Below are 232785 nucleotides of genomic sequence, written 5' to 3'. Positions count from 1 at the left end.
GCTCTGTTCAGTTTAGACCTCTTCAGAAGGTTTTGGCTGGAGACAATAAAAAAGGAGTTGTCATTTTATCTATCTATATTTATTTATAAATTAATTTTTCATTTCATCTCATGTTAACATCAACTGTCACATTTAACCTGAAAGTATGCAGAAATTAAAACTCTTTGGGATTTTTCTAAATTATTTGTATGGCCAGCAGATGTCGCCATAAAGCCACAGGCCTATTTGATTTCCCTTACCTTGGATTTGCCACAGTTGGTGATCTTGTTGCCTTTAGAGGAAAAATGAGAGATTAGTTCTTCCCAAAGCTCAAAACTATTGTGATTTTCTTTCAACAGAGCTGCTATGATAACAACCCTGACGGAAACAGAGCTGTAGGATTGAAGCAAGAGATACATTTCATCCCCCATTACGCAATGAAAATGTGTTTAGAGGCACTTTTGTTTGCATTCAGCCAGTCTGTCCAGCAACATGCTGCATGATAGAAGCACACACCTCAGCTCTTCTTCTGTCTCTGTTTTCACTCCCTGTATCAGACTCTTCAAATTCACATGGAAGTAGGCTACACACACACAGAGGATATAGCTGTTGACCTACCTGCCAACAGAATGATGGAGAGGAAGACGATGACCCCGGCGAAGACCAGACCTCCAACACGTAGTGTATGGTAGTCTACAGATTCACATAGAACAATGTCATCACACCATCACTGTCACTTAAGGCAATTATCAACTTAACCCTTATTTCTCTCTCATTTTTACCCTGTCGTAGTCTCTCCCCTTTGCTTTCCTCTCTGGTTCTCTTTTTCCGTTTTCCTTTCACCTATTTGTTCCTCTATCTCTCAGTCTATTTGCCTATCTAACATCTACATGTGCTGGCAGAAACTCTCTTTATCCTGTGCATGCTTTGCACATTCTCTTTTTTTAGAGCACTGGCAGAAGTTAAATATTTAAACTATTTCAGATACACTTTCAAAGCTACATACCGTATACAAAGTCTGCATCATAGTCGATGGCTGCACCTGTGGATAGACAGACAATGGACGTAGGTAGAAACCCAGAAACATACAGCAATTCTACAGAAACATTATTTTTTTTTACACATTAAATACATTTCATTGATTCCCTTCTCTTGTAGTAACATTTAAATGATTTTGCTCTGATTTAGACACCACTGACAGAACAACTTGCTGTTTAACTCTGTGGAAGTTAAGAAAATAGGTCATAATCAGCATTGGTCCATTCCCTTAAGGTGTTTTTCCACACATGCTATTTTGGGGTAGTTTTAGAGGCTAGAAATCAGATTTTGAACTAATTTGCCTTTTGCCAGGCCACCAACGTAAATAAGATTTTTTTCTAAATGACTTGCCTCGTTAATAAAGGTTAAATACATTAAAAAAAAATGTTAAATTTTTTTTCCCCACAAATAATGGCAATGTAATCTGTTATCAACACCCAAGATTGTAATATGTTTTTCTCCCTCCACTATTATGTGCAGCACCACAAGCAGTACAGTTTTGGTGAACATGATTAGCTGCGGCAGAATGCTGTAATGAGAAGGTGAGGCTGAACTGTGAGGCTGCAGGACACCAAGCAGTTAATAAGTCAACCATGCTTTGACCAGTTATATGATTTACACGTTGTTGTTAGTGGTTCTGACTCAGAATGAGAAAGCTAGAGCGGCTGTGACCTTGCACATATTATGTAACGTAAATGGTGTCGCGTTAAAGGGGACCTATTATGCTTTTGTGCTTTTTCCCTTTCCTTTAGTGTGTTATATCATTTTTTGTGCACGTAAAATGTCTACACCAGTTACTCTCCCCCACAGAAACACTGCTCCTGAACTGCCTGAAATGCCTTGCTTGAAGTCCCGCCTTTTCTTCCGTAATGTGGTGATGTCACCAAGTAACACTTTTTGCCTAGCTGCTAGTTTGGCACGCCCTCAAACAAAGCTTGTTAGAGCGGAGCTGGAGTGGAGTCTGAATAGTTTGGTTCGGCTGACCAATCACAACAGAGTGCCAGCTGACCAATCAGAGCATACTTGGCTTTTCAAGGGGGCACGGCACAGCCGGTATGAGAAAAGTAAAGCGTTTTTTGAACATTAAATCATGTAAACATGTTCTAGTAGAAACCCAAAATACAAGTATGCACCTAAATATAAAGAATAATAGGTCCTCTTTAAAGTTACAGTGAAACAGAGGTCACAGTGTCTTTAGTTTCTGTGATGTAATTATAAGTGAAACAGAAAATAAGCATAATACGTCCTCTTTAAAGTGGCACTCCTGTTCGTGCATAATCAGCAGTTCCGGTGCTACGTGACGTACCTGGAGAAGACATGACGCCTCGTCTGTTTGTGTGTTCGGTCGACAAAACTGGAGGGACATAATGCAAACAGTTAACAAAAGGCCGGTGATGACAGCAGCCGGCAGCTGGTGATCCATGCACGTCTGCTGTTTTTAATCTTGTTTTTATATAATGACAATAAAAGCATTCTCAATCAAGTCCGGTATCTGAAAACTGTTGTTTGCAGGCAGGAAGATTTGTGTGGATTTGTTTTCAATAGTCTCTCCATTTTAATTAGATTTGAGACTTGTAGAGGCTCGTTTAAATGGGCTTATTCACTTTAGATGAGAGGTAGTTGAAAGCTTGGAAACTCTATATGTCCTGACAAATTGCCTCAGTGGGTTCCCCTGCTGCAGACTTAGGAGCAAAGTGAATGCATTGCTCTTCACTGAGAACTTTAAGAGGCTAATGGCGATATCGATCCCCCCCCCCCCCCCCCCCACCCCACCACCGTTTCTCTCTCCATCCTTTACACACATACACACAAGCTTGTCGTTTGATCTACATCTCCTGACCTATAATCATTAACTTACACAGATTAACAGACTAAAAATTTCCCCCGCCGTCTCCGTTTTGTTCGAGCACGCCACTGTGAATTGTGGACTTCGGTGCTTTCATTTATTGTGTCTTGGCCTTTTTCAATGCACCACTGAGCATAAGGGCATAGAGGGACAGTTACTGATTAATATATTACAGCTTCCGACATTCATTAACCTTGAACCTTGAACAGATTGATAGAAGTTATAGACGGGGCAAGGAAGAGTATAGCCTGCTTGATAATGCAGAATTAATACGCAGTGATTTTGGCAGATGACCACACCACCCCTAAAGTGCAGCAATGCATCACTGTTATTAGATTTCTTCAATGGGGTGTAATTAACAAGAAAACAGACAACTCTAAACCAACTTTCACAACACATACTACCTTGTGTGCTTTTATATTCTGCCTCATTAAATAATGGAGCATATAGGTTAAGAAAAGTTTAACTTTTCATTGCGAGAATACCAATAATTTCTATTTTACATACAAATAGGCATTCTAGACATGAATTTACACCTCCAAAACATGGATTAACTCAAGAGGAACTTGGTCCGACCCTACAGTAAGAGTTTATACCAATTTATAGGCATCTGAAGTGCACACAACAGATTTATTTTCACGACCTGCACATTAAATTTAATATTTGTTTAGGAAAAGCAAGTTATTACTCACCTGAGTTGCTGAAGCTGCTGTATTACCTCTGCCCAGGTGTGTGTGTGCGTCTGTGCAAGGGGGTAGGTGCAGACCAAACTCCCACCTCACAGATCCACCCTGTAACACACACACACACACACACACACACACACACACACACACACACACACACACACTTCTCCACGCCCACAGCCATATTTCAGTAGAGTCTCATAAAGTTTGTACTCTGATGCCAATAAAGAGTATATCTGCCAACCTTTGGAGTCACAGCATGAATGAGCGGTACAATACTGGCTCTGCTGGCGGGGAACACATTCTCCAATATAGTTTCATAGCACCGAGTAGCAGTCTATAACCTTGACTGACATTGACAGGGAATTATCAACTACTGTTAGAGGGTTGCTTGTGAAATCTGATTTTCTATGAAGAGAATTGTGAAAGAAAGATGATTAAGATCTCCACTAAAATCTGGTCTTCGTCTAAATGAACACAAAAACAGGTGTGTTCAGACATACTTTTATTTATTTATGCCAAAAGCACAGCAACAGGTGGCTACACAACAAAGGCCTCATGCTTAAAATGAACACAGCATTTATACTTGTACAGCGGTTGCCTTTAAAACACTCAGACTTGAGATTGGTGAAAGATTGTTCATTTGTTCTCTCGCTATGATTTGACTTATAGGCTACTATTAATGTAGTCTTGCACATATACATAATGTCAATTTAAAATTTAACTCCTCCCAAACTCAGATCCCAAACATTGTCTCTCTTTTTCAGAAATGTATGGCCACTCGAAGCATGGTGGCATCAGAGAAAGCAATTTCATAAACAGACAAGAAAGAGAAAAGAAAGACTTCATAGATTTGTGGCACTAGTACACAAGTGTGTATGGGGAAACTATAATCATAGTCTGCTGGAGAGTATTAATCCTGGTGGAGCCAGTGACGTAGCGGTGGAGCGGATGTGTGGAGAAGAAGGCAGTGAGACAGCTGACGCAGGAGCTCCCTCCACTATAATAGATGGTAAAACACCGCGGTGGAGGAGCTCGTGCAGATATCTGAAAACCGTTCCTGTGCTCAGTCAGAGAGCTGTGGCAGTGGAGATTGTCTTATATAAGGCTCATCACATTTACATGTAGAGATACACATGCACTTGTGATATATACGCAATCATACAGGATATGCACACACATATAGCCTATATACACACCCAACCATTCAAACGTAGACCTAAATTAAGGACTGTATCTGTAAACTATCTGTATTTATATATAGTATATACTTATATATGTATACAGTATATATGCATATGTGTTATAATCCAAATGTGACAAACATTATCCAGGAAGATTGACAAAATAAACAACAAATTGACAGATTCTAAAACCTAAAGGCGATAGATAGAAGTACAAAACAAAGAACAGCAGACCACACAACATTAACACTTCTTCTTCTTCTTCTTCTTCTTCTTCTTCTAGGGCTTCAGAGACAATCTTGTGTTCAAGGTGCTACCGGCTAAGACAAAGAACTGGAGTGAGAGACTGTCACAGGAAGGCACAGGGACGGACGAGAGCACTGAGGGACGGGCACGGTCACAACGGAGCACAACGAGTTAAGTGTTTGTCTTCAGGGCACAACATTTATGTACATATTACACCTCTAAACGTATACCTCCCACTCTTAACCTGTCATATTATAATAATCATCCATTCCTTCACTGTTGTAGTGGCTTAGTTAATATCAAATAAAACTGATTTCAGAAGGCAGCTCGGTCCGGTGGAGTTGCCTCAGTTCTCTGCTGGAGTCTCTTTGGCAGCCACCGCAGCTGAAAGAGGTCAAGGACGAGCGATTTAGTTGAATGCAAAACATTAAACTTGCCCACATTTCCTCCTAAATATTTCAGTCCTTCTCTCTCTCCTTTACTCAGTCATTCACTCACATGTGATTGTGGATTGCTGACATTTTTCTAAAGGATACTATGAGCTTTGTTTCTCACCATCTACCAGTAAGTACATTTACTTAAATAAAAGTTGTTGACTTGGAGTGAAATATATTTTTTTACTGTATTATTGCAAATTTTCCATGAGCAAAGGATCTGAATACTTATCTTTCTCTACTATTCTCTTCTATTGAAACAGTTTGTTACATAAGCTCCTTCCTTCACGTAACACTTGGTATGCAGACAATAGCTCAGACATCAGGGAATATGCAAGAAAGAAGATCAAACCCAGGGATAAAATAACAGGAAAAACATGTTGTGAAAATGATCATGTATTTGATTGTTTCTTTCGTTTAAAAGAATGGCAACTGTGAAATCACAGATGTTGGAGCATCCTGAAGTGCAACCACGGGGAGGGATTTTAAAACAGTCCATGCTTGAAACTACAATAAAACGGTATAAGAACCTAAGTTTGACTAAAATGTAAAGTCTTTGTCGGTTGATTTCTATACTTTCTCGAGAGAAGGTATGAAATCAAACTCATGATATGCCTTGGAGAAAGGTCAACAGTCATTTTAAAGGGGATATACTGTATCATGACAAACTCACTTTTTCAGTGCTTGTGCACATACATTTGTGTATCTGGAGTGCCAAACAACCCACAAACTGTGAAATAAGACAACCCAGTCAGTTTTTTGTGGGCTACCTAGATCAGAAAACATGGGATTCAACAAGCCAATCAGATTTGACTCCCCTTCCTATGTCACATGCAGGCTCATTAGAATATATCGTCCACAGCTTGAGAACTACCTTTACAAAGGTGCACCATATTTTTCTCACAAGCCAATCAGAGCAGACTGGGCCTTTTCAGGAGGGGGTCTTAAAGAGACAGGCACTAAAACTGAGCTTTTCAGCATTTACAGTACAGGTATATTCAGACAGACAGTATGAGAAAAATAAAGTGTTTTTTTAACATTAAAGCATGTAAACATGTTCTAGTAGAAACCCAAAATACAAGTATGAAGCTGAAAATGAGCATGATATGTCTCCTTTAAAGTTTATATAACTTGTATGTTCTCTCTCACACACAGATACAGTACAGTTCAACATGTGCGAACACATGGACACAGAGCGAATGCACCCCCCCCCCCCGCACCCCCCTCCCCGCCACCCCCACTCTCCCCTCATCCTCCTCCTCCTCCCCTGTGCTATGGACACTCCCAAAGGGAAACTCAATTATGGATGTGTGTCATGGGGTGAGCCAGAGGTGAGAGTAGCTGACAGAGAGTTAAAATGTGCTTCTCACCCTTGGAGACAATCAGGTTCTCTTCCTGCGCCTCCTCGTCTCCGGGGGCCCTGAGGAGAGGATCCACAGGTTGTCATGGTAACCAAATCATGTAAAATGTCGTTACGAAAGCAAATCTTTCTTTTGTTTTTTTTTCAATATGAGAGGCACACTGACATACCTGGGCTTCTGGTTGATACTGCAGCGGCATCGTCGACCTACAAATATAAGAACTCATCAGCTGTGTCGACCAGAGGTCTGTTTAGTTAGATGAAAATGATTCATTCATTTATTATTAATCATGTTTTATTTGATTGTAACACTTGATTACATTGAGTTCATGTACACATAATAAAATCATACACACACACACACACACACACACACAGAGGTTAACTTACTAAGGATGAGAAGAATGCCCATTGTGAACAGCACCACGGCCAAGGCCAATCCCCCAATCCTCAGGCTCTCATAGTCTACAGAGGAAGTTGATGACAGAATGAGAGACACAGGAGAAGGAGAAAGACATTTAATCAATGTGTCATTCATTGCAAAAAGTTATTTTTTTTATGTGTAAACAGGTGCTTACAGAAAACACAGATTTCTCTAAACTTACCATAAACAAATGGGTTTACAACTTTTTTCTCGCCATCTGTAAAATGTGATAGAAACCACATTTAGAACCAAGGTGTTAAGATTTTATCAGTGTTGCTCAAAACACAATTAAAGACACAGTGAGATGTAAAATACTTTTTTCTAAATTGCATCACTGTGTTAATTATTCATTTATCTCATGTTACATGCAAAATATCAGCCCGTTCCCAGGGCATCAAATACAGTCACTTTGTCTTGGCCGTCGGCATTAGATACTGACGCTTAAGGCACTCTTTGGAGTCGGTACAAAATGCACCAGGCTTTCCATTAACTACAATGCACGTCAATATTAAACGCTCAGGGAAAGTCTTCCGGAAGTGTGTTGACGTTGTTTTAAGAGCAAAAAGAGACACACCAGGCGGGCTGGAGGGGAGGTGGATGGGTCCAACAAACACAAAGCTTTCATCCAGGAGACTTCTGTTCGTCACGTTATAATCAGCTGTTCGTTTCTTGTCCCATGTTCACAACGTTCAGTGTCATTTTCACTTAAACGTAGTAGTTTTAAGCCCATATGTTGTTTTTTCCTGAACCTAACTATAGTGTTTTTACTGCTTGAACATAAGCGTTTTTATTTAATTCACAACATTAAGCACGTGTTTACTGCGACCGAAAAGAGTGACGGTCTGACAAAGCGTCAGTATATGATAAGTTGGGATGAGAACGCATTGAAAATATGTGTAAAAAAAATATTTTTGTTTGTATTTTATAATAAAATCCCTCTCTTTCCTCTTCATGTAATTATCAACTTCAAATCCCACTATGTTTTTTGATATGACCACCCGGGGTATGATGATGTTTAGTAGCCTCATTTAGCCACTTGTTAGCAACTGTCTTTTTTAAGACACATAAAGGTTTCAAAATTCACGAGTGAGGATATTTACTGACATATTTTATAAATAAATTGTTAAAATCTCTTAAGCTTGTGTTAACCACAGACCTTATTTCAGGAATCTAACTAAAAAACCCTTGACTTCCAGAAAAGGGAACTGGAAGTGCAGAAATGCAAACTCATTTCTGGGTTTTAGGACTCATTCCTGCACCGCTCTATTATTCATATTTAGTTATGTATTCATACAGATTCCTTATAACCTCTCATTCCTCCCAAACAATCACTCTCATCTCTTCAGCATTGATTTTACACACACTCTGGTCTGGTCATTCTCGCTCTTAATCCATATATCTGCCACTGTTCGCTGTGGTGGAGCAATCCATAAGTGTCGGATTTGATCTGGAAACCAATAGACCCACCTATGTGGCCGCTAGGACTGAGTGTGACCCTATTAGAGATTACATCAAGTGTACTCACCCTGCGCACTGGGGTCGGCTACAGCTGAGAGGCAGCGAAGAGGGGAAGTGGTTTTGAGTCAGAGGGTGAAAGGATAAAGGAGATAGTGGAAACAGGAAATTAGGAACGGTAGGAGACCATGAGTGAAAAATACTTCAACACTATCTCTCTCTATCTATGTTTCACCTAACACAAGCTCTAAGTGTTATAAAAAAAGCAGCTCACAGCACTGCACTACATCATCTATTTGTGTGTGTGTGAGAGCATGTGTCTTACATTTAATCATACACTATAAACAGACCTCACACACACACAGTCAGTGACACAGCCAGTCTGTGAAACCCAAACACAAAGCCTTAAAGCAGTAATTGATGTTTTGCTACAAGCCCACACCCAGCAAGTGCCTTTTCATGTAACATCACTCCCTGCCCCGACACTGCCTCCCTATGGACAATTGAAGTGTGCATGCATGTGTGTTTGTATGCATGGATGTGTGTGTGTTTAGTGAGTAGGGGGGGACTTACCAGCCACACACACCAGGAGTGAAGAGAGGAAGAGCAAAATAGTTTCCATGACAACTGTTGACATGGAGTTAAAAAAAAAGAGGGAGGGGAGAGAGAATGAAAGAAAGACAAAAACAAATACAGTGAGAGAGATTTAGTAAACTACACTACTCCAGCACATATTGAACATCCCCATACAGTTTATATACACAACACTAGCGCACACACAGTACAGTAAATGGTGTGTAAAAGGGGAGTCGCATCACACAGCGCCGGCTATAACCAAACCCCTGGAGTTTAACTGATGTAAAAGGCCTAAGGATATAGTTTTTATCTTGCATAACGATCCATGTTCAGAGCATGTTCTCTTTTCCTGGCAGAGATGACTCTTTCCTCCCTGTGGACATCACACAACCTTGGCCTATTTTCACATAGGCTATTCAATGCCGACTGTGTTTCCTACAAAATGTGTTCATGTTCCACTATTTTGCATAGTCAAATGCATTTTGGAAGAACCGTTATGTCGCCCAGATACGTTCTTATAGCCATTCTGGAGCATGGCTCCAGGGGTATCTCAGCCACTTCTGCATAGATTGCCATGAAGCTTTGTACAGATGCATGGTGCCTAAAGGATAAATCCTAAAGACTTTGGTGATCCTCTGATATTTTGGGTTTTTGGTGACATGTCTTAACAACTATTGGATGGTTACCATGAAATTCGGTACAGGTTCTTAGATGATGGACCCTAATTATTTTGGTGAACAGCATCATCAGGTCAATTTTTTTATTTGTCAAATACTTTGGTTTTTGACTAAATACCTGCAAAACTAATGAATACAGTTTTGTTCTGTCAAGTCAAAGCACTGGGTCTGAACAGAAGAAACATAGTGTAGATAGAACAAGTAAAGCTAGTCCTCACATTTAAAAAAAAACTCCCTCAAAGACAGGTTTGAAAAGTCAGGTAATCTACTGCTTTCTCATTCTGAATTTACAATCGGACAAATGCAGACTTGGTGGCAACAGCAAGTCAAAAATCAATATTAGTGGTCTAATTCCCCTCCAAATTCTTCAGAGGATGTGTGAGTGTCTGGTGATGTAGCCTATTTATTATACAGTACATCAACCTTTACATCTCCCTGCTCTCTTTGACAGCCGGCTTTTCACTCCGCCTTCTAGTGGGGCCGTTTGACGCATTATCCATACGTGGACGGACAACAAATCTTACAAATTAGTTCTGATTGAGTAGACCCCGCCCCTAACAGGGAGTATTGAGAGTAATGGTTCAATATAGGCGAACACAGGCAGGTACAAGATTTGACAGCAAAACATTTGATGAAGCATGTCAAAGCTCCATAGTGAAATAATAGAAAGTGACAAGTCAACGTGCAGTACAACATGTATTCTCCATACACACACCATGGATCATAGACTGTATATAAAGATGGACGACATGACAGTGGGTGGGACCATCGACACCTCCAGCCTCCCGATCACTACTGCACAGACTCCGGCTCCAAATTACGTCAAAATCTCAAGATGGCAGCTCCTTTAACCAGGATATTTTGGCTTCACTTTTGTGAGACGAAGTGGAGACATGTCATCCATCTTTATATACAGTCTATGATCTGTATCAAGCCTTCAAGAGTCCAACAGTTATATTTAACTCAGGCTTTACCACTCTTGTTTGAAAGTGCCGTCTGGCTGTCTACCTGTCTGCCTACATGGCTTTATGCCTTCCACCCATTTGGCTGTTTGTCTCTTCACAACTGTATCCGTGGCAGATGACCTACATACCATAGTGCACTTAAATGAGCAGAGCTCATTATAGTCATTAGCAGAGGTACCGGCTGCAGCATTCCTGCCCAGTTGCTGTTTGTGTGTTGGTGCTTCATATGTTTGATTTGTGAGATCTGAGCAGCACACTGGTAACAAGGACATTAATGAAATAATGTGACACAAGATGACAGCAGAGGAACCAAAGGCCTAAGGCATCCATTAGACTACTGACATCAATCAACCCTATGTGACCTCTGACGGACTAGTTTTATAATTTAATATGTTCATGTTTGTTTTGATATTTTTGAGTGGAAGTGCAATGATTTTTCCTTTTTTGTTGTTTTTTTAAGCTGACATTTTGACACAAGCTTTACTAAGAAGCTCTCTTGTTTCTAGGATTGCAGTACTCTTCTCCATATATGTATATATACTAAATTACTTAAGTCCTTTAACATTTATGAATAGTAGAGACAAAAGAGAATTTCTTCCTCCAGTGAGGATTCTCATTTCAGATGTAACTACACAGTCAAGACTGAAACCTTTGAAGTTTTTCTCAAGGTCTTTTTAATGCCACAGTGTAGCCTACGTGTTATTCTACAGTCCAGTTAAAACCAAACCCAGATATGGATCATCAGATATGACAATATAGTCTTTGATGGCATGTCTATCACACCTGCACATCTTAAAAGAGACATCAGAGGTAATGATTGCTGGCCCCAAACTGAACATCACTTCAGGCACATTAATAAACACTGATACAGCTCAAATGAGGTGGGAAAATTGTTCACGCTAAGGCAGGTGTGCCCGGCAGTGTATTGCTGCCAACACAACAGAAAAAATGTTGCTCTCGTAATAACGACGTTATAAAAATGCATATTTTATCAAGTTATTATCACATTTTCTCATTATAACAAATTACTATTTTTTATTTACATATCATTTTATCTTGTTATGTCACACAACCAACATTAACGGTCAAGGTTGCCTGTAGATGTGAGCATGAATGTCTGCTGTGTCAGTCCTGTGATAGACTGGAGACCTGTCCTGAAGTGGAAAACATTTTAACACAGTAGTTAGAGCAAACACACGATAAGCAGGTCATCTATGTTTATTCTATCAAACAGTATGCTTGATTGAATAAACATAACATGACTTGTTTTTGCTCACAATACACAAGAATCAGTACTGCTTGAGAATTCTGCAAGCCACACATTTTCACTGACTGACTGATTCCCTCATTTTCCAATCATCACATCAGCTCAAGTGGTGGATATCTGAGAGGATATGGGATAAATGGGAAAGGTAGATGGACAGATGAAAATGCAGTCTAACTTGAAAGATGTGGCCCGCAGGGATAAGCTCTCCATTAGCTAAATATCTCATAATGGTTTTTTTTCAATGAGCAACAACAAATGTTCCACCAAAAGTAAAAAAGCTTTACACTAATAACGGGAAAACTTCAGGCAGCTATTAGCCATTTGCAAAATGTTCCGAAATAACATCCTCCAACCCCCCTGACTATTTATTTAGCAAGAGAAAATATGGATTAATGTATGTTCAGCCGGATGCTCTCTTGTGCTGGCAGTGTAAAGATAGGTCTTTCAATGTGAGGCTAATGGAAAGGCAGAATACCTGATGCCCTATTACACCTGTTAATGGCAGAGATGTGACAGTGAGTGTTAAGTGGCTCCACTGATTCTGGAGGAACTAAAGATAGTCTGGGGTTAAAGGCCAAGCAATCAGTCAGACTCAAAACACTGGGTGTCCATTCACACCACAACACCTGTACAGCCTTTTTTAAGGACAAAACTCAATTTGAACACTTAATTTTACAGGTTCACAAATTTCCTGGTAATTAGGTGATAATTAGCAAGTAACCTATTTGAAATTTCTTTGGTATTACTGCCAAATTACCCCAATATTTACCTAAAAAATACCCAAAATTACTTTATTACAAACATGATTTCATAATTATATGCTAAAATAGCATATAATCATTAAAATAGGGAGAAGCGGCTGTGTGCTGCTCTTCATCGGAGGTAAAAAAAACAAAACTAATAGAAGACACTTCTGATCAGGCAAAAATCTCACCATTGTGTGACTTATTGTCTACACAAATGTAACCTGGTAGCTATAATGTAATGATTCAGGGAGGTTATTTGATAATTATCATCTATTTACCAGCAGACATGGAAATAAACCATATCAATTAACTTTATATTATTTTCCTGGAAATGTATTAAATATATTACCAGCTATTTCTTACTGCTTATTGGGAAATATCGGAATATAATTATTAAATAATATTTATAATAGATATAAAATAATAATAATAAAAGTCCAGAGTCAAGTCCCAAGTCAAGACAGTCAAACAAAGTAATTTTTGATACATTTTTAGGTCAATTTTGGGGTAATTTGCCAGTAATTCAAAAGAAATTTCAAATAGGTTACTTGCTAATTATCTCCTAATTACCATGAAATTTGCAGACCTGTAAAATGAAGTGTTACCGAAACAAGTTCTGCATTGATTATTGACAGTGCTTATTGCAGCTTTCAGGCACAAACAGTATTTTCAACCCCTAACATAAACTGATGAGATCACAGTAAACAATATATCTTTTGTTAGGGTGCAATATGAACCTCTTTTTAGTGGGTTAGTGGGTCAGTGTCACATGTTTGTCCCCTTGAGAATCCTTTATGGCGTTTGGCAGCATGGCACTGCCAAATGTAATGTATCAAGCAGCTATTCAACGCCAGCCTTTCTCTCCCCAGGTATCATAACCTGCAGCTGCCTCTCCAGATTTCCTTAACCCCACCTTATCTGCACTATTGTTTAGCAATATCAGGTTCCAGAGTCTCCCCTTTGTCTGTGAGGACAGGACAAGAAAGGGGCAGGCAGGTTGACTGTATCTGTTTGGGGAGGACAAGGAAATAGGCTGTTTTCTGTAATGTGGGGACAAGGAAAGGGCAGCGAGAACGGGAGACGAGCAGCAGACAGGGACAGACATTGTTTAGCGGGCGAGTGCAGGCGAAGGGCACGCAGAGGAGACACCGTCTGAGGAGAGAGGGCGGTCTGTTGTATGATAGTGGCATTTCCAGTATGAAACACACGGAGCATTAAAAAGAAAGGTCAGGAAATGAGCTGAGGCAAATGTGAAGAGGGAGAGCGAGAAACAGGAGCGTGATCAAAAAGACAACATAACCATAATGGGAGCAGTGAGACCATAAAGGCTGCTGAGTGCTCAACAGTCACTGAGAAGTGGAAAAATATTGATCTAACCTTTGACATCATTTGGCATATGTGTGAGTCTCAGACAACTTTAGTACAATAAATATCTAAAATTACAATTTGACTGATGAATTATGGAAAAAGTGGACATGGTCATGAAAGAAAAAAATTCAAAAGCCTGCCTACAGTTTCCATTATGAATGTTTTTTCACATGAGACCACACCCCACCAAACACTCTGATTGTGTCCTTGCTGTGCTCAGGATCCTGTGCACAATGACACAGAGATTAAATGGTATTTGAAATGATATTGTCATCCTTTAATTTCCCTGGCTTGCTTCATGTTTCACTGTTTGGTTGCTGTAACTCTGGGAGGGGCAACTTCATTTGAAATAATGCCTTTTTCTAAATCTGCGTGCGTCTCTGAGAGAATATATACCAGTTTGGTTGGATGTTTGTCTTTAAAGGAACAGTGTGTAGCAATTAGGGGGATCTATTGGCAGAAATGGAATATAATATTAATAAGTATGTTTTCTTTAGTGTATAATCACGTGTAAATAAGAATCGTTGTGTTTTAGTTACTTTAGAATGAGCCATTTATATCTACATACGGAGCGAGTCCTCTTCACGGAGCCGGTCGCCATGTTTCTACAGTAGCCCAGGACGGACAAACATAACACTGGCTTCGTCCGAAATTGCATACTATACTACATACTCAATATGTTTACTATCGTTCAACATACTTTTGTGTGAATAAACAGTAATATGTATCTTTTCGGACGCACTGAGCAGTAATTTACGTCGTCACTTCCTGAGAACCTCATCGCCGGTTGGAGAAGTGTAACCATGGCAACCCGTGCCAACCTCATGTGACCAAAACGACGGTTTGTGAGAATCAAATTCTGAATTAATTTAAAATATATATTACGCCTAGCAAAGTGAAAGTGTTATTAAAGTGTTATTGATGTTACAGAGCTGTCCGTCAACGTCCGTTGGATATTCTGCCTCGGTAGTGTCCAGGATAGCATACTGTAATGTTTCACCGGAAATGGTATGCAATTTGCATACTATTGGTTTCATACTAAGGATTCGGACATACTAAAATATCTCACATACTGTTTTAGCGTATTTAATAGCACATTAGTATGGAATTTCAGACGCAACCACTGGCTCTAGATAGGGCCATTTGCGTTTTCATGTTGGCCACCGTAGTTCTCCTATACGCTTCGCACACAGAAGAAGTTTCAGTTGGTTGCAATCTGCAACCTCACAGCTAGATGTCGCTAGATCCTACACACTGCACCTTTTAAGCTGAAGTGGGTAGAAACGGAGCAAATATGATTAAAAAATATATTTTTATAAAACAGTCACTATATCCTGACAGTAGTGCATGAGACAGGTAATCTGAAAAAAAATCATGTGCCTCTGCGTCCTCCAGTCCTCCTATAATGGCATCTGCAAGATTTCCCAGACCGGACAAACTAGATAGATAGATTTTTGTAAAGCCTGAAAACAGAGCCATGAGGAGGCGCAGAAGTCTAGTTATCTCTCAGAACACTTGACTTACAATATGCTGAAAGATTATCATGGAATCTTTATCCCATGATGCCAAAACCTTTCTGCCTACTGGAGCTTTAATTGGAAGGTTTTAAAATGTGAGGTTGATTGGCATCATTGCACCAACTCTCCCCATTTCACTCTACCCCCTTTTGTGGGTATGCAGGACATCCGTTTGGTGACCTTTGACCTTTAAGGCTTCTAAGTATTTAAACAAATGAAATAAAAAAAGTCCCAGTATCAATGCAAAAAACATTTACCATTGTTCAACATGACTATACAAATGTAGGGCAGCTAAATAGGTCACCCCACAGGTCTCCATAGCCTCTGTGGGGAAAAAAACAACAACTTGGTCCCCTACTATATCTGCCATCATAATGATGTTTATCACCATGACAACAATGTGCGTTGTCCCAGTGTGACAGTGAGTGTTCAGGGTTAAGTGGCTCCAGTGATTCTGGAGGAACCAAAGATAGTCTGGGGTTAAAGGCCACGCAATCAGTCAGACTCAAAACACTGGGTGTCCATTCACACCATAACACCTGTACAGCCTTTTTTAAGGACAAAACCCAATTTGAAATAAAGGTAACACTTCATTTTACAGGTTCACAAATGTCATGGTAATTAGGTGATAATTAGCAAGTAACCTATTTGAAATTTATTTGGTATTACTGCCAAATTACCTTACCATATTACATATTACCATATCGAAAATGACTTTATTATAAACATGATTTAATAATTATATGTATAGGGCAGCTAAATAGGTCACCCCACAGGTCTCCATATAACATTTGTGGGGAAAAAAACAACAACTTGGGTCCCCCTATATCTGCCATCATGATGATGTTGCATCACCATGACAACAATGTGCGTTGTTCCATAGTGTCCAGTTTATCTCCATGGTAACTGTCTCCAGCTGGAAATGTTCTGGCGCCGACTGAGAAACGAGTTAATATGACAAAGATAACCGGAGTTAAAGAGGAGCAGTGTGGGGTGTGGCGAGCAGCTTTAACGTCACAATTAGTCGGTTTCTAGGATGAATATCCACACATCCATTTCTGATTAAATCCATCAGCTTTAGGGGAAAAGTGGTCGTGAATTCGGCTGCCTTTTGTTACCTGCGTAAGTTGCGCTCCGACAACAAAGAGCAACCTCAATAACGCGCTGGAAACCTCTCCAGTATCATGTAGACGCCCAGACTACATGATACTATGTCACACTCACAATAAACCTGTATATCAACATCCGATCTGCGCATCCATCCACTGAGCTTGAGCGTCTCTCAACCTGTGGATCATCTGATGGAGATGGAGCAGGAAACCCAGCCATCACATTTTCCCTTTCAGTCAGTGTTTATAGCCTAATTATAACAACAGCAGTGACATCACGCACGACATCTGATATTTGGATTTACTGTCACAGGGATTAACGATAACAGTCTGAGAAAAGTGAATTGGAGACTGCTCGGATGTGCATTTTTGCAAATAACAGGCAAACATATTGTTTTTTGCCGCGCAACCAGTGGAGGTTTTAGTGATCACATCAGTGTAGCAGACACACCCTTAATGCTATATAGCACTGATAAACAACAAGCAGCCTTATAAATGGCCTCTATGCAAGTTAACGAGCCTAAATATTGCAAACATAAATTAATTTCACTGAAAAATGTGGGTGAAATCCACAATGGCACGATTCGATTATAAAAGGACTGTGCGCTCAAATTCAGCCAATAAAAAAATTAATTATGATCAAATGTGGGTTCATTTCAAACCCATCTTTCATTGCTATATACCTCCTCCTCCTGACTCTCTTTTTGTCCCCCCCCCAAAAAATAACAATAGCATAATCTAAGACAACAAATATGCGCGCTTATCAACTTACCACTTGTTTCTCCAGCGGACCAACAAACTGATATCCACCCTCAAAAAATCAATCAGCTTGTCTCACAAGGCTTTCTCCAAATACTCGCATCTGTCAATATGTGCACACTGCTCACATCTATTTGTCCTGGGGAAAAAAATATAGACGTGATGGATAACAGTGTGACTCCTGGAGTGACTGCTTATTCAGTGCGTTGATCTGCCTCTAAGTCTCTCTCTACCTCTCTCTCTCTCTCTCTCTCCACACACAGCATCATAGACACCCAGGATTACACCAGCCAGCTTGTGATAGATCAACTCCATTATAAGGATCTTCCTTCATCTTTATTTATATATGTTCAGTGTATAATGTTCAGCGATCCCACAGAAATAGAAAAATCTGTTAAACATCATTACCAATGTACATAAATATGACATACAGAGAATACAAACATTGACATACGATGTCAGAAAAACACTTTCAGAAAACCTTCACAGTGTGAGTGTACAAGGGGAGGTGCACAGGCAGAGCGCCAGCAGCTCAATAATAGAGGGTCAGGGGTCTTCTTTATTTACAAAGTGAATACATAAAGTGTCCTTTTTTTATCTTAAAGGGACTATTTGTAACTTTCATAAATGCTTGTTAACAGCGGCACCTGTGGCCGTTAAGTCAACGAAAGTCAGCGTCTGGCTCGCGCTTGGTCGCTCTACATAGACATCAACGAGCATCGCTCAAAACAGTGAGGCGACACACGTCAGCTAAAACCACAATATCACTCTATATTTCACCTGCTTGGCAGTAATGTTAGCTGACCAGACGGAGGTTTCTCCATGAATCACTGCTGATCCTGGTGTTGGCTTTTCCTGCTTCAGCCTCTGGGGCTGAAGCAGGAAAAGCGGGTCGGTGCCGGGGCTGAAGCAGGAAGAGAAACGTTATCGCCACCCGACTGCGCCCGCAGGGAGACACCGGCACCCGGTCAGAGACGATAACGTTTCTCTCTGCGGAGCCCCATCACTTCACCAGACACGGGAAACCTCTGTTGGTCTGGAGGAGCTGCAGCAGTTATTTCTGCACAAACGTCCACTGTACTAGATATTCTCATAGCTAAACTAACTCTTCTGCAGTGTGTAGTGAGCGCGCATGCACGAGTGGAGGTGGAGCGAGACAGCGAGAACGCGCGCGTTGTGTTAGTGAAGGCAAGCAGGCAGAGGAGCAGAGCGTAGCCACACGCGAGTGCGCATATGCGAGTGCGCATATGCGAGCGCGCATGGGATTCCGACCCGGTAGATTTATACCTGTAAAAAGTTACAAACAGTCCCTTTAATATGGTAAACAATAGTCAGCATTGATAAGCCTGAGATGTGTCCCTGAGGAAAAAAAAAAAACACACCTCTACAATCATAAAGCATTTTTAAAGAGAATCAAACCAATTAAGGAGATGACAGTAGAGTGGATTGCGTTTCGTTGTCACAGAACACGTAAGAGAAGGGCCAGCCGTCTTTAAAATCTCAACATGTAGGTAAACACAAGTGTACTGTATGAGTGAGACACCAAAGAGACAGGGGAATAAAATGAATAGATGTTGCAGAACGCCAACAGAGAAGTCCCGTGTTCAAGTTGTGCAAATGATCATGCCGCTACTCCACTGAGCGACCTTTCTTTACTGTCCGAAGTAGCTCTTCATCAATTAATTTCTTCTGTGTAAATCCACCCATCTCTTCACTTCATAGTGCAGGGTGCATTGGGGAAGGGTAGAAAGAGGGACTTCATGGCCTCTTTTGCTGTAGGGGGCACAGGAAGTGTTAAGATGGTGAAAATCTGTGGCTTAAATCTAAACACATCTTAGTCATTCGGATGTCAAACACACCCTCCTACATTGTTTATTCAGTTACCTGCATACTGCTATAGATCCAGGGCAGAACACTTTTGACGTCGGTGTAAACACCAGGCCTATTTCTTTCACCGCATCCTTCTCCCCAGCTGGTGATCCCCGCCAGGTACCAACGTTTGTCTTTCTCGCACACCAAAGGTCCACCGCTGTCACCCTGGAAAATATAGTTCATACATAGTAAAATATAAGTTTTACAGGATGTTAAAGGCACAATGTATATTCATCTGACTCCCTTGATATTGACTGCTCACCTGACAGGAGTCTTTGCCTCCATTCAGGTGCCCGGCACAGAGCATGTTCTTGGTCACGGAGCCTCCATACAATCTATTACATTCTGTTCTACCAATGAGGTCCACAGACACTTCCATCAGATCCTTGGAGATCTTAGCTGTATTGGAGAAAACAATGTGCTCATTCATTTTGGCAAACACCACTCTAAAATGTGTTAAAATAGTGGCTGAATACATGTGAAACTTTACATTGAGTTTAAGAATAGGATTAGTTGATTGTTAAATATAGGCACTGCCATGGCAACAGCTAGTCCGCTGTTATTTCTTCCTTTCTTTTGTCTCCACTTTGTTTGATTAACCTTTTCCACTCCACCGCTCTTTACTATAGACCCATTTAGTCTTTTTTAGAGGGGGCAGGGGGTCTTTAGTCTAGATGTCACATAGAAGTGGTGTACATCATCTGAAAGCTGGGAACCTGAAGATTAATCTGATATGCAGCTCAGCACTGTGTGTCAAGTTGTTCTAGTAATAAATCAGAAATAAAATTATAATTAAAATAAATCTGGGGTCATGAGGTCAGAGGTCAAGGAACTCTTTTTCCTCGCCGAAATTTAACCTAACTTTGGAGTGTTATTTAGCATCCTTTCCGACATGCCAGCAGGACATTGTTGGTACCAACGGATTCATTAGGTTTTCTAGTTTCTACCTCTTAAACTGAGCTACAGCCTCTGAAAGACCGAAAAGTCGGCCGAGGGCACCGGCAACGTTAAGGAGTGGAAGAGTTAATCAGGTGTTGCGCACTTATTTCCCCTGTCGTTCAATAGTTGTCATTCCGCACCTGCCCATCAGCCATTACTATTGAGTTTTACGTCCACCTTTCTCATTCGCTATCAGTCTCAGTATATAGAGGACAGACATTAGTTACTCTGATAAATCATCCATGTTCCCGTAGGGGGTGCAGACTTTATTCTGCCTGTACTTCCTTCCTGTCATCTGCCTGACTGCTCTAGTTCTCTGGATTAGTTTGTCTGGTCTGACTGCATTCTTGTTGCCGATTGTAATCCTTCCTTTTGACCTAGTAAAGAGCAGTGATCCAGCATTACATGCATTCATTTATTCGCTATTGTATTATATATAATATTATTCCAGTTTACCTGATCCTGCCTCAGTGGTGCCAAAACCTGAGGTCCAGCATCTGGTTCCATCGCGAAATTGCTGGTCAAAAGCTGGCAGACAAGCTGGCTGGATTTGAGCTGGATAACACAAAAAGACATATTTCATTTTTGCAAATACACCAGCAACCTTGTGTGCTCAAAAGGACAGTACTGTAGACAGATGCACAAACACACACACGAACACACTGGGCTGGGCAAATCAGATTACCAGTAGGACAGTAGACTCGGTGCAGACTTTGAAAGCTCAGACTGAACAGCAAGAGAAAAACATTTCCTGCATATTGGTTTTACCATATGACACAATGTTAATTTCTGGTTTATGTTTCCTTAACAAATCGTTTATGAATGTAAAGACCTTTACTATATGATGACCAATATATGTTTATGATGATTTTCAGATAATAAATCCCTCTTAATGTAAAATGTAAACAACGTGAATCCAACTGTAGATTAATTCCAATCAATATTGGAATCAATGACATTATCGATCTCCACTTATACTATTATTTTCTAGGGCTGTGTATTGGCAAGAATCTGGCGATACGATACGCATCATGATACGATACGATTCAATATTGCGATATATTGAGATACTGTAAGTAAGGCGATATATTGCAATTTTTTTAATCTAATTTTAGGAAAACTGTCATAGTACAAAGAACACACCACCATATGCATAAAATGTGAGTAATTTTTTTAAACTTTTTTATGCAATCAGACCTGTGGGATCTGTATTTGCATGTTTCACAGTTCCTGTAACATCCAACATCATAGCACTAATTTGAGAGGTACATACACTGAGAGGATGCATCTCTTTGCAAATTAAATAAAGTAATGACTGAGTTAATATTTGCATGTAAACTATTAATTAAAAAACAATAGTGTTTTTGAGAATCGATGCAGTATCCCAAAACATAATATTGCGATTTTCAACATTTTCTTACATCCCTATTATTTTCCGCAGCCGCAGAACATTGAAATTTCTAGAGGATTTAGAAAAGTAGAGACTTGTTGAAGGACGTTTCAGAGTGAACGTTTATTGTCCCAGGCTCTTGAACCTAAGTCAGCCAGCAGAAGGACTGTCTTTCAAGCCATTCATTCCCACGCCAGGCCACACTACATACTGCTTATATGAACACATACTCCCTCCCAACGCGAATAGCTCTTGCTGCATGGAGGTCAGATTTCCAACATGACAACTAACAAGGTGCCGACGTAAGGACCGAATTCTGACCGCAGCCTCAGGTATGAAAGTAGGATGAACATCAACATTATTTTAATGAAGTGAAGATGTGACTGACCATTGAAACTAACTGGAGATGCAAGTTTGAGCAGAGCGACATCGTGGTCATTAGTCTTGTTGTTGTAGATCTCACTGAGTAGGATCCTCTTAACCAGGTTGGGCTCATTCAGTCTGTCCAGAGACACCACTCCACCATACACTTTCCAGTTCTCCGCCAAGAGAGCTGAAGGGTTGCTTCTGCAACACAGAAAAAGACTGGTCAGTGGGAAAGCAGTGGGCTCATATCAATATGGAATTGGTGCTTATATTTTCAGCATAGAAGCTTTGAATCTTTGCATTGTAACTTTGAAATGAATCAGTTCGACAATATGCATTTTTATCATTTCAATGTACAGTATGGATACTGAGACACAAATAAACATGATTCTTGAAAGACAGATTTTCTCTGGCAGTCAGTCACCTTGGGAAGCAGTGGGCAGCAGTCAGCACAAAATCAGGAGAGATCAGGACTCCTCCACAGACGTGGGATCCTCTGAAGTGCAACGACAACTGCCAAGGAAACTGACCCTCCTTAGCTACGCTGCCCCCGATGATCCGGGATGTAGACTGCTGCCGACCGCAGTCTGGAAATGGGAGACAATGTAAGATACTGTACAATACCAAAGAAACAGTGAATACATCCTTTATATATGGTTGAAAGATAATTCAATATTATTGTTTGGTGAGTTTCAGAGAAATGGTGTTACTGTTTTACAAAACAAATGTGGTACAATTTTTTTGTTTAGACTTGTGATAAGTTTTATTTGACAGAAAACATAACAATGAAATAAAGTTAATTGCATGGAACATCCAGCCGATTAGACTGTTGACAGGCTATTAAATAGGGGTTATTGGTCACCATAAGCACCATAGATGTGAGTCAATAGGGGCCTACTACACCCACTAGTAGGTTTTATCATCTATTCAGATGGTAGATCACCAAAAGAAGGTATAAAAGAACACGACAGCGATCTCTGGCGACCGTAGTAATTATGACAGGACCAGAAGTGATTGTCAGGTGCTTTACTGTAGACAGTGTGAAACTCCATAAAGGTGTGGAGGTTGAACATGTGGTTTTCACTCAGTAGACCGGGTTCGCATCCCATGTGAAATCAACGATGGGTAGTTGTCTTTGTGTTCAGAAGCGATAAATTCCACTTCCCAAAACACAATGATTTTCCCTAAAAGTGATTTTGTTGCCGAAACCTAAAGATGTCTTTTTATTTGTGTTCAAAACGTAACGTTTCGTTCAGTTTTACAACATGTTAAAACGTGTTGTTTGAATGTTTTGCTTTCACTTTCACAACGTAGTAGGCCCCTAATGACCCACATCTATGGTGCTTATAGCGACCGATAACACCTATTTAATGGCCTGTTAACAATCGGATCGGATTGAAACATCAATGTGTCTATTGTATATATCATTTTGCATATTTCAATCTACCAATTTACATGGAATAGATTATTGTGCAAATATAGTACAGCGTTGATGGTCACAGTCTAGGCTCTGACCTCATCACTCCCAACAAAGAAACACTAAGCTCAACACAGCAGTTAGAGCAGAGATAGAGACAGAGACAGAGAGAGGGGAGTGACTATGTGTGACACATGACTTTAGGAACAGATGGAGGCTCCTTACCCACACACTGCAGGGCAACAACCTCCTGGTCTGGACAGGATGAACTGCGTAATGCCACAATGAGAAAAACATGTCAGTTATCATGAGTACATGCAGTAAACCAATGTGCACTTTACTGCTGTTTTTTATAGTATTATAAATAACAAAAGCAGAAAATAAGTATGTGGGGGTCATATTTTTTATATATTCAACTGCTTTCACAAATATTGATAGATTTCACATGATGAGATAGATTTCATAATGAAGAGATTGGAAGGATCATAGATTAAGCCTGAGCTGTGTATGAAACAGGAGGGTAAAGGACTAGATTGTTTACCTGACGTTTACTTGACCCTGTATAAATGAAGACGAGCTGCTGGTCATCTGTAAACCAATGGACTGGGATCTAATTGCTCTGGTGTTATGGGACCTGGAGATAGAGAGAAAGGCAGTTAAGAAAGCTGAAGAGATAAACTCGCACATACAGAGATCATTTTGTCGAAACAACGTCTGATTGAGTCTGGAGACTCATTCTGCTTCTGTCACACTGAGACACCCCAGGGAGACCCTGTGGAGAATCAATTCAACCCTAAACACACAGCAGCAGGTGAGGAGGAACGAGATGGATCTCAGTGGGTAAATTACAGGTTGGAGATTGAAGCCCACATGTTCGCTAGCTGCTGTTGAAATTGGGTCTGGCAAAATGACTTCTTCATGAAGCTTGAGTTAGCTCCGAAGGATGACGGGGAATGGTGATAAATGTTTTGATGTTGGAGTTCTGTTGCTGCTGCTCTGAAACTATTTTACGTGCGTTGTTTTGCACACTTTAGGCCAGTTTCGACAAAATTATAACTGAGTTAAGGTGATGATTGTTCACCTTCTGAATCCGAGCTGAGCGCAGGTCTTATCGGCGAAGCTCGGGTTCCAGTTACTGTTGCACACTGGTAGAAAGCGGCCATCTTGAGATGTCTTGACCTGCAGACTGCCGTCCACGCCAAACCTCACTGGGGAAGACAAAAGAAAGAGAACGACTTAGATGGAGTCTCTTTAGTGGGTTATGCTTAACACAATGCGACAGTAATGTGGAGTCTTTGGCCTGTGTGCTGCTGCTGTTGCAACTACAAACAATTATAGTAAAAGCAAAAATCAAATGTTTCAAAAGAAATTAGCTTCACTTGTCAAGACTTGGCAAATGCAAGCATGCTGCTGTGTGCGTTTTGTTTCTTCACATCACATAATAAAGTGATAACATTTTCACAAAGTTAATTGATGTGTTGTATACTGGAATGTAAGCTACTATGTCAATCTGTCAATCGCTGTCAATCAAAAAGTCTGTAAAGGGGAGACTCGTGGGTACCCATAGAACCCATTTTCATTCACATCTTGAGGTCAGAGGTCAAAGGACCCCTTTGAAAATGGCCATGCCAGTTTTTCCTCGCCAAAATTTAGTGCAAGTTTGGATCATTATTTGGCCTTTTTCCCGGCCAGCTGGCATGACATGGTTGGTATCAATGGATTCCTTAGGTTTTCTAGTTTCATATGATGCCATTGTCTTCACTCTAACTAAGAAATTAGTGGCATTGAAACAAACTTGTGCTAGCACATTATTATTTTGTTAACCCATTACCAATATGTATGATAACTCAACACAAAGATCCTATATCCTTTTGGCTGTCAGGTGTCTGCCCATCCCTCTTCACCATCTGTGCTTGTGTTAGTCTGGTTCTGGGAAGGTCTACGTGTGTGCATATGCCTACTCACCACAGTTTGTTTCGTCAGTGCCCATTTCGCAGTCCATTATCGCATCACATTGGACAGTATTGTTGGGGCAGATGTCCCGGCTTTGCGAAGCCACATTTCCATTATTATCCTTATTGCCATTATTGTGATCACTGAAGAGGATTGCTGCTGTCGCCAACTGGGTGCCATAACGAACTGTTGTTGGGGTAGCAATGAGTGTGGGTAAGTGAAGGTAGAGTGTAGCATTTTTATATATTATTACAATTGACTAAAACAACAAGACATGAAATAAGAACAGGAAATGCAACTTAAATGAATACATCACCTCTCTCTCCGTCACTTAGTTCAACATCTATACCTACTTTTAACTCATTCATACATCCCATGGTAATCCAATTCCCATAAATGATTCTAACAATTCAATTTGCTACAGCTACTAAATGTAAACTACCAACTTTTTTTGAATGCCAACAAAGCTCAAAGGCAATGGGAAACAAACAGCTTATCTTAATATCTTAAAAGGCAAACTTAAAACAAAAGGACTATAAGTTAAGGGATGCTAGAGGAGGATACTGCAAAGATTTATTTCAGAACCTGGCAACCAAAATGTTTATTTTTTAATGGCTAAATAAAGCGTTATATGCCAGCAATAAAATAATTTTGTTGGACCTTACAATCCCTTTTAAAAGTATGCCTTATTACCAAAATCAAATGCAAACAAATCTGCTATAATAACCACAAGGGCACACGAAACATTGTGACCAACATATACTTTGTATGCAGTTACAATAGTCCTGAATAAATTCAAGCAGCAAATGAATATTAATGACAATATCCAGTGATCTGTATGAATAAACACATACTTCCAAGCCAGATGCCCAGTGCCAGCAGACCGAACACCAGTAAGATTCCCCCTGACCCTCCGTAACACTGGGCATTACTCTCCCAGCATCTCCTCCTCTTTCTGCTGGGGGCTGGACACAAACATATACACAAACACACATTAATAATCCTCGAGGCGACTCTCCATTTGCTTCGATCCTACGGCAGCATCCATTGTATTCTCAGGAAAATGTGGGAGCTGCGGATGTCACTCACGTTTGCTTGACTTTGTAACTTGGGGAACGGCAACAGTCGGTGACATCTGGGGGACGTAATGTGGATAGGAGGGGGGTGTCAGGCCCGGACCCACGCCATACACCACCTCGTCATAGGACTTGAGGGGGGGCAGGGTGTACACATCAATGGTGTAGTAAGGAGGGGGCTCGTTCTGTGAGGAAAAACAGAGGGAAAGTAAATAACTTGCGTGACATCATGATATAGATAGATCCCTTATCGTAAAAAAACACACTTGGAGCACACTTTATCCATTATTGTGTCACCTATTACCCTTGGACACAAGACACCATGTTATTTTAGGTATAATAATATCAGTAGAGAGATGGACAATAGATAGGCAAAAGACTAGAGAGGCAAATCACTTGCCTGCTTTTGGTTGCCAAGAGTGAGCACGTAGCCCATTGTCCTCCATGCAATCCTGACACTATTATCAAGTCTATGTTTAAGTCCACACCTGGGTAATAACCTTACCCACAAACACGCATGTTGTAGCCTGGCAACAGTGTCTGAAAGATCAGGAATTAGCAGTTCATTTCATAATTTTTCTGTTCACGCTATCTCCTCTGCCCTTTTTGATTCACAGCTGCAGGTAGTAATATCAAGTACGCCAGACAAAGGATTTAATCAGTGTTTGAGTTTTTGGGATAGGTAGGTTAACATCTGTTCACAAATGAAGATAAGGAAGGCGACTTACATTGCAGTTTATGTGGCAACAGTTTTTTTTACCCAATTGCCTAAACCTCTATATGAGCTCATTCTGAATGACGCATGATAAACAGAGACATAGGTTAGTCGGACCTGGTTAAACAACGGCCTCTACGACTGCCAGTCATATCTCTGTATTTCTTACACAATGACTTGCAAAAATTTCCTTTTGAAAGACTATACCGCATTGTTTCATGGTAAAAAACAATCTTTACTTCCTTCTTCCTTGAATATGTAAGAAGGAAGTGAAGATTTTTTTAACTACGAAACGACAAGGAGAGTCAGTGATCAGGTGATTTAGCTTCTAATATTTACCAGCTATGACAGGTATTGTTTTCACCTTTTGAGTCTGTGTGTGAGTCATCATCCTGTAGCGGGAAATAGCACAAATGCGGTTTTGAGTACTTTGCCAGGTGTTTTGTCAGCGCAATGGCATCGATATCGTGCAAGATGCAGTCACGGAACGTTACAGGTGTGTAGTTGTCATCATTCGAAGATGGGTGTGGTGGGGCATAGTGGGAAAGGGCCCCCCGCCACACTTAACGCCCCGATTTGGTGTCGCGGCTGGTGTGATCCTATCGCAAGATGGTCTCCAGTTTAACTTGTTTGTTTTTTTAAGATATATTTTTATTCAAATTTTTTGCAGCCGTTGCAGGGCATTAAAAACAGCAATAACCTCAGCCAAAGCCGTCCCACAACAGGAGGGAGAGAAAGGTGAAAGTAATAATAACAAGAATGAGAAAAAAATGAATAGATATAAAATGAAATAATTAATAAAACATAGAAGTCACATAGTCTATGTTAGAAGCCCCATTTGGTGGCAGAGGTAAAAGTGAGCCCTGAGCGTGGCTAGTTTTACTTGTTTGTACTGTAGCTGCGTGGAAATATTAAAAATATGTTTAAGAAATAGTACGACACTTTGGGAAATGCGCTTATTTCATTTCTTGCCTTGAGTTAGATGAGAAGGTTGATACCACTCTTGTGTTTTTATTATGGCTGTCAATCGATTCAAATGTTTAATTTCATTATTGTCCATATTTAATCGCGATTAATCACAAATTATTTACACATTTTTATCTGAAAATGCCATGCCAGTTTTTCCTCGCCAAAATTTAGCGTAAGTTTAGAGCGTTATTTAGCCTCCTCACAACAAACTAGTATGACATGGTTGGTACCAATGGATTCCTTGGGTTTTTTAGTTTCATATGAAACCAGTGTCTTTACTCTAGCTTTAAAACTGAGCTCGCTAACGACCTAAGAATTGCAAGTAGCGTTAATGCATTAAAGAAATTGGTGGCATTAAAAAGGAATTTGCATTAACGCATTATTATCGCGTTAACTTTGACAGCCCTAGTCTTTATGCTAACTGTAGCCTAGCTAGAGCAAGCAGCTGGTTAGCTTAGCCTGGCTCTCTCCGAACAATATCTGTACACGTCACCTCTAAAGCTCACTGATTTGTTACGGAGGATTACGGGGGTTTTGCTCTTTTCATCTAACTCTCAACAAAAAAGCTAATAAATGTATATCCCAAAATGTCAAACTATCTATTTAATTTCCAGTAAAATTGAGCTAATACATTCAACTGTACACAGTTGCAACATGTAGCCTACTTATTATAGTGCTATGCTGTTTGTGTTATATGCAACGTTGGATGATAAAAGCAGAGTTATGAAAACTCCCAAAAGGAGAATGTTATGTGACTTAACTTGTTTGTGGCCTAGACACCTGTTGGCAGGACGCCCATGGATAATGATCTAATTCACTGAACTTTAAAGTGTGTCATTAATTGTATTAGATAATAGTAATTACCATCTCTTCTGCTAAATCAAAAGAGAATGAGGTCAAGTTTCGTAATGGACATGAGTTAACAGAAGCTCCACAGCATAGGAGAGGTTTGACATGATCAGCATCTGTTAATGTGTTATCAACATAGTCAAATTAGTGTTGTGCAGCCCTGAGCATTAACCTCACCACCCCTAGTGCAGAGAAAGCTAAGATTTAGTTCCCAATAACCAATGAGGATGGCCTCTCCGTAACTGTTGTGACCCTTCTTCATTCATCACTGTGGTTACACCTTCATAAAACAGCCAGGGCAACAAAAAAAAATCCTTTGTTGAAAAAAGAAAGGATTCAATCTATGGAAGGGACACTGGTTATGGGCGGACCCGCTACAAAAGGGGTTTCATAAGATCATTTGTATTGCACGCTGATCAAGTTTCACACCTATATACCTATAGGCAGCTCCACTTAATTGAAAATGGCTGAACTGACGTAGGTGGAGGAACTGGTTCTTCACATTTCCCAGGAGAGTACACTTGTATCATCTTCCATTGTTTCCCTATCGGCCATTATCATGGAAAAATACTGAGAAAAATCTAAGATTAGGTTGGGCTCACATGACATTTAAAAGGTCAATATTTTACTCAAACAATAACTGTGATAATATAACGTTACAAAGCTACCCGACATGAAAAAACTGGGAACTAAAGTGTCCCTTCATGTTTGTCTTCAGGGCCTAAAAGAAATCAAGGCAGATACAAGTCATCATTTAGTGATCTGAGCTTGACTGCAACCAAAACAAATCTGAAATATTCCTCTTTTAGTAAACAGAACAAAGAGTTAGTCCACTGAAACTTTCAGCCGCGCTCGTCACAACTTCAGTACATTTTGTGCTGATCGTTAGCCAACTTCCCATTGTGGTACAAATTCTTATGCTTGTTCGTTGACGCAATGCTAATGAGTCTGTGTTACGCCTACTAATGTTATTTCATGTTCTCTGTATTTTGCAGTCTATGCTGCAAAACCAATTGGCCTTTCCGGGAAAAATAGAGTTGAAGTCAAGTGTATTTATTAAACCCCAAATCAGCAGTGAATCAAGTTTGTCTGAGGGCTTAACACACGTCACCCTTTATCTTTAGACTCTTGATTTGGATTAGGAAACACTACACTGCAACACTTTTACATGGTTGTGTTGCATCAGGTGTCGTAATTACAGATAGATATCCAATAAAAGCTATGTATCTCCAAATTTTAGATTTTTCAGAGAAACTGAATAATTAAGTTTTCCTTTACAGGAAGACACAATTATTCTACTTCTCATCTCAATCAAATCATTTGGAAATCCATTGGATCAGCAGAAAGACATTGTCAGAAATCTGAAAACATCTTTTTTTCTTGGCTCATGAAAAGTTGATATACAAAGTAATCCAGGAAGAGCAAAATTACAATATTAGCTCTTAAAAAAAGTGTTATAATCAAAGAGTTTCAAGCAAGTGAAAATGTGTTTCCCCATAGAAAGTGGATTAGGCAAAACCTATATTCAAACTCCCTTCTGACCTGCTGCCGTGCAGGTAAATTGAAACAAATAAAACCTCTGATGTCAACCCCTGCAATGAGCAGCACTATTCAAGATTATGGAGGCCGCACCAGTTTACACACACTGAAACTCAAACAGAGCAAGCAGAGAAGCAGATAAACAGGATAAGAGCCACCATTCAGAGTCTGGGCGACAGGTGAGTATTGATCAAGGAGGAAGTTAGACTATTGATTTGAGAAAAGTTGAAGTCAGAGGAGAGGCCAAAGAGTTTTTGTTATAAGAGAAAGAGAAAGACAAAGGAAGAACGTACCATGTCATGCTTTGCCATCGGACTTATGTCAGCAAAGAGCGGAGAGTGGAGGTGAGCGCAGTTTTGGTGGAGCTTTATCACATCCAGGTGTTAACTCAGTCACGGAGCAGTGGTTAGAGTATGGTGGTGCCAAATTAAACACCTCTTCTCTGTCTTTTCTTCTTCTCTACTTCCTTTCTACTCTACTGTGTGTTTGTCACTGACCTTCTTCCAAGCAGCAACAGGTAGGTTTGCCTCCCCCTCTCCTGGCCTGACACCTCCCACTTCCAGCATCCATCATTCTCTAAGACCTTCATTCTTTGGCTAACATAGGCGGGCGTGCCCAGTGCACCAGTTTCCCACCTGCCAGACCTGTTTTCTTGGCAGCCAGAGACTGTCAAAAGCTTGTTTCACATATCAAGCTCCATTATGGCTCCAACGACACCAGCTGAGTTGTAAGGGCCCTGAACCAAAATGTCTTCTTCTCCGCAGAAAATGACAGGAACTTGAACCTGAAATGTTTTCACAAACAAATAAATTCAACATTATTTCAGTTTAATGCAGGATGTCTTCTTTGTGAATTTCATAATATGCTCAAAGGCTGTACAAAAAAATGCTGGAGGAAAAAAATAGCTCTGTAATTGAATGTTGGAAATGAAGGTAATCATTAATGCGTCATATGTTTGGCACGGTGCATGTTTTCATTAACCTCTGTGAATTTCTGGCTCATACACACAACATCTCAGCTGTTCCCACGTCAATACTCTTCTGCACACCAATGTTGCTTCTGGAAACTTTTGGAGCTTCTTTCCTCTGACTTCTTAATCCACCTCTGTGCGTTCACTTTTACATTCCCTTTCCAAATGATCACTAGTTCCTCTCTCAGCTTGTTTAATAATAATGTTTCTCCAGTTTTGCATATTCCCCTTTTTTAGTTGCCGTCATTTGAGACCTTCTACATCTATCACCACTGTCGTTTTCTGTTTCTTGCCTATTTGCATAACTGAGAGGGGGAGGGAGGGAGATCATGTCTCCCTTTGTAAGTTTCTCACACTTTACAGCGGTTTTGATTCTCGGTGTATGCTTTTCCTGCATCTTTCACCCTGACACAATATGTTGAACTTCAGGAACAATCTACCTTTTGAGTGCTCTGTGATAAGATGCAGGGCCGGCCATATAGGCGGTCACCTTGGATGCCACCTTCTGGGGCGCACTAGGCGGTAAGATATAGCAATAGCAATATATATATATATTTTTTTTCTTTTAAATGCCGGTGGGCGCCCTTCCTCATTTTCTGCATTGAGGTAACAAATGAACAAATAAATAACAAAAGAAAGAAATAAACTTTTCACCCCTGTAACTGTCGATGTAGTGAAACTGAATAAACACCTTTAAGCAAACAATATCAGGGAACAATTGTTTATTTATAAATTATAATAAATACAGTTATTTATGAAAATAGAAATCTTAATTTTTGCTTAAAACCATTGTGATGTCTGATGTGTGTTGCGGTTTGCAGGGCTAGGGTTAGGGTTCTGGGAGGTTGAACCCTAACCCTGGGTGGTTGGGGGTCCAAATCTGAAATTCGCCTAGGGCACCAAAAGGGCTAGAGCCAGCCCTGATAACGGATGGACCTCTGCCTCTATTGACTTGGTGCTCAACACCCTTCTCTTGTGTATATACAATAGGGCTGTCCCCTCTTAGTCGATGAGTCGTTTTGGTCTTAGTCGACCAAGATTTTTTAAGTCGATTAGTCATTTTTTAATGCTTTTTTAATGCTGAATGACTTATTTCTAAGAAACTTCTGAGCACATCTCCGGTAAACACAAGATTTGAAGTGGTGCTTTTGTGTGATTCTTTGTGGAGAAACTCAGCTTTACAGTTCTGATTAAATCAACTAATCGATTAGTCAACAAAATTATTAGTGTTGGTCAACTAAGAATTTCTTTGGTCGAGGACAGCCCTAATATACAATATACTAAACAACACATAATAATGAATATAGGGAATTGTGGTGACCTCGTGGTCTAAGACGCACACCACATACTGTAACCACAATGTCCCAGATTTGAACCTGCCTGAGGAACTTTGTGGCACGTCAACGCCCCCAATCTCTCTCCCCACATTTCCTCTTTGTTACAACTCTGTACTATTATACAGATAAAGGTAGAATTTCCCTAAAATATATAACCATGAATGTTAAGCAGATCAAGCACATTAACTCATAATATCAAACTGCTGAAATACAGAACTGGATTGCAAGACCTTTAAAGTTCAGACAAAATGTAAGTCTATCTAAATGTGATCATTACTGAGATACTGAATTACATACTGAGTTTATAAGAAGCACCACAAGATATTCAATGTGAGGGTGTGTTTACCTTGTAACACAACTAGAGGGTGATATTATATACAGTCTTCCAATGTGCAGGCAGCCACTGGGCACTCCTCATGTACAGAGTGACTCGTGAGAAAAGTCCCCTGTCAGAACAGCAGCAGATGATCTCTGACATTTCAGTGGCGTCCCACAGCTCCGATTTACTCAGCAGTTCTCTGTCCGCCTGCAAGACAGAAACCAAAAGGTGACACACTAAGTTCATGTTGTGGTGTGTTTTCATTTTACCAGGAACTAAAACTTGAACAGTCACATGTGAAGAGGAGGTGCGAAACAGAGAGGGGAACTGAGGTGACACATATGGCTATAATTAAGAGAAAAGTGCTTTCTCAGAATTGAAAGTATATTTATAAAAGTATGAGAGTTTAAACAGAGCAAAAAAAATGTTCAACTAATGACTGACTTTTTAATAACAATAATAATAATTTTAATAATACTGGTATTGAGGGCTGTATTATGTGTATGCTAACAACTTATCAATGCAGTTTCAATGGGACTGATTATAAACAGCAGTTTGGTCTTTTCATGAGACAAATGTCCCGTGAAGGATGTACACATTGTATTTATTTACCAAACAAGGTCATGAGGAAAAACCTGGCTAAAGGCTGGCACTGTTGTAATGTAAACAGAAGAGACAGGTGAGATAGTTTGGTTGAGTCAACACTAAACGTCCCTTTAGTTTTAGTGCAATTCTGTTAGTAATCCATCTTATTCAACATTTATTATAGAGCGGTATCCAGCGGACGCAGGACGTACATGTACGGAAATTGTAAGCCTTTGTATATTATGTCGATGCTGTGCAATGGAAGAACTGACAGTCAGTACATTTCTCAGAGAATGGTCCTTGGATAAATTATTGTTAATTGGCAACCAGTAGGATGGCCTTTGTGAGTAATCTACTTCTAACTAATACGAAAAAAAGAATCTCATATCGTACATATCCACCCACAATAACCTTTATATTACACGTTTCCTTTTGAAGCCTTACAAAATGTTGAACTGATGTGCTTGAGAGTGAGATGAGGTGTAGAGATAAGGTTCCACGACTGCAGTGGTTTGTCAAGACCACAGACGGAGATACAGATATTTCAAGTTTTTAAAAAGGTCGTGCCTCTCTTAATGTCACTTTAGTTTATAACTTACTCATAAGACTTTTTAAGACACTAGAAAAAATATCTTGATACCAGCCTCATAGCCTGCGTTCTAGTCTCATAATGCATAGAGTTATGATGGAATCAAATGCATGTAAACTTGTGTCTATCAACAAATCAAGGAATTCCAAGTTATGCCTTTTTTCATGCTTGTTTTGCTTGTTAAATATATTCATTCAAATCACCCCAGAACGAATGTGTATTTTTAGTTGTCCCTTTCCTTCTCACTGCTATCTGTTCCATTGCTTTTTGCAAAAAACTACCTGCAATGCAGCCAACCACAACTGAGGTTTTACAGACAGATTATCACAGGAAGAGATGCGAATACATGTGCTGTAGTCAAAAAGGCACGCACACACAAACTAAATATAGACAAATAAAGACAATAGGTGTTTACTGCTGGTGTGTAAAAAAATTATCTTTAAAACCATCAGAAGGCCTCTCCAGTCGAACTACTGCCTACAATTACAAAAAGTGAAAGGGGAATCCCTTAACGCTTCCTTTTTCTCATCTCTGAGCCGTGTACAGTCCAAATGTGTTTCAATAGCAGTTCACTGTACACCATGAACCGGCTGAGGGAGGGGAATGGGGAAAAGAAAAAGTCAAAAGAGGAAGAAAAACGTTGGAGGTGAGAGAGATGAAACTAGTGTCAGCGTCACTGATGTAGTCACAACAGGAAGCGCATCACCAGAGAGGGAGGGGAGTTAACCAAGAGAGGAAGTTATTTGGGGAGAAAATAATTAGGCAAAAACAAGCTTCTTCTTATTTCTTCCACGGATGAACAAACACCACATCAGCGAGAGAAGAGCTGCTTCCACTCTGTCTACATTTATCAACACTTTCATGTTAATCTGAACAACAGACTTGTTGCAGAGGGAAGATGTGTCTACAGTCTGATCACTGATGATTGGAATAAGGGACTTTTTTTTGGCGGCTACTTTTGTGGATTATGACTGAATGATAATATCTCTCCAGATAATAGACATGGATATGAGAAATAAGACACCAATCCTTGTCCTCCTGATTATCTACATAATAAACCGTGTGTCAGGTAATTATCAACTTTTATTACACAATATCTTAAGTCTGACTGGTTTATGTGTTTTATTTAATCTTGTTTGGTATTTAAATAATTTTTTTCTATTTCCTGACATTGATATTAATTTATCATTATAGAATTGTTACAGTCATGTGAAATACCGTAGGTCAAATATATCGTCTCTTTCGTCAACCAGACATCCTTTTCTCCGCCTGACCACATCCTTCTATCTAAAGATAACATTTCAGTATTTGCTTAGCATGTGCAGTGGTTTATGATTTTAGTCTGAAATAAAAACAGTACAAATGTCACCTCTCTCGACAATATAATATAAAACTGTATTCTATTTAGATCAATTTAAATGATCTTGTAATAATGAGCACTGAATATGCATCATAATGCCCCTGTGTTTTCTATTGCAGGGCTTGACATCCCTAAGCCTGACAAACTGGTGGTGAATATTGTGGATGGGGAGGTATTAGTGCATTGGAAACATCCTGTGGACGCCCCCTCAAACTCCCAGTACAATGTAGAAATGGCAAAGTATGTTTGACTTCAGAGTTACAGTGTCTTGTTCACAAACTTCCTATTATTTTGCAATTCAAATTTCCCAGCACTCTACTTTTTTCCTTTACATCTACACCATTTTTTTTACCAGTCATGTCATTTACCAGTGAGAGTTGATTTTCATTGAAATGTTAGATATCTTTTTATCATTATCAGCTCCTTCTAGTTTTTGACTGATGTGTTTTTTGTCCTCAGGTACACTGGTGAATGGGCCATGGTTGCCAGCTGCACGGGGATCAAAAAGACCTACTGTAACCTTAGCAGCCTTATACATGACTATAGCGCAGGCTACAAGGTCAGAGTTCAGCTGGTTGCAGGAAATAATGAGTCTGCGTGGACAGGCAGGAAATTTCTACCAAATTACAGTAAGCATAGTTGTCAGTTTGGTAGTGTACCATGATTATAACATTGTAACATTAGGCTGGTTAAGCAATTCAGGCACACTATGTGAATGTTTTCTTACCTCTCTCTGTTTCTATAGGTGAACTGCAGCCTCCCTCCTTCAATTTGTGGGCTACTTCCAGCACTCTGACAATTTATGTTCACCAAAAACCCATTCTGGAAAAACTGTTTCCTTTAGGGGTCCAATACACCATCTACCTGGAGGAGAGGGGAGGAGATCAAAAGGTACAATATGTAAAATAATGTAAGGCAGCACCAACCCTATCACTAAACTTCAAAACAAGAGATTGGGACACCATTGTAGCACTCTTAAAGTGATAGGCAGGGATGGTAAATGTAGACAAAGACACTTGACAACAGCCAGATGTAATTACAAATCTATTACATAATCAATTATAATTAATTGATTATAATTAATATAATTAATTGATTATGTAAATTGTTTGTTAATTAATCAATGACATAAAAATGTGGCTACATTTTCAAGTTCAGACAGACAAAAGTCTACAATTATGTCTGTGAAAATACCTGTTATTAAAATTCCTGATTGGGCTTTCGTTAGGTGAATGATCCAATAAAATACTTTACAATATTTGGCTGGCTGAATCAACATCTGAACCTTGTGTGTGGTCTATATGTACAATGCCTTGACTTGCGTGGCATTTTGATTCTTACCCTACAGAATATCACAGCATACCTGACCAATAAGGTGGGGGAGGATCAGAGGAGGAAGTCTTTCAGTTCTCTCCGCTGGGGGAGAGAGTACTGTGTCAACATCAAGATAGAAGGCAGAGGATCTCTGTCCAAGAGCAGTGTGTCCCCTCAACAGTGTCTGCTGCTGCCAGAGCAAGGTAAGAAAAACATTCTATTACGATGATGCGCAGCTAAGAGACAGCAGCTTTGAAAAGCAATCAGATTGTTACAAGTTAGGTTAGTTCAGTAGTGGATGTATTTGCCCAAGTAAAACAAAAGAAACACAACACATTAAAGGATTGAAAAAAAATGTAGCTGATGAGATAAAAAAAAAAAAAACGCCTTTCAAAGACATCACACCATGAAATACCATGAAATAGAATATAAAAACTAAAATGTGTATATGGGCTAACAATAAAATAAACATGTGACACATTCATAGGTCAATTGCTGCTAACAGGCTGGGCACACAACTGCCAAAAAAGATAAGACAACATGCTAAATTAAAGTACTTTGCTCATTAAATAATCCTTAAAGGAATAGTTTGACATTTTGGGAACTATACAAATTAACTTTGCTTAGTATTAAGACTGGAAAGAGGGGTAAACAACTAGCCTGGCTCTGTTTAAAGGTAACAAAATCTGCCTGCCAGCGCCTCTTTGTTTAATCCGGCACTTAACCCCCAACTACAATGTGTCATTTTTTTCACTTTTTTGTTTCCCCATTGTCAGTCTTTGTGGTGAGCGATGCTAACCTGTTGCTAGTGGTAGCTTAATATAGTCTTGGCAAGAGTAAAATAAGCAAAGGAAAATTGTGCTGCAATACAATACCAGTTTAAATCTACAGCTTTGGGGAAAGCCTTTCACCTATAACACCCTCACTCCTATTAAACCTTTTTTCTGTTTTTGTTCCTTCCAGAATGGTTCATAATTGCAGTGTCATCCCTATCTATTCTGGGTGTGCTGGCCTTCGTTGCTATCATGGCAGGCGTCCTCCAGTGTTACCTGAGACTTCCAGAGAAAACACCTGCTGCATTGGTAAGTACATTAAATTACAGAATACTGGGACGAATTACAGTTGTACAAACTTGTATTGTCGACTATGTGGAAAACAGAACCAAAAGTTGGTTGTTTAACTTGCATCATATTCTTGATATCATAAGCCTTGTTGAGATGGTTCAGTTAGTCATAACTACCTGTGTTCCTAAGCACGACTTTATAAAATAATGAATAATACAACAACCTCCATCTTCTCTCTTCTCACCCCAGAAATCGCCTTTAAGTGGCTGGCAACCACTTTCCATTGGAGAAGGGACTGTGGAGGTTGTTACAGACAAAGGATGGTTCCTGTCCAGCTACAGAACAGAAGTGGAAAACTGTGTCGAAGACCCAGTGACACTCGTTATGGTAACAGAGGACGATGAAGAAGAGGACAGGAGGACCAGCATGGACAGCGGGGTGGGCATGGAGTCCAACTCTTCTACAAAGAGTGAAGGAAGTCCTCCAACGAGACAAGACGACAGTGGCTTTGGGAGCTTAGGAGGACCAGAGAGCTCCACTAGCTGTCAGACAGATTACCCTCTGCAGGATGAAAGGACTGATGCCAACATGGCTAGGAAGAGGGACGATAGTGGGGTGGGGCTGGGCTGCCAGCTTGAATCTTCTTCCATAAATCTGGATGGACAGGACAGTGTATCTCTAAAGTTGGCTGGGGGTAGTTATCGCAGCCAGAGTCACTCCGCCGTGCAGATTCATGTCTGTGATGACGAGGAGCTGTTTAAACAGATGCTTCCTGGCTCCCTTTTGGCCGAAGTGGTCACAGGTTACAGGGCTGGGCCTCAGTCGTGTATCTGCTCAGGAGCAGGTCAGTGCACTTGGTGCCATAAACAAGGCCATTACGGAACTGAAGTTATCAGACAATACAGAGCAATGCGTATTGATCATGGACTACTGAGCAGCAAATGTGATTTTGCAGACTCTTACAAAGGGGCGCTTAAGTTTTCAAATTACTCTAAAAAAACACAAATGGACACTGTCATGGTGGATGACTTGGACACAACTTGTATACAACTGGGGGAGACTTTCCCTCTGCTAACAGCTCTATCACCGCTGCCTCTGGTGGAGGGAGGACAGGACTTCAACATGAACAATGTGTCCCTCTCTCTCTGTGACGTACAGCTGACGACTGAGTGATATGCTGTGGAATGCTTTTTATAAAATCATGCTGACGTAACCTGTCTGAGTGCTTTTCTGTAGAAATACAACTCCTTTTCTTACATGACTCAATCATTGGAATTATGAAATAGAAGCATTAGTTGGTATTTGGGGGCGGGGGAATTGCTCCGGTATTAAAACTGTAAGTAGAAAAAACAGAGCAAGCAACAGGGTGTTATTGAACATAGGAAGGAAGTAGATGTTAGACCACAGAGCTGCTGGCTGGTAGCTGTCAGTTGGAGTCTCAGGAGCTTCAAACATCAAACGTCAAAGACCTTATTCAATGCCGTCTCACTGGGTATGTTTACAACTGACTAAAATGCTGTATGCCGAAAGTGAAACTGGTGTGGGAGCAATGAAGAGAGTCAGTTTGACAGTTACGTGCTTTTGGAAATTTTTGTCCTCTCCCTGTCTCTCACCTCCGCCAACAATCATACCCTATGTCGGTAACAAACCCGTAAAGTTTCTGTAAAAGTATTTCTTATTCTTAACACTGTTTAAATATTAGACAAAGTAAAATACTAGATATGAAAAAAAAATGTATTCATCACTGTGAATATGTGCGACTCTGCTCTTCTATGTGTAAATAAAATTTCCCTAGAATGTTCTTTAAATTATGTCATACAGTATATTTACAAAAAAAAACAAGCAAATTACCTGATGTTGATCTCAGAAACCATGACTCAATGAAACACAAGGAAAACCCTGAAACAAGAGAGTGAAACCTACTGGAAAACAAACATTACCTATCGACTTCACTGTGCTTGGGATCCCCATTATGCAAATTCTGTACAGGAACCAGAGCGGTGGTTTCGAAGCTTCTAAACTAAGAAACAAACATTTCCTCTCTCAGGCTTCCACTCGGTTTAAAAAAAGTCCCTCCTTCACATTGATCAGCAAAGACAGCAGATATTGTCAACAGTGCTGACGTTTTATACACCCAACATTTATGTAGGTGAAATAATGTCTTCACATCAGGTAAATGCCACTCTTTATTGGGATGAAGCAGATCCCTGGCAGCGGTAGGGAAATCATGTGACCTACTTCTCCACATACAGCATAAAGTACAGGGGAAGTGAGACAACTTTTGGCTAATCCAAAAGACTGAGAAAAATCCCTTCTTTGAACTGCAAAGTATCACATGTTACTGGTTTCGCAGTACGTGTCCACGGATGATCACCATATGTAGTTCATCTTTTTTTTTAACCACTCCATGTTTGGCTGGATTAACCTTTAAGGAGGCCCGTTGAGCCTCTGCTGACCCTTCCATTATGCCCGGTTCTACCAGTACTCCAATGCTGGAATAATGCTTTTTATGATACTTTGTGTTAATTTGATTCAACACAAAGGTCCCAAAATTAGATTTTGAGGCAGGGTCCCTCTACAAGACACGGTCATAAAATTAGCTAATTAGCCTTGGTTGACATTTTACTTTAGAGGTCCAAATTCCACGAGAAATTTGCAATTAATTACCAAAACAGTTTGTATTGTAATGGGACAAGAAGTTGCCAAATTAAGCAGTGATTCTAACAAAATCTTAAAATGAAATTAGACTGACTCCAGACAAATTGCTAATAACCAAGAGGAACAAGCGAGCGTGCATGGTCGCCTGGTTTCATCACTCATTTCAGTTTCACCATAATTCATGCATAGCCAATGATCGGTGACTGCCAGTAGCTCTGCATGAGTTAATACAGATTGTGTGCACAGTCACGTGACATTTTTTTTTTTTGTGGAGGGAGTGCAAATCAGCACAACTGCAGAATTGTTAACTGAAAATGTATTCATCACATTGCAGAAATGAAAATGGCAACAGTAATCTATAAGGCGGGGGCTATCAATGTGTGAACTAAAAGTTCTACTGCGCTGCACTTCTTGGAACCAGATTGAAGTAACATGTTTCTACCAGATTAAAAAAAGTTTATGGAAGTTTTGTGAGCAACATTTACAGGAAGTGTTTTGTAGTACCCAGACATTTGAAAGTGGCATTTCTCACCTTCGACTGTGCAGCCTGAATTTGCCTTTTCATGACCAAGGCACAGTGACAATAGACTCAACTTTTTAATTTGCTGTGGCATATCTTTGACCTCTAATATAATTAAAAAGGAAGACATGTAGAGAAAGGTTTTTAAACATTGAAGCCCCATAAGTGGATCATCTGCCATTTGTGTTTCTGTGCAGGAAGGGGAGCCTGAAGTCATCCAAAAATAATTTAATTTACTGTATATTCACAAACTTCTAACCCCTATTTTTGTTTAGAAAAGTGGACCTTTTCTTCACCTTAGTGTAGGCAGCTCATTTTAGAAAAACATCAGGTGCAGAGAAACATGTTTTAGTTTGTTAAAGGAAAAACTATGAGACATAGTTCCACCAACCATAGAAAGTATCAAAATGGTAGACTAGCAGATGATGTGGAGGGAAGCCACCTGCAGTTTACAAGAAAACTGATCTGACTGGTTGCTGTGGTTAAGCTGTGGATATTTTGCCTTCACCTCAAAAGCTCTTCTCAAAAGTAGCAGAATGTATGCAGTTGTTTCTGTGTGCGTGTGTGTGTGCGTGTGTGGGGGTGTGTATACTCAAATTTGTACCACAAGAAGCCATAACATGTCAAACTGAGACAGTTGTCATGACATATAGCAAAACTAATGAAGTGAAATTGCACGGCAATATAGATTTAAATCTATTTTCTACATTATTTTTAATCCATTCTTTTACACTGGCATTCACATGACATAAAAGTACAACTTTGCATAGAAAGTAGCATGTAATGCCCCTCTTTCCATTTCAGAACAACATAAAATTACATCTTTGCATACACAGCATGTAATGCCCATCTTTCCGTTTCTAAACAAAGTGGGCTTTTCTTCAAGACAAAGACTAAAAATCAAAATTGGCCTCGAGGCAGTGATATGGATTGAAAGCATGACATCACACGAAGTCAGGTAAAAATAACATCTTAAAAACCATCCTCGGTATTCAGGTTAAAACATCAACATGACTGATAGCAGCAAAATACAAACAGGAAGAGATAACATACTGAGAACAAGATAGTTGATGCGTAGGAAAGTGACATGCGAGGGGTGTGCCTTCTGTCATGGTGGTTGTTGCCAGAATCAAGTGCCATAAAGTCGGCTGTCATTTGAAACCGCTGCTGATGGAGAAAGGAGGAGGAGACTTCTGTAATCCGATTTTTCTGTAGATAGAGAGATCAACCAGGAAACAATTATACACGAGTAAATAAAACTTTGTATTTGAAAGGCCTGTGAGGAAAAATAGACTTACGTGAGCCATTTGTCTTTCAGTGACGACTCTATATAGAAAGAAGAGGAGACAGGAGAGTGGATATGCATTTCTATGACAATAGCATGACAGATTCATAATAGTGTAGTCCTAATTGTGGGTGATGTTGTCTGGTGCCAAACATGCAAGTATGTGCATGCCAGTTTCACAGGATTTTAAAGGGCCGGTTCACTTTATCCAAAAAACATCCAGATAGTTTGGGTTTTATTCATGCAGATTTTGAGATAACTGTCGAAGAATTGTGCCTCCACCCCAAAACAGAGGAGGTGAATGAAATTTGTGGTATAGCATAGAAAAATATAAAAAAATGTTTACCCTGGATAACTCAGACCTCACAGTCAACACCTATTTCTTAGGTATATTCAAAGAGGCCTTTGGATAATTCAGAGCCTGATGAATATCTGGAACTTGGTCAGATAAAACCAAACCTATCTGCATGGCTCATTACCACAAGAAGTAAGATAGAAAGTTTGGTTTTTGTTTGTGATGAACTGACACACTGACGCTCCGCTCACCCTTTTTCTTGCAGCACTGTTTGCAGCTTTTGCATTTGTACTTGCAGCAGAATTGCACAATAGCAATGGTGAAGAGGACCACCAGAAGCCCAAAGCCCACGGCGATCCCGACTGCTGTCGAGTTCACACTGCTACCTACAAATACAAATACAGAGAGGTAATTCGATTATAGCCATAGATTAACACAGATCACCTTGCAAGCATTCGAAGAATAATAATCAAGCCAACTGAAAAACAAAAAGGTTCTTTTTTAATTTCATTGGGTATTGTATTCCTGACATAAACGATTACTGACTGAAATGGTCGTCTGTCTGGCTGCCTGGGCTTAATTGGATCAATATCTGTTCATTATGAGTGAATATTCACTCTGATGAGCTGAGATTGGGAAATCAATCTCTAGGATAGATGCCGGCCCTGCCTTCATTAGCCTTGGGGAAGAGAGTGAAATGACGAGTGCGGAGGGAGTTTAAGAGACCAAAATACAGCTGGCACTTGACGTAAACAGCTGACACTTTTATTACATCGTCCTTGTGTTTCCTCTCCTAACTACATAAGTATCAGCAGCAGCAAATGGAGAACTCTTTACTACTAAACTTTCTAAACTGTAATCACTGTCTTAACTTAGCACCTTTCAAGCAACAGTTACTCTGTATATGTACACGCCGTAATGACAATAATGACTGGCCATGCAGGTTTAAACGACTCTTCTAAGATGCCAGCTAACACAATGAGAAGAGCTTGTAAGTTACAGGAAACAAGCAGAGCTCAATGACTGTGTGAACTGTGCAACAAGTAACCCAACAAACAATAAAAAAAGTCAGCTGTGAGCTGAAAGACTTACCGCCATTCCCCATTGCTGACTAGCCAGGATGTCTGATGTTATTTCTTGTCTGTCTTCTCCTCTCCTATCTGTCTGTTTGGTGTTGATCTCTGTCACTCAAATACTTTACATCAGTCTTAATTAAATAGTTTGTCTTGACTGTGAGGAACCAAAGCCGAGTCCTCTCTCGTTCCTCTTCTTGTGCCTACGTCTGCCTGTCCATGTCCCCATACCAGTCATTCTTTTAAACCGGTTCATCTTCTTTCTTCATCCTGCCTGTCTTCTGCCCTTTATTCATTAGCAGATGTCAAAAACAAAGTGGATCTGACGGCCTGTCGTTCTCACGTGGACTGCCATGCTTAACAGCCCTCGCTTTAAAAGAAATCCCTCTGGAATACTTTGATACTGTGCAGCGTAACAACTTTCAAAAGCCCTTTTGTATGACTGTCTCACTGAGATCCAACAGGAAACTCAAACAGAAACTCAACGACATGCTGGTCTTGTTTTAAGCTTTAGGACAACTACTTTTGAAACCAACATGAAGTGTGCTTCTTTTGCCTCTTAGATTCTCATGGCTACAATACCGTGCTCTTTAACAAATCATCAACAGCCAGGTAATAACACCTGAATCAGGTGGTGCATGGGGACTCCTGTTGGATGACTGAGTTAGTACACCTCTTCATCAGAATTGTTGAAAATAATTCACTGTATGAAACTAAAATTAACCTGGGCTGGAAAGAGTACCAAAACATCCTACTCAAAAAGAAGTAGTAAACTCACACACAAAATTCCCCTAACATTCACTGAAAATTGAGTTTAAAAGATTAAAGTCATATGCAACAGCAAGATACTATCTTGCTGTTGCATAATATATGCCTTGAGTTTCTTGAAAGTCTCCCACTCACAAAAAAGTCCCAGTGAAACAGAAGTTAGAGCGTCTTTAGCTTTTGTACTGTGAGTAATCCCTGTAAAACAGAGTATTTGAGCGGTGGACAGTTACAAGAGGAACTTAAATCAAATCCATTGCATTTGATTGGAACGCGAAAAAGCGGATGGGCTTAGAATGTAGTATGATTAACGTGGGCTGGGGAAAAGTACCAAAACACTGACACTACACTGACTCACAAAATTCCACTAAAATTCACTGAAAATGTAGTTTAAAAAGGTTGAAACCATAAAATCTTATGCAAATAAGAAGATAGTATCTTGCTGTTGCATTTGTAAGGCGCCCCTATGAAAAGTATCATTCACATTTTAATAGATGGGTATAAAAACTTGTGAAAGTTGTTGGATTCATTTTACAAGCTTGTCTCTTTCTCAGATTTTCATGACTGTTTGTTGAACATGTAATAAGTGTATTTAACCTGGTAACTGGTCCAACACATTCTGGTGTTACACCTTTTAAAAGAGAAACACTAACATGCGAGAACACATAGACAAGGTGGTTGTCGTGACAGTCATGCAACGATTAACAATCACTACAAACTTTAATGTACAAAATGAATGTGTCTTATCCAAAGAGTAGAGAAGCGAAGAGACAAAACTCTGGTGTTTTTTTTGGCAACAGCCGCTAGATGATGCTGCGGTGCGCTCTCCACAGTTTTAATTTGTCCAATACTTTGGATCATGACCAAATACCTGCAAAACTAAAGACAATCTCATGAGCCTCAGCTGTACTTTGTATTTAGGGCTATTTAGAAAATGTTAACATGCTAACACAATGAACTAAGGTGGTGAACACGTTAAACACTATACCTGCTGAACAACACAATGATAGCATTGTCACTGTGAGCATGTTAGCATGCCAACATTAGGATTAGCTCAAAGCACAGCTGTAAAGCTGAGATTCTGAGTGTAAATCTATCCACTACAGACATATTCCGTTAAAGAAAGAAAAACCAACAATGGTCACTGAAATAACTTGAAACTGACAAAAGTAATAATAAATAAAAATTCACTGAAAATTAACTAATGAAAATCAGATATTGTTTTTGAATTATGGTTCAGCAGAATCATTTAAAAAAACAAAGTAATGAAACTGGCCTAGACAAAAATGATGGTACCCTTAACTTAATATTTTGTTGCACAACCTTTTGAGGCAATCACTGCAATCAAGTGATTTCTGTAACTCTCAATGAGACTTCTGCACCTGTCGACAGGTATGTTGGCCCACTCCTCGTGAGCAAACTGCTCCAGCTGTCTCAGGTTTGAAGGGTGCCTTCTCCAGACTGCATGTTTCAGCTCCTTCCACAGATGTTCAATAGGATTTAGATCAGGGCTCATAGAAGGCCACTTCAGAATAGTCCAATGTTTAGTTCTTAGCCATTCTTGGGTGTTTTTAGCTGTGTTTTGGGTCATTATCCTGTTTGAGGACCCATGACCTGCAACTGAGACCAAGCTTTCTGACACTGGGCAGCACATTTCGCTCCAGAATGCCTTGATAGTCTTGAGATTTCATTGTACCCTGCACAGATTCAAGACACCCTGTGCCAGATGCAGCAAAGCAGCCCCATAACATAACCGAGCCTCCTCCATGTTTCACATTAGGTACAGTGTTCTTTTCTTTGGATGCTTCATTTTTGCGTCTGTGAACATAGAGCTGATGTGACTTGCCAAAAAGCTCCAGTTTTGTCTCATCTGTCCAAAGGACATTCTCCCAGAAGCTTTGTGGCTTGTCAATATGCATTTTGGAAAATTCCAGTCTCGCTTTTTTATGATTTGGTGTCCTCCTCGGTTGTCTTCCATTAAGTCCACTTTGGCTCAAACAGTGACGGATGGTGAGATCTGACACTGATGTACCTTGACCTTGGAGTTCACCTCTAATCTCTTTGGAAGTTGTTCTGGGCTCTTTGGTTACCATTCGTATTATCCGTCTCTTCAATATGTCATCAATTTTCCTCTTGCGGCCACGTCCAGGGAGGTTGGCTACAGTCCCGTGGACCTTAAACTTCTGAATAATATGTGCAGCTGTAGTCACAGGAACATCAGGCTGCTTGGAGATGGTCTTATAGCCTTTACCTTTAACATGAAGGTCTATAATGTTCTTTCTGATCTCCTGAGACAACTCTCTCCTTAGCTTTCTGTGGTCCATGTTCAGTGTGGTACACACCATGATACCAAACAGCACAGTGACTACTTTTCACCCTTTAAATAGGCAGACTGACTGATTACAAGTTTGAAGACACCTGTGATGCTATTTACAGGACACACCTTAGTTTAATATGTCCCTATGGTCACATTATTTTACATCTTTTCTAGGGGTACCATCATTTTTTGTCCAGGTCAGTTTCATTAGTTTGTTTTTTAAAATGATTCTGTTGAACCACAATTCAAAAACAATGTCTGATTTTCATTAGTTCATTTTCAGTAAATTTTTATTTATTATTACTTTTGTCAGTTTCAAGTTATTTCAGTGACCATTGTGGGTTTTTCTCTCTTTAACGGAAGGGTACCAACAACTTTGCCTACGTCTGTATATAGTTCCCTCAAAAATGTGTTCCAAAAAATGTTGTGTGCATGACAAGGACTTCTTGAGCGACTCTAAAGCTGTCAGCGATGACGCAAAATGATTTTGATTAGCAAGTGTCCAAAATAATGAGTGACAAGTGATTTTGGACACAGAACATTAAGTTCCAACTGAGTGAGGATATGAGCATGTAATTCTTTCATTCTTGAAACTTGCACAACAGCATATGCAATAAAATCATCTAAACTCAAAGGTCCACTTTGTAGTTTTTTGGAGGAGGAATGAGGAGTCTTCAGGGAGGTTGCACATGGGAAACCATATTCTCAATGTCCTTTCAGACAATGGGACAATGGCACCATTGCACTCTGAAATCAATTAATGGCTTGCGCTGTGCCACAATGGCTTTTCTCTACGTCAAGCGAAGTGCTGTGATGTGCACTGAACCCAGCAGCGAGCGCAGCTCGAACCGCGTTCTGAAAGTCGCTCAAGGCCTTCATCAAGACAGTATAATGTCAATACATAACATTAGGTGTCCTGCAGTGTAACATGATCACAAGCAGTTGGATTTTTTTTTTTTTTTTACAATGACAAGCAAACGTTAAGATGGTTAGTCGTGATCTGCCTGCTCTACAATATGAATGGAAATTCATGTTTTCACCACAATCAAGTTTGATCCATAAAAGCCACATTTCAGTAATACAGTGTGTGTAGCCTAATTTGGCACGACATATTCAATTAATGTGAAACAATTTTTTTTACATGGAAGTGCATGCTCCCAGAGAGAATGATTTCAAGAAGGAGAAAGAAATTCATAGTCATAAGAGAGTCAAACCCAGATCTTGATAAATCTAATTTCAGTCTAAGATAGGTAACTTCCTTCCTCCTTTCTGTATACTGGCGCCATAGAATGGTACATCCTTTAATTAAAAATAATTCACACTCAAATCCTATGTTAAGAAATTAAAGCTGATTGTTCAATAGTATAAGTTGTTTTATATTTATGATTTAATATACTGATATTTTCATCTTGAACTATGTCATATGTTGTCTGTTGTGATGTGATTTCTTTTATACCTTTTCCTGCTTCCTGAAAAAAATATTATCGATTGTATCCTTAAATAATTACATTTTTGGTTTGTTTTTTTAGCTCCATTTCTAAGCTAATACACTTTATTGCAGAGACTTACAAGAGAAGCCAGCTGGTGATTAGCTTAGTTCAGGATAAAAGTAAACAGGCTCTGTCTAAAGGTAAAATAATCCACCTACCAGCACTTCTTCAGCTCATCTGGATCTGTGAAAACACAAGGAACAACAGTGAAATAGACTGTATGCTTGACAAAGTCTGATATGTTATATTCTATAAATAAATTAAAATGTGTCAATAAAGTCAAACCAAAATCTCAGTAGAAATATAGATGAAATACACAAACTATAAATATCCATTTTCTAAATTGTAGCCTATACATGTGTGTCTGTGTATTCATGAGGTAAACCGTAAACAGAGAAAAAAATATGTTCAGGAAATCTTTTGGGGATTTCTTGGTAATCTGTCATCAAATTTCCAGGATGCAATTTCATTTTACCATAATATCACAAAGAGAAGCGTCACCGATCCTATTTACGGTGATCAAGGCAATAATAGGTCATCAGGCTGCGATGGCCTTTACTGGTATCGTCTATCATTATGTCATGACTAATGGATAGCTGTGGGTAAACGCAGCCTTCTTCAGTTGCATAACTAGTGATGTATTTCATATTTCTCAGCAGACAGCACAGGTGCTTCCTCATACTGTAGGTGAGGTGGGTGGCTGCTGACACAATGACACAGTTTTGTGACCTCAAAGGATAGTGATGCGATTTGTGTTGATTGTTTCCGGAATATGCACACCATTCAACCCAAGACATTCTTGCATGTCTCTTATTGATGTTTGTTTTCCCTTTTCTTTCTTTTGTCCTATATCGAGGAAATGGCATTCATAGTTTCCAAATTCCATTTGTTTTAAAGTGGCAATCCTTAAGATTTCAGTCCTGGTTGATTTAGAATTTCTATATGAGGGAGAACAATGAAATTGTGCATTGAGTTTGAGTTTATCAGTCTTTTTTTGCTGATACATGAATGTATAAATAGAATACTTCTGTGTAAACAAGCTTCATATTTTCAGATTTGTGTGCATAGTTACATTTTTTGTGTGTATACAATGAAGAAAAGCTGTAATTTTCCGGGTATGTCACCACAGACACCCATTTCATAATACTGCAGATATATAAATAATGCAATACTTTCATCAGTGGGCTCAATCACCATCGTGTTATCTCATTTGGCTATAGATAATGACTTAACGGACATTTATTTAAATGAAATTCTTTGAGATTGTCACTTTAATTTGTCTAAAAACACAACCACTTTTGTTAAAAACATGCAAAATCCCATATAACACTGGGACAACAAACATTCTTTAGAGTCCAGGGAACATGAAATGGGAAGATGTTAATTATTAACCAGTTATTTTTCATGCTGCACTTCCTCTAACATCTCTCATTTCCCATAAAGATTCTTACTATCAAGTTACACAAAGTGCACACCTGTGTGGACAAAGAAGGGTTAAGGTGCCTTCACTGATGGGGAGATAGATGGTGGTGTCATGGCTTTGATGGTAAATTGAGGTGGTGTGAATGTGAGTGGGAGAGAGAGAGAGAGTGAGGGAGAAAGAGAGAGACAAGTTGTTTGCCGTGGAATTGGAGGGCAGAGAGGTGGGATGAAGGAACACAGAAGGGTGTTCCCTGTTGAAGCAATAAAGGTCGGTGGAAAAATTCCTCAGAGAAAAATGCAGACCTTTCAAACACCAGGAATATTTTGCTCGATCAGTTTGCTCACCTACCTTCAGGTGCTTTTGTGACAAGTGGTGACAGAGTGACAGCTACTTTACAGGTGAGGAAGAGTATACAGCAATGTGGGGAATGATGTCTGTGCGTGTAGTTATGATGTTTTTTTATTACTTCTGCTTTTTTTTTCAAACGTTAACCGTCATAGCATAATTGTAGCTAATGTGTTTGTATCACATTTCCCCGGCAACAACATCATTGTGTGGGAGAATTGAAGCATCTGTATGAGTGGTAGATGATTTGTATATACTGTATGTGGTGGTGTGTAACCATCTCAGCCAACTCAAAAGAACTTTGATCCATGTCTAATCATGTTTCCTATTAAACGCTAGTAAAACAACCTTATCAGCATGTCTGATAAGGGTGCATAAGGCTTTAAAGGAAAGATCCAGATTTTAAATTGGTTATCCAGCACAGTTGGGGGGTCTTATGGTTCTGAAATGTATTAAGTAATATGAAGCCAAGCACCTCTGAAGTTCAAAAGTAGAATCTAAAAAAAAAGCTTTGATTGGTCTGAAATTCTTTCTATATGTTACGTAAATTAAAATAAACTAAGTGCGACTTAACAACCTGTTTTGCTAGTAAGAGATCATATTTGCATTCTAATTGGACTACAGTTGTTCTGTATTCTGTTGATGCTTTTACTTTCTTCAGAATTAGTCTTGTAATCAAATGAAATAGAATAAAGAATAGGTTTCCGAGAAATTTTACAGAATTTGAATCTGTTGCTGCATTGTTAGCAAGTCGGTGAGAAATAAAATAGTTTTCCATAGATGCTGTTAGAAAGTAAGTAATACAATTGAATGCTTTTAGCTGACACGTATTCTTAATTTCATTGTGAATACAAAAGTCATAGCAATATCCCTAAACAGATCTGTTAATATGTAACCCATCTGGACTGTACGCTGTTCGGGAAGTCAGCAGTCCTTTTAATTGTCCTTGAGCTTTACATGCACCCAGTTTGAAAAGAAAAAAAAAAGATTTTAGCAGCAACAGGTGCTTTAATTGACAAAGAAATGAAGAATATAGAATAAATATATTTCATCAGGCTCATATGGACTGTGTGTTTGGATGTTGTTCTGTGAAAGCTGATGTCATCATGAACAAAATCAAGCAGCTTGACTCAGTAGAACAATGAAAGCTTAGAATCAAACAAGGACGTACAATAGATTTATTAGATTACTGAATTGCTTTCATGTTCTCTTTTATAGCTTGTGCAAACATCTTGTCAGCCCCTGTTCAACCATGTCAACCCAATCTGACTGCACAAATCATGTGATTTACAGTGTAAGCTCTTTTTTGTAGCCTGGCACATTACAAACTGGTTTCTAAATGTCAGTCTTTTGGCTGTAACTACGCTCAGTCAGGCAAACACACAAAAGGAGAGGAGATGCGCCAGATTTAATACCAGGGTGGAGCTTCTAAATGTCTTGGCAACTTTATGGCAACCTGAATATCAACAAGGTTAGCCGAGGTTACTGACTGAAAGAGACCTTGTGTGGAGACCGTTCAGAGGTCATTAGCTTCAAACGGATCCCATCAGAAAGCTTTATCTATGTATCTATTAACTACCTGCATCTCTCCATTTATCTATTTCCGCATACGTATACTCTGAGACAATTGTTGAGTACATAGATCAAGTTTTATGAGTGAGGAAAGGTTGGGAGTCAGCTGTAAGGTTCATTGCTTTTAATAGTTCAGGCCAAGCAACACAACCAGCTGCTGTTTCTAACAATGGCTCTTTCTCTTCAGCCAACCGCAGTATTTTTTTTCTCACACTCCCAATCAGGCTTTTTTCCCCCCTCATGTTGTCTATGCTCAGTGTCCCGTAACATTCACAGTGGCTTAATTTTTAGAAGCACTGACCTAGTGACCAGAGTGGTCATTGAATGCATCCTTAAAAGGTAATTTAACACTTCAGTCACATAGGATAGATATTTGCTGCTGTATTTCTTTTTCTATGGGTTGAAAAGTTCAGGCATGTTGCACCTCTGGCCACAATCCAATCATTTATGTCAAAACAGTTTCAGTGACATCCCTACAGTAACCCATAGAATGTTATTGACATGTGTAACTCCGTTATCTATTCACGTTTAATTCTTCATATTCAAATATACTTTTAATATATTATACATATATACGTATACGTATATATATATACAATTTTAGCCACGTGGCCATCTGTTGGTCTGTTTGAATGAAAAAATCTCAATACCTTTTGATGAATTGCCATGAAATTTTTATTCATGGCTCCCAGAGGATGAACGCTAAATGACTTTGGTGATGCCCTGACTTGTTCTAGCGCCAACATGAGGTTGACATTTTACATTTTTGTGAAATATCTCAACAGCTATTGGACGGATTGCTGTAAGATTAAGTACAAATATTCATGTTTTCCTCAGGATGAATTGTAGTAACTCTGGTGATCCCCTGACTTTCAAGTTAGTGTTTTCATGACCAAATACTTGCAAAACTAATAGCATTTAAGGCCGGGCAATATCACGATATATATCGTCAAAACTATATAAAAATGTCTATCGTATATTTGTTTCTATCGTGATATAGGCTAGGGCCTTTATTTATTTTTTTCTCTATAATTTCACTCAAAACTTTAATGTTCCTTTTGCACTCAAGTTCTTAAAATGAGAAAATATTCAGTACTTTTCATTTGTTTTCATTTGCATTTAATTCACACATGAGTATACAAAGATAGGCTTTACCGTGGGGTTATTTCATCAAGATTGAATTACCAGAAAAGATGCTATATTGTGATGTATATCGTTATCGAGATATGACATGACCTATATCGTGATAGAAGATTTTGGCCATATTTTGTTCTAATTAGCAGATGTTAGCATGCTAACACACTAAACTAAGATAGCGAACATGTTAAACATTATAACTGCTAAATAGTCAGGATGTTATTGTCATTGTGAGCGTATTTGCATGCTGACACTAGCATTTAACTCCGAGCACCGCTTTGCCTACAGCCTCATAGCTGCTAGCGTGGCTCCTGTAGGGCATGAGTGCATTTGTCATATTCCTGCTCTGTTCCCGCTGTGAGACGTGGCATATGAGTCACAATTTGGTGTCAGCAACTGCTGACTGATACCAACTGACTTCTCATTAGACTGTCAAAACAATACAGGTGAGCAGAGATACACACCTCAGCCTCAGGCCATGTTACTGCACACACAAACCACACCACTGTTCACTTCATGTTGTGTCTAGGTTTTAGTGTGTGTGCATACGTGTGGCACCGTGCCACGTCATTGTTTTTGCATGTATTTGTATTTGTGCAGATGCATGGCTGTGTGGGTGTATGTTTGGGTACAATATAAGAGGCAAAGAAGCACTGGTGGGGAGTTAAGGAAGTAAAAGACACAAATGGGGGCAAAAAAGATATGGTGTGCTTTATGTCCAGAGGGCTTCAAAAGTTTGGAGTGGGAGGATGTGTGGGAGGAGGGACAGTGTCAGAGAGAGGAGGGTTCAAGTTTCAGCTCACCTGGAATACTTCAGTTTGGTTTTGTTTTGTCAGCAGGGCTGGGTCATTCAAAAACAGGTCTTTTTCCTTGAATCCGCGGAGCGTTGAAACACAACGCCACACACCAGCACTCTTTATTACTGCTTGGGGTCTCGAAGAGGGGCAAGTCAGACACCCTTCAAGCCAGATTCAGTTACACTGCTGTAGAAAGAAAAGGGGAGGGCGAGAGAGAGAGAAAGAGAGAGAGAGAGACCGAATCAAACCAGGTTTTGTAGTTTAAGCCAGTGGAGCAGGAGGGCGAGAGGAAGAGGACGAAGGACATCCAAGGGACAGTGAGTTACTGGGGAGTCCCACCTCCAGGGAGGGAGGGCAGTGTTAACTCTGTACTCCGTGTCGGATGAGGTGCATCTCGGCCTTACAGTACCAAGAAAGACAACTACATCATGTGGGTGAGTACAACTGAAAGAAGAATCAACATATTTGTTCGAAAGATGGCAAGTCAGATTGCTGGTTTGCATTGGCGGGGCCATTTGAATGTCATCATCGCTACACATCCTGGTAATGAGATTGTTATCAGACTGTGGTACAAAGACACATTGTCTAATTAATTAAAAGTTCTCCGTGTTTGCTTATGTGTGCTCAACCAGTTTCTGTAGTCTACTGGCTCAAAACAACAGCAATGTTTTGCATGTTGGAGATCCTATCTGCAACTAAATGGGAGCACATACAGTTGGCTGAAGTTAAGCATATGTTGCCCTTTGCTTGGTACAGTACTATCTTATCATAGGTGTGTGATCAGTGCCAGCCTCTGGTGCAGGTAGGAACATTTTGATTCAGCTGCATCATATTTATTTGTGTAGTTTTAAGTTTATTTTACCTGTAGATCAAACCAGATAGCAATATTTTGTCAGAATGTATGTGTGCGCCAGCCACCTCATTATATGAAAGATTATGTGTGTGGACCTGCTTGTGTGTTGGTATATAGTGTATACTTCTGCCCATATCAAATATAAATATAAAATGCCTCTAAATAGCGTGTACAGTGCTGTGGAGAGTAATTTCCCCTTGGGGACAATAAAGTCTAAAGTCATAAAGTCATATAAACATGTTCGGCCTGCACTGGTCTAGATCTCTGCCTTTGATTAAAGCTCGGCCAACATGTCACGCGTGGTTTCTCAAAAGACCTTTTGTGAACGTTTCAGTTTAGAGGAACATAATCCAACAAAGCGGAGAAGCACCAAGGGAACACCTCATTTGAACAAAAGGTTTACAATGTCAAGGCTTTTATCCTTTACGGCTGACCCAGTTATATTTTTCCGCTGGAGCAGAGTCGGTTCCTACTAACGCTGGGTTAACTGGCTGGAGTCCACCATATACGTGAGTCTGACTAAAAATAACCAAAATCAGGTTTAAACACATTAGCTGTTACCACAGATGTAAGACGTGACATATGATAATGCGTAGCTATCTGATTGTTTTGAAATATTGCTCATGAAATGGTTAGTCATGGTACAAATGACGACATTTAAGTTTCCGAGAAGGCACTTATATGTCATGGTATGAAAAAAAACAGAACCTGTATTTTCAAGTATGTGTTTGTCCACTCCTGGCAACATAACTTTCTTTAGCCATCTTTCTGGTTTCCCAGGTAGGTACACCTCCCAATTTTTTTGCACTGTCATCTCTTGTTTATTCAATTCATTCTATAGATGAACTGGTTTCTCCTACTGATGTTTTTCCACTGAGATTTCTGATCAGTGATGAGTTTGTGCGACTCTTTTTTAAGGGTGTCTTTTAATCGGCATATGTTAAAAATCAATCTATTAGCTTACACAGAGGGATCACTATTGTGCAGGTTTTTCAACCCTGATTTTTTAGGTGCCGTATACTGTACTGTATGGCATTAATGTGAGGCGAAAACTCTGCACTTGAATTACAAAAAAACTCGAAAATAAGGGCGAGCCTTCAAGCTTTTGGGGAAATTGAGAAGAGCAGGGGTATCTCAGCATCACCTTACATCCGGTTACATAGTGAAATATATATGGCTATAAACTAAATATATGAAACAAAATAGCATTTTTACTATAAGTGAGAACAACTCTTATATTACACACCAACGTGCTTGCAGGGCCTAATTCACACAAGTGAAACGTTCCTTGTTTCAATGCAAAGAGAAATCTGAGAGAGATTTGACGACACAATGTGTCGAGAAAGAACAAAGTGTCTGGGTCTTTAATGCTTTAAAAGTTGGACGTGACCAGTTGAAATACTGTTTTATATAAGAGTATCTCAGGGAGTTTCTCAGCTAAACAGTCTCAGCCAGCACAGCTGATTCACAGCAGGATAAAGTGAACTCCACTCCAAAAAAAAAACCTGCCTAACAACATTCTTTGCCCTTCTCTCTAAAAAAATCTGTGCTTTGCTTGTTCCTTGCATTTGACTGTCAAGAGCTCTCTCTTGCATCAAGGTTGGTTTGAGTACTTCCTTTAAATGAAGCTCGTACAGTAGAATAAGCCTGGTGTAAAATATGCAAGCAAGGGAATTTTACCTAATACTTTAAAGCAGAAGTGAAAACTAGTGACCAATGCTCCCCGTTAGCTGTTTTGTTAATTTCTCATTTAGCCTAGTCATCAAAGATTCTGCACTAGATCCCAAACAAAGTATCAACTAACATATACCGTATACTGTAAATATGTGTAGTTCAAACAATGAATTGAAAGCTGTGAGGACAAGACAAAGGAAGAACAGCAGGTGGACGAAAGTGCTCCTCAAAATCATCAGTCAGCCACTATATACCATCTGCTGAAATCCTCCAAATAGGCCTGTCAGCAGCCATATTGATGTGATACTTGAGCTATAGCACTACAGGAAGAATCATTTTCGCCTCTCGCATTTCCCATGCACTATACCAACTACAGGAGATCTACTGAGAGTAACACACAAAGAGTGAAAGAGCCACAACACACATGAGTAATTTCAGTTTTACAGTTTTTGAAGATGTGGTGTCATGATAAGATGGTGAAACAGTGTTTAAATGTGTCACAGCCGATACTGACATCCACAAGGATTTTTTTTTACTGTTGTGAAATATCTGTCAGAGCTAGTAAGGATTTGCTCACTAGTTAATTGTGTCCAAATTCAGCTGCAATAACACTAAAAGCCTTCTTTAGCCTGACTTTGGATGACACAGCTGCTGTATCTTTGAAGCACTCAATATCCCATAATTCACTGTGCCCTCCTCAGTTGTGAAACGGTGTATTCAGCTTAATCAACTGGTGGAGTTGTGACATATAGAACAGATGTTACACCAAAATCTGTGACTAGTGATATCTGGGACCACAGAGAGCCAGCAACTCGTCATTTGTGAGTTTTTTCCATGTTTATAGCCATTCCCAACAGCCTTTACTTATCTTATCCCAAGGTTAAGATCATATCTGCCTGTTTTACACTCTTTGACCACCAGGTGCTTTCCTGTGCACATGAAGCCTCAAGGAATGAACCCTTTTCCGAACCAATTTGCTGGAAAGCTTCAATGTTTCACGAAGCTCCATCTCACCATCCTTTAGAGTTCACATCTTTCCGGTGTCCCCTAGTGGCCAAAATAATCAGCTATCGCAGGTTTAATCCTAGTCACTTAACGTTAGCTAGCTAGCTTGTTAAATTTCATGAAAAAAAGTCATAGTTTAGCATGTCGATACAATTTCTTGAAAAAAAGTCATAGTATAATATGTCGAAAAATTTCATGGAAAAAAATAATTGTATAACATGTCGAAAAATTTTGAAAAAACTTCAATGTATAATATTTCGAAATTGTTTTTTTTTTAAAGTCAAAGTATAGTATGTCAAAAGATTTCATGAAAAAAAAATCATAGTATATTATTTAGATTTTTTTTTTTTTTAAAGTCATACTATATTGTAATAAAATGTATTGTATAATATGTCGAAACATTTCATTAAAATGGTCATAGTTTAGTATGTCGAAAAGATTCATGAAAAAAATTCACTGTATATGTCGAAAAATTTAATACAAAAAAAATGATGGTATAGTATGTCAACAAATCTATGAAAAAAAATAATGTCATTAAAAAATTAATTGTAGAATATGTCGAAAAATTTCATGAAAAAAAGTTGTCTTTTAAACAACTCCAAAGCAAAAAATAAGCTCAAATCACACTGCATTAATCTGCATTTATGTGTAGAAAGAGAAAGCGAAACATTGTGGTTTAACAGTTAACGCTACATGTTTTGGAGATACTTACTAGCATAACCAGCAGCTAGTTTAACCCTGAACAACGTGATTAGAGTCACCTGTGTTTAACGTAAACAAACCTAACCTAACAAGACAAAACATTTAGGCTAAATAAGACAGTTAACGGTACTTACCGGGAAACCGGGAGTTGCATCTTTCCTAGTTTGGTAGAGGCTAACTAACCGCCTAACCGGGGATAACCGAGTTACCAAGGTAATTGTCACCATGGTAACTCGGTTATCCCCGGCTAGGCGGTTAGTTAAACTAATATTGATGTGTCGGTCGCGAACGAGTCGGTTCTTTGAGCGGGCTCCTTTAAGTAAACGATAAGAGCCGACTCCCGTCCGAGAGCCGTTTTTATTTTTTTTATTTTTTTTATTTTTAATTAATTCAAGGCAGAATGATAGGACGATCTTCTCCGCGCCACGGGCACTCCATGCACTTGAGTGTGACTGAATGATGTGTTAATGACGTCCGTGCGACCAATCAGGTGATGACAGACAAAGATCATAATCAAGCAGGGAGCGCTGACGTCTAAAGGTACAGAGCAGGAGGAAGAATGTAACATGAGGACAATGAGGAAGCAGCATGTAACATTATGGTATTCTGCAAATTATAAGGTTTAGTATAATTATATTTAATAATCTAAGTGATATATGTGCACACATACTAATCATAGGTCAAAACAGCTAAAGCTAAATTTAGGGAGCCGAAAGAGCCGGCTCTTCTTGCTGAGCTGAGCCAAATGATCTGGATCACTAAAAAGAGCCGGAATTCCCATCACTAATAACTAACACTCCCGACCTGTTGCTCCATTGAAGACCGAAACTGATCATCAAACTCCCGGTAGAGCTCCTAAATTACCCAAGTTAACGGAGAGTTACTGGCATTAGTAGTAGGCTAACTAACCAAATGTATAGTAACTGCTGAGATTAAAATGGTAATTTAATTAATCCCTTAGCGCTTCATTGCTAACGTTGCCGAAAAGCAATCACATTTGCTGTAACACACGTTTTTAATAAAACTTGACGTAATGACGTCAAACACAGAGTTTGCAGGTTCAAATATTAAGATAAGATAAAGATAAGATATTCCTTTATTAGTCCCGCAGTGGAGAAATTTGCAGTGTATGGCAGCAAAGGGGATAGTGCAAAAAAACAAGATCCATCAGCTAACACAGTAAAACAAAAAAAAAGAGTTAAACAAAGTGAATGAATGAATGAAAGACTTTATTTCCAACATAAAAATAAATAAAAACAGATACAAAATAATAACAAACAAAACAAGAGTAATAGTGTCCAAAAAGGAGTAGGTAGAAGTAAAACTTATATTTCCCTACCTCACGTCTCCTCTAATAACTCATCATAGAATGATAATATAATATAACATAATATAATATATAAACTATCCCAGATTTATTTACATCAAAATTGAATATATACACCAAATATAAATACATGAATAGCATCCCTAGTTTATTTACAACCCACATATCCATCCGGAGTTAAAAAGTAAATATAAACCAACCCTTAACGCAACCCTTATCACAACTCTTCCTCAACCATATATTGTACCTCCCAAAAATATATTTTTTGTATAGCTTTTTAAAGTGATTTATATTTGTGCTCCGCTTCACAAAGTGTAACAAAATATGAACCATTTAAATAGAAAGAAGTATAAAAATAGGAGCAGTATATAAACAGTATTGACAATAAACAGACTATTAACAAAATTGCACAAGTGGAAAATGATATTGCACAGTGAGAATGAAATGAAATTCCACCTGAAAATATCAGGTTATTGTCATTGTTTTTGGTGTGTAAGTGCAAAAGTGAAATTAATCTGAGAAGTGAAAGTCACTCAATTGCTCACAAACATACTTCCTCATTTGTTTTAAAAGGATAATAAACAAAAAGGGTGGGAACCACAGCTGATCCTGACCCCTACCACCTGTATGGGACATACCTATAATATACTGTCTACTCTGTCTATGCAATTATGCAGCTGATATCTTCCTGGAGGATACTTGAGTAGCATTGGGCTTTAATATGGCCCCTGTGATTGAAGGGCGGTCACCCCTCTCTCTCTATACCACCCTGCAACATCACAGTGTCTCCACAATATCAGTTGCATTTGAATGGAAGACAAAGGTCCCAATGGACCCTGCCACACTACACCCCACCATACTGTACATCCAGAGCCTATATCCTTTTCATGGTGGGGTTGATAGATAACAGATTATGGGAACTGCCTGCAGCATGTGGAGCGATGGACTGATATATTTGAGGAAGTCACATGGGTGTAACGTGACAACTAATTGTGGCACACCGTGTTCTATGTGTAAATTATGATCGGTAATCTTTTTGGGGCTCCTCCCCTGGTTCTGCATTGTTTTATACACCTGTTTCACACATGGCTCACGTTTTCTATGTTTGGTAGCGTTTTGGACAGAGAGATGCAACTTATTCTCACGTGTTTTGATAACGATCACCTGGAAATGAACACAAAAAGTCCCATGCAAACAGATCAAGATAAAACCTACACAAAGGCACACACTGTAGTTTCTCTCAACCCATGCAAAGCACACTGTTGTTTCAACACCTGTTCTCACTTTGTCTCATGTATTCTTGTAATTCTTTCCTCAGACGATCGCCCAGGTGCCTGAGGAAAGCGCTAGACCCTTGAATCCCCGGCAGCCAGGTAAGCTGTTGGTTTCATGTTAATATACGTATGTTGCTTTATGAACACCATGTTAAATACTTTGAAGTGTTGGACTGTACTGAGAACTTGCAGCACATTTGGTGCACGCTTACGTTTTTCCCCTTGACTAATTTTCTGTTCCTCTTCTCTCTCATTTTTTTCTATTCTCTCACCCCCCTTTTTTCCTATCATCACTGTTTCTTTCTCCATTGCTATGTCTTTTTTTCTTCCCAGTGGTTCCACAGCCAGGCCGCCACAGAAGGCCCATGACGGCTCCAAAGACTCAGAAAGACAAGGCGTCTAAGAGGAAGAAAGTGTTGCTGACTGTCCTTACAGTTGTGGTTTTACTGGGCATACTGGTCACTGCAGCATACTTCAGTGAGTCACAATAATTGGACGTACTGTAGTTTATTCCTCTAAAGGACACACGCAAACACCACAGGGTGGCACACCAAATTAGGCCCTTCCTTCATGTTTCCATCAGCCGTCACAGTTTCGATACTAGAAAAACATGTTATGCAAAGGTGTTAAATTCATGATAGGATTCAGTGTCATTCTCTGTTTTATCATAACCTCTCTTCTGCCCTTCTCTTCCCCCTTTTTTCCTCCAGTTAAGCAGCTGATTGATAGCAAATACTTCTTCTGCAAGCGTTCAGTGAAGTTCATCCCAATAGACAAAGCCTGTGACGGGAATGACGACTGTACCGGAGGAGAGGATGAAATCACATGTCTGTCGAGCTTTAAGGTCAACACTACCTTTCCAGGTAAAACGAAACACCTGACTCTCTGTCGCTTTGTCAACGCAGACACAAAAACAAAGCTTGAAACTCCTCTTATCGTCCTTTGTGTGCTGTTCCTCCTTACAGTGCGTCTCATGACGGGGCTGCAGGTCCTGCAGGTGTACAGTCCTGGCCCAGGTTGGCGGAGTGTGTGTAGCGACGGCTGGACGGAGAAGCACACGCAGACGGCATGCAAACAGCTGGGCTACACAAAGTGAGTTTACACATGAATATATAATGAGATTACATCCATTGCCTAGTTTGAGCTGCAAATTTAAAGTTATTTGAGCTGCAAATCAAGTCTTACATGTTCTTTCTTAACAGTAAACCTCAGAGCACCAGTGTCCCGCTGGGCACTTTGACGTCTCCTTTGAAAAGGGGACCATTCACAGCCATCAGGCCTGGGACTGAGAAGACACCCATACATCAGGCTACCATAGACCGGTGAGGAAGCCATCTGTCATTAAAAACAATTTTAAACCTCAGAACTGAAGTCATCTGATAAATCAGGGCTGTTTAGGAAACTGTGCTGTTCAACACTACTTTCATGTCAAGACAAGCAAAGACACAGCTGTTGACATCCGAACTTAAAAGTGTCCATTGTCGTGAAAAACAAAAGCACATTACAAAGCTCTCCCTGTTTGTTTGAAAAACCCTCAATTCTGTTCTCTTTTTCTCTTTCAGTTTTTAATTTTTGTTCTCCTTCCCCCTTCATGTCTCTTCTTGTACTCGTGAGGTGGTGTGGTGTCTATTCTCACAGTTTCTGTTCCTAAAAGCACAAAAAAATTCCACAGTTTTTGTTCCCTCTCTGTCTTGTGTTCTATGAAAGTGAACCAAAAAAGACAGGTAGTTTACTCAAACAAAGCAGAAGAGAAACAGGGACAAAGTTCAGCACAGGGGAGTGATTTCGGTCAACATTTGACTGTGTATTTTGTCTGTTTGACTAATTGTGTGGCCATTTGGGATACTACTCTAAATATTTGATCAATGTTTTTTTTCCCCTCCAACAGCAGTGCATGCACATCTGGATCTGTGGTTTCTTTGTCCTGTTCAGGTGAGTTTTATTTTTAGCAAAACAACCACCGTCACTAACACTGTTTACAGTTTTGGAACAAGGCAGAGTGAGGCTCATGGGTTGTGGGTGGAAGATAACATGGTTGTTGTGGCACTAGTTTCACACTAACAGGCCCACACACGTCTAGCAGCGTAACCGTTTCTTAGCATCTTCTGAGTAACGTCCTTCATTCTTCAACAAATCAAATAAAAGTTTGTGTTGGAAATGACACTCGTCTAACCTGAACTTTACTGTTTGAAAATTAGGATCTAGATGGATAAAACAATAAAGACATGCAATAAAAATGAGGATTGGTGAAATGGACTACAGTAAAGAAAATGATCTTAACAAAATGATGTTGTTTGTCAGACTGTGGACAGGCGGGCTCTCAGGACCGTATTGTCGGCGGCACGAATGCTGTCATTGAGGACTGGCCCTGGCAGGTTAGCCTGCAGCAAGGAGGCCAACATACATGTGGAGGCTCACTGGTGTCACCGCGTTGGGTTGTCACCGCAGCCCACTGCTTTTCTGGGTCAGTATAGTTTCCGCACCATTTCCAATTAATTGCCTTTGTGCTTAACATCATAAAGCTCACACATCCTCTCTTCTTTTGGGCCTTGCAGCAGTAAAAAGGAGCTGGGTCGCTGGAGGGTGGTGTCAGGTCGGACATACATGGGCACACTCGGAGGTTCCTATGTGGACAGGATCATACTGAATGGAGACTACAATCCACAACGAAACGACTACGACATTGCATTGATGAGACTCAGCAGCCCGATCACAGTGGGAGGTTAGAGTTTAATTTAATACTCCATAAAAACATGGATTAGTATAGTGTTAACTGACCTTGTAGAGTCTGTAGTTAAAATTTAGATCTGAACAGTTCTGATAAGGACAAGTAAGGAGTCAGCAGGCTTTACTCTATTGCCCTCTTGTGGTGTAAAAGTCAAACAGCACGCTCTTCACTGTAGATCAGATTCAGCCACTGTGATCATTACTTTAACTGTACCTTTAATTTGCCAAAGCTTTGACAGAAGCAAAAATAATAAGAATCCTAAAGGCTAAAATGTTCATAATGAATGTGCTGCCCCTGTCTTTCAGTGGCCCGCAAGCCGGTTTGTCTACCTCCTAAATTCTTTGGCCTTCCTTCCAAAGCCAACATGGCTGTGACTGGCTGGGGATACCTTGAGGAAAACGGTGAGAAACCCAAACCTCTCATCATCTTGTGGACAAGAAAAGACAACTTCTCTGAAGTGACCCAGTATAACTCAAGCGTTGTATCATTTGTCTCTTCAGGTAAAGTTTCTCCTTCACTTCAGAAGGCCTCCATCCCTCTGGTAGACCGGGCCAAGTGCTCCAGCCCAACAATATATGGTAGTGCCATAACCCAAAGGATGATCTGTGCTGGTTTACTGCAGGGGGGAGTGGATGCCTGCCAGGTAACGGACCACTGATTTCAGTTACAATCAAGGGGAGACACCCCAGACAAAAACGTTTTTCATACACTGGTCAATTTTGAGATTTGGGCTATTTCGCATCCAAAAATACACATATAAGTGTTTATTTTACTACACTTTGTCTATTTGTGTCTGTACATTTCTCCTAAATTCACCAAAAGTTAGCATTAGATAATGTTTCATTTGTATATTTAAACATAAAATTTCAGAAAAACAATAATGAGGAATACAAAATACAAAAAGTAATAGTCTTAATGTAAGTAATCAACTGGGGAAGTTTCATGGTGGTATTTATTTGTTACATTTTTTTATCCTATTCACCTGTAGTGTCTTTACTCCTACATCAAACTTTCCAATTTCATTCCTATCTACAGTATATTCTGAAGGTTTTTACAGAGGGATTTGTTCGTATATCATTCATAGCCTGAATTATAGAACATTTTATTCCCCAAAACGTGGCAAAAATTATTTTTTTATGGCTATTGACAATATTTTCTGATTTATGGAGCGATACAGAGAGACATCCAAATTTCCCTCTCTAATATGTCAACAAATTGAAACTATTATTTTTTAACCTTGCTTTATCCAATGTCCAGATTTATGTTATGGAAATGTATGCAAATGTTGACATATTTGATTAGATAAGACCTCATTTGCATTTAAACATTAAATTTCAGCAAACTTGTAATACAAAAAATAATTGCCTTAATGTAAGTAATCAACTGGGGAAGTTTCACGGCGAAATATATTGGTTACATTTTTTACCCTATTCACCTGTAGTCTCTCCTCAATATTGTTTAAACCGACAAAGAATATTTCAAGTTCTCTCAGCCTGCAGTTCAGTATTAGTTTGTAGTTTGTGGAATGGTCCAATATTGACGTTTCAAATGTTCTAAAGATATTATTGTTCTGTTCTGACTCCCAGGGGGACAGCGGGGGTCCTTTGGTGTACTTCACCTCCGCTAAGTGGCATCTGGTTGGAGTGGTGAGCTGGGGCGTCGGCTGTGCTCGGAAGGGAAGGCCAGGTGTCTACTGCAACGTTGAAGAGTTGCTAAACTGGATTCATACAGTCATTGAGGTACAGCAAATGGAAAAAAAACCTACTCTACTAACATATAGACAAAAATATGAGAACTGCAATACATACAAAGCCTGTCCTGATCATTTTAACTTCATCCCTCTAGAAAAACCCCTGAGGTCCTTCATCATAACGAGCAGCCACCTCAAGACTCCAGTCCGGTCTGCCTCGGACAGCCCGCGAAACTAAAAGAAAGCTTAAGTTTCAACGTGGTTGACAGAACATGAGGATACAGGAGGAGAGAAAGGGGAAGTTGAAGATGGATCCCAGCAGAAACACAGATGAACTGTTAAACACAGCCATATGCAAAAATACGACACACACACACACACACACACACACACATTTCATACACAACTTATTTCAGGTGTTGTTTGTGCCATTTCAGGTTTTTATCTCAGGGGACAAGTATATTTATGTTGTTATGTGTCGCTGGCCGGTCTGGGGATTTTTTAGCTTTTACAGTGTTGTAATTTGACCGACTCAATTCACTGATTCATGCATTTTAAAAACAAGAATATCAAAGTCATTGACATGAAGACTTAGCAATAACTGTACAAACTGTGAAGATGTTGGACATTACCAGACTGGCAGACCTCAGACATAATGTACTTGATTACTATGTGCTATAACTTTAGGTGTGCACTGTGTTATGAGGGTTCATATGGTAAACTGCTATCTAAAGAAAGGTGACAGACATGGTGAACCATTCTATGCTACTGCCAGCAGAAGTCAGTGTGAAGCTTCAGGTTAATATCACCAATATAAGCGATGCCAAGGTCAGAGGTTTAATGCATCTATGGTGCTGATTCAGTTGATCTGATGCGTGTCGCAATTAAAGGGGAAATGCACCTTTTTTACAGCACAGATGTGCTTCCTACCACAGATTGATTTACATGAGCACTTTAAGTGGAAAGTGAGAATTACTTGACCTTAACTGTATGTGCAAATGATTCAATACTAGTCTAATAATGCACTGAAGACTAAAACTCAAACCATATTCCGTCATGTGTTCATAGTGCCTCCACACTGAGTTTCAAAGTGCAATCAGATATCCAGCGTGCCTTCAGAAAACTCCCACCATGACCAGAATATATAATATATAAATGTCATTACCTAAAGTTTAAAAGTGAGCAAGAGATTATAGTATGTAAATTTCTAAAATGTGTGCACTCAGGCAAAACCCTATAATTACTTCCTAATTTTAAAGTAATCTGTAGCAAAGCAAAAGAATACATCTACCTGCATTTTTGGTTTTATTTATCATTCTCTTTGTCTAAGGAGACCAACACAAAATTAGTATAAATTGGCACTTCTGAATTTAAAAAAATAATAGCCAAAATGTTGTATTATACTGTATAATGTTATGAAATAGTTGGACAGGAATAGCATATCTTTCAAGGTTTGGTGCGTGCCACGGTGGCTGATTGCATTTGACTGTATATATGGTACATTTTGTTGATTTTATATACCTGTAAATAGGTTGTTGTAAATATAATAAAGACATTCCTCGTCAACTTGGCAGTTGGAACGATTGTTTTGTCACATAACTGACTTTATATTCTTGTGTATGTGCTGGAAACTGGATCCCTCCTTGTTCCATTCAGTGTCTTCCTCCTCCCAGGCACACGCCCTCTGACCCGAAGTTAACAAAAGGGAGAACAGGGAGCAGAGTTTATGTAAAACGTTATATAAATTGTGACCAAAAGATGATGCTCATGACAACTGTCATCTGAGATTTCTGGAACATTTTAAAACGACATGATATTGTGCAAGAAGGTATAACTCTTCCACTGTCACCCTATAGCTTGGATTTATTCCGCCCCCCTGTGGTGGATACATGTAATTTTCTGTGTGTGACCTGATTTTACTGGGCGTGACAGCGACGCTGGTATTGTTTTCACCTTGTGAGTCTGTGTGAGTCATCATGGTAAAATGTGGTTGTGGTTGGGTACTTTCGCCAGGTGTTATTTATAAATTAAACCAGATCTGTGTTTGATCTAGTTCTGTGTGTCTGTGGAAATATTTTGTGACCCAGATAGAGTCAAAATACAGTAACGAAACTTTACAGGTGTGTAGTTGAGATCAAAATGAAGTTCAAAGATGGGTGCGGCCCCTGGTCCGATTTGGCGCTGCGATTGGTATCATGTCTACCTTTAACCGCTGCAGAACCAGTTTTAGCAGCAAGACAGTAGAAAAAGAGTATGGGGCTCCAGCTCCAACGGGGCTTGGACCCCTAACAAGTTGCACAATTTAACAATTTCTATCAGACAAATTAGTTGTTTAGCAGCAGAAGATGGAGGGCCAGTACAAAGAGCCAAGTGAGGTATGAGAATGGCTTTTTTGTGTCACTTCTGACGATGTATTTCTCTATAAGCTCTTTCAGATGGCTATTTCTATGACTTCGCAGCCACAAGACACAGACCCTAATTCAAAAACAAGGAGACAGTTGATTATGTATGAAAAAACATTTATAATTTCCTGAATATCAGAGAGCTACAAAGACCAATGACAAAACCCAACTCTGATCAGTGTTGATGTACAGGAGCAGATGTGCAGCACAAGTTGGTAGGTTCGGGTGGTGGCTAACAAATGAGGTTGTGTACCATCTCCACTTTGCCCCATATAGCCTTTAGCCAAGTCCTTTCACCAGAACAGACTGATTTGATAGTTTTACCCCATAAGCAGTAGCTGATCAACTTAATTATTTATTACCAACCTTAGGAAGACGGAGTGCTGAAAAAATTGAAACATGCACCTCCTTCAGAACAACACTGCAGCAACTCATTTGCTCACTTGGAAAATCAACATTAACATCCAGTGTTACATCGCAGATGCACTTATGGTTATTTCCGTGAACGATGGCTGGGGCCTTTGAATGGATCCTGTATCAAGAAAAAAAAGAAATAAAGATGGAAAAAAGATGAAAGCTTTCACCAAGTTAAGATAATCAAGTATAATTAAGTTCATTTTTGGCAAACAAATATGAAATGGACTATTGGAGATTAAGTGTAGGGGTATACATTTTTGTTAAGAATGTAACAGACTTCAGACCAGTTTTAACTCCCTAAAAACTATGTGGTTACGTAGTAATCCCACCCTACAGGTCTAGTCATTTTCCCTGAATGGAAATCACAAAATCTTCACCCCAGCACTCCAGATATTATTTTTACCTCGTCATCATCACTGTCATCAAATGCAACTCCTCTAGATGTCTGGCTCTGGCTCGGAGAGCTGTACTTAGTGAAGGACGATGTCGATGATGCTGGTCTGTGGTGAGCAATAAAAGGAACCAGGGTAAAACACATGATTCAAAAAACACATCGCACATTTACAATATGAAGTCATGGGCAGAGAGGGTGACTGCAGTATGGACAGCTGTGTGTTTTTCTTTTCTTAAATGTACTGGACTATCACATTGTAGACCGAACACAAACATACCTTGGAGGGGGTCGGGTAGCTTTCATTACAGGTATATCTTCATCTGAGTCATCAATAGTCATCTGGAAATGGATGAAGATGGGAAGCAAGGTTGGAGGATTGTACAGTTTACATATTGTATGTGCGTGTGTCATCATTTGACTTACTTCATCTACATAAGATGGTTTGGCTGCAGTCCGAGATGATCTCTGGGATGGAGCTTGAAATGCTGAAGAATGAGTGAAAAATAAGAAAGAGAGATATGTTGAAGTCAAGGAAGAAAGTGAAAGCCTACAGTCTGGCATATTAGTGTTGTATGGAGAATGTTAACTTGTGAGTCTATAGATCATCACACTCACACACATAATATCACAGTCTCCTACCTTGGACAATGCTCCTGCTTTGGGTTGCTGCTGAGGATTTCTGGGAACGGCCCCGACCAGCTGGTTTTGGTTCAGAGGCAATTGCACCTGGATGGAAGGATGAACAGTCCAGAACGAGGATTTATGATGTAATGCACATCATCATATACACCGATCTGAGTCATTGCCTTGTACCAAGCCTACATCCTTGTATAAACCTTTGGACCTATTTACCACTGCATATATTTCTCTGCGCCTCTATTTTCACTTCATCTTCGTGACAGATAATGTGATGAACTCACCTCTGCCTCTTCCCCGGCCACCGCGCGCCCTGCTTCCTCGCCCTCTGCCTCGCGTGGGGGGAGGGAATGGGCCTGAGCCATCATCGGAGTCCAAAGCGAGGTCACTGGACATATCCAAGTCTGAAGGCTCAGTGCCGCGCTCCAAACGGTGAGCTTTGGCTCTGTCGATAGCCTGAGCAATAGAGCGATAAAGTGCACACAGTTAAACACAACAGACCACACAACATTTCAGGCCTGTGTGCAATCATTACTTACTTCTTTGATTTCATTCTCTTCCTCGGTCGTGTTCTTTTTGGAGTCTCTGAATCGCCGGATCTGAAAATGTAAAAACATGCACTCTTATAATGCCATACATCAACTTCCTCTGCCCTACTTTCCATGCAAGCCCCCAGCCCTCACCTCAGTGTCTATATCCTGCTCCGTGGTTACGCCTCTGGCTTGGAGGTGGCGCTGTGTCTTCTCTAACTGGCACTTGATCAGCTCCTCAATGGCGTCTTTCTCATCTTTGTCTACAAACTCCTGGATGGCCTTCCCCATGCCCTGCTCGGTCAGAAGGGACAGCTGCACTGTCTGAGAAGATAAAAAAAAAAAGAATACGCGGTAGAAACAGTAGATGAAAATAAGTGTTATGACACCCTGTAAGTGTGTGAATGTAAATCTGTGTGTGTGCAGTACCTGTTCAGTTGCCTCAAAGTACTGTTTAACCAGGTCCTCCACTCTCAGCCCCTCGACTGCTGTGGTTTTTAACAGTCTGCCGTAGTCAACATTGACCTCATCTAAAAAAGCATAAAGATTGAAACATGTCAAATAGACAACGCTGTACATCGATCAGTGTTGTAGATCCATAGCTGTGTATTTAGCCTGTGTCAAACCTTTGATGTCCTCCTTCTGCTCACGGTGCCTGAGAAAGTGAATTAGGTCTTTTGGGTTGGCTACGCGGTCCACAAACTTCTGACTGAAGCGAGAAGTGTTGAACGTCTCAAAGCCTCCGCTGTAGTCCACCTGGGGAAGGCAATGAAGATGATGACTTTGACTGAAGAAACGTGATTAGGAAGGTGTGTATGCACACTGCAAGTGTGTCCATCTTACCCTCAGCCGAACAAGAGGTTTCTCTGGGGTGAGCGGGCATCCAATTCTTTCTCTTTCAGCTTCTTCTAACATCTCTGTGACCTACAGAGTGACAGAAAGAAAACGAGACGGCTATAAGGGGACAGACGAGGGGCAAGAATGGATCTGTACGTTTGTTGGTGACTTTAAGTGTTACCTTTGCGTAGCACAAGTTTTCCACCTTCTTTGTGACCTGGGGTGTATCAGGTGTGAAGATGTCTTGGTAGTCAGCCAGCACCACATCTTGGATGAAGAACTGACGCACCGTCTTTAGGGGGATCTTTTGCAGGTTCATCTTACGACCTTTCACCCTCAGCAGCCCTATGTGTCTAGAACCACACAAACAGAGTGTTATGGCTACTTAATCACTTTTAGACACCCTCAGAATACAGAGTTTAATATCCATTATGTGTGTGTGTGTGTGTGTGTGTATCCATTTGTACTTCTTGGCTGCCTCTCCGGGGGACAGGGAGGTGGCTACCGAGCTGCCAGGTTGTGTCACATAGAAGAGCTGCTGTTCATTTCTGGTTGGCGCAATCAAACACTCGTGCTCGTGACCCCACACCACCAAGTCGATAAAGTCATCCAGGAAGTGCTCGGGGATGTAGTTAGTAGGTCCGTGTTTACTCCTAGAAGAAACACATAGACAGAACAGACAACAATTTTAAACAACAACACAAGGTACAGAGTATTATTGAAAAAAATATAGCCGTTTCAACCCTAAAACCACTAACAGGGGCAGACTCAATGCATCAACAACATGCTAAGCTGAAGATAGCATGGCCAACCAACCCATTATTCACCCTCTTAAACACTTTACTTTTTACCGGCATAGCTATCCTGTCCACACAGATCCAGCATTCAGATTCAGAGTATGCAGCATGTACTGTATCACACAGAGGACAACATGTATCGCTAATACTTTGACATTTCCTGGGGCACAGCTTCTCACTCCAGTTTAGACGTTCCAACGACATAAACATGCACACACCTGTTCTGGTGGATGGTGAAGAGGTTAAACCATTCATCTTGGTCTTCTTTGGGGCGAAGCATCGTTACCTGGTTGTTGACAAACATCCTGTACAAGCGCTCATCTGGGATGGAGCCTACACACACACACATTCATACATCATTTAGACCAAAACATGAATACTTGTGTTTATCTTGGCTGAACAGACAAAGATTATTTTAGGAATGCACTTACCAAGACCAAATAACGCTAGCTTGGTGCTGCCTTTCTGCATGAGGATGGGACTAATCTCTATCTTCTCCACTGAGTGGGAGTGACCAAAGTGATTGACAAGACCAGAAGCACTTAGCAGATCCAACGCACACAAACCTTCAGCCTTGAGGAAAATAAAAGTAACCATGATATTAAAACTAACAAATATATATAGACACACACACAAATGCACATACTTGAATATTACTAATTTGTGTTGTTCTGTCTAATAATTTATTTTATGCTGGACTCATAACTCACCCCGGTTGGGTCATCATGGTTACCGTGAATGCTAAATGCAGGAATAGAGATGTTCAGGTTTTCATCCTGATAGTTGACCCAGGGGAACCTACAACACACATATCACAACATCAATGTAACAAGAAAAAAACATGTTTTGATAAAAAAATTACCACACAACACACAGCAGAACTGACTGGGTGGTGTTGAAGTTGACTTTCTGGTCACTGAGAATGTTGAATTGAATGGGCGTGTCTCCCATGCAGTATTGTCTCAGCATAGTGATGCAGTTGTGGAGGCATCGTCGCGAGGGCTTGTTGTCATGGAACAAATCACCACCCAGCAGGATGAAATCTACCTGCAAGCAGACAAATGAGAAAATAGAAAGTAGTGGGCAATTAGAACTTTATTATGTCCATTCAAGCAGACAGAGATTAATCTGATCTACTATTAAGTCATTCACACATCTATCAACTTGTACCTGATTTGTCTTGGCACATTTCAGGATTTCATCAAGTGTGTTATAAGAGTCATTGCCACGGATAGCATCCTTCTCCAGGTAACCCAGGTGAATATCTGTAGCAATCAGGATCTTGAAGGTATCCTCATCATCCCTAAGAAAAACAAAACAGCTCATACATTAGGTTGTTGTGTACCCAGTTATAACTGGAAATTATCTAGATAAACATATCCATCAGTCATTGGGAGACCTGTTAATCACCATCCAGCACAATCACCATATAGAAATGCTTTGCAGGGATTTAAACAAACTCACAAGGTGTTCTCTGAGGTCATGATGATGTGGGGAAATGATATCTCACTCCTGACAGGTGGTCACGCGAAAGGCTTTCCCTGCAGAAAATACATTTAATAAAAGATAAGATGATCCTTTATTAGTTCCACAGAGGAGACATTTTCAGTGTTACAGCAGCAAAGGGGACAGTGCAACAAGAGGCATCAGTAAAAAAAACAAAGACAAGATATAATACATAAGTAAGTAAACAGTAAAGATATAATAAATAAGTAAACATTAAAAAAAAAAAATATATATATATATATATATATAACAGCAGATAGACTGAATGGTAAAGTTCACATTATTACACATAGATAGATAGATAGATAGATAGATAGATAGATAGTAGCTTTATTGATCCCTAGGGAAATTCAAGTTTCCAGCATCACAGTTCCATAGTGCAAAACATGTTAGTAAAAAGGCAGTAAAAAAGTACAAAAAAATATACCAGATATAAAAATACAAGGAGATGAAGAAAACTGTTCAAACTGAATATAGTGCAGGGTAACAGCTGTAATGCACGACTATTAAAAAGTGCAGAAGAGACTGTTAAAGTGAGTGTAGTGCAGAAGAGACTGTTAAAGTGAGTGTAGTGCAGGGTAACTCCAGTAGCTTAGTCTATGAGAGTGCACTGTGTGCATTATCATCTGTCCTGCAGACATATGACATTGCATAGAGTATTGATATGATATACATGTGAATGAATCAGTCAGTGTAACGTTAAGTTGGTACATTCCTGAAAGAAAGCCATGTGTTTAGAATATCTGCGACACACTACAAAGTATTGTTTTATACTGTGTGATAGCTAGCTAGCTAATTATCCGATAGTTAAGTCGTATCTAACAGCAATATGAACCAAGCTGGTGACGTCCTATTGAACAATTATTTGTTGTTATAAAATATAAAGCTATACAACCATACATCCCTGGCTACAACGTGGAAGACTTTAAGTTTCAACCCACCTCCTCTTGAGTCCCAGAACATGTCAGAAAAATCCCGGCAAGTCTTGCAAACCCTCTCACAGATGGTTTAGAGTTATTGTAGTTCTATTGTGAAGCATCACCGTTCTAAACTGCCGAGTGTCCGCGGAGGAAGAACTACACTTCCGGGAAGCAAAATGGGGTGCGTTTGTTTTGTTGTTAGAGTCGCGCCGGTCTATCTAACTCGCTAACGTGACGTTAACGAGTCGTTGTGCAGCGTTCGACGGGTCACGCTGGTGTTAATATCATTCGAACCTCCTCAGAAAACCCTGGATTGTGTGTCAAGTGATGTGTTTTCTTTTCACATATTAGCAACCCTAGAAACAGCACTTAGTTAGCAGGCTTGCAGGAAGGTTTTGCTTTAATATTAGTTTAAATTAACAACACATTTTGCATATTTTACTCCCTTGGTTCTGCAGAGGCGAGGCAGACTGGATTGGCTGCATTTCAATGGAGACGCTGTCAAACACAGCTGATGCTACGCGGGAGAAGGTAGCTTCAAGTTACTACTACTTTACAGTGATCCATAGAGTTAGAGTTAAAGCTACCTAGCAGCAGTTGCTACAACTCAGTCCAGCTGATGTTGCAGACCTAGAAAGTATATTGAAGTTTGAAGTGATATATCTGACTTGAGCAGGACAAACATGTTGTAACATTAAGGTCAGTTAGAGCATGCATTTAGCTCATGTTTACCTCACTTTCTGCACTTCATTTGCTGGTTGCATGATGTGATGGCTACTATCACTGCAATATATATCCCCTTTGCTCATATATTGAACATGTGCAATATTAACTGCAAAGTAGAATAGAATAGAATAGAAAGCTTTATTGTCATCGTACCAGTTTGCCACTTCTGGTCAGTGCTTTAAAACAAATACTTGACAAGACTAAACGGCAGATAAAACATATAACAGGTAAAAACACACACACAGTTATAAAGCAAATAAATTAGGTAAAGTAGATGTAATAAATAAATATAAACAAAAGTGTTACACTAGAGGTATAAAATATAAAATAGATGTAATGTAAACAGAGGTAATTACACTTGTAAAATAGGTATGGTAGATGTAATAAATAAAATGTAAACAAAGTTGCACTTGAGGTGTATATTGTATCAAGGATATAAAATAAAATATGTTGACTGTTGCCATACAATAAGAGGTGCTACAAGCTCCGAACAAAATGTATGTTAAAATATATTTGGTATATTGTGATTGTGATTATTTTGTGATTATTTCTTGTGAAATGTAATTATGCATTAATATCTAATTTTGCTTTGGCAATAATATAACCTGAACATTCATGCCAATAAAGCTTATTTGAATTTGAATTTGAACATATTTTAGTAGATATCTGCAGTATTTGCCGGATATTGTGGGATGCTGTTCAACATTTCGCCCTGTTTCTCTCTGTAGCATCTCTGTCCGCCACGAGCAGCCAGTGGAGTCGTGTCTGAAAGCCTGTCATCTTATAGAGAGTACCCTGCTCACCGTCCCTTTATCAACACACTTGTGCATCACACACCCCAAACACGCATGCATCACTCATGTCGCCCATCATCACCCAGCAAGGGATTCCCAGAGACCAGCAGTACAGGTAACTTTAATTTTATGCATGTTGTTTTCCCTTTACAAAGTTTCCATTCAGGTATATGTGGTGTTGCAGAGCTCCATGGTTACAGCATGTGCAACATGATGCCGCACTACTTGAATGTCTCAGTTGCACTGACGTCTATTCATTCTTTCCCTCTCGTCCCATCCTGTCACCTTATTCTTCCATGCAAACCTAAAAATCATATCTTATTACATCACGACTATAGTCAATGTGTCCCCCATATGCATCACATTCTTGTATCTAATCTCTCTCACACTTAATCCATGTGTCTGTGCACGGGTAGAGATCTTATCTGCCTTGAGGAACCTCCAGGAGAAGATCAGGAAGCTGGAGTTGGAGAAAGGCCACGCAGAGCTCAGTCTGCACGCTGTGGGGAATAAAGATGCATCATACACTCGTCTACAGAGTGATAAAGTCACACAGAGACTCTTAAAGGATCACACAGACACAGAAAGAGAGATAAGTGGCCAGTCCAACTGCAATCAAGGTGGGTGCATGTATAACATATTATTTATTTTCCCTCTTATTCCTAATATCTTATGGTGTCTCATTGTTCTCCACAGTGTTGATCACCCACCTGGCTGCTGCTGAGTCTCGTTGTATGAAGCTGGAGCGACAGTTGGATCACATGAGGAGGATGTTGCGCAGCGCCAAGGCAGACAGGACGAGCCTGCTCAAGCAGCAGGTTAACCCAGTGTCCAAAAACATGCTTAAATGCAATGTTGTTGAGTAAAAGCCTCATGTGTGAGTGAGTAGATTTGTAGAACTCTTTTAATTGTTCTCTATGCTTTCAGGTTTCCATGGAGACAGCCAAGTCAGCTGATCGACAGTCTGACACAGTGTCTGAGCACGCCCAGTTGGAGAAGCTGGAGCGACTGGAGCAGGAGTATCTGAGGCTGACACGCACACAAACCAATGCTGAGGTACAGACAAAGAAACAGTGACATGTCAGTTAAAGTAGTTACTGATGTTAACTACTTAGGTTAAAAATTGTACATTTCTATGCAGACCAAATTACAACAATTCCTCAAGTTTGCTTTGCAAATAAAACAGACATTGATTAGTGAAGTTTGGCCAAAAGACATACAACATTATCCAAGAATTTATGGCTGTGGTTCCCAATCTGGGGGTCAGGACGGCCTCATGGTAGGGCTAGGCAATAATTCAATATGATAATTTATTCAATGAAATCGTATTGTGATGAAATCCTATATCGAGATATCATGATGCACAGTTACGTTGTCTAAATTGATAATAACAAGCGCATACTAACCCAAATTTCTCAGAAAATCTGATCAAACTCAGTTAAATCAAACTATTGTCTTAATCTGATTACTCTGTATTTGTGTGCATGCATGTAAACATGGTCAGCGTATAGCTGGAAATATGTATTCATTTTTTCTCTATAATTTCACACTAAAGTTATTAATTAAATGAGAAAATACTTTTCATTTGTCAAGCATTTAATTCACACAGGAGTATACAAAAATAGGCTTTACAATGTGGTTATTTATTAACTGTCGGTTGAAAAGCGCTGATCTAGCTCTGGTTCCTCAGATCAGATCAGAAGTTATAAGTCTGGGTGTTGTAGACTATTTCCAGGTTATGGTCTCACTTAGCCAGAATGATTTTGAAAAGATTATTCATGTTTTAATCTCAAGTGGATATAAAACCCTCAATTCTCTTATTGTTATTTTTAATGAGATTAGTGCTTGTCTTATTATGTCAGATGAAGATGCGGGAGCTGGAGATGAAACTACAGGAGGAGGAGCACCAGAGAAAGCTGGTCCAGGATAAGGCCAATCAGGTAACAAATGCTTTAATTTGCATTTCTTTTTAGCTTCCATTCCTGTACTTGAAAGGAAGCTTAGTCTATTGTTTTACATACTGTATGCTTTATACTAAATGTAAATTTAGAAATTTGACACTCCCTTTCATTTGATGTTTTTTGTGTTCCTCAGCTACAGACCGGTTTAGAGACCAACAGGATACTGCTGCAGTCGGTGTCACCTCGTCTGTCCAGCAGACAGTCCAAAGAAAAGAAGTCTAATTCAAAGGTAAAGAACTTCACAGGGGTGGTTCAAGGTTTTTACTTCTGAGTGGGAATGTTTCTTTCCCTCTTTGTAAGTGGACGTTTGAACAAATGTGACAAAGACGGTTGAAGTTGAGTGCTTCTCTATAGTGTTAGTACATCTGCGAATGTCATATTGAATCAAATGGTAAATGGACTTGCATTTATACAACGCTTTTCTAGTCTTCCGACCACTCAAAGCGCTTTACACTACATGTCAGCATTCACCCATTAACACACACATTCTTACACTGATGGCAGAGGCTGCCATGCAAGGTACCAACTTTGCCCATCAGGATGTAATCTAAATACTCATTCACACACCGATGGCTCAGCCTTCGGGAGCAATTTGGGGTTAAGTGTCTTGCTCAAGGACACATTGACATGTGACCGGAGGAGCCGGGGATCCTACCACCGACATTCCGATTGGTGGACGACCTACTCTACCTTCTGAGCCACAGCCGCCACATGCATTTGTTATATTAGGATATCCTGATATATTCCTAAAATAGTTAAAAAAAAATTTAAAAAATCAATGAAAGTTAAATTTTCTCTGATTTTATTTCTCAAAAAGTTTCAAACCTTTTAATAAGAATTGCTTTATATTTGCCACTTGGTGTCATTATGAAATTAATATTTTTTGGATGTTGGTTGGTCAGAAAAACTAATCAGTTGATTACATTAATTGAATGAATCAATACATTTAATAGCTTAACCGATGATAACAAAAAAATAATAATCCTTAGTTGCAGGCCTACTGAATACTCCCAAATGTACATTTTCCTGTGGATCTCACTATTGTTTATGTTGATTTTCTCTTTCCAGAAATCTTCACCACAGCAGTCGTCCTACACAGAGCCACACTACAGACTGAGCCTCAGAGATGTACCTTTTGTTGCTGGAACGGTAGTATGAGCACATGTGCATTTGTGGATTTAGGGTTGGAATAAAATGATATATTTATTCACTTTTCTTACACTGCCTCTCTCTCTCTCTCTCTCTCTCTCTCTCTCTCTCTCTCTCTCTCTCTCTCTCTCTCTCTCTCTCTCTCTCTCTCTCTCTCTCTCTCTCTCTCTCTCTCTCTCTCTCTCTCTCTCTCTCTTTGAATCTCTTTCTCCTCTCCTAACTAACCCTCAGTCAGTAGGCTGCAGCCACTCGGTCCGGGCAAACGTCCAGTCAGTGTTGTCCCTCCTGAAGCGACACCAGCCGCACCTCTGCAACAGCCGTGTCCTCTCAGGTAGTCGCAGGAACTCAGACAGCTCCTCTTCTTCCTCCTCTGCTAGCGAGGAGGAACTATCAGAGCTGCTGCAAGCGCTGCATGAGGAGCTGCGACTCATGAGCTTGTGAGTGTAGTCTCATATGAAATCTGTAAGGAGTGAATTTCTTGGAATAGTGTGAATTTTATCCTCTGTTTGTGTCGCAGGGAGCAGGACGAGCTGACGAGGCAGGTGGAGGCCAGTGTTTCTGACCAGGAAAGAAAAGAGCTTCAGATGGAGCAGGAGAGGCTGCTGCTGAAAATGGAGAGGAAAGGAGAGCAGATCAGTAAGCTCTACAGACACAAAACACAGGTAGGTTTTCACACAGAAACAGTTCAATTCACACAATTGCAAGATTTTGTTTTCCTTTACTCTTTTCTCATCTCTCCACTAGATAAAGAAGTTAAGAAAGGAAACTATTTGTAGGCGTAACAGTGGAAATGAGACGAGGGCGACTACCACAGAGTCCACTAGAGGCCGCTATGCTGCAGCAGTCAAGGTTAAACCAGGAGAGAGGAGCAAGAGGAACCTGAGGCTGCTGAGGGACATGAGGGCTCTGCAGACCTCATTACGGACCTGAAACCCATCAGGACATGAACACAGCACATTAGGTTGATCCTGTTGGTGCTGTCTACCTACCTACGGCCATTATTTCACAATCAAAACCGGTACCGTCTGTTCATGAACGTATGACCTATGATCCCTTGGGAAAACATCATTTTTTCTACTGTATTAAGAACATTTAAGACATCTAAAAAGACTATATGTTTTAAACCAGATCTAAGTTGTCTCTACCAGTCCACCCAAAGTGTGTTTCATCAGAACAAGGTCAGTTTGTTGTCTGATTAGTCATCTTAGTGTCAAATGACTGTTCTGAATATTTTAAATTAAGAGAGGGCTCTAAATGATTATTAACTTATTCTTTATTAAGGAAACCATATTTTTGTTCATGTTGGCTCAAACGTCTGCCTGGACTTTACTTGATGTTTAAGTCCTTTACCAGCAGAGGGCGTGAGAGTTCAGAGTGATTTTTAGTTTTCATGTAGTTTTTTGGGCACGGAAACACATTTTACAGTAATGGACAACCTGGACTTCAATGAGTCTCATGAAATAAAAGTTAATATTCTTTTTTTTTTTTTAATAAGGAAGCCAAAATCTCCTGGTGCTACAACATTCCTGGGTTGCTTGATAGTAACCGATTCTCACATTTCATAAATATTCATAAAGTGGATGCAGCAGCCATTGGTAGTGCAAAGAAACTACAGTGATGAAATAGTCTGCTACAGTTTTCTCCAATGTGATTATCCTAATGTTGTGCTGAAGGACACACTGTGCTGTATTTGGTTAAAACGACTGAACCCCCTTGATGTGTCATATTGCAGACCCACAATATGTGTGTGTGTGTGTGTGTATATGCATGTGTGTTATGATCAGAATATTTGTAATTATTTCTACAAATATTCAGGAGGATTGTTATTTTTTTACAATCATGAGTAACCTATTTTTGAGTGAAGACGTATTCCTCTATGAAATAAAGTATTTATGTTTGCATATGACTACAGTACTGTTTTGTTTATTTTGTTTTGGTGACAAATGCAACCAAGCCTGACACAGTTTTATTTATGAAGACACCTCTTTGCTCCTCTTTCACGGACTCATCTCATCTACCTTCGACGCTGGTACCGTGACGTCAGTAGACATCAGACCAGAATAAAATCATAAAGACTGAATGAATTATAAATGTGACAGATTTATTCTAATATACAAACAAATAATATTGACCCCAAACTGGGGTATATATGCAGATTGAGAATACAGCTGTGTGTTTGCATAAATTTGGGAAATTGTAAAACTTAAAAATGTCCCTATGGGCTCCCATACATCAAATTACCAATAAAATGTCTTGATTCGCCTAAGATTTAAAAGAATTGGAAAGATGCTTAACAATTGTTACACAATCTGTAGCTATAGTAATATGTATACATAGTCTAGTCAAACTGACTAACACGTTATATTCAAACCTGCAGTAGGTAGTAGGCACAGATACAGATAGAGATTTACAGATACAAATCACTGCATTTATTTGTGCATTGTATTTTACGAGTCACATGCAAACGGAATTTGTGGATTTTGTGTGAAAACAGTCTCAAAAGAATCCAAATAAGTAGATGGAGATTCACAAATATATTTCCTTTGAAAAATGCTAAGTTGATGTACAGATGATGATATATGAGTTGTAAATTAGAGGCACAGATACAGATAGAGATTTACAGATACAAATCACTCTGCTTTTATTTGTGCATTATGTTTTACGAGTTACATAACTTGACATTTCTTTGTGAATACTAATGAGACTGTTTTGACACCATATACTTCTTCCACCACTTCAAATGCATGTTTGTCAAAGATTAAACAACATTTTATGCATGAAATGTGTTTTGCTCTCTTCTATCATAACGCAGCGTCTGCTCTATGGCTTGTTGTGTTTGCGAAGATCCGTGTGGGTCTTCACAGTGGTCCTGTACTAGCAGGTGTAGTTGGAGAGACACAGTCAACTCTGCATCTCGCATGGAGAGTCACGGCCTCCCCGACAAGATCCACCTGAGCCCAAATGTCCACCAGTGAGGACGCATTGACATATACCACAAACCCTGTGCTTTCCTTTTTCTGATTTCCACATCCCCTGTCCACATTTCCTACAGCTTTGAAGAATAAAAGCTATGTTATCTAGAAGCGAGGGGAGATTGAGGTGAAAAGGAATGACAGAAGGACCACTTACTTTCTTGGGAGGAAACAGCAGGACAGCCAGATGAGTTACCAGTCAAGTCTCCACAGACCAGGTCTGTTTGATGTCTGACAAATCCCTCTAATTCTATTTAGTGATTTACTCTGTACCCTTTAAATTGGGTAACAAGGACTTTTAATTGTTTTTTTAATGCCCTGCAGTCTCTTTCCCTCTCTCACTCATTTTGTTCCTCTGTCGTGAGGCGACACAGGGACGACTTTTGCTTGATCCCTGTGTAATATGGAGACAGCCTGAGTGAACCCAAACTGTCATCACATATGTCTGAACCCCAGACCTGCCCGGCCATCAAGCCCCAGGACTCCGAGAGCTACGGAAGCCTGCACACTGACGATCAATCAGAGGATGTAGCTCTGGACCGGTTAAAAGATGCAGATGAATCTGGCCAAACAGAAGTAAAGAAAAATATGCATGGCTTCTTAGACAGCTACAGCCATGTGGACACAGAGGAACAACAGCTGATTACCGGTGCCGTGGAAACCAACAATCAAAGCAAACACACTCAAACCAGGTTCTGTGTGGTCCTGTGAGCTGGTAATTACTGCCTGATTATAAATGATTCATCAACCAAGGTGCAGCGTATTTAACAGGTGCCATTGACCAAAGAGCTTTTGTGATGGCATCATTCTCTAGATCTCTACATTGTGAATGTGTCACTTGAGTAAATGTTTGATATTTTGGACATAGCAGATCAAATATGGCATTAAAGTAGAGAGTATACACTTTGCTTGTAGCCCATGTATCTGTCTGACATACTAAATAATAAATGCCTTTTTTCTCTGTCAGTGATTGACTCCCAATAAATCCTAAATGAGCACAGAAGGTAACAAATATTCAGTAACTTTTCATTTGTTTGCATGCAACATAGTGAAGAATCAACACGCTCACCCTTGTTTACGTGGTGCATTTAAACCAGCAAATCTGCAATATATCAAACTAGAGGTAAACTACACATATTTTGAAGTTCAATTGAAGTGTATGGGCTTCTGAGTTTCAGCTAATGCCAAAATACTGAGACAGCAAAGATTTTTTACTTTTGTGAAGCGCTTTATCTCGAGTTGAACTTGTTTGCACGACACAAAATAATCTGCTTAAAATTAAAAATAATTCATAACACTATATTATATCATATATAATAGCTTATAATGACTGTTAAAGGTGCCTACTTTAATTTTCATATTAACACTGGTGTATTTACAAAGAGCCTTCCGTATATGAAAGCAGAGAGTACAGTGTGTGTTGTGCACTAAAAAAATACACTCTGGTCAACAGGTCACATGTTTAAACGCACACGTGGCCCCTTGACTACACATTTCAGTTTACATGGTGAAAAGAAACAAAGATGAATAACTAATGATGTTGCTCACGATGCCTGAGTCAGTGATCACAATTGTCCATTAAAGGGCCGTCACCTGCAGGTGTGTGTCTTGCTCCGAGACGACACCCCAGGTCGGGAGAGGAGTCCAGACATCTGATCCTCGCCGCAGAGGGCCCTGTATCACTGTATCACTGCTAACCGGGCCTGGATTGCGATGGCCGAATGAAAACAACACCTGTAACCAGAGTCTTGTGTTTGTGTGTGGTCAGGTGTGATAAAATCGGTCTGCTGACTCACTCATTAAGAGCCCGATCCACACTGACCTAAATGAAGAGGCTAACCTGTTCTGAGGCTCATGTCATGTGTGCACTTTTCTCCCATCCGAAGTCTTTAAAAGTTCTGCTTCTATCAGGAATCTGTCTCGGTTATAGACGCCAGCTCAGTGATTTTAGGCCCCTCCTGGTGTTTGGTCAGAACTGGCCGGTTGGTGTAAATGTCGTCCACAGGTAGAAGGAATGTGACGGTTTTTACCTTGGCCCTGAAAGGTCAAAGAAATCACACGACGGTTAGGAAACTATAGGCAACTTTGGAAAAGGTGTATACTAGAGACAACATAGCCTGTCTGTACCTGTTTTTGTGGACATATTCCTGCAGGGAGTGTCTGTTGGTAGCTTTTCCCACTTCTCCTCTGGTCGAGTTGCCAAAGATGCTGTCTTCATGTTGGATCTCTTCATGTAGTCTTCCCCATCCAGAGTCACTGGGCTGAGCCCTGTCAGTCCTCCCCTCTGTCATGGTCACACCAGACAGGTTGGAGCTTATCGAGTACCTCCGGACAGTCATGACGGTGTTCTCTGTGAAATAACATGAACATGGTGCATTGGAATGGATTCATTTCCTCAGTGCAGAGATAGATATGGAAAGAAAACACAAAGGACATTTTCTTATATCTAAAGCCCCGTTTCTACCGCAGGAACTTTCCCCCAGAACTAAGAACCTTTTGAGGAAATCATTGCGTTTCCACCGAAGGGGCCAGGGTCTAAATTATATTCCAGGGACATTTTTCTGGGACCTTTTTACCCCCCACAAAGGCCCTGGTCGGGATGGTTGTACTTTCGGGTTTAGGACAAGGGGAGGGCGTTTCTCTTTGTTTGATAACATTAAAAGCAATTGGGGCCCTTCTGTGTAGAGTTGGATGTTCTCCCTGTGTTAGCGTGGGTTTCGCGCTTCCTCCCACAGTCCAAAGGCATGCAGGTTAGGTTATTGCTGACTCTAAATGTCTTGTAGGTGTGAATGTGAGAGTGAATGGTTGTCTGTATGTGTCAGCCCTGTGATAGTCTGGCGACCTGTCCAGGGTGTACCCCGCCTTCGCCCAATGTCAGCTGGGATCGGCTCCAGCCCCCCCCCCCCCGACCCTGAATAGGGTAAGCGGTTACAGATAATGGATGGATGTCTATACGCCAATTTAAAAATTTAATAATGCCTTAAAATAAACACATGGTATTCCTGTTGTTGTTGTTGTTGCTGCTGGTGTGAATAGAAAGTGCATTTCTCTTACACTTTTTGCCAATGAGGCTACTTGGTTGTATTATGGGAATTGTAGGATCCAGTGTTATTGTAGTTTGACCAATACAAAAGACTAATATCGGGATATCTTGTCTCTTGCGCCTTAGATTTTGAGCATCATTTTTTTAATCCGTATCTTGTGAAACCTCCAACTTAATGAAAGTTTTATGCTAAATTGTTGGAGTGCTCCTTTAAAAATGAGTGTTGCGGTTATAGGTTAATTAAAATAAATTATTCTGCTATATTACTTTTATTTTCTAATCATATTTCACTTTACAACAGACATTATTGAACAGATCACTGTGTTATACCTTTTATATAACTTGTGATAGGCTATGGTACAGGGCTGTGTGATACTATAGGCATCATGATACAGTGGATATATTGCGATATTTTGATTCAGTATCACAATCGTATCGTAAATTCGTGAGCCTAGTTGATAGCTCAGGGCTTTTGCCCTTTTCTATCCCTAGGCAATCATTGGAGGGAGGAGAGAAGAGATGGAGGAGGAGCCCAGTTAGTGCTGAGGCAGCATGCATGTCCGGCCAGTTGAGGAGATTTTTTTTTTCTTTTCTTGTTTTTTCTTGTTTTATATATAAAACAAGAAAAAAACAAGAAAAAAATTAATTATATAATATATATATATATATATATATTATATATATATATTTCCTTTTTTTCTTTTTCTTCCTTTTCCTCATAACAAAATAAAATCAAATTGAATATGGATAAAACAAAATGGAGAGAAAAATAAATTAAAGAAATAAAAAAATTAATAAATACAAATAAATAAACAAAGAAATAAAGAAATAAAGAAAGAAAACTTTACTTCAGTCTCACAAAACATAATATTGCAATATTTGCGATATTTTCTTACACCCTTACTAATATGGTGCTGTTGTGATAGTAGTTTCTCTTACCTTTGTATTGTCCCTCCAGGACTGGCGCAGACGCATTGCGCCTCAGGTTCACATAGGGGTTTTCTTCCATCCCCGCCTCCATCCTTGCTGCTGAAGACACCGGGCTGTTGCTGCTGGCTCTCCCCGGCATCCTGGCCCCAAAGGCCCGCTGATGACCGTAGTCTCCCCGCAGCTCTCGGTTCTCCTCCTCCAGCTTCTGGATCTCATCCCTCATCTCCATGACGACCTGCGCCAGGCTGTGGGTGCTCTGCTCCATGGCAACGCCGCTGCGCTGCCAGTACCACGGCTTCCCAAACACCGACACCGGCAGGATGAGCTGACCGTGCTGCTGCGGTTTTAACATCCTGCTTCTCCAACAAAAAGCTTAATTTGTGGTCCTTTCCGCTGTCTGTGGAGCCTTTTCTCTGTTGTGTGTGTGTGTTTGTCTCAATCTCAGTCCAGATCTTGTTCTGATGGAGATTATGTCGCCTTTCACCACTTATACAGCTGAAAGGAGTCCGGTGATCAGCCAGCAGCACAGAGGATGTTTTATTCATCATGCAGCTCCGGAGTCCAGTTTCAGGAAAACTAAGCAGGGGTCGGAAATGAAATGTGCACTGCACCAGAGCTTTAGACCTACTAAACCTGCAGGATCTCTCTAATAGTTATAGAGTTTATGATAACTTCTTGGTCCCACAACATGTGGAGAAACGTCCACACTAGTAAATAACAATGAAGAACTGGCAGCACACTGTAAAAAAACAAAACAAAAATGTACAGTTTTTTTCAAGAAATTTTAAATTTTTTGTATTTTTCTGTATTTCAAAATGACAGAATTTTTTTTTAAAAATTACATGTTTCATTTTTCATTTATATGTAAATGGTCTTAGATTTACAGTATTTTTTTGTAATCACAATCGTAATTATCTGTATTTAAGCTTTTCGTGATCATTTTTAAAGATAATTATTCTGTTTTTTTAGAGGTTTATGACTCTATTTTAACAATTAATGTATGTTAGAAGAAAAGGATTTCATGGAATTCTAAAAATGTTTCTTGTAAAAATACAGATTTCTTTTGCAAAACTTCTGAGAGTTAATGTAAATTTGGGCTTTTGCAACGTATAATTACATGTTTCATTTGTAATTTATATGTTAATGGTCTTAGATTTACGGTGTATGACTATTTTAACAATAAATATATGTTAAAATTAAAATATTTCTTGTAATATTACAGTAATAAAGGCTATTATATAAAGATAATTAGTGTTTATTTATGTTAATTAACGGACATTTCACATTATTTTACAGTTAATTTACTGTTTAAAGATACATTATATAGCTGTTTTTCACCTTTCTTTTACATTATCTTACTGATAATGCACTATTTAGGTTGTATTTTTTACATACATTTTAATAAACATTATTTTTTGCCTAGATGAATAGACTTAGCAGGTTACAGACATAGGAATAGTCACACTAAATACAATTAAAGGCACTTGTTAGGAAAAAGGCTATAATAGACTTGTTGAAACTTTTCCCAAAATGTATGTCTATAGCTGTCTACAAGCACAGAATGCAAACCATAACAACATGTGAGTGAAGAACAGAGATAATTCACTGATTTTACAATCACGTACAATGTGCAAGCCTCACATGTGCAGATCAGGTCCCAGAATTAAAAGAATACTGCATGAAACTGTTACTGATGATACTTTAGACAGTTGATCAGCAGTAAAGTGCTGTTTTTTAAGAATGCATTATAGTTCAGTTAAAAAATGGCCTATGAGCGTAATTTAACAGGTTTTCTTTTGTATTAACAGTAAAACACAGTTTTTAGCAATAACAGGTTAATACTGTTGAAATCCTACTGTTAATTAACAGCAATTGTTTACAGAGTAGTTATAGAGTTTATGCCAACTTCTTGGTCCCACAACATGTGGAGCAACTTCATGTTTTAGCTCAAGAGAAGATGAAAGATCTGGGCTCCTCACTCTTCCTCTTGTAATGCCCCATGTCTCTGTTGGGATTACAATATCCTCCCTCTAAAATATTAATTACATCTGTCAGCAAAGATAAATCTAGGAAGGAAATTGAGAAAAGAACATCTTTCTGTTCTGATTCTCATTCAGAAGATCATTAGAGCATTTTTTTTTTTTAAAAAAGATGGTTAAATTGATCAGTTGTACAAGTATAGATTGGATTTATGTCTTTGCAGAGTGACATTTGTGTCATTTCACTCAGGGATTGAGACACGTGGTGACTACTAAATACTGTATGCGTTCCTCTGTCTCCTGAATATGCATGGTGTTTGATGATAGGCTGAGGTCAGGGGGTCAACCCAATGGAAACAAAACAGGCGTTTGATAAATAATAAGAGAAGGAATCACTGCAACGGACATCAAATACAGGCCGGCTGCACACAAAGGAGGAAATTGCAGATAATTACACTCAATGGGGCCTCCCCAGCTGAGATTGTTTGTGGTCAGGTGCTGCAGTGGACCCATTATGAATAGAGCAGACAGTCTCTGAACGCACCTGTAGCTGGTCTGACTCCAACATGAGAAAAGGAGCCCACATACTTTAAAATAATATCAATTAAATCTGAAATATTGCCAGAAGAGCCACCAGGTAGCAGGTTTGAGACTTTTTGTGACCTGACTGAGTGTTGCTGGCTCACAGCAACCTGACCCCGCCAGAGTCTAGGCCACTGGGAGGGAGACAGTCTGTAGAGGAGAGAAACCCAATCGGCCACCTCTTTCTGGTTCACAAAATAGGCCTCAGAGAGGGAGGGAGGGAGGCGAGAGAGGAGAGGAGAATTACTGATCGGCTGGAAGGAAAGGAGTTTGTGAAGAAGAGGCAGGAGGTCAGTGAAACTCAATCTGCTGCACCTCAGGCGTGCGACCACAGAGGGGAGAGTGAAGAGACAGACACATAGAAATGTGTCAGCTGTCTTGTCAGGCAGAGATAAAAACAGACAAGTGAGTGAGACATTTTTACGACCGGCTGTATGTTCAGGGCCACTTAACCTCTTTTTATGCACAGCAGCCCGACCCCCAGGCTTAGCATCAATAAATAAACAACCACTCTGCTGCTCGCTCTCTGCATGGTCAGTAATTATACCCAACTATTGGAAAAAACGGACACCAGACCCCATGGAAAAGTGCTCTCTGTCAGTCATTTCACTTTCAATGAAACCTCAACCACAAAATGTATATGTGGTGCCTTCTCACAATACATTTTATCATAACGTTTCTGTCTACTTTCAAATACTCAGACTGGAAGATGCCTATTTGATGAAAGATGACATCTATAAATCAACACTTTACTGTAACTCGTTAATGCTGCAGCACTGTCTTTAAGTATGAAGTGACTTATGGATACCCCAGTAACAAGCTGCTTTACCCTGGACCCACAGATGTTACGCTTTGCAATTACAGAAAGGCAAACAGACCATAACACTGCAGACAAAGCTCCAACACACTACACCAAGGGTCATTTAAGAACAGGCTAGCAGTGACACACAAAATACTGTATGTAATATATAGTGTCAAAAATATGGTTAGTTGAGTTATCATTATTTGTAATAATTTTAGTAGTATTAGTAATAGTAGTTTTTATTTGATTTATTTATTATTCTATTTAATTTTCTTTTTCTAAATTAATGTTTTCTTTTAAATTATGCAATTCTTTGGGTTAATAATATCCAACGTATAACTTTGATCACAAAAATATGGCTAATTTGCAAAAAATATCTGAATTATAATATGGTATATTAAAGTTTCATATTAAACCATACTTACAACAAAGTCTACCAGAGGGAAAATATACAACATTTCGCAAATAAGTTAATTAAGTGAATGAAAAGAAGCACAGATAGTTATTTTTTTCCTCCCTGCTATCAATTAAAACTAAAATCGTTGTTTTTACAACTTCTTATCTCCAGATGGCATCTCAGCTGCTCACACACTAGTGTAATATCCTGTTGTCAGTTATGGTTCTAGTGAAATACAGAGTAGACAATGAAGATGTGCAACACAAAGGAAACCAGAGCTCCAGGGTAAATGGAACGGAGACAGTCTGAAACAAAGAGACCAAAACAACAGACAGACACATAGCCGTGATGACAAGAGCCTCCCGGCTCCATCACATCAAAACAAACTGACTCACATTTGGATTCATTTGGGTGCTGAATTTGTTCTGACCCCTCTGACTTTGAAATAGAAATCAATGATTCCAAAACAAAAGGATTGTTGCTTTTGGAGTCCGTCCATTCATTTAAGGCAGGATTACTGTGCAGCAACAATAATCCTGCCTTTCCGAGTAGTTTCCACACTACATTTGTTTAGAAAACATATTTTTCGGTTGTTTGTCTCACAGTCCACCTTTCCCAAATTTAACCCCCTGTATCAATCAGCCCTGAGGTATGTCACTAATTCTGGTTTCAGGACCCATCATTGTACCTTATACAGCATGCAGAGGTTATAACATTGGTTCATTTTAGTCTATAAGATCATCCCTGGCAAATGTCCTACTTACTTAAACCGGAAGTTTTCTATTTCTCCAAAACAGTTATAATATTAGGTCACATAAATGGCTTCAGTTTAAAGTGCCTTCTATCAGTGCAGAAGCACAAAACAAAACAAAGTCAAACACATGACCAACATGCTGCCCTGTTAATGCACTTTATGATGTAATGTAGTTTGTCGTACCTATTGTTGCTGTCGTGATTCAATGTTGTTGTCTTGTTATGTGTTGGATGCTGCTCTTTGACCCTGTCTTGGCTAGGTCTAACTTGTAAAAGAGGGTTTAATCTCAATGTGACTTTCTAGTTAAATATAGGTTATATATTATAACCATCCACAACTTTACAAAATGCATGCACTTGTCTAACAATGAATATGCCATTTAAACACAGAAGCACAGGCCCTGTGACATTGATGGTGGAGTGAGATGACATGACAGGTTGACATAAAACCAAAATGCCTTTTTTTTCTTGACAAAAAACAACCCTGACCTCTTTTATCTGGATGTTTTGATGCAGCAGAGCCTTTTCATCTTTTTGCACTGAGCTTTTTCAGCTACCGATGCATATAAAAAGTTACTTTAGTGACATTTACTCCTTGAAGAAAATGTGAAAACAGACAACACAGAGTACAACTACAGGATGACGATATGAAAGGTGAACATTAACAGCGTCACACATGACAAATGGTGGTTCAACCTTTACTACCTCTATGTGTTAAAATTGGAAACAATATAATTGGTATCAGGAGCTGATGGATTTAAAGACTTACAAAGCCGCTGTCCATTATGTGATGTGCACCATGGACCAAGGCAAAAAGTGATTTTCTTCTTTGTTTCAGTGTGAGTTTGCTATTTCACACATTCCCATCTGTTGTCCAGGTGAAGGACCTCACAATTATCTATAATTAGCTGCTGCTGCCTGGTCTCTGACTTAGTCAATAGACAGGATATGAGGGGCTGCTGTGCACAGCTGCAGCCAAGGCACTATTTCATTTTAGAAAGCTATTTTACTCCATTCAAACCTGGATTCACAGACTGAGCAACATGAGATACAGTGAGAGGAAAGGTGCAATGTATGAAAGAGTAGAAGACACATGATTGTAGCAAAACTGACATCAGGACAATGAATGAAGTGGAAAATGACTGAAGTGTAATCCTGAATTTTGGACATTAACAAAATTTTATTTTAAATGTTATACATAAAACTTTAGTTTTTTGTTCCTTTTTTTAAAATTCAGCTAAACAAATATTTATATATTGTATATTTTATAAAAAGAAAACATTTCAAACGTTTTTAAATATTAATATTTCTTATTTACAATTCAAAACAGTACAGGAAATAATAACAGTAACAATGCAATTTCAATCATAAAAATGTTACAAAACATATTTTTTTTTTGTTTCCGTTTGAAAATCGGCAAGCTGATATTTCCAGAACGTTAGCGAGGGTACAAAGAAGCAATGTGGAGCTGCTCTACATTCAAACAGGAACGGAGGTGCGTTCAACTCTTCGGATGCTTCGTTAGTTTTAAAAAAAACTGTAATCCAATTTTTTTTTCACATTAGTCATCTTACAAGATCTCTTGAGATACTTTTAACTGATATTCCAAGGGAAAAAAAATTGTAAAAACATCATCAAAATGCACCAGAGAGCTACAGTATATGTTATGTATATAGCTGAACGCACCTCGAGCTCAGTAAGGTCACTGTTCTCTAAAGGGACTGGGTTGTGGAGAGAAGGCTGTGTGCATGTGAACATATGCACTGTGTGTATTTGTTTGTGAGTGTGTCTGTCAGTATGTAAGCACGGCGGGGGGATCCATACGACATGGATCGAGTCTCTAAAACCAAAACAAACAGTAGCTAACAGTCCAGCTGAGCAGCCTGGCCTCTACTGCAGATAGTCAACGTTCAACGACAGGACTACAGACTATCACGACCACAGTCTACACACTTCTTCCCTTGTTTTCTCTACACTCACCGTCAGTCACAGTTCCACTAACCTGCTGCTCCTTGCAGCAGGAAACAACTACAGTCAGAAACAAGCAAAATGAGCCACTTTTTTTTAGGCTCAAACTGGAACTCCAAAGCCATTTATGGGGAAAAAAAAAATGTCCTCCCTGGCACAAAGGATTTCTTGAGTCTATTGGCCGTTCAGTAGGCGCTGTGTCGTTCCGTTCCGGGTTGTCTTGTGTGAGGAATCTGGACAAGAGCAAGAATAAAAAAAGCTTGCATTGGAACAGGAAAATTGAAAAGGAGATCTAGTATCGAGACTTCGGCTCTTGGATAGATTGGCTGACATATGGGAGAAACATGAAGCAAGTAGCGAGGTGACAAGATGTCTTTTATGAGGGAATATGACGACATGACATACCGGTCTTAGAAAGAGTGGACAGAAAGCTGTTATAGAGAGATGAGGTACCGGCAGCAAGAACACTTTTTTGTAGCTGTAATGAGAGGAAAAGTTGGAAAAGATGTAGAGGAAGTAAAAACAGAAGCTGGTGTGACATGAAAATGCCTCATAAAAACAATGCATAGGAAGAGATGATGCTCATTATGCCATGCAAATGAATAGAAAAAAAAATAAAATGTGGTAATAACATAAGTCTGGACACTCATTGGTCCGTTCATAGCGAGACCTGTTCATTCATGATGCCGGACAGCTCAGTCAGCATGTCCCGGTAGTGAGCTCTCATCTCCTCCTGGTACTCCAGCTGGTCCTCCTTGATCAGACGCTCATTCACATCCAAAGCCTGACCGCACGCTTCTGCAAACTGCCTGCAGGGGGCAAACACATGTTTTACTGATTATTAATCATGTCATTGAACCTGACCTTTAATGATCTGGGTGAGGATTTTTTTCCAAGAACACTGTCAAAAACTATTTACATAATTTTCTGAATAAACATAAACAGGTTTGATGGGTGCTTTTTATACTTTGAAGAAGATTGTTACATTTATAAATCCTAGTGTGCAATAGGTCCAACAATCAAATAGGAACTGAACTTTATGAAGGTTGTCTAGTTTTTTTTTCTTCTCAATAAATCCCTTTTATTAACATATATTTGACAAAGTTTGACTAACTGTAAGATTAGTCATTATTACATCCTTCACCTTGACCTTTAATCATCTGGGTAAGAATCTTTATCTTAAAAATTGTCAAACATTGTGAAAATGTATTAATCTGTAATAACTATTTGGTGTTGATTTGTGTTTATTCACAATTAAAATGGATGTAGCTCTAAAACAAGCATTTAAGACTATATAAATATATAAATTGGGCATGATGGGTGTGAGCAATTAAACACTGGCATAATGATGCTTGTTTACAACTGCACTCTCTGTCAAGATGACAGTTTTTCAGATTTGTTTCACTATTTCCTTTCCTTTAATTTCTTATTAGATTGGATTTTATTGAAATTTTGATTTCCTAGTTGAGTTTAAAAAAAAAAAAAAAGATTTGTATTCACATTTTGTGGTATGTTTTTATAAAATATGCTGTTTTATCAGCAGGGTTTCCGATGCAACTTGATCTAGGGAACTACAGATGTGTTGAACTGCATTTCCCATGTGCAATAACAGGACATACAATACAAATTTTGAGTCTTATTATAAGGTGTTGAATTGTATTATTGATGTTCATAGACACTGCAATGCTATGAACAAACTGAACTGTGCATTGAATCCTACCTGAAGATCTCCTTTAGCAGTTTGACCTGGTTGTCGGGGTATTTCTTGGCATTCTTCTCCTCTAAAAATGCCCTGGCGTAGGCCATGGGCCCTGCATTCACCTGGAGAAGGGACGATCAGGTGAGACAAAACAAAGCACACAAATTCACCCAGAAATCTGTACTTTGGAGGAATCCCCACCTTGACACTGACGCTGCCCTGCAGCTTCAGCTGCAGCCGGATCATGTCCACCTCCTCCATGTTGCACAGCTGGTTGAGCTCGGAGACTTTACGTGACATCTCGTCGATGGCTACCTCAATCGGGTTCATTTCTGTGCTCTGCTGCTCCACCACCTGGATACGCTTCTTTAGGTACGGGAAGTTGGAAGTTGCTGAAGAGAGAGAAATAAAAAAAACACCAGTAAGACCAACTCTACGTTAAAGTTTCCTGTAAGGTGTTTTTTTTTTCTTCACTGGGGGGAAAAGTGGTGAACAAATACTTACTGGTCAATATGGTGCGTCTCTTGCACTGCTCCTCCACGTCTCCATGTTTCTTTCCAGACAGAGTGAACGGCGTCTCGAACACAAAGCGGTTGATGTTGTGATGTCTCTCGAAATCCGTCCTTTTGTCCTGTTGCTCTTTCTCGTCAAAGAAGGGCACCACGTACGTCACCTGAACGTAGGCGAACTTGGGGTCCAGGTCTTTATGATTTACCTGTTTTCAAAGAATGTTAAAGCAAGAAATAGTGAAATTATGTCCACAAATTCACCAATAACTTCAAGGCAAATCATTCAGTTTTAATGTCTTAAAAAGTAACTTAAATAGGCAAAATTCTGTCACCTACCTTATTGGAGTCCTGGATCATCTTGACATTATCGGCTCCAAACTTGTCTGAGTAGAGTTTGAGTAATCTCTGGGAGATTTCCGACAGCCCCGTCAGCTTTGGCTCTTTGTAGATGAACTCTTTGCTCTCCTCCTCCTCAAAGAAACCCTACCAGAACACACACACACGCACACACATGCACACACTAATTAGCGAAGCCGATTACATGCATGTGTGGTAGTTTGTGTGTATGCAATGCAAGTTTAATATTTAGATGTTGCTTTTCCAAACTGTATACATGTCAGTGTGATTATATGTTGCCCCCTGGTGGATTCTTGAGTCACTGGTTGTACACACAGGCCATAACACGTGTTAAGTTCCCTAAGCGTTAAGTTCTGGATGGGAGAGTTTGGAGGTCATATTCAAAGCAGCATTGGAGGCAAATGTCAAAAGGTGAATGAGGTAAGGTTTATTAAACAGTTATCTTCCTGTCCACTGTGGCTGTTTGACACCAGCTCTTCTTAATGTTTAGAGGGGAAACAACTTCATCATTGGAGATTACGGGAAGTAAAATGGACCACAGCAAGCTTGACACAAACCCTTCAAAAGGGTGAGGGCAGCAGATGTTAATCGTGGTAGAAGGAGGAGAAGAGAGGTAAAAGTGGTTAGCACTGAGGAAAATGGAAAATCAAAGACATACACAACTTACCGCAATCTTGATATAGAATATAATAAAAAAAAGGAAGAAAAGAGCAGACAGTGAAATTAAGGACACTGACTCAGTAAAATAAATCTGGTGTCGTTATCTTTCCGTGCCTCACTGACGAGACATTGCGTCTCTCTCCTCCTTTTATAACAATAGTGAGAAGATTTCATATTCTCATTATCGGCTTCTCAAATCCTTTCTTCACTTCAGCAGAGCTCTGAAATCCCTGCGTGGAAATATGATCCCCTCATTAGCAAATAGGAAACTGTGTCAAGGATCCAGGTTCTTAAAAAACAAACCCGATCTGCTCAGCATCTTCTTCACACAGATAAAGCCAGGGATTCAAAGATAATTCACCTGCGTATATCAAATATGTTTTTACCATTTCTAAAGAATTAGTTCACCTAAAGTACAAGAAACATTTTCTGCAATTACCCTCGGTGGCATCTAGCAATGCAACTAGTTTTGTTTGTTTTGTTTTGCAGAGACACAGAGATCTTTTTGTCTTCCTACTGGACAAGTGCATTTATTTGTTTGGTATACAGAAACACTGAATACTAAATTCTGTCTGTCAAATCTGTTGCTCTGCTGCGGCATAAGCAATGTGCGTGTACATACGTTCCCATGTAAGAGTGTACTGTCTGCAGTACTGAAGTGGTGGCTCACCTGTCCATAGAAAGCTACACGGTAGTAGCGACCGAAGAGCCGCTTCTCCGAGTTCACCACCTCAGTCACCTTCAGGTAGGAGCGATGGATGTCGTAGTACAGCTCTGACAGCCTCTGTGGTCACACACCAACACGCACGTAAGGTCAAACTGAGCTCAATATGCACACACACAAAGAGTGGAGGGGTTAACAGGTACCTTAAAATCCCTTCTCTTTTCAAAGACAGCAATCACAGGTTTGTTGATGTCAGCGATGAGCTCGTATCTCTCTGATTTCCACAGGTAGTCCACACACAGCTCCAGCTGCTCCACCAGAGTGTCCTACACACACAGACACAGCACAGCAAGAAGCATGTTAGAGAGAAAGACCGCAATGGGACATTAATAAATTGAACAGGGATATTCTGAAACTTGCAATAATGGTTATGATCATGAAATGCTACTTTGTTTCATTTGTGAAGCTCTTGTTTACCACGCTGTTCAGTCAGAATCAAAGGCTAACACTGACCTCAGTATAGGGCGTGTCTTGTGTACCAGCGTCTTCCTTCATGGCTCCCTCCTCCTTGACGTTGGGGCTGATGCACATAAACGCTGCCCAGCCCATAGAGAACGACGCTGGGGTTTCAAACAAGTGAAAGTGACACATCAAGACAGGTTAGCAAGTAAAAAAAAAGATATCAACTTACCCTACGGTTATGTTCAGCTTGTTAACATACAGACACACAAACATTCTTGTATCAAAATACAAGATGTAAGGCACGTCAGCATTCCTCACACGTCGTGCCATTTTTGCAGACTAAATCAAAAATGTGTTCAAATTGTGAGCGTGCTTCATATCAAACCTCAGTGACACTGAACATCTCATCCAGTGAGACTTGAGTGAAGGACAGTGAGGGTCAAACAGGGACAGTAAGTCAGTTAAGGGATAATGCCTGACGAGGTGTTTTACTAGCAGGATTCAAAGTCAATAACTTTGCATACGGTTGAAAAACAGTAAATATAACTGACCGTATGTTTAACAACAAGACTAGCTATCTATCTAGCCATGTCATTGTCCCCAGATCAGTATCAAAAGTTTCACGAACAAATGAGAGGTCATGTGAACTGTCAGCCTATTGTTATACTCTGTTGTAAATAAGATTCAGATGTTTTTTTTATAGCCAGTGCATTCATTTAGAACGGTGAACAGACAGTTTCCCTGGAACTACTTAGTAGGTGTACATTATCAGGAATTAATGGACACCCTGCAGCCAATCAGAATCGAGTATTCACCCAGACCATGGTATAATTAGTGATAACCTGACATGATCTAATATCGTTAAGGCAAGAACAGAGGTCATCAAAATATTTAACTGCAGAATATAATACACAGTGCAGAAACCTTATCCAACACCGGAGTGGTGAGGATTTGAACTGGCGACCTTCAATCCAAACCATGTCCACCTGTCAACACCGTCCACTCAGTTGTTTTAAACATTGTCAGTGCACACCCACTCCCTCCCACACTCCCTCGTCTCTCCATCCATATTTTGTGAACTTCCAACCCCACCACCCAGCGGGCCCCAGGCGCACACACTCACTGTCTTGATCTCGGGAGGTAGTTAGTAAGGAGCTACAGTTAAAGACAGGGCTTTCTTCAGGGGACACACTGGACATCCTGGCCTTGTCAGCTCTCCAGTAGCCTGTTTGGTAGGAGGGGAGGAGGAGGACGAGGTTTACAAAATCCAACTTGCTTTTGCCTTTTATGCTCAAGGACAAAGCTCACGAATCAGCTGAGCTGCTTGCATGCTGTGCTGGCTATCAGCACACAGGCTCAGTGCATTAGAAAAGATGCCTGACAGCGAAAGATAGACACATGCTGCAGTCTAAATGAGGAAGCACACGTAAGAACAAAAAGCTTTGCAGATAGAGGGACATGCAGCACAGCGAAATGCGTAGACATCAATCTCTATTCCTACTAGAAGTCGTGAATGGGAAGGGTATCTGGATGCAAAGACAAATCTATACAACTAGTTGGCAATCCATCTTTATTCCCCCATAAGTTCCTAATTAATCTCCCCCACACAAAGACACACTCCAGCGTGCTCACTTTCAAGCATACACATCAACCCCCATGATGAGATGAAGGACTGATGCCTGAAAGTTTAAGTAGTAATTTGCAGAAAGTTGCGACGACCATGTTAGCAGAGAGAAAGAGAGGTTGGCTGATTGACAGAAAGGTGGCTGTGATCGGACAATCCATGTCTGCAAAGATGCACACCTTAGCAGCAATACGTGAACACACGCAAACCATGCTGCAAAGTCAAAAGCAGCAGCATTTGTGCACTGACCTCTCCTCTTCAGCGATTCAGCAATCAGGGCTGAGATGTGGATGTAGCACATGGCGGCCTGATGGGAAAGTTAAGACACATTACCATCAAATTTAATTCATACTTCATTTAAAAAAAAAGAAAAAAAAGGCATTTTTTTGAAGTTTCTGAAACATTTATAACCTCTGAGAGATCGCCGTTGCGGACGTGAACCTTAGCCATGCTCTCCAGCCAGGTGCACCGAAGCTCGGGGGTGCTGGCGTAGGAGTTGGCCAGACTGTACTGAAGATCCACCAGCATCTCTGGATCCTTCTCGTGCTCCTTCATTTGGGCTGTGGCCATCAGGACCGTCCGGATCCGTTTGGTCAGGTCCTTCACCTCAGCAGGGAATGGAGTGTTCTGCAGAAACAGTATTATGAACATTCATTATCTGAAGTACAAAAGTATAATTAACTACTACTATACATCCTACTCGATGATAATAAAGCTGTGATATATAACCTTAGAACCTGCTCTACCTTGAGTGGTGCATCTCCGTTGGCAAAGTTATTGATGATAGCCAGGGACTGCTGAAACCTCGAGCCTCCGATGCCAGCGTCTGCTATTAGCTGGCTCACAGCCTTGATAACCTGAAATGGAAAGAGGAGTAAAGGGTGAGGACAATGTCATGAATCGACCAACCGCGATTCACAATACTAAAATGATATCTGGGCTCACTGACCTGCAGGTGTGAGCGGACTATTGACTTGCCCTTGGTGAACTCAAAGTTTTTTCTCATGAAGAAATACAGCAGGGCAGCTGCCTCCGTTTGGGTGGAGCTGGAGCGATGGTTACAGCACTTGAGGATCTCGTAGCACAGACAGCCACACAGGTCTGCCTTACCCTGGAAGAATGCATTGGGGAACTACATGTACAGAGAGAGATGAAGATGAAACCACACATGAAGAGAAACAATTTGAATCCTCACTTAGACATTGTATGTTTACATGGAGCTCGCTGGACCTTTTGTACAAAGAGCCTGAGTCCAGCGAAGATGTGCCGTAGAGTGGCAGTTGATTGGTTGATCTGAAAGAAGAGCAAGTAGGTGTCCAGCACCTTCTTCATCAGTACATTTTGTCCTTCGTCCAGCAACAGCTGCTTCTGTGTGGATGGATGAGAGAAGAAAAGCACATTTTACTGTCAAAGTTTCAACAGGCAGCTTTTTTTTTCTAAATGAAAGGCAGTTTTCTTCGCCACCAGGTGACAGTAGAGTAGCACTGGCTTTTACAATGTGCAATAAATATGTGCTTGATTTACATTGCAATTAATTCTGGAGCCTACTCATCCACAAAAATTTTATTTGGACAAAAAAGTTTGTAGATTTTATTTTGTTCACCAGAATAATGGTGGCAGATATGACAATTAATTTTTTGTTTATGTTTTTGAAGAAACAGAAATAAAAATCTGATTTGAAAACTCCCTGTTCAGTTTTATAGTAACAAAAGCCAAAATGTAACATTATTATTTGATTTTTGACAAGGAGTGTATTACGGAGAAATAGAGCCAGAGGAATAGGAAATAAGTGTGATTATACAACCTTTAAAAATGGTGCAAAAGCCATACATTTAAACAGATTTGTACATGCAATTTTCAAATCCAAAAACTGAGCCCAGAGCTCAGATTTAACCTCATAATATTAATGAAACATTATTTTATAAGCATTTATACTGTCATTTTCAAGAAATATTTGTATTTAATTCATATTTATACTATAATTGCAGTTATATTTAACACACTTAATAGATCCCACTTCTCAGCATTTTGTATTTACTTATTTGCACTGTGGTTATATGTTATATATTGTTTGTCTTTAATGCACATATTTTTACATGTTTTCTTATAATCTCATTTCTTATTCTATCATTTACTTATATTTCTCTACATATATTGTGTTATATATTGTAGAATTATGTACATAATTTCCATGTTACTTACCCCTTTATTTCTATTTTCTTACATTTCTTTATGTTTATATAAGAGCAACTGCAACGTCCCAATTTCCCCCCGGAGCTCAATAAAGTATTCTGATTTTGAGTGAAATAGATTCCCCTTAAGAAAAGAAAATAGATGACACACTAGTAAGTGAGTGGTGTGAACTGCAGTTTCAGACCTTGTGATGGTGAACAAAGAGCTCCAGTACGTCCAGCACAGTGAGGGACACCTCTGTGGACAAGTTTGCCTCGATGTCTGTAGGACTCAGGGTGTCCCCATCCTGAATATTCCCATCTGGAAACATAATCAGATATGATTAACTCAAATCCATCTCAGTAACTTTACATTCATCTCGGCCAAAATGTGTGTGTGTGTGTGTTACAGTACCTGTCTCCATCATCTGCAGCAGCTTGGGGTTGGTGAGAGCATTCTTGGCCCTGATGATGGGCATGGTTTGGGATCGAGCGTGCCGGTGACCTTCCCCCCCAGATGACGCCATCCTGGAGGCAACAGCAGGGATCAGCAGTTGGTGTCAATAACACATTTTATCTGATACTTGTTTAAATTACACTGCAGTAAATGTACTACTGAACCGTAGGTCAAACCTCTATATAGATTTTGCACATTTTTAGTAGGCAGGTAAATATAAATGGCGTCCATGTCCCGAGGACATGCTGTTATTGGGAGTCTATTAATAACACATGGGAGTACAGAGACAAATTACACCAAACACCGCGGGTATGAGGAGGGGCATGCTGAGAACACAGTTACAGTTACAGTACATGGAAACACACGGTGGTCACATCAATGATGAATATACACAGGACAAGAATGTATTTAACTAAAGTGTTGTTGTAGGTTGTATTCAAATAGTCTGGAGTTTCTTGCTATTGAACCAATCACCAGACATCTTTTAGCATTAAAAGAACAATGTCAGTAACCAAAGACTCTTTAAATAGTTTTACTCAGTGTTTTCCTGGTGGAGGGTGGTTACCATTGTGGGAAGAGGCTTGAGGACTGGGAGGGGTGGTTAGAGCCCTTCAGGGTGCCATTGGCCTGGGTGGACTGGGCCAGCTTTACTGCCGCTGCTAGCTTCCTGTTCACGAGCCAATCACATCAAAGCTAGCATTAGTTAGTTTAGTTGAGAGCGTCATTGTTTAGTGTCCATCAGTAGTCAGTTATATTACCTATAATGTGTGACATGCTAATAGTTGAGCATGCCTGCAATCAATATGGACATTATAGTGTAAATGTAAACACTTTGCAATACTATATTAGTGACCATGTTGTATGTTTTTTAGCAACTAGGTCACATTGTATTCCTGTAAGGCTGAAAGCATACAGGATCTCCAATTTGACCTTGGCGTGATGAGAGCGGCTAAAGTCAGAGAGAAAGATTATAAAGAGGGAGGTCAGCCAGATGGAAAGGTTAGTGGCGTAGCAGAGTCAATGGTTTTAGTTTGCCATTAGTAGACTATCGTGTAAATGTTATATCAACTCTTGGGAGAGTGTTAGTGGAGAGTATAGAGGCTGGAGCACAGCGTTAACAGTGGACAGCGAGGAGACAAGGGTGTGTAGATGTGATGAAACGAATAGACAGTTAAGCTGCGCCGCAAATCAGCTTAGTTGCAAACAGATGTTTAACGTATCATGTTCTCATGATGCTTAAATGAAGCTCGAATCGGCCAGTCTACACAGAGCACATGGTGCCTCGGCCAGCCAAAAGAAAGAGGACACAACTACTGTGTAAGCCAATCAACGCAGCTGCCTCAGAGCTCATTATAAGCAGCAGGTGGAGTCCAGCCAGTCATGAAGCAGCAGGGCGTGGAGAGATAGAGAGGGCTACGAGGTCGACATGCAACATCAATGAGGCAAATGTTTTTACAGCATGTAAAGAGCAAAACAAAACTAACATGCATGAATAATACGGCATAATACAGAGAGGGTTACTTGATGCAACAGGACATCAATAAATGTGCAGTCACACTGACAGCTGCAGCATGCACAGAGGGGGAGGGGCACTGTGGTGGAGAGACTACAACAGCAAGGTCGAACATGGAGAAAACATAACAGTTCATCGTCATTGGTTTGTGTCATGTAGTGTGTGTTGTGCATGTGCATGAGTGTGTGTTTGTATCTTAGCTAAAGTCTAAAATGTGGCTTAAATAAAGGAAGTGAGGGCTCCCTGCACGAACACAGACAGAAACAGGATAAATTAAAGGAATTTCTGAGATTAAACTGCAGCACTGGCTACCTTAAAGGCCCTGACAACCTATTTTCTCAATCAGCTTCTGAGTGTTGGAACCATACAAGAGCAATAGACTGTCTATAAAGATGGACGACATGACAGCTCCGCCAAAAGTGAAGCCAAAACATCTCAATCGCCCCCTGGTGGCTGGCTGCAGTATAGGTCATAAATCCCGCCTCCTCCATATTAGCGGATGGGACATGGGCCAAAAATTAAAGTACACATTAAATAATTTTTTTCACAAAGATGGTTTCTGTCATTTTAGGATGTTTTTATCACGCTGATGTTTGTTCAAATGTTCATTTCTTCCGATAAGTTTGGTTTTAATTAGTTATTTGATGCTACAAAAAGGGGCTGAGACGTCATGATTGAAAGCTGTGATTGACAGCTGCTCAAAGTAGTTGCGGCGCCGGAGGCTCGGGAATTGAACGAGAGAGGAGATGTAACTTTAACTTTCCATAACTGTAATAGAACATGATCATAAATGTAGTCTAGTTGTGTCTTTCTAGCAAAACATTTGGAACAGTTTTGGTTATTTGACATTATAGGTTTCTGTAAAACGGTGATGTCACATACATCCATGCACCAATCAGGATTGAGCAACATTTGAACCAAACTGATGACAGGTGTGGAGTTGTTTGCTTATGTTGCCAGGCTACTGTAAAATCAAATTTGATAATATCTCAGGTTTCTTTTTTCTGACTGTAGGGAAATTTGAAAGTTTTCAGCAGGGGCTTCAATGACTGATTGTAGCCGGATAGGCTGGCTGACTGACTGTCCTCCTATAGCTCGCTGGCTGGCTACACACTGCTAGTGTAATTCATCTCTCCTAAACTTTAATGGGTGCCCACACTGACTCAGCCAGGCATCAAAGAGCTAACAGAGAGAGAGACACTGAGACAGACACAGGCGTAAGACTGTGAATCCCCCCATGGCCTGGTATTACAGACGAATGTTAAGTAGCTAGCAGCCCCAGACGGGCTCGACTGCGTCTGAGAGCGCTAGCGAGGCTTCCAGCTATCTTTATTCTGTTAATGCCTCCACACACAGTAAAGCAGTGTGCTCTCCCAGCCTTTTGTTGGCTTACATCTCAGCATCTTATTGCTGAAAGGAAAAAGAGAGTTAATTTAATTAGCTGGGAGGAACCAGAAGATGGAGGAGTCTGGCGGTGCCAATGGCTCAGCTCCACTAAGCGCACACACACACACACATGATAACAACCCCCATCCTGTGCTTGCCAACTACTACAGTACAATATCCAGCAGTGCTTTTCTCTCAACAAGCGAGATCCAGGAGTTCCCCCTCCCCCTCTCTTCCTTTTCTTCCCCCCCTTTACCTCTTCCCCTCTTGAAGTTCATCCCTGAGCGTGCACATGCATACAGAACACATATTAGTATTTCTGCCTGACTGTGTCTGATTCATTTATTTGTGTGTGTTCGCACCCATGTCTGTGTGTGAGTGGCTACATTGTGCATTTGTGTGTGTGTGTGCATGATTATATGTATTCTGCGGGTGGGGGTGTTACAACCTTTGGCTGCGGAATGTATGTTGAGTTAATAAGCTGTTTCCATATACGCAGCATTGTAATAAATGCATGTGACCTGGCAGCGAGGAGCGTGCACTCACCTGGCTATGTGGCGTTTTCCGAGGAACCTGAAGTGCTGAAGACACAGCCTGTGGAAAGGGAGAAATGCAATAATATCTTGGGTGACGGTTTGCTTGTTTTTATGTGTTTTGTAAGTTAAGAACACAGGACAAACGAAGTGCATGTGATCAAACTGAGTTGCAGCAAAGTCTAGATGCTGACACAAACAGGAAACAGGCAGTTAATTAACTGCACTGTTCGGTGGAGAGGGAGCTCTCGTTGGAATTACAGTCTGTTTTTCTTCTCTCTCTCTCTCTCTCTCTTGCTGTGTCATTACTTTCATCTGTTCCCTTCTGGCTACATTATTCTCCTCTCATTCTCCTGTCCCCCATCCCCTGTCTGTTTCTCTCTGTGCACAGTATCACTAGTCAGCCTAAAAGGAGACGTGGTAATACTCGTGCCATGAAAAAAAGAAGAGCACTTACTCCAGGATGTTAAAGAAGTCTGAGATCTCCTGGTGAATGGCCCGGTGCCAGTAGGACACCAGCACATCTGGAAACAGGAAGCAAAAGACATCATATCACATATCAAGGCATATTACCAGACAAGAGCCAAAGCAAATTTTCATAAAGTCAGTATTGTTATGCTGAAGTTGTATTGGAGTGATTGAAACAGGCAAGGGTCAAAAAGTTACTAATAAATCATGTTTTAAAGGTGCTAAATGCGAGATTGGGAGCATTTCTATTGCCTCCACATGGCTCTCAACATGGCGACAGCTAAGCTAGTGGCTTATAGCTAACAGTGCTAACAGTGAAATTAACGGCAACAGTGCTGACAGAGCTAACAGTGTTAACCTGGGGGGGAACAAGAGGGTGGGCGCTACGCTTCGGCAAGGGCGCCACTGTTTGGGACGGCGTTATTAGCTGTAACCGCCGTATGAGAGCAGCGCAGAGTGGTGGCTGTGAGCTAGCCAGTGGGGCACACTCACATGTAAGAACATGCACTAAAAGCAAGCACGGCCAGCCCGGCGATGTCAACAAAGCACGAAGAAGCTCGGATTACAACACACACAGAGGGAGAGCGACTTCATTCTCTGCTCAGGTAGATATTACTCCTTTATATCTTTACATAGTTGTTTGATGCTCTATTAATACTCTGGATATCGAATAAAGCGCCTTTAAACTACAAAAAAAATGCAGATATATTGTGTTTGCTGTAATAGAATAATTCAATAAAGGGAAAAACAAAACTATTGTCTAAATCTTCTGGGCCTCTGTTGATCACATGTAGTATAGAAGTAATATAATAACCCATAACATAGCATTTACAAACACAATTCAACAAAGCTCTGGACCGGACTGTGTGAATCCTCTGTATACATGTTTGTATCATTTCTTACCCTCAGATATGGTTTTCATTATGTGCAAAAAGCACATGAGGAGACTGCGTGTCTCCGCCTGGTCCAGTTTGTCACAGCGAGAACCGTAGCCGATGAGGGACTGCGGCCGTGCAAACTGAGGAGAAACATCCAGAGGGAATACAGTCAGAGATACTGTTAGTATTGTGGACACTGAGGTCGTTTCCTCAGTGTTTTCTTATGCGAATATGTGGCTTTTAGCAACCTGGAGGGAAACTTAAGATATAATGGGTATTTTACAAGCTGATGTTGTATTTTCAGATTCAATTGTACTACTTTCAGGCCAACATGAATAAAGGTTTCAGCAGGTCCCTGCCAAAATTTTATTTTTATAGGATATGTGGAGACAGTTTGAAAACATAATTTATACCTTCATGTTGGGGAACTAAATTTACAGAGTATATGACCAGACAGTTAACTTTGTAAATGAAATATGAGAAATATAATTCTTTATTTTAATTAAAAGATCTTCTTTTTTGGTGTCTAGCCAAAATGATCTAAGAGTGGTGGTAGCGGGGGCTGCAGTATTTCTTCTTTTTAAGTATTATTTGTCCATTTCTTTGCCTTTATTACATAGATAGTATAAAGAAATCACAGGAAGTGAGGAGAGAGAGAGAGATGGGGGACGACGTGCAACAAAGGTCCAAGACCACCAGGACGCCCCAAGTCAAGCTTCTTTAGCTGGTATTAGAGTAGTGTACTGAGTCCACTTGTTCACCATCAGTGGTCTAAATAGAAGCCAATGGACGTCTGTTTTCTGCATACTCCTCTTTCAGAAATCCATATATAATGTAGACTTTATTATGAATGACTCACAATGAGGAAGATGCACAGTATATATCAAACACACACAATAAATGTATCTAAACGATTTAAGTTCTTTCGACAGATCTGCTTGCCACTCCTCTGTCAGAGTAAAAAATACAGACGTGTCATAACACAGGAGGTGATGTGTGTTTGACTCTTCTCTTTTCTCACCTTCTCACATCCGTCCATCTTCTCACTGTTCCTGTCACTGTTGCTAGGGTTGGAGTCCACGCTGATCAGAGAACCCCGAGAGTCGGCCTGGTTACCCATGGCAACTGCCAAAGATGAGAAGGCTGGTGGAGGGGGAGAAGGGGGGGAGGGGGTGTCAGCATCAATGTCCTCATTCACACCTTTTTATACAGACACTGGAAATAGACAGACAGCTACATACAAGCATGTGATGCCCTTTTACCTGTGATGGAGTTCAGCACTTCTTTGGAAAAGGAGGCATCTACAGAGTTGCCATGGCGAGTAACAGGAATCACCCCTCCGACCCCTCCTGCCACTACTCCTCCTACACTGAGGTCGTCACGAGAGCCCTGGTGGGGGTGCAGACAGGGGAGAAGACACATTTAAACCATCTGAGTCTTATTCATTTATAATCCAGGCTATTATTTCTATAAGTTATAAGAATGAGAATTGCAAAGATTTCAGACGCAACTTTATAACAGCATCCATGAAGGCAAACAACACAAGTTTCATGCAGTTTTCTTATTAAAAAGATATATTTAACTGAAATGATCCAATTTACTTATTTCATAATGAAAGTAAACACTCAAAGTTTAATATTAAGTTATATAATATTAATGTTTTCATATAATCGTCTGTACTTCCAGCTCAATTTGCAGGATGATTCATGTACAGTATTCATGACAAATTTGTTTACAGTGTGGTGGAAATCAAATGGAAGAGGACAGACCGAGACAGAAAGACAACATGTACAGTATCCAGCAATACTTTATGTAGTATTCCTGCAGTCACTATCTGCAAACCTATAACATCTAAGGATGAGAGCCTCTGCTGCAAAGAATGGTACAAACATTTGTCCAGTTGAAGAAGAAGTAAAGTAAGCTGTTGTCAAATTAAATCTACATCTCTGAAATCATTGAGATTCAGTAGGTAACATGTTGTCATAACCTATGAAAATAAGACCAATGTTATGTACCTTCAAACACTGCAGTAATGTATGACATTGCACACAGCCAATCAATCATTTCATCTTTCATCTGGACTCTTACTTGGTCACTAGAAGTGAAGTAGATGGGGAAGAGGTCCCTGAGGAAGAATCGAGGCATGTTGTCCAGGATCAGGCCGTACAAAGGCAGGTAGAGAGATGCAATTCTGGCCTGCTTTTCCTGTAAGGGCAACCAATGAAAGGGGGTGTGGCATTTAAAAGATTTGTGCATGTTGTTCTACATCCAGTGGCATCTAACTATAAAGCAAGGAATCACTGTCTGCCTGTGGGTTACATGCATATCTCAAGAACCGTTCATTCGATCGACTTCACACGTGTTGAGTGTATTGCGGGGGACCCAAGGACGTGCAGTGTCTAATTTATTCTTAATATTAATAAACTTTGAATAAACAAGCACACAGCACTCTGTGCAGCAGCGGGGGCGGCGGGGCTTTAGGGCTCTGTAGACTGAGACAAGCATGTCGTCTGCAGCGGGCAGACCGCGGTACGCGCTCTGAACGGGCACGAGCCCCCGACAACGCTGCAAACAGCAATACCAGGAGGCTACCGGTAGCCATGCAGTCAGACCGTTCCGAATGGGCACGAGCTCCAAACGGCAGTGGCTCATTGATGGCAGTTGACTTTACAACCAAACACTCTTCCCTGGAGTCGGATAGCCAACTGGAAGCAAAATCGGGAATCGGGAGTGGTGTGTTTTTCCGCCATGAGTAAGACTGTGTTTCCCCAGTGTAAGACATGATACTAATTTAAAACACTAATAACGTTACCGCCAGCAAAATACTTTACCTCGGCTACATGAATCCATGCTCTACATTAAAACGGCAGTGATTATGTCAAAGCAAGCGACTAATACACCTATATGGAAATTACTTCCGCTAAGTGTATTTCACTGATGTTTTTGATCAGGAGTAACCGCGACCTGGGTGAGTTTCCCATTAACCAGAGTGTATTTCACTGATGTTTTTGACCGTGACTAGCGGCGACTTGGGTGTGTGACGCAACTATGTCACGGCAGGTGTATTGCTCAGGACCGAAGGAAGCGCAGTGTCGAGTGTGAAGTTGTTTGGATGAGCGGTTCTTGAGAAAGCTGCAAGCGGCAACACCACAGGCCAAGCATCCAGCCCGTTCTGAACAGGCATATGTTTTCAACGGGTACTGCTCTAGTTATCTTGTAATACACCAACAAATCGAAATACTGTTTGATGTAGAAAGCTAGTAATGATACATTTAATATGTTTTGCAAAGTCCTCTTACACCCTGGCAAAACTTATGATAAAAATCTCAACAGTCTATTACATAACATTTAATATGTCCTGCCAAGTGGCCTTTTATGAAACATGATTTTCCTTTTATTTGGCACACATTTGCTTTTTGTCTTGACTACAGCTCTGCTGTTGTGATGTGGTTGGCGGTATTTGGTTCTGTTTAACAGAGAGCAGATTACTGACTCGATCTGATCTGGACACCTCCCAGCATCCATTAGAACATCGTCTCTGCCGCTCGCAGCTGCTACGAACAATCCCATGTCAGCGTGTATGTGTGAGTCACACAAAAAGAATTTCTACTGTGAGCTTGTGACTCATTAGTTCATGCTTTTTAGTGTCCTCCCGTGTAAACATGCGTTGTGGCTACCTTGGTGGCGTAGCGTGCATCCAGAGAGTGTTTAGCCATCAGAGTCTTCAGGGTGGCCAAGGCTAGGTGTCTCAGGTCCTGCTCGTCCTGGAGCGCCAGCCCCAGTTCCCGTAGCAACAGGCCGGTCAGGAAGTGCTTCCTGCAGAACTCTCCGGTCAGGTTGTACTCGGGCACGGACACTGAGGAGAGAGCGTAAAAGATTCACACTTTAAACTGAGCTGCACATGATTTAAATAATGCTTGTACCAATATTTACTTTCCATCAGGGAGTTAATTAATCCGTTTCTGAATAAAAATCTGGTTACAGTGAGCAAATAATGTGACAAGCCAGTTTCCCATGAATTTCATTATCATCATACCACTGTAGCACACACACACAACATTACAAAGGAATGAGTTAACATATTTACCATGAGAGCTTTGTGGCTCTGGGGATGAATGGTCTGATATGGACAAACAGTCAGAGGGAATGACAGGAAGAGAAAGAGAGAAAGACAGAGTGTTAATAGACAAATGAGAGTGAGAGCTACTCGATGTATGATAGTTACCACACTGAACTACAGGGTACGACTCACTCGGGCTCTTACCTGCGATGCGAGCGGAGGGTAACGGCAGGCTCAGAGGAATGTAGTGCTCGTGGTTGCACACCTCTCTCAAGAATTCAAATTTCCGCTCACACAAGACCTATCAGACACAAAAACAAGATATTATTGCATTGTGTATACGTGTCTAGTTGCACATGGAACCTTCATTTAATTCCAGTTATTGTTACCTTGCTGTCAGTAGCAGTGATCATGTTTATGTAGTTGCTAATCAGTTTGAATGTGAAGCCTCGGTCCATGAGAGTAAAGCAACGCTGCAGAGAGACAGACAGAGACATCAGCTAATAAAACAGTGAGAGACATAAATTTTGCAGACTGTTAATACAGTTTTAATACAGTTTACACACTTTATGTTGAACATTATACTTTAAATCCACGAGACAACACATTTTGCTCCCACCTTGACATAGATCCCAACAAACCAAATGTGGGACAAAGACTATGTTTGTGTGGGACAATGTGGGACACATTACCCGAGGCTGAGAGGTAGTCTACAATTTTGAGGAACAAGGGATAAAAATGCTGTGCAGTCCCTCGTAAAGTGGGACACCTGGTCATCCTACCTTGACAAAAGCTGCCACAGCTAAGTTGGCACAGCGCGTCTCTTCTGCCAGGTCTTTGTTTTTCCAGAAGATGTGTTCGGACACCGTCTCCACCAGCGTCTCCACGCGGTTCAGGTAGGATGAGGGGAAACGCTGGGGCCTCGGAAGCTGTGGGGACAAGGAGCCAGCATAACAGAATCATGCACTGTGTCCCAGGTCATATTATACAAATGCAAAGGAGCTATACTGAACCAAGAATAAGAAGAGGCTAAACAACTTGATGTTTTCAGGAATGGGAGACCCCAGGGGCCAAAAGAGTGTGCCGCCTTACCTTTACTTTGTCAGCGTCGACCAGATGTTGGGCCATGGACTTGACAATCAGCTCAAAGAAGAACCAGGAGAACTGAAATGAGGAGACGTCAAAGCAAGGTCAACCTCGCTCCAATATTTATCCGTCTAATCCGCTCCAGCATGGAAACAGCAGATTGATTTTGTTTTAGAGTTTTGCACTGATTTACTTTCCTTTAGGACCTTAGAGGCATAAACAACAGTTTCCATAATTAAAAATAATAAAAGCTTTCCATTTTAGAATAAATAAACATAAGAGTGGAAATGAGGAGAGAGACAAACCTTCAGGACATTCCTGACAGCTGCCTGCTCATTGCTCTTCAGGTCAAAGGTCATCCCCTTAGCCAGCTCCTCATGAACTGTCCTGAAGCCGTGGGCCTCTGACTTAAACACAAACTACACACAGGGAGAAGGGAAAAGGAGTCGGTCAAAAAGCTGAATACTAACAATTCTTTTCATTATCGATTCAACAGAGATCCCCGCCCAGATGCCAGGTGTGTTGCAGTTCATGTTCTTAACTAGAGCTGCAGCGATTAGTCGATTAAGTGATTGATAAATCCAGTGAAAGGAACTTAATTGGCAACTGTTTTGATAAACGTTAAAGTCGCTTTTCAAGCAAAAATGCCCCAAAAATCTGATATTTCCTGGTTCTCAAATGAGAGAATTTGCTGCCTTTCTTTGTTTTACATTATAGTAAATTTCATATTTTGGGGTTTTGGACGGTTTGTCAAGACATTTAATGGCATGCTGGAGAATATTGTGATGATCATTTTTCAGTGTTTTTGGATGTTTCATAGAGCAGAGGATTAACTGATTTATTGAGAAAGTATAGAGTAGATTTAGTGATAATGGAAATAATTTGAGCTGCAACGATTAATCGATTAGTCAATAACTATTTTGATAATTGATTAATTGGTTTGAGTATTTTTCTAAGAAAAAAAAAATCAGAAATCCCTGATTCTAACTTCTTAAATGTGAATATATTCTGGTTTCTCTACTCCTCTATGACAGTAAACGGACTATCTTTGAGTTGTGGACAAAACAAGACATTTTAGGATGTCATCTTGGGATTTAGGAAACACTGATCAACATTTTTCACCATTTACTGATATTTTATGGAACAAATCTGCCCAATCTGCTGATTATTTTCTTGATCAATTGATTCATCAATGGTCTATAAAATGTTTAAATGTGACCTACACAATTTCCTACAGCCCAAGGTGATGTCTTAACATGTCGTTTTGTGTGCGACCAACAAACCAAAACCCCAAACCATTCAGGTTATAATGGAAAGCAGCAAATCCTCACAATTGGGGAGCTGGAACTAGAGAATGTAAAGCTTAAACAACTAATGGATTACCAAAATACTTGTATCACAAATACTGTAGATGCATATGGACAAAAACACTTGAAAGAAAGCAAATAAAATATTTTCCGTTTGGACGTGTAAGGTTTGATTCATATTATATTCCTGCATACTACTCAATTCATGCTACAGTGAATTGAACCTCCTCTCTTTCCTCTCCTCATTGAACACACACACACACACACACACACACACACACACACACACACACACACTCAGCAGTTTAAATTGGGCACCACTACTACTGAGTATCATGCCAATCTGTTACTATGGCAACCCTGGTTCCATTAGCCGTGCGGGTCCTCTCCTCTCTTCCCCTCCCATCGTTCGTCTTTGCCACTGCCTCTCCAGGCGCTGCAGTTTTCCTTCACTGTGGCCAACATGAAACAGGTCTTGTGGTTTCTCCCGCTCTCTTCTCTAATTCTCTCACTGATTTCGCCCCTTTCAACAAACGCGCCTTGTGTTTCTGATTGAGCCGGCTGAATGTCCCAGTTTGCCTCCTGCTCAATCACCCTTTCTTCTTCTCCTTCGTCTTCCCTCCCTACTTCTCTGTTTGTGTTTGCACAGTTTTCTGGGCACGCAGCCCTAGCCACACTCCTGCTGGCCCAAACACACACAAACATATACACATAAAGCCTCAGAAATTAAATAGTCTGTGCAGAGATTCCCGTCCTTCGTGGAAAACAACAGCCTTCATAATTATCATATGATCACCCTGCATACAAACACACTCCATTCCAAGGATTTCTAACAGCACACCAAACACACACCATCGTATTGCTGCTATACTGTATATGTTATTATACCTTGATGTAGGAGTGCAGGTAGTGATCCAGGTTTTCTTCATGGCACTTTGCAACAATGTGGACCAGCACTCTGCAGACGCAGAGCAACAAAGAGTTTGAATTATTACAGCCTTTATCATTAAATAAAACATACATTTTCTCCTCATTCTTTCTCTTCAATAGCAGGACTTTTATGATACACGATTCATCAAACAACAAAACTGAGAGATGGTGTTTTAAACACTGCCCTCACTGTGTGCTTTACCACATCCACTGAGCCCCCACCCTAATGTCAGCCCAGCTGTTGTGGACGTTGTAGTGCTGCTGCCTACCTGGTGGTGGCGGTAGTGACATCGTCGTCGTCATTCTGAGTCAGGACCTTGAACAGCTGGTTGAAGAGCACTGGCAGAAATCGGATGATCACTGGGATCCTCTCCATACTGAGAAGACCCTGGAGGACGGTGGAAAAAGAGGCGTAGGAGGAGGGAGAAGTGGAGAAGGGTGGAAATAAATAAGAAACCGTAAAAAAGGCAAAAAACTGTCTGGCATACAGTACAGTAGTGTTGCACTGATTAGACATGTGTTCAGCAGCCAAGGCTTGGGTTTTTGTCTCGGTCACATTAAATGAAAACTGAGGGGATTTAGTCCCTTTTCTCTGACCTTCAAGCAGTTCTGGAAGTCGGAGGTAGGAGGTAGCGAGAGGTCCAGCTCTCTCTTCTGGCACTGCTGGAAGAATCGGTTCAGGTGGGGGTCCTGGCACAGAGAGAAGAAACCATGAATCAGCACAAAGCATCTGCAATAACACTTAGTGGGCCGGTTCCTTTTAAAGTATCAGTTAATCCTAAAATGTGAACTTCAGCACCTCACTATGTCATTTTTCAGTTTCACTGTCTCAACCGTGTCACAAACAAGTGAAGTATTTTTAATAGTTTCAAAAAGGACATAAAATAACCACCTAGTTCATTGTGATGTTTTTTTAGGCTGATGATTGTACTATGGAGGCCAACACACTATATAGTAAGTTTTGTTGTTCTGTGTAGTTTAAAGGGTCCGTTTTACTGACTGTGGACAGTCGTTCTAAGAAGAGATTCATATCTATTGAATATCCATTGATTTTTTTGAGAATCATCTTAAGACCTGTTTTCTCTTTATCTTTGTTATTATGATACATGACTTCATATTCTATCTTACTTTTTAAATTGTCCTTTTTTAAATGTATTTATTTTATTTCTAATTTGTCTGTACAAGTAATTCTAAATGTCCTTTATAATCTACTTGATTTCAGTTGCCTTTTATAATTGCAAGTATTGCAAGTGAAACTAAGACAGGTTCTATCTGGACCCGTGACCAATTTCTGATAAAATTTCTGAGAATAAATAATAGGCTTAATCTTCAAGGAGCGTTGTGGACCGCGGGCGTAGCTAATCCAGTTAATACGGCAATAGATTCACTCAATTGCGCCGATCGAATCGATGTTTGTTGTGCGTTGACAGCTCGCCTGACAGAACAACAGCATGAGAGAGATGACGGCATGAGAGCAATGCCCTGCTACTCCTTGGCTACAGACTGTGTCTGAGACTTGGATGGACTTACAGCTGTGAGTCAGCTTTCTCCGCTATGAACATTATTAAAACTAAGTACCAATGAGCATCCACACATGTGCATGAGAATGATGGCACTACCTCCATTTAAGCCAAGACTCAAACCACTGGGAGGGCAGTCACAGGCCCATTTCTCTCTCTAAGACAGGAAGTTGAACAAAAATGTAAAATAAAAAATAAAGTGAAAAGGGGCTGCTCAAATCTCTCTTTGCATTTTTTTCTAAAAGAGGCACTTTTTAATAATTTAATTCAGAAGATTCTTTCTTGTTTTCTTTTACATGAAATGTAGGCATAACTTAATTGTGCTAATACTAATTTTATTTATAGTAAAATATATTTGTTTTCCATTCCAGTGCCATACAAGTTCAATATGTCTGTATGTTAAAAGTATTCTACTTTGAAAGTTGACAATAAATAATAGTTATGGACATGCACGTTGCTGATGATATTTGATAGACCTAGGGGTAGGCTAGGCAATAGGACGTAATCTAGATAGTATGAGGTTCGGATCTTTACTGGGAGGAGATTCTAGTAACTGGACCTCTTTGAATTTGAATTGAATACCCCTGACTTTTACCATCCATTAATCCTCTTATTTGTTTAGGGACATCTAATGGTCATTTTATGTCCATTTTGCTATTCCACACAAGCAGACACCATTCATTTTAATTCTGCTGGAGAAAGCTGAGATCAAACAGCTACAAAAATGGCCAATTATCTAATTCTGGGATTAAGCGTTGAGTGTTTCTTTGAGGCTAAGACCTTGACAGTGCATGTCCTCATTCTGGCTCATTTTAACAAGGATGTAGTGGCTGAAACAATCTATCCCAGCATTCACAGATCATGCCTTGGACACATCAAGTATCAGTAAGCCAGTAAAAACAAAGAGAGACAGCAGAAACCCAGATGATGGTCTCACCTGAGTGTAAACTGTGGAGACGACGTTGGTGGACACTTTGAAGATAGCTTTTCCTCCATCGACCCATTTCACATCTGCTCCATTCTGCAAAATGGAGAAAGTGAGGATGCCACCGACCCATTGTTCACTCGCTTCAAACACTCCCATTTATCACATGCTGCGATGATTAATACACTTCTTCTCACAGAAATTAATGTTTTTATTATTCATCACAATTTCTAATATTCATACACTCCTGTATCTGTCCTCCTCCTCTTCCCTTTCCTTCCTCCTTCTCACCTTGGTGTTGCTGGCCTCCTTGATGGCCAGGTATCCAGGCAGCAGGTTACAAGAGACGGGGACGCTGAACTCCTGGGATGACAGACGGCCTTCTTTGAGGAGAGGCAGCCAAGAATACCCCACTAAAAATACAAAACACAGAGTACTGAATGGTGGACAAGACCAACCACAAAATAACCCGCTGCATAATAAAAGTTTCACTCCAGATCGAGCACCAGCTCACCTGGTGTCTCCAGGGTTTCTTTCCTCTTAGCATTCGTCTTGGCGTTGATGTCACAGGTGACGTGGTAAAAGGAGAAAAGGAGGTGGTGCTTTTCATGAAGTTGAGTAGGAAGCTCAATCTTCACCTGGGGACACAACAGCATGTAGTGGGTTATATTATGGGATGCTGCAGATTGGTGAGGTATCTGTAAACATGTTCTTGACTGCTAAAGCTAGAGTCAATCCACTTCCAGGTTGTAATGATATGAAATGTGATGGTTCTTCAATTACCTCATCGTAGAAGTCGGGGCTCTGGGAGTGATGCAGGACTGTGGAGCAGGCTGCTGTGGTGAGGACTGGACCTCCCGGCTTGCCGTAGATGCACTGGAAAATAAGGAGCCACAGAAAAAGGGGCAAAATAAAGTTAGTTTCTCATGACAGACAGCGTTTCACTGGAGAAAACGGAGCTGTATAAAAGCCAGTAAATGTCCCATCAGCATGTTTTTGGATAGCGATCTACCTTTAAAGGTTTGGCAACTTCTTCGTCTGAGCTGCGGAACTCCACGTAGACGGAAAGGTTACGAGCCTGCGAACAAGAGGACCATTGTAACTAACCATTAAAACTGTGAATAATAAAAGTATATGAAGTATGTAAAAAAACAAGAGGCGTGTTGTTTGTGATTTTTGGATCTAAGGCTACACTCAAATGATGCTTTTAAGTTACCTTGGCGAAGCTCTTCTGGCTGTCATATTTGAGGTGTTTAGGGTAGACGTAGATGTGGTTCCTGTAGACGCGGTGCGGCTGCGTGAACTTGGTGGTGTCCTGGACAAACTCCTCCACCTCCACAGTAGGCTGGTGTTTGCTCAGCTCTTCGAAGGGCTTCACCGGTATACAGGAGGATGTCACACAGTCTGAAAGCACAGAAAAGAGAGAGTTTCGAACACATGGCAGAGTAGAGAAGTGGAGGGGAACGAGGAGGCAGACAGACAGCAGAGTGAGAACATGAATGAACGTAGATTGAGGAGAGGTGTTGCATAAAAAGCGGACATACTAGGATGCTCCAATGGAACGTGGTCGACTGCGATTTCCAGCGCCCCGGGAATAGTCTGCAGTTTGCTGGTCTTCTCAGCCCTGCACACACAAAAATTAGAATTAAGGCTACAGGTGAATACGGTAAAAAATGTAACTAATATATATCACCATGAAACTTTCCCAGTAGATTACTTACATTAAGACAATTTGTATTACCAGTTTTCTGAGATTTCATGTTCAAATATACAAATGAAGCATTATCTAATGGTAACGTTTGGTGAATTTAGGAGAAATCTACAGATGCAAATAGACAAAGTGAAGTAAAATAAACACCTAAATGTGTGTTTTGGGTGTTTTCTTTATACTAGTCTGAAAGAAGACATGTTATAGAAGCAAAATAGCCCAAAATCTCCAAATTGATGTTTTTGCCTGGGGTGTCTCGCCTTAGATTGTCGTAAGAACTGTTTATCTTGCCTGGGATGCGCCTAAGTGAGTTACAGTAAGTATACTTTACCTCCTGTACTCAGATACCAGCTTAATCAAGTCATCTGTGGAAATCTTGTTGCTCTCCTGTTTGAAGAGAGGCGAGAATCGAGCCTCTCTGTCCAGTGCCCCGTGGTTGTCCTTAAACACTGACCTATAATAGATCGAAAGAGACATACTGTTAAAGAGTAGATCCTGCGGAGAGAACATGGTAAGTATATTTTAAAATGTTTACAACAACCGAGCCTCCAACCAGGATGCACTGACCTGACGGACCAGGCAAACGGCATACGGTACTTTCCCAGTTTACTACAGAACTGTTTGTTGGATTTCATAATCTTCTGAACAATCTGTACGAGACACAAGCACAGAGAGAAGGACAGTTAGCAAGACACCGCAGCGGATCATTTTAAACACAATGGGGTGTGATCAGCCCTAAATTCTAGTTGACCTAGACAGAGTGACAGACTAAATCAGGAGGTTGTCTGATACAGGCAGCAGGTTGAATGTCTGGTGATTCACTTAGTCATTTAAACAAGGACCACATGGAGCACAGCCAGCGGGGAAGCCAGGAAATGTCTTGGATAGGATGTCGGAAAAAACCTCATTTCTAAACTATCCGGAGCGGACTGGCATTCAGCGATGAAGATAAACTCTGGCCTTACAGGAAAACCATTTTGTAAATGTCATGCATTTAAACTGTTTGAGTGGATTAAGCCATTTCCCGGAGAATAAACGCCCTAAACAGCATGTTTCATGAGCCATTTTTCCCAGCTTCCTTCAAGAGATTAGACAATATAAAAGAGAGAAAGAGCAAAGCAATGATGAACAAATGACTTTCTGACCTTGCTGGAGTCTGTATTCTTGATATATGGTTCTGTCCCACAAGCAATATTTCCCATCAGCACCTTTTCCACTCTTGCCACCATCACTATGTCTGTGTGGGGGTTGGTGACTGAGAAAATGGCCTGCATTGAGAGCATTGGAAAGAGTCATTCTACATGTTAAATGCATTTCTCCTTCTATAAAACATACTGTAGGAGTAACATCTCTGTACCTGTTTGGGGAAGCATAGCCAGTGCTCCAGGTCCAGGCTGAGGCTACAGTCTCCGGGCTTCTTCTCAGCAGGAGAGGACAGGCCGTTTTCCTGACCTACGACCCCCGTCGCTGGACTGCCCGTCTCGTTACAGCAGCCTCCGAGCATCTGACGCACGGCCTCGTGGTTGAGGTCTATGTGAAAGTCTGCAGACACCTTCCTCCCTTCTCGTACGTCCAGCAGAGCCAGCGAAACGAAGAAGGGTTCAATCTAGTGGAGCAGATTTAGCTCAGTCAGTCTCAGTTCCATTATATATATATGCGTTACCATTTATTTCAGTGAAATATGAATGCAAAAGTAATTTTTTTTAAGCATGTTTGACATGTTTCTAGTCCTCACATTAGTGACCGGCCCAGTTTCACTCTCGTTGATGCAGCCCTGCAGCATGAGGTTGAGTGATCGGCAGTTTATCATGAACCTTCTGCCCAGTTTCTCATCAAACGGACGCACTGGTGCGCTCTCAACTGACGAATGTTCAATCCTTGGGCTCCTCAGAACCTGTGGTTGGTGAAATACAGTTTGCTTTACTTTATTTTATTTTTACCAAGCTGGAATCATTGACGAGAATTAAAAGAAATGTACTCGTGAGACCTGGTTAAAAACTGCAGCATTGTGACATTAACATCCGACTCATGTCATAAAGTACAAGAATGCATGAAGTCAAAACATGATGTAAGTCATGTTTTGAAAAATACAAAAACAATGAACACATACAGGAGTATCCGGGTCCAGTGAGAACAGATTCAACCTCTCTTCTCTCCTGGCAGAACGAATTCCTTCATCTGTCTCAGAGATATACTGTTGGGGAAGAGATGGTGAGAAAGACAGTCAAAGAGCAACTTGATGCAAATAATAAATTGTGAATTATGATATCAGTAAAAACAGCAAGAGCTTTCTTGGACTTAAAGGTGGCCTGTGGAGTTTTTTTGTGAACAAGGGCAGTTATTTTTACGTTCAGTGTTTCTCACTAAAATGCACTGTGTGTATCATTGAGGCCGATAAAAACATGACAAATTCCTTCCTCAAAAAATATTTACAAAGCCAACGTTTTGAATATCTGGATATCGGCATTGCCTCCATCCACGTTTATTATTTTTTCCTGTCTTTTGCTGACGTATTACTAAGTTTTTACCATTACCAACTGTTGATCGATTGAAAAAACACTTTATAATAACCATCATTAATAAATGGTAAATTGATAGTTCATTTAACTTTAGTTAATAGTTATTTTATTGTACAAACAATAAAATGATAATTAATAAAGATTACTAATTATTAGTAATGCTATAGATTTCTGTTATTTTAACAGTTAATTGTTGCACACATTATAACATTTTATATAATATATTATAAGATATTTGTAACACTTTGTTAATGCTTAATAATTAGTTTGAAAACAGTTTATAAACATTATTTTGATGGCTATTATAAAGTTGCAACTGATGATTATAATAACTTGTTAAATGGTTGATAAATACTTTGTAAAACATTATGTAGATAGATAGTTAATACTTTGTCAATAGCTAATAATTGGTTACTGGTACTTCTATCTATGTAATGTTTATAGATGTTTTACAAAAAAATGTATTAAAGGTTTAAAAATAATTTGGTAATTATTAACAAATACTTAATATAGTATATAAAATGTTATAATGTGTGCAAAAAGGAACTTTTAATAGTTTACTAATGTAATTGTCTCTTATCAGCTATGATACAATCTATAATTTACAAACTAATTATTACATATTACACAAACTAATGATAAAATAACATAAATTACAGCATTACTAATAATTAGTAAACATTAAAATACCTATTAACTGAATTATAATTAACTATCACTTTAACATTTATTAATGATGGTAGGAATGTGTATCGCTTGTGTGCCTCCTCATGCTAAATATCGCTCATTAGCGCCACCAATGGTCAAAACCTCCAAAGGGTACCTTTAAATAGACTCTGACAGCTGTGCTCTGCATGCATGTACAGTTATTAATAATAGTGGTAACTGCAGGCAGTAGCAGCAGAGGTATATTATTATTGTTTGAAAGAGAAGAGCTGACCTTTGCTAGCTCTGGATTGATGCCGTTCTCTGTAGTCGTATCTTCATTTTCCTGTAAACAGCAGTCAGTCAACGACAGGTCGAACACATCTGGTGGGAGAACAAACACAATCAGAGGGACTTCGGTTTATGAGTGACGACACTGAGTGGATGAGAATGTTTATCTAAGCGGTCCATTTTCCCCAAAAGGTTAAAGGCCATATATCATTTTCTAAAATAGGTTCAGCAGTACACTAAATACACACCAACCAGAGACAGCGGACATACATCCATCTCAGAATAAAATATGACTCCATTTGTGGTATTCACGGGTAATAAGGCAGGCGGGCTTCTGCAGAAATCTAACCGTCATGTGCCTGGAGCAATTCTTCCCAAAGGCCATGCAGAACAGAATGGCTCATTAATGGTAGGTCGCCGCACGCTCGCGGCCTGATTTAGAGGCATGCTAACAGACCGCAGAGCCATGACGGCGGAGGCGATTACATCATTCCACCACTTTTCGACCGGGCCAAGTCTCAAAGCTCTCTGTCGGTGTGTGTTATGTTACAGGCCGTGGTCCCGTGCCCGAGCTCTCACAGAGCTGGCACATACGGTCGAGTTTTATGAATTATGCTTCCATGTAACGTTTTTTTAATAACAAGGTATGATGGGAGTCACTGGTTGGCCTCATTTCCTGTTAGTGATGTTATGGATTGACCCCTTAACCCGGCTGAAATTCACAATTAAGGTGATGGCAAGACGGTGGATATTATTTAGTTATAGAGAGACGAAGGAGGAGGTTACATTTCCTCTCTTTAGGGCGCCATGATTTATACATGTGATGGAATTATGCTAAAATTTCCAATCCTTAAATACCCCTTTCGCCACTAAATTACCATTTATGCTTCCATCCCCTTCGCTCGTTCCAACTATTTTTCAGTTCCCTCTCCCCTACATCCATCGCTTTGTGTATTACTAAATACAAAAACAGAAACCGGTCTCACCCTGCCGATGGTCGGTGAGGTCCAGACTCTTGCGGTCAGGAGCCGGGCCGTCGTGAGGACTGATCTGCAAGATGCGGGTCAACGTGCTGATCCACTCCTCCATGTCCTGCTCGCTCTCCGCGGCCAGCACGAAGTACGTAACCTCGTTCATCTTCAGCTCAAAGGCATGTTTCCTCAGGCGGTTATTCTTTAGGGGGACGAGTGGAAGGATGGATAGCTTAATGTGGTTACACAACAAAACCAAAGCTTGGTGCTGTTTTTGGAAAATGTGACTCTTTCTTTCTTCCACACGCATGTTTTTGAAGATACTGTCTGCTGAGTTATAAACGTAGCCTTGCTTAGCTTAGTGTAATGTCTAATGGGTAAAAAATCATAACAATAAAATGATGGTTTGGAACATTTGCTATCCATCCTACTGTAGCTTTAAAGATAGATGGATTTATTTGACAATAATAAAGGTAAATACAAGACTGCATACACATACAATTAAACTGCCAAGGATACCACACATAAACACAATAAAATTAAAAGCCCATTTCCATTGCGGTCCTCCTAAGAGAAAAGAAGCTGCAATTCCCAAAACCCACATACACTACATCCAGCAATTATTGTAAATTAAACTGAACAACTGTCTTTAAACAGCACGCAGAGACATAACAATGGCACCCATGAGGATGTCAGTCACTGTGTAAGTAAATATAAAGGTTAGAAGCTTGGAAGCAACACAATAACATCTTGACATGGGCTAGTAGTGTCATTATGTCATACATTATCGTACTACGAACCACATTTTACAGCCATTTAACGCCTCATAAAAGAGAATAGTTGCTCGGTTTAAGTTAAATGTCACCTCTTTTTACGCTATCCTGCTACTGAGTTTTGTTTATAGAGGGATGCTCTAATGAAGGTCATTGTGAATTCAGTAGATAAAATATTTGATGCAATGGAATTAAGTGTTTAGATGTGTTTTCTTTGCAGCTTTTTGCATCCAGCACATTCTTGTTTTTATTTGGGAGGAAAGGGAGCCTGAAAAAGCCTCAATATCTTACTCTAAATACACAAGTCTTTATACCGTATGAACAATCTCGGAACCCATCGTCTATCGGTCTGACACCAGGTAAGGCCTCTGTGGGCAAGGGGCTATATTTCTGGGGTTCTGATGTAGCCGACTAGCAACTTGAGACGCGAGACTGAATTTGGAGTTGAGAGATGACGTGTACGACCGGATTGTTTCATAAGTAGCTAGTTTACAAGCTAACTATAAAAAAAATAAAAAGCTAAATCATCTTCAGACAATTGCCAGTTTGTATTTCGGCCAATACGTTCCGCCTCTTTTGTTCTCCACACAGACTGGTCAACCAACTGCATTCAACCAAAGCCTGCTCAAACGTGATTGGTCAATACTTCTCGGACTACAAACGTAAACCAGAACGCTTCAAACTCTTGTCCCGTTGCCTACAGATTCTACATGTGAAAACAGAATCTGTTTATAGAGATTAATATACAGTATGTATGATATACTGTAGTGCATATTGTGTTGTGATCTTACTTATATGAATGCTTTAAAACGCACCTGTACCACACCAGTGCACGAGTCAAGGAAGATGCACCCTTTGGGTTCCTTGGAGATCTTTTCATCTTTGTAGAAGTTCATGATGTAGGAGTTATCCGTCAACTGGGTGAGCTGGAAATATCTCCTCTTGAATGACTGTACAGATAGAAGATACATACCTTAAGATAAATACATTAATCTGGTTTAAGGACAAAGTCATATTAGGCAACTAACTAAACAAAGTGGGGTCTGGGGACCCCAAAGGGTTCCTTGAAGGGGTTCCAGGGGATCCCCAGCAAACTATAATAATCAATAAGTAACACAATGACAGAATGTATGACTATTTTGGTCATGGGTTTCATAAACCTTCTGTAATAAAACATCTAAAAGCAAAAAAACAGGGGACACAGCCGGGACAAAATCTTATCCTGGTCTAAGTTGTGTCAGTTTAGCCTTAATGTGAAAAAGTTTGGGAACCACTGGTTTAGACGAAGTACTAAAAATTACACAAAAACATAAAAAGTGGTTGCGAAATATCTCTTAACCTACGAACAGTAATGTAGATGTTGATATATTGATACTACTTCACCCTTACAAACTCATCCTGGGTAAAAACATGTCATCAACAGGAGTCACAATTCAAGTTCAAACTACGTTCACCAGGTCAGACAGCGAGGTAAAACATTTCAGCTGGGAGACATCTGAGCATGAAAAGTGAGAGCATCACTTCATTTCCTCACCCGAACAGTGATGCTATTGTTGACGGTGCTGTTAAAGTTCCCCTTGTAGAGCCAGCCTGACCGAAACACACCGATTCCTCCTCCACTGCCACCGCCTCCCCCTCCTCCTTTGGACGAGGACAGGGAGGTGGTGTCCTGTAAAACACAAATACATTTAGTTATAGATCCATTAGCTTTCCATTCATCCCTCTGACACGGAGGAGCAGATGATCAATAAAGAAAAGGCTCCAAGACTCATTCTATTTTAGGATGGTCATTTGTCAGTTCATAAACAATGTCCTACTGAACCTGTGATCAGCTAACTGCTCTTGCAAAGTACATTTTAACAGCTTTGAGGCAGCTGTAAACTAATTTAAACAGGATGTATGCAGCATGTAATGCATTCATTCTAAAAGCATTTGTCAGAAGATGGTCATTACTGACCTCGTCCTTGTCAATGTCCTCATGGTCAATCTCAAAAGAATGAGACGGCAGCTTCTCCGCTTTGTACAGTTTCCTATAAAGGAATGGGGAGAGAAAAAATGTGAAATATATTGATGGTAAGAGAAAATGATTTCAGGAGTTTAATCCACTCTATTTGAGTGGTGTAAATGATTGTGGGTGGCTGACTCGGCTTCATCGCTCTCTGTCAGGAGTCGACAATAGGTAGTCCTCGCTCCATCCCGCTCCACTGATTCCACAGGCTGACCTGTCTTTGTGTGCGAGCCACGGGATAATATGCCTTTGTGTGTGTGCTGTGAGCTGCAGACAGCTAGGCTGCAGTCTGTGAGGAGGGGAACACTGGAAACACCCTCTGCTAAAAGTCACCGTCGTAAAAATCTCTTAAGGGGACTATGTTTAGAAGATTTCTGGTGATTGCGGGCTGGCCACTGACAGAGGAATGCTAATATTGGCCTGCACAGATGAGAAACGCTCCAATCAATCACAGCGGTGACAACCACACATATACAGTAGCTGTAGATTCCCATTGTACTATGGTTTCCCTGGTGGATTTCACCTCAACTTGTGACTTATTACCCTTTATGGTTATCTCGTCAACCTTATAAATAAACAATATAACAGTGTTTGTGTTTAATTCCACAGCTGCAGAGACAACTCAAATTGGTGTGATTGTGCTCTAACTTGCGTTTAAGCTGCGTTTTACTTTATAATCCACCCTGGATGTCAGATAAGAGGTCATGTGAACTGACTGAAAGAATACAGTGGCAACCCATGGGACAGAGGAGGGACATTCCTGTGGTTGAGCAATTTACTGCAGGGCTGCTCTGGGTCAGTCTCACTGGGACTGACAAAACTCAGTCTGATTTAAATAAATGACTGACTGACTGACTGACTGACTGACATTTAAAAAAGGGATCGAGGGAGCTCTGAAAGTTAACATGTGTTAGAGGGGAATATCTTCCACTCTGACTTCTTTCTCACTCAACACCTGCGAACATCTTGTTCTTGTTAACGTCCTCCCACCTCAGTGTAACAAATTGTGGTTGTCCTTGATGTTAGGGGCTACTTCTAGGTCTGGTTGTTCACGAGGGAAAAAAATCCAACATGACTTCAATGAAGTCAGGAAGTCAAACACATATGAATCCACGTTTTTTTTAACCTTCCATATCATCATATATTAAAATAACGTATAAACTAATACAACTGTACATGACAAAATATGCTTCCCGACCTCCTGCCTACGCCGCGTTTGTTACTCTTTGTACTTCCAGGTTCACAATCATGTGGATTACATACAAATTGATTTTGTGGAATTTATACGAATTATATTGCATTTACTTTTCGTAGGTATAGCTATGAACGGCGTATGAGAATCGTCTGTTTATGGCAGTTTATTAACATGAGAACCTAGGGCTACGTAGTGTTGTTATTCAGTAATAGTGCAGATTTTGAGTTTTAGTATCAATTCCAAAAAGGCACTTTTTCAATACCTTACTATGAGAAATATAAACACAAACCATGCCTAAATAAAATTGTCTTAAATTCTAACCAAGAGCTATCTGATCAGTACAGTAAGGAAACAAGCTTTTTGGACTTGACAATAAAAGAACCACAGTTTTTATAGACGCATTTCAGACCAAAAATGTGTTTGATACCCAGCTCTATAAGCACCAAATAGGGAAGTTGAGGTTAAAGAAATGGTTCAGACATTTTGTGAAAAGTGCGTATTCACTTTCTTGCCAAGAGTCAGAGGAGAAGTTGATACCAATCTCAGATATGCAAGTGGTATCAATCTTCGCATCTAACTCTCCTCATGAAAGTGTATTTCCCAAAATGCTTCTCTATTCCTTTAAATCCCATACAGCAGACACAGTAGAGCGGGTTACTGAGTAATGACCGAGTGTATTACCTGGGCAGCAGGCGGTAGTCTCCAGCGTAGTCGTCATACTTGAACTGGACCACATTTAGCTCAGAGTTGTAATACTTGCAGGCCTGGAGGAGAGGAGGGAGATTAAGTTGAATATGATTAAATATTAACTTTATAAAATGATGGCCTCTCTGGGAGACCTGGGGCGGCTGGGACGTCAGCAGACAATGAAGAAAGCTACTCTACAGTGAAAGTACAGCCAGACATCGTCTCTCCTGAGGCCAGGTTACTGATGTGCAGGCTGGGATTCATTATTAGAGTATCTAAATTATAAAAAAGGAACTGAATTAAGACTCCAAGTCCCCAAGGAATCTGCAAATAAAGATATCTTTAAATCTTAATAGATCTCTTGTCTGTCTCAGGGGTTGAAATAGTAGGGTGCTCTCACTGTTAGTTCTCTCTCACACACACACACACACACACACACACGTCACACACACACGCACACAGGCAGTTTCACATCCTCTCTTGCGTCTGCTCGTTGAACGCTGTGTTGCTGTTTTCTTTAATCCATTTGTTTAGAAAGATCTTGATCTTTTGTTAACAATGTCACAAATTATAAACAGACCAAACAGATTATCAGCAACAATATCAAACTCAGGCACGATAGCGCACACACACAAACACACGCACACACACAAAGAAAGTCAGACATACACATTATTCTCCAGTGAGCTGTGATAGTACTGTCTGGGGAATTTCCATCTACTCAGGGCTCAATTCAGATCGACCAGCGGAGAAATAATATCTGATAGACCGAGCCTACATACACACACACACACACACACACACACACACACACATACATGGGTACATAAATACACATCAAGATATGCACACACACACACATCTAGTTTATTTTAGAGGCATGGTGAAATTGCTCCACCGGTATCAGGATGTCCTATATTAAGAACAGCATAAACTGGCAAAATTAACCACCACCCACCGAAACCTTTTTCATTCCAAACCACAGCGGCATCAGTTAAGTCCTGTAAACACGTCATACACGTGGGCAAAACACACACACACACATACACACTCCTTACCTGTCTGACCAGCAGACATTCAGCCTGTAGCTCTGCCCCCTCAGGAACAGTCGACTTGAGAGTCCGTCTCTCCTGAGGCACAGTGGACACCTGAAGGGATAAAAGGATTGCGTTAACATGACAAAAGATAATGTGTCATGGCTTGGTGAGCCACCTTGGCTGAAATAAAAAAAAAAAAAAAAAAACACTTCCACTAACATAAAAATAATAATCTTTAATGAGTTAAAACCACCAGGGAAAAAGAACAGAGGTGTAAATGTCATGTTTAGTAAGTGTGGGTGTTGTTCAGGCTGTCATCAACTAAATTAATCACAGGACAAGATGTGTGAGGATCTGGGTGGCTCAATAGAAAAAACATCCATCCATACTGAATATCTACTTTCTAAGCCAATTACGCTGTTCAGGGTCACAGGTAATAAAACTAGAATAACCGCCTCGTGGTTGTACGCCTCTGCCAACCAGTTGCAGTTTACATCCATGTCTAAAATATCATCACTTCATTATTTCATCATATTAGACATTTGAGTGAAATTGTCATAATTCTTGAGTTATGGCCAAAAATATATTTTGTGAAGTCACAGTGACCTTTGACCACCAAAGTCCAATCAGTTGATCCTTAAGTCCAAGTTAATGTTTGTGCCAGATGTAATACAATTCACTCAAGGCGTTCATGAGATCACTTTCACAAGAATGGGACAGGCGTAAGGTCACAGTGACCTTGACCTTTGACTACCAAAATCTGTTCATCCTTGAGTCCAAGTGGACGTTTGTGCCAAATTTGAAAAAAATCCCTCCAAGTGTTCCAGAGATATTGCGTTCGAGTGGTCCGGATATAGCTGTCGCCGGCGCGGAGGCATAAAAATCATAGCTACCAAAAGTATTTCTCTAAACACCACATACATTGTTTAACAATTAAATCATTGTTCTAAATCAAAACGCATTGTACAGATTGATGACAAAGAAAAAACGGAATAAATAAGTGCGCTCCACCACCATCATCAAAACACCAAATGAAGGAACATCTCTTGGATGAATGGTGTTCATCCCAAGAATCTATAACAAGGAGCATTCAAGCTGTTCTGGAGGCTTGTGGTGGCCCAACACACTACTCATACACTTATCAAAGTTGTTGTTTTTCCTTTTATTTGTCACCCATCTGTATATTACAGTATATTTGCACAACGCATATTTTGCTTTCCATTTGCACAGCAGAGATATATCATTAACTCTATTTGATTGTATTTTTTTTTATTTCTTCTATCTAGTGTAAAGTAGTTGGTATGTACATTTATACAGAGATTTGTAAATACATTGTTTGTCGTACCTACCTCATGTCTTTTGTGAGTGATGCACGTTTTTTGTGATCTATATAAATTGCTTCTATAATAGCTCAATTTCCCTTTGGGGGTCAATAAAGTCAATCTATCTATCTATTAAACTGCATTTTGTGTATCAACACAGTCACTAAGGTATCCTTACTGTTTGAAACAATGGATTTTGTACATACAGTACATTCATGGTCCCCAGAGGTTGCATCCTAATCACTTTTATTTTACTTTCAATTTTGCATCTTGCCTCACCGGCAGGTCAAAATTTCACTTTGTCCAATACTGTACTTCCGTTTATGTCTAAACACCCGCACAACCACTGACATTCACATCAGCCTCAGCTGTACTTTGTGTTTATTTCTAATGAGCAAATGTTAGTATGCTAACACGCTAAACTAGGAAGATTGAACATGGTAAACAATATACCTGCTTAGCATCTGATGTTAGCATTTAGCTTGAAGCACTGCTGTGCTGTGTCTACGTGCAGCCTCGAGGGCATGCTAAAACATATCCAGTATATTGATGTAATATTTAATTCCTTCTTCTATTGTTTCTGGCCAGCTTTATGGCAGTGGAGATGAATAATTCAAGTCAAATCTCTATTTCCCTTCCAAGAACTGATTAGACCTACAACTCATAACCTATGAATCATGCAGATTTAATTATATAAAGTATATTTTATGACCCATAAAACAGAAAATCAAAGTTCAATCTTTCAGGTCCACATTCATATTCAAGAAGAAATATTCAGTGATTCTGCAGAATAGGAATGAAAACAAGTCAAAGATCTCTGTGCGTGAACAGACAGACTTTGATTGATGCAACCCAATCAGCCGGCTGGAGCGCTGAGCTCACAAACCAACTGGCAAAGAAGCAGATCTAGTAAATGCCTTTTGTGCACTAGCAATACGCTGCCAAACCACTTTCAGTTACAATTATGGAAATTGACTGTAGGCTGCATCCTCGTGCACAGAGACACAGAGACAAAGAGAATCAGAGGAGATTGTGTTGTAGCCACACAGACAGAGCTGGGAACCAGCAGAGTCAGACATTAAAGTTACAACTCCACAAGCCAACGTTTCCCTTTACTACAAGCAGCCAATTAGGTCATCTTAATGTGCAGCGGATCTGCGTCTGCAGAAAGGCATTAGCACGGTAATGAAAGTACTAATGAACAAAGAGCTAAAGGGAGCCGGAGAGAATCATTTGTTGACTGTAATGAAAAGGCCGCAATGCTTAACATGCATGCTTAGCGTGAATAAGCGTTGCATTTTAAACAACAATGTGTCACTGTCAAATTAAGAACTGACGACTTTTACTGCGTCCGAAATCACTCCCCAGAACGCCTCATTTCCACACTGTTTTTGCTTCGTGTCTGTAAATCTGTGTAGCACACGGATTACCTCGTGTTCAACGCAGGGAAATGCATCTCTCTAGGGAAGGGTAGAAATGACACCGCAGATATGGGAGAGAAGTTCATTTTGTCTGTTTATCCCCGTACACACTAGACGACTCACATTTATACACTTTTCCGAAGTGAAAAGTTTGACGACATATTAGTTAACATTGGTAGCATGCTAGATGTGTGCATGCGGTTCATAGCCTACGTCTTTTTAACAAAATACTTCACAAAACGGCTAAATGTGCCGCCAAATGTTTCACTTGTAAAAAGTGTATAAATAGAGCTACATTTATCAATTAGTTATTAATTTACTTTTTAAAACAGTGCATACGGTCTGTCCTTAATGTGCCGCAAAAATTAAATTTTTTTCACCGTACTCGAGACAAATAACCAAAAAAAAATGCAAGGAGGAGTTTCGCACATCGGAGATCACGGAAGTTCCCATAGGAATAAATTAACTTCTGGTTGACTTGCATACATACTCAGAGGCTGTGTTCCAAATCGTATACCTTTTCTTTTTACTTTTAGTACATATGCAGCTGCCCTTACAATGTACGTACTGTCTGAATTCTGAGTGTGAAATATATGCACAATATAGTGCCTGCAGTATGTGTTGCATTTCATAGATGCAAAAATGACTGTTGTGTGACTCTACGCCGGTCAACCAGGATTCACGTTTAAACCGAGAGCCTTCTTGTTCTGACTGCATTAACCACTGAACCATCAGGTCCCCACGTACACACACACACACACACACACAAACACACGCACACATACACTTACACTTACAGAGAAATCATGGTCGGGGAACAGGAGCAGGTCTCTGAGAGGGTCTTCCTTCAACTCGTCCCCCAGTTCGGAGATGACAGTCTCATAGTCGAGAGGATCGATCAGCTTCGGCTTCTCCTGCTGCAAACGGAAACACAGAGACGCTTGATCAGTATTGACTTGTTGTTGGGTATCAAACCTCAATACAAAACGATAAGAAACAATAAGATATGTTACGATGCAATGCGATAAGTGTTAAAAAGTGTCTAGTGTTGAATGTTGGCATCAAGTGCTTGATCAAATGGATTTCCTGATGAGTAACATTTTCTAACTTTATATTCTATTGAGGAAAATGTTTTTATTTAACACTGATACAGCTAGCACTTTGTCATATTTTTCTTAAAGGTGCAGTGTGTAGGATTTGGCGGCATCTCGCGGTGAGGTTGAAGACTGCAACCGACTGAAGCTCCTCCCGTGTGCCAAGCGTGTAGGAGAACTACAATGGCCCTATCTAGAGTCAGTGTTTGGTTTGTCCGTTCTGGGCTACTGTAGAACGTGGCGGCCGGCTCCGTGAAGAGGACCCGCTCCCTATGTAGATATAAACGGCTCGTAATGAAAACACAACGATTCATATTTTCAGTTGATTATACTCTAAAGAAAACATACTTATTAATAATATATTCCATTTCTGCCAAAAGATCCCCCTAAATGTTACACACTGCTCCTTTAAATTTGCTAAATAAAATCTGTTTACATTGCCCGAAGAAAATGTTTTGGCATCTGCACTGTAACGTATTGGCACCGATATTGAACTTCTAAAAGTTATTTCTATTTCATATCTCACATCTATTACCAGATATTGTGAAAGCAGAAAAAAGACTCAGTGTGAATACAGTTGTGTTCATGAACTACACTATTCTTGGAGCATGCATATTTTATTAAAAGCAGTATCCATGACAGCTATAGTGACATTTCCTGTGTTTTGCCATGACATCATTAAGACCTATAAGAAACGTAGAGGAAGTAGCGCTGCGGTCGAAGTGAGACACACAACGCCTAAAATACACATGTGGAGTTGTTTTAAATGAACTGAGATTAAAAACAGAAGTAGATACAATCTTCATTTAACCGGACACACGTCGACATGATACATCTGGATTTCCCAGTAAATGAGAACTTCAATAAGCAACCAGAACAACATAGACTAACACTGTATGACCTCAAAAAATGGAAACACCACATACAACAAGAGGCGCTTCTATATGTGAAGGCCTGTTTTCACAATCCCATTTTACACGCTTAGTATATAAACCACAAAACAATCCATTACACTCTAACTTTCTCTTTTTAAAACTATGTTGAGATAGGGTTATGTAACAGATCAATGAGTCACACACACACACAAAGCAACATTTTAAACGTGTGTTTCACTCAAAGAAAACTTCTGTCATTCAGAGAACAGCAACAGAGCAGCAACGGCAGCAAAGTGAGAGCTGGAGCAGGCTGTGGTGAGGTAGGCAGAGGAAGTAATGATCTCTGGTTTGGTTCACACGCATTGAGCGCAGACCGGGGCTTCTACCCACCACAGCTACCCTAACAGTCACAACAGGCCTCTTGGTGCACAACCAAGGAGAGAGGAAAGAATGTAACTCAACCCAAGGTGATCTATGTTTTAGTAAAGCCATCTGTCTAAGTACTACTGCCCTTACCACCCATACTGTATACTGTTAATATTTACCCCCATGTAGTATTCATACTCCAAAGTTAATCTACAGTGTTGTTTTCTAGTTTTTTGTTCCATGTCAAACTTGTAAAGCTGTATTAAATACTGGCTTTTTCAATAATAAGGACATTGATTAATTGATTAGCCAAAAATGATTGTCAACAATCATAATAATTGATCAATCAATTAAATTAATTAGGCAAAAATGCAACACATGCGCAGCATTTAGCTTCACAAATGTTGCTTTTCCCTGTTTCATATCACTGTAAATTAAACTAGGGATGCACGATGATATCGGCATGTGATCGGCATCGGCCAGAACATTTCCTCTGATATTACAGCCCGATGAGATGACGCGTATGTGCATGTGACACAAACTGTTGACAAAGCCGGTGCAAAAACAAATATGTCAGCAGTGTGGAGGTACAGTATGTTCTGCAACTTGCGAAATAGGTCACATTTAACCGGGTTGTGCCTGTTTTTTTGGGGACTTTCTACTCTCAAGTACTGCATCATCCAAGTCTGTTAAAAGTAGGATGAATTTTTCAGTTTTGTTTGAACATGTAGCCTAAAATAAAAATAAATATGGCATGTTTTACATGAAACCTAAGTGGAAGTAGTTTTCTTATTTTGCCCAGTGAATGTGTACATTTTGAAAAGCATTGTATTATATGTCTGCATCTGCCAGTAGGCCGTCACGATAACAGTTAAGGCATAGTAATACGTTTATTCCACTACAGGAGAGACTCGACGTTCTCTGCAATTAGGTGGAAAAAAATATGTGTGTTAGTGCGTATTTCGGCATCGGCCAAAATGAGTTGGAAAATATTGGCCAAAATTCACCATCATGCATCTCTAAAGTAAACATCTTTTGGTCGGCCAAAACAAGCCGCTCATGTCAACTTGAGCTCTGAGAAATAGTGATAGGCATTTTTGTACTACTTTCTGACAAACAATTAATCAATGAATAAAAAAAATCCTCTATAGAATAATCAATAATGAAAATAGCCATTAGTTGAAGAACTAATGGGTAAACAAAATTTGCTTTTCTGAACACCAATCACTAGCAAGTAAATGACATGAGATTCAAACAGAAAAATGACAGAGGAAAGCAAAAGGCAGGCGTTTAGGTCGAGCTTGATGTTTTCGTATGCCGTGTCTCCACTCTGACCCATGTGACGTCAGAGTTAATGTTTCAGAGAAAAGTCTGTGGCTTTCCCCTCACGAGCTGACGTCTGTCAGATACACTAACGTAGCATTAGCTCTGCCTATAGGTGTGCATCATTAATACACACATCATTTAATCTCCTCTATCTGACTCTTCCTGTCACAGTGCCTTGCTCAATGTAGTGTAACAAACAAACCTTCCACGGAGGAAGTAAATGAAGCACACAAATATCATTAAACACATTATATATTACAGTATAATGGCCACAATGACTGTGGTCATTAAGGCTGTATAAATCACAACTATGACTATGATTCACAGCATATAAACACGTGTAAGTCACTGATAGTAAACTGCAGCCATGTGATAGTCAACAAATAGCTGAGAGTTGTAAAATGCAGCGTGAAAGTGACGTTCAAATACATACAATACTCAGCCGGGCGAAATCCGATCGCACTCGTTTGCTCTTTATTTTCCTCCTGAAGGTGATTTTGCTCCTGAAGCTCATTGCGAGCAGAATCAAGTAGTAAGTGTGTAACAATATTACACACACAGAAAAAGCAGCAGAACGTCCAGAGAGAGAGAAAAAAAGGTTAAAGCTAAATTAAAAGCGAACTAAGCAAAACGCATATCGAAGGCATGTGCTCTATCAGAAGGAGAACTAACACTGGGAGGGTTTTTGAGTTTGTGCACGTGGATGTAGAGGAAGTTGATGTTTGGTGTCCAACACACACATACACACACACATGCAACCACACACGCCCGCTGAAAATCCCCTCCAAAACGAGAAACTAACCAGTCAGATGCTCCTGTTTCTATACATCATGTCTTTCGATTTCTGACAATTCAGAAAGACACTATTATCTGTCCTGTTCAAATTAAGGGTAACAGCTTACAGACATATATTTATTTACACTCCACATTACTAACCATACAAACAGACAACCCCTCTCTACAGTTAAACACTATCATGTACTCACACACACACTCAAAGTCAAACTCTCAGCGTCTTATCTTCCTCTGTCCAAATGCATCAATCACAAACAAACACACATACAGTATAAACTTACTAGCCTGCAAACCATCAACTTCCTGCTCTAAAGCTAACCTGCCCTGACACCATCTGCAAGACAATGTATAGCTATATATAAAAAGACATGTACAAAATCAAAAACATACAGTGGTATTCACTGATGCATGTTCCCGTTTAAGTAAATGCACACAACACAAAATAAATACAAAATAACAATTGTATCTGTATTTGCCTGTTTGCACCCACATACACCCACTTCCCCTAGATTAAACCTCATAGCAGAACAGAGATCTGTACAAGAGGAAACAACTCATGATGATACAACAAAATGGTATACAGTGCCTGCTGTTAACACATTACATAAGGTGCTGCCATGAGGCCTTTTGGGAGCGCTAATGGATTACATGACGCAGGGAAATCAATGTACTGCATTATCCCACTTTAAAGGGTCAATTCACCCATATTCCAAAAGAAAACATTATATCACCTACGTTTTTTTTGTAATGGGGTGTCTGAATTGTATGCCTCTACACCGATGCAATGGAGGTGAATGGAATTTCATTCGTGGTGCTCACAGCATTGAAAAATAATAGTTAAAAAAATCAACACCAGCATCTCTTTCTAGAAATAGTGTCCTTGTTTCACTCTACAGATTACACTGTCCACTGTTTTCATAAACTGTAGGGCCTATAGGAAACAGTTCCCATAGAGTAAAGTGTTTACAGCAACGTCTGTGGATTATCCAGACTATATCGGACGCTGTGTCTGGAAAGACATTGGGCTGTGTATTGACAAGAATCTGACAATACCATACGTATCATGATATAGAGGTTATGATTCAATATATTATAATACTGTATGCAAAGTGATATATTTCAAGAAAACTGTCAATGTATAAAGAACACAACACCATATACTCTATATATATTTTTTATGCAATCAGAACAGTGGGATCTGCACTGAGAGGGTGCATCTCTTAGCAACTGGGTTAATCTTTGCAAGTAAACTATTAATTAAAAATCGCTACAGTATCACAAAACACAATATTACGATATTCAATATTTTCTTACACCACTAAAAGACACATGAATGTAATGTAATCAATTGTTAATGCTGTGAGCACCATACATAAAATCCTTTCATCTCAATTGTATTGAAAGGGAGGCGGAAATCTCAGGTACATATGTCAAAACTGAGCAAACTACAATAACCGCCATGCGGTTGTATGCTTCCGCCAACCAGTCAGGTTGCAGTTTACATCCATGTCTGTTCAAAATGGTATCACTTCATCATTTTATCCTATTAGACATTTCTGTGAGGTCACAGTAACCTTGACATTTAAACACGAAAATTGAATCGGTTCGTCCTTGAGTCCAAGTAGATGTCGCTCCAGGCGTTCCTAAGTTATCGCTTTCACGAGAATGGGACAGACGTGAGGCAAGCGTGACCTTTGACCACCAAAATTGAATCAGTTAATCCTTGAGTTCACGAGAATGGGTAGGATGAACAGACGGGCGGACAACCTGAAAACATAATAAGAAACCCAGAACTATCTGCATAGTTGGACGGATGCCACAAGAGCTAAATGAGTTGTTGTTTTTTAGTCTTTGTGTGCACTGAGCCTTTAAAACATTTGTGATTAATTAGAAGAGGAAATGTAAAACTTTACAATGTGAATAAGGATAATCTTTTTAACACACAAAATCTGCAGGTGCTCATTACTCTTCACACTCTCCTGTTAAGTGTAGTAGCGCATATAGTAAGCTATATGTTTTATTATCTGGAACTCACATGCGTTAATGGCAGTTGGTTTTGGCCAAGTGGTGTGAAGTGACGGCCAATTTTGAGGTTTAAGTGGAAAAACTGTTTCACATGGAATGGAAGTTGCATGTGAAATGCAAAGGTCTGTCATCTGTTTCGCTTTTAGCCAGCATCTTGCTATTTATGAGACTTTGTGATTCATTAGAGGAAAACACTACATTTTGTCTCATGACTGCAACTCTGATGGTCATGAGAGAGAGAGTGAAACAACAACCTGCAAGTCTACCAGGGCGAGACATTTCTAAGTAAAGCATTAATCATAATCTACTGTATGTTGTCCTTATTTAATAACCGTTAATAACTCTTTGATGTTTTGTATCTGAGACAGTAAATCATAATTACGCTCTTAGCGCTGCACTCCTTCAAACCCATTTAACGTCTGCAGCTCAACCTCCCTCCTCTTCTTTCCCTCCCTCCATCCGTCCTCTGCTCTGCAGCTGCCTCCATCCCTCCCTCTCCTCCCCTCCTCTCCTCTCTCGCTTCCTCATTTCATCAAACATCCTCAGCAGCGCACTCCTTTATTTCTTCTTCCTTTGATTCTCTCTGTCTCTTCCCTGATCCCTTGTTCTCAACCTATTAAACATCCCTTTTAACATCTCTCCTTCAGTCTCCTCTGTTTCTCTCCTGCCCTCCCTCTTAGCAGGGGTGAGATAGAGTGGGTGTTGATGTTGGTAAACTACAGCTGTGTGGAGGGCACAAATAGAGCACTAGACTGGTGGCTCACAGCGTGGCTTTCCTCCAGCATAACTGTGAACAAGAGAGTGAGACAGAGAGAGACGGAGGGGCGGGGTGCTCTGAATTGGCCAGAAGATAAAAAGAAGAGCAGAATAAATCAAAGTTGGGAGATGATTAAGACAAAGATGGAGCGAAATCACGGGGTTGAACTCTTTGCACGTCACGCACACAAGCTGGTCTGCGTCATCCTCAAGCACAGATTTTAAGGGCTTATCATCCTGGTAAAGGAAAGATGTGAGGAAAGTGTGACAAAAACAGAGAGAGGGGGAGTCTGGAAGAAGTGAAAGAGTGTGAAAGATTGATAGGGAGTATGAGGGAGAGACGGAAGGGGGGAGATAGGGGGACAACTGGGACAGCAGAGAGGAGACGAAACCAGACAGAAGGCATCTGCTTTACGTCATTAGAGCAATGCAAGGTCTGGGGAGAGACACAGTGGGACTAATGGGGATTCATACTTCTAAGAGAAGTCGCTCCTCTGATGAAAAATTTGCTTTTGTAAGGCCAATTTGACGTGTTGAGTAGCGGTGAAGAGAGAATGAACCTTTTTTCTAACTTTCTTGCCTTCTTCCAAAACACACACCGCACAGTTTTTTGTGGTGGCTGTCAACTTAACACGTCTATTTCAGTCCGTCCATTCAGCTGTGTGAAGGTTATTCTGCAAAAAACATAATCAGCCCTCCGTCCGCAGTGAATGGACCAATAATTCCCCAAATCACACATATTGTCAACGACCAATTAACCAACCAGTAACACATTATCGAATGCCACTCAAGAGGTCAACACCACCGAGGAGGACTGACAGTGTCCAGAGAGAGACTGGAGGATTTGCATTCTTTCCCTGACCACAGTGTCAGTGACAGGGTGTCAAGCTTGTAGGGCGAGATGGAGGGAGGTAAAGGGGGTGTACTGCACGTCTGACAGCTATAGGGGACAACGTCTTGTTTAGCATGTGTTAGACGCTTTGCTTTCCCCTAACATCCCTATACTTTAGAGAGCCCTTGATGGAAGCCATGGTTGCAAAAAGCCTCTTTTGACATCCTCCCAGCCAAATGCCTTATATAAGTCTTTTTTAACAGTTTTATCTTTTATCCTGACAGTTATGAACAAGACCCCTACCACAATACAGTGGTAGGGGTGTAACGATATATCAATCCAGGATCATCGATGCAAAGTGAATACATCTTTAAGATACACCTTTATTTTGAAATTCCCATGGCACATCTGTGTCACCATTTCCGTCGAAACCCACCTCCTTCCTAAACATTCAAAAAGTGTTTAAACATGAGAAATGTGGCACTTTATAGTGAGGTCCATTTTCATTATTTTTATTAAAAAGAATAGATTGTTTTTCATTTAAATTTCTGGAAGAACTTGCTCAGTTTAAAACTGAAAATATTGAACCGCTTTTGAATAAACCCTCTCTTGATCAAACAGTGTTGAAGAACTGAAGACCAATTTCCAAACATTTCTATTGACCAAAGTAGATGATCGTGTGATCAGTTTCATGACCACAAAAAAACCTTTCAAGAAGTTTCCTGACCATAATTAGTAGATGGCACATATGAGTTATGAATGACTTACTACTGGCAACTGGCAGTTTTAGCTCTTTTAGATCACAGCTTTCTAGTTGACACAACTGATCAATCAATTAATTGAACATATTAAACAACGAGTATAAATCTCAGAGTCCGTTTTAAATTGGTTTCATCTTCAAAATAGAAATTTAACAAGATCATCAAAGCTGCATTTGACCTTTGGAGTTCACCAGGGTTCAATACTTGGGCCTTTACTTTTCTCCGTCTGCATGATGCCGCTTGGTCATATTTTATGCAGATGACACACGGCTGTACTTTTTTGCTAGATAACCAGCAACTTGATTCCCTATATGATCATCTAATGCTATATATGTCACAAAACCTTTTGAAACTTGAAAAAAATCTGGCCTGGACAACTGTGTGAATCACACATCGGACCGCTGTCTTTAAGCATGAAATGGTGCTGCAGGAACCGGCTGTCATTCCGAACAATGCCATCTTATTTATTTATTTATTTTTTTAAAAAGGTGACCAACATGACTGCATTTTGGAATAAAGTCTTTCAAGCCATTTTTAAGCCTGGAAAAGTGTAGAAACTTTGGCATTGTTTTAGTGCTGATGAATCTCTTACTCTGACATGGAAATATCTCGTGCTAAAAATGATCAGCAAAAGGCAAAGCTGGTGCACTAGTTTCTAGTGCAGCCTGGCCTGAATATATCAACACATGCTATTATACTTACAGTACAAGAATCAGCAGGCAAACATGACTTTGCAGTGTAAACTATTATCTGCCACACAGACCAGAAAAACCGACACCAGAAGGTTTATGGAGGGAAAGAAAGAAAGGGGAAACAGAAGGGGCGAGTGTAAAGATCCCACCCTGCCAAATCTATAACATTTTTTTCCACAGGGTTTACAGAAACCAGGGTCTTTCTGGGAATACAAAAATCTGGCCAACACTAGTGGATACAGATACCAAACAGATGTACCGACTGTACTGAAAAGAAAAGTGAAAACATGCACTTTGAAGTAATTCATTCATCACTTCTTTCATCCAGTCATTCATTCACTCACTCTCATCCACCATTTTATTCATGGTTCTGTTTGAATAGCTATTTTTATCATCTTCTCTGGTGACCATATGCCGAACAAGCAGAATTTTTCCCACAGAAACTAGATTCCTCAAGTCTGACCCCACCATCCCCCCCTCTTTATTCTCCTCCCTCCATTTCCGTCCTTCTGTCTCTCAGCTGTGAAGGGAAACCACCAGGCCTCAATCATCGATCATACATCAACCTCAGCAACAGAGAAAAACAAAGTGGCTGCAAAAAAAGTTGACGAGATGTAGAGAAAACAAAACAGAATGCCAAAATTAAGAAAAGAAAGTTTATACACATGGTAAAAAATAGCCTTTACCTTTTGGCTCAGAACATCCATCCATCATTGCAATTAAAATGCACGAAAATAAACACTCATGCAAATTCAAATATGATGCCACTGTGCACACAGTTACTCCATACCCACATGCTGTAGTCCCCTCTATACCTGCCAACACATGCATCAGGTGGAAAGTGAATGAGTTGGAGGTGCAGTAGTGTTGGTTACCATTACAATGATGGTCAGAGGTGAGCGGGTGGTGGTGTAACCCTCCAGGGTGGGAGTGGCAGCATCCAATGACATCTTGTCCTGTCGTGAACACATATGACCGCAGTCGGCCCCGCCCACTGAACGTAGGAGCAGTACCACGCTGGCCGAACAACCCATAATCCACTGCAGTTGACTCCTGGTCCAGCCTAATCCCGTCCAGCAGTGTATAGGCTTCACTTGAACTGAGGTTCCTTGTTAATCCCAAATCAACCTGAGCTCAAGTGTCTGCCCTGATGACACAGTCCAGTTCAGTCCAGTCCAGTCAGCCCCTGGTCCAGCCAGTGGTGCTGCCCTCCCCTGTCTCGCTTCAATTCAACCAGCTTTTCAAGCTTTCTGTTTCTTTCCTGCACTGCTCTACTCCCGTCTCCAGCTCCTAATGTTGCTGAGCTTACACACTGGCAGCCTTACATGGCTCTCTCGCTCTTTCCCTCTCTCTCTCTCTTCCTCTAACACACACACACACACTAACAGCAGCTGTGCACGGTCCAGCCCAGCCCAGCTCACCCAACAAATCACAGTCTGCAATAGCTGTCAGCTGACCAGAACCAGCTGCTGCATGCACGCATGCACATACATAATGTTTCTGATTTTCATTCTGCAGCAGCAGTCTCCCCTCAGCATTTTTCTCCCAATCACACCAGTCCTTTAAAGTCGCAGTTCTGCTGGCTGTGTTTGTGCATTTTGCGGTTTGTGCACTAAAGACAGCACGTAAAGCGCAGACACGCTGTCCCGCACTCTGATTTGGTCAAATAAACTGTAGCTTTTTTGAAAAAAAAGTGTGTTTTTGCACATGCATGTGTTTGATACAGTAAATTCAGTTAATGTTCCAGAGTGGAGGTTGGCAGAGTGTGTGTGCAGCTCCAGGGAGAGTGTTGGGGAGTGGTGAGAGACGCTATTGAACGGAAAGTGGATGGAAAGTGGGGAGTGGGCGGCTTTACAGATGAAGCGTGTAGAGCTAACATGTGAAATTCCCGTGACTTTGGTTCAGCACAGACAGGCAACAGGACACTGGCTGGGCTTTTGGTTCAATCTAAAACATGTACTTCAACTATAAAATTCCATTACATCAGTTCTGATGTCTCTAAATGCCAACGACAATCACTTTAACCACTCTAATTGTTCTCATGTCACCGTAACATCTGGTCTTGCTTTATTCTTCATGTTCCATTTTCACTGTGTGTGGCCAGATGGAAAGAAGAAATATGCATTCAGAGAACAAAATGGTTTCATGTGTTTTGCAGCAATTTGAAATTCTTCTCATTATAAAATCCCCCCTTTTATTCCTTGCCAGTTGTACTTGCAGAACTTGCAGAGGTTGTCCAAAACATAGATTTTTAAAAAACTATGGACCAGTTTTGTCACCCAAAGGCTTCTGAAGAGACGCTTTGAAGCCTGGATTTTGGTTAACTGTTCTTTGCCGTCTTTGTTAGTCACTGGAATTCAATGTAATTTGGTTAATGGGGGAGGAGGTGGAGCGAGACGAGGCCAACAAGCACAACAAACTGAATGTGACAACCAGTCAATCCATCAAACACTGCCCAAAGCATACTTCTCTTATAAGCCTTAATATTTCCTCTATGGGACAATGGTTGTCAAAATCACCACCAAGGCACATATAAGAGGAAGTGAAAATAACTAAAATAAAAATAAAACAATTTAATAATTCATTGTCTGTATAAAAAGAGAGAAGTTAGGAGATTTTTCCTGTTAACTTCAACACAGAGTTTTCATGGAACCGACATCTAGAAACTATGTTGAGAATCTGCACCTCAATGCATGTAACACTTTGTCATTTTTTTATTTTTTATTGGTGCAATGTGACATAAAATAATCTCCAAAATTGAAAGCATGTACAATTTAAAAACTATACGGCTGTCAAAGTTAACACGATAATAACGCGTTAAAGCAAATTCGTTTTAATGCCACTAATTTCTTTAATGCATTAACATAATCAATATTTTATATTATATATATATTATATATTTATATATATATAGTTCTATGGGTACCCACGAGTCTCCCCTTTACAGACATGCCCACTTTATGATAATCACATGCAGTTTGGGGCAAGTCATAGTCAAGTCAGCACACTGACACACTGACAGCTGTTGTTGCCTGTTGGGCTGCAGTTTGCCATGTTATGATTTGAGCATTTTTTATGCTAAATGCAGTACCTGTGAGGGTTTCTGGATAATATTTGTCATTGTTTTGTGTTGTTAATTGATTTACAATAATAAATATATACATATGTTTACATAAAGCAAGCATATTTGCTCACTCCCATGTTGATAAGAGTATTAAATACTTGACAAAATCTCCATTTAAGGTACATTTTGAACAGATAAAAAAATTGATTAATTTGCGATTAATTACAATTAACTATGGACAATCATGTGATTAATCGTGATTATATATTTTAATCGACTGACCTAGACATAACATAATCTCCAAAATTGAAAGCATTAAGAAAATTGTACAATTTATTGAACTGGCTGAAAACCCATTGTCACAATGATAAAAACAGGGCTTTTTTCTTAGCTTATGATAAGTTCATGTTTTGGAGATACATGGCTTTCACATGACAGCGACGAGCCTGCATATACATGATGAGAGGTGACATAAACAATGATAGAAGAAACAGAACGAATATACATATTAAGTTAAACAAAAGAAACAGCTAGTTACCCACGCTTAGGGTCATCTGAGGGAAGGTTTTACATATTCTACTTATAATACAGATTTAGCCCGACTGTAATCATTGTTTTCAACGGCTGTCAGTAGACCTGTAATCAGGTGACACATAATGTATAGGCATTAGGCAATGACATTTGCACACCCTCCGCTCCCTGCAGAGGGTAGGAGGTAACCATGGTGATGTTGTTAGGTCATGATTAAGGTCATTAGTGTCCACGTCAGTGTGACAGAGAATCCCACCCCCCACCCACATAAATGCTCATTATAATGCTTTACATAGCTAAATATAAACAGCGCAACACACACAGAAAGACACCGATAAGCATATGCACGGTTGGAATTGCTACTTCTCTCCCACAAAGTGTGCAAATATTAATGTGCCCCCCTGAGTAGGAGATGACAGTGCATAATGTCCAGTTCAAAGTAGAGAAACATTAACCGCACCCACCATCATCAGTCCCACCACCCCACCCAACGCCTCCAAAAACCATTACTTCTCACTAAAAGCTCTTCAGTGCAACATGCCTGATAGCAGCGGCTAAAACACACAGAAAAGATGGGCTTTGTTTGCATGCCAGGCCTCCACAATGGTCCTGTCATGCAAATGTGCCCACACAGACATGCCCCGTAGTCGCCAGCAAAGTCCCCATGTAACACTGCTACTGTAGCTTGGTAGTTGTGCTCTCATTCACTCTCTGTCTGCCTTCACATTCAGACTTCAAACACAGATTATATCACCACGCTGGCTGCTTGGAGTACGTTTCCATCCAAATGTTCGTCAAGATCTAAACTGATCACTGAATGTTTCCATTATCTGTGACATGCAAACATTTACAAGAGAGGATGACAAGATAAGATCGTTTAAAAAGCACGTTAAATTGTAGAATATAACTGATGTTGATGTGGCATTTATGATATTTTTTTTTAATTAAATTGTCTGTCTACACATATTATTAGGGGTGGGGGGAAAAAATCGATACGGCATAGTATTGCAATATTTTGCGTAGCAATATTGCATCAATACACGGACGTCAAGTATCAATCTTTTCTTATATAAACTATTAACCGCTTAATAATCAGTCGCTCAGCTCAGCTGTCTTTCAGAGGTTGTAGTGGGCTCAGTCTTTAAACTACAGTGAAGATACTCGTATCATATGAAACTAGAAAAAAACGAAGAAATCGATTGGTACCAAACATGTCACGTTAGTTTTTCGGGAAGAACTTAAGAGATAAATAACGCCCCAAAGTTACGCTACATTTTGGCGAGAAAAAACTGGCCACTTTCAAAGGGGTCCCTTGACCTTTGACCTTAAGATATGTGAATGAAAACTGTATCTTATTAGATGAAACAGATGTTGACAAACTGCATAATTTGCATTTGGAAAAAATAATATATTGCAATAAATCTTATCGCAATACTCAATGGCAAGATTTAGTAGTTTTACTCCCACATTTCACGCACAAATGCAAAACAAATGTGCATTTAAGAGTAAAGGAAACATTCTGATATTTGATTAGGAGAGGTGCAGTCTGTTGGTTTAAGTGTACTATGTCATAAGATCAGTCGTGAATACACCACAATCATGCTGTGAGTCTTTCACCGTTGATGTTATATGTTGTACTGTAGCCATCAATTAAATCTAAATTCTCTGCACTTCTCCCATTAATAAAACAGTGCCGTCTTTACGCAGAGCCAGCGCAGGGGGTTAATTGAGGAAAGCCACAATAGTTACATTCCTCTCTGCATTTTGTAATTGATTCACTTCACCTCAAGGAAAAGGCGAGGGGAATTTAAAGCAAAACACCCGAGGCAACTCTCAGCGAATGAGGTGGCGAGTGTTGAATAAGTGATGAGGCCGTCGCACTTCCATGGAAGGGGAAGGAGGAAACCGACACGCCCTCTTTGTGGTTGGAGACACAGACATGGAGATGGTAAAAGCATCTCAGCTCCCAGGACACCTGTCCTTTAGCTAGAGTCGGTTAGCAGAATAAATAAATCACACAATGAAATGGGAGAACAAATCTCTACAAGGATAGTCTCACATCCCCGGACAAAACCACAAACATCCGTACCACCATGCACACAATGAGACAGAATAATCTGCTCTTTAGTTCATTTATTCCTCTGTCACTCCCTAGTTCTTCTCAATTCATCATCTGTAACTCAAATATCCAATTTCTGAACTCCCTTTGACGCATAATAAGTGCCAAACACTATCTTTGGTAGTGCTTTATTTCATGGGTCATTTATTTTCCAAATAATTTCCTATAAAGCAACAGATATGTAAGTGTTATTTCGCAGATGTTCCCTGGAAAGTACAGTGTAAAATGGTGCTATTTGTTTGAGGAAATGGAGAAATTGCTCAATTGGTAAGTACCTGCTATTTTGACTATGACATCAGGGGAAAGAATAAGGAAATGATATAGAAGTTACAAAGATAACAAAAGAGCATAGTTGAGTTTTTAAGAAGCTGTAAATTTCCAGATATATTTCTGAGAAAAAACGTTTTAATGATTTGAAAAAGCTTACCCTAGATCCATTTGGTCACATTAATAAATAGGCTATAGATTAATGATTGAATGTATATTATTGTCCATATTTGTTCCTGTAATTTCCAACAAGTATTTCAATCATTTACTTACTTTATGTAAAAGTAACAATACCATAATACCATAATAATATAAAAATACTCCATTTCACTTGACTCAAAGTAGTCGTTATTCTTACATATATATTGACGTGTAAGCAGCATTTCCATGTTAGCTGGTCGAGGAGGAGCTACTTTGGTAATTTACAACAACGCAACATATTTTATAAGCTAGTCATTGCTAATCATTTATTTTATATTTAAGTTTAATTTTAAAGAGCAAAACATGAAGAGAGACTTTATAGTTTTGCATTGCTTTATAGCATTGCTTTTTTTTTCTTACAGATTTAAAGACCGTAGCAGTTATTTACCAATTTTACCAGTTAAATATGTTTGCGGTTTTTCCAAATTATATAATAGGAAACATCCCAGAAAAAAAAAACTGTTACATATCACCTCCTTTCTATGATATTATTAAGAATCATATATGGACCAGTACAATAAAGCGTTTGAATATAAAGCTATTGTTTGGACCTACAGTATGCCTGAGTATGTGTCCTCCTTGTGTGACCGAGCCTAAGCGGTGTGTAAGTCTGAACCTCTGTAAAGGATGACATCATTGGGGTGTATGTGGCGGTGTGCTGCCATCATTTATAGAGTTAATGTTTTCCAGCTGTGCGGCCTCAGCCTCTGTAATCCTTCTGTTTCTCTGCTGAACAACACTGATTGTGACAAAGTGGCGGTTATGTACACTAGATCTGCAGGAGTTTAATGCGTCCGTGTGCGTTCTGCATACACGTGTAGGTTGACTATTTAGACAAAAGACAAACACAAGCCGTTTTACTGACTTCAAATGCCTCTAGCCAACTGGGCCGAGTAGGAAACCACACGCTGCACACTGCCTTGTAAGCAGTCAGCTCTGCTATAGTTAGGTTCCCTGTAGCGCTGGAGGCTGACTCATGGCAGCGGCGTTTGATGTGGTGCACAGCTCCACTGAGTTTACTTGGGAAAACACTCTCCTGTTCCCATGGTGACCACAACAGGAAGGATGCTGTCACTCATGGGGTGCCGGGTTCTCAGCAAACTACGGTTTGGCCCCTGGCAGTCACAGAGCAGCAAGAGGGACACGGGGTCAACCTCCTTCTGGCTGAAGCTACCCCCCTATTCTCACTCAGGGTTTCTCTCTGACGGGCTGCAGAGATGGAGAAAGTTCTCTGACTGGAGTAAAAAAAAAAGGGAAAAGTACTGAGCAGAAGAAGGAAAATACAGTCAGGAGGAACAAACTTTCAGATGAACTTAATCTGGGCTCATTTTCTTAGGAACTTTACTGCTTTTTTACGTTTTGATCTGATTTGTTGGGTCGAATGAACTTCATCAAATGACCAGTATGTTTCTCCAATTGCTCAGAAGACTTGAATTTGCAGCTTAAGATGCCTCTATGCATTTGCAGTGATTATTGTTTCTTACTCTCCAGCGTTGCCGGTTAAGGTAATATTGTCTCGATATCATCCTGATGTGCTGTTCTCAGTAAAACCTCAGCTTGCGGATGCAACACTCTTGCACAAACAGGAAGACAGACTGAGGTCTAAACTGAGCATCAGGTATAAATCCATCCTGCATGATTCAAGATAAAATAACAATCTTGCAAAGAAGTGATTCGAGGAAATCAATAAAAAAAATCATATAGTAAGTACTGTACCTGTATCTGTACCTGTAATTTGTCAGATGTTTTTGTGGTCAGATGGCAGATATTTTCTGGTCATTTTCATGGCCTTAAGTGCTTCATCATATTGTATTTTGTGATGTTGATTAAGGTGGTTGTGGCGTTACCCTGCTGTGCTGCGGCTGTGGCAAAAATAGTGCTTGGAAAGTAGGCTATGTTCTTTTAACTGCCATACTTGTATCTGAAAAAGGTTTCACAGAGCGAGAGATGTAAGACTTTTTTTCCCGTTCAAACACAACACTTCTGTTTGAACTGGAGGGGTTTTCTCGATTCTGACTCATTTTGGTCTTGATTTTGTTGCTCCTCCAGAGCTTTTGCTTTCACCGTGTCACTCTTCTGTCTTTCTCTGCCACACATTTGTTTTTGTTTCTGTCTCCTCTGCCGGTGCCTGCCTGTCACGTGATGCAAAGTTGTCTTGCTAATAATGGAGGAAATTAGAAGCACTTGGGTTGATGCGACGGATCGCCCTACTAATACAAACACTACAGAAATATTTTCATGTGAGAATGCAATTGCAAATATGATTAAAAAACCATGATGTATTTGTACAACCTTACTGTAACGAGACCATGTTGTGAACCTGACGACTATCTGTCTCTTGAGCTCTTTCCCTGAAGGTGTTAACAGGAAGAGCAGAGTTCAGAGCCACAGCACACTGCCATTGCCATCTAGTGCTGAGAACTGGACACAGCAGGCTGAGTGGAGGATGAGAGGGTTGCCAGTCTCCACACCTCTGTGTAGCAGTTGCCCTCGCTGCCACGTCTTTAATGAGTGACCTCCAGGAGGCGCTCTGTGCCAAAGATACTATCTGGTCCTCTGGCAGCTGGCTTGTTTAGAAAAGGAAGCTATTAAAATGTCTTTAACTGAGAACTAAAGTCCCGAGGCAGGAGGGATGTTGGGGGAGGGAGCGAGAGAGGGGAGATGGGGAAGAGAGGGGAAGTTGGTGAGTAGCAACTGCCGGGAAGGGGGGGGGCATTGTTAAAAATTTCCACTCATTCTCCTTAGACTCACCTCCGTCTTAAAAACCCACCCCCAACAACAATCAACCTCACCTTTTTTCCTGTCCATCCATCTTACCTATCCTCCAAAGAACTCTTTTCTTCACAGTATTTCTACTTTTTCCAACATTTCAGTGGAAAATGCAGATACACACACACGCACACGCACACGCACACACACACACACACACACACGCACACACGCACACACATACACACAGGTTCATCTGTGCATATCTTTATAATAACAATCAGGCAGCATAATAGGTCAAATAGAGCCTGTAACTGCTTTAAATGGTACGTAATCAAGAGAAGAGAAATTGGAAGCAGGGCTGTGTAATTGGTAAGAATCTGGCGATACGATAGGTATCATGATGCAGAGGTTACGATTCAATATATTGTGATACTGTAAGAAAGGTGATATATTGTGATTCTTTTTTATATCGAGGAGGGAAACTGTCAAGTATAAAGAATGCACCGCTATATCATAGTAAAAAAAAGTTACTTTTGAATGCAATCAGAACAGTGGGATCTGCATCTGCATCTATCACAGTCCCTGTAACATCCAACATCAGAGCTCTATTTCGCGAGGGCACAGACACTGAGAGGATGCATCTCTTTGCAAATAAAATAAAGTTTTGACTGAGTTAATCTTTGCATGTAAACTATTACAGTGGAAACCGCTTATTATAGTGATCACGTCTGTCTGGGTCAAATTGATCACTAGAAGCAGTTTCCACTTTAATTAATAATCGATGCGGTGTTTTTAAGAGTCGATACCGTATCACAAAACATAAATTCGCGATACTCTATATTTTCGATATTTTCTTACGCCACTTTCTTACTCCCGGAGGTCTCTCAGACCTTGGACTGGACTGGGGGTCAGAGGTCAGAGGTTAGAGGTCAGGCTGACAGGTCAGAGGTCAGCAAGTGGATGAACATGTTTTCTATGTATTTACACCACAGGAGTTTGTTTATTGCATAATTCATGAACTCATATGAAATATAAGTGTGACACTGTACATGTCAGAAATGGGTTTACATTCAACATCAGGGGATTTCAGGAATCGCCGAGGTGGTAACCACCCAGATGTTGATACATCTCGTCTTGTGGTTAAGTTAATTAGTAGATTAATAGTCATTCTCATTAAATGCATACCATCTGCTCCTTTTCCCTAAATGTTATATTTTATTTTATGAACGTACAGTAGATTAGTTTGATATGATATATGATATGATATTATTGGAGGTGGTTTCTTGTTTCAGGTGAGGTGACAAACATCTAATATAAAACAATGTGAGACACATGCTAGACTTCTACATTGTGATGTTGCAAGTATGTTATTGTTCCTTGATCTACTCTGTGGAACACTTTAGCTTGAACTTAATGGCGGTAATAACAATAAAACTACAGTTTTTACCTGTCTACCTGCCTGTTTTCGTTTTCCCACTGGCATTCATAAAGAATGTGGCCAGTGAGAAAGCAGAAGCACTGGCATTATTTAGCATCCATTCAGCAGCAAAAGCAGCAGAAACACACACACAGCTACTGTACTGTCACAGAGCTGGTGCCTCATTAATTCACTCTCCCACGTGGCATCTCTCCATATCTCCCTGCTGTTTCCTCCCCCCCTCCTCCCGTCCCGACTCGGGCCTCAGCAGTCAAGCAGAGACGGCTGAGGTCACCGGCTTCTTATGCGCTCTGCAATAAATATTTGCAGATAATATCCATCCTTCATGAGGCAGTAAAGCTTTTTTTGGTTTGTGCGGTAACAGGGGTATACTATTAAAAATGGATTCAGTGCTTTTATGTTGTTGTTGTAAAGTCAGCTCATGCTACGGGGGAGCTTTAAGGTAATAGCAGCAAGCAGAGTTTTTTGTGATTTTTCCATCCAAGAGAGAGAACATTAATTATAAACAGAAAAAAAGGCCCTTTTTTCCGGTATTAATCTGTTCATCAAAACCTGATATTACCGGAAAGAGCGCTGCAGCGACATAATAAATACCACTCAAGCACAGTAGTCATGATTTCTCTCTCGGTGCTGCCAATGTCTGTTGTTTCTCTGTGATCTTATCTGGGCCGTATACGCAGCTGTAAGGCCTCTCCTGTTTCCTGTCCAGGTAAGAACCAATGAGACAGTCCACGTACTCCTTCACGCTGGCCAAGTCAAACTATGAAATACTCTCCTCTACGTCCACTGTATGTCTGACGAAGCCTCTGACACTCAGAAACTGTAACTACTCCTCGTGCAATTATCCTTAAATGATTGATGTTTCCTGTAACTCTGTTCGCTTGAAAAATGTGTCCTCACTCTGAACCTGCCATATTCATCCTAAACCAGGCCCAAGCCAATATTTACTTTAATGCAGACAGAAACACATGCCAGCACAATGGATGCTATGGTTATATATCTACTATGGTTATGAACAGTGAAACATAAATCATAAGACTTTATGCCAGCCCCCAATCTACACCCTCGCAGTGAAGAAAAAGACCACCAGAATGCCTAGTTTGCAATAAATCATTCAGTCGTGACGCCTACATGTGACACCCTCACAAAGCCTACATGTGACCTCTGGGTAACCTCCATACCGGCGCTAACTATCTACCAGACGCCCACTCAGCACAGCTCCTTCTCCCTAAGGTCCCAGCTTAGACCGAGGACGCAGCTGTTCTGAACACTTTTCCTCATGCGTTTTCATATCTATTATCCTCCCTTACCTTTCACCCTCCCCCCTCCCCCGACCCCCCCAAATTTCTCACAGACTCAAAATCACTCTTCTGTCTCCATCTATGGCCGGTGATTTTTTTCCTCCCGTATTTCTTTTGCAGATCCCCTTTCAGCTCTTTGGCTGACATTTGAGGCACACAGATTTGATGTATGCACACAAAGGAAGATACATAGTCAGTCAGACATAGGCATACAGTGAGCCAGCGCAGACCCATAGAAAGACTCCCACCACTCTAACATCAGCATCCACAAGCATGACAGACAATCATGGATATCGTTTCTTCACCTTAACTCCCGTCACTTATTGAGCGTTATGGCTCGGGGTTGTGTCTCCTGTGGGATATACTGTATGTCAGATATACACACTATCTGTGTCAGTCAGGGGGAATAGAAATGAGTGGAACTGTAATCTTTGCATCATCTTTGACTCCTGCCACCATATACCCTCAAGAGTCCTGATAACTTTAAATAAAGTTAAGACTGGACCTAAATAAAATCTGATTTACTTAGAAAACAATAAATACAACAGTAATTGTTGCTTGTATATCAGTGCATGTATTTCCTTTCTCATGTTGACTCACTAGTACCCCCCCTACTAGATTAATGGCAAATTAGTTGAGCTGGTCTCAACGTGCAAATACTTTGGAGTTGAAATTGATGACCACTTAAGATTCAATGAATGCGCACACATGGATTAAATCTTGAAACTACAACAGAGGCTGTTCTTTCTTAGGAAATCGAATCACTTCAGAGTAGACCGGCGTATCCTCCAGATGTTCTACAAATCTGTCTCGCAGAGTGTTCTGTCCTTAGGCCTGATCTGCACTTTCGGAAATATGCGTGTTCAAGATCGTGCCAAACTGCAGCGCGTGTTCAAGACTGCGAGTAGGATCATCGGGGTTGATCAGGTGGTCTGCAGCACAGCTGTACAAGGATCTTATTCTTAAAAAGGCTAATCAGATCCTCAATGATCCTACCTTTCCTCTCCAATCTTAAATTCTGAGGGAGTAGCAGGTCAAGCGGCAAAATCCTGCAGCGGAAAATCAGAACAACAATACAATCATTTGTGCCAATGCAACAATTAGAATACTAAATGAGAGATAGATGTGCACCTATTAGGTTTGAGTATTTACTTTTTTGATTGTGTATACTGTATTTTTAGATTGTATAATGTATATGATGTATATTTTATATTGCCAGTATTGTTCAAGTTCAAGTTCAAGACTTTTATTTGTCCCCCAATTGCTTTTTGCCGCAGTAGCAAACAACAACAACAACAACAACAACATCTCATCACAATAAGACAATATACACATACTGTACATTCCCACATACTAAAACACTGAAAAAGGTGAAACCTTGAAGTACCAAAAATATATAGAGAATAAGAGTTACAATATTACTAATGACAAGAATAGAAGAACAGAAGAACAGGCATGGGTGGATGTGGAGTGAAATGGCCGAGGGTATGAAAGAGAAATTATATCGTTGAGTTTTGACTAATGGTTGTCTGAGACGGGAACCAGAGGGTTTTGCCGCAGTAGCAAACAACAACAACAACAACAACAACAACAACAACAACAACAACAACAACAAACAGACAGATAGACAGACAGACAGACATTTCTGCTGAGTGCCGATGATTTTGCTGCTGATTTTTATCACCCTTGTTAATGATTTTTTTCTGTTTGAGGTTGAGGGATGCATACCAGCAAAAACTGTACCGGATATGTGTGTATGTGTTTGTTAGTGCACATACCGTTTAAACACATGTATGACCACATGACTTCCCCTTGTGGGATACTAAAGTTTTACCTGAACCTGAACTTCTTTTTGCGCTGTTTTATTACAGTACGACCAGTTTAAAAAATAGGTCGACATTTTAGGGAATACTCTTATTTACTTTCTTGCCGAGAGTTAGATAAAAAGATTGATACCACTTTCACGTCTGTACGCTAAATATGAAGCTGAAGCTTAACTTAGTTTAGCTTAGCTTAACGTAAAGACTGGAAAGTACAGGTCGGTAACAGATTCCTAACATTGGTAATTTGATGAATCCAGTTTATTGTCCAGCCCTTAGATAAATAGTGTCAAAAAGAAGTCACAATTTTGAATCCTTCCATATCTTGAAACTAGAGGCTTTTTTAAACCAGTTATCTTCTGCTATGACCAGTTATGCCAGCTATGTCTTCTTGTGTGCTGCTACTCCAGACAACACATTATCTGTAAGTGAAAACTATCAGTTCTATTTCTAACAAGGGGCCGAGGCTCTGCAGACATAATCATGTGTGTGTACTTCTATCTTTGTGTGTATATGTGTGTGGATGGATGTGGGTAAGTGGAGTGGGTGCTGCTGGTGGTGAAATATTAATAATGGCTGCTTGTGTCTGTCTCTTTCGGTTTTACTTTCTGACACCAGCGGGGCCAAGAGGACAGACACGGTCAGACGGGATTATCAGCGGGTCAGCCGGGTTGATCAAAGCCGGCGGGGAACAGTTAGACAGGCAGAGGAGAAAGGGACAAAAAGATCTTAAAAGGATTCAACCATGTAACAAAAACAGGTTTAAGATTTATAGACTTTGAGGACGACTCGTACAAATGGTGGACACGTTTTCTTTACATCCTCTGTCACTTTCCTGTCCAGCCAGTGTGGTGTAGACAGTTAATGAGGGAAAGTCCACATCACGTATGACTACCACACAGTGTGTACGTGTGTGTGTATGTGTGTGCGGATACAACAGGGCAAGGGCAGCAGGGCATGGGGGTCGGACGGTAATGGCAGTAGCATATTCAGTCCTCCTACTGTGGAATGCAGAGTGAGGGAGAGACACAACACAGCAATTCACTCGCAGAGAGTCGCTGAACTATTCTTAGTCCAGTATGTGAAGTGGACCCCCCCCCCCCCCCCCCCCCCCTTCCTCCCCTCCTCGCTCCTTCCCTAGGGGGCCGTGAAAAGAGTCTGGATGGACGAGTTGATGTCTATTAAGGTACGACGGGGCAGGATGGTGAAGCTGGATGGAGAGCTTTTAGAGAAAGAGTGAGAGGATAAAAGTTAAGCTCCAGTGAGGCAAAGCCCGGTCAGAGAAGTCTGAATGGAGCAGTTCACTGGCTGTGAAGCCTCTCCAAAGAGCCTATTGTAAACGTACATTGGCACAATGCATGGCGCCCCGGGGACCTCTCTCTCTCTCTCTCTCTCTCTCTCTCTCTCTCTCTCTCTCTCTCTCTCCTCCTCTCATGTGACCTCTCACAAACACTTGCATAAAAGACAGACTTTCTCAATCTATCCACTTTTCCAACCTAGACTAAACAGACTTTTTGTCTTCTATAGTTCAACACTGACAGAGTGACACTACGATGTATTTCAGGGGGGGGGGAAATGAATTTCCTGTGCTCACACCCAGCACACACACACACACTAGTGAGATCACTGCACCGCCTCACGCAGAGTTCAAACAGTGGGGGGATTCAGAAAGAGACAGTGTCACTAGTGACAGGCTCAGATTTTTTTCCCCCCTGTGCTCTCGTCTCTTTGCTTTTATTTCTCTGTCCTTTCTGAATGAGTCATTGAGAAGATGGGGGGACAGACACACACCAAGGCCTGGCAGTGCACGGTCCTACTGTTATCGGGCAAACACGGCCGAGTCGTCTGCAGCTCAGTCATAACAAATGTCAAAGAGCCATTCATCTCCTCTAATCCCTTTCTCTATTCTCCTGTCTGCATGTATATATACACACACACACACACACCGGTGACACTAGAAGCATTCACTCAACGTGACAAGGAGTGAGAACGGAGTGTAATCCAGTTGATTTGGAGAAAAGAATGAGGGAGTAGAAAGGAAGTGCAGGCAATTAGGGAATCCGTGTAGAAATGTAAGAGGCAAAGAAGAAGAGAAAAAAACAGAGAGAGGGAGCAGAGCAGAAGGTAAGAAGTGAAATATAAGAGGGAGAATAGAGGGGGAGACGAGGTGAGGTGAGGGGAGGAAGAGAATAAGTACGTGCCACCCTGCTGATGAAAACTCTAAAGTGATATGAACACACATTTAGGATGCACCGCATGACGAAGGCGCCCTGAAGAACTGCACAGCACGGCTTCCCAGAAGAGGGTGTTGTACGCTGAGTTGTTCAGAGGCACAACATGTACAGCGTTGTGAGAGAGCGAGCATGACATCCTGTCCCACATTGCACAAACACAATCTAGGAGGTGCCACTCTCACAGCCCGGGTTTGACACATAGAGTATAAGATATGTATGACATACACCCAAACATGAGACGGAGAGGGGAAACCCAACACGAGGTGTGATTTATCACACTTTTCGGTCAAGAAACAGTGGACCCAAGAGGTGACACAGATGCAAAATAAATAAAATTAATTTAAGATGAAGAACAGCTGCAGGAATGAGTCCTAAAACCTGTAATTGAGTTCGCATTTTTGCACTTCCGGTTCCCTCGTCTGGAAGTCAATGGGTTTTTAGTAAGATACTTGAAATAAAGTCTGTGGTTAACACAAGCGTCAGAGATTTCAAGTTTTTTAAGTTTTGTTCTACGACATAAAATACATCAATAAATACCCCACTTGTGAATTTCGAAGCTTTTATATGTCTTAAAAAAGGTGGTTGCTAACGAGTGGCTAAATGAGACTACTAAACGTCACCACGCCGACTCGCCCGCCTTTACACCCTCGTTGTTTATACTCGGGCTCATGCGACCGTAGTGTAGTTCGTTTATAGCCTAACGTTAGCTTTTTACTTCTGGCGATTGCATTTCCCCCTACAAATCATAAAAGTAATGTTTATTTTTTAATATTATCTTGCTGAACAAAACATGCAAGTATAATAAACTTTTGTTTGCCACAGAGCTTATTTTTTTGCAATAATCCAAAACCCAATAGAAAAATCCCATTGGCTTTTTGTCGATTGAACCGGTGGGAAAAATACGTCATCCCTGGAGCACTCTATTACTTCAGTATTTTGCTTTTCATGGTGTGTGTCTGCTGAGCATGACTAATGTCATACAGTGCCATGTATGAGAGCTAATTTAGCTACAGTATAATGAGCGTTTCCCCTGGGAAATTGTTTACCATCATCCATCATGTTTTGTGATCAATTTCTCTAATAGATAATGGCCTAAAACAGTAGCCACACTCATTCAAACTAGAGCATTTGTTGTGGGAAACAGCATCTCTGACTTACATTTATATTCAATTTGATGTTTTATGATGTTAGCGGTCATAAAACCCTGATAATCGTTCTGCAACGTGCTACTCTAATGGTTCCATCGCAATGTTTTGTTCAGTCTTATTTATGTGGTTATACAATCAGACTGTGGTCTGATTTCCAAAACCCCAACTTACGTAAGAGAATAACCGTATTGGCAGGCCTCTGTTGATTTGTGAAGCAGCTTCATATGCAACTCTATGGAAATAAAGATAACAGCGCAGCATTTGTGTTTTCTGTCCTGCAGTGCTGAGAAACCAACTTTCTTCAAAAACTGGAACACTTATATATGAATATCCACGGGGACCTCAGAGCGTGCAAACTTGTGAATATAGCACAAAGATACTCACAACTGCATGGACACTCGAACATGATAATGCTAATGAGACACCCTGAAATGTCTGAATACCATACATAAAAACTGCACATAGCGCTGCAATTGGACAATAGCCTGCTAAATGTGTGATTTAGACACACAAAGTCCCGAACAGGACAAGTTATCTGCAGTAGAGCTTCAGTGTAAACTCCTCTGGGAGATGAGACAGATCTACCAAATCTCTCTCTTCCTCTTCTCACCCTTCCTCCCTCATTTTCTTCTTGGTTTCCCCCTCTTTACGATCTAGACTGGTGATGTCTGACCCAATTATAAGCTTGATTCTGGCTCCAGCTCCACTCCTCCTGTCCCCGTCCTACCTTGTCCTGTCCAGATGTAATAAAACGCATGTGAAAGACATGCCAGTGCGGATCTACTGTTCGCACTTGTCATTGTGCGAGCTAAAGATTACAAAAAACAAAACACAGGAGGTGATAAAAGATGGAGTGGGTGTTCAGAAAGCAGTTGAAGTGGGCAGGTTACAGATACAAAAAAATAAGAATAAGTGTAAAATAAGCAGCTATACGCAAACCAGCAAAACTAATTGATGAAAAACTTGGGAGCACTGGGAGCAATAGATGAGATGAAATAAGATATACTGGAAGGGGAAAAAGTAGAGATATGCGAGGAGTGCTTCCTGTTAGAATTCCATCCTAATTGACCTTTCTCTGTTGCCGTGGTAACAGAGGCACGGCTGTGGGAGAGAGTAGGCTAATCACTGGTAATCTAACTGGTTTCTTTCTCTCCTCGGGGACAATTGATTTGCAGCATTATTAGTTTGACTGACTCGCATGAGACGGCCATATTAGTTGGTGTTACACGCTGCCAGCGACTGATTAACGCGACACTGACAACTCTCTTCTTGAACCGCAGCAGCAGCACACTTTGGTCGTCAAATCAACATTAAAAACCACAACGACACAGATCTAAAGCAGCTGCAAACCCATATGCATGCTGCAAAATTTTTACCCAGCCTAAATAATTTTTCAGAAAAACCACAAGCACCACACACACACACGCACACACACGCACACACACAGCATATTAGGCTACTATACATAGAGGCAGGTCAGCAGTCATGCACGATACATCCAAGGCAGACGACATGATGTGTCACGAGGAGAGAGCGGAGTCAGACTGACAGCAAACACTACATACACCGGCAGCACATCACTGTGGCACACTGTAGACGTGCCCCCCCCACTAACAAATGGCTGCGCCACGCCGTCTGACACACATTTCAGCTCCAGACAGACAGGCATGCCCAGTGGTGGTATTTTACTAGAAGAACAGAAACATTACAAACAGAACATGACCAGTATATGCCCAGAAGACAGAGAAATTAAGGCTGATGTGCATACGGATTAACAGAAAGCAGAGAAGATTAAACTAATGTAATGAGACAAGCCAAAAACAGTCGCGTTCCCAGAGAGAGGAGAAGAAAGGAGACCCCTTTGCCATTAAATCTACTGAAATAACCATCTTCCTTCCTTTCTTCCCCATTGTGTAAATTGAGATGAGTGAAAAATAATAAAGACAAGGCAGGTCAATGAAATATGAAAACACCATTTTTCAATATTTTCAAGCTCTTGGGTCATAAACCGTGGCAAAATACAGGAAGGAAAAGCACTTGAACTTGAACCCTCTTTGCAGTGTGAGTGTGTGATTTCACGCTTTAGTGTTAAGGCCAAAGAACACACACTGAGAGCATGCACATGAGCACGGAGGTGAACCGCATTGGTAAAGGCCCACCAGACCAAAGCTTTTTGCATGTTTAAGCCCATTAACTCTAAGTCACATATATTTTGCATCACTGTCAGACAGTTTCCAAAGCACTACGTGCGTTTTCAGGCAGTTCTAAAAGCAGAAGAGACATTGCTGACAGAATTATCATGGTAAATGGACTTGCATTTATGTAGCGCTTTTCTAGTCTTCCGACCACTCAAAGCGCTTTACAATACATGCATTCACCCATTCACACACACATTCATACACTGATGGCAGAGGCTGCAGTACAAGGTGCCAACCTGCCCATCAGGATCTAATCTAAATACTCATTCACACGCCGATGGCACAGTTCGGGAGAAATTTGGGGTTAAATATGTTGCTCAAGGACACTGCCGGGGATCGAATCATCGACCCTCCTATTGGTGGACAACCTGCTCTACCGCCGAGCCACAGCCGCCCCATATTACACATTATTGTTAGAAGGATCTAACTATCTAACTAACAGAATCATCAAAATTTTATTTCATTTAAGTTTTTGGTGCTGAGGTAAGATAAATACCAAACTATGATCTCAGTGATAGTTTTCTGGGGCCTTCAAGGCAGCCATTGGTGCCTGTGTGGTGCTGAAATACTAATTTGAGTGGTCATTTAGTTGATCGACATAAGATTTATCAACAATATTTTGATCATTTATTCATTTGCTAAAGTAATTTATCAAGCAAAAGTAACAGATTTACTCATTCGCATCTCGAATGTGAGAATTTACACAGGGAACTTGTGATGCGGCATTTTCACAATTTTCCTTATGTAGACTTGACTCGGGCTGCCACTAACGATTATTTTCATTGTCAATTAGTCTATCGATTATTTTCTTGATAATCGATTAGTTGTTTGGTCTATATTTTGTTTCCAAAATCTCAAGATGACATCCACAAATTTCGTGTTTTTTCCACAACTCAAAGATATTCAGTTTACTGTCACAGAGGAGTAAAGAAAACAGAAAATATTCACATTTAAGAAGCTGGAATCAGAGAATTTTTACTTCTTTTTTTCTTACAAAAATGACCGTTGATTATCAAAACAGTTGCCGATTAATTTAATAGTTGACAACTAATCGAATAATTGATGAATCGTTGCAACTCTAGACTTGACAGTAATCAATATACTCTATATGGAGGTTTTTAATCAAGTAATTTACATCCTAATCAACAGACGATTAATCGATAATGAAGATAATTGTCAGTTGCAGCATGATGTGAAAAATATAAAGTAGAGACTTGAAACAGTCAGCAGTGGTCAGCAGCAGCAATGTAAAAAAAATCACACAGTGAGTTAAAAAGCTAAATCAGGACAGAACACTGGTATAAAGATTACATTGGAACATTCCCAATAAATGCCAGGAGCCCGGGGTTGGGTACCAAAAATAGTCAATACGTGATCAGGCGTGAAGCTAGTACCATAAGGGCACCGAGGACGCCAAGCAAGATGTGGCATTATCTGGTGCCAAAGGAAAGACACGACAACACCAAACATTAGGACACCGTGTGGAGAATGCATGCGTATGGCCTCGAGCAATGAGCGAGTTGTGACTTTCGACAAGCAACCCTTTGCTACTGGGCAAATAAACTCTGAGCTACGGTGGGATGCCAGGGTGGGTATGTTGGCCCCGATCTCTGGCTGTGTGGCTAGTGTGGCTGGCATCCTCCAGGCATGGCATGACATGTGGTTCATCCCAGCAGGCAGCCAGAGTCACAACAAGAAGAATGGCACTTGTGTCTGCTACTGCTATGCTGCTCACTTTTGCTGAGAGTCATAACAAACCCTCTCGCTCTCTGGTGCCAATAATCAGCGGTAATGGGTCTGAAATACAGCGCCATTAATGTGATTTAAATCCTGCACTTCAGGCGTGTTTTGATACAAATCCTGCTTCATTATGTAATATATTTAACATATGTTGGATATGTAATGTCTTTGTAATTTGTTGTCCGGCAGCTCAGAGCCAGACAGAGGCCAGAAAAAAGATGTAATGGAAACGATCTCATGGTCAGTGAAGCAACAAACTCAACCACCGTTACATCCTTCATTCTTGCATCTATCTACCCTTCCACGCTCCATGCATATTTGGGGATGGGTGGGCTGACCACTATGAGAAAACAGTGAAGTAGTCAGAAAGAAGTGATTGCTTTCACAGAGCACTTCATCAGAGGAAAATGCGGCACGCACCGGGGGGATTTAACCAGGTATCATGTATACTATAAACTCACAAATTCAGAAACTGATCTAACCTGACTGAGGACCCATGCAGAGCAATGGAAATGGTAAGAAACAGAGGAAAACTGTGTCAGAAGCAACTAGAAGAATCTGAAACAGTGAAGGCATGGAGAGATGGGGGGTAAAGTCAGAGGTTGGGGAGGTGACGTTAAGTCAATGAGGAAAAAATTGGCTACTATGACGAGAGAGGGGGGGTCAGAGAGAGAAAGAGGCTCACGCTTCATTGAATGTTATGCCATAGGGCCTGATTCTGCTGACCTGGTTTCTTTCACCAACAAAGGCTGTGCATTAACACTCACAAAAAAAGGTCCACACACATGCACACACAACGCCTATAGACATTTACACACCCACTTAACCTAAACCCGTGCACACACGAGCAAGTATTATACCGACACACTTACACACACATGGTTACTCCTCTAACCAGCTCTTTCTCTCCACATTCCTGCATCCTATATCGGTACATAGAATGACTTCCGGTCATTATTTATGGCTTTCTTTCATAATAAAGACATTGCTTTTTGAATATATAGAAAGGAACAGACTCTAACCAGTCAGTCTTTCGCACTGGAGGATGACAAGGACAAAAAAAAGCAGGTGTCTTTGCATATACTGATGTAGATCAAAGTATTAGTCATGGTTTCCATTTCCATTTGATCTTTACAAAAAACAATTTGTTCATGAATTGGTTAGGTGTTCTGGTAAATTCTGCATATAGTGTGGGCGATTTGACAATATATACGCGTGGGAGAATATAAACTGGAAATTCTCACGTACTCTTTACACTCTTGAGGCCATTGTGGCCAATGCTGTACATCAACTAGTGGTAATTATTCATGGCAACACACATTATGCCTACTGCAGGTTTTAATGTCTTATAATTGCCATAACTGCTTATGTTTAATACTGTACAACATGGTGATAATGAAGGGACACCAGGCAACTCAAGTGCCTCTTGTTTCCGGCTGAGACACTATTCTCATCAATCTCTGTATATCTCTCACTTCCTTTTCTTTTAAATAGTCACTTCTTTGCTTGAAAACCACAGTCTCAAATGTGTGACTTCAGCTGCACTGCTATTAGGCAAGGCAGTGATGCTCAGGGTGTTATTTCTGCAGTGCAACATGTGTGACCTAAATGACACCAACACAAGGTGACTCACCAGTCAATTTCTACATCCAGTTAAGGGAATCAATAAACACTGTTCTGTTGTACTCCACTTGGCGACATGACAGATTGCATACTGTCAGTAAACCTGTACTCATAAGGGTTAATGCTATTCTGTTTTATACAGCTGTGTCAGAGAGGTATAACATCTGGCTGCTCGTGGAAAATTTCTACTTTTCATTCATTCATTCAATTCTTTTCCTTTTTAATCACGTCATCATGCCGTGTGCACCCCCCATTACTATTAGATTTTTCTCTCTTTATTCCAATCAATTTCTCACTGTGTGCTCTGTTACGCATGTTGTCCCACTGACACACTAACACCAGAGTGAAGAGGATGTAGAGTAGCAGCAAAGCGACTGGAGTGGAGTGACCTTTCTTTCTATGCTAATCTCTACAGCATGGACACACACACACACACACACACATGCAAAACGTAAGGTAGAGGATTTGCCCTCTGCCAGATGAATCAAAAGGACATAATCAAAGCACAAATCCTTCTCCTTGTGTGTGCATTTGTGTGGCTGTTTTTTTTTTTCCTGCACTATACCCCCTCCTCCTCCCATCTTATGTGTCAATCAGAAGCTCTTATTATAAGGCGTGACACACCCACTGGAGCATACATTTTTACAAATCTCGACATTAAAATAGTAGAATTAGTCGTAAATCAAAGCCTTGGTGGTCGAAATTCATCTCCCTCCCTTCCTTCCTTCCTCCCCTTTATCCTCCCTCCATGTTTCTGTGCACCGCTGGGCAGATGCAAACCGCTGCCTTGTGTGTGTCATGCCGCATCCCACTATCCTACTACTGCATTTCATTCACTCCAGCACAGCCAGCCACACTGAAATAAACTACAACCCACACAGGGGGGATATGATAGGCTCTACCACTTTATAGCCACATTACCAAGCCAATAACAAGCGGGTTCTTTTTCCAATAGTGGAAAGAAAATGTGGCGATTCCTGCCCCTCACTGAGCAGTAACCATTTATTGAATTGTTCTGCAGGATCAATAGGCAGAGGCTTTGCTGCAAAAGAAAGATGCTCCATGAATGCCAATGTCAGATCTGCTGTACGGTGCAGCGGTGCGGTTACAGATGGAGAGGCTAATTCCAGATGTTAAAGCTCAGAGCACCAAAAAAAAAGCTTCAGGCCCACAGGTGGTGATGCGTTTTTTTTTCTCCACTATACCACCACCATGTTTTTACCCATTCATACTACGGGGGTATATCTCTACTCACCGTCACTGCGGAGTGTCTGACTGCGTTGCACGCCGTCTGCCGAATCTCCGCCGCGGTGCCCGGTTTCAGTAGGTTCTTGGTGAATCTCCGGGTCGATTCGGCTGCCATCTCCTCATCTGAGCCCGGGTTAAATAATATCTGCTGCAGACCTGGCTCTCGCTCCTCCTAACATGAGCCTGTGTTGTTTACACATGCACACAAACACACACCGTCAGTCAGTCAGTCAGTCAGTCCACACACAGGCAGAGAGAGAGGATGCCTGCGTTCTGGAATTGATGTAAAATGCAACAGTGTATCAAAAGCAGCACTTCCGGTCATGACTTTCGAATTAAAACATCTTTGGCGAATCCGAACCTCGAGATGGATGCTTGACTGAGAGTGTTGCTTTTATTTTGAAGGGTAAAAGAATCAACTGTAGTTGGCCAACTTCACACATGTGAAAATAAACAATTTTCACTGCTGCAACTGAATTTTAACTTCCATTATAAGCCCATTTACATTTTAATACATAGGCCATTAACATATATATTTTAGGTAAGCTTTTTTTTATTTATTTTTTATTTTTTTAATATAGCCTGCTAAAATCTGTTTATATCAGGTTTATAGCTTATTTTGTATATTGTATATTGGTAGAATTTAAAAAAAAAATTATTCTTATTTTATTCTAACATTTTTATCTATTCTTATTATACTGCTTACTTGCACCAACAATAAACAATTTTCACTGCTGCAACTGAATTTTAACTTCCATTAAAGCCCATTTACATTTTAATACATAGTCCATTAACAAACATATTTTAGGTAGTTTTTTTATATATATATATAGCCTGCTAAAAGTGAACCCAGTAATATTTGCACTATCTGTTTATATCATTTTTTTTTTTATATATAGTTTATTTTGTATATTGTATACTGGTAGAATTTCTATTTTTTTTTTCAATTCTTATTTTATTCTAACGTTTTTGACTTTCGAATTAAAACATCTTAGGATGCTTGACTGAGAGTGTTGATTTTATTTTGAAGGCTAAAAGAATCAACTGTAGTTGGCCAATTTCACATGTGAAAAATTAAAAAAAATTCACTGCTGCAACTGAATTTTAACTTCCATTATAAGCCCATTTACATTTTAATACATAGGCATTTTAATACATAGGCCATTAACATATATATATATATACTGTATATATATATATATATATACAGTATATATATATTTACTTATTTTTACTTGCACCAACAAAACCAAAGCGAATTCCTAGAGTATATCTCTTACACCTGGCAATAAACACAATTCTGATTCTGATTCTGATATATCTGCAGCCTAGCCATTCAGCATTCAGCAGAGACCTACCAGTCTAAACTGCTAACATTGATTTGACCAGTGGTATTTTTGAGCCTATATACTGTATACATCCTGCATCTCAAGGGGAGCTCTGAAATGTCAAGTGCTTATCAGCAGTCCAGTCACGACCAAAGGAAGGATGGAGCAGCATTTACAGTAGACGTTATTATGTGGGAGACACACACATGCCAACAGCGACACGTGGCGGTAGGAGGTGGTTAAGACATGTTGAAATGGACTACATCATCTGAGTTACTTTCAGGATTCAGCCCTTTATTGTCATTGTGTAGTACAACGAAATTAGATTGTGACAATCCCATAGGTGCTAATGAAAAATACGATAAAAAAAGAGATAGTGCAATATAAATATAAAAAAATATAAAAGATAATACAATATAAAATGTAAAAATACAATATGTATATTGATGAGATGACAGTTTCACCAGATTATTGCACAAAGTGTCCGTCAGATAATTATATAATTATTGCACAGAGTGATCAGCATGTTATTGCACATATCTGTAACAGTAGATTTACAATTATAATTATAATTATAATATTTTAAAGAGAGGTGAGCTGCTGTAATACAGAGAAGTCAACGACATATGGCAGGAATAGTGGAATTTATCTATCTAAATTCAAATTCAAATTCAAATAGGCTTTATTGGCATGAATGTTCAGGTTACATTATTGCCAAAGCTAAATGACATATTAATGAATAATTACATTTCACAAAACATAATCACAAAATAATCACAATCACAATATACCAATACATTTTAAATATACATTCTTTTACAGATGTAGTCAATCAGAAACATGTTGGGGGCTTGTAGCACCTCTTATTATATGGCAACAGTTGACATATTTTGCAGCTAATATTACACATTGATTTTTCTCTTGTATTTTCTGAGGATCGGGGAGATGGATGAACTCAAGATATATGTTATTTATTTTTTTAAAGAAAACATCTCTCACATCCTTATATTTTTCACAGCACAGTAAGAAGTGAGATTCTGTCTCCACCTCTCTTCTATCTATCTATCTATCTACAACTTTGCTATGAAGATGCTGCTCAAATAGATGCTGGTTTTACAGTTGTTTGGCTCGGTCTTTCATTGAGATCAACTAAAAGGAGGATTAATAATCAAATTACCTTCCTATTAAACCTGAACACACTAGCTACTTATCTCCACACAAACAGTTAAAAAAACAAAACAGCAAAACAGTACTCTGCCACTCTCTTGTGTGTATAAGCAGTACTGCAGTAGGCTAGGTGAGTAGTCTGAGGTTGTGTGGGCCGTTCATACACAAATCACAAAAAATAATAAGATATAATAATGATTGTCATAAGAACAATAAAAATAATAATAATAATAATAATTATAATAATTATAATAATAATAATTATTATAATAATTAGAATAATTAGAATTATAATAATAATGAATGTAATTAATCTGATGAAGATAATTTTGTATTCATTTGCTGGGGTTGCATGGTCCATTCACACACAAATCACAAAATAAAATAAAAAATACAAAATAATAATAATAATAATAATAATAATAATAATAATAATAATAATAATAATAAAATAACATAACATAACATAAAATAAAATAAAATAAAATAAAATAAAATAAAATAAAATAAAATAAAGTGAACATTTAAATATTACAAAAATGAGAAAACTCAGCAGCATCATGTCTCTACAGGGACAACGCCATTACTCGGTATCCAAATATCCCGAAACAATCTATACTGAACATTTTAATAATAAAAAAATGTCTAATCACTTTGTTTGCCATTCCTTCCTCGTTTGAATAATTTCCTCAAACGAGTGAAACAGCGCCCCCTCTGGGATGTAACGACTGGCCGTGTGGTCAAAGATGGTATTGCATGTTACAGTCGAGATAAGTCCACTGAAAGTCAGGTGAAGTTGATTTTTTTTTTTTTTTTTTTAGCTAGCTAGTCAGTGGCAGTTAGTTAGCTAGCAATGATGGGAAGAGGAGACGAGTGCTGTCAACAAACAAGCCAACAACCTTCACTGCAACAAGTGCAGTTTGACATAATATGCCACCAAGAAGGTAGACTGGACTTCAGCGAGAAATAGGTAAGTCAAATACACCAACTGTCTGTCTCTCTGTGTCTCTTTGCTAGCTGGTTAAATCAACTAAAGATGGTGTTTGACCCAAAGGTGGTGGGTGACCTCAGGCCTGTGGTTATCAAAAGCACACCTAGTATCACACAGGTCTGTTCATACAGGTATTTAGGGGCCCCACATCTACAACACTCTCAGCTGGAAGGTACATGTTGGAAACATCTGCTCCAAACTTCAACAGCGTATGTACCTTTTACGCAGACTCAGGTTCTATGGAGTGGAGCAGAAGATCATGTTACCTATCTACTGGGCTGTCTTGGAAAGTATCATAAGATATGGCATCACGGTCTGGTACGTTAACCTGACTGTGCAGTTGAGGTCACAGATTTCTCGCCTGGTACAGACTGCCATGAAGATTATGGGGGTCGAAAACCACCCTACCCTCCAGATGCTTTATGAGTAGTCTGTCATCAGACAGGCACAGAAAATTGTGTCAGACCCAACTCACATCCTACATCAGGAGTACCAACTTTTACCTATTATGTTTAGACAGTGCAATATGTTAAATAGGGACAGTGCAATATGTTAAATAGGTTAAATAGGGACAGTGCAATATGTTAAATAGGTTAAATAGGGACAGTGCAATATGTTAAATAGGTTAAATTAGGACAGTGCAATATGTTGCATCTGTGTAATATTGGGCTATTGTCTGTGCAATATGGGCAAGACGGTAGACGGTGCATTGCACTACCTGGGTGCAATACCTGCCATGGTGTGTGTGATAGTATGTGCCATTATGTACGTGGACTGTGTTTGTGTTGAAACACCTGTTTCTGTGGAACTGTTTCCCTGTCTTGTGTGGAATCGTTTAGTATTGTTGTTGATGTTGTTTTAATTTAGTGTTTGTAACTGCAGTTGGACGGAGTCCAGGAAAAATTTCCCCACAGGGACAATAAAAGTATATCTTATCTTATCTTATCTTATCTTATAGTATGATGATACAGTCAGCAGGGAAAGTGCCTGCAGGGCTTTGAATAACTTTCTCCCATTAAACGTTAGCGTTTATTGGTTGTTCAGTCACCTGTCAGGTCTGCTAGTCGCTTGTGAGAAGTTTTAATTCTTGTTTAAGCTGTGCTATATAATGTGAGTCATCAGCTTTAATAATGGTAGGCTGTTTGCCATCTGTACCTGTATCAGTGTAGAAGTTTTTGTTATGTGTTATATAGATTTGTATGCTAAATAAAGTGTGTAAGTCATGTATCTATGATATGTGCATTGCTCTTTTTAATGTGATTATCACCCTGCAGTTTACTGATTGCATGTTATGTGGTTTGTTCACCACAATGGTAAAATAACACTCTTACTTTGTACTTTATTTCTTTGAGATGCTACCACTGCTAAAATGAGCAGTTTCAAAGTTGATGTAACTGGCCCCTCTAAAAGATCAGCTGGCCCCAGTCTGGCCCCTGTTGTTTTCAGTACAGGATGGGCTCCTTGGGCATATGTGCCTAAAAGGACACCCTTATCTTGCCAACTTATGTAGCTCCCCACCCACCCTCGCAAATCATGACAGTGTCATGCTGGTGGCTTCTTTGTTGTGAAATCTTCAAAGTGATGTTCTTCATAGACTGAACCCTATGACTCTGCAACAATACATGTTAATAGTGAATAACAGTATGTGTAATGATACATCAATCTGGATCAATATATTGATTTAATGATCAATAACACAATACTATCGATGCAAAGTGAGAACATTGATAAATATCACCATCTTTAAGATTTGCCTTTATTTTTAAACTCCCATGGCCCAGTAATAAAAAAATTTCAAAAGCTTTTTGTGAGTTGATATGAATGTCACTGATTGTGTTAAATATATATGAAATATGATATTGTCTCACAGCAATCGCAGGCCCCTGAATTGAATCAGATCGAAATCGTATCGTAGCAGATTTTGTGATATCAGCAAATATCGTATCATTGTCTAAAGAATCAATATAATATCGTATCGTGATGAAACTTGTGATTTACACCCTTAATTAACAGTCACAGACCACATATTTATCTTATCTATAGGAAGATACATAATGGTTTTGAGTAGATAATCATGTATTTGAAGGCCTGAATGTGAGGTCAAAGTCCATGGAAAATATTCACTCAGTTGCCAGTTTAATAGAAACATTAGGTAAATCCTACCTTTGTGAAGGTTTTAATGGATATTTGTAGGCTGTATGTAGAGATGTGTTGATTCAACATTGGTTCAATAACTTGGCCACCCCGTTTATATAAATAAGGATAGACAAAAAAATACCTCTCAGTATAAAGTATAGAATACAATTCAACAGCGCCACAAGCTGCAGCTTCCAAAATGACCATAACGTTGATTCAACACCTCTCTAAAACAGTTTCAACAAAAATGTAACATTATAACCTTCATGAAAGTAAGATTCATAGCAATTTTGTTGTATTAGACTGAATTAATTTTTAGTATAGGTTCAACTAATAAACTGGCAACTGAGTGTACAATTGTCATACCAAATTTGACCTCTAGGTGGCAGTAACACATCAGGTATTACCTAAGATGAGCCTGTGCGTATGAGCAGAACAAACCATCGATAAACCATGTATGATATGTGATGTATAACATAAATAAATATTAAATCTTCCAGTGAGTTCACAATGAAGGCTTTGGGAACATACTACCTTCTCTTATCATATTAATGAATCCATCTTGGATAGATAAAAATAATCTGTATCCAAATCAGTTAAATACATACACACACACTCACTGGTCACTTTAGGTAGACTTTCCACTTCTGTAATCTAAGTGTAGTGCGTGTAATTCAAAACACAGACAGTGTGGTTCAATTGCTGTTTGACTAAAGGTTAAAAGTTACTTAAGTGACCTTTAACATGGCTTGATCAATGGTGCTGAACACCTCAGCTCCAGGAACTGTAACTTGAACCTTTACTTTTGATTTTGTGGCATATTTTGTGTTATCTGTCTCATGCCTATGCCTGAAAATATTTTTATTTTATGTCTATCGTGGCCAGGGCAGTTTGAGTTTGCAGAGACTGCTGCAACGTCAACAGAAGTAATAAAACGGCCTAACACACCTGGCCAGATCATAAAAGTATTTCTATGGTCAAAATATCTGAAACAAGTAACGCACCAAGTCATATCATTATCATTCGGTTAAAACGATTTTAAACACCATGTTTATCAAAGAGGTTGTGAATCCATAACTGTAAATCCATTACCAGCAGGAAGACCCGTATTCATGACTTGACAGTCCAAATCGATTGATTCCTAGACAGATTAATGAATGCTACTTACAGAACTGGCTGCTGTTGTTCTTTGTAGACTTTGATAGGGTACCAATTGAGCCGTGTTTGAATATCACCATCAGAAACCTTGCATATTAGTCTATCCTCCACAGCGAGCTCATGTAATCATAGCTCCAGTAACATGATAGCGACTGTAGACTAAATGGTCTCCAAGTCTTGATCTATGATAAAGGGACCACAAGAATTCTGCAGGAATTGTATGAAACTACCTTGTAAGCATGGATCAAGTTCCTGGGAAATATTTCTCACCCTGTGTTGAATCTAGGGCTGCCCCCTCTTAGTCGATTAGTCTACTAATTGGTCCTTTTGGTCTCGTCAACTTAAGATTCCTTTAATTAGACGTTTTTTATGCTTTTTCCATGCTGAATGACTTATTTCCAAGAAACTTCTGAGCACATCTCTGGTAAACACAAGATTTAAAGTGGTGCTTTTGTGTGATTCTTTGTGGAGAAACTCAGGCTACGTTCCAAATTGCATACCTTTTCTTTTTACTTTTAGTACATACTGCAGCTGCCCTTGCAAAGTAGGCACTGTTGCATGCCGTATGCATTCGAGTGGGACATACTACTTCATCATAACATTGCACCTTGAACTTTGACCCTCTTGCTCATATATCCGCTGTGCAGAGGATTGTGGGTCAGAATAGCCAGAAAAGCATGCTGGCTTGCATACTGCAAAATGTGACCACATGTGGTAGGACATCATGGCATTTTTGGCATACTGCATTTGACATACTATGTATTGGGACATACTAAGGTTTTGTTGGAAATCAGATACTATGTACTACATACTCAATAGGTGTACTATCGTTCAACATACTTTTGTGTGAATAAACAGTAGTATGTATCTTTTCGGACGCACTGAGCAGTAATTTACGTCGTCACTTCCTGAGAGCCTCATCGCCGGTTGGAGACGTGTAACCATGGTAACCCCTACTACCTCATGAGACCAAAACGACGGTTTGTGAGAAACAAATTCTGAATTAATTTAAAATATATATTACGTCTAGCAAAGTAAAATCTTATACTTACAGTTGAACTGATGCATTATTGATGTTACAGACCTGTCTGTCAACGTCCGTTATGAACATTGTCATCCGTACCGCATTGCATTGTGGGATATTTATGCTGCCGTAGTGTCCAGCGTTGCATACTGTAATATTTCACTGGAAATAGTATGCAATTTACGCACTATTGGTTTCAAACTAAGGTTTCCGACATACTAACAAATCTCACATACTGTTTTAGCGTACTAAATAGCATGTTATTATGGAATTTCAGACGCAACCTAATCTTTTTCTAGCATATTAAATAGTATGGTAGTCTGGGTATTGGAATGCACTGTCAGTCTCACAGATCCGTCTATAAATCAACTAATCGATTAGTCGACAAAATCGTATGATTGTTACTGTAGTTGACAAAGAATTTCTTTGGTTTAGGACAGCCCGTTGAATTTATGCGCCCGAAGAATACAGTTTCCTCCTGATGCGTTACTCAGAAACACGTTACTCAGTAATGGGATCACAGAAATGTAGTAAGGGATTACATTATCAAACTCAGCAATATTACATCTACTAATCCCAGTACTCTTATATTTTAAGACATGAACCTGTCATCTCTGTGATGCATAACCATAACCTAACCTAACCTAACCTCTAACAACAAGGGGAAAGAGCATGGATGCTCATGAGCGGTGCAGAGGGATAGCCTCTGCCAAAAGAGGCTGAGAATGCCTTCCAGTAACTCCAAAGTTGTCTTACGTGATATGACTTCTTAGCTGGCTAGCTAACCACTGGTATATCCAGTGGGTTTTATTCAAAGTTGGAAGGTTGTGTGAAGCTTCACTGTGAGGATGGGACCTCTGAACTGCCGTGTGGGGTTACTGGGGCTAAGCTGGCTGTTCACACTCAGTGAAGCTCCAACGATAGGCTGGCGGCCTTCCTTTTCTATTTCGACACTGTTTTAAAGCGTGTGGGTGTGACGGCCTTGGACGGAGCTTGCCTGTGTAACAGATAATCAGTAAATTTGTGATTATTGTTTCCAGGTGTAAAACATAATGAGTGATTTGCACATTGAACTTGCCCAACATTGCTGCTCTGCGGTTCAAATCAGTCTCCCTACTACAACGTGCAACTAATAAAGTGGCCACAGAATGTAGAAATAGTATTTGGACACATGACAAAGTCTTGTGCGGTCTGACAGAGATCTAGGCTCACCTCGGAGCTGCAGACAGAGGCAGCCAGATGGGGAGGGGGGGATTTATAAGAGGGGATAGAGGCAAAAGAGCAGAACTGAAGAAGACAAGTAAAGTAGTCAAGAAATAAGTGCTGGTGTACTCATAAATGATAAATTAATCTCATAATGCGTCAGCCAGACAGTTATGAATGCACTGCAAGTTCTACCCCAATCCCAGTCCTGCATGGCTGACAGTAAAGGTTAACCGAGAGGTGAAAGTGAAATGCAAGATATGGAAAAGAGAAAATAGAGCAGCCAAGACTGAAAAAAGGGAGTGAAGAGGGTTGGTGAAATGCTGGATCTCTTCTGGCAGGAGTTGGACATAGTGCAGCTTTAGGCAGCCTATTTTTCTTGTCAAGTCCTCAGATTCAATAACAAGATAGCACTCTCCAGTGTCCACAGGTTCCTCAAGTCAAGACTATCTTGAGGACAGAGGAAGGAAAAAAGAGCATTTGAAACCTTTCGGGAGAGCAGCAGGATCACATTTCTGCAGGCCAGGCTTTGCCCGAGTGTCTAATTCTAATTTCCTCTTTCACAAGCTAACACAAAGGGAGTGTGTGTCCATCTGCAACAGGGTCTCCCAATGGGAAAGAGAAGAATGGTGTAAGTAGGTCTGATACTTGCATGTGTTGCCGCTGAGTGTGTGGGAGATTCTTTAAGAGATGTGGATATGATGTGTAGGAGAGTTAGTGACTGGACTTGTGTAAGATTGAGAGAGTATGGGAAATGAGAGCTTTTGCCAGTAGAGGACAAGCTGATGGTGGATATACAACCACAGAGAGAGACTTAGATGGAGGGAGAAGTGCAGTGATATTAAAAAGTAGGTGGAGAAGCAAAAATGGATGTAAATGAAAACAAATAACATATGGACATTTGAGGTTTTTGAACATATGGGCCTCCAACTGTGGATGACAAGTGAATGTCAAGGGGAGAAAATCCCCTGTATAGCTGAAGTTACATTTTTTTTATTCTAAACACGTCAGGCGGTTAAGTCTTGAGCAACCCTTTTCCAAAGGTAAAACAGAGCACAAAAGCTGTAATCTGTGATGCCTTCAAGAGGCAAAGCTTTAACGACAAACTTAATGTTTTGTTATCAATCCAAATTAACTTTTTTCCATTGTGCTGCTCACATATGCACCGTGAATTGTTCCTTTATCTGACAAACTGATACTTTATAGCTCCAGCATTTGTGTCTTCATCCTGGAGGCAACATTAAACTTGAGGTTTGAAAGAGTCTTATTCACAAACTGATTAAATATCACTGCTTTTTTCATAATTTTGCAAAGTAGCCATCAAATGTAAATGCAGTAATCAGTAAGTTGATATGGGTGATGTGTTTGTCGGAGATGAATCAGCTCATAAAGAGCTTGTTGTAATGCCACACAGTGATACATTTGCATTGCAGAATTCCTTACAAACCTCAGTTGTTAAAGGCTAACAGAAGCAGTCTGCACATTTACTCAGTATATTTACACATACACCTGTGAGAAGAAGTACATGCACCTCTAGCAAGTTAAGGGCTGCAAATATTTATTTTATTTATTATTATTTATATATATTTATTTAAAATGCTGTTCAATACTTTCTTGGTAATATCCGAAACATGTCCATAGCACTGAGTATATTGATTACCAAAAGTTCTCACTGAATGCCTGGTCAGATTCTCACTCTTCTTAGCTTATTCTTTGATCAGATAGTTCCTGATTTAAATCCTAATTTTGCTGAAATTAGACTGTATTTCTTTGTATTTAACGTTTGAGAAATTGTGCTCAGTTTTGTTGAAAAAATTCTCAAAGCAAGGCTTTTAAACTACTGTTTTAATAAAGGTACCTAAACTCAAGTATTGCCTTGCTTTTATTATCAGTTTATCTGCCATTTATTTTCTCAACTAACTGATTATTGTTAGTGAGAAAATAGTGAGAAATGCCCATTGCAATTTCTTAAAGCCGAAGGTATTGTCATCAAGTTATCTGTTTTGTCCTACCAACCAGAAGTCCAAAACAATTTACTATCACATAAGATGAGGAAAAGTCGCAAATCCTCACGTTTGAGAAGTAGGAATGTTTGGCATTTTTGCTTAAAATATAATGATTAATTGATTATTTAATCAATCAACTAATTGATGAATTGACTAATCGTTTCACCTGTACTGTAATCATAAGTATAAGATCAGACGTAGGTGAATCCTGACAATTGACACCTAGTGGATGCCATGTATTTTGCCATATGTACATATGTACATTGATTCTACGTAAATGTGTGTGCTTGGGCTGTTCTCATATACTAAATCCGTAGCTATACCTACCAAAAGTAATGCACTGTAATTCATATATATCCCACAAAATCAATTTGTACTGTATGTTATTCATGTAATCGTGAACCAGGAAGTATAAAGAGCGACAAACGCTGAGTAGGGAGGAGGTCAGGGTGGATGGGTGGGGCAAAAAACACCAGACTTTCGCCCGAGAGACAAGTGTTCGTACCTCGTTTGAAACCAGAATTCAACGTTGATTTATTTGTCACGTAACTTCCGAACTTAAGTTACGCCACTTCCGGAGTTATTTTAACCCAAACCGCAATGTTTTCCTAAACCTAAGTAGTTTTGTTGGCTAAACCTAACCAAGTTGTTTCCTGTGAAGATGGAAGTTTATTTTGAAAGGACTGTATGCATGTAACGAGCGGAAATTGACCCGTGTGGCTGGACATTCGTAGGAAAACGCACAAAAAAGGAAAAATGAGAAATCATTTTTTGGTACGATATCATACAAACCGTTGTGTGAGGATACGTTGGAGTGCTTACTGTACTTGCGTTGGTAAATATGTACATCTCACACTATGCTCACCACAGTTTCTGCCACAGGGCAAGACTTTAGCATGCTCTCATGCCTTTTTTATCTTTGTGTTTCTTCTTTTTCTGTCTACACACTGGAGTTTTACAAAGTCAACCAGATTCCAACGTATACACTCCCAGATACTAGATGACGTGCCCTTCTCTATTCGTTTTGTACTCTTACTTTCTGGCTTTTCTTTGTGTTCTTTAATAAATGAATAGTGTTCATCCTCTCTTATCCACTCTTTCATTCACTTACACTATGTGTGTGTGTTTGCGTGCGTGTGTGTGTGTGTGTGTTAGAGAAGAGTGTCTAGTGCCTGAGGTGAAATCAGGCAGATAAAAGGCAGTGATGAGGTCTGGATCGTCAGCATCCTGACAGCTGTAGATTAAATTAAAGAACTTCTGACAAATCAAACAGATTTCTCTCTCTATCGCTCCCTCTCTTTCTCTCCATCTCTCTCTCCCTCTTCACCCCTAGAGCCCTCATCAGGCAAGCTGGTTGCGGAACTTGAAACAAAATGGATTTCATCTTTAAGGGCTTGGGCAGGCTTTGAAACAGCACCAGCTGCCGGGCCTGCTTGTCTCTCTTTCTTTCTCTTTTGGACTCGTTGGCGTGCCTTTTTTTTTCCAGATACTTCAACAAACTTGAGCCATATTGTGACAGATAACGGTAGAACATCAGTACTTCAAACCCTGACAGTAATTGAGAGATGAAACGGACACATTTTCCAGGTTCTGAGAGGCCCACTCCGAACGGCACATCAAACGCTCCCACTCGGGATTCCAGGGAATGGCAGAGAGCGGCGCTCTGCTCCCACTGGATCTAAATGCCGCCGTAATAAGATGTTAGTACTTTCTAATGTGGTCTATTGGCAGTTAAACCCACTCTGATATGAAAATACAAGTCAAATAGGCCCACTGCTGATCCTAGTGAAGCACACACATACACACACTCACACACACACACACACACAGACGCTCAAAAAATAGCATGAAAATGTGTCTGTCATTGAAATATTGCCCCCTAATGTGTGACCCTCATGTGACTGCCAGTTTAACATTACACAGATTTATAATGGAAGCCTAATTCAGACACATGCTGCCCCACAAAGGGAGTAACTGACATCTGTGTCACTTTTTTTTTTTAATTTAAATTACTGCCTGAGTGCCATGTTATCAGTTGACTGTAGCCTTTATCTAATCACAGTTTGACATGGTTTTCCATGAATATCCGCTAGTGAAATGCATTCAAAAATAATAAATGGATTGCTTATGTCATACAGTACACATCTGGACCAATAATGACTATCTGAATTTCTTTTTAGTGCTTGTCTGATAATACAGATGTAAAGCAGAGAAAAAGGGCTTAAATGTGTCTCACACAGTGTAAGGGCTGCAACTAATGATTATATTTAATATTGATTAATGTGGCGATTATATAGGAAATGACAGAACAGTGAAGTCATCTTCATATTCTGTGTTTTATCTGTTTGCTATCATATATGGCAAAGAAAGGAATAGGGCTGCAACTCGCGATTATTTTCATTGTCAATTAATCTGTCGATCATTTTCTCGATTGATCGATTAGTTGTTTGGTCTATAAAATGTCAGAAAATGGTGAAAAATGTCAATCAATGTTTCCCAAAGATGCCCAAGATGACGTCCTCAAATGTCTTTTTTTGTCCACAACTCAAAGATATTCAGTTTACTGTCATAGAGGAGTAAAGAAACCAGAAAATATTCACATTTAAGAAGCTGGAATCAGAGAATTTAGATTTTTTTTTCCTTCCAAATTACACAACCCAATTAATCGATAATCAAAATAGTTGCTGATTAATTTAATAGTTGACAACTAATCAATTAATCGTTGTAGCTCTAGAAAAAAAAGCAAATCATCACAATTGAGAAGCTGTGGCATTTTTACTCGAAAAAATATTGAATTGATTACTTGATTATCAAAATGGTTGCTGATTAATTTTGTCGATCAACTTATCGATCGAAATTGTTTCAGATCTACACAGCAAACTACATGTAAGGTGGAAGGATAAAGTAAGTCTAGAGAATCATAACTTGAAAAAAAATAAATAACATTTCCTGAATTGTTTTCTTAGTTTGATAAGTTTGTATAAAATTCCTTGTTTCCTTCTCATTTCTCTCTGGTTCCTTCAGACAGGCAGAGGAGTTCGCTTATGAGGGATACACCCTAAAAGTGCTGTTAGACAATCTCTAGTACACACAGGACAGCTTCAAGAATCTTTTCAGTCACTAGAGAGCAGTATTGGGCAGCGATGAGAGGGGAGATATGCCAATCGTGTGTATGTGTGTGTTAGAGAGAGAGAGAGCGGAAGATAGAGGATGTGAAAGAGTGTGTGGACTCAAAGCTTCAGCAGCTGGCCAAACAGACTGAGCAGGGGTTCAGGCAGGATCTGTGTGCGTGTGTGTGTGTATATATGTGTGTGTGTGTGTGTGGGAGAGAGAGAGAGAGAGAGAAAGAGAGGGAGTGGTGCAGACTGCTGAAGAGAGGCCTTCTTCTTACCCGACTCCTCGGCCCTGCTGCTCAAACCAACAGAATTAATAGGCTCGTTTGCCAAGAAAAACACTCTAATCAGTGGGTTTCCTCTCATTAAAAGTTAATTAGTTTGACACGAGTTTCCTGCAGAAGAAAGTATTGGCCACTTAGAACTCATTAGAGCCAAAGGAAAACATCACACTGAGGAAAGCTGGAGGAGAGGAGAGAAAGGAGGAATGGGGCACACACACACATTCATACACTGTAACGTACAGTACACACTGAAAGACTCACGCTAGCTGGCACATCTACACATGTGCATTACTTTGTTACTCCAAAATGTTGGTGACATATGTAAACATGCATGCCAGCACACATATACATCAGTTACATACACATGTGCACACACGTAGATATACAATACTGTAACCTCATCATAATATTTGAGATTGTATGATCCCCAAAACAAAAGGAGACTCTGAGTTAACACTTTCAACCCTATAGGGCTGACCCGAATGCTTCGAAGCTTCGGCCATTGCCATGGTAATGAACCTACAAATCAGTATTTGAATGCTTTGTTTTTTTTATATATAAGTATGTAATAATAAAGTATAAATCACAAAATAGCCCATGAAATAAGGAAAAAATGGTATTCGGGACAGCCCTACAACCCTATAAGAGCAAGACTGTCTTTTTCTGTTTATTGTTAATGGCAGGTCCTGAAATATATATATATATACTGTATAATGTAATTCTATTGAAATACTAATACCAAACAACAGTAAGTTAGTAACACCTTTAGCAGCTAATATTAATTGTACTGACAGTGACAGTGAAGAGGTACATTGAAATATGGAGCGGTTAAAGACAAATATGAAAATAATGCAATTCATGGTAGTATTATAGTTATATTAGGTTTTATAATATATTTGTCAATCGATTAAAATATTTAATCGTGATTAATCACATGGTTGTCCATAGTTAATTGCAATTAATCGCAAATCATCAACCAATTTACCTTAAAAGGAGATTTGTCAAGTATATAATACTCTTATTAGTGTGTGGAGTGGGCAAATATGCTTTCTTTATGCAAATGTATGTATACATTTATTATTGGAAATCAATTAACAACACAAAATAATGATAAATATTGTCCAGAAACCCTCACAGGTACTACATTTAGCATAAAAAATATGCTCAAATCATAACATGTCAAACTGCAGCCCAACAGGCAACAACAGCTGTCAGTGTGTCAGTGTGCTGACTTCACTATGACTTGCCCAAAACTGCATGTGATTATCATAAAGTGGGCATGTCTGTAAAGGGGAGACTCGTGGGTACCCATTGAACCCATTTTCATTCACTTATCTTGAAGTCAGAGGTCAAGGGACACCTTTGAAAATGGCCATGACAGTTTTTCCTCGCCAAAATTTAGCGCAAGTTTTGAGTGTTATTGAACCTGTTTATGACCTGTTATTGAAACTGAGCCCGGTACAACCTTCGGAAGATGGTTTGCGTTAATGCGTTAAAGAAATTAGTGGCGTTTAAGCAAATTTGTGTTAATGCGTTATTATAGCGTCAACTTTGACAGCCCTAATTTTTCCCAACCAAATGTTGGAAACACCTGACGATAATGATGGATCAGGTAGCATCATCACTAGATGATGGATTGATGACTTTTTCATCCTCATACTGCCAGGTGGTTAACATAATGACCTCTGGAGGTCCTCTAAACTAGTCATTCCCAAAGACTGGGTTGGAACCCACAGGTGGATCGCAGGAGATTTTATTAGGGTCGCCAAATAAATTTGCAGAATTTCTTCCATTGTCTTTTATTAAAGATTTATATCTGCAGTACACCTTTGAGCCACATGAGGGAGCCTGAATGTTCGTATTGTTCTGATAATTGTAGCCTATTATAACATTGAATCTAACATGAAAGGCTGGCGTACATTCTGTTTGCTTTACTGATGAGAAGAAGAAAAATGAGAGCCTGTTAACTCAGCCTAAATGCAGTAATTTAGTCTCATTTATAACATATTTAACATGTGTATATGTTTTTAATGACATACATAAAAGGAATTGTGATTTATCAAACCTATATCTCTTCAAAATGGCTGGTTTACCTATTCAAGATAATATAAAGTGATGTGAAAATGGCAGTAAAAGTGGTCAGGAACGTTAATTTACGCACAAATTTTCTCTTCTCACAATTTATAGATGAGGCCTATTGTGAATCGGGTCATGATGGTTTGTCATTTTTAACAAGTGGAACTCCAGAAAAAAAGTTTAGCAAACAGTTGTGGTACTTTTTTTTTATCACAGCGTCTACTTTCTAACTAAATATCTTCACAGTTGGCAATGCCCTCATCTGGGCCGGGCTAGCTAATAGACTGATTGATGAAACAGCAAAAAAAACACCACATTGATTACTACTGAGATTGTTATTTCAAAATCTGTTGAGATTTAATGTCTAAGTTGTGTGTTAAGTACTCCAACAAAGTGGTAGGGACAGTATGGACATTTTAGTATTGTCTTGTTTTGTCTTGTTTGCATGAAAGATCTTTTCTTCGATAGTTCAAAGGCTCACATCATCATAAGAGGCTGGACTACTCATGCCAATGTGCCTGAAGATTATGATGGAAAGTCCCCAACCACTAATATAAAAATAATTAAAAAATGTTAACAAAGACAGAATTCGAACATATTTTAATGTTTAATATGTTCAAAGCATGTAAAACAAGCAACATTTCACAAAAAAAGAGTGAATGCTTGACTTTTTTCACAAAATTTAGACTAAAAAAACAATTAAATGCAATTTGAAAGACCTTTGCTCCACAATTCAATCTTGTGCTTCCTTTACTTTGCCATACTGTATCTGTTTTATACTCTAACACCAAAGCAGGTGTGGATAGCTTCTCAGCACTCACTTCAATATTTCATTCAACACATTTGCTAGAGGAAATTACAAGACTCACATTCGTGGCAAAGAGGACAGATGTCATAACAGACCTGAGAGAGGGTGGAAAGGAAAGAAAAAGTGTAGGTATGTGTTTGCTATCAAAAAGTTAAAAAAAGACCACATGTAACGGTTTAGTGGAGGGAATTATTATCAAAAGCACATCAGGTGGATCCCAGTTCCTGCCACCCCACACCGTTAAATAGCGTTACACACACACACACTCAGAGAAACATACTCTCCCAACCCTCCCCCATTTCCTCCTTCGCTCCATCTCTCCAGTCTCACTGATCTGTCCAGTCTGCTCAGACTTCCTCTTCTTAATGAATCATGAAGTTTGACTTTTACTCCTTAATAAGTGGTGTTTTGCAGAGAGCGGCTGGAAAGCCCAGAGTTTGTTTTCCTTTAATTAGCCAGGCAGGTTCCCTGGGCACGGGGCTGAGCGAGTGAGAAGGGGCCTGGGCCCATGGAGCAGCATCAGACGAGGAAACGCTGAGAGGCAGCCCGCGCTGCCAGGTGGCCGTAAGACGAATGGGCGTGGGCACAGACTGAGACGGGGCAGGAAACATAGAGGCATGGTGCTGCGAACTGAAGTACAATGATAGGAAATGTCCTGGAGAAAACACACCAGCCAGTGGTGAAAGAAGGCTGGAAAGAAGGAGGGAAAGAAAGACGAGGAGTGAGGAAGGGAGTGAAACGGTGGACAAAGACGAAAGAAAGGCGTCAGAAAGGAAAGAATGTTAAGATGGAGAAAGAGAAACGGGAACAAAGGTAGAGAAATAAGAACCTTGTGTAGAAGTTTGAGGTACTTATACTTTACTTAGTCTCATTTTATGCTGCTTTATTCTTCTACTCCATTACATTTCAGGAGGAAAAATGTACTTCTTACTTAATTACATTTATCCAACAACTGTAGTTATTAGTTAGCAGATTAAAGGTCCGGTCACACCAGCTTTTAAAACTGTGAAATCTTGGGGCGCCATGGAAGCTCATCTGGGAGCAGGCGCCCCATGTACTAAGGCTGAGTCCTTACTGCAGCGGTCCTGCTGCATATCATCCCCTCGCTCTCCTCCTTTCCTGTCATTCTTCAGCTATACTAACAAAGGCAAGAAGAGCCCCCCAAAAACTTGAAAAAAAATTTAATCTTCCAGCAAATCAGTGGATTATTAATGTCGAGTTTAACTTTGGTGAACTTTGACATGCGAACATGCTCCGTGACAGGGCTGACCTTTGAGGGAGCATGGAGCCAGAGGGTCAAAAATGAAGGAAGCTATCACAGATTAACCTGTGTTGCACCATCCTCCTCTGACTGAGTAGAAACTGCTCCACAAAAGAGGAACGGTTTATGATTAATGGTCATATGAGGTACAGGAGTTGATGGGAGATGTTTAAACGATGAATCGCTTTGCTGAATTCAGTTTAGTTTAAAGGCTCTTAGTCACTGACGGTGTAGTTTGTTCCCTTTTTTCTAAGCTAAGCAGTACAGTAACAGGAAGTGAACGTATCACTGCTCATAATGCCGCAGTGCAATTCTTCAGTTCAGCGTTCTAATCAGTTTGTTGCCGGTTCAAGCTCTTATACTTAGTTCAGTACGAAACTAGGCCTTTACAAACACTGTTTATAAGATGAATAGCTCATCAGACTTGCGACAGTAATTGCATTTTGATTGTTTCTGTGGCTTTTGAAGTCTTTTAATTACCTTCTAATCAGAAAGTAATGCTCTTTGTATCACAGCTTAGTTGACAGCGATGCTTTCAGTCACCAGTGAGGGGGTATCTGTGCTAAAGGGTCATTATACATGCGGGGAACACCTCTAGTTGATGGTAGAAATACATCTTTTGAATTCACTATCTGAATTTATTGTACCGGCAGCAACCAAGCTCACAAACTTGCAACCTAACAGTTAGCAAGATTGCTAGTTTATCCAGCTGTGACATTGAAATGCTGCTTACGTGTTAATGCATCGGTAATCCTAAAATATGATTTAATACTCTAAAGGGTCCATTCTGTGTAATGAGTACTTTTTACTTTTGGTTAGGGCTGACCTGAATGCTTCGAAGCTTCAACCATTGCCTTGGTAAACAACCTCCAAATCAGTATTTGAATGCTTTCGGGGGTTTTTTGTTCGTTTTTTATGCAAGTTTGTAATGTGTGCGTGTGTACAGTAGAAAGACAAACAGGCGAACATGTCAGCCTGCTGCGCCGCACCGCGAAGCTTCGAACACCTGAGATTATTTCTCACCGAAGCTTCGATGCCCAAAAAATGGTATTCGGGACAGTCCGATTCTAGGTATGTTTTGTTGATATTACTTTTGTACTTTTACTTATTTGTATGTTTATATAAGTGTCAACATACGGAGCACAATGTGACAAAGATCAGCATGATGTTAGAAACCTTTTCTGGAGTGTTTCTGGTGTTAAACCATGAAATGACTTTAGCAATTTGAATTGTTGCAACTGAATACACAGCAGAGGAAAATAGTGTGTTGTTTATTCCAGGCTCCTAGCTATTTGTTATACTTAAGTATTGCTGTAATCAATTCCCTCAGAGCATCATTATTATTTCGACTGCATGTCTCATTGTGTGTGTGTGTGTGTGTGTGTGTGTGTGTGTGTGTGTGTGTGTGTTTACACCGTGGAGCTGTGCGATCACAGGTATTAGACTCTCATCAGAGTGAACCTTTGTAGAGTCAATATCAGAGGCTTCACCTCAGAGCCTGACCTTTCCAGCCTGTCCCCTCTCTAAAAGACCCCCCGCACCACCCCTTCCCATGCGCGCACACACACACACTCAGACACACACACACACCCCTACGCCCCCACGATCAATCTTCCCCCCCGGTCACTACGACAGCAAAGCACAAAGCCAATCACATCGACACGGCTGGGATGCCACACTCACCCTCTGACGAAATGTCACTAGAGAGGCTATGTCAGGAGACCTCGGGCCTGTTAAGCGTCTGAGTGTGTGTGTGTGTGTGTGTGTGAGAGACTTCTGGTCGCAGATGAATAGAGGAGTATATATGGATCGTGTATTTATGTGTGTAGTTGCAGCAAGAAAGTTAAGTTCTGCGATTCACTTACACTCTGACCCTTTAACTCATTTAGCAACAGACGACGGATTAACCTTATTACCAGCTGGTATTTCAGCAACTTTTGTATTACGACGCAGCAGAGTTGAGCTTTGTCTATTGAGATCACCCTAGAGGCTATGAAGATAATGGCATCACACGTCACACTTCAATAAAAGGGCAGCAGTTGATAGGTTGGTTAGGAGACGGCCAACTAACAGTCACACAACACAATAAAGCTATAATATACTTTCATTAATTCATCAGGAAATCAATTTACATCCCGCCGACTCGGGTCTTACCCTGAATGATTATGCTTCACATGCACTAATTAAACAATGACTGATAATTTTTCTCCCACAGTATATTACAAAAAAAGGACCCTGGCCAATCAAATGCATGATGGAGCCTGGCCAATGCTGTGTACTGTATACTATCGCCTTACCTGGGTTACATTGTGTTTCCGTGTGAAGTGGGATGCCAAGACGAGGCTTCAGAGCCCATCTGAGTCTCACGTCCTACAGACAGCCGTCTGCGTTCTCCTGCCAAGCTCACCTGGACTGCTTCACCTGTGCTGGTGACCCAGTGGTGCAGTGCAGCTCTGTATGTGTAGAGCTGTTGGCTGAATCAAAGAAAAGTGGTGTGCAACACTGGTGTGTAAGAAAAAGGTTAGCGAGGTGCAGGACGTACACTCGCAGTATGAGAGAAGCTCTACGGTGCCAAATGGTGGTTCTTTAGCGAGCTTTTGGTGCGACGCTGACCCTCTTTCTAGTAGTGATGTATAGCGTAATCACTACAGAGTACTGTCACACATCAGAATGGGTCTTTGTTGTTAGTATATGGTGACACTTGTGACCCAACATAAAAACAGGTGCATTTTTCATAGATCATGTTTAGACCTTTTAAAATGGTAAGATTGTAGTATGTACTGCCATAAATGCAAATACATTATTTTACTGAAAATGTAAATATGGGATAATTATTTTGATAATAAGTAAAGTCAAATCAATTTCATTAATATAGCCGTAAAATATATATATAGAAAATATATACAAATTAAAAAAAAAAAATACAAATTTGCCTCGAAGGGCTTTATCATCTGTATAACGAATGGCACGTCTTATCCCTCGATTCAGATAAGGAAAAACTTCACAAAGAGCTCTTTAACCAAGTAGAGCCACAGAGGAGGGATCATAAATATACAGTAAAGCAGACCGTAACATTTGTTAAGTTACAATATGAATATGGATCAGAGCAGACGTTGAGCTACTTCCAACTGTCGCCAAGCACTCTGAGGACCTGGAGGACCCATTTCCTGATGGATAGTACTTCTAAATTCAAGTGAACAAACGCTCAATTTGTTTGATTAGTGTTGAGAAAATAAATCTAAAGTCATAGAGTGCAAGCCTCCCAATAATGGTCACATGATAAGCCCCTAAATCATTATAGCACTATGAAGAACGGTTTATGGTTGTGATCAAAGTCATGTAGGCCTTTTTCACAGCAGACATTTTGACTCGTCGTAGCAGAAAAAGCACAGGTGTTCCTTTTTAACATTAACCAACAAGGCTCGTTCCAAGTGTCCCAGTAAGCCATGACAGTGTGACAGTGAGCCAGTATGCACAATACCAGCACCTTGAAACTGAAGCAGCTAAATGGAATTCAACCATCATTTATATCACGGTGTGAAGTGAGCTATTGCTTTTATAAAACAGTCATCAAGTATGGCAATATGAAAGTTACAGATACGGATAAACTTACGGATGTACTGTATACTAGCAGCTAGCATATTTCTTTTTTCATTACAGGCTAGCATTAAATTGATTTAATTATTTGTCTCTTTATTGAAATTATTGTATGTTGCTATTTATTGTGCAACCACTGCAAACAGTCCAGCGTCAGTAGGATGACTTTGATAACTTGTACTTGGCTTACCTTTTTTGTTATACTGGAGTTGTGTTGTTGCTTGGCGTGGCGAGGATGTTGCTCCACTTTTCTCCCCAAGTTTCGGTTGCCAATCCACTTACGGCCATAATCTCTCTCGGGTCAAGACCTGCATCAGTTAGTTTCTGAATCGGGTGCTGCTGAGGCAGTGGTTAGTGTGTTTTTGCTGTGTTCCTGCTTGCTTGCATATTCTGGGCAACATTGTGGAACTCGAGATGGGCACTGCTTAATCCAGTCCTCCATAGAAGTTAACCTCAACTGTTTATATTTTGTAGAGGGTTTTGGGAGCTAACTTTATTACTTTGTATCTTCCGTGTCGGCAGAAGTGATTCCCCCGTGACCCTGCCGTTAAGCAACCCTGACACGTTTGACAGTGTTTCTTCTCAGAAGCAGTGTGATACTGAAAGTGTAAAGGAATTAGACGTCATAGCAGTGGTATGTGGATCAGATTGCTTAATTTGGTTACACCTATGCTTTTCCCACTATGATATGACAAAATGTATTTTTGTGTGTTTTTCATTTGTGGGATGCTGGTGACACATGGCAGTAAACAGATTGATGCAATCAATACTTTGATATTCCAATGCAATTTAGATAACAGCTATTAAAATGTATCAGTTGCAAAGTTGGCTTTTTTAACGCAGCCACAATATTCTGGAAGACATCAAATGTATTTCTACACTTATAGTAACTTGTGCATGTTTGTCCTAATGACCCCACTGAAAAAATCCCCAAAACTCAAACCACAGACTTCCTCTTTCCGTCTTTTTTTGTTGCAGATAAGGGATCAACTAATGCAATATTTTCCATGCATTTCTCTATTTTTTTTTTGTCTGTAGTCTGTATTTTATTTTTATGTATCTTTTTAGTAAACACAGACCAAATTATAACAACTAATAACACAAATTTAAAGAAGTGCCTGTGCCTATCATTCTATAATATGAGGGAAATATTGTTAAAGTAATCCGTATAAAGAGAGCTGCACTCACAATTGGTTTGGTTGAGAATAGCTCTGAGGACTATGGGATCAATTCTGGCTGGCAGCACCTACATTTCAGACATCAGAAACATTTGCATTGTTTGATTGTGGATAAACCAAGTTTAGACATAAGAGTATTAGCCCTGAGGTTCGCCCTGTGCTTTGTGTTTTTTTTAAATATATATTTATTTGTTTAGGGCAAAATGGGGTTATATTTAGAGAGATTGATATTCTCTATTTACAGAATGAATTATATTAACCAAACAAGAGGTCACCGGCTCTGGCTAGCATGTTGGGGCTAAGGGAGTGTCTGGAGTTGAACAATATCAGCGTAACCTCTGCTTTAACCCCACATATGAGCACTATTGATTCATTCACTTTGAAGAGGTCCTTGAAATTGTTTCGATGAGGAACTATTGTGGCAGTCTATTGGGGGCATCCAAGGCACCAGTCCAAATGAGAATGTCTCCAAGCTGGAGACAGATAGACAGACAAAATCACAAAGGCTGTGAAAAAAAAGACAGACAGACACAGACAAAAAAAAAAAAGGGGAGAAAAAGAGTAAAAGAGCTATAAAAAAAAAACAGCGAACTCCTTGTTTCAGAAACAATGACTTTCCTGCCGATAGAAAGCGATGCCTGAGCTGTTGCAATATCCATGTCTCTGACAGAACTCAGGGCGTATCAGGCTTATTGCATTACCTGAAAAAAAGGGAAAGGGTAGAAATAATCAAAAATGCATCAGAAATAATGCACTTTTCAGACTCTATCCATCATTGTTTCGGCACCCTCGATCCTTTACGAGAAGTGAGTGAGCGGAGGGAGGGGGGCGAGGCGCTTGCTCCCGCTCCCACAGCCAAAGAGGAGGATGGGTAATTAAATTGCGTGTCGCTCTCTAAGAACTAAAATGAATGAAATAGATGAATGCTATTGCATTATGCCACAATCGTGACCTGCAGAAAACTAATGGCAGAATAATAGTTTTAGGTACTGGCTCTATTTCTCTGATGCAGACAGCCACTTGAGTGAATATGCAACTGTACTCGCAGTCAAAATGGTTTGTCCTCCACCTCGACTATGTAATGTCTGTCTGTCTGCAGTCTCTTGTCTGTGCGCCTGTTTGTGTGTATGCTTATTCCTTTCACAGCTCTATCCATACACCCACCTTTTCTCTCTCTCAAGCTGTCACGCTCGGATCAACCTATTTGCCAGGCCAAAGTGGCTGAACTGATGTAGTTTTTTGTTTCTGAAGCAAGCAGCCAAACCAGCGGTCTTTTTCTCTATTCAACATGCCTCCCAGAGACGGGGGCCTTGCTTTGTAGTTTGTTGACTGTAAAGAGCTGGGAAAATTGTCCTGAAATCCTGAGCAAAAAGGAGTGTAAATAAAAGATCAAACCAGGCCCGTGAGCAGAACCAGCGGCCGGGTACTCAGTGCAATAACTCACCACGCGTCACCACGTATTAGCTTGACGCGTTCAGCCGGGGTGGAGAGAAGTAGCCAGGAGCTTTTTTCCAGCCGCTCTGTAGTACTGTACAATCACCTGAGGAGATACAGCTTATTTCGCTGTAAAGAAACACAGCCTATTGAAGCTTTGAAGTTTCATAAGTTGCCCGTCGTGGATACGCAAAGATTAAAGTCTTTCGAATTAAAGTCTGCTCACATTACGAAGGTGTTTTCTGTTTGAAGCAGGAAAAGGGAGAGAAGTCTTTAAATTAGTTTTTATTTATCAGCTGCAACAAAATGTGTTTCAACGGTGGACGTTACACGGCTGAAAGTGTTGCACTGGTATTGATCCGTGATTGTTTAAACTGCAAAATACAGGGGAGTTTTATTGTACAAAACATGTCTGATACTTTGCACAAGATGAATTTGCCGTCCTCATGTGGCGCCCGGCCAGAAGATGGCAGCACCCAGCTATGCTTTGGCCTCCTCTGATCTCTATTGTGTCCACCGCTCTGTTCATAGATGTGCTGCTTCCAATGATGGATAGAGATGTTTCGTGGCTGCACTCGCTACAGAGTGTAGGTCACTGGGCTGATTGGGGGCCCGGTCCTCTGCCGCTGCTCTCTACATTTAAACACGCTGAACCAGTTAACCGCGGCATTCCTGGATCGGCCCACGAATCAACAGCTGATCAACAGAATCACTCATGACACATCCTGGCAGTGAATGCTAAACATAACTTAACAAATAGCTGTCTGGGGAAATGAATGAGAAGATGCCAGCCGTCTCCGAATACGCAAGTAGACAAATATACACAAACCTTTTTAAATGACTGCTCAAACTTCGCAATAGCCTTGAAGTAAAAGTTGTTGTCCTATTGTTAGATATAGACAGCCGAGGTTTATTTCTGTGTTTGTATATGCTGGAGGGGGTTGTAGCTCTGCTCCTGTTGGCCCTGTTATTTGATTTCCTCTTTTACAAAGGCCACAGTCAGAGCTCATGTCAAAAGAATGCATGCAATAACAAAACAAGCTTGACTGATAAATACCCTCTTTTCAGTGTGTGTGTGTTGTGTGTGTGTGTGTGTGTGTCTTCAGGGCTGCGCTGTTAGTGATCTTCCTAGAGTGCGTCTGACAGAAACAGTCTTACACACAAAAAACCAAAGCAGCTTGAGACTCTTCCAACCCTCTAATGATGTTTAATGATACCTATCAGTGATGGAATACACACACACACACACTAACACACACTCGCACCCTTCAAACCCCTCCAGGAGCAGCAGCACCTTGCCGACTGTGGAATTACAGACAGGCGATAATCAGGTCAGCCCGCAGGTCCTCGGGGATTTGAGGTGTTCATAAACATTCCTGCTGCTCTTTTGTGTTACTTCCTGCGGTAAAACAGCAAGGCGCTCCAGTCGAGCCGACACAGGCTAGCTAGCTCGTCGGCTCGCCCCTGGGTGCACCATCCCCGTCTCTATGTGGAGGTAGACACACACACACACACACACACACACACACACACACACACACACACACACACACACCTTCTCTGGGATATTAAAACACACTCAGGCTTCATGTAGACATATCATCAGAATATTAACCACCTTATTAGCATAAAAAACCCTCCCAGTCATCTACATCTGATTTGACATTTGGCATTTAAATCAGTACCTCGACTTAAAATAATATCTAACAGCATTATACATTTCTTTTAAAGACTGAACAAATGTGTGTGTGCATGTGTGTGTGTGTGTATGTGCGATATTACTTGAGGTTGCTACTCAGCGCCAACTACCTCCTCCTCCATGTACGAACCTTCTACAAACAAAGACCAAAAGAACACAAAGGCGTGGGTTCAGTGCATGCCTTTTTTTTTTTTTTTTTTTTTTTCAAGGATGTCAGCCTCTGCTTTTCAAAGATTTGACTCCTGCTCTGCAGTCAAACAAAAACCTTTTGGTAAATTGATTAGGCTCTCCAAACTTTTCAGGTTTTTGATGCAACTCAATGCGAAAAAAAGTTCAATATTCCACTCGCTCGCACCGAAAAGTTCACAAACCTCCTTTTTTCTCCCGTCGGTGACCCGGGGCCTTCTGCTGGAGCAGGTGCAGAGGGGGGGCTGTTGACTTTTTCGACTGGGGTCTTTTTACTGTTGAGGAAAATACGAGATGCTTGTGTGACAGCTCCGGCTGTATGTTTTATCACAAGCTCAGTTTTAACTTTTCAAAACTTGTTGCAGTCGTACATTCAGCATCATTTCTGGCAGGTGATGAGGACGCTTTTGCAGAAAAATGAATCCTGCGAGTGAGATCAGTGAGATCAGTGAAAGCAAGATGTTTATTCTCGGTTTGGTTTTATAGTTTTTCTCCGGTCCTGTGCGGCCCATTTCAGTCCAGCTCTCGTTGCTTCATGTTTTCCTTCACTGACTTTTGTTGTATCTACTTTCATTCAACCCGCCTTGACTCCTGCTTCAGTCAGGGGGGCGTTATCAGTGAAGAAATCAATATTTCTGGATCGGATATCGGTGACAATGGGGCCTATTTATACACTTAAATTCTATGTTTATATACTATATGCATTATATACTGTAATTTTAATTCCTGTTTAAGTTTTGACCAATTTGTTAATGCATTAAAAAGCTTTACACCTGAATTGTAATTTCTGTAAATTTTTTAAAAATGTTGCCAAGTTGTTGGTGTACGATTTATTATTTCAATAATACATACCAATTCAGTAAATTTAAATGTATGCATTTATTTGTTACATTTTGTTTTGCAAAGTTAAGAAAGCAATGTTTAAGGCAAGCCTGATGTTGCCTTAAATGTAAAAGAATGATCCCAGTCACTTCCACACATGAAGCATACAACTTATTAATTGAACACTGGTATTGGATTGGTACTCGGTATCGGCCCAGGTATCGCTATCGGTATCGGGACTGAAAAAGTTGGACTGGTGCATCCCTATCTGTAATAACCAAACTCTACCTTGGTAGGAAGAATAACCACAACATGGGCCAAGAAATACAAAGCAGGGCAGTGAGATTAGGATGGATTTTCCCTTTTAACACAACTATATATCCCACTTCACTCTAATTTCCTCATTCTTCGTGTCCTTTGTCCAACCTGTTTTCTTCGCCCTGGTTGACCTGTCCTTCCCCACAAACAGGCCAACTCAGATCCAAATACTGTCCAGACCTTGAGAGCGGCTCGGCTCTTGGTCTCAGCCCTCCTCAGTGTCAACATGTCTCCAGCAGAGCTATGTAAACAGCTCAGCCACAGCACAGGGCCCACTGTCAGAGCCTGATTACCCCAAAACAGCCCCCAATCAAATGGAAATATGAAATAAATCACAAGTGACTAGCTCTGCTCAGAGGGTTGGCATGGCTTCGCTGTTGTGGCCGATTCTGAGGGTCAGGTTTAATGCATCAAAACAAACAAGTCAGAACAGCTTTGTTTGTTGTGCGCACCAGTCTACACAAGAAATATTTTGTCTTTTGCCGTTTTGATGAATAATGCGGAGAATACATTTACTTTACTTATGCAAAAGTAGCAATACCACAATGTACAAATACTCCATTACAGGTAAAAGTCCTTCAAATTAATGTATTAAAAGTATCAGCACTCATTATGCAAATATTATATTATTATATCTTATATTGTTGGATTATTATTACAGTTGGATTACTAAAGTGATGGCTTTTAATTAATCGGTTTGAATAATTTTTTAAGAAAAAAATGTATTCCAGCTTCTTAAATGTGAATATCTTCTGGTTTCTTTACTCCTCTATGAAAGTAAACTGAATATCTTTGAGTTGTGGACAAAACAAGACATTTGAGGACGTCATCTTGGGCTTTGGGAAACACTGATTAACATTTTTTCACCATTTTCTGACATTTTAAAGACCAAACAACTAATCGATTAATCGAGAAAATAATCTACAGATTAATCGGCAATGAAAATAGTCGTTATTTGCAGTCCTAGCTTTAATATTGTAGCTGGTTAAGGTGTAATATAATTATTTTATATACTGTTGGGCACCTAAATGTACTATATAGTAATGCATCTTATTTTATACGGTCACAGTAGGTTTCAAATATTAACCTACAAATTAAGTAACTATAGCTGTCAAATAGAGAAAACATTTTTTGCCCCTGAAATGAAGTGAAATCAAGGTTTAACAGAAGTAGCACAAAATCTAAATATTCAAGTACTACCTCAGAAAGAAGAAAAAAAGAAAATTTGTTTTCCATCATACTGAAGAGGAAATTAAAAAGCAGAAAGAAACAAAGACAACGGGAAAAAAAGGAAAGAAAAAAAAGAGGAAAAGGATGAACAAAAGTCCGTGCGAAAGTACAAAACAATGGGCCAAATGAGTAGGATTAGGGCCTAAATCTGATACAGCCTACTGTGTGTGTGGGACTGGGGCAGCGGTTGTGGTGTTAACATGATGCTGTAAGTGTGATAGCCCTGTAATAGCATGTCATTAAACTGTTATGGTTACACAGCTCACTGGAACAGAACAGTGGGTGTATAACCTTGAACAAGGCAAGGCTCTTCAAGCTCCAGCCCAGCAACAATCTATAGGGCAGAGGGGAGTGTGTGTGTGCGTGTGTGTGTGTGCCTCATCACAGCGCCCAGTCTGATTTGTGTATTCATCATTACAGTTTAAATAAGCACAGGGTCCTTGTGCCACTTTTCAAGTATTTGATCAAAATCCAATATATCTAAGTTAAGCAGAGCTACGGCCCGCTACCCAAAGAAAATACACTGACGCACCGTGTCTCAGCTTCAAGCTTTTACGCAGAAGTTAAAGCACGAGAGAGAGGGAGAGAGAGAGAGGGAGAGAGATGTTGGCGATTGCAGAAAGGGGAATTTCTGATTTGCCCGTCGTTTTTGTGGGTTATTTTCTTGCTGTAGCTGAATGTTTACTGCCATGACTCAAACCGCATTTATTATTTTACCTCAAATGACCACTGAATACATGAAGACATGCACAAATTGTTGACTGAAACTAGTATGTATAACAAAAGTCTAGCATCCTGATTTGAAGAGTGTTTATAGAGCATGACCTTGCAGGCCTCGTTCTCATCTCGGTCCAAATGTGGTTACACCTCTTTTCCTCTGTGCCAGCGTCTGTCTCTTTCTGACTATTTCTCCCCTCGCCACAGCTGGGTTACAAACCCTTAAAAAAAACATCTAAATTAAAAATCTCTGTCCTGACCGATGTTATTACAATCTTTAACATGCCAGTAAACATTGATGAAGGCGAGCAGTAATGTGACCTGCATGTGGATTTGTGCAGCCCCGTGCAGGCCGGCTAGCTGCCGGGTGGGTCGGTTGGTGGTGCCGGGAGACTGGGTCGTTGTCAGCCTCAACGCTGGCCCTCTGATCTCTCTCTCTTACTCTCTCCCTCTCTCTCCTCTGCTAACAAGGCCTTTCATTTCCTTTCTGGAAAATCTGTTCTTCATAATATCACACACACAGAGCTGGAGTGGGAAAGTGGGAAGACGCCAAGGAGAGGCAGAGGGAGTAAAAATTTAGGAAATTTTCCAGACAAAAAGACTTGATTCTTACCATATTTCCATTCCATGTGGACGTGGCTGGCTTCCAATGATGAGCACTGGCTGTGTGTGTTGGTCAAAGATATAATTGAAGGTTCACTCTGGCTGTTGATGGAGCGATGCTAAATGGTACAGGCAAAGATGGGATTATACATACAGAAGCTGCAGCGTATGGATGAGCTTTGTGCTACACCACCAGAACCTCAACACATAGACCAAAGACGAATGAATGCCTGAGACATCATGTTCTTAAATAGAAACTCGGCAGGATCATGTGGTAAAACTGACAATACTATCCATTATCATCAGAGTACTGTGGTATTTTATGAAAAGTTGGGTCTTAAAATTCTCCCCAGGGCAGTGAAAAGGTTAGAGCCAACGCAGATTTTTGCCGTCTGTTGTGTAAGTGAATACAGTTAAATTGCAACAAGTCTCCATACCCAAATGACAAAACAGTTATTTTGTCAGACTGTTGGTAAAGTGATTAATTGAAGTGAGTTGAGGCATCTAAAAGTACTTGATTAGAGGGATAGTTTTGAGTTTTTGAAGTGGAGTTGTGTGAGGTACTTATTCGTAGTAAATAATGGTGGTCGGTCAGCTAAACAATGTACTGCTGTGGACGGGGGCATCAACAAAATGTATTTTAGCCACCTAAAAAAGTCAGTTTAAGTGTATGCTATATTTAGAATACTAGTTTAGTGCCTGTTCAAAACATGCCTGTTCAGAACGGGCTGAATGCTTGGCCTGTGGTGTTGCTGCTAATATAAACACCTCAACACTCAACACTGCGCTTCCTTGGGTCCTGAACATGACATGCCATTACATAGTTGCGTCTGACACCCAACTCGTGACTACTACTATAGTCAGAAACACCAAATGCATCATCAAATGCATGCAAACATCAAATGCATTACTATTCATTAAACTATGCAGCATCATAATAGAATTGACAGCTCCACCTTGAACAGACATTAAGTAAATTTAAGTACATTGTGCTGATACTGCCTCTCTTTCACTCTTCACTTGAAGTAAACGTTTGAATGTAGGACTTTTACTTTGTGCTATTAATCATTTTACTATTAATAGTTAATAGTTTTACTCCAGAAAAAAATGTTTCGAGTAGGCCTACTTCTTCTACCTCTGCCAATGCCAACATTCCCAGTTAGAGAGGGTGAAAAGTTAAGCTAGACAGCGTTTGCCCTTGGGGCCCCCAAATAACTAAATTGGCCCCTGAAAAACACACCCAGGTCGCTGCTAATCGCGATCAGAAACATTGTAATGGTGGTAATTTCCATAGCTGCTGCTGAAAATAATGCTATGAGAGCAGTGAGAGTCAATCACAACATTAAATTTAATGCGTTAAAACCAAAACAATGAGCTGAAAGATGCTAAAGCGCCACATAGAGCTGAGAGGAACTGCAGAGTCAGGTGATAACACCTCTCACATTACACATAGTCATTTGATCCATTGTTTTTATAAGGATATTGATTAGTGCAGCTTTAAAACCTTTGTGAAACAACCTGAGCTGGTGAACTGCAGTCTGGTTGGCTTGTTTGGTTCTTTAGGGAGGAAAAATACTCATGGAGAGAACGTATCCGCTGAAAGAAGGAGGCAGGATTAACGATAAGATGAATGACAAGCTTGGTGATGGCAGGAGGCAGCAGTAAGTCAGAATAGAGACCAGCATTCAGCTTGACCCTCACTGATCTCTGCTGTCTATAGCACTCAGAGCCAAAGAAAGCTGATTCACTTTCAAAAAACACATCACTTGTCAAAAGGAGCTGTCAGACACTAAGGTAGGAAGGCACTTCAATTAGAAGATACAAAAGTAAGGCCCTTATCCTGGATGTGACGTTTCTGTTGATCTGGCATTTTTCTTCAAAAAGAGCACAGAGACAAGAGAGGCTGAAAGAGAAAATAAAAAATAAACGGGAAAGAGGAAAGAGAGACAGATAAGGGGGAATATAGGGAGCTAAGGAAATGGGTTAAAAGAACATACGCAACCATTTTTTTTTGCACGTTTAAACTCTTGTTTTAAACCATTATCCACATCCCGCATACTGTAGTCTGCAAACCATTACTTATTAACACAGCAAACCATAAGCTTTTGGCTTGATTTCCTACCATGCACAGTAGGAAGCCATATGTTATCCCTTCATGCCAGTAGAGTCAAAATATCAACTTTCAAAGACTTAAAATCTACTTAAAATAGGTGATCCATCCAGTGAATCTACATGATACTGGCATTTCAAAATTATAGCATCATCACATGGTAATGTTGGTGTTCAAACATCCAAGATCAGGGAGTTGGCACTGCCTTTACGACCTACAGTATGTTTTTGGATAGTCAAACCTGTGATTAAACATGCATGCTGTAAAATGGATGATATGAAGATGATTGGTTCTTGCTTTAAAATTGATTAAAAATTACTAAAATCTCAGAAGTTGAGTTTCCCACAGGGAACAATTTTCAAGAGAGAGTAGTGTACGACGATAACATATAGTAAGTTTGACCAAAATTAAAGGTGCTCTATATGATACCCAGATCATTCATCTAGCAGCAAACAACGATTTGCTATGTAAAGATGTAGAGGAGTAATGTCTACCACAGCAGAGATTAAAGTCGCTCTCCCTCTGTGTGTGTTGTAATCAGAGCTTCTCCTCGCTTTGTTGAAATTGCCAGGCCGGTCACGCATGCTTTCAGTGCATGTTCATGCATGTGAGCATGCCCCAGTAGCTAGCTTACGGCCGCCGCTCCGCACTGCTCTCATACGGCGGTTACAGCTAATAAGGCTGTCCCGACCGACTGCACCGTTGCGGAAGCGTAGCACCCACCCTCCGGTCCCAGCAGCAAAGCTATGCTTCCAACATTTTGGACTGAAAGCAACTACCGGAAGCCAGAAAAACGTCTGCCTAAAAAGTTCTGTACAAAAGTAAAACAAAATGATTTCAGTTTTTACAGTCCAAAATACGGCGGTTTTGTAAAAAGAAATGAATTTCGTCTCTTTGCTTCTATATTCTTTGACTACAAGCTGCTGGCTCAGCTGTCGCCATGTGGAGAGCCATGTGGAGGCAATAGCAACGCTCCCGATCTCACATTTAGCTCCTCTAAGTGTTCATTGTGAAGAATTAAGTTTCAGGTGTGCAACTTGATTTCTGAAATAAACTGAAAACAATGGCTGTACAGAAAGTAGTGACTCAAAGTACAAACATGAAGAATGGTCATCAGTTAATATACATATACTGTACATGATTTGTAGCTACAGGGCTTCCGACTTCTTATGCACATCCTCTATATTATGTTATCTCCAAACATCCTCCTTACTTTGACTCTTCCTTTCACCTTCTTGCATTTCCCTCACTCCTTTCCTTTCCTTTTCCTCTCTTTTCCTCTCCTCTCCTCTCCTCTCCTCTCCTCTCCTCTCCTCTCTTCTCCTCTCCTCTCCTCTCCTCTCCTCTCCTCTCCTCTCCTCTCCTCTCCTCTCCTCTCCTCTCCTCTCCTCTCCTCTCCTCTCCTCTCCTCTCCTCTTCCCTCCCTTGAGTTCAGTGTGTTGAGAGCACAACAGTAGAATTTGTTTTGCTGCCTCTCATCAGATTAGTGTTGATTTTCCTGCCGCCAAGCCGCAGTTCAGCAGAGTGGATGAACTTCTTTAACTGTTTATCAGAGGCGCATTTACACTGCACCGCTCAGCGGCCCCGCGGTTTGTTACATGCCATTTACTATGAAATAAAAATCGATGGATGCTGAAATGTGATTTTATGGCCCGCCGTTATTGAGACCAATGATGATTTCCTGCTTAACAGGATATGGAATGTCAGTCCCACCGGTGTGCTTTTTTCAACAGCGGGAAGCGGTCTTATAAAGAGCTGGTGTAGTAACAGTAGTTTTTAAAATTTGTTGGGATAACTCCGCTTGACATTTGTATCCAGGAAGTCTTTCAATAGTGCAAAAGTTTTTCGGTCTCGTGGCGGTTGTCTGGATCGATAGGCAGCAAGTCGAAGTTCAGTATCAAATCATAATATCTGTTGTTGCAGCTTGAATCAAACATCCTGTGGTGACTGTGCTGCGCTCATAACTCCCCTTACACTCTGTCATTTACCAAACTACAAGGGATTCTGGGCTGCCCACAATAAAAACAGTAGTTAAGTTGAAGCCTCTCCACTCGAGAGGAGTTGTGCGCCAGACAATGATGACACAGTGTCCTGTCAGAGCAGTAATGACTGAGATTTACACTCTATTATTAGAGCTGGGCCCCTTTGAGCTGCCCTCGGAGACCCCTTCCTCTCTCATCCACATCCAGCAAGAGAGGCAGAGCGCAGATCACAGCTATTGCATTGAATCACCAACCACATGATAGCATGCTGATAAGAGGTAAAATTATACCGTTTGCACAAGTGCGTGTGCGTCACTGTGACTGTGTTTTCATCACTCCAGTACTTTTGAGAAGCACAGATTAAAACGCTAGATTACAAGATGTAATTCTGTATCACTGCTTCTCATAAATGTGAGTGTGCAGAAATAGCAGCAGAGAAGGTGACCCGGTCTGCATGTTAACCCCATAAACTGCTGTTTAACGATCATAATAACACTCTTAAGAGATCAGTAACAGGACAAGAGGAAGTAAAGAGGCGTGAAGAAACAGGGTTTAGTCAGCACAATGCATGTTCCAACACCGTCATTTATTCTACTCTTTCTCATGACTCATCGGTGTCTGCGCTCAACATGCAAATACTCACCAGGTTACCATCTGATCACCACACTTCAACCTAAAATAATCAACCTTTTTTCTAGACTTATAAGTGTGTCCTTTCTTTTTTTTTTTCTTCTTGCGCCCCCTCTGCAAGTCTACTGTTCAGACTGCTGCGGTAATTACACATGATACCACATAGGTGATAAGCATCAGGAGCACCGGGAGCTCCAGGACAGGGTTGTGCAGCTGTAAGGCCTCTGCATGTCTCACTTGCATTAATAATTTCTTTGTTTTTGATTCATCTTTACGTGATTGCAGAATCTCTTTTCCAGTAGAGAAAGCATAAATCTGTGTCGGATGTTTCACAGTCCCCAGACCCTCTCTAGTGAGGTCATATACCACCCTAAACACTGATACAGAACAAGGAAAACACAAAGATGTAGATGTCCTCACTAGGGCCATGGGAAAAAGATGAATCATACACTTCTAGGGAGTTTTACTTTGGAAAATATCTAAATGAGTACAGTAAGAATGTTTGATTTTCAGCACTTATGTAGTCAGAGATGTCCTGAAGTCAAATACATCAGTCACTTTCAGGCATTAGTTATTGAATTTTTGTTATTTCCGTATGTATTTTGTTTATACAGTTCCTTTTGTCTTATTTTGAAAACCGGACGTAGTCACACGTGTATACTTCCTCTAACTTCGCGAAGTCCGTCGCTCGTTCTGCGGTCAGCTTCATTCTCTTTATACATCCATGATCAGCTCCATCGGGGCCGTTTGAATGCATTTAACATAAATGTCAGTATATGGGTGCGCTACAGTTGTAACGTTGGCTGATTTGACCACGGAGATGCGAGTGATGGCCGGCTTGACCGCACGTTACCGCAATACGATAATGTTTCCAGTCCGTGACAGGGTTAGCATGCAGCTTTAGCCGTGATGTCTAGCTCTGCTTTTCCTGGCAATGTGTGAAACCCAAAGTGTTTCCATACTTCACTGTATATGTGGTGTTTACCACTCTGGATTTAAAATGTGAGGGTTCAAGTCGTATCCACGTGGACCCTCCGCTGTTTTCTACTTTCTCACTTTGGCTTGCTGCGGCTGGCTGTGGTTTGTTTTGGTTGACAGATACGGAACGGATATGACGGCACGTTATTCAGACTACAACAATAAAAGCGGAAACTTCCTTCTACCTCCACATAGACTCAAATGACCCCTACTAAACACTCATACAGAACACGGAAAACACAAAGATGTAGATGTCCTCACCAGGTGTTTGCTGAACATTTCTGGAGCCTCTATTCTCCCCTCATTGGTGACAGTAACACAGACAACACACACAGACCAGCAAACAAACACATCGACAGAAAGACACACTGAGCAGGAGAATTTCCCATCTGCCGTCCATAAACGTGCATGTTTTGCACACTCGTGCACACACCCTCAAAGAGTTGTAAGCTCCGGGGATGGGGGGCCGCTGCCAAAGGAGGAGCAAAAGGGAGGCAAAGGGATGGGCAAAGAGGAAGAGCAGGGTGAGAGGAGGAGAGGGAAAGGGTCCACTATCTCAGCAGGCGGTTCAGAGCTGCCTGGCAATGTCACCATGTCATCGCCATGGGAACACAGAGCCCGCGGACTCTTTTGGACTAATAGGCAGTTGTCAAGGCAATGATAAGATAAATGCTGCGTTTGATGGAAACATAGAGCGATGGGCCTGATAGGCACCAAGAAGCCCAAACAATCAGCAGAGAGCTGCTGAGAGGGGAGAACCGGAGGGGTGGGGCGGGCGGGTGCAAGGCAGGGGGTAGAGAGTGAGGGAGATAGAGGGGGGGGGAGAAAACAGAGGATGGACTCCCACCGGACAGGCAACGTCAAACCTCTTTCCCTCCCTCCGTCTCTGCCAGGGTCTCTCTTTGTCTGCTGGGCTTGTTGTGCTTTTTTCCTCTTGATTTCTGCCACATTCCCCCTCTCTTGCTATGTGACCTGCACACTAACACTTGACTGTAGAAACAATCTAAACCTGCTGCCATGTGTGTGATATGTTCATAGACACACACACACACACACACACACACACATACACACACACACGTGTAGAGGGGAGGGGATATGTGCTTATCTAATGTTGAGGATTGAATTCAGTTAGCCCCAGTGGGATTGGGTTAGGAGATGTCAGAAAGATAGATGGGCATCATGCTACGGCACCCCCAGCCCCCCCACCATCCTACACCCCTCAAATTGTTTTGCATGTGTGTGTGTGTGTGTGTGTGTGTGTGTGTGTGTGTTTACCACACATGTGTGTGCTCACATAACGCATCCACCTATGTGAAACCAAAACATTTTGTAGGTCAAATTTGTTTTAAATGTGTAATATAATTTTCTTGTCTTATCTTTTGCAGATAGAATGAGCACATTATGTTACATTACAGTATCTGAAGCAAGCGTACTACACATACTGTATGATGCAGGATTAGTTCTTGTCACATACTGTACCAAGATTGCATGTAGCTATACCAAAGATGGTGACGTTTTCTTCCTGGACGATTAATGCACACTGGGACTCTAGTAGCTGTCGAGCCCCGTGTCACTGATCTCCTTTCCTGGAGGAGTGTTTGTCCGTTTGCCCCAAGGATGAAAACTAAATGCACTTTCAGCTGTAATCGAATGTTTCGTCAAAGTTATGAGAACAGAAAAACGGAAGAAGAAACACGACACCGCAGCAGTTTGCTGTGTGTCTCGGTGTGTAAATGCGTGTTAAGCGTCGAAGCCGCACCTCCAGCCTTTGGCCTCTGATTGGGTTCTCCTGTGAGTGTTGTGGTCATGTATTGATTTGCCGACAGTTGTACAACAACAGTCTGACTTCTGTTTCTCGGTTTTCTTTCCGCCTCCGATTCATATGCATGCATGCACATAATACACACACAGCAGGGCAGGGTCATCTGATCCTGATCAGACGCGTCATTTTAACTCAGAACAAGATCACAATCCAAGTTCAAAAGCTCTGGATCCTATAAAAGCTTTACGCCGTAGACATAGATTGTGTGTTTCTTCCGTCTCTCTTTGTCGCACAAGTGCATGCACAAACGCCAGAATAGACACACACACTACCTATATGGGTGTGTATGATCTTTTCTCCAGAGAGTCTGATAGTCTGATGCCCTGCAGTAATGGCTAGCCATACCTGGCCATAGCTGCCTGCTCATGGCCTCGGGCTACTGCTTAGCAATTCCGCTCTGAATACAATGGGCTGCAGGCTTGCACGCACACGCACACACACACACACACACACACACACACACACACAGAAACCCATATACATCCAACAGACCTCTTTCAAAGCTGCTGTCCAGTAATGAATTTCCAGACCTTGGACAGCTCCTTCTGATACACTTCAAACAGGTACTAACAAAAAAAGACAGACTAGTCCTTCATCATGCCCTACCTCTGCATCTCTATCGCCTCATGAAACCCAGACAGGGTGCATTTATGGATCAAGACCACCAAAACCAGCAGTGCGCACCTAAATGCGTCCTTCAAATCAATTTTAAGAACATGAAAACCTGAATGTTCTTTTGTAGGACCACATCGACGTTTATAAATGAGTGTCTGCGTATTCTACCTCTTTAGTGTTTAGGCTCCCTCTCTTCCTGTCCCCAGCTTTCTTTGGGATGGATTCATTTTCACTTATTTGTTGTTTGACACTGGCTAGTCGTACAAAGGAGCGAGTCGCAGGAAGAACAGGATCCACATATGAAGACATGCCAATCACAGGCTTAGAGAAGGCAGAGGAGAGAGAGGACAAGAGAGGTGCTACGGCAGCCTCTCCAACCGGCGTTTGAAAAGAGAATACATTTCTGTCACACTCACTTCCCGTCTGCCGGATCAGCCTGTTTGAGTCGGGAAGAGGAGACGCACACAGACACATACAGGAGGATACACACACCAGGCATCTCATGGAGGTGGTAGGCTCTCATACTGTGAATATGCAGCCGAGTGTCCCTAGAAATTACGTCCATATTTGACGATCTTTCACCTCACGATTTACGTCTTCCGTGCCAATGCAGGAAGTAGTGTGCTTTTCATGTAGCAAGAAGGAATCTAAAGCCGTGTTTCCACTGTATGGTACAGTACGGCTCTGCTCGACAAGACTCAACTCACTTTTGGTACCAGGTCCTTTTCTCTGTGCTGTGTTTCCACTGCAAATAGTACCCCCTCAGCGTAGGCGGGATTCTGCTGATCACTGTGACAACGGTGCGTGAAACTGCCGTGACATCATCTTCAACGGGACACTCACGGATTCATTTCAATGGCAACTAAACCGATATGCACTTTGTAAAGTGTATGGCGTAGTTTTGCAAGCTACCATTTTTTTAAAACCTGGGTCGAGTGAATAAACAATTGAGGTCACTGACGGTATCTTGGCTATTTAAAAATGGTGGGTAGGGACGTGATTGGTTAATAAACTTGTGACAACACCGATGTTACAGATTACATCGGACATTTTACAAGAAAAGACGGCGCTCAATATATGTAGAGCGCTTACTTTGATCTTTACTGGCGGATGTGTGTGTGGCCTCTCCAGTCCAGCTGTCGCTGCGGGTCTGCAGGTTTCCACCTGGAGCCGCTCCGCCGCACACACCGGCTGCGACCGCTCCGTCCTCCTCATGGCGATTGCCTCATTAACATTATGGTTCCCTTATACCATTATCCGAAGTATTGCCAAATAGGCACTTATGCTTTTCGCTTTGACACCAAATCCTTCGCCATACCGTGTAACACCGGTAACATCGACTACCGTGTCGCACTAGTGACGATTCTCTCTGACCAATCAGTGGTCTGCAGTGTTTTCACTCCACCTTCTAGTATCGGCTCAGCTCGTTTGGAACCTCGAACGAGGTGTCAAAAAAAGGAGTGGTTCTATTGGTACCATCCACAACTTCTGCTAATAGAAATGCAAAAATAACCATTCTAGTGTGTAACCAACTGGACTGAACTGGACTGCTTGGTGGAAACCTGCCATAAGATAGGTGGGCCTAACCTTAACCATGCCATAACCTCAGTCTTTCTCTAACCTTAAAGGAAATGCGCTTATTCTCTTTTTTTGCAGAGAGTTTGATGAGAAGATCTACTCTTTTGTCTGTAGGGTAAATATGAAGCTACTGCCAGAAGCTGGTTAGATTAGCTTAGCGGAAAGACTAAAAGCAGGAGGAAACCGGTGCCCTAGTTCTGTTCAAAGGTAAAATAAATCTGCCTACCAGCGCATGTAAAGCTCACTAATTAACATCTTATATCTCATTTGTTTAATCTGTACAAAACCAAAGTGTAAAAACAACAAGTTGCGGTTTTACTCGGGGTTATGTGCAGGACTTCTTGGCTGAATATTTTTAACAAGGGTGAGTGTGCGTCTGTTTCCGTGTATATGAGGCCAGGGTGATGTAGAGTAGTGTAAATATAAAACCCTGACTTCCTGCTGTCTCCTCCATTATGGCAGCCGCGGAAACTTAATCTGCCTGAGCACTACAGCTGCCTGCCAGCCCACTTCACTACTGTCTCCCTTTGCTCCCTGTCGCTTCTTTCCTGCCGTCCTCCAACTGTTTCCTCTCTTTCTCTCTCAGCATCTTCCTTCACTTGCACTCCCTCGTTTCCCACCAGTTTTTTCCGTCATATCATTAGTCTTTTCCACACATGCGCACAAACCGCTGCTTAGGTTTCCCGTTGGACTCTCTTACAGTCCCCGTTGGGAGAAAATGACAGGACGGCAGGAAACGGTGAGACAGACAGATTGAGGGAGAAGAGAGGAGGAGACGGGGGACAGGAGCGAAGGACAGGACAGAGAGAGTGGGACATTAGCGGCACGGGATGTTGCGGGCGGCAGCCGTATTTATCTTCTATTGTAGGTGTGGTGGCCCCTATGCGATTATCTAAGTTCCTTTTTTTTTTACCTTGACCTTGCGCGTGGAGGATATTTTCCAGTCAGCAGAACGCTTTATCTCTGAGAGCAACAATCAATAAGGATAATTAATGATGCCCGCCGCAATGATAGCCTCAGCAGTCATTACCAGGCATTAATCCATGCAGTCAGAGGAGGGTCAAGGCCGGCCGCATCGCTCACCTAGGGGCGGGGCGCAAATTAAAATAATCTACACACTGGCCGCTCTGTCAGGCCTTTTCTGATGCATTCACCTCCGTCGGACCATAATTAAAGATGGCCCATTGCTAGGTGGTGGGGCGCCGGGGTGACAATCCACTGCGATGTCTCTTTAATATACAACACTTAGCCCGGAGGATGACACTAACAGCAATCTGCAGGAACTCATCTCACCTGCAAGCGTGGGAGGGTGGGTGGCTTTCTTTTTTCTTTTTTTTTTTTTCTTTCTCTAGATATGCCGGGACATAAATCAAACGCACAACATGCAATTTTCTAATAACGCAGCGCCAACAGAAATGTGATTTAGCAGTAAATATAATTTGGTCTGGGTGTGAGACATATCAAGTGGATGTATTATCTTTGCAGTAATGCTGCGCTTGGAGAATGAAATATCACAAAGACATGTTTTAACAGGTTGATCTTGGGATAACTGTGAACACTGGAGACTGGTCTTAATATAAGATGTAACATTAGATACTGTGGTAGATGATGTTGAGCAGATGTGTTTGCAAGAGATTCAACAGTTTGCCCTGAAAATATACGTTTAAACCACGAGTTAAAGATTCTCAACACGGCAGAACAATACAAATCGGGTGAAAAAATGTAGCCGGTAGTGATCTGCATCTCACTTTCATCTGATCTTTTTCCGTTTTTCAAGCAGAGAAACACAGCCCAGCAAAATGGTATTATCCTCTCTTCTTCTTCTTCTTTATCTGCCTCTGATTGGCTGTAGCAGCACATCAGGGGGAGGGAGCGACGGAGCCTCCGAGTGCCCACCTTGTTGTCAAGGACATTTACATTCACGGTTTAAAGTTTGGAGGAGAAATTCAGCTTGATTCCATAATTCATGGGTGACATTTTCATTGTACTTAAACTTTAGGGTAAAAATTGGAAATGTGAGATTTAATTTCCTGTAATGTTTAAATTACTTTCTGCTTGGCCGGCGTCCAAACGCGGGGAAAGCGCCGAGGGGCAGAAAGGAGATGTTTAAGCAGAGGTTGCTCTCGCTGCCAGCGGAGAAGTGGAGAGAATCTATAATAATGAAAAATGCATTTATCCTCAGCTGCCATTCCTCCTTTTTCTTCCCCTCTGAAAAAACAACGCCGCCAAAAACGCATGTGTGTTAGCGAGACGGAATAAGGTGTGTGTCACATTCAACATGCACGAGCAAAGTGAAAAATAACTAAATCAAAATCAAAAAAAAAAAAGCCTCAAGTTGAAACTTATCCTGAACGATGAGGAAAGTCAAACTGCGAGCATCAAGAAGGGCGCTTGATGATGATTGACAAGCATTGGTTATATCTCACTCCCACGCATGATTACGCCGTCTTCATCTATCCTCCAGTAGCTCTCTCACCTTCAGCTCTGTTTGGTTAAAGTGAAGAGGCGTGCAGGCGCAGCACAAGACGCTCATGTGATTTCTATGAAGTCATTCCCACCAAGTTAACTTCTCTTTCCCCCGCTTTTAAATGTTCATCTGATTAGTTTTATTACTGGTCAGGAAACCGAGGGGCCTAGGGTGTGAACTCCCATTGCAGCGAGTCAGAAATACACAGGCGCTAGTCGTAGGAGAATGTCAAACATATATGTGAAAGAGAAATCTAGAACTATTCCCTTTCAGTAAATGATGTGCTTACAGTGAACCGTAGTGTAGTATTTCTCCTGATTAATTCCAGTGAAACCAGCGGTGGAGATAAATGTGTTATATGGCTATGTGGAGTAAACACTGCCAGCAGACTTCAGGACTATGGCAGTCACGTTGAACATTTCCCAGCAGGCACTCTTGTCATGGTGACATTTATTTTTTAGCTTACTTTCACATCACATCAGTGGTGATTTAGTCCAGCAAATCAAACACAAGAAGAGGCATAAATCTCTTCCTTGACAGCCAATATATACCTACTCCAACAGTTTTTATAGTCTCATTTTCCCCAGTATTGCAACTGTATACACTGTAGTCACAAATGAATTGACCTGAGTGATTAGATATTGCAGCAGGGCCCTTAAACACACTTTTTTTATGTATAATCGATCAATGAATTCTATATATTTTTGACTTTGTTTGTTTCTTCTCAGTTGATTGTTCTGCCAACAGTGTTATCCCCATTTTCTTTCCCTATTTCCGTCCAATAAGGTAATGGAGAATTACAGAGATTAGTGATACGCATATAACAGACTGTCAATCATTTAAAATTAGTTCTGTAAAGGGTCTGATGATGTGATTGTTAGATTGCCGATCTTCAGACACGAGCCGTCATTAGGCAACAGAGGGAGTTGTTTATAGAAAAACGGTTTCTTCTGCAGACTTCATTTGAGGAAATGTTGATTTTATGTTTTCTGATCTTATTTGGGAGGTGATTATGAGGAAGAATATAGCAGGGACGTTGTTTATTTGGTAAGAAAACATCTGCCATTTTTTATCGCACAAACAATGCAAGGTCAAAGGTCTTGGATATAGTTTTCAATGGGTTCGATTTAGCAAAGTATAGTTTGAGATAATCATTTATGCATCACTGTGTGCATTTATCCTGCATATTTCCATCCAAGTGCCATGTGTGTACCCCTGTGTGCACCCTGGTCTTGTCATCAGGTTAGCCGGTAGGATTCCTGATATCGCTGAAACCTGCCAGCCGGTTAATTAGAGCCGGCATCCAGCCGCCCTGGCTTCATTTGACTATCAGCCACAAAGCCACTTACTCCATAATTTCCTGCCTGAATTGGAGGGCTTTACTATCGCTCACCCAGGCAGATCGGAAGTTTCCCTTTATCTCCTACATAAAGCCAGCAAGCTGCACCCAAACTAGGCAGGCCCACCACCACCAGAATACATATACATTATGATTACAAGCTGAGGGTGTGAAGTTGAGACACAGGCGAGCTTCAAACCCCACAGCAAAACAACACATAGGATGTTTAGCTGTCTCTGTGTGTGTGTGTGTGTGTGTGTGTGTGTCACGGTAAAAAAAAGCTGGTACCGCATTCAAGTCTCGAGTTTGTTTGTTTTTTTGCAAATCTGTGTGTGCATGTTTCATATTGGTGATTACAAATTTTGTGTGTGTGTGTGCCCTTGTCTGAGTGTGTGTACACGCTGTCGTCCACTGTGTCACGCCGCCTTTTAACTTTTTATGGTTTTCTCTTCATTAATTGAAAACATGACGGGGTGCTCTCGGGGCCTGATGGATGGAGCAGGAGAATTGAGAAAGCCATTAGCTTTACTGGAATCACAGCCTGTCAAGCAGTCAATACACACTGCTTTATGTGTCTGCAAGCAAAGATGGAACAATTATCCCTTTTATTAGGCAGCCGCGGCACGCGCACACGCACATGCGCGCACACACACACACACGCGGCGCATCACGGGGAGAGATGAGGGCAGCAATAACGATCAGCTAAAATCAGTCATTCATTACTGTCAAGTACACCTGACTCTCAGCTTATTAAAAACAGGCATAATAGGAGGAAGGAGATCGAAAAACTTAATTAGTAAACAATTGTGATTAGTAACCTTTGGAATAAATAGACATTTTCTCAGAACAGTGTTATCATGTATCATATTAAACCACAAGTAACACAGTTTGCATTTGATTCGCATATACTGCCGTTTCCACACAGACAAACTGACTCTTCACTATATCTATACAAACCACTCCACATCTATTTCCTCTTTGCTGCAAACTTTGTCTGGATCTCTATCACAAAGCCGTCCTCACTTTTTTTTATTGTGTTTTTAATGAGTGTTAATGCATGATAAACGCATGCAAAAACATGATGATCTGGGAGCTATATGAATAACAAGAACAGCTATCCAGAGTGTCCCTGGCCTCCCAGCCCCTTGTGGGGCGGGGGGGTCATGCCCCCTCACTGAGCAGCGCTGAGCAGGAGGGGGGTCACGAGTTCACCACCCAGGGGCTGGCTTAGTAATAGCAGGGCACTGCGGGCTGTCTGTGAGGGGCTGGCTGGGGCGGCGATCAATACAACAGGTACAGGAGCAGCAGGGAAAGAAGCAGAGGGAAGATGTCTCTGAGGAGATCAGCCTTATCAGAAAGTACATTTAGTTGCATACGATGAAACATGCAACAACTTAATTTCTCCTAGTGGTTGTAGTGTAACCATCGAGATTATTGACTAATATTGCTGATAATAAGTACATTTTTGGACTTGCTGTTGTTCATGGAAGTCGAAAGACAGCGAGGATGGAAATGGACGCGGAGTAAAAAAACGAAGGAGTGTGTCTTTTTTCCTACCACATCTCTGTTCTGCTATTGCCATATAAGCGGTGGAGCACTTTACATAAGATTTATTACATCCAAGCAGAAATATTATCTTCTGCGGGTGCCATTCATCACCCGGGCCGTGAGACACTATGAATGATACCACCAAATTATGTAGATCAGCCATGTCTGAGGGGACGATTCAATTCGGTAACCTTGGTAACCCCAGGTACTCCGAACACCTCGGCTCCCCGACACATTTTTGGCACATCACTTAGCAAGTTCAAAATACTAAAAAATGCACGTTATCACAAACAGAAAATACTGTATGTCACACAATTAAAGGAGGCTGTGCAGACTTTAACGCAGTCTGCGTGCCTGCATACAAACACACACAGAACAACACATGAGCCAACAGTATGAAAATAAAGGCGTAGTTACTGGGAGTCGGAGAGAGGCCATTAAATGCATAAAGAGATGGATGTAGGTGGGGACACTATGCAGGTGGGACAGATATGTTATGTTATGTTATTGACCCCTTGGCCACAGATCAGCCTCAGACGGTCATATGGGGGTTTTGCAGCGGCTTGGTCGAGGCCATGTCTGTGAAAATTGTTGACCAATAGAAATAATTGCTGTCCATGGCATCCTCTGGTGTAGTTTGACGACAGGAGAGTTTGAAATGTGATTTGTCAACCTTGGAACCAACCAAGCCAGATTTCTCTTGTTTGACATTGCTTGTTTAACCCTCACCCTGACACCCTGATATTACCCGAAATTAAAGATTACATTGTTTTCTTGTTTGTTTCTTGTTTCACTAAAGCCTGATATAGTTTATATCCTTTGTGCCATGGAGCTCCAATGTTGTCTAAACACACATAATACTACTAATAATAAAGCCAAACTGTTTCACACCTTTATGAAACATACATTACTATTAACATGGGCACTGCATTGACTTGCAGTCAATCCCACATATAGCATCCTGCAGCTGTTAATACTCACTAGTGCACCAAATGGGTATTAATCCACGGGTAAAAACAGTCCCCAACAAATGAACTTTTTACTCCTGTTTGAGTAACGGTTGCTAAAAACTACAGTGCCCAGCTGTTTAAGGAAATTATAGCCCTCTCATGGGATTTGTTGGCAAAAAGAAATGATCAGCTCAGCCACAAAACAATTGTCCCTCTTCACGCGGTTTCATTTCATTCATCATGGAGCTTCCAGTCTGAATGGTCTGACATGTAGATACATTTGTATGGTAGAATTTATTTTATTATCTATCCCAAAATAATTGCCCAAGTATTGAGTATTGCAATAAGATATATTGTGATTTATTACTTTTTTTCAACTGAAAAATATGCAGTTTACCATCATGTGTTTTATCTAATAAGATACAGTTTCCACTCTGTTCATCTCAGAGTTTTCATCCACATACCTTGAGGTCAGGTCAAGGGATCCTTTTTGCCATTTTTTCCTCGCCAAAATTTAGCGTAAATTTAGAGCGTTATTAACGTTTTTCTCGACGAGCTACCATGACACGGGTGATACCAATCGATTCCTTCGGTTTTTCTAGTTTCATAGATATAAGTATCTTCACTCTAGTTTAAAGACTGAGCCCGCTACAACCTCTGAAAAACAGAATAGCAGCCAGGCCCGCCTGTGGGCCGTCGGACTGTTAAGAGGTTGATAGTTTATATAATAAAAGATCGATACTTGACATCCGTGTATCGATACAATATTGTCACGCAAAATATCACGATACTATGCTGTATCGATTTCCCCCCACCCCTAAAAGAGACTGAAGAGGAAGCTAAGAACTTCACGAAACAAAAGGTTGCAAGACAGATGCCGAGCTGGCCTTCTTGCTATTGACAGATTATATATGAATAAACTTGGTCATGCTTTTAGTTTCTGTATGATAGCGGGTATTTGAATTAAAGAGAGTCATGAAGTTCATTCTTGACCTTGGGAACAGCAACACTTACAGGGGTTGAACCTTCCTGGGGTTTTAAACCTCCACGGTCACCACTGTTTTTAGAAACCAATATGTTCCCTTTAATAGAAAGAATAACTTTAGTCTGTAGCTGATGGAGTATTTCATTCTTTCCAGATATTCTACGGTTCAGTCCATAGTTTCGCTTTTCACCTGAATAACCTTTCAACAGTATAAATATAATAATTTATTCCTGGATTTAAATTGATTTGTAGAAACCATGGTATAGATACAATTGCTAAAACAATCACACTGTATTTATTATTTGTATTTTATTTCCATCTTGTGTTTACACTCCTGATGTTAGCAGTGGTCCTCCATGGTTTAAAAAAAAAAAGTCCAAGACACACCTCTGCACGTCCTTGATCAAAAACCACCCACATCTCAAAACACCGTCAACCTTCAAGTCACAACCCCCTCTGGATACAAAGCATTTATATACAGTATTTATCATATATTTAATTGTTTTGACCCAAATACTAAAGGGCAGTTTCTTCTGCTGCTGTTCAAAGCACACACAAATGGTCTGTATAAAAATAATACAAGTAGCTCTGAGCCCAGGTAGGTGTATCATAATTACCAATCATCTCTGAGCGTGTTCAGAAACAGGCATCTTTTCCCCCACTCACTGCCGTTTACTCCGGTGCCGAGCTGACTCAATTATGATGCAAAAGGGTGTTTTTGAAAAGCCTGGCTCATTTCTAATTAAGCCACACACTCATACCTATTTGTAGCTCATGTCCTGACATAATGCAAATGCTATGTAAATTAACTGCACTGATCTCCCGCTAGCTCCGCACTCAGAGTTCCTCGGAGAATAGCAGGGCATTTAGTCATACTTTATACTAGTTTGGTTTCTCATTGGCTGAAACACAGGCAGAGACGGATATACTGATGGTTCGGCTAGGAAACAGACGGCACAGTAGCCTGCAAATAATTATTTTATTTGTTTTCCATCTCAAGCTCTCTCCTCTCTTTCTCTCTGCTTGTCAACATATTGATCAGTAATGATTATAGCTGCTTGAGTCATCCCTTCTCTCCTCTTCCTGTGGTTTCCACAGATGCCTTTACAGACTACAACCTGCCACACCTCCAGCCTGTAGAGCAACCAGAGGGATGACAACACCCCCCTTCTCTCTTCACTGCGGCCCCCAGCTGAGGCTGTTTAGACAGGCCATTAACACGCTCACTCTGCCGTCACTAAACAACCGTACAACGGCTGGTTAGGCAGCTGACTGACCGTATCTGAATGCTGTTGGTGGGGTTATAGCCTCAACAGCGGCTCTGCTATTGGCAGTGACGTGAGGCTCTAACACTTGAGGAATTACAGACTCATTTCTCAGGCTTTGGTTACGCTGCCTGGAAGGCCTAGAAAATCGCATTTGATATTGATATAACTTGTACTGTGCAGGAAGTTCAGGTAAAAAAGCTTTTTTTGGACAAGAATAGACATGTTAGATGTGGTGTTAATCTATAAGCGGCACCGGTGTATTGCCAGGCCCGGACCTGGAAGAGCGGGCAATAGAACCGGATAGAATCATGGCAGAGGCAAAGAGACTACGGATGGGAATCACCTGAGGCCACACGATTTGATATTATCATAATATTTAAGTCACGATACGATCTTATTGTGATTTTAAACATTTTGCGATTGAGTATTGCGATAAGTTACATTGCAAGTTATTACCAGTTTTTCAACATCTGATTTATTAATTAAGATACAGTTTTCACTCTGTTCATCTCAGTGTTTTCATTCACATAACTTGAGTTCCTCGCCAAAATGTAGTGTAACTTTGGAGCGTTATTTAGCGTTCTTTCCGACAAGCTAACATAACAGATAAACAGTTAATAAAAGATTGATATGTATCGATGTATGGATATAGTACTGCCACACAAAATATCGCAATACTATGCTGTATTGATTTTTTCCCCCACCCCTAAAAGAGACCGAAGAGGATGTGTACGGAGGAAGCTAAGAACCGTACGAAATAACAGGCTGCAAGACAGATGCCGAGCTGGCCTTCTTGCTATTGCCAGATTACATATGAATAAACTTGGTCATGCTATTAGTTTCTGTATGATAGTTCATTCTTGACCTTGGAAACAGCAAATGAGAAAACACCACAAGGTCCATTTAGTAGCTGTTCTGGATCTTTTGATCCTATCACATGATCTTCATCTGCGGATGGAGCTTGCCCACTATAGTCATGAAATTGTAGATGTTAAAATTTCCATTTTTTCTGTATTAGTAATTCTAAAGTATAACATTGTTTAATTAATTAAAAGTAAAATTTTAATTTAATTAATTTTAACTTTATTATTACTCTTTATAAAGAGTTGTGTTTCACATACTAATAATAAAGTTTATATTAACTGTGGTGTGATTGTTTTCTCAACTGTAGTTGAGAAAACAATCACACCACAGTTCAAGTCCATTTAGTATCCCTTCTAAAGCTTTCAATCATATTGTATGATCCTCATCAGCAGATGGTGTTCGCCCAGTTGTCATTGAATTTTAGGTATTCAAATAAAATTGTATTAAATTAGGAATTAATTGAGAATTAATCAAACTAAATTTGTAAAATAATTATCAATGTAATCATTGAATACTTTTACTTTAACTTTAATGACAACAAGGCAAATCCATCTACTGATGAAGCTCATATGATTGCATCAAAAGCTCCAGAACGCTACTAAATGGACCTTAAGGTGAGATTGTTTTCTCTAATCTCACGTACAAATAATAATAATGTGAATTTCTACAAGAGTGCTATAGTGGACATAAATCAAGAATGAAATTATTAATATCAGTGGGGAAATATTTCATAAACCTTATGAAATGAACATTTTCATGAGAAGTTGATGCCATTGTCTTTTTCAGGCGAACCATTTCTTTGTAATATGAATTAATCCTGATTGTAGTTATTCTGATAACGAGCCACACACAGAATCGTTCTGTGCCAGACTTTTAGACAAACATCTACAGTGTTTGAGATAATTTTAAATATTTGAGCAGCCAGCGTCTGTATTTCCTGTTCAAACTTAGCAAAATAGAAAAAAAGAAGTGGAGATAGAATAATAGAAATCATTACAGTTAATCTGTCCAGGTCTAGACTTTGCTCTCTCTTGGCTCATCTGTGCCACCAGTCATTTCTTTGTATCTTTGTCTCCTTTTTTGTTCTCTCTCTCCATATCTCTGTGTCTATGCTCAGCCCATTAATTGTGCCCGAACAGTGCCACATGCCTCAATGAAAATAAATTGCTTTTAATTTGGGCTTTCCTTTTTACCACGGCCGGCATCACTTAATTTCATTAGCTCTGAACCTGTAGAGCGCTTTTTCAAAAGCGTCATCTCATGGACGCACTTGAAAATGAAAAGAAGCCCCTCTTCCCCCCCCCCCCCCCCCCCCCCCACCCAACCCCCCCACCCTCACTCCCTCTCTCCTCTCTCTGCGCTCCTCAATTAACAGAATCGTTTCCTTTCAACTAAAATGAATGTTATTGAAACCAATTAGCATGGACTGGAAAATCTCTCGTTAATGAGGGGAGTGTGGGTGAGTAAACAGGAATGAAAAGATGAAATTAGAGAAGAGGCTCTTCTTGTTGGCCTGGAATAATGACATGCTTAGTCGCCTAATTGTCTGGTGAAAAGCACCGCTGCGATAGTAACAGATTGCGGTGTTCATTAGGCAGCAATGGGCCACCTGCTGCTGGGGCGGCGAGCCCGCAGTCCCCGTACACGTGTTTATCCCAGGGGGCACTTTTTTTTTGGACACAACGCTCACTATGAAAAGCAAATGAGCTTGCCAATATGCTGCAATGTTGTGTCCTTATTGCCAAGGCACGGAAGCATGATATGTCAAATGAAATGAAATGAATGAAACCCAATAGTGTGAAGCTGGAGGGTTTCCTCTCTTTTTTTTTTATGATGTTTAGCGAGAAATGACCTATAAAAATACACGGGTTAGCAAGACTGTGTAATTTCATTATAAATCCTGAAGATAAGTATTCTGTTCATCATTTCTGTTATCATATCTCATCACAGGGCTCTTTATTGCTGCTTTTGAGGCCCAGTTTGTACAGAGTGTGAGGGTTGAGAGAGGGATAATGGGCCTCTAATTGCAGTGTGGATCAGGTTGGGAGGGGGCGGCATTCTCCCAGTATTTATCCCCCTCCATGAAATATTTAATGGCTCGCCGGGAGAAACAAACTCTACACACATTCTCTAATTCATAACCCGGAGATAGTCTTACACATACAATGCATCCATATCGCGATCCCTCCTCTTTGTCTCTCTCCGGCTCCGGCTCCTATTATTCCTGACTACACAGAAAGAGAGATTTAAAAGTAGCCGCTCCTAAGTGTAATGTTAATTAATTCATAATTAATTCTCGTATTAGGACTAAAATGGGGAGCGCATACTCTTAAGCTCAGTGGGGTCCGCTGTTGCTTTGAGGCAGAGTGGATTTTAAAAGAGCTATGACCCCCTCGATGTAACGAAATAACAAAAGTCATCAGCTGCGGCTTCTTTTCAACCCACTAATTTCAAAGCAGCGTGAGGCTTTTATACACACTTATGTGTATGAATTTCCACCGTGTATTAACGTGTACATATTTGTGTGTGACTGTACTTCATAACAACATTGTTTAACTGTCATTCATGTGGCTTGGCACCTCCTGACAAACCACCAGGAATGCAAATCAGTCCCATTGTTGCATGTTGCACCGTCTACAGCTGTTGGCCATAATTATCTTGCAGATAACTTAAAGGGTGTCAATTAAAACGCTGCTCTTTTTCACTGCCCTCATCTATCGGCCGTGTCTCCCCCACCCCCCTTCCTGGACCCCCTCTGCCTCTCAGGGAGTTAAGGTGAAAGTTCAGGGTGAGAGATGGAGGTGGGGTGAAGGGGTGGACTGCTCCAGGATGTTTTAGTAAAGCTGAATTGTTGTGAGTAAATATAAAGATCTAATCACAGTGCACCCATTTATTGCATTTTTGTGCGTTTATTATGCACACTGAGCTAAATTCATCCATGAATTTCTAATAAAACGGGGCGAATCGGTCCCTGTGGACCTCCCTTTTAGGGGCAGGGTTTGGGTCTTCCTCTTGCAGAGGCTAAGCGTACCCTAGATGCTCGCCCCACCCCGTTCACACCACATGCACCCTCCCATCACCCGCCGTAACCCCTCCCCGCTCCCCTCAGGGACAACTCAACCTTTGAGTGCTGGGGTTTGGCTTCTCAACCTCTACACAGCACTGCAGTGGTTTCGGTGTAAACGATCGCTGAGATATTGGTCTTTGTTTACAATAATTGGTGATGTACATAAATAACCCACAATCCAACCTGGGATAGTGGTTTTCATGTCCTGTATCTTCAGCCTAAGCCTAATGTTCAGAAATATGTTTGCTGTCTATCTGACTAAGACACGTGGTACCTTGAGACTGGATTAGACTTTATGGTTCATCATAACCTAATTTGATTAAAGATGGAGTTGATTAAGCAACATTGGATTGATGCTCAAGTATAAGAAATGGAAATATAATCAGGGCTGGTTTTCTTGCTGTGGGATGCGGTATTATGGCTTTGTAATGGAAACACAGATTACATTTTAAATTATGTGTGTATTTTAAGGGTCTTTGGGGAGTTGAGGACGGGAAGCAGCACCCCTCTCTCTCTCTCTCTCTCTCTCCCTCTCTCCCTTGAGACTCCCTCTGCTTAATTGATTTACTTTGTGCACAATGACACGACCATTCACACGCGCATGTGATCACCAAGTGTCAGTGTCACGTGCCGGGATCCCCTTCCTCTCTAACCCATACACACACACACACACACACACAATCACAGATGGGTCATCAGCTGTGACATGAGAGGATCTGCAGGGGGATTTCAAAGCCAAAGAAAGAAATAAAAGAATACAAAGATGCAGAATTTAAAGATAGATTGTGGCAGATTAATAAAACACATAAAAAAAAAAACTCGGTCGGGGTCGATGGATGGGTCAAAAATCGCCAGCCTTTCACCCAGGAGACTGGTGTTCATACCCCGTGTGAAACCAGAAGTCAACGTTGATTTAATTGTTACGTAACTTCCGTACTTAAGTCATGCCACTTCCTGAGTTATTTTAACCCAAACCATGATCTTTTCCTAAACCTAACTAAGTCATTTTGTTGCCTAAACCTAACCAAGGTGTTTCCTGTGAAGACGGAAGTTTATTTTGAAAACACTGTACACATGTAACGAGCGGAAATTGACACGTGCGCCACGTGTTGCTGGACTTTTGTAGGAAAACGCACAAAAAATGAGAAATAACCTTTCTTAAGACATCATACGAACTGTTGTATGAGGATACATTGTTAGGATTCATCCTCTGAAAACAATATATGTCTCTACAAAGTCTCACGACAATCCATCCAATAGTAGTTGATGTCTTTTGTTCTGTGTGTGGACTAACCACCCGACCATTATTGCCAATATGGCTAAAAATGGAAACAAAGGGGTGGCACTTGGGAAGCCGGGACAAGCATGTGACAGGTGGGACCCACAGGGACGAGGAGTCGTCTTTAGGTATTGATGAATGAATGAATAAGGAGTTATTGAAGAGCCCATTGATTGTAAGCCAATTCAGGATTAATGGATGCCAATAGGTTGTCTTGGTTCTTGAATAGCAGATTAGGGTCAGAGGAGTTGCACTGATGCAGTCCTCCACTTCTTCCACTGCTTCCTGCTCCTAATTCACCTCTTCCTCCTATTAATGCTTTTGTCTATTTATGGGGGCTGCATGGCTAGAAATAATCCAAATGTTGACAAGCTCTATTGTGCATCACAAGTCCCTTTTTGTCCCCATCGTTTGTTTTGGCAAATGTTTGTTGGTTTGTTCCGCCTGCAAATGTCTGAGTTTAGCTACACAGTCAGACTGAGAGGAGCTCTTTCAAATGTCCAATGACAGGGTGGTGAGAGAGGGGTGAGAGTTAATGGATGAAAAGGCTGCATTGTTTTAAGAAAACTAGAATCTGGACTTGGGTGTGCAGGACTAAAGATTCAGAATATCTCATAGTTTTTAAACTTTCTCTTCCTTTGTGATTTGATAATCTAACTCTGACTTCCTTTTATAATCTAACATTTCCTGTTTAGCTATGCATTTCCTTCTTCTGGAGTACACAGAGTGGAGAGGAGGAAACTGGTGACTGTTGTACTGGATCTGATTAGAAGGAAGTGTGTCTCTATACACTCTCTCTTTGACCTCAGGAAAACAATTATTGTCTCTGTCCAGCCCTCTACATGTCACTTTCCTCAGTGCGGCCAATGTTGTAATTGTTGTTACATAGTTATTATTACATTATTGCCTTTTCTAGCCAGCTGCATGGCTCCATGGATGGCAACGTCGGTCTGGCAGTCTGGCAGTCGGTTCACCAATTTAGTCCAGACTAAGACATATTAGATGGATTGCCAATTCATTTTGTGCAGACTTTTATAGTCCCTACTGACTTTGGTGAACTCTTGAATTTTCATCTAGCGCCACCAACAGGTCAACGTTTTCACTTGTCCTGTGAAATATCTTTACATCTACAAGATGGATTGGCACACAATTGTGTACAGACAGACAATGAGTCCTGATGACTTTGGTGATATTGCGACAACCGTTGGATGGATTACCATAACATTTGTTACAAACATTAATTTTCCTTTGAGGAAGAATTGTAATAACTTTGGTGATCCCTTAACTTTTCATCTAGCGCCGTCATCAGGTCAAAAAGTTTGTCCAATACTTTGGTTTATGACCAAATTTCGGCAAAACTGATGACGTTACCATCAGTCTCCGCTGTTCTTTGTGTTTAGTGCTAATCAGAAGTGGACGTAGTCTCCGTTATGTCCCCCATTGGTTTGTGGACTGCCGTTTTGAAACCTCAAGATTGACATTTTGGCTGTCGCCGTTTCGTTTTTTTGCAACCAGAAGTGACACGAGAGGGTGGAGCTAAGTACAACCAAACACTGAATAAAACATTTTTAGGCGATCAAAATGTTACAATTAACTATTATCTCCCTGGTTAACATACTAACATGCAAAACTAAGATGTTAAACATTGTAAACATTACACCTGCTAACACCAGCATGTTAAAATTGGCACTGTGTTCATGTTCGCATGCTGATGTTAGCATTTAGCTCACAGGACCATAAGTACAAGCTGACAGAGCAGCGAGTGTGGCTGTAGACTTGAAGTTAATTGTTACTGGATATCTTCTAAATTTGCATACATGCTCACAAAACTATTCTGTTAGTTTGGTCAAGTGTTTTAGATATTGCCCTACTTTATTCCGCCCCTAATTATAATGGACTTTGTCTCGTCTGGTATTTGCTTTTATAATTCCATATTTAAACTGCAACACTATGAATCTGAATGCATATTATTGAATTACGCTGCTCTAAGAATGTGTGTTTTTCTTGTCTGGTAACATGCAGCCCTAATGTATCACGGTCCGTTGCAGTTTATCTGAGAACTTTGCATCCAGTAGTTGAGCCGTAATCCACTCCAAATACACTTTGACTCTGCTTTAACCACAAATAGCATTTGGAAAAATAACATTGTGATTAATGCATGCTAACTACATAATAGAACTTAGAAATGTAATTAACAGTAACTTCCTGCACCTAATTGGAATAGCTCTGTTATTCATTAGATTCCACTGAGGACAAAATGTGGGATATTAGATGCATATTAGAGGCATTACTTTTTGATGTTAGGAACACAGCTTAAAGAGCACCATTTATTATTTATTGTCTCTTTTGTTTTCACTCGGGATCGCAGCAGTGGATACAGCAGTTAGCGTTAGCTCTGCCATTGGCCTTCAAAAAGGCTCTGCTTTAAAGTGAGGATGTTAGTCTCGTTGAAAAAGACAAACTCACTGATGCACAGACATTCAGCTTGTCAGTTGAAACAGACAGTGATTGATACACAGAAAAATTATCTTTCTCTCATACTTTCTCTTTCTCTCCCTTTTTCACAAACACAATAGATACAGAACAGGGGCAACGGCTTTTGGGTAAAATGTGTTTTCATCAGGGGATAAAGCTTTGCTGCACGTTTCTCAAACCTGCTAAGCTTGTCTCTTACACTTCTTCAAACAAAACAGACATGCTGCGCCCTCAGTGTTAACTTGAAGTCCTTTTAGACCAAATAGTTCCAGGAACTATGGAAGCCAGGAATTACATTCATGAACTAAAGTAAACTAAGAACTAAAAAGACTCTTTTGCGTATTCCTGTTTTCCCAAATTAGCATGATAACTTATTAATAACGACACAGATATCCTGTTGTTGTATGTATTTACTGTTGCGTGACTCTTATGTTTGAGTTGGATGCATGAATGAATTAAAAGGAGATATGTAGAGGTGAAAGAGTGTGTCTTCAAAGCTGACAACCTGCAGAGTGTTCTTTATTTCTGCTTCATGGTGATGAAACTATTAACACATACCGTTTTATTTTGTTCACTCGCTTTCTTGTCTCATCACCACCCCCCTCAGTCGCTCTCTCTCTCTCTCTTCTTAAACTAGTAATGAAGCCAACAACCCAATTTTGTTTTTAACTGTACAATACATTACAAGAAATGTCCACCCCTCATCCTAACATATTAATACCACTGCCACACAGTACTTTCTTATTTTATGAATAAATATGTGCACAAGTTGTAGAAGTCGTGCGGTGTGTATTTGACTCTGCCCCAATCGACACATATTTACTCCCAACTCGTCAATTACCGCAGCTTGGTCAGTGGCACTACGCTTCAAACTGTGACGCTCTAGGTAACCCTCTAGCGTCAGTTTTGGACTCAGGGCCGGCGTGTCTCCGCTTGTTACATGTGTAGCGTCTCTTCAAAATAACTTCTGTGTTCACAGGAAACGTACAGTTTCCGCTTGTTACATGCCTTACAGTTTCTTTAAAAAATATACTTCCAATGTAGGTTTACTTAGTTTTTAGGTTTACTTGCTTAGGTTTAGGCTACAAAAGAACTTGTTTAGGCTCAGGATAAAATCGTGGTTTGGGTTAAATTAGGGCTGTCAGTTGATTAAAATATTTAATCGTGATAAATCAAATTATTGTCCATAGTTAATTGCGATTAATCGCAACTTAATAACACATGTGCATCTAATACAAATGCTAAAGTGTGCCTCGGTGCGTCAGTTTCAGATACTCAGGGGCGTCAAAGCGTCTGTATTTGACGAGCTGGGAGTGAGAAAGAGTTACCCAATAGTTCCTGGTTCCTCCAGCAGGAACTTTACCTGCATTCCTTAAAAGGTTCTTGGTTCCCTGGGAATTTTCCTCCCCTATTTGATGTTTCCGGATGGTCAAGCACAAATCACAGTGAAGAATTTGAGCCTAGAGCCGCAAAATGCACACGGATTCTTTTGCTATTTAAATCAACAACGAAGGCCAACTTTCCATGGCATCATCCATTTCGACTTTGTATATTTAAATATAATTTTCATTCACTGGATTATAAGCATAGAGGCTGCAATTATTTAATTTAGTGCATAAATATTGTTTTTCTCTAATTAGTTTGTTGGTCACGGCTCTTTCTTTGCAACTTACTGTATATCTGACATCTGAGTTACTGCAGAGGCTTAAGCGGAGGAGGCGGTATAGGTCTTGCCATATTGTACAGCAAAGCATGTGTGTGTGTATGCTGAGGTCATAAAGACAGATTGACCACACACTGGGGGAAGAAACAAGAAAAACAACATGAAAACCCTGAATGTAGGTGACAGAAGGACTGCAGCTTTCAAGTCACTACGGTCAGCACGAAGCCCTGCTTACAAAGTCCTTCTTCTATTGTTTAATTCAGTCACCACCTACTAATATTACAATACAAATTCTCTATAAGGTCTGACCACCTGTTCCCGAGATTATCTGAATTTAAAAGGTTAGCAGGATGCTGTACATGAGTGTATAATGTGCAAACTTGTTTTTCTTCTTGGGAAACTTGCATTGAATTACAACAAGTTGGCTTAAAAAAAAACTCCCTTTAGCAATTTTTTTTTTTTCTGTCTTCACTGTTTGACAAAAAATCCAAATTAAAAAACACAGAAGAATTAGAATTTTAGGTGGGCAACAAAATGCTAAATTGTGTTGCTCATCTACATTTCTTAAACAAGCAGTTCATAATGCACATGGCACACACACGCTGTCTCACTTCCTACAATCTTTTGTCACCTGCTGCAGCAAATGTCCCATGCAGGACGAAGGCAGGACAGTGGCCTGATGGGAAAATGGGAAATGGCCTATCATCAGGCTAACAGGGCAACACAGTCCGCTAATCAGATCAGGAAGTTGGGTGTGTGTGTCTCCGAGAGGGAAAGCATGTGTGTGTGTGAGGTGAACTCAGCAGAGCACTAATGGCATGTCATGTTTGAGGAGTTTTAGGCATCACTTTGACCCGACGAGGGGCGTTTCCGGCTCCGTGTGCGCTGTCGTCTGAGCGCGAGTCAGCTGGCCGTAGAAGAGGGTAAATATTTATGTCCAGGAAAGGAAACGTGTATTTCCCCTCCCTAGCTCCAGAACAATAATTCCCTCCTTCTCCTGCCTTCTGTGTCTGCTTCTCAGAATAGCAGTAATTATCACACTTCCCTGCATTCATTTGAGGACCTCATTGTCCCGGCAGCTAGCCGGCAGGCAACTGTTGGTGACGTATTCTTGTCAGTTCGGTCATCTGATTGTGTATACAATGCTTGTATATACATATGTATGTATTTTGAGTATTCAGAAAGCTTGTATAAATGTATTATTTTTGTACATAATACCCTAATACTGTGGTAAGATCACGCTCTCTCACAAATGAAAGGCCTTCGGAGAGTCCAAAGAGTGAGACTTTTGATACAACACAGTATTGTTGCTAACCTTCTATAAGGTTAAATGTGTGTACATTCAGTTAGTCAGTCAGCTTAAAGGTAGGATTGGTAACGTTGTTCAAATACATTTTTTGTTATATATGTTGAAATTCTCATCACATCCAGACAGCAATCAATAAATCAAATGTTCTGACAGAAAAAGAAAAAGAATCTGGTGCAGGACTGTAATAATCCCGTTCAATCATTTCATTCCAGCTGAATGAAATGATTGAACGGGATTATTACAGTACTGCACCAGATTTCTTTTCTATTTTTCTCTTTGGTCTGCCTGCATAGTGGTGGAGTGGCTTTGGAGGGAGGCCTAAACGGACGGACTGCCAGTGTTGCCAATTTTGGTGACTTTCTTGCTGGATTTAGTGTCGTGTCTAGAAGGTAACCCCTAGGTTGCGAAAACGTGCAAAACTCTACCTAGACTCGCTGCCTGACTACCTATTCTAATCTTAACCATTCAAGGTCAATGCCTAACCTTTACATCTCACAAGAGTTTATGGGATTACCTTCTAGACACAACTTAGATTTAGGGACTTAGCTAATGCTGCTAGCTACTTTCATTGGAAAAGAGTTGGCAACGCTGGGCTGTTTTTTCGGTTGGATTATTTTTAAAATCTAGTGTACTCTTGCTAGTTTTTCAGCATTACTGACCCTACCTCTAAATTCATATTGGTTAAAACTGATTCTAATTTTAATAATTTTTAACAAAAAACTGAATTCTCTTTACACATTACTCAAAAACAGTAATCACATTACTATAGTGCCTCAGACGGCTTTGCAAACTATAGAAGAAACGTTACCGTCTGTCCTTAAACCCATGATTCAGTTAAGGAAAACTACAGACAGGCAATAAATATTGCATCTATGAAGCACACAAAGAGGAAGAGAGAGAAACCCTTCAATCACTCTCCCAAACTCTCAAACCCAAGGAACGCGTTAACCCTTCAAATAATAAGACAACTTAAAAAACAACATTAAAATCACAGTTATTTGTGGCTTTCAGTCAACAAAAACTCATTGTTGGTTGTTGTTGGATTCCAGTACTCATATTCCATCCCAACTTTGTATTTTTACTATCACTTGTTGATTTGAAAGGTTAAATGGTGGTGTACTGTTTGCCCTTCATAAAAAGCTAAATCATATGTTGGTTCCAATGGATCCGTATGGAAAAGAAAAATCCCTTTTCACATTACTGCAATGCATTTTTAAGATAGAAAAACACAAATGGAGAAAGTGGACTGTTTCAATTAGCAAACTCTGACAAATTATTCATTTAACCATTCAATTAGTAAAAAAAAAAAAAGAAAGTAAGGTGGGTTACAAATTTGTTTAATGAAAAACTAAATTTTCATTGATAGTCCATCACACAATTTATCACTAAAAAAGTTTAAAAAGCTGTCTGAATGCATTATTTACAGTAAAACCAGAAAAAGAAAGAGCTGCACTGTGATGCAAAGTTCAAGTCCTGGTCCATTTCCCAGCCAGCTGTGCAGTCAACCTAAGGTGATATACATTCACACACACACGCATCTAGCATCTCTGTAAATCTTCCTTTCCCAACAGTTGGGTCGGATAATAATTTCCAGATTGTAGCTACAGAAAAGTACACACGAGCACACAAACCATGAGAGATAATACAGTCAGAGAATAGAGGCCTCACTTCTGCTGCTATTATCATGTTTTCTTAAACGGCTAATTGTTTGTGAAAGTAGAAACTTAACAGCTGCTTGTGAGGAATACAAAATCAATGTCATGTGCCGTCAAAGGAGGTTGTAAAGACAGACAAAGCATTTGGTTATGAATAAATACAACAATCAGCACATTGATTGGAAAGCCAATACCAGACAGCCGGCCGACTGACCGTAGAGAAATGGTCAGAATTAAAGCTGGTTTGATGCGACTGAAGCGACCGTCAACACCGTACAGATTGTGGGACTGACAGGATCAGAGCAAGTGCACAAGACGTGCGTATGAGGTGCTGTCACTCAAACAAACACACACACACACATGCACAGACGCATTAGTGTCTAAAAGATACTTGATTCTGACAAGCTGATAAATCAACATTATAAAGCTTTACACACACACACACTCCCCAGGAAAATCTCATCTTATTTACAATAACCTGACACTCCACTGTGGTGAAAATGGTATTAGATTCTTGATGACAAATAAAGAGAGTGAGGAAGAGAGGTAAAGAATGACGGGAATGTCGGGATGGGGGGTTTTCTCGGGAAGCTGCATTTTTTAGTATGCATGTTGATCCTGTTAGGCTGAAATGCAATAACAGATTCGTAGGTCCGCTCCGCAGGAGGAAAGACCCTCGCAACTCTCTCTGACTACCTTCTATTTATCATCTGCACATAGACTGTCGCTGCAAAGAATATATTGCTTTAAAAAGTCGCCGCCGTAATAGCACTGATCTAATTTCCATAAATTTTCATCTGGAATTTGATATTTTCTTCATCGGTGAACAACATAAACTATTTAAAGAGGATGCTGGTGTGGCAAACTTTTCCTCCCTGTCCTTAAATTTGCTTTTGGATATTCCCTCGTGATGGATACCGCAGGAGTCGGCGTAGGAGGGATTCACATATTGGGCAGCCAGAGTAGCACACACACACACACACACACACCAAAAATGGAGTAAGCTTCATCACAAAATCCACGACCCTGGATGTTCCATTCATAAATCATTTACTTTCACTGTCAGGTCTAATTCTTTTCAAAGACTAACCTATTTATTTATTAAATGGTACTGATAAATCCCCTGTTTGTCTCTCAAGTGCTGAGTCATCTGTTTGACCTACTTAACCTGTTGTTTTGTCTAAATTCCATGTCCATAATGTGAAACACATTGCAGTAGATTGCCATAACACAGTTCTCTTACTGACCAGATTGATCTTCACTGTATGTAAACATGCCTCTTAAATATAATAGCTTGTCTCTTTTACAAATCGTTCGACCTACATGACAAAATACATCTTTTGTCATTGCTCTATATGAGTGTTATCTGATCTTACATCCCTATCAGCAGAATGACAAAAAACAGCCCAAAATGTTTTATTAATACGAGCATTGTTCTCATATGCCGCCTCTGTGGTTAATGTTAGCCTTAGCAACTTTATAAGGCCATAGTGTTTTAAACATGTATATCGGTAAGTGATCTTCCAGACTGGTAGCACAAAAAGGCATGTGAATGACACGATAATGCACAAGGCAAAAGCATGTCATAAGAACAGCGTTCTTGCTTTAGGCTTGTCATTTGTACGCCATGTAGTCTGTACTGACTGCGATGTAAATGCATCCACGTGAATACGCAACGCTCAGTGAGAAAGACTGCTTATGGCGGGCTGCAAGGGAGGTGAATGGGTCCAACAAACACAGGACTTTCAACCAGGTGACCGGTGTTGAGACCGGTGTTTTGTTTTGTAAGTTACGTTGGTGACATTTGTCACGTGTTTTGTAGTGACGTTTGTGGTGCAACAACAATCAATACTGTTTTAACTTCTTGGTTAAAATTGGAGGGATTGCGGTCATAGTTAAAAAAGAGATCAACTGTTGGTAAGAGACAGGATGCAGTCATTCACGCTTTGTTGACCCAACAATCCGCCCACAACCACCTAGGAAGTTTTGCGGCAACTCCATTCTTCTTATGCCTTTGTTTCTGAGTAAGGACAATCATTATTTGCAGCACCACAAGAGATAACTTACCAAAAAGATCCAAACATATGTGTGAAGCATTTGTAAAAACAACAAATTGAATCATTCTTCGGGTCTTTTTTTATGTTAAATCTGTTTGCACTGTCTGTGTGCGGTACACATCATTTCTCTATGTTGTGTCTGATGAATAATGATTGGACATAATAAGCATACATCCCGCAATGAGAATTAGATCTATGTAGTAGCACGTTAGATTGATGTTCTTAAACGATAGCCACATTAAGCGTGACTGGTTAGATGTTGATAGTAAAAGCCAGCAGCCCAGTGTGAAGAAGACTGAAAACAGTACAGCAGGACTGTATTGTATCACCATCAAAGACCTCAGTCCCGGAGAATGTCATTATCTCTCTACAAGCATCTATGTCCAGATGGCCCCCAACCTGCTGCTACCACCAACAACAATAGTCTGTGTTTGTGTGTGGAGATGCTCGCACTGTCAGGTCTGGTGTATGCATTGTAGTTATTTAACCCACCATAAAAATATGAAGTAAATTAGATTGTCCGTCAGTGATACAGAGTAGCCGACAAGCTGTGGCACGTTTCCAGACCGTGTGAGATGCTGCGGGAGACTTTGACCAGCACTAAGAGAAGGTGAAGGGACCAGTTGTTCCCAGTTTGGCATCTTCACACTTGGTTGTCAGGTTTGAAATTGATTTTCGGATTTTAATGCAAATTTGCAAGGGTTATCAAGGCCCTGCTCCTGGCTACCTCTCTGACATTTTAACCCCTCATGAGCCAGAGCTCAGCTACAGATCCTCAGGCAGGGCTCTCCTGGCTGCTCCCAATTCTAGGCTAAGGACAAAAGGTGAGCGGGGGTTTCACTGTCAGACCTTCTGAACTCTAAAAAGCCTGCAAAGTTTAGGCTGGTTTACATAATGAATTAGGCATTACATCACTTCTGAAAGTCCATTATAAAAAATAGTCACTTTCATAATGTGTTCTGCATGTTTTATTACATTTCTTCATTTTATTAAAGCAGATTTTCTGTTTCTTTAAACACTTTTTTTGACAATTTTGGAAAAAAAAGTATGACATTTTATTGGAAAACAACAGCTTTGGAAGGAATGTTTGTGGTGCAGGAAGAGGAAGAAAGTTGCTGAGTCATTTAGCAACGCAGGCCAAAATGCATAGTTGTAACAATGTAAGGGGAAATATGGGTGAGATGGTGGGTGAGAAAGGAGGAAATAAGTAAGTGTAGAAGATGCAGAGCTTTAGAGGTGAGGCTTGGACTTGTGTCAGGCTAAAGCCACAACATGCAGAGTCAAGACTTGACTTGGACTTACTTGATGTCTTGATTGAGACTTGACCCCACTTTGCTTGACAATAAAAACAAATCAGAAAGCAACAGGCAGGTTTTGCATTGCCACACACACCTTGATTTTTCAATTATTAGGCGTATGCACTGCAGGGCCATTTGAAAGCCTACGGTCAGTATTCATTGAGAGCCTTAAGCTTTTAAACTTTGATCTTGACTTGGACTTCCCCTAAAAGACTTCAAAACAGCTTTGACAAGACAATCGGTACATGAGATGAAGTTAGAGCAAAGGCAGTGGATGATGTACGAGACGCTGTGTGACACGGGGGGGAAGTTGGGGTGGACTTTTGTGGATGAAGGTGAGACACCGGTAGAAGTGAGGGTGAGGAAGCAGGCGTACAGAAGACTGAAGGGTCTGACTGAGACAGGGTGGGAGGGGGGGTGAGTCAGGCAGCAGGTGAGCGTGTGCCACCAGGGGGATTCATCTGTCCTGGGTTCAGACAGGGCCTCATTAGTGAGCAGTGAATTACACTCCAGACACGTCTTTATGTAGACTAATCATATTACAGCCAGCGCGCTTAGCTTCACCCCGGGGGAGACGGGGAGAGAGAGAGAGAGAGAGGCAGCGGCGGTGGAGGTTGGAGAACTTTACAATCTGATTTGTCCGGGAGAACTCAATGTAATCTAGCACCTCCGACTGACACCGTTTTATCTATCTGTCCATCTATCTGGCTGCGTGCGTCACATGACTCCACCCCTTGCTCACCGGCTCTCCCTCTCCACCTCTTAAGCTCGCATCCACCCTGCTTTCTCATCCCTTCCTCTTGCTTGTTTTCTCTACTCCCTCACCCCCCCCCCCACCCTCCCTCTCTGTCTTTCTCCCAGCTCTCTCACCCACCCACACTCTCCCTCCAAGCCAGTGCATCCCTGCCCCCACGTTGTCAGTTCTGACAAGCTGCTTTAATGGGCGATGTGGCGCGTGCCTCTGACCACTGAGCACAGTCATTAACCTTCACTGGCATAATTGAATTCAAGGTTGATTGCTCGTGACCCTCCCCCCTGCCGAGGTCCCTCTCAATGTACATATTCATTACAGGGCCCCGGCTCTAAATGGATTGCACAGGGAAAGCTGTAGCAATCATCCAGGCCGCTCGGCGGGGGCAGCGGCACGCTGCTCGGGGCCGCGAGGGGACCGAGGACGGAGCGATGGGTGGAGGGAGAAAAGGGGAGGGGCACTAATTGCATGCTAGAGGAAGAGGATCAGATTATGAAAAGAGTGAGAGAATGAAGATGGATCCCCATGACACTGTCAAATTAAGGGCAAGCCTTGTAACGCGGCGAGACACTGAAATGTACAGTGGCACCCGCTACACCAGAGGAAGAGGGGAGATTGGGGGGAGGAGATGGAGATGGAGGGAGGAAGGAGAGCAAGAGATGGAGGGAGGGGGAGTGGGGGGGGGGCGGGGGGGGGGGGGGGGGAAGGGATGAGAGAGAGGCCATTGAGGCTAAGAGAGAATTGAATGTAGAAGAATGAAGTAATATAGCCACACACACACATACTGTGAGCGTGGACGCACACACACACTCTCGGGCTGGTTTCAGTGTGAAGGGGAGCATATATCACATCACCCCAGCACCACCATTACACCCCCCACTCCGAAACACCACCACCGCCACCGCCACCGCCAGCCACCACCCCAAGCCAGCAGGTCTCTAACTCTCCCCTCTCTAATAGCTGTCAGATTACTATCAGCCAAACAAGACATCCAGCCTCGCCTCCTCCCCCTTTCTCCCCCTCCCTCCTCCCGCCTCCACCCACTCCGCTGCCATCTTCCACATTACCCTCCGGTCCTCCTCGTTCTCCGCTGTTGTTCCCATTCACTAAACACAACCTCCAACCTCCTGTGTTCCTCCACCCTGTGGTAGCTACCCATCGCCTCCTCCTGCTGAGCTACACCTCCACTGTCTTTCCCTAAAGATGATCTACCTCAGCTGTGAGAGGTTTAAAGATCAGTTATAAGCTATTAATAAGAACCTCTTTTGGGTTGCCAGGTTGTGAAAATTTCTCTGGCTGGTGTTCATCCTTTTTAGCAAGCTCTAGATCACCAGACTATTATTTATAACTTCAGACGTTATGGCGTATTGGAAAGCAAGACACCCATGAGTATTTTCTTAGTTTGGCTTTGTAAGTAAATAATAAAGGGTCATGTGTTTCCATGCTAGTGGCTAGTTGGTCAGTCTGTCGGTGGGTCCACCACTTTGGTCCAGAACTGAAATATCTTAACAACTCAGACATACGTGGTTCACAGATGATGTATCTTAACTTGTCTTGAGCCATCATCAGATTGTTTGGTTTCATATTTTGACTACTATTGGTTGGGTCGCTGTGGAATTTGTGGAACCACCACATTACCTGTCGATCGAGACGGAAGAATAGGTCTTTATTCATTAAAAAACAAAAACAGCATGTGTATACATTCCGTATATAATATAGAAGTGCTAACATACTCCGCTAATTTTAGCTCGACAGATTTTTACGTGAAAACGTAACGTTTTAGAAGTGTATGTCTCATTCCAACCTCTCCAGATAGCGAGTATCACTATTACACGTGCCCCAGGCACAACATTTAACCATGACCAGATAGAAATCCACAAAACCAGCCTGAAAATGAGGAAAATGTGAAACGATTGCTTGAGTCTACGGAGCGGAGCTGGATAGTTGTCAGACCCTGGTCGTAGCTGGACGATGCTACGCAATGATTGGTCAGTCTGCATTGGAGGGGAGGGACTTAGCAAAGGCTTAATTGTGCTGACTTTGGTGATATCCCTTAATTTTTCATCTAGCGCCATCATCAGGTCAAATTTTACTTTGCTTTTTTACTAAATACCTGCAAAACTAACGCCATTCCCATTAACCTCAGCTGTACTTTGTGTTTACTGCTAATCAGCAAATGACGACTAACATGTGAAACATTATACCTGCTAAACATGAGCATTGGCATTGTCACTGTAAGCATGTTGCATGCTGATATTAGCATTTAAGTACAGCCTCACAGAGCTGCCAGCATGGCTGTCTTGTTTTATCCTCCAGCCCCTTTCGATAAGGTAAGTGGTCAAACAGTCCATTGATGCACTAAAGAGTCTTTAGTGCATCAGGAGCTCTTTACTGGAGGAGAATAGTCTCGGGTCAAAGGGATTTTCCACAAACTGACCAACTCAAAAGTTGGTCTTACTATTGGCTAATAACTGATCCAGAAAGCATTATTCATTAACCATTAAACAACAGCTTATAAACCCTTTACAAAGGGTACTGTTCTTTGTGTAAACAGCGAGTTCTGAGTTTGCCCTTTTGTTGGCCTTATGCACCGCTACTGTCGTCTGGCCGGAAACCTCTCCGCCCTTACAGACAGCCAGCGGTCCACAGAGAGTCATCCAACTGTCAGTGCTCTGCACTGTTCCAGCCTCGTGCATTTCGGCTGTGTGTGTGAGCTGTGCGAGTGTGTGTGTGTGTGTGATCGTCTTTTTATCCCCCCTCATCATCACTAACAGGGTTTCCCAGGCTCTGGCCAGGAGAGTGTGGGTCACAGGGCAGGAATCAAACAGCAGAACAATGGAGAGCTTCCTCTACTTAACCTCCTAATGGGCTCTCAATGGCTCCCCTGGCTCCCTCAAAACTATCAGCCACTGGATTCACTTACCTCACTACACCAACCAGGGTGTGTGTGGGGGGTCTGAGTGGTGTGGACGTGGCATACTGCAAAGAAAGTGCGCGCGTATGTGTGTGAATGAGTGTAGGTGTGAGAGAGACAGAGAGCCAGACCACAGACAGAAACACAGAGGAGGTCCAACTGTTTCTGATGATCCATGTGTTTTCTATGTAATGACATGCAGGCCGCGGATGGGAGAGCTGGAAGTCTTACATTCTCACAGCCACCTACTCATCAAGCTCACACGAAGCGCACAACCCGCCACCAAAACACGTGTTTTCAGGTGTGCGCTTGCACTGACGTGTGCCTCCGCTGACCGATGTAGATGTCAGCATATGTGAGTGCACAAGACTTTCACGCGGAGGCACTCGGCTGCGCTAGTTACACTTCAATAATTACTTTCAGTGTGTGCTCCATCCCTGAGCACCTCGCAGCCCCCAAATCTGCAAAGACAAGTGGCCTCATTTATTTCCATGGAGGAAAATAATTTAGCAGTGTCGGGCGCTAACGAGCTAGAGCGGAGGGATTCCTAATTAGATTCACTTTGTTTGTGTCATTTTAATTACATTGTGGTCCACAGCAGTGGAGCCACTAGTGATCCTTCAGTCTCTTAGCTCTGCTGCCATACATGCTACCGCACCCGCGGTCCCAGCAGAGCTTTTACAAAAACCAACAAACTGAGATCTCCTTCCTGTCTACCAAAGCTATGACAGGCCGGGGGTTAATGTTAATTTGTTGATTCTGAGCATGTTTGGCTGCCGTGTCACTTTAATCTCCGAAAACCACCACAAAGGTCACCATCGTCTGATGCAAACAAATACACCCTCTCTAAACTTTTTTGGTGATGAATCATTATTTATTGCTGTAAATGAAAGGCATGGGGGACAGCTTTTCCTGCCTGTGTAGTCTTAAGCGGTGTGTTTATGTTCTGCTTTTGAAGGGAAAGCTTCACTAAGCCGAACCACTTTGAGGTTCCTTTTGAAGTATTCCCCCAAGACACGGTTGCTAATTATTTGGTGTTTCATGATGAATTCGGCTCAGTTCATTAGACTGTTTTAACTGATGTTGCTTTCTCAGATCCTGTCTGCCGCGACGCACACACCGAACCATTAAGATAATTGAGTGATTAATTGATACCTAATGATCAGCGCGGACCTTATGTTCTACTTTCATTTCAAACTTGACAATTTATTATCAAGTTATTACCTGCAACTTGCTTGTGATTGCAGCAGAAAGTGACGTGAAGTGTGAGTTTTCAGCAGCCATTAGATGTGTGATGTGAGGTGTTTTGCATATTAGTTTGTAAAGGCCTCAGATGTGTAAAATGAAATTAAAGAAGAGAAGAAACAATCGACTGAGGAAGATAAACAAAGTTAGAGTTACCCAGAAAGAATTTAAGAAAACCAAAGAGAAAGAAAAGTGCCGAGAAGAGAAAGAAAGAAAGTGGAAGAGAGAGAAAGAGGAACCCTTGAGGTGTTGCGGCGTCCCATCAGTGGTGTTGTTAGTGAGGGTTTCATCCCATCTGTCCCATGTTGTGTGATAGTGATCAGTCTTTAGGGACCCAGCTCCACAGATGAGGTCAGCCCTACCTGTCAATCACACTGCTCCAGGCCGAGACCTGGTCTGCTGGGGTCACCTCAAGCAGGGAATCCCAAACCCCCAGACCTCCAAATTGGAAAGTCTTTTAGATGGAGGACCCAAAATAAGAATTTGTCTTAGCGCTGCATTGTGTTAACTGACAAAGCTACAAATTATTCAATGAAACTCTTAATTGATCTTGGCTCAAGGATATTCCCCAAAGCCCTGTGATTGAAGGACACACCGGTGTGTTGACAGACAGTATGTGAAACTTGATCATCCAATCAAAACAATATTAACACATTCTAGTCTTGCATCTCTGAAATGGAAAATGTTATCATTTCAGTGTGTACAACTATTTAGTAAAATGCTGCCCCATACAGTGAATGTCTCATTATGTAACTAACCTAAGGCCTAAGCATGCAGCCCGGTCGCACAAAAAGGCATAAGAATGACACAATAATTTGCAAGGCATTTATCTTGCAATAAGAATGCCGTTCTTGCGTCATTTGTATGCCCTGTAGTCTGTACTGACTGGAATGTAAATGCATCCGCATAAATATGCTACACTCAGAGTTAGTGACATAGAATAAAAAGCAAGAAAGAC

The 232785-nt window shown here is 40.5% G+C and overlaps 8 protein-coding genes and 1 long non-coding RNA gene across 26 annotated transcripts; 3 read left to right on the top strand and 6 right to left on the bottom strand.

Moving 5' to 3' along the window:
* Window positions 1–4039: 4039 nt before the first annotated feature.
* Window positions 4040–17867, bottom strand: fxyd6 (FXYD domain containing ion transport regulator 6). Of its 2 annotated transcripts, none has more exons than XM_074642074.1 (8): window positions 17650–17867; window positions 9226–9279; window positions 8723–8746; window positions 7379–7414; window positions 7164–7238; window positions 6944–6980; window positions 6784–6833; window positions 4040–5363 (listed from the first exon to the last, which is right to left on the bottom strand). In XM_074642074.1, the coding sequence occupies exons 2-8, from the start codon at window positions 9272–9274 to the stop codon at window positions 5326–5328; spliced, it is 309 nt and encodes a 102-aa protein (XP_074498175.1). In that variant the 5' UTR covers window positions 9275–9279; window positions 17650–17867; the 3' UTR covers window positions 4040–5325. The 2 variants fall into 2 exon arrangements, with proteins under 2 accessions (XP_074498175.1, XP_074498174.1); XM_074642073.1 differs by lacking the exon at window positions 17650–17867 and adding an exon at window positions 16993–17041.
* An 89-nt stretch (window positions 17868–17956) lies between these two features.
* On the bottom strand, window positions 17957–31395 carry tmprss13a (transmembrane serine protease 13a). Of its 2 annotated transcripts, none has more exons than XM_074642070.1 (13): window positions 31219–31395; window positions 26663–26834; window positions 26428–26538; window positions 25586–25759; window positions 24702–24828; window positions 24162–24254; window positions 23846–23889; window positions 22628–22790; window positions 22226–22404; window positions 20904–21002; window positions 19771–19907; window positions 19521–19673; window positions 17957–19409 (listed from the first exon to the last, which is right to left on the bottom strand). In XM_074642070.1, exons 1-13 carry the CDS (start codon window positions 31285–31287, stop codon window positions 19395–19397), a joined length of 1536 nt encoding a protein of 511 aa, XP_074498171.1. In that variant the 5' UTR covers window positions 31288–31395; the 3' UTR covers window positions 17957–19394. The 2 variants fall into 2 exon arrangements, with proteins under 2 accessions (XP_074498171.1, XP_074498172.1); XM_074642071.1 differs by having other exon boundaries at window positions 31015–31219.
* Window positions 31396–31723: 328 nt separating this feature from the next.
* il10ra (interleukin 10 receptor, alpha) lies at window positions 31724–39472 on the top strand. 2 transcript variants are annotated; one of them, XM_074642069.1, is made up of 8 exons: window positions 31724–31827; window positions 35515–35590; window positions 36001–36121; window positions 36341–36510; window positions 36627–36772; window positions 37230–37398; window positions 38159–38277; window positions 38509–39472. In XM_074642069.1, the coding sequence occupies exons 2-8, from the start codon at window positions 35524–35526 to the stop codon at window positions 39430–39432; spliced, it is 1716 nt and encodes a 571-aa protein (XP_074498170.1). In that variant the 5' UTR covers window positions 31724–31827; window positions 35515–35523; the 3' UTR covers window positions 39433–39472. The 2 variants fall into 2 exon arrangements, with proteins under 2 accessions (XP_074498170.1, XP_074498169.1); XM_074642068.1 differs by lacking the exon at window positions 31724–31827 and having other exon boundaries at window positions 35263–35590.
* A 9237-nt stretch (window positions 39473–48709) lies between these two features.
* On the bottom strand, window positions 48710–58375 carry LOC141771609 (uncharacterized). The gene is made up of 3 exons (XR_012594736.1): window positions 58305–58375; window positions 53943–54122; window positions 48710–48845 (listed from the first exon to the last, which is right to left on the bottom strand). It is a non-coding gene; the product is annotated as an uncharacterized LOC141771609 (long non-coding RNA).
* Window positions 50175–66755, top strand: tmprss4a (transmembrane serine protease 4a). 4 transcript variants are annotated; one of them, XM_074642066.1, is made up of 13 exons: window positions 50175–50483; window positions 60816–60870; window positions 61105–61248; window positions 61482–61634; window positions 61737–61863; window positions 61974–62093; window positions 62660–62703; window positions 63073–63235; window positions 63327–63493; window positions 63805–63900; window positions 64000–64142; window positions 65086–65238; window positions 65345–66755. In XM_074642066.1, exons 3-13 carry the CDS (start codon window positions 61137–61139, stop codon window positions 65354–65356), a joined length of 1290 nt encoding a protein of 429 aa, XP_074498167.1. In that variant the 5' UTR covers window positions 50175–50483; window positions 60816–60870; window positions 61105–61136; the 3' UTR covers window positions 65357–66755. The 4 variants fall into 4 exon arrangements, with proteins under 4 accessions (XP_074498167.1, XP_074498168.1, XP_074498164.1 ...); XM_074642067.1 differs by having other exon boundaries at window positions 50255–50483; window positions 62663–62703; XM_074642063.1 differs by lacking the exon at window positions 50175–50483 and adding an exon at window positions 53955–54370.
* A 936-nt stretch (window positions 66756–67691) lies between these two features.
* Window positions 67692–73687, bottom strand: mre11a (MRE11 homolog A, double strand break repair nuclease). The gene is made up of 20 exons (XM_074642061.1): window positions 73650–73687; window positions 72667–72743; window positions 72373–72505; window positions 72089–72249; window positions 71913–72000; window positions 71634–71775; window positions 71421–71535; window positions 70873–71058; window positions 70587–70758; window positions 70412–70492; window positions 70195–70324; window positions 69998–70098; window positions 69722–69892; window positions 69578–69637; window positions 69323–69494; window positions 69042–69128; window positions 68826–68887; window positions 68680–68741; window positions 68412–68508; window positions 67692–68123 (listed from the first exon to the last, which is right to left on the bottom strand). Exons 2-20 carry the CDS (start codon window positions 72684–72686, stop codon window positions 68085–68087), a joined length of 2079 nt encoding a protein of 692 aa, XP_074498162.1. The 5' UTR covers window positions 72687–72743; window positions 73650–73687; the 3' UTR covers window positions 67692–68084.
* Window positions 73688–73827: 140 nt separating this feature from the next.
* Window positions 73828–80151, top strand: cep57 (centrosomal protein 57). Its single transcript, XM_074642062.1, has 11 exons — window positions 73828–74159; window positions 75083–75263; window positions 75565–75768; window positions 75845–75966; window positions 76076–76204; window positions 77011–77088; window positions 77243–77338; window positions 78178–78258; window positions 78490–78695; window positions 78776–78920; window positions 79003–80151. The coding sequence occupies exons 1-11, from the start codon at window positions 74118–74120 to the stop codon at window positions 79186–79188; spliced, it is 1470 nt and encodes a 489-aa protein (XP_074498163.1). The 5' UTR covers window positions 73828–74117; the 3' UTR covers window positions 79189–80151.
* A 2679-nt stretch (window positions 80152–82830) lies between these two features.
* Window positions 82831–85679, bottom strand: LOC141771604 (uncharacterized). Of its 2 annotated transcripts, XR_012594735.1 has the most exons (4): window positions 85213–85679; window positions 83358–83580; window positions 83071–83267; window positions 82831–82964 (listed from the first exon to the last, which is right to left on the bottom strand). XR_012594735.1 is itself a non-coding variant. In XM_074642060.1 (3 exons), the coding sequence occupies exons 1-3, from the start codon at window positions 85553–85555 to the stop codon at window positions 83138–83140; spliced, it is 696 nt and encodes a 231-aa protein (XP_074498161.1). In that variant the 5' UTR covers window positions 85556–85679; the 3' UTR covers window positions 82985–83137. The 2 variants fall into 2 exon arrangements, 1 of the variants encoding a protein (XP_074498161.1); XM_074642060.1 differs by lacking the exon at window positions 82831–82964 and having other exon boundaries at window positions 82985–83267.
* Window positions 85680–91241: 5562 nt separating this feature from the next.
* dock10 (dedicator of cytokinesis 10) lies at window positions 91242–162895 on the bottom strand. 11 transcript variants are annotated; one of them, XM_074642058.1, is made up of 57 exons: window positions 139868–140166; window positions 130268–130387; window positions 126749–126838; window positions 125685–125767; window positions 123758–123830; window positions 123335–123469; window positions 122616–122750; window positions 121043–121229; window positions 120061–120149; window positions 118712–118795; window positions 118337–118495; window positions 117959–118207; window positions 117747–117869; window positions 117169–117251; window positions 116933–117055; window positions 116438–116517; window positions 116110–116297; window positions 115906–115971; window positions 115677–115769; window positions 115408–115531; window positions 115185–115306; window positions 114906–114989; window positions 113046–113138; window positions 112718–112836; window positions 112407–112476; window positions 110517–110630; window positions 110218–110289; window positions 109908–110054; window positions 109515–109598; window positions 109330–109426; window positions 109153–109185; window positions 108743–108921; window positions 107154–107270; window positions 106328–106454; window positions 106087–106208; window positions 105091–105205; window positions 104177–104243; window positions 103733–103780; window positions 100853–100954; window positions 100246–100358; window positions 100037–100152; window positions 98890–99027; window positions 98609–98791; window positions 98406–98516; window positions 98071–98286; window positions 97909–97966; window positions 97159–97260; window positions 96087–96193; window positions 95777–95899; window positions 95580–95693; window positions 94229–94375; window positions 93888–94098; window positions 93585–93775; window positions 93405–93505; window positions 92355–92493; window positions 92090–92162; window positions 91242–91917 (listed from the first exon to the last, which is right to left on the bottom strand). In XM_074642058.1, the coding sequence occupies exons 1-57, from the start codon at window positions 140024–140026 to the stop codon at window positions 91859–91861; spliced, it is 6657 nt and encodes a 2218-aa protein (XP_074498159.1). In that variant the 5' UTR covers window positions 140027–140166; the 3' UTR covers window positions 91242–91858. The 11 variants fall into 11 exon arrangements, with proteins under 11 accessions (XP_074498159.1, XP_074498154.1, XP_074498153.1 ...); XM_074642053.1 differs by lacking the exons at window positions 92090–92162; window positions 139868–140166 and adding an exon at window positions 162644–162895; XM_074642052.1 differs by lacking the exons at window positions 92090–92162; window positions 139868–140166 and adding an exon at window positions 162644–162893 and having other exon boundaries at window positions 130262–130387.
* Window positions 162896–232785: the final 69890 nt, after the last annotated feature.

The sequence above is a fragment of the Sebastes fasciatus genome, chromosome 7, assembly GCF_043250625.1.
Source record: "Sebastes fasciatus isolate fSebFas1 chromosome 7, fSebFas1.pri, whole genome shotgun sequence".
NCBI lineage: Eukaryota > Metazoa > Chordata > Actinopteri > Perciformes > Sebastidae > Sebastes > Sebastes fasciatus.
Note: the sequence above shows the minus strand (reverse complement) of the source record. Positions and strands in the feature narration are given on the sequence as shown.

Excerpts from the sequence above, each read along its gene's own strand:
- LOC141771604 (XM_074642060.1), bottom strand. The coding sequence starts at position 85,555 with ATGTTAAAACCGCAGCAGCACGGTCAGCTCATCCTGCCGGTGTCGGTG. Across the intron at positions 83,581-85,212 it reads CCTGGAGGGACAATACAAAG|AGAACACCGTCATGACTGTC; the intron begins GTAAGAGAAACT and ends GTTATTTCACAG. Across the intron at positions 83,268-83,357 it reads GAATATGTCCACAAAAACAG|GGCCAAGGTAAAAACCGTCA; the intron begins GTACAGACAGGC and ends TTGACCTTTCAG.
- dock10 (XM_074642058.1), bottom strand. The coding sequence starts at position 140,026 with ATGGGTTGTTCGGCCAGCGTGGTACTGCTCCTACGTTCAGTGGGCGGG. Across the intron at positions 125,768-126,748 it reads AATGTCTGCTGGTCAGACAG|GCCTGCAAGTATTACAACTC; the intron begins GTAAGGAGTGTG and ends CCTCTCCTCCAG. Across the intron at positions 117,056-117,168 it reads CCGTTTGCCTGGTCCGTCAG|GTCAGTGTTTAAGGACAACC; the intron begins GTCAGTGCATCC and ends GATCTATTATAG.
- tmprss13a (XM_074642070.1), bottom strand. The coding sequence starts at position 31,287 with ATGCTGGAAGTGGGAGGTGTCAGGCCAGGAGAGGGGGAGGCAAACCTA. Across the intron at positions 24,829-25,585 it reads CACTGACGAAACAAACTGTG|TGAGGTTTGGCGTGGACGGC; the intron begins GTGAGTAGGCAT and ends TGTCTTCCCCAG. Across the intron at positions 24,255-24,701 it reads GCTCAGCTCGGATTCAGAAG|GTCCCATAACACCAGAGCAA; the intron begins GTGAACAATCAT and ends CTCTATCTCCAG.
- cep57 (XM_074642062.1), top strand. The coding sequence starts at position 74,118 with ATGGAGACGCTGTCAAACACAGCTGATGCTACGCGGGAGAAG. Across the intron at positions 76,205-77,010 it reads GCACACAAACCAATGCTGAG|ATGAAGATGCGGGAGCTGGA; the intron begins GTACAGACAAAG and ends TTATTATGTCAG. Across the intron at positions 78,259-78,489 it reads TACCTTTTGTTGCTGGAACG|TCAGTAGGCTGCAGCCACTC; the intron begins GTAGTATGAGCA and ends ACTAACCCTCAG.
- mre11a (XM_074642061.1), bottom strand. The coding sequence starts at position 72,686 with ATGACCTCAGAGAACACCTT. Across the intron at positions 70,099-70,194 it reads GCAGAAGGAGGACATCAAAG|ATGAGGTCAATGTTGACTAC; the intron begins GTTTGACACAGG and ends ATGCTTTTTTAG. Across the intron at positions 68,509-68,679 it reads GCTACCCGACCCCCTCCAAG|ACCAGCATCATCGACATCGT; the intron begins GTATGTTTGTGT and ends TGCTCACCACAG.
- tmprss4a (XM_074642063.1), top strand. Across the intron at positions 63,494-63,804 it reads CAGCCCGATCACAGTGGGAG|TGGCCCGCAAGCCGGTTTGT; the intron begins GTTAGAGTTTAA and ends CCTGTCTTTCAG. Across the intron at positions 63,901-63,999 it reads GGGATACCTTGAGGAAAACG|GTAAAGTTTCTCCTTCACTT; the intron begins GTGAGAAACCCA and ends TTGTCTCTTCAG.
- il10ra (XM_074642068.1), top strand. The coding sequence starts at position 35,497 with ATGATAATATCTCTCCAGATAATAGACATGGATATGAGAAATAAGACA. Across the intron at positions 35,591-36,000 it reads CATAATAAACCGTGTGTCAG|GGCTTGACATCCCTAAGCCT; the intron begins GTAATTATCAAC and ends TTTCTATTGCAG. Across the intron at positions 36,122-36,340 it reads TACAATGTAGAAATGGCAAA|GTACACTGGTGAATGGGCCA; the intron begins GTATGTTTGACT and ends TTTTGTCCTCAG.
- fxyd6 (XM_074642073.1), bottom strand. The coding sequence starts at position 17,026 with ATGCGCAGATCGGATGTTGATATACAGGTTTATT. Across the intron at positions 7,239-7,378 it reads TGTAAACCCATTTGTTTATG|ACTATGAGAGCCTGAGGATT; the intron begins GTAAGTTTAGAG and ends CTTCCTCTGTAG. Across the intron at positions 6,834-6,943 it reads AGTATCAACCAGAAGCCCAG|GGCCCCCGGAGACGAGGAGG; the intron begins GTATGTCAGTGT and ends TCCTCTCCTCAG.